This window comes from Synchiropus splendidus, chromosome 17, assembly GCF_027744825.2.
Source record: "Synchiropus splendidus isolate RoL2022-P1 chromosome 17, RoL_Sspl_1.0, whole genome shotgun sequence".
Lineage (NCBI taxonomy): Eukaryota > Metazoa > Chordata > Actinopteri > Syngnathiformes > Callionymidae > Synchiropus > Synchiropus splendidus.
In genome coordinates, this window is record NC_071350.1 from 16,451,803 (window position 1) to 16,718,254 (window position 266,452).

The window sequence follows — 266,452 nt, forward strand, 5'->3', positions numbered from 1 at the left end:
AGCAACTGGAGCACGACAAAGAAAAATGTGGTGGAAGACTTTTGGACATGTGACGTGATGAGCTGCTTCAGTGTTGCATCCTCCACCACACAAGCTTGAAACTCATTCCCTCCGATGCTGCGGTTCCAACAAGGAAAGACTTGATGGATCAGTATTTCAAGATGGAACGCTCGCCTTCATCGTCGCTGAAAACCTCACCGAGGCTCTTCGGCCGATAAGCAGCGCTGAAGTTCTCTCTGTTTACATGGAGGAAAGCAACACCAGCCCCACCCTGAGAAGCTGCAGAGATAACAAGAGAGTGTTTATTGAGGAGGGATTTCTGCGTCACTTCACAACATCACATTCTAGTTTGAAGTGAAACTGGGATCAGAGTTCGTCTCCAGCCCCCAAGGTCATTTCAGCCACTTGTTCTTTCAGTCTCCACCATGGCCACAGACGACAGCAGGGACCATGACAGATCTTCAGGAAGATGCTTGAACTCCACCTGGTGAAGAGTTTTCCTGGGAACCATGGTCCCGGTTTACTTCCAAAAGAAGCCGAGATATACTTGTTCTTCCTAATAAAGTGTACCACACTACATCCTCTTCAGTGTTCTGCAACTGATGGTGAAAGTTTCGACACCTCGAACCACAGGTTGGTCAATGCTTCAAGGCACATCCACGTCTTATTCGGTTCAAGATGGAGTCTTGACTTAGATGAATTCTGTGTATCATAAGTCTGGTAAATAACTTTAAAAGTTTTTTTTGTTAGGAAGAACAAGTATGGCTAGACTTTTTTGGCAGTGAACCAGGGACCATGGTTCCCAGCAAAGTCCTTCCCCAGGTGGAGTTCGAGCATCTCCTTCATGAGTCATGATCCTCATGGTCCCTCCAGTTAAACAGCATATCAGGAACTGGTGAGAGAAACCGCTCTTCGACAGTGTCTACAGATGGGAGGATGGATTTGGGGCTCGTCTGTGGCTCACTCACAGACCACTATTGTCCCGTCCTTTGCGTCAGCCTTTACGCCCCCACCCACCCGTGCATGACAGTCCAGGGCGGGAAACCATCAAAGGACCGCAGTCCAAATCTCGGAGGCCTCTGGGTGACAGCTCAGATGAGCAGCCGTGATGGTCCACATGCAGCGAAGCTTCACCAGAGACGGGAGTTAGGAACGGCAGTCCTGGGAGCTAACACTTGTTCTGGAACTGATGACAGCCAGGGCTTGGGTTTCAATAACAGACGGGATGCTGGGACCTCCAGCTGTGACTGCTGCTCTCAGACACAGAAATACATGTGAGCTTTATCTCCACCAAATGTTATTTCCTCCGTGTTTCCCCGATACATTTTCTTCACCTCGATATTCATGGACTTTCTGAAACCTGCTGAAGAGGTCCTCCAGTTCCAGATCAAGTATTCATCAGGTTTCTGTGGCATCCTTCATCTGACGCCTCCTGTCGAGACCGAGCCGTCTGGGGATGTGAAGCAGAGAGTGAGGGAATGTGCAGCTCAGATTCTTCACTGAAGACAGCAGAGGTTAGAGAAGAGGCTGGAAGCTCCTCCAGAGAGAGTGACTCACGGCTCACCTGAGAGCCTGAAGAGACTCTTTCTCTCTCCATTCCTCCTGAACATGGTGACGTGGCATCCAGTTGTGGTGGAAGACTATGACCCACTGAGTCAGTGAGGATTTCAGGAACATCGTGTGATCACAGGCGTCAAAGGTGGAAGTGGACGGAAATGGATGAAGAGGACAACGCGGTCCGAGGATGAGTGACGAGGACAGGTGGGACTATCAAGGAGGAGGAGGACCAACTGAGGTATCCGCCGATGGGATGGAAGTCTGACACTTGCGTGTTTCTGTTTTGCTGACTAAGCAGAAAATGCCCTCTTTGCTTGTTGATAATGTCACAAAATCAACATTACATTTATTTATTTATATACTTTAGAAAAACTTTTGTTTGTCCAGGATAATGGATTCAGGTTTACCTCCAGCTACATATACAAAATAATAATAATAAAATAAAATTAAAGTAAAATAAAAGCCATGATGAGGAATGAGGAAAATAAATCAACAATAAAAAATAATAAATAAAATAAATGAATTGTAGAATTAAAATGTATTAAGTAAAATTACAGATTTAAGTGCTAGTTATTCAGTGAGAGAAATAAAACAAATAGAAAATAGAAATGACTTCTTTATTCACTTGACTTTGGTCGGCTCTCACAGCACCCATCTGCTGGTGTTTAGTTCAACGTTGCATGTTTGTTTTATTCGTTTTCCGCCCTGTGAATCCTCTCCAGTCTTCTGTTTGTGTCCACTTAAAACGAAATTAAAACCTTGCTATTTTCGCTCTCCCTCCCTCTGATGCTGTTTACTGTTTGAAAACACCAGCTGTGCCTCATTGTCTCGCTTTATTTCAGTAAGTCTTTGTAGTTTGTGAGCCTTTTTTTTGTTGTTGTTATTTTGGGACGACGACACGTCCAAACACCTATTGCTTTTTCTGTCTGGATACATTTGAGTCAAATTTGTATTGATTTTTTTCCAAGTTTCTATGTTCTCCCTGTGTTTATTGGGTTCTGTCTAGGCACTCCGGTTTCCTCCCTCAGTCCAGAAACATACTGAGGAATTGAGATTTTTTTTTTGTTTATTTTTAGTCTGTGAAGACTTTTTTTTCAGCTACTGTTGAACTATTTGAAGGTATTTGAAGTGCTGTAAATTTTATTTCAAATGATCTAATAGTCTAACAATGTTTTATGATGTCTTTGCATTTATGTCGTGAAAAAAACTCTTCAATGACAGGCTGGGAAATACACGGGCTAATTTAGCAGCATGTTGAGATCTGGCGCGACAGACTGCCAGTGTTCAAGCGTGTTATTACCAAGCATGACATCATCAGCACGCTGAGCTTCATGACTCCTTCAGGAGCGTTCAGGACTCGCTATAAATTTGGATTTTTATTTGTGAAACCTTGGGCCCAAAGCTGATTGTTTTGGATGGTATCATGACAACTTGAGTTACTGTGGTGTTGGATGAAGTCACCTGCCGGTTCACTTTAACCACAAATCAGATTTTATTCTGTCGTAACTCTTCATTCATTCGTTCATTCACAATGTGTACGCAATGATGAGCATGTTTCTTATTTTAACCGATGAGATATTGGCCATTTTTGACAATTGGACACGATTATTCTTTAGATTCAGCTACAATGAAGCATCTGCAACACAAGCTTATTTCATTTTTAGAGGAAATGTTTTTTTCCTTCTCTAAATGTTTATCCTTTCTCATGAATCGGGATACAGTGAGACTTTTTGTCCACTTCAGGCCACCGTAGATCAAGCTATTTTTGTTTCCTGTTTGAGTTGATCAGGCTGAAATAAACCAGAAATATATTTCTATTACACATCATAACATCAGAACCTTTGCACGTCATCGCTCCGATGTGCTGTCGCTGCTTTTCTAAACTTCTGCCCTGAAGCGCTGATCTGCGCGTGATCCCGGATTATGTGTTCAAGTGTATCGGAATTTTCTATACTACAGGAAAATACCCGGGGTTACAGTGGTTTTCAGGATTTGTGTGTTATGGAGACAAGACAACCCTCCTAAACTGATGCCTATGGTTGAACTACTTATTTCTCAGGTGTCTTTGTGGTCTCCGGTAACTTGCAGCCCAAAATAAATAAATAATAATGGAATATATTTCGATCTGGAAAGTATATTCAGGTGCCATGTTAATGTCAAATGATGGTGAAATGAGGCATAAAAATCTGTCACCGTTTCAAACCAAGTTTTCTGTTTCACAGAGGCAAAAGTGTTTTTTTCTCTGTCCTGCTGTTGTAGTGACTGATGCCTAAAGCAGGTATAAGCGATGACAACACCCACATTAATCACAACGGCGGCGGCGGCACAGGAAATCTGTTCAATCTATGAATCATTAATTCTCTCCTGTGCAAACAATCCAATCCAGGGCAAATAAATCCACCTCGCTGCCCCCGGCGTGCTTCAATGATCGGTGTGGTTACGGAGCGGCACACTAGTTCTCACACACCGAGGAAGGGAGCAGCTGTTTGCTTGGTTCCCATGGAAGCCAAGTTTCAGATGAAGGGCGTGGCTACTTCAGAAGTTTGTCGGATCATGTGATTTGGTGCGCTAGGTGTCGTGCTGACACAATGCTTGTTGAGTCGCCAGTTTAAGTGAGGAAGTGAAAGCCTGAACAAAGCTGCAACCTTGGCGTCAAGACAACACGCCGCTGTTTCCTTATTTTCATGACAACCCCACAACAATTCTTGGTTTGGATGATCTCACCAGAGGTCAAGGAGAATCACTTCCAACTATGTCTGCCTGCGCGAGCCAAGGATGTGGTTGGGTTTCGCAACGCCGTCCTTTTCCTCCTGACATGATTCCATCAGTCAAGAAGAACCTCCTCTGGGTTCCCACCCGGGAGATAATGGAGGTCAAGGTCCAGGGGTGGGTCCTTACTGTTGCCCATTTCTTCAACTGAGTGAGAAGTGTGAGAAGTGTTTGTCCGTGAGAAGCTAACTACCTGTTTCCTCACACCACTGCAGCGGATGTGAATATTGTCAAAAACAGCCTTGGGGGTTGTGTCTGTGAACTGGTGTGTGTTGTGTTGCGGTCTGGGACGCAGAATTCAACTGGTTTAAACTGAAGTCAGGAACCTTGAAAGGGTTTATTCACGAAAAATCAAATCCAAACAAGCTTTCGCAACACAATAATTCTAATGCTAAAGCTAACTAGAAGTGGGACTCAGAAATGTGTGTGGTGAAGTTTGAAAGTAAAGTAGAACTCTGGAGTTCTCCTTCATCTGTCTGGCTCATGAGAACCTGAGATTCAAACCATGGCCTCAGACTTACAGCTCGCCACTTTCACCTCAACCCTCTCCAAACCAGTCCGCTTCCCACCAGGTCCCGGACGTGAACCTTTTCCTCTACGACTCAACATAACCAGCCTTCAACAGGCTAATCTGAAATGACAATCCCACATGTCGCAGAGTTGCCGACCTCTCCTTCTGGCCACAGAGAAGTCAGGTTTAACAGATGTCTGGGATGATGCGCCTGCAGAGATGAGGTCATGAGGCAATCGCAGGTTTACCGTGACACACCGCTGCAATCACGGGAGTGACATCATCACGCCGTGCAATTCTCTCCGACGTGCTCATTCATGCCGCTTCAGAAGAGAGCGATTCACTTTCTTCAACTGACTTGAACTGAAAATGAATTGCTGTGGCTTAGAAAACCACATTTTGACTGAATAGACTGAATTAGAAAATAAGCTCCCTTTAAAAACACTAAATAAACCTCAAATATCTCAAGAAGCTAAACATATGTGCACTAAAATAAAAATTTATTTTTGAAAAAAAAAAATTATTATACATGTTTCATTCATTTCACATTATTCCTTCTTAAAGTCATTTTTCCCAGGCTTTTCGTTATTACTGTTTTTATTATATGTTATTATTGTTGTTGTTATTATTATTATTATGACATTAAACACTTTAATTCATGTTTTATTCATGTAATGTTTTGAAAATTTTGACGCCCTAATTTTTTTTCCATATAAGTCACACAATTATAATTCCATGTCCCATCATAATTTTCTGTTCATATGTTGAATTTATAGGTTTAGACTTGACGTTTTGTAATTATTTACATGTTATTTCTTATGCTGGATGGCATATTAAGTGTGATACTTTTGGGGGGCCCTAATTTTTCCTAACTTTTTCTATTCATGTGTTGAATTTATAATTTCAGACTTGGAATTTGAGCACAGTTATTTGCATGTCATTTCTCATGCTGGATGGCAGATTCAGTGTGACACTTTTGGGGCCCCTCACCCAGATTCCAGGGCCCTCACTCTCCCGTCCTCATCCACTCTCTCTCAGCACTTTAAAAGAGTCCCACTCTTAAATCAGCTTTACTCCTCCACCTCACATTCTGAATGTGGGCGAATCTATAATGGGGTCTCACTCTCTGGACGTCTGCCACGACTGTACAGTAAAACCCTGGTGTGAGCCGCAGCTGGAGCCAGAGCCGCCAACAACCAAAGCCATTTTCCACCCAGTCACCCAGTTACTGCTGGGTCACATGATGCTGATGGGGAAGCCCTGTGTTTTCTCTCTCTTCTGCTGAGGTCACCTTGTGAAACAGAGGGCCAGTGAGGTAGTCGCGTGATGTTTTTATTGGTGACCACAGTCAACCGTTCTGAATGGACAACTGAACTGGAGGAACCAGAGGAACAGAACGCAGCTCTCCAGCGCCCCCTGGAGTCGTCACAGCGTCTGCAACACCTCAATCATAAGGACAAAACTAGAAAACACTGTACAATGCAATGCATGAAAGAGGATATAAAGCAGACCAACAGTGCTGCTAGTTTTACGTCACATAACACGATTTAAGGAGCTTGTAGTAACGAGAGATATTTAGCGCCATCTAGTGGCGACGCATGCTCAACACGCGACCTCTTCGGTCCTGACGTCATCGCCGGTATTTTGCGTTCAAATATTGAACTAAGAATATTACGTTACTGCACATATTCGCGGGATTATTGTTAATAATGATTGGAAATAAGTAGCTGCGACCATATTGTTGACTTTAATTTTAGAGAAACGGTTTGAAGTAGAACAAGTTTAGAATGAAAAGCGTTTCAATTTGGTGGTAGAACACTGCCATCTAGTGGCATAAACTTCATAATAGACTCCAGCTCCAGAAACGTTTACGCGCGTAATACACGTTGAGATGATTGTTTAGATGACGTATTACCGTGAAAATCTGAACCTTGTTTTGGGCATAAGGTTGATCCGTGTGTTCGCCTCTTTCTCCGAGGAAACCATGGACCCGAGTTGTGATCCTCGTGACCCCTGACCCCTCGGATCTCTTGCTTTCCCCATGAACTTAAACCCGATTGTAATGTTTTCAACCTCAAACTGAGGCGTCGCCTCGTGTCCTTAAAAAACAATATGTCCTCACAACAATGTCCTTTCCGTGAATAAGTCTGTACAAATAATGACAAACCACACACACACGTTTTTCTATGGTAGAGCTGCATGTTTTTTTCTTGTTACGTGGGCCTCATTTTCATTGGGTGTGTTAACTCTCGGGTGACATTTATGAAGCCGGGTCTTTTGTGCATTCGTACCCGAAACTGGTCTTTCAGGCCCCGTGCAGGTAAATTTGTTCCAGTTCACATGATCAATGCCAGTGCAAGGTTGTCCCTGGAACTTTGCCCAAATCTTATCCAAACAAAAAAGAGGTGGATGTGATCGAGGAGGTACTTCAAGGAGAGAGAACCTGCAGTCACCTCACCTCATGTGTCAATATTTTTTAAGAGAATAAACGGGATAAAAATTCTGATTCAGATGATATGACGGACTCGATCTGTATATCCAATAAAAGGCGTCCAAATTAGACTCGTTGATAAATATGTAATAAATATATAATAAACTATATATATATATGTGTGTTATATAAATCTTTATATTTATATACCACCCTGCTATTTACAGTGAAGACGCCAGTGGAACTAGTGAGGCAAATACTGAGTCACCATTATTAGAAATATTAGTAGAAAAAACTGCCAGCGCGTCTGTTGTGCGCAGGTCGGGGCGGCGTCTCTTTACATTGCAGTGCGCGTCACCGCTGCAACAGTTTTCAACTCGGCAAACATGTCGACGCATATACTCTGAGGAAACTGACGAGGAAGACGAGGCCTCACTTCTGCCGCCAGGATGAAGGGCTACGCCGAGTCCATCCGGTTTCTGGGCCAGTGGGGTCGCTTTCAGCGGGTCATCTTCTTCCTCCTCTGCATCACCATCATCCCGAACGGGTTCGGCGCCTTCACCCTCGTCTTCCTCGCGGACACCCCGGAGCACCGGTGCCGAATCCCGGAGGTCAACCTCACGGACGAGTGGAGAGGCGCGATCATCCCCGAGCTGGTGAGACGAGCGCCGGGAGCTCTGAATTGAGTCGCGCCCGTGACGTCACGCGTCTGTTCTGTTGTCCATGTAAATGTCACCAGACACTACTGCCATGTTTCACAAAGAGCGATTGGTCCTCGGAACTTTGCGATGACTTTGATCGGGTCGCGGCGGCGCAGGGACCTTCTGCAAATGATCGGAACAGCAGCTGACGCAAAAGTTCTCGAGCCAGAACGAAGCGAATATCGCAGTCAAGCGTAACTTACTGTTTTGCTGCCCAACGCTTTTATCTTCTGAATATGCAGAATGCTTGCAAAGACAAAACAAAAATCGATCTGTTGTTGGGCATTTTTGGAACAGCACAGAAAATATGTATAATAACAATAATAAAAAAAAAGGTTCGACTACACCTGATACTCTGATTCATAGTCAATATTCCTGACTGGAAAATAAAAATTAAAAATGGCAAAATATTAAAATTTGACTTTAGCTTTTAATAAAGTCAGGCATCAAATTGTCGGTGAAGCTACACAGCTACAGTTAATTTGGTAATGTATCTGTCATGTCCAATACACTTGGACTCATCATGAGGTACCTTGAGTCGCGGGGCGTTGAAGGACACCAGAGGCCCTCAACAAACCTTATTTCAACAGGACCTCAGGAGAAGAAAACAGATGGCTAAACAAGGACCTCATGTTTTGTTTGTATTCGCTGACGCTCCCTGTTACAAAAGACGCTGCCTTGGGGCTTCACTTGGTTTGACTTAAGTACAGCACTTTTTGGTGAAGTTAAACAACCATTCAGGTTTTCTCTGACGTTTCCTTTGACACTGTTGTAAATCAGAAATAACTGTAAGGTAGGAACGTCAGAGTAGCAAGTCAAACATCTGGGTGTGTCTATATGCAGGAGTGAGAAGAACGCCGCCCTGGATGCCCTCAGTGAACACATCTATGTGCATAGCTTAACCCTTGTAAGGTCACAATGCATGAGCAAACACATTTTTTAAATTTCAGGTAAAGCGCAAAAAAAAAGTTGTTAATTTCTTTAGAAAAATGCAAAGACTGGGGGCTAAAAGTATAGTTCACCTGAGAAAAAGTGGCCCCAAAACAAACTTAAAATGGGCCAAAGAAAAAAAAGAAAAAACGGGTTTCGGCATGATTTTAAAATGAGCAAAAGGACCGTAGCTTGCCATTTGAAGAAGCTTTTCAACTAAACATCTAGTACCTTAAACCTTAAAGCTCACTTGTGTCAATATGGATCCTTCTTTTTGACTCGAAAAACTAGGGCTAAATATTTTTAGTGGTCTGAGATGAGGATGATCTCCTCTCCATGGGACGTCAGACGAGGTGGGTTGCAGGGGATCGTAGGTGATGCATGTCATCTCATCCAAGGTCGGGGAAGGGACCCCGAAGCGCAGCAGCTGCAGCAGATATCGACTGGACGTGGTCAGGAACCTGTCTGCGCAGGGCCTCGGGCCGGGCGACGTGAACCTCACTTCCCTGGAGCAGGAGAGGTGCAAAGATGGCTTCTTCTACAGCACCGATATCTACACGTCCACCATCGTGTCGGAGGTGCCCAGTCACTTTCTGAACTCTTGTGTTTCTGAGGATCCTTTTTATTAGCATTTTGTTGCCTACCTCATGCTTCAAATCCTTGTGAAGATTCACGAGTCACCTGTGAAGTTGATCTGACGAGCTTTTCTGTCGAGAATAGAAGCGAGATGTTTAGCATTGTTCAGCACAGCCAATAACAGCTGTAGCCTGCGGAGGCAAAATGACTTGCGAATTGTGTTCCTTATAAAGGTATATGCAGTGAAGCTCAGTACCAGTTGTTGTTGCAAGGTTAGTTGGAAGTAGTTGGAACTAGAAAACCCACCCAGTTGAGTCAGGACAAACTGCATTTAGCCTAAATAAGCAGTCACATGATCACATGCCTCACCACCAGCCAAGATACACAGCTCAGTTCGGAACACATTTTTCACATATTTAAGTAACATTTCACAAAACTGCCGTGACACAAGTGATGACGTGGCCTCTTTCTTCTTCTCTTGCTGCAGTTTGACTTGGTGTGCGAGAACAAGTGGAAGCAGCCGCTGACAAACACCGTGTTTTTCCTCGGAATTCTGGTTGGATCCTTTTTCTCCGGACAGTTGTCGGACAGGTAGCGAAAAGCGTCACGGCTGGAGTCAAGCAGCAAATGTTGGCAAAGCAACCGTGAAAAAGAAATGTTAAATATCAGTTTGTGCTCACTCCAGGATGAGGATCAGTTCAGGTCCGTGTCGGAGATGAAATACTTGGTGGTGAGTTAAAGTACCTGGGGATGGCTGGACGACAGTCTCAGTCACTCATGGTGAAGAAAGAGCTGAGCCAAAAGCCCAAACCCTTCATTTCCTGGGGGGTTTCTCAGGCCAAACCTGTCTCAGAGTCGACCCAGGATGACGCCCGGTGCCTCTGATAGTGTGAAACATTCATCTTGATCAGCGATTGTTTTGTATCCCCGCAGGTTTGGAAGGAAGCCTGTTCTCTTTGCAACTGTGGCGCTTCAGACCATCTCCACGTTCCTTAAAATCTTCTCGGTGTCGTGGGCCATGTTCACTGTGGTGCTCTTCATCAACGGGCTGGGACAGATGTCCAACTACGTCTCTGCTTTGGTCCTCGGTGGGTCTCTGTTTTTGTTGCGAGAAAAACGTCAGACGCCTGCTCCTCCTCTGTGCAGGGTCGGAGATCCTGACCGGCAACGTGCGCATCCTGTACTCGTCTCTGGGCACGTGTTTCGGGTTTGCCCTGGGATATATACTGCTGCCTCTGGTCGCGTACTTCATGCGAAGCTGGAAGTCCCTTCTCATTGCTCTGACCATTCCTGGCCTCTTCTTATTCCCCCTCTGGTGGTATGTAGCCTTCACTTCTCCCCAGCAGAGGAGTAGTGCTCCGAACAGAGTGACACCTCCCTCACTGCCTTTGCTGGTTCCTGTCTCAGGTTCATCCCGGAGTCTCCCCGCTACCTCCTCTCTCAGGGGAAGGTGGAGGAAGCCGAGGCCATCATGAGGAAAGCAGCACGGTGGAACAACGTGAGCGCCCCCGGCGTCATCTTCACCGACTACACGGTGAGGATCTTCAGTCCTCCGCAGTTTAGAGGAGTGGGAAGGTGAAGGCAGTGGGACATTCGGCTACATATCATTTGCTAGTCAAATTAAAAGGAGGCAGCAGGTGGCAGTAGCGTTCTGGAATTTGCAGCAGAATCTGAGTCGGTCATCTCCGAAATGTCTCGGTTCCCGGGTCGCGGGGGCAGCAGCTTGAAAAGGTCGCGCCAAACGCCCTTCTCCCAGGCAACATCCACCAGCTCCTACTGGGGCCAGTGAAAAGGTATAGTCCCTCCACCTGGTCCTGGGTCGACCCTTTGGTCTCCTCCCAGCTGGCTGAGCCTGAAACACCTGCAAAGGGAGGCCTCCAGGGGGCGCCCTCATGAGATGCCCGAACCACCTCAACTGACTCCCCTCTCTCCTCCGAGTCTCAGACAGACCTCCTCACCCTGTTGACCCTTTTGGCTCAGCTCTCTGTTACGCACAACAATGCGGTACATCTCACTGAGATCTTCTCAGTTTTTACCTTCAAATTGACTTAAATAAAGATGAATATTGAACTGAGAAACAATATCAAATGGATTTCAGGGCTCAAGACAAAGATAGTCAATAAAAGATTAAAATAGATGTTTTGAATCGGAGACATTAACAGTAAATATTTTGTCAATCTTGAAGGAATAATTCATATTATTACAATGTTGAAATATACAGTTAAAAAATGTATACCGGAATAAACGGGTTTGAGAATGAAGCTGAACTCGTCTGACAGGATGCTGCCTCCTGCAGGTCAGCCAGACGAAGGAGGCGCAGCTGCAGGAGCAGTTCCGGGCCGTGGACCTGTTCAGACACAGAGCCTTCAGACTCACAAGCAGTCTTCTCTTCCTGGTGGCGTGAGTACTTCTGTCCATCCGTCCGTCTGGATTGATCGCAGAGGGAATTTTACAGCGTCTGCACTCCACACACACAACCACAGGACGGAATAAAGAGAATTAAGAAGAATAAAAACACACTATCAAGGAAGAGAGTCGAGCCATAACAAGAGAAAAGAGGCACTAAAAGACATTCCTGCTCTCCTGCTCCGACCTGAAGTGAATGTATTGTACAACCGAGTGGCACAAGGCACAAATGAGTTCTTCAGTCTAGCGTTAAAGACCTCACCAACCGAGAGCAAGCAACATTTTTGAGACTGGAGAGTATCGAGACCCAGACAAGGCAGAGGTCAGGTGTCAGCTGAAACAAGCTGCACCAGTCTGACAAGCAACACTTTACTGGTGTGTAGGTGATCAGTTCGGAACAGACACATGTGTCCACTGTGGCCCTTTAGTGGATCTGTTTCAGAGATCAGTCTCAAAGAAAAACACAACACAACTGAACAAAAAGCAAGAATCCTTGAGCAATTGTGGCAGTTTTCTCTGTCTGTCTCCACCGGACTTGAAAAGAAATCCTGGATCCACCGGGCCTGAGACTGAGACCCTAAAAAAAGTGGCCATGAGACCAGTCTGGAGACTAAGACCAATGTTGGGTCTCTCTATGGAACTGACCAGTGACAGGAACGAGAACAGGAGAAGACCAGGTCCAGGGGGTCGCTCGAGTTAGCCTGGATCGTCTGGGTCTGGCTGAGTCCTAATGAGACGGAGCAGCCTCGGAATGTCCCTCTTGCCCGAACCTCCCACAGTCCGATGATAACAGTGTCCTCTTACTCCAGGCTGGACCTCAGCTCCCGGTGACCCTCTTGGAGAAAACCTCACCAGCAGCACTGCACATCTCTTTGCCTGCAGGTTCACGCTCATCGCCACGTATTTCGGCCTGTGCTTCAACACCGCCAACCTCCACGCCGACCCGTACATCAGCTGCTTGATATCGGCCGTCGTGGAAATCCCAGCCTACATCATGGCCTGGTTGGGATTGTTTTATCTTCCCAGGCAGCTCTCTGTGATCGGCTCCTTGGTGCTCGGAGCGTTGCCGCTCTTCTTCATCCAGCTGGTTCCCGAAGGTACGAACAGGTAGTCCAGCACGTGGTACTGGAGCTGACAGGTTTGCTTTGGGTTGTATGTTGTGGCAGAGTGGCCTGCGGTGGCCATCACCCTGGAGATGGTGGGAAAGCTGTTCATCACGGCTGGCACCTCCCTGTTGTTCTCCTACTCAGCAGAGCTTTACCCCACCTCCCTCAGGAACACGGCCACCGGAGTGTGCAACTCTGTGGCCCGGCTGGGCAGTTGCATCACGCCATTTCTGTTCGAATTAAGTGAGTAACAAATATTATTTATTTAATTAGCCATAAATATCATTTTCACTTTTCTCATGCTGTCAAACATGACATCATCATCGTCTTCATTTTTAATCATTCTTTTTCTTTTGCAGTAGAAATAACTATACTCTTTTTAATGATCGTACACAAAAAATAATGCTTATAAAATACTATTTAATGTGTTGAATAACATGATATTTTTTTATCATGTAATCAAATGAAATAAACTTCCAAAGTCAATAGTGTTAAAACACTTATTTAAATAAGAGATATAAATATATAAATAAATAAATATAATATATATAAATAAATAGAAATATTTAAATAAAAAAATCGTAATAAACATACTAAAATATTTAAAAACACATGGGCATCGTATAAAATATCTCTCTTGACAGGACACGTCGATAAGTTCTTGCCCTACATTATTTTGGGGACTCTGTCCATGGTGTCTGCGGCGGCCACGCTCTTCCTCCCTGAGACTTACGGGAGGCCGCTGCCGGACACGGTGGAGCAGATGGCGCGAAGGAAAAGGTGGAGCCACGATGGCGTTTGTTGTTATCGGGTGCGAATGGTTTCCTCACGTGCTTCTTCCTCTCTCGTGTTCGCAGCATCAACTTCCCCTGCAGACGCACAAAAACACACCGGTCCCACGCCCCCCCGAACTGGACCACGGCGGCTTGAGAAAAAAATATAGAAACGGTATCAGAAGTGGGATTGTTCAGTTGAGTTCCACTGTTGGTTGAGGGGGCCATATTTCTGCCAAACTGCAATTGCATTTTTACATTAAAAGCTATTTTCCGCTGGATTCCTTCCTTCCCTTATAGATTTTTTTTTGTTTTGGCAGCTTTTTTCCAATTATTCATTTTCATTGTGACAAAAATAGACAATTTATTCTTTTTAATTTCATTGTTATTTTTTTATTTTATTTTATTAATTTATTCTGTTATTTTGACCTCAACTCTCACTAGAGAGCTGAGAGCTGCGGTTATGATCATCTCATTTCTCACAAAACAATCCGTGTTCATGAACCTAAAAATAGTTGAGTATTGTTAACCGTAAAAGTTGCGATATACGTTTCACCGCACGAGGGCACTGTTTGGTCAAGTGTTGAGCGTGTTTCCGTCTCTCGAGTCTGAATGCGTGTCATCATCTTTGGCTCCGGTAGGTGTCAGTAGAGAGACACATGCGTCACTGTCAGAAACAGAGTCAGTTTTATTGCCATGGTCAGCAGGGATCCCACCAACGAGGAAAGTGCTTTGGAATAACGTGCTGTCAAAAACACAACAATCATTAGAAAATAAAATAAAATAACTCACAAACAACAAAGAATTTATCAGTCTGACGGCCGAGGGAAAGAAGCAGCTCCTGTGACGGGAGGTTCTGGTCTGATGGACCGTAGCCTCCTGCCAGAGGGAAGAGGAACAAACAGTTCATGACCAGGGTGAGAAGGGTCGGCTCTGATCCCACCTGCACGTCTCTGGGTCCTGGAGACATACAGGTCCTGAAGAGGTGGCAGGCTGCAACCGATCACCTTCTCAGCAGAACGTACGATGCACTGCAGTCTGCTCTCGTCCCTGGAGGTGGCACTGTTGTCCCAGACGGTGATAGAGGAGGTGAGGATGTACTGGGACGATGGCCGTGTAGAACTCAGTTGTAGTTTTCGTAATAAGAACATTCTCTGCTGGCCCTTCCTGGTGAGGGACCTGATGGTCGGCTCCCATTTGAGGTCCTCAGTGATGGTGGTTGCCAGGAAGCAGGAGGAGTCCACAATGGGAATGGGCGACCCAGCCAACATGAGAGGGAAGGGAGGAGCTGTGATTCTCCTTAAGTCCATGATCATCTCCACTGTCGTCTGGGCGTTGAGCTCCCGGTTGTTGTGGCTGCTCCAGGTGCAGCTGTTAGTGTACAGAGAGAGGAGGCATGGAGAGAGAACACAGCCCTGAGGAGACCCGATGTTGAGGGTCCGAGTGTCGGAGACAGTCGTCTCCAGCCGCACACGCTGACTCCGGCTGGTCAGGAAGTCCGTAATCCACCTGCAGGAAGCAACCATCTGGCAGCGCAGACTGGAACCTGGACTCTGTCCCGCCAGTCGAGGGTGGGACAAAGTCCAGTTCCAAACTGACTCGTATTCCTGAGCTTAGTTCCGACATAGCTTTCCCTCTTATTCTCTTTCATCTTATTCTTATTCCTTTTCTCATTCTTCTTATTCTTTGCTGTTTTCTAAATTTCTGCCCTGAAGCGCTGATCTACGTATGATGCCGGATGATGCGTATCGGAATTTTCTATACTACAGAAAAATACCCGGAGTTACAGTGGTTTTCAGGATTTCTGTGTTATGGAGACAAGACGACCCTCCTAAACTGATGCCTATGGTTGAACTACTTATTTCTCAGGTGTCTTTCTGGTCTCCAGTGACTTGCAGCCCAAAATAAATAAATAATAATGGAATATATTTTGATCTGGAAAGTATATTCAGGTGTCATGTTAATGTCAAATGATGGTGAAATGAGGCATAAAAATCTGTCACTGTTTCAGAAACAACAACAAGTTTTCTGTTTCACAGAGGCAAAAGTGTTTTTTTTCTCTGTCCTGCTGTTGTAGTGACTGATCCCTAAAGCAGGTATAAGCGATGACAACACCCACATTAATCACAACGGCGGCGGCGGCGGCACAGGAAATCTGTTCAATCTATGAATCATTAATTCTCTCCTGTACAAACAATCCAATTGTCGTATTTTACTGAATTATAAATTAGAAAATAAGCTCCCTTTAAAAACACAATATGATAATGAAACCTCAAATATCTAAAGAAGCTAACATGTATGCAGTGAAATAAATATGTATTATTATAAAAAAAAAAAAAGCCTGGTAAAAAAATTAGGCTTTAAAAAAAATAATGAAACGTTATTTTTATTATTATTATTATTATTGTTGTTATTATTATTTTATGAAACACTTTCATTCATGTTCATTTCATTCATGTTTTAATTTTTATTTTTTTCATATTTTTTGATTTTTAACCCCCTAATTTTTCATTTGTTTTTAAATTCAAATGACTCACAATTTTTTTTCTATTCATGTGTTGAACTTATCATTTTTTACTTGTAATTTTGACATCATTATTTGCACGTCATTTCTCATGCCGGATGGTGTGACAATCAGTGATGTTTGTAAATGACCACCAGGTGTCGATGTGGGAAAAGAAATAAACAAGAAGACGAACGGGCTATAAGATGAACAAACAAGGTGACAATCGTAAAAGTTTTTTTGGACGATCCCGGAAAGTTGGACGCTGACAGGGAATGTCGACAGCAATTGGCGCCCCTTTACGCTGCAGTTCCAGCTCTGTATTGCAGCAATGGCACTCGAGGGAAAGACGGATGCGAGGTAGGTAGCGTGACTGCTAACTATAGCAGGCCCACAAGCCCTGGAGGTGTACAACACGTTCATGTTTGATAATGAAGATGACGGGAACAAACTCGAGAGCGTGATACGAAAGTTTGATGAGCATTTTTCCCCAACGAAAAATGAAATACATGAACGGTATGTGTTCCGTTGCCGGACACAACAACAACAACATGAACCCTTTGATAACTTTCTGACTGACCTGAAGCTCAAAGCACAGTCATGCAACTTTGCAAACCTAAAAGATTCGTCATGGTATGCGACCAAATTGTTTTTGGAGTACACGACAAGAACGTCAGAGAGAGGCTTTTATGTGAACACTGGAAGGAGCTATCAAAATCCCTCACGCCAGTGAGCTATCTCAGATGCATGCCAAAACATTTGGTGAGATGACCACAAGAACACGACTGACGATGTGATGACGTTGCAATTGCTACTGTCTCCGACAGAAGGAAGAAATGTCCACAAAAGCAATCTAAACAGCAACAAAATGGGAAGATGTTCAGCTGTAAACGCTGTGGTGCACACCACTTGCCATGACAATGTCCTGCTTATGGGAAAAAGTGCACAAACTGCCAAGGTTTGAATCACTTTTCCAAGGAGTGTTGCTCAAAAACACAAGGGAAGAGCATAAGTCGAAGTATAAACAAAGTGGATGACGCTGATTTGTGTGACACCTTCTTCGTGAGACTAGTGAACTGTGAAAATGAAAGTAAATACCGTTTCTCCAGACAAATGGATTGCAACACTCAAAATAAATGGAACTCTGGTCACAGTGAAGCTGGACACAGGTGCAAAAGTGAACCTCATAAGTATGAGTGATATCAAAACAATGACTATGAAGCCAAAGATTGACTTGCAATAAAGGCAAAGAGATCAAATGTCTGGGCTCCTGTCACTCAAGTGTGAATATGAAAGGTCAAGAATCATCAGCTGATGTTCCAGAAGGACTCCATTCAATACCGGGAGACAAAGCCTGTGAAAGCCTGGACTTGGTGAGGAGACTGCACTGCATCAACAGAGATGTGAGTAATAACACTGTTGACATGATTGTTGAAGTAAGTATGACGATACATTCAAAGGTCTTGGCGTCCTGCCATTCACGTACAAAATCCAAGTCAAAGAAAATGCACAGCCAGTGGTTCACGCAGAATGCCAGCCCCGCTGCGAGAACAGCTGACAGGATGACGATGCTTGGAGTGATCCAAATGGTAGATGAAGCAACAGACTGAGTCAACTCCATGGTATGTGTAAAGAAAAAGAATGGCGATTTGAGAGTATGTATGGATCCAAAAGATCTGAATGAAAATGTAAAAAGAGAACACTATCAAATTCCAAAGAGAGAAGAAATGAGACGGCTGGAGCTAAATATCTCTCAAAACTCGATGCATCCCAAGGTTTCTGGCTACTGAAACTGGATGAAAACAGCACAAAGTACTGCACGTTCAACACACCCTTTGGAAGATATTGCTTCCTCAGACTACCATTTGGAATGATTTCTGCATGGGCAATATTCCATAAAGCAATGGAACCCATCATTGAAGGACTCAACGGAGTTCGTGTCTATGTTGATGACATCATTATCTGGGGATCAACAATTCAAGAGCGCAATGAGAGACTGATCCTGGACTAAAACTCAACAAACAGAAGTGTCAGCGTGGAGTTAACAAACTTGTTTTTCTGGGTGACAAACTTCCTGCTGTACAGGCAGACCAAGAAAAGATCAAGGCAATACTGAACATGCCACAACCCACAGACAAGACAGGCGTATTGCGCATAATGGGAATGGTCAACTTCATCAGGAAGTTCATCCCTGATCTACATACGACAGCTATGGCAGAGAACAATTTCAGGTGGAAAAGTGAACATGAGGAGGAATGGTGGCAGCTCAAAGAAACATTAACAACAGCACCTGTGCTCACGTTCTTTGACCCAACAAAGAACATCAAGGTGTCAACAGATGCTTTGAAAAATGGGATTGGTGTCGTTCTTCTACAAAGTGAAGGCAAGAGACCAGTGGCCTATGCTTCCAGATCGATGACGCAAGCAGAATGCAGATATGCACAAATCGAAAAAGAGTGTCAGGGACTTGTGTTTGGACTGGAAAGATTACATCTACGGCTTGTCGACCTTCACTGTGGAGAGACAACCATCGACCTCTTGCAGCAATAATGAAGAAAAATCTGAATGAAATGTCTCCAAGAATCCAGCGCATGATGATGAAGCTGCAGCGATGTGATTTCGATAAACATTTGGTGCTTGCTGATGCACTCCACAGGAGAAAGTTCAAGTCCTTCAGAAGAGGATGTGCAAGTGCATGTGAAGATGGTTTCAGAAACACTCCCTGCGTCTGATGCCAAATGCACTCAGATAGCTCAAGAAACAGCAAATGACTCAGAACTGCAAGCCATAATCTATAACATGCATCTTGGTTGGCCAGTGGGAACAATTTCTTCAGCTCAGTGTTGTGAATGGACTGTTGTTGAAACAAGGTAGGATTGTCATTCCAAAAGCTTTAAGACAAGACAGTCTAAAAAAGATTCATGACGGTCATCTAGGCATTGAAAAATGCAAAAGAAGGGCAAGAGACACTGTATTCTGGCCTGCAGTGAACAAAGAAGCACTTACCACTGGATGTGAAACATGTCAAAAGCACGCAGACCAAAGAACGGCACCATGGCAAAAAGTTGGTATGGATTTGTGGCAGAGATTCTCTGAGCAGGATGATTTCATCCACATCACGACAAGTCCACTGTATGCTGAGTCGGATGGAAAGGCAGAGAAAGGTGTGCACGTTCTCAAGCAACTGCTAAAAAAATCTGCAGACAGTGGATCTGATCCATATCTTGCTAAGTTATAGAGCATCACCATTGGATTGTGGATTATCACCTGCTGAGATGTTGATGAATCGCAAGCTGCGTACCACTCTGCCAGCTGTTGAAAAACAATGGAAACGTAAAAAAAAGTTGTGCAAAGATCAAAGGATCAAAAGATGAAACAGAAATGTTTCTTTGATAGATCTGCTAAAAAACGTCCTTTACTTGCAAGTCATGACAAAGTAAGGATGCGGGTGGCGGATGGAAAACTAAGGCGACTGTACTGGAAGAAGTTGCTCCAAGGTCAAGAGAGATTTTGAGAAGGAATCGTCGCAGCCTTCTGAAGATACCAGAATATGTCCAAGAATCTGTTCCAGAAGTCAAAGGACATACTGAAGACACAGAGACAGTTGACGTTGAAAAGGCTGATCTGAACATTTCAAATAATTCAGGTAACTTGTTGTTAAGAAGATCAACAAGACAAACCTGCAAAGTTAGACCTGTAGGTTTCAAAAGACATACATGTTTGTAACTGCTAGTTTGTGTTCAGGAGAAAAGAAATGTTTTGTTGTGTGGCTGGTGATTCGAATGTTACCGAAGTAAAGTAGTTTTTTTGTTGTTTAAAGAAAGGCAGATGTGACAGTCAGTGATGTTTGTAAATGACCACGAGGTGTCGATGTGGGAAAAGAAATAAACAAGAAGACGAACGGGCTATAAGATGAACAAATAAACAAGGTGACAATCATAAAGGTTTTTATGGACGATTCATCAAACAAAACAGATGGTAGATTCAGTGTGATACTTCAGGGGCCCCTCACCCAGATTCCAAGGCCCTCACTCGGCCTCATCATATTTAGGTCGCCATTTCATGAGATTATTATTCATGATTATTGAAAATAAATAGCTGCTCTCGTGATGTTGTCTTTCATTTTGGTGGAACGGTTTGAAGTAGAAGTTGAGAAATAAAACGCGTTTTCGATGAGCAGTAGAACACTGCCCTCTAGTGGCATAGGCTGTAAATTACATCCAGCTTTTCAACGTTTACACGCGTTAGACATGTTGAGATTATTGTTTGGAATGTGACGTATTGTCAAAAGGTCCCGACACCACCGTTGTAGTTTCACAGTTTGACCCGTGTTCTGTGCATGATGTTGATACGTGTGTTCACCTCTTTCTCTGAGAAAAAGATGCGTATGCCTCACTGTTTCTGTGCCTCGGCCACCTCACCTTGACCCCTCCTGACCCCTCAGGTGGCTCCAAACGCTCTCAACAAGTGCCCAGGTCCTGATGCTACACACGCAAGAACTTGTCCCACTATCTTTGTGAGGACATTTCACAGACTTTCATGCTTTCCCCATGATCTTTCACCAAGCGTCAACCGAATTGTAATGACCTAGTTTTTTAAGATTCACACGAGACTACACCTGTGTCCTTACAAGAAGCTGTCCTTCCTGGCTGTACTGATATTGCCAAACCAGACACGCACGCACACACGTGTGCTTTTCTATCTTAAATAAAGCGTTTTTTTCCCTTCTCACTTGGGCCTCAGTTACGCATGTCCTTGGGTGTGTTGGCCCTCGCGTGACAGTGGTGAAGCCAGATCTTTTGTTCAGTGGAGCCTGAGACTGGTTTGCCAGGTAGCGTGCAGGTAAATTCGTTACAGTTTACATGATCAATGCCAGTTTCCTGCTCAGGTTTAACCGGAATTCAGCGCCATCCAGATCCATTCATCACTTACAGCCCAGGAAAAAATAAAGAGACCTCTGCAAAATTGTCAGTATTTCTCATTTCACTATTTATGTGCTTGAGTAAAATGAACATTTTTGTTTGTGTGAATGTGATGAGGAGGAAGCTGGATGGTTGCAAGGCATCAAACAAAGCTGGGCTGCTTGGAGCTACTGGACGCATGACAGCTGTGATTCAAGATCAGGGTCATTCCACCAAATATTGAGTCCTGAACTCTGTCTCAGTTAAAACATGAGTATTGCCATGTTATAAAGCGAATAGGATCTTGTGTTCTTTGCATTAATTGAGGTCTGAAAACTGCATATTTTGTGTTATTTTGACCATTTGTCATTGTCTACAAATTAATACTCTAAATCAGTGATTCTTAACCAAAGGGCCGGGGCCCGAGGTTGGGCCGCGAGCGCCCCCGAGAGGGCCCTATTTATTTATCTTTACACCTTTGGGCCATGAGAGCCACAATACAGTAGCCATGTATGGAGGCAGTAGTGTGTCACTGAATTGAGTTCTTGACAAGAAAATTGATAAAGAACGTGATGGCGCCCCCAACAGTAAAAACGGTTCACGTAAGCAACTGTTGAAGCAGTTTACAAAATGAATTAAAACATTTTATGGTGATCATTTACACTTCACTTGTTGTGTTTAAATAGAATATCCGATTTTTATTTTATGACATTTAGACTAGATTTATTATATTTATTTTATTCAGAATTTTATTCAGTTTTTCCAGTTTGCATCAAGTGTATTATTATTATTATTATTTTCTTTAATAAATTCGATGAACATGACTTGGACCTGCTCTAAATAATAATATAAATAACATAACAATAATACATAATAATAACAACAATAATTTATTTGGTATTTGGAAGAAATGTTGTCACTATATAAAAGACTATAACACATACCTGAGAAGAGGCATCTGTCACAGCAGTGGGAGGAGCTTAAGTATGTGCTTTGAGAACATATTGAACCGCAGCCTTGTTCTTTTTCTGTGCTGTGTGAAGCCAAATCTTATCCAAACAAAAAGACGTGGATGTGATCGAGGAGGTACCTGTTAGTCATTATAGTAGAAGCCAGGTCACCTTCAATGTCTGTTTTTTTTAAGAGAATAAAGGGGATAAAAGTTCTGATTCACCTTCTGAGGCGGAGTCTGTGCGGAGATATGATGGACTCGGCCTGGACATCCAATAAAAGTCAGACCCCTTGATAAATATGTAATGAATAGATAATTAACTAAATATTACTGAGTTAATATTGATCGTAATATGAATAGGCATATGACCAAACACCAGGCTCTCCCAGCGATAAGAAACAAGGCGGCTGAGTGATTTTCAACGGAGCGGCGTTGCTGCCCGGGTCACCGACGCAGTAGTTCTCGTTCGCAAGATCTCACTTCTGCCGGCAGGATGAAGGACTACGATGAGTCCATCCAGTTTCTGGGCCAGTGGGGTCGCTTTCAGCGGGTCATCTTCTTCCTCCTCTGCACCACCACCATCCCGAACGGGTTCGGCACTTTCACCCTCGTCTTCCTCGCGGACACCCCGGAGCACCGGTGCCGAATCCCTGAGGTCAACCTCACGGACGAGTGGAGAGGCGCGATCATCCCCGAGCTGGTGAGACGACTGCTCTTTATTGCTACTCGTTGAGAGTTACTGACTTTATTTTCTTTTTATAAAATCAATAATCAAATTGTTGGTGAAGATTCACAGCTACAGTTAGTGTGGTCTTGAGTCACGGAACATTAAAGGACATCAGAGGCCCTCAACAAACCTTATTTCAACAGGACCTCAGGACAGAGGAGAAGAAAACAGATGGCTAAACAAGGACCTCATGTTTTGTTTGTATTAGCTGACGCTCCCTCCGTTTCTCCAGACAAATGGATTGCAACACTCAAAATAAATGGAACTCTGGTCACAGTGAAGCTGGACACAGGTGCAAAAGTGAACCTCATAAGTATGAGTGATATCAAAACAATGACAATGAAGCCAAAGATTGACTTGCAATAAAGGCAAAGAGATCAAATGTCTGGGCTCCTGTCACTCAAGTGTGAATATGAAAGGTCAAGAATCATCAGCTGATGTTCCAGAAGGACTCCATTCAATACCGGGAGACAAAGCCTGTGAAAGCCTGGACTTGGTGAGGAGACTGCACTGCATCAACAGAGATGTGAGTAATAACACTGTTGACATGATTGTTGAAGTAAGTATGACGATACATTCAAAGGTCTTGGCGTCCTGCCATTCACGTACAAAATCCAAGTCAAAGAAAATGCACAGCCAGTGGTTCACGCAGAATGCCAGCCCCGCTGCGAGAACAGCTGACAGGATGACGATGCTTGGAGTGATCCAAAAGGTAGATGAAGCAACAGACTGAGTCAACTCCATGGTATGTGTAAAGAAAAAGAATGGCGATTTGAGAGTATGTATGGATCCAAAAGACCTGAATGAAAATGTAAAAAGAGAACACTATCAAATTCCAAAGAGAGAAGAAATGAGACGGCTGGAGCTAAATATCTCTCAAAACTCGATGCATCCCAAGGTTTCTGGCTACTGAAACTGGATGAAAACAGCACAAAGTACTGCACGTTCAACACACCCTTTGGAAGATATTGCTTCCTCAGACTACCATTTGGAATGATTTCTGCATGGGGAATATTCCATAAAGCAATGGAACACATCATTGAAGGACTCAACGGAGTTCGTGTCTATGTTGATGACATCATTATCTGGGGATCAACAATTCAAGAGCGCAATGAGAGACTGATCCTGGACTAAAACTCAACAAACAGAAGTGTCAGCGTGGAGTTAACAAACTTGTTATTCTGGGTGACAAACTTCCTGCTGTACAGGCAGACCAAGAAAAGATCAAGGCAATACTGAACATGCCACGACCCACAGACAAGACAGGTGTATTGCGCATAATGGGAATGGTCAACTTCATCAGGAAGTTCATCCCTGATCTACATACGACAGCTATGGCATAAAGAGAACAATTTCAGGTGGAAAAGTGAACATGAGGAGGAATGGTGGCAGCTCAAAGAAACATTAACAACAGCACCTGTGCTCACGTTCTTTGACCCAACAAAGAACATCAAGGTGTCAACAGATGCTTTGAAAAATGGGATTGGTGCCGCACTTCTGCAAAGTGAAGGCAAGAGACCAGGGGCCTATGCTTCCAGATCGATGACGCAAGCAGAATGCAGATATGCACAAATCGAAAAAGAGTGTCAGGCACTTGTGTTTGGACTGGAAAGATTACATCTACGGCTTGTCGACCTTCACTGTGGAGAGACAACCATCGACCTCTTGCAGCAATAATGAAGAAAAATCTGAATGAAATGTCTCCAAGAATCCAGCGCATGATGATGAAGCTGCAGCGATGTGATTTCGATAAACATTTGGTGCTTGCTGATGCACTCCACAGGAGAAAGTTCAAGTCCTTCAGAAGAGGATGTGCAAGTGCATGTGAAGATGGTTTCAGAAACACTCCCTGCGTCTGATGCCAAATGCACTCAGATAGCTCAAGAAACAGCAAATGACTGCAAGCCATAATCAATAACATGCATCTTGGTTGGCCAGTGGGAACAATTTCTTCAGCTCAGTGTTGTGAATGGACTGTTGTTGAAACAAGGTAGGATTGTCATTCCAAAAGCTTTAAGACAAGACATTCTAAAAAGGATTCATGACGGTCATCTAGGCATTGAAAAATGCAAAAGAAGGCCAAGAGACACTGTATTCTGGCCTGCAATGAACAAAGAAGCACTTACCACTGGATGTGAAACATGTCAAAAGCACGCAGACCAAAGAACGGCACCATGGCAAAAAGTTGGTATGGATTTGTGGCAGAGATTCTCTGAGCAGGATGATTTCATCCACATCACGACAAGTCCACTGTATGCTGAGTCGGATGGAAAGGCAGAGAAAGGTGTGCACGTTCTCAAGCAACTGCTAAAAAAATCTGCAGACAGTGGATCTGATCCATATCTTGCTAAGTTATAGAGCATCACCATTGGATTGTGGATTATCACCTGCTGAGATGTTGATGAATCGCAAGCTGCGTACCACTCTGCCAGCTGTTGAAAAACAATGGAAACGTAAAAAAGTCCTGCAAAGGTCGAAGGATCAAAAGATGAAACAGAAATGTTTCTTTGACAGATCTGCTAAAAAACTTTTACAACCTTTACTTGCAAGTCATGACAAAGTAAGGATGCGGGTGGCGGATGGAAAACTAAGGCGACTGTACTGGAAGAAGTTGCTCCAAGGTCAAGAGAGATTTTGAGAAGGAATCGTCGCAGCCTTCTGAAGATACCAGAATATGTCCAAGAATCTGTTCCAGAAGTCAAAGGACATACTGAAGACACAGAGACAGTTGACGTTGAAAAGGCTGATCTGAACATTTCAAATAATTCAGGTAACTTGGTGTTAAGAAGATCAACAAGACAAACCTGTAAAGTTAGACCTGTAGGTTTCAAAAGACATACATGTTTGTAACTGCTAGTTTGTGTTCAGGAGAAAAGAAATGTTTTGTTGTGTGGCTGGTGATTCGAATGTTACCGAAGGAAAGTAGTTTTTTTGTTGTTTAAAGAAAGGCAGATGTGACAGTCAGTGATGTTTGTAAATGACCACGAGGTGTCGATGTGGGAAAAGAAATAAACAAGAAGACAAACGGGCTATAAGATGAACAAATAAACAAGGTGACAATCATAAAGGTTTTTTTTGGACGATTCATCAAACAAAACAGATGGTAGATTCAGTGTGATACTTGAGGGGCCCCTCACCCAGATTCCAAGGCCCTCACTCGGCCTCATCATATTTAGGTCGCCATTTCATGAGATTATTATTCATGATTATTGAAAATAAATAGCTGCTCTCGTGATGTTGTCTTTCATTTTAGTGGAACGGTTTGAAGTAGAAGTTGAGAAATAAAACGCGTTTTCGATGAGCAGTAGAACACTGCCCTCTAGTGGCATAGGCTGTAAATTACATCCAGCTTTTCAACGTTTACACGCGTTAGACATGTTGAGATTATTGTTTGGAATGTGACGTATTGTCAAAAGGTCCCGACACCACCGTTGTAGTTTCACAGTTTGAACAGTGTTCTGTGCATGATGTTGATACGTGTGTTCACCTCTTTCTCGGAGAAAAAGATGCGTATGCCTCACTGTTTCTGTGCCTCGGCCACCTCACCTTGACCCCTCCTGACCCCTCAGGTGACTCCAAACGCTCTCAACAAGTGCCCAGGTCCTGATGCTACACACACAAGAACTTGTCCCACTATCTTTGTGAGGACATTTCACAGACTTTCATGCTTTCCCCGTGATCTTTCACCAAGCGTCAACCGAATTGTAATGACCTAGTTTTTTAAGATTCACACGAGGCTACACCTGTGTCCTCACAAGAAGCTGTCCTTCCTGGCTGTACTGATATTGCCAAACCAGACACGCACGCACACACGTGTGCTTTTCTATCTTAAATAAAGCGTTTTTTTCCCTTCTCACTTGGGCCTCAGTTACGCATGTCCTTGGGTGTGTTGGCCCTCGCGTGACAGTGGTGAAGCCAGATCTTTTGTTCAGTGGAGCCTGAGACTGGTTTGCCAGGTAGCGTGCAGGTAAATTCGTTACAGTTTACATGATCAATGCCAGTTTCCTGCTCAGGTTTAACCGGAATTCAGCGCCATCCAGATCCATTCATCACTTACAGCCCAGGAAAAAATAAAGAGACCGCTGCAAAATTGTCAGTATTTCTCATTTCACTATTTATGTGCTTGAGTAAAATGAACATTTTTGTTTGTGTGAATGTGATGAGGAGGAAGCTGGATGGTTGCAAGGCATCAAACAAAGCTGGGCTGCTTGGAGCTACTGGATGCATGAAAGCTGTGATTCAAGATCAGGGTCATTCCACCAAATATTGAGTCCTGAACTCTGTCTCAGTTAAAACATGAGTATTGCCATGTTATAAAGCGAATAGGATCTTGTGTTCTTTGCATTAATTGAGGTCTGAAAACTGCATATTTTCTGTTATTTTGACCATTTGTCATTGTCTACAAATTAATACTCTAAATCAGTGATTCTTAACCAAAGAGCCGGGGCCCGAGGTTGGGCCGCGAGCGCCCCCTAGAGGGCCCTATTTATTTATTTATTTATCTTTACACCTTTGGGCCATGAGAGCCACAATACAGTAGCCATGTATGGAGGCAGTAGTGTGTCACTGAATTGAGTTCTTGACAAGAAAATTGATAAAGAACGTGATGGCGCCCCCAACAGTAAAAACGGTTCATGTAAGCAACTGTTGAAGCAGTTTACAAAATGAATTAAAACATTTTATGGTGATCATTTACACTTCACTTGTTGTGTTTAAATAAAATATCCGATTTTTATTTTATGACATTTAGACTAGATTTATTATATTTATTTTATTCGGAATTTTATTCAGTTTTTCCAGTTTGCATCAAGTGTATTATTATTATTATTATTTTCTTTAATAAATTCGATGAACATGACTTGGACCTGCTCTAAATAATAATATAAATAACATAACAATAATACATAATAATAACAACAATAATTTATTTGGTATTTGGAAGAAATGTTGTCACTATATAAAAGACTATAACACATACCTGAGAAGAGGCATCTGTCACAGCAGTGGGAGGAGCTTAAGTATGTGCTTTGAGAACATATTGAACCGCAGCCTTGTTCTTTTTCTGTGCTGTGTGAAGCCAAATCTTATCCAAACAAAAAGACGTGGATGTGATCGAGGAGGTACCTGTTAGTCATTATAGTAGAAGCCAGGTCACCTTCAATGTCTGTTTTTTTTAAGAGAATAAAGGGGATAAAAGTTCTGATTCACCTTCTGAGGCGGAGTCTGTGCGGAGATATGATGGACTCGGCCTGGACATCCAATAAAAGTCAGACCCCTTGATAAATATGTAATGAATAGATAATTAACTAAATATTACTGAGTTAATATTGATCGTAATATGAATAGGCATATGACCAAACACCAGGCTCTCCCAGCGATAAGAAACAAGGCGGCTGAGTGATTTTCAACGGAGCGGCGTTGCTGCCCGGGTCACCGACGCAGTAGTTCTCGTTCGCAAGATCTCACTTCTGCCGGCAGGATGAAGGACTACGACGAGTCCATCCAGTTTCTGGGCCAGTGGGGTCGCTTTCAGCGGGTCATCTTCTTCCTCCTCTGCACCACCACCATCCCGAACGGGTTCGGCACTTTCACCCTCGTCTTCCTCGCGGACACCCCGGAGCACCGGTGCCGAATCCCTGAGGTCAACCTCACGGACGAGTGGAGAGGCGCGATCATCCCCGAGCTGGTGAGACGACTGCTCTTTATTGCTACTCGTTGAGAGTTACTGACTTTATTTTCTTTTTATAAAATCAATAATCAAATTGTTGGTGAAGATTCACAGCTACAGTTAGTGTGGTCTTGAGTCACGGAACATTAAAGGACATCAGAGGCCCTCAACAAACCTTATTTCAACAGGACCTCAGGACAGAGGAGAAGAAAACAGATGGCTAAACAAGGAGCTCATGTTTTGTTTGTATTAGCTGACGCTCCCTCCGTTTCTCCAGACAAATGGATTGCAACACTCAAAATAAATGGAACTCTGGTCACAGTGAAGCTGGACACAGGTGCAAAAGTGAACCTCATAAGTATGAGTGATATCAAAACAATGACAATGAAGCCAAAGATTGACTTGCAATAAAGGCAAAGAGATCAAATGTCTGGGCTCCTGTCACTCAAGTGTGAATATGAAAGGTCAAGAATCATCAGCTGATGTTCCAGAAGGACTCCATTCAATACCGGGAGACAAAGCCTGTGAAAGCCTGGACTTGGTGAGGAGACTGCACTGCATCAACAGAGATGTGAGTAATAACACTGTTGACATGATTGTTGAAGTAAGTATGACGATACATTCAAAGGTCTTGGCGTCCTGCCATTCACGTACAAAATCCAAGTCAAAGAAAATGCACAGCCAGTGGTTCACGCAGAATGCCAGCCCCGCTGCGAGAACAGCTGACAGGATGACGATGCTTGGAGTGATCCAAATGGTAGATGAAGCAACAGACTGAGTCAACTCCATGGTATGTGTAAAGAAAAAGAATGGCGATTTGAGAGTATGTATGGATCCAAAAGATCTGAATGAAAATGTAAAAAGAGAACACTATCAAATTCCAAAGAGAGAAGAAATGAGACGGCTGGAGCTAAATATCTCTCAAAACTCGATGCATCCCAAGGTTTCTGGCTAGTGAAACTGGATGAAAACAGCACAAAGTACTGCACGTTCAACACACCCTTTGGAAGATATTGCTTCCTCAGACTACCATTTGGAATGATTTCTGCATGGGGAATATTCCATAAAGCAATGGAACACATCATTGAAGGACTCAACGGAGTTCGTGTCTATGTTGATGACATCATTATCTGGGGATCAACAATTCAAGAGCGCAATGAGAGACTGATCCTGGACTAAAACTCAACAAACAGAAGTGTCAGCGTGGAGTTAATAAACTTGTTATTCTGGGTGACAAACTTCCTGCTGTACAGGCAGACCAAGAAAAGATCAAGGCAATACTGAACATGCCACGACCCACAGACAAGACAGGTGTATTGCGCCTAATGGGAATGGTCAACTTCATCAGGAAGTTCATCCCTGATCTACATACGACAGCTATGGCATAAAGAGAACAATTTCAGGGGGAAAAGTGAACATGAGGAGGAATGGTGGCAGCTCAAAGAAACATTAACAACAGCACCTGTACTCACGTTCTTTGACCCAACAAAGAACATCAAGGTGTCAACAGATGCTTTGAAAAATGGGATTGGTGCCGCACTTCTGCAAAGTGAAGGCAAGAGACCAGGGGCCTATGCTTCCAGATCGATGACGCAAGCAGAATGCAGATATGCACAAATCGAAAAAGAGTGTCAGGCACTTGTGTTTGGACTGGAAAGATTACATCTACGGCTTGTCGACCTTCACTGTGGAGAGAGGACCATCGACCTCTTGCAGCAATAATGAAGAAAAATCTGAATGAAATGTCTCCAAGAATCCAGCGCATGATGATGAAGCTGCAGCGATGTGATTTCGATAAACATTTGGTGCTTGCTGATGCACTCCACAGGAGAAAGTTCAAGTCCTTCAGAAGAGGATGTGCAAGTGCATGTGAAGATGGTTTCAGAAACACTCCCTGCGTCTGATGCCAAATGCACTCAGATAGCTCAAGAAACAGCAAATGACTCAGAACTGCAAGCCATAATCTATAACATGCATCTTGGTTGGCCAGTGGGAACAATTTCTTCAGCTCAGTGTTGTGAATGGACTGTTGTTGAAACAAGGTAGGATTGTCATTCCAAAAGCTTTAAGACAAGACATTCTAAAAAAGATTCATGACGGTCATCTAGGCATTGAAAAATGCAAAAGAAGGGCAAGAGACACTGTATTCTGGCCTGCAGTGAACAAAGAAGCACTTACCACTGGATGTGAAACATGTCAAAAGCACGCAGACCAAAGAACGGCACCATGGCAAAAAGTTGGTATGGATTTGTGGCAGAGATTCTCTGAGCAGGATGATTTCATCCACATCACGACAAGTCCACTGTATGCTGAGTCGGATGGAAAGGCAGAGAAAGGTGTGCACGTTCTCAAGCAACTGCTAAAAAAATCTGCAGACAGTGGATCTGATCCATATCTTGCTAAGTTATAGAGCATCACCATTGGATTGTGGATTATCACCTGCTGAGATGTTGATGAATCGCAAGCTGCGTACCACTCTGCCAGCTGTTGAAAAACAATGGAAACGTAAAAAAAAGTTGTGCAAAGATCAAAGGATCAAAAGATGAAACAGAAATGTTTCTTTGACAGATCTGCTAAAAAACGTCCTTTACTTGCAAGTCATGACAAAGTAAGGATGCGGGTGGCGGATGGAAAACTAAGGCGACTGTACTGGAAGAAGTTGCTCCAAGGTCAAGAGAGATTTTGAGAAGGAATCGTCGCAGCCTTCTGAAGATACCAGAATATGTCCAAGAATCTGTTCCAGAAGTCAAAGGACATACTGAAGACACAGAGACAGTTGACGTTGAAAAGGCTGATCTGAACATTTCAAATAATTCAGGTAACTTGGTGTTAAGAAGATCAACAAGACAAACCTGCAAAGTTAGACCTGTAGGTTTCAAAAGACATACATGTTTGTAACTGCTAGTTTGTGTTCAGGAGAAAAGAAATGTTTTGTTGTGTGGCTGGTGATTCGAATGTTACCGAAGGAAAGTCGTTTTTTTGTTGTTTAAAGAAAGGCAGATGTGACAGTCAGTGATGTTTGTAAATGACCACGAGGTGTCGATGTGGGAAAAGAAATAAACAAGAAGACGAACGGGCTATAAGATGAACAAATAAACAAGGTGACAATCATAAAGGTTTTTTTGGACGATTCATCAAACAAAACAGATGGTAGATTCAGTGTGATACTTGAGGGGCCCCTCACCCAGATTCCAAGGCCCTCACTCGGCCTCATCATATTTAGGTCGCCATTTCATGAGATTATTATTCATGATTATTGAAAATAAATAGCTGCTCTCGTGATGTTGTCTTTCATTTTGGTGGAACGGTTTGAAGTAGAAGAAGTTGAGAAATAAAACGCGTTTTCGATGAGCAGTAGAACACTGCCCTCTAGTGGCATAGGCTGTAAATTACATCCAGCTTTTCAACGTTTACACGCGTTAGACATGTTGAGATTATTGTTTGGAATGTGACGTATTGTCAAAAGGTCCCGACACCAGCGTTGTAGTTTCACAGTTTGACCCGTGTTCTGTGCATGATGTTGATACGTGTGTTCACCTCTTTGTCGGAGAAAAAGATGCGTATGCCTCACTGTTTCTGTGCCTCGGCCACCTCACCTTGACCCCTCCTGACCCCTCAGGTGGCTCCAAACGCTCTCAACAAGTGCCCAGGTCCTGATGCTACACACGCAAGAACTTGTCCCACTATCTTTGTGAGGACATTTCACAGACTTTCATGCTTTCCCCATGATCTTTCACCAAGCGTCAACCGAATTGTAATGACCTAGTTTTTTAAGATTCACACGAGGCTACACCTGTGTCCTCACAAGAAGCTGTCCTTCCTGGCTGTACTGATATTGCCAAACCAGACACGCACGCACACACGTGTGCTTTTCTATCTTAAATAAAGCGTTTTTTTCCCTTCTCACTTGGGCCTCAGTTACGCATGTCCTTGGGTGTGTTGGCCCTCGCGTGACAGTGGTGAAGCCAGATCTTTTGTTCAGTGGAGCCTGAGACTGGTTTGCCAGGTAGCGTGCAGGTAAATTCGTTACAGTTTACATGATCAATGCCAGTTTCCTGCTCAGGTTTAACCGGAATTCAGCGCCATCCAGATCCATTCATCACTTACAGCCCAGGAAAAAATAAAGAGACCTCTGCAAAATTGTCAGTATTTCTCATTTCACTATTTATGTGCTTGAGTAAAATGAACATTTTTGTTTGTGTGAATGTGATGAGGAGGAAGCTGGATGGTTGCAAGGCATCAAACAAAGCTGGGCTGCTTGGAGCTACTGGACGCATGACAGCTGTGATTCAAGATCAGGGTCATTCCACCAAATATTGAGTCCTGAACTCTGTCTCAGTTAAAACATGAGTATTGCCATGTTATAAAGCGAATAGGATCTTGTGTTCTTTGCATTAATTGAGGTCTGAAAACTGCATATTTTCTGTTATTTTGACCATTTGTCATTGTCTGCAAATTAATACTCTAAATCAGTGATTCTTAACCAAAGAGCCGCGGCCCGAGGTTGGGCCGCGAGCGCCCCCTAGAGGGCCCTATTTATTTATCTTTACACCTTTGGGCCATGAGAGCCACAATACAGTAGCCATGTATGGAGGCAGTAGTGTGTCACTGAATTGAGTTCTTGACAAGAAAATTGATAAAGAACGTGATGGCGCCCCCAACAGTAAAAACGGTTCATGTAAGCAACTGTTGAAGCAGTTTACAAAATGAATTAAAACATTTTATGGTGATCATTTACACTTCACTTGTTGTGTTTAAATAAAATATCCGATTTTTATTTTATGACATTTAGACTAGATTTATTATATTTATTTTATTCGGAATTTTATTCAGTTTTTCCAGTTTGCATCAAGTGTATTATTATTATTATTATTATTTTCTTTAATAAATTCGATGAACATGACTTGGACCTGCTCTAAATAATAATATAAATAACATAACAATAATACATAATAATAACAATAATTTATTTGGTATTTGGAAGAAATGTTGTCACTATATAAAAGACTATAACACATACCTGAGAAGAGGCATCTGTCACAGCAGTGGGAGGAGCTTAAGTATGTGCTTTGAGAACATATTGAACCGCAGCCTTGTTCTTTTTCTGTGCTGTGTGAAGCCAAATCTTATCCAAACAAAAAGACGTGGATGTGATCGAGGAGGTACCTGTTAGTCATTATAGTAGAAGCCAGGTCACCTTCAATGTCTGTTTTTTTTAAGAGAATAAAGGGGATAAAAGTTCTGATTCACCTTCTGAGGCGGAGTCTGTGCGGAGATATGATGGACTCGGCCTGGACATCCAATAAAAGTCAGACCCCTTGATAAATATGTAATGAATAGATAATTAACTAAATATTACTGAGTTAATATTGATCGTAATATGAATAGGCATATGACCAAACACCAGGCTCTCCCAGTGATAAGAAACAGGGCGGCTGAGTGATTTTCAACGGAGCGGCGTTGCTGCCCGGGTCACCGACGCAGTAGTTCTCGTTCGCAAGATCTCACTTCTGCCGCCAGGATGAAGGACTACGACGAGTCCATCCGGTTTCTGGGCCAGTGGGGTCGCTTTCAGCGGGTCATCTTCTTCCTCCTCTGCACCACCACCATCCCGAACGGGTTCGGCACTTTCACCCTCGTCTTCCTCGCGGACACCCCGGAGCACCGGTGCCGAATCCCTGAGGTCAACCTCACGGACGAGTGGAGAGGCGCGATCATCCCCGAGCTGGTGAGACGACTGCTCTTTATTGCTACTTGTTGAGAGTTACTGACTTTATTTTCTTTTTAATAAATTCAATAATGAAATTGTTGGTGAAGATTCACAGCTACAGTTAGTGTGGTCTTGAGTCACGGAACATTAAAGGACATCAGAGGCCCTCAACAAACCTTATTTCAACAGGACCTCAGGACAGAGGAGAAGAAAACAGATGGCTAAACAAGGACCTCATGTTTTGTTTGTATTCGCTGACGCTCCCTGTTACAAAAGACGCTGCCTTGGGGCTTCACTTGGTTTGACTTAAGTACAGCACTTTTTGGTGAAGTTAAACAACCATTCAGGTTTTCTCTGACGTTTCCTTTGACACTGTTGTAAATCAGAAATAACTGTAAGGTAGGAACGTCAGAGTAGCAAGTCAAACATCTGGGTGTGTCTATATGCAGGAGTGAGAAGAACGCCGCCCTGGATGCCCTCAGTGAACACATCTATGTGCATAGCTTAACCCTTGTAAGGTCACAATGCATGAGCAAACACATTTTTTAACTTTCAGGTAAAGCGCAGTAGGATCCACTTGAATATTTACCGGGTATAACAGTATAACAATTTCATTGTAGTCGTTCATTTCTATAGAGAAATGCAAAGACTGGGGGCTAAATATATAGATCACCTGAGAAAAAGTGGCCCCAAAACAAACTTAAATCGGCCACAAAAAACAAAAAGAATGATTTTAAAATGATCAAAAGGACCGTAGCTTTCCTTTCAAAGAACTAAAAATCTGGTACCTTAAACCTTAAAGCTCACTTGTTTCAATATGGATCCCTCTTTTTGACTCGAAAAACTAGGGCTAAATATTTTTAGTGGTCTGAGATGAGGATGATCTCCTCTCCATGGGACGTCAGACGAGGTGGGTTGCAGGGGATCGTAGGTGATGCATGTCATCTCATCCAAGGTCGGGGAAGGGACCCCGAAGCGCAGCAGCTGCAGCAGATATCGACTGGACGTGGTCAGGAACCTGTCTGCGCAGGGCCTCGGGCCGGGCGACGTGAACCTCACTTCCCTGGAGCAGGAGAGGTGCAAAGATGGCTTCTTCTACAGCACCGATATCTACACGTCCACCATCGTGTCAGAGGTGCCAGTCACTTTCTGAACTCTTGTGTTTCTGAGGATCCTTTTTATTAGCATTTTGTTGTCTGCCTCATGCCTCAAATCCTTGTGAAGATTCACGAGTCACCTGTGATTTATGTCCGTAATTCTTTGATATTTGATAGCATGGTTCAGCACAGCTGTAGGTCTCCACACAACGGACCTCGGCTTGACGCTCTCAATAATCCCCTTGATGCCCGCGTTGTTGAACAATTCCACAGACAACCGTTCATAAAGATTTAAACAGTTACAACAAATGTTAGTTACCTGAATGTAACTTCAGTTCTATGAAAACCTGTTATTGGTTACCGCCACTCCAAGGCCCCGCCTCGCGCCTGAGAATTGGATGACAAAACTCTCTCCCATCCGCCCCCCTTTGAACTCAGGAACAGAACAGGGCCTGCTTGGCGAACAGTTACAGGGCTTTGCATGTATTCTTAGACCTGAAGTTACATTGAGGTCACTAACATTTCTATGTCATACGTGCTGCGCCCTCTCATGGGCTTCGCTATTGGCTACATACCTAGGCGAAGACCTAGTAGTGATTTCCTCCCAGCATGCTCCGACCATCAGCCAAACCCAAGAGAAACAGTCGCTGATCCCTATCTCCCATCCAGTGGGGCCACAGAGGGTCCGGCCACACTCTCCAACACTGAATGAGCCACCAAACCTGCCGACATGTCCTTGAGATATGCCCTGGCGTAGGTGGAAGACAAAGACCAAGATGACAGATGTCTTCCATGGACATCCCCCGCTACTGCCGCTACTGTCGTTGAATTGTCCGACCAGATCATGATGTGCTGTCCTATCAACAGATAGAACGGTATCATGGGAGCGGACTTGGCCTTGGCCTTGGCCTTGGCCTTCCTTGGCACAACCAGGGGAGGGGAGGCAGACCAGGCCTGCTCCACCTTTGGCAGGGAAGCCGCCCTTTCATTGCAGAGCAGGAATCAAGCTCCAGCAAGTGTCTCAAGCCTAAACAGGACACACAAGCATCGTGAGCGTCGAAAGAAGGCATCTCACCTTTACACACGGTGGAAACTGCTGAAGCAAAAAGACAATATTTTCAACAAAACGAGTTTGAACTAGAAAACCCACCCAGTTGAGTCAGGACAAACTGCATTTAGCCTAAATAAGCAGTCACATGATCACATGCCACATGCCAATATACACAGCATTTTTCACATATTTAAGCAACATTTCACACGTGACACAAGTGATGACGTGGCCTCTTTCTTCTTCTCTTGCTGCAGTTTGACTTGGTGTGCGAGAACAAGTGGAAGCAGCCGCTGACAAACACCTTGTTTCTCCTGGGAATTCTGGTCGGATCCTTTTTCTCCGGACAGTTGTCGGACAGGTAGCGAAAAGCGTCACGGCTGGAGTCAAGCAGCAAATGTTGGCAAAGCAACCGTGAAAAAGAAATGTTAAATATCAGTTTGTGCTCACTCCAGGATGAGGATCAGTTCAGGTCCGTGTCGGAGATGAAATACTTGGTGGTGAGTTAAAGTACCTGGGGATGGCTGGAGGACAGTCTCAGTCACTCATGGTGAAGAAAGAGCTGAGCCAAAAGCCCAAACCCTTCATTTCCTGGGGGGTTTCTCAGGCCAAACCTGTCTCAGAGTCGACCCAGGATGACGCCCGGTGCCTCTGATAGTGTGAAACGTTCATCTTGATCAGCGATTGTTTTGTATCCCCGCAGGTTTGGAAGGAAGCCTGTTCTCTTTGCAACTGTGGCGCTTCAGACCATCTCCACGTTCCTTAAAATCTTCTCTGTGTCGTGGGCCATGTTCACCGTGGTGCTCTTCATCAACGGGCTGGGACAGATGTCCAACTACGTCTCTGCTTTGGTCCTCGGTGGGTCTCTGTTTTTGTTGCGAGAAAAACGTCAGACGCCTGCTCCTCCTCTGTGCAGGGTCGGAGATCCTGACCGGCAACGTGCGCATCCTGTACTCGTCTCTGGGCACGTGTTTCGGGTTTGCCCTGGGATATATACTGCTGCCTCTGGTCGCGTACTTTACGCGAAGCTGGAAGTCCCTTCTCATTGCTCTGACCATTCCTGGCCTCTTCTCATTCCCCCTCTGGTGGTATGTAGCCTTCACTTCTCCCCAGCAGAGGAGTAGTGCTCCGAACAGAGTGACACCTCCCTCACTGCCTTTGCTGGTTCCTGTCTCAGGTTCATCCCGGAATCTCCCCGCTACCTCCTCTCTCGGGGGAAGGTGGAGGAAGCCGAGGCCATCGTGAGGAAAGCAGCACGGTGGAACAACGTGAGCGCCCCCGGCGTCATCTTCACCGACTACACGGTGAGGATCTTCAGTCGTCCAGAGGTATAGTCCCTCCACCTGGTCCTGGGTCGACCACTCAGTCTGATCCCACCAGTCCGAGCCTGAAACACCTCCAAAGGGAGGCGTCCAGGGGGCATCCTCATGAGGTGCCTGAACCACCTCAACTGACGCCTGTCTCTACTCCGAGTCTCTCCCGAGTGACAGAACACCACAACCTATCTCTAAGGTCTCTAATGTATACTTAAAAAAAAACGTATTTGAGAATGTCACAGATCAGAGGTTCACTCATCTCAAGTGGAGCAAGACTCTGACAGGATGCTGCCTCCTGCAGGTCAGCCAGACGAAGGAGGCGCAGCTGCAGGAGCAGTTCCGGGCCGTGGACCTGTTGAGACACAGAGCCTTCAGACTCACAAGCAGTCTTCTCTTCCTGGTGGCGTGAGTATGTTGTTGCGCACCCGGCTCGTCACCGGGGCCTTGACGATAAAATAAATGTCTGTAACACGGAACAAACAGAGACCAGCTGACATTTATTTATCTGGCAACCGATTGGCTCAACGTGACCCACACTGTTGCCTCCCCCCTGTGGCGGACCTGTGCACTTGCACCTCACTGCCTTGTCCCTGCAAGTTCCCCAGACCCACAATACTGCTGTTCTTGCTGAAATGAACTAGATAAACATAAACTACAATAAACAAAAAAACATATGTAGGCACAAATACGTACACTTCCACACACATACCAATATAGGGAGGTGCCTTTTAAACAACGACAAACAAATATCTCCACAAGTACTTCTCTCCTGTCGTGGGTACGACTGCATCATCAGCTTGTCTTACACTGCTCCAGTTGGCTCGATGGATGGATACTGGACTGATTCCGGAGGGAATTTTACAGCGTCTGCACTCCATACTCACAACCACAGGACGGAATAAAGAGAATTAAGAAGAATAAAAACACACTATCGACGAAGAGAGTCGAGCGATAACAAGAGAAAAGAGGCACTAAAAGACATTCCTGCTCTCCTGCTCCGACCTGAAGTGAATGTATTGTGCATCCTAGTGGCACAAGGGACAGAGACAGACATTATCGAGACTGTAGAGTATCGAGACCCAGACAAGACCGAGGCATTTGGAGCTCAAGATGAGACCCAATGCCCGAGACCGAGACCCTAAAAAAAGTGGTCAGGAGGAACTGCACATCTCTTTGCCTGCAGGTTCACGCTCATCGCCTCGTATTACGGTCTGTGCTTCAACACAGCCAACCTCCACGCCGACCCGTACATCAGCTGCTTGATATCGGCCGTCGTGGAAATCCCAGCCTACATCATGGCCTGGTTGGGAATGCTTTATCTTCCCAGACGACTGTCCATGTTCGGCTCCTTGGTGCTCGGAGCGTTGCCGCTCTTCTTCATCCAGCTGGTTCCTGAAGGTACGAAGAGGTAGTCCAGCACGTGGTACTGGAGCTGACAGGTTTGCTTTGGGTTGTATGTTGTGGCAGAGTGGCCTGCGGTGGCCATCACCCTGGAGATGGTGGGAAAGCTGTTCATCACGGCTAGTTCCTGCATGTTGTTCGCCTACTCCGCAGAGCTTTACCCCACCTCCCTCAGGAACACGGCCACCGGAGCGTGCAACTCTGTGGCCCGGGTGGGCAGTTGCATCACGCCATTTTTGTTCGAATTAAGTGAGTAACAAATATTATTTATTTAATTAGCCATAAATATCATTTTCACTTTTGTCATACTGTCAAACATGACATCATAATCCTCTTCATGCAGTAGAAGCAACTATACACTTTTCATGATCGTACACAAAAAATAATGCTTATAAAATACGATTTAATGTGTTGAATAACTAAAAAAAATTATCCATTTTTTTAATCATGATCATTTAAAAAGTAAACTTCCAAACTCAATAGTGTTAAAACACTTATTTAAATAAGAGATATAAATATATAAATAAATATAAGATATATAAATAAATAGAAATATTTAAATAAAAAAAATTGTAATAAATATACTGAAATATTTAAAAACACATGGGCATCGTATAAAATATCTCTCTTGACAGGACACGTCGATAAGTTCTTGCCCTACATTATTTTGGGGACTCTGTCCATGGTGTCTGCGGCGGCCACGCTCTTCCTCCCTGAGACTTACGGGAGGCCGCTGCCGGACACGGTGGAGCAGATGGCACGAAGGAAAAGGTGGAGCCACGATGGCGTTTGTTGTTATCGGGTGCGAATGGTTTCCTCACGTGCTTCTTCCTCTCTCGTGTTCGCAGCATCAACTTCCCCTGCAGACGCACAAAAACACACCGGTCCCACGCCCCCCCGAACTGGACCACGGCGGCTTGAGAACAAAATATAGAAACGGTATCAGAAGTGGGATTGTCCAGTTCAGTTCCTCGATGATGCCATGTTTCTGCGGAACTGTAATTGCATTTTTACATTCGAAACTATTTTCCACTCAATTACTTCTTTCCCTTTGTTTTGGCAGAAGTTTTTCAATCATTCATTTTCATTGTGACAAAAATAGACAATTTATTCTCTTTAATTGTGTTATTTATTTTTCTGTTTTTTAAATTTTATTTTATGAATGTATTCAATTATTTTGAGCGCTTTCACATCACTGCCGTTTTTGGCGCAACAGAACATGAGTGCGCTGAGAAACGTCAGAGAATTTTACATTCGCTTTTAAAAAGAGAACTGGTTGAGGACAGTGAACAGTCGCCCCTGATGCCTCCCAACATGCCGTTTTGCATTCCAATGTATCCCGGGGACAGTGAGAATCTCAGCACTGTTGCATGTGCTGACTCCGTATGAGAGGTGCGGTTACGATCCCCTCGTTTCTCACCAAAAAAATCCGTGCTCATGGGAAGTTGCAATATATTTCTCACCGCACGAGGGCACTGTTTGAGCAAGTGTGAATGAACATTTGGCTCCGGTAGGCGTCAGTAGAGAGACGCACTGCGTCACACGTCAAGCCTCAGTCACCGTCACTCTAAAAGAATATAGCTGAATGATTCATGTGAATAAAAACTATTTGAATGGTGAAAACGAAACTGCTTCAGCGAGTCCATCACTATTATTTTCCTGAAGTTTCGAGAGGCTTTCCGGCACTTGTTTTCCTGGAATAGTTTCCTCTTCTGTGGTCCGTGCGTGCGAGTAATTCTTCCGGCAACATCTGGAAAAAAAAACAAAACAAGTCGCACTGTAAAAAGGAGCAACATCTGCCATAAAGTAAACACCCAAGGATTTTTGGAAATTTAGATTTGTTGACTTAAAGAGCAAAAAAATAAATAAATAAAAAGAGGATGATTGAAGAAAGGTATCAAATGATTTTACAATTGGAATGTAAATAATATTAATGGAATCAAACAAAGAGGTTCGAGACGCTGACTCGTACCCGGGAAACGGCTGCACGTCATCGGGGTCGTCTGGCAGCGGAATTCCGAAGCTCTCCGGCAGCAGGAGACTGAGAACTCCGGATAGAACGGAGAGGCTTGCCATCAGGATGTAAGGCAGCGACACAGAATAGCTCCCTGTGACACAAACACCAGAGGAGAGACGCAGGTGTCGCACGCTTTCATCTCAAGCATCGTGTGGATGTGGCGCACTCAGAAGTGAGACAGTGTCCTGCGGCCGTGGAGGGCTCCTCAGACATTCCTGCGCCACAGCAGGGTTGAACCCGCTCCACCTCGCTCTGGTGGAGCTTGCTGCTCTTGTCCTCGCTGCTGGGGGCAGGCGACCTTTTTGACCCCCAGGTCACAGTGGGTTCCAAAATGGGCCTGAGGACCGGTCACCGGAGCTTGTGTGAGCTCGGGTGACATGTTTTGGAAAGCAAGTCCCATCATTATTTACCAAACTATAATCACTAGTCCTCAGTTTAGAACTCAATTTCAGGGTCATCTAACCCAGGGGTTCTTAGCCTTCCTGATCTCGGGGCCCGACTTTTCTGGAACAAACGGATCCAGGGCTCATTCAATACTGTGATTGCTGAGTTCTGATGTCAGAATTACAGACTTGCGTTCAATAAACACACAAAGCCAAACCTTGTGAAATGACACGGAACCACGTGAGCAAAGATATTTGTCATCGAAAAGGCCAAGCAGCAGCAGAACCAGGTGCAAGTCATGGTCATGAATTTTACTAAAGAAAAACAAGAAGAAAAAAAATCCCCTTGATGCAAAGTGGTGCGAAAATAGGAAAAAAATTGGACGTCATGAATAAAAATCTGATTCAAATAAATATAACAAAGCGTCTGAATATCACAGACTATTTTCTTTTTCATAAAGAAGATCAGTAAAGTGTAAATGAAATCATCGCCATATAAAACTGCTGCTGTCAAGTCAGTTCAGTGACACACTGCTGCCACCATGTATTAAAACTGAACGTCTCACCAAACAAAAAAACTTTAAGCGGCCCTCTGGGGGGCGCTCACGGTCCAGCCAGGGGCCTCGGCCCTATGGTTAGGAATCACTGATCTAATCCACAGATGAAGCTCAAGTGCGCCACCTGATGGTGAGTGTCAGTCATTGCAGGAATTAACCTCAACAATAGGGAGGCTGAGCAGAAGGTTGTGGTTGCAGCAAAGGATCATGGGTGTTTGGCTTCTATCGTATCGTGACGATCAATTGATCCAACCGTCTTACATCGGAAACATGAGGTGCAGTAGCTGAGCTTATCTCCAGGTTGTATTGAAAAGTCAGTGAAGTCTGTAGATGGACCACAGGTCACCTGTCTCAGGTTCAACCTAAGAGCTTCTTAAGGACCTCAAACAGGTCGGACTCAGTCCTGATCTCAAGAAGATACTATTGCGACAGTATTAGCTTTTTTCGAACCCCACTGCAGTCAAACAGAGGTTCAGAGAGAAGAGCTCACAGATGAGAAGTTCCTGAATGACTGGGAAACGGTCTTGATCTTGAGCGGATGAACAACGGATGTCCACCATCTTGAAACTAAGGATCAGACTAGAACTGAAGTGCGGCTCTAAAGCTACAACTTTTACATTTTAGATTCAACTTCATGATCGTTTTGAACCACATACTTTAGTGCGTCGCATATCACCAGCACATACTCACTCAGGAAAATGAAATATGGCGCCACGATGGCACCGATCCTGGCAGCCATGGAGCAAGCGCCCAGCGCCGAGTTCCTCAGCACAGTCGGGTAGAGTTCGGTTGTGTACGCGTAGATGATGGAGAAGACCACCGTCAAGCAGAACTTCCCCATCATCTCCAGAGTTATCCCCACAGCATGCAGATCTGGTGGAGACGGGGAGGAGGGTGGTGTTACAGCCGGTGCCAGGAGGACTCAAGAGGACAAGGTCGTACTTGCTGGGATCAGCTGGATAACGAAAAGGCAAAGTCCTCCCAGGAAGAAGGTCGGGCAGAGGGTCAGTCGCCTGGGACACCAGCGGAACAGGACCCAGGACAGGATGTAGGCGGGCACCTCCACCAGCGCAGACAGGAAGCAGTTGAAGTACATGTCCCCGGCCAAGTTGGACGTGTTCAGGGACAATGCGAAGTAGCCGATGTTCATGTTGATCCTGGAATTTAGAAGCAGGACTGAAGATTCCACCTCGCTATTCAGTTTCCGATTGACCCGCGGAGGAAGAGGTGACACGCCAAAATTGTGAGTGTCGTCCCAGAATATATGTCATAGTCACAGGAACAAAGTGGAGGGAGGGAGGGGGAGATTTCCGAGGAAGTCTGGGTCTGTTCACTTCAGCTGCTGCCCCCGCGACAAGAAAGGATGGATATTAAGATGGTTTTCTGGACTCTTATTCAAAAATTATTCCAAAAATATAAGTGTGCACCGAATCATGAACATATGCCCAAACACACAAGAGGAAAATGGAGATTTTCGTTTAAAAAAATGTATTTTATTACAGTGCTAAGTGCTAATAAAAGATTAATGACGATATAAAATATGAATTTACTGAACGTGAAAATCAGGTGAGAACGTTGAAATCGCACAACTAAATTAAATAAATATTATATTTTATCATTATTATTTACAAATATATATATTTTGTCTGTAAGTGCTCATACTATATTTGGCTGTAGTCAACCTGATAGTAAAGACAGAAATGTGGCCCACGGACGACCCACTGAGCGGTTACACAAAACAGCAGTTTGATCTGGGCCACAGGCTTCACAGGCCCCGACAGGTCATTATTTGTTGTTAGCCAGACGGACTGAGATTTGGGCCCGGCGACGGCGGCCACTGTGACGGAGCAGCGTGTGTGCGTCAACATGTGTGTGCTCGCCGGCGTGTACTTGTGGGTGCGGGGTCGATGTACTGAATGTGGGGTCAGACGTGGAGCGCAGGAACTCACCAGACCAGCCACAGCGTGACGGAGAGCCAGCGCATGTTCCTTGATCGCAGCAGGTCGCACATGTTGTGATTCTTCCTCGGCGCAGACTGGACCTCTTTCTGACGGCGACACGTGGAACAATAAACACTCCGCCATTAGTGGGGATCGAGCCCAGGCCGGGAGGTGAGTTCCGTCCACTTCAGCTGTTTAGAGCCTGTCATAGTTCTACACAACCTGGGGAAGCCATGGCGCTTTTTTCCACACTTTTAAGCTTAAAAAGACGAGAAAAGTTTGAGCCGGGTGATGTCAAAAAACTGCCTTCACACACCTGCCAACACTATTACAAACAAACCTTCCATAAACACACACACACACAGAGTTGTCACGTTGTCTCTCTGGGGACCACTCATTGCCATATTGCTTTCCCCTGCCTCTCACCCTAAACCATCCAAAATAGCCACGACTTCAAAAGTGTCCCCTCAAGTCCACCTTATGGGGACCGGCAAAAGAACCCCTGACACACCAGACAAGGGGGTGTTTTCCCCAAAATTGGACCTCACTAGGTTAGATATGCTTAAGCACACGCACACACACTTGAATGTCTATCCTTATGAGGACCTCTCATTGCCATGATGCCTTCAAAAGCCTGAATCGAACTTAAACCCAACTATAGTGGCCCAGTTATTTCAACGTTTTCACCCTCAGAACTCTATGTGGACCGGCCAAAATGTCCGCACAAAGCAAAATGTCCTCATAAGATCAGTGTCTTGTCAAATCTTGGTCCACACAAGAATAATAATACATGAACACATAGACACACACAGACAGACCCAGATTTAAAGACACAGATACCAACCTTACAAAGACACGCTCACTCTTGTAGCACTATCTTTGTGGGGACATTTCATTGACTTGAATCGAACCAATCGAAACCATCGAAAACAAATGGCTGACCTGACTCCAAAATGAAACCCAGGAATAATGGCCCATTCATTTTGAAGTCTTCACCCTCAAATTGAGGCTCAAACTTGTGGGGACCAGGAAAAATGTTTCCAAGAATGAGTCCCCACAAAGAACGATAAACAAAGACCCACATACATTCGCGTTTTGCTACCCTTATGGGGACCTCCCACTGCCATAATTCCCAGGCTCTCATCCTTTACTTAACCCTCCAAAACACATGGCTAACCGTAACCAGGACTCTGAACCAAACTGAAACTCAGATATAAACAACTATTTTTATTGATATTTGACCCTCTGATCCTTGTGAGGACGGGTCAAAATGTCCTCAGAAGGTGGCCTGTCTAGACGTGCTTCTCACTAATATGGCAAAACACACCCACACACACCCAATGGTTTATATCGCTTCGCAACCCCTGCGATGACATGACTCACCTCGCACGCCGTGAAGATGGTTTGCGGAGATTCAAGTTTGTTTTTGCGAGCTGCATTTTTGATGATGGCTTCCGCCATTTCCACCTTCCCCTGCGAGACCAGCCAGCGTGGCGACTCTGGAATCAACCTGGTGTGACGAGGGAGGACGGTCAGGTCTGGTTTAGGCGGAGGACTCGATTTGCCGAAACATGAAGATGTTCGTATTCATATTTACTTTCATGTCATAACTGATCGTCTTCGACAAACAAACCTACCACCAGAAGGGGATATAGACGAGGGTCGGCAGGGAAATGCAGAGAAGGAGATTCCTCCAGTCCCTGGTGTAGAATGCCATGAGCGGCAACAGCATGTAGCCCAGCGCGAAGAAAATATTGGCTCCCGCCGTCGAGAACAGGAAGCGCATCTGCGGCCCGAGAATCTCCGTCCCTGTGCAGCCAAAACACGGTCGTCACAGGCTAACAAAGACCCTCACCCTGCTCCCCCGCCCGGAGACCAACCTAACACAAACGCAGAAATGTAGTTAGAGATCTGCACGATCCCCACTAGAAAGTGCAGGGCGCAGAACATGGTCCAGGACGAAGAAAAGGTCTGGATGAACATCAGGAGTGTTTGCATCCCCTTGGCAACGAACAGCACTTTTTTACGGCCGTACCTAACAAGAGAAGACGGATGGAGGCTGGTTTACTGTTGTGAAAATATCCCGCACAGCCAGTCCAGCAAACTCACAATGGTAGACGTCCCTGCTTTGACTGAACAATCCGGGCAGTTGGCGCTGCACCCGGAACCCAAAAAAACGTTGGTCCTGATCACGAGGGGGCAGTGAAGGCACCCTTCCTTTAAAGGTAGAGCACCAAGATGGTGGCCCAAGGGTGCTGGAGACGGTAGGGACACATCAACACCCCGGGCCAGAGATTTGAACCGACATCCGTTACCCCTTCAGTCCATTGATGACTTCCTCCAACACACCAGAGAAGGCGCACCCTGGTCCTCAGGTGCTGCCTTATGGCCTGCTTCCCAAGGACACGATCAAGATCCGCTCACATGGTTCTCTCCTGGTTTACCGTGGCTTTCTTCCGCTCCACTCCACAGCACAGTAGGAGGGGTGATGAAGATGCCGACTGAGGACTGTCCTCCTGAACAGAGCGGTCCTCCTTAACAGTCTTTCTCATGGGGAGGAGTCTCCCTCGACTGACTGTCTGGTCATTGTGAGTCCCCCTTCAACCAACCCACTGAAAACTCCCTATCTTCACCTAGGCACCGGTTGGCAGTTACATTTGTTGAGGGGCCACATCATCAACAGTGACAGTATTGAGGGGCCCTCAGGCTAAAAGACAGGACAGAGGAGCTCACTGCGGTCACATAAACACGAAGCACAAAGAGCTACATTTGGCCCCCAGACCGCACTTTGCCCACTTCTGGTGTAGGGGGCGCTATGATCTGCTGAGACCCCGGTGGACCCAACACACCTATGTATGGTCCATTGCCTCAGTCAGAGCTAGGGAGAAGACACAACATCTTCCGTGTTATGTTGGCTTCTCTCCGCCGCAAGGACTGGCATCTTCACTTCAGCCAACAAAGCCAATGTGGAATTTCCGTCAGTTAGCAAGACCGGACTGATGAAGCCAGTCTGCACAACCATTTCCAACCGAAACCTCAAGCTCCTGGTATCAAGCTCCATTAAAAACCATGTGCAGAAGCCAGGGTCAGAGACCAGAGACACTATATGACCCACTGAAGATGCGAGCAAGTAGCACCTGACGCCGCAGCTTGTCTGGCATCCAGCATCTAAACCTTCGAGACCAAATCCTGACTCTCCAATAGCGTTTTTTTGTGAGAAATCATTTAGGCAAATTCTTCTTAAAGAAGAGGCAACAAAAACAAGTCAGATAGAAACTAGAAATTAGGCTTATTATCTGGTGGCATCAGACGATCTGAGCAACAATATTAGATACACTTTCACTGTCAAGTTACCGAGCACATCACAGAGGAGACCGAGTATTAACTTCAGCGCACTTCAGCTACATATCTGACAGTAAACTAAAGTCCAGTTCTCCACTGGTCAGGATCTTTGTTGTCACTGCAAAAGTTAATAAATGCTGACAAAAGTTTCTCATTAAAATGTGTCTAAAGGCCCCCCGTGGTTGAAACAAGATCTGTAACAAGACCTTGTACTGGACTTGGGTAAAGTTTGCTCTGTGGGGGCCATTTCAGTTGCAGCGAGAGTTTAAGCTGAGGGCAAGGAGGAGAAAAAAAAATGGTTGAGGGTGTTATCAGTTGCAGCGGTTGGGAGATTAAATCCTGCACACACCCGAATTCAGAGCTTCAGCGTAGGGCTTTCTCTCTATGAGGGTTCTCGTCTGAGGAGACGTTTGACAGTCGGTAGATGTGTGTGTGGACATGAGAGAATCAGGCATTTGTGGTCAGTTATCCAGAGCAATGGACGGAGGAGAAAGGGGGTGAAGAAGAGAGTGCAGGCAGGGTGGAGTTGTTCAAAGAAAGTATGTTTAGACCGTGGGTTTGATGACAAAAGGGTCGTATTTATGCTCAATTCCTGGGCTCATGGGCAACTTAAAGTGAGCCTCTCAAATAAGTATTTATTTCAGTTACAATTCAGTTTTTTAGTTTCTTGCTCTGTGATCCTTTTCTTACCTGTCGGAAAGCTGTCCGGAGCAAAAGGAGCCGACGAGGATGCCGCTGAAGAAGAGCGAGGAGGTCATGGGTTTCTTCCATCCGTCGTCGCACACCAGGTCCCACTGAAGTGACAGAACATAGCAATGGGAACGTTAGAATCTCCGTCTCACCACCGCGCATTCAAAGAAAAAGGAAAATCTGGGATTTAGTTTGATGTCCTTTTTGTCTCAGGAGCAGACAGAATGGAAGCTCGCGAGTCGCCACTAGCCTCGGAGTAAAGTGACAGAAGAGAAATGGGCGCAGTGGAGAAGAGAAAGTGTGAAGCCCAGTCCTGCTCAATGAAATAAAGCAAGTCGGGAAAAGGGCTCTGCGCCTCACAACTCTGCAGTTAGGCGGCTTTTCTACTGACATACGAAAGAAAGTACATGATAACTATACTAAATAAATGTTTCAGCGCACATAAGGAGTGTAACATTTTAAGAGAATATGTATGTAGTAATAACATCGTAATAAATAAAATAATGAGTAAGTAATAAATGTCCTGACTGTAGTAAAATAATGTATAAAATTATAACGGAGACATATTAAATCAATGAGTTGAGTTTATTAATAATATTTTTAAACAAAGTGTTAAAATATAACAATAATATACTAGCGTATCCTTATAAATAAAACACGGATAAATTAAAATTCTTTAAATCTGATCATTAATTTAGCGTCAATATTTGCTACGCAATCGTGTATTTTAGACGGAGTTATGATCATTTTTCCCGTTTCCGCGCATCGCTGCAGTTGCGTCAGGACCTCGGAGACGATGGTGGCGACGTAGACGCTCCTGTCGTACTCCCATCCGTCCAGACATCCTTCTCGCGGAAGCTGGGTGAGGTTGACGTCGACCCACGGCACCAGACCCCTCTGGGAAAACTCCTGCAGGTCCCCGACTCTGTACCGGGAGCACTGGCTCGGCACCAGACGCCCGTCCTGCGCCGCCACCAGCGGGATGCTGGAGTTCCTCCACGCCGCCGTCAGGTTGAGGCGCGCCGGGATGACGCAGCTGTGAGGCGGCGTGTCCGCGAAGAAGACCACCGCGAATGGGCTGAGGCCGTTGGGGACGACGATGAGGCAGAGCAGGAGAAACACCCGCCGCTGGAAGGGACCCCACTCCCCCAGAAACGATGTCGCGCTCTCATAGTCTGCCATGTTTGCTGCGGAGTCAGAGACAAGAAGTTGCACTTTATGAAAGGACTCTTGGAGACCTGACTCACTCTTGACTCCCTCCCCCCCTCCAAACACACCTATCCCACTCGGTCCCCGCGTGTGAATCATTGTCAGGAGAGAACGTAAAAGCTCATACTTTACTGGATCAACATATATATTTTATCATGTTTATTCAAGTGGTGGTGCATTCAGGTGCAGTTTCACTGTCGTGAATTTACCTGATGACTGTGACAGACATTAAAAAAAATCAGAAAAAAAGAAGTTGGAATTTTAGAGTTCCACCTGCTGAAATGAGGTTCTCACCACAATATTTTCTGGATAAAATGATTTCCCCCCCAAGTTTCTGAGCTGAAGTGACGGCTGGACGGTCAATCATTTGCTCCGACTCACTGACTTCCCAGTCACTCTAGAAGTCTCTGAAGTCTTGATCAATAACTAAAGGTTGGAAACCAGAGTTAAAAAATACTCGGGGAAAAAGAGGGAACGATTGTGTGAAATTTGTGTCTCAGAACACGAGGAGCTCCAGAGCAGACAATAGAGGAAGCGACCTTGAAACGACCTTCTGTACCTTAAAATCCAGGGGCTTTAATTTTAGAGATAAAAAAGGTCACAGGCTGAAGGAAGAGTACATTTATTATCACCTCTACATCAGGAAATAAACATGGAACTAGATGGCGACGCATAAATGATCCTCCTTTCTACTTCCAGTGAAGAACATCTCAGCTTGAACACTACGTTTGTACGATCCAGATAAAATAATAAAATAATAATTTAAACAACTGTGACTATTTAACTAAATCTTAAAATACCATTGAGTTATGAGGAGTTTTTTTTCTATACGGCGACAGAATGAATCATAACCTATCATTATTAAGGCTCATGCCAGTCCCATAGCGTACAGCAACAGTTCAAACGCTTAAATCAATTGGCAGTGAGAGGTTATTTTGCTGTGCTCCATTGTTAATCCAGTTTGGCAGCTGGGTTTCTTAGCGCCACCTGGACTGACAAACTCATTGTGTAGTTCTGAAAGTGTCGATTCAAGTCACACAAGTCACTGAGAGCCTCAGTTTTGGATGGTGAAGAATGAGAGCTAAAAGGGCCAAGTGCTGCTCAGGTCGACTAGAAAGAGAAGGGGATTAAGAGATTAGAAGGTGGGTGTTGATTAATGGACATTACCTCATTAATTCGAGGTGTTATGATGAATTAATCGCGTTTAATCGCACCTCTATATTTGACGCCAGAATTAAGAAATTGAGGTTAACTGAGTCGATACATGTGAACCATCCAGGTGGATGAAGGTTTTGAAACATAATTCAAAATAAAATCGTAAGTCATTCTTGTTTATGCGATTAATTAATCGACATTAATGCGCCCCAGCTCTAATGGAAACAGTCGTCTCCAGAGGACAGATGTGAAAGCCAAATAACCTTGAAAAGTCTGGATCTAAACCCGCGTCCAGTCGGAGTTTTGGTTGAATCCTTCAGCGGCATCAGCTTTACTTCACCACTGAGTCTTGTATCACATAGGTGGAAGCGCACGTGTGTGGTGCCGTGAGCTTGTGTGTTAAACGTTGACTGACAAAGGCAGGAGGACGTGAGACCCCAGCTGATCTTGTCACGCTTTACTTCCACACATCCTGAGTGGCCCACTGTGTGGAGCGGACTGATTACATTAGCTGCCGTCACTCGACTCAGAGAAGAAGAAATTTCATTTTATAACAACAGCAGTTGTGTCCAGTGAGGGAAGGATGCGCCACTCGTGACCTCGGGACGTGGGTCTGACCGGAGGAGCGTGGCTTTTCTCTGAGTCTGAGACTCAAAGTAGAGACGTCGACCCAGGACGCTCACTGTCTTTTTAGTGGAGTTTTCTAGGGGGAAGAAGGCTGGGTGTCTTGACTCTAGTTGCTGCCCCCATGACCCAACTTTGGATGACAGAAAATGATTGAACTCCTTTATTTCTATCAGTTTAATTCTGTATTTAATGACTATTTAGGAGTGGGACACGATAAATTAATTCAATTATTACAGTTTTTATTCCGAATTAATCGCGATTAATTGCATTTAATATTTGTTTTATATTTTTTTCCTCTAATTCATTAATAAAAATCCTAATTGTGTATTAATATTTCGAATGTATATGACTGGTTTATTATGATTCATATTTCATTAATCAAATTTTATGTTTTATTGAACATTAGTCATCATTATCCACTAAATTAGTAAATAAATGAATAAAATAACAATTGTATTATTGTTGTGTAATAAAATAAGGCCCCAAAATAATTTCATTTCACTCATATAAAAAATATCTTTTGGTCTCTTTGTTGTTGTGGCTAACTATATTGGAATGCATCAGTGTTTTGGAAAACTTTAAATACAATTTTCAAATGTTTCTGATATGTATTTGAATTCATGGAATCACAGTGGCTCCTGTTCAGATTGAGGAAGGAAATAAAAAAAAAAGTCAAAATCCAATCTCTGTGGTCTTTGTGCGAGAGCTGTGTCGCTTGGCTCCTCAACTTCCCCTAAAATGAGTCCATTTGCAGTCTTAATGCTGCTTAGCAGCATTTAGAGTACAGGCACGTGTGGGTATTTAAAAAGTGTGGAATGTTGCTGAGAGTGGAGTCGTGGGGGGTGGGGGGGTGGGGGGGGTGCGAGGAGCTCCACTCTGACTCTTTATCTGAGAGGAAATCCCATCAGTTATTGAGTAGGGGGTCTGTCACTCACTCACTGGAGATGCAGCGGGGACCTCTGGGCTTATAAGCCGGTGTTTACCACGCGCCTCACTGTGGGATGAAAAGGTCCAGAGGGGGGTTTCGCTCTCCTGACTGCAACTCTGTTCACCACTCAGGCGCAGGAACAGCAGAGTTTGGAGACTTTGAATGATGCGTGATTATGATGAAGAAACCACCTTCCTGGGACAGACCGGTCCTTATTTCTGGGCCACGTTCTTCCTCCTCAACACGGTTTACGTGTCCACTGGATTTAACGGGTTGTACATTGTGTTTGCCGGAGCAGCTCCCAAGCACCACTGCCTCATTCCGGACGTCAACTTGACGGAAGAGTGGAGGAAGGCCGTCATTCCCCTCACAGAGGAAAACGGCAAGGCAGTCCAGAGCCAGTGCTGGAGGTATAAGCTGGACGTGGTGAGGAATCTCTCCGCAGAAGGCTTAGTGCCCGGCAGGGATGTCAACCTCACCACTCTGGAGCAGGAGAGATGCTTGGACGGATGGAACTACAGTCGAGACATCTACCAGTCCACCATTGTCACTGAGGTCAGTCCGCTTTTAGCAAAGCTCAACCCGCCTTGACTGAAGCTGCTGTATTAAATCTGAGACCTCCACAGTGGGACCTCGTGTGTGACAACCAGTGGAAAGTCCCCTTCACATCCTCCACTCTGTTTGTTGGATACCTTCTTGGATCCCTGATCTCGGGCCAGCTCTCAGACAGGTATGTGTTTTCTGACGTCTACTGTTGAATTTTTTCAATGACAAGTTCACTGATGTGGATGGTTGTAACGGACGCTACAGTTGCGCTGATAACAGCACCACCCAGTGTTCATATCAGAATCAGAATAGAATCTATTGGACCCGGTCAGTGGGGGTCCCACCAACTAGGAAAGTGCTTTGAAATGAAGTGCCGTTAATAAATAAATAAATAAATAAATAAAAAAAATAAAAGCAAAAATAAAAGCAAAAATAAAAATAAAAATAAAAATAAAAATAAAAATAAAAATGGCTGAAGCGTTACATGCAAAGACTGAGTTGGAGCCGAAGTACAACAAGGGGGGAAACTAACTCGGTAACGGCGGATGTTCATGCATGGACCTTCTGAAAATCTTCAGTTTATCTTTTGCGACTGACTGAATTCCTGTTTCGAGCCCATACGTTCTAACTGTGCGCAGGAATGTTAATCTCCGAACACGTATATGACGCTAATACCACTCAACAGGAGGAAGAAAACAAGCAAATTTTAACAGAAATCCAAACTTCCGAAACTCTCATTCAACTCAGATTCAAGTTTATCCCAAAAAGCCACAGGAATTATAGCAGCTGTGCCTATAACTCATGTAACTAATGGCTATTAAAGCCGGAAATGGACAAACAAAATGCAAAGACAGCATTTGGATTTTACAAGAATATAACTACTTCTGACTTGAAACACAATTTCTTATATTTGAAAACATGAAAGTAGAATCTAACTCCCCCCACCCCTTCACAATTTCACTCTTCAAGACCACACCGCCACCTAGTGATTGTTCTGCTGCGCTGATGAAGCTTCATGAAGCCTCGGAGGTCAGTAGGTGGCGGTCTTTCTTTACAAAAAGAGGCTCTGAAAATGGCCACACACAACAGGACCCAGCCAGACAAACAGTTGCCATGATTTCAGTCCTGGACTATGACACAAGTTTGGTAAATTCATTTTTTCTGCTGTCTTCTCTGGTGTCCAGAGGTGTCACCGGTTTACTGCCGAGCTGAGAGTTAAACTTTGACAGACTTCATGTGCCGCTCAGCTGACTGTAAGAAAACAAGGAGTCCCGATGCAGCTGCCAAAACACCAGCGGACAGAGTGTGCTAGCTCTGGCGCGAGGTCATGCGCTCTTGTGCAACTGTTACATTACAGTCTGATACAGAAGTAAATGAAACTGCTAAAAAGCTTAGTAGCTAACAAGTGAGCTACGATGGCGTGAGGAGGGTTTCGGTTCATGTTTCATGATTCGTTTCGTCAAATGTGTCACAGGTTCGGGAGGAAAAAGGTGGTCTTCATCTCTCTGGCTGCTCAGGCTTTGGCTGTCCTGCTCCAGTCCTTCTCCTATTCGTGGAAGATGTTCTGTGTCATGTTTCTTTTCGTCGGCGCCTCCCAGATTTCCATCTACATCTCCGCATTCGTTCTCGGTACGGATCAAATCTTGTTCATCCCCGACTCTAACTTAACCGTAGAGGAAGTTAAAGTTAGCTTGGAATTGGGTGGGGAACTTTCCAGGGTGTCCCATCCAAAAACTGCCCACTTGTATTGTTGAATCTGAGAAGCGATATCATTGGTAATTTCACTGTTCTAGAGGGTTATTCCATCCAATGATGCATTTATGCTGATAACACCACCACCTGGTGTTCATGTGAAGCGTTACAAACAACGGTCGATAAACTCCTTAGCCCTGGTGATAAATGTCACCAAGTCATTGGAGATACATTTTTCTCATCGCCAAATTGTTCTTCTGTGGCAGGAACTGAGTTGCTGAGTAAAACCATGCGCGTGATCTTCACCACTCTGGGAGCCTTTCTCTTCTACTGCATGGGCTACATGACGTTGCCGTGGATCGCCTACGCCATCCGAGACTGGAGGACTCTTCTGGCCGTCCTGTCCTCAACGTCTGTCGTCTACATCCCACTCTGGTGGTGAGTTGCTCGAAGCCATTCACTCGTTCACGTCTAGCCACTGGACCTCTGACCTCATCACGTCCTGGCTGCCCGGCAGGTTCATCCCGGAGTCTCCGCGCTGGCTGATCACTCAGGGGAGAACGGAGGAAGCTGAAGCAATCGTGAGAGACGCCGCCCGCAGAAATAAAGTGGAAGCACCGGCTGTTATCTTCAAAAAAACCGACGTAAGAAGAACCCTCATTTTTCAGCTGGCCTCAGCTAAATAACCGGGTTGGCGTTCTGTTCAGGAGCAGGAAACGCCCTCCACCAGGAAGTACACGATGCTGGACATTTTGAGATTCCGAAACATCCGATGCATCACGGTGATGTGCCTCCTGCTGTGGTACGTGTCAGACTTGTGATGCGGTCAGACCGACAGACCCTTGAAACTCTCTCTCTCTTCAGGATGGCCATCAACATCGGATACTTCGGCTTGTCCCTGAACACCTCCAACTTGAGTGGGGACCCCTACATGAACTGCTTCCTGTCGGCTACCACCGAGGTCCCTGCCTACGTGGTGTCCACCGTGCTCCTGAAGAAATGCCCGAGAAGAGCTCTGCTGTCCACCTTCCTGGCCCTCGGAGGCGGAGTCCTGCTGCTGGTCCAGTTCATCTCTGATGGTACGAATAGTACTGAGGTACTATAGTTGGCTTCTGCCAGGTTACTCCACTCAATATTATGGCACTCATCAGTACTTTAATTCTACTAGTGGTGAAGTCAAAAAATGCGACTTAGTCTCATCAAAAAATGCAAAACACTGTACTTAAGTTAGATTTTACTCTGGAGCTGTTACTCATCAGCCCAAGGAGCACTTTCTCTTTTACCGCAGTCATTTATATTCCGTTCATTTTACAGTACTTCTCCCACCTCTGGTGTTATCCCCCCTGCTCTGTAACTGTTTCACGGGTTTAGTGGATTAGTTATCTCAAATGCCCAACCTGCTGCTGACCACAGCGTTTCAACATCGCTCATGTGACTCGTGACCATGACTTCACAACACATGACCAACATGAGAAGAACATCGTCTCGGACAAAACAGGAGATACGAGTCAAATCTTCGCGCCATACAATCTCAGACATCTCAGACATACAATCTTTAAAATCGATAGGTGAGAGTTTGACATACCTGCGACTGGAAGACGACGTCCTGCTCATTTAACAGCAGGGTGTACTTGCGAGACCTGAACTGATTAGAATCTCAAACAAGCTTGTCAAGAACTGGTGCATACTTCAGGTTCCACCAATCCTCATGGGTCCACTCAACGCCTATCCACACCACACCACCATAGAAACCTTTCTACTCGCATGACCTCGAGAGTTATTCCAAGAGGTTGTAATAATGCGCCAATCTTTTTCCCCATTGAAATACGTTACGGACAGAGGACGAGGATGGCGAGCTCCTGAATGTTTACATGTTTAAATCAAATAAAACAAATAAAAATGCAGCCGCATTCTGCAGCGCTCTCGACAACCTGCTCCATCCCCAGTTCAGCAAGATACGTTACGTGATATCGCTGTGTGCACTTGATCGGGTGCCTTTTTCTTAAGGGGGAAACATTTATGGTTGACTTGAAAATGTGGCTAGAGAGAGCTGAGCCAAAAGGCAAAGCTCTGTATTCAAACCGACCTTCACCTGTGGCCATGAGCTGTGAGTCAGGACCGAAAGAACGAGACAGAAGCGGCTGAAATGAGTTTTCTCTCACCGGAAGGTGTATGTCTTAGTTAGAGGGTGAGAAGTTCTGTCACTCGGGAGGGACTCAGAGTTGAGCTGCTCCTTCTGCGCATTGTGAGGAGTCAGTTGAGGTGGCATCTCATGAGGAAGCGCCCTGGAGGTGTGTCAGGCACGGCCCGCTGGGCGGAGACCGAGGAGTCGACCCAGGACCAGGTGGAGGGATCATACCTCTTCGCTGGCCCGGAGGCATCTCGGGATCCCCAAGTCAGAGATGGTGGATGTTGCCCGGGAGACGGTCGCTTGGCTCGACCTCGATGGCAACGGATAAGCGGTGGAGGATGAATAAGAATATGGCTGCCCATTAGTAGATTAATACCTGCTGTTGTGTTTACACCTGAGATGGTTAGCAACCATGCTAGTGGTCAATGACTAGCAATCTCAGGCGACGCCAATGCGGCGAGTGAATTTTTCACAAAGGGAAACGGTGAATAAATGATTAAGGAAAGGAAACGTAACAGCTATTGGACTTCGCCTGAGGATGTGGAACTACAACTGTGCAACCGTTCAATGATTAATGCATCGAAAGCGTCATTTCAATTCTGTGGCGCGAGCTGTAACCATGTGGACCTCCTCTCTTTTGAATTGTAATGTATGTTGATGATGTTTTGTCTGTCTGGTCAGCTCTACAGTGGGTCGCTCTGGCTCTGGTCCTGGCTGGGAAGTTCGGCTTCACCATGGCGTTCAGCATCGTCTACATCTACACGGCCGAGATTTACCCGACCGTGCTCCGAAACGTCGGCATGGGCATGTGCTCGTCCGCCGCTCGGATCGGCAGCATCACGGCTCCTTACGTCATTTACTTGGGTACGTTACTGCGTTGCAACGCCAGGATGCTCATTTGAATGTCAACGGTTGCTCTCGTGCGATTCGCAGGCCGGTACAACAGCGCTCTTCCGTACATGCTGATGGGCAGCCTCACTCTCGCCTCCAGTGTGGTCAACCTCTTCCTCCCCGAGACCCTCCACCGAGACCTTCCGGAGACAGTGGAGCAGATGCAGGAGTGTCGCGGGTAAGAGGAGTGGGACTGGACTCAAGTCATGGCCAGAGCCAAGTCATGTCTCACGACTGTATTTGTCTTCCAGGCTGTGCACCGGGCCCAAAAAGAGGAAATACATGGACAACGGAAGCATCAACCCGTCGCTGCAACGTGAGAGCGACGTGGAAAAATTAGCACCTTAGACAAACTTGTCAGCATGAAAAGGCTATGGAATTTTTCCCCCCTTTTTTTTAAAAAATATTTCAAGCTGCCCAAGTGTTTGGATATCCAGACTCCCTTTTATAACAATGAATTTTAAGGAACTCTTTTCAAGTGTCAAGTGAAGAAATAAAAGTTTTAAACCCTCACTTTGTGAAGTCGAAGACTTTTTTTGTCTCGTACTGGACGAGTTGCAAGTCCATCTCGAGCTTGTGTGACTTTATGATTATGACTGTAATTAGATGATAAGCAATATCATCTATACTATCTTTACGACTGCAGCAGTGCCTCGGTTTACAAGCGTCTTGGGTTTTAGATCTGCTGCTGGTTCCCTGCCTTCAATGGCCGATCAGCATGTCTTGTTTGGGTTTGGACGCGGTCTATACAGCGAGGATCTGGAGCGTAAGCCCAGTTGTGGCAGCTGTGCGTCGCTCATTCAAAGCCAGGGGGTGGCGCGCTCTTGTGAGGGGGGAGCACTTGGCTTTTCATGGAAACTCTGCAAAAAAAAAGCTGATAAATTTGCCACGTTGCACTGTAAAAGCTGCCAGAACTTTGCAGCAAAGTCGCAAAGTGTAAGCCCACGATAAAAGGACGGGGTCGTAAGCTTGTAAACCAATGTAGCTTTGAGTATGGGCGCCTTCTAGAACACCGTTTTCTATTCTCAATTCTTCAACCATGTCTTGGGATTTGGGCGAAGCCTTTAAACGTTACCCTCGTGTTGCTGGTGTGGTATATTTAAGAGACTCTGTAAGCACAAGTCGAAGATGCCCTTTGGATCACTGGACAGAAACGGACTTCCTCATGTCTTTTTTCATTCATACTCCAAAAACATGTTTTCCTTTACAGACCGAACTGAGCGTCATGTGTCATTCTTTCTCCCACAACGTGTTGAAAGCCACGGCAGCACATCGGCTCATTATCTTCAGGAAAGTCTTGTCAAACTTTGACGGTGTTGCAGATAATTAACCGGTGCTCTTTAGGAACCAGCTACTAAATGACGTAATTTCCTTGAATCATGGAGAGAATTAAGGTGATCATGAGTTTGTTTCTGGACAAAAACGGTGCCTCTGATTTCCATGGTCGTATTTGACTGTGATCCTGTGCGCTGATAGTGTTTTATAATGTAAGTTTTGTAACAGCGTCGCCTCCCAGATCAGTGGCGAGCGACGGGAAGCAAAGGTCATTTGTGACAGACGTCTATCGCTTCATAACAAGGAGACGCGGTCGCATTCTCTCTTTGACTTTTTCAGAAGATGGCCAGCACTAAAGTCAGAGATTATGACAGCATTGTCAGTTTTCTGGGCTCGTGGGGGCCGTTTCAGCGTCAGATCTTCTTCTCGCTCGCTCTAAGCATCATCCCAAACGGCTTCATCGGCGCCTACATCGTGTTTGTTGCGGCGTCACCGCCTCATGAGTGTTTGATTCCTGACAGCTACAACCTGAGTCAAGCGTGGACGGAGGTGGCCATCCCTCTGGAGACGGTGGACGGCAAGGCGCAACGCAGCTCTTGCTTCAGGCTCAACATGGACATGGTCAGGAACTACTCTGACAGAGGGCTCCGTCCGAATGAAGGCGTGAACGTGAGTGAGGTTCCGCTGGAGTCCTGTGTGGACGGTTGGAAATACAGCAAGGACATCTACCAGTCGACCATTGTCATGGACGTGAGTGGATGGTTTACATTTTGTGTACATTATGGCAAAAGAGGCTTCATGGAGCCCAGATGGGTGACTCATTTAAACAACTCAGATCTTCCCCCGTGACGGGATGGTAGTGAATCAATGAGGGACACATGAATTAGGTCTGGAAAAGAAGGTTCAATGAGTGACAAAGACGATGAAGACACCAAATGTCTCACTTGGGGCACCTGCCAATCTTTTGAGATATTGTTATGGAGCAATGATCTTCACTCATATTGCCTTAGTACATGAAGTATATTACCAGTAAATTATGTTTTAAACATAACAACTGGTCACTTAATACACAGTAGGATCATATTTACAATCATATTTACAGGTAGGGACCATTTATGATCGTATAAACAGAATAAAATCCCGGTTTAAATCATCATTTATTGTGCACAAGGCGCAGGAGAAAAATTATTTAGCATCTTTTTATCGTCATTTCCGAGTAAGCTTGAGCTGAGTTGCTCAACCGGGTTTAACCACCTTCTATATAAAGTCATTTTGACGAAGACATTCTTCGTTTTTTTCAAAACTGAAGGACTGTAAACCATAATTTAATCTGAAATACCCACTGCTGAGTCAGGAAGCTCTACATTCTGTGGAGCAATGTGCTAGCAAGAGACGCTCTTTTTTTCCATCTTAAAATCATTAATAATTAATGTACAGGTTTTAAAAAACAATCATTGGGTTTTTAATAACCGTAACAATGAGAACTTCTCAGCCACTTCAGGGCAACACAGCGAGAACACAAGAGTCATAAAGATCATTTACACGGTCATAACTCAGGCTTTAAATCCAAAGTAATGTCGATAGAACTTTTACAGTATAGACGGATACGGTGTACCTACCGTGCAACGTCGTCTTTCGCAGCAGCGGAACTGACTCGTCGTGTGATCTGGACGACCAGTGGCACATGAACGCTTAACCCATTTGACTCGAACCATCCAGCTAATGACGTAATTGGACGCGAGACTAGGGTCTTCTGTTGGCCGCGGTCCACGTGTGACTCACTATCTCTGCACACACACTCGGCCTGAAAGACTCCCGTGCTTCAAGCCAAACAGGAGCTACTTCACTAACTGTGTTGTTCTCGTTGCAGTGGGACTTGGTGTGTGACGACGCTTACAAGGTCCCGCTGACGACTTCCATCCATTATGTTGGGGTTCTCCTAGGTGGCCTTCTCTCAGGTCAGATGTCTGACAGGTCGGTCTCACGACACGTTATCACTCCTAAGGTGTTGCGTATTGATGATTGTCAAGTGGATTTTTGGTGTTTTGGACATTCAAAGAGAACAGTTCGGTTTAAGGTGCAGAGTCCTGGGGTTACCATTGCTAGCTCTCACACTACGTCACTTGTGGGGTAGCCTGACTTGAGGCCCAACATTACGTAAACATCCGGATACGGACGGATCCTTCATTTCATCCGTATTTTTGCACATTTCCACAAAGTTTACGCACCAAACGGAGCAGTACCAGCAGAAACCATGGAGGGCAGTGTTGCTGTTTCTGCCTGACATGTAGCTCTAATGAGACATGAGGAAGACTTGACAATGCTGGAAATTCTCCGTCCTCCAGTCACGATATATTTAAGGCCTCATGACAATCCTACAACGCTGCCTACGTTTTCCTGATTTGAGCAAAAGGAAAACACAGAGTCGGTTTTGGAGTTTTGTCTCTGACTCTATGTTCCTCCCCCTGGTGGATATATTGGTGAACTGCATTACCAACGCAAAGAAGGGAGTATGTGATCAGTGACGGTAACAAAGGACCAGTACAATGTCGTACGAAATGTGAGCATAAATGTGCCTTTATGGTGCCGAGCTTCCCGTATACCAAGTGTCACCAAATTGTATTCCAAGAGTTCAGTTGAAAGCCTAAATGCAACAAGCGTTGTGGCTTTCTGAAACGTCCACTTGCTAGTCATGTTTCGCTTCATGAGTCAGCATCGTCGTTGACAAAGGACACCACTGACCAAAGCGTTCGATTGTTGCAGGTACGGCCGGAAGTATGCGCTCTTCCTCATGATGGCTCTTCAAACAGTGGCGACGGCCGCGCAGATATTCTCTCCCAACTGGGTGGCCTTCACCATCTTGTTCAGTATTGGCGGAGCCGGTTCGGTCTCCAACTATGTCATTGCCTTCGTGCTCGGTGCGTAAGTCCCAGGAGCAGCATGTGGGCTCATCATCGACAAGAACTGAAGATAGTTTCTCCCACAGGCACAGAAATCCTCAACGCCAAAGCCAGAGTTTTCTTCTGCTCCCTGGGCGTGTTCATGAGCTCAGGTATTGGCTACATGCTGTTAGCTCCGGTGGCGATGGCGTTGAGGGAGTGGCATCTGTTGATGATCCCGATGGCGGCATGTGGTCTGATCTACATCCCAATTTGGTGGTAAGAAGCCAACCTTTAACTGTCATTTTATGAAGAGTTTGTTGGGACTTACCAGTCAGAATGAAGTGAGAGGATAGCATAGTCAGCAATCACGAGTATTCAATCGTGTCGGGTCGGGGTAAATTTTAAAAAAAAGAGCTGAGCTAAAAGGCAACCGTTCCATCTGCCATTTGTGGTCATGAGTTTTGGGCTGTGACCAAAACTCTTGAGCGCCTGGACTCTCTTCGAGGTAGCGCGACAAGCTCAGCCATCCAGGTGAGACTCAGAGAAGAACCATGGCTTCAGAACGGAGCGGATCCAGGACAGGTCTCAGCGACCCAAGCTCGACTTGCCTTTGGCTTCTTCATCACTGGGGGATGAGTCGAGAATAAACAGTATTCCTCCTCTTCAGGTTGGTGCCAGAGTCTCCGCGATGGCTGTTCTCTCAAGGACGCGTGAAGGAAGCCGAAAGCATTCTCATCTACGCGGCCAAGAGGAACAGGATTGTCCCCCCGGAAACTATTTTCAGTCAAGATGAGGCAAGTGTTTGTTTGCTAGCGGCGCTAGCGGCGCGTGCTCGCCACCAAGAAAATTCACAAGAAAAATTATTGGACATTTTTAAATGTATTAATCAATTATATTATAGTTTTAGGGGGGTTATGCCCAATAATAGAAGAAAAACAATTAGCATATGTAGCGTAATATGGCGTGACTGTGGACGGTCTGAATTATGAGGCACACAAACAAAAAAAATGTACTCATTTATTTTATTAAATATTTTTTAAAAATAAAATAAAAATTCCGCGCAGGGATTTTTTGTGGTTTAGACGAGTCAGTTGTGTTAAAACATGGTGGGTTTGTGTGACAGACACCACTCTGACTGGCTACGACAGCTTATGCTAATTCCGTACTTAGCGGTTAGCACGAGCTAGTTTCTTTGCATGAACTCTGAAGTCATCAAATTCTCTTTAAGTGCTTCGAGACAACACACGCTGATAAAGGCAAGATTAGAACTTTTACTGGCCGTGGGAGTGGAGTCTTATCTGGAGGTGGTGTCACGTGACATCGAGGCTCCTTCAGCGCGGCTCGAGAGCGCGAGGCTAACTGAGGCGGGGGGGAGTTATGTGAGGGCCACATCAAGGGCCAGATGTCACATGATGATTTCAGGCTGTGGGTCGCTCTCTGTGTTCACAAGCTTCACTTCCTTCCCAGATCGACGCAGCTCTGAATGCAAATGAGAAGAAGCACAACCTATTTGTGGTCCTGCGCGACTGCAACGTCTTCATCATCCTCCTGCTCTGCTCCTTCCTCTGGTAACAGCTCCGCTCCCCACCTCTCAAATCTCCGCCTGCTTCATCCTGCCGTCCCACAGGGTCATCATCACCATCGGCTACTTCGCCTTGATCCTCAACACCTCCAACCTGCACGGAGACCCGTACCTCAACGCCTTCCTGTCGGCGGTGGCCGAGGTCCCGGCTTACCTCATCGCCCTGGCGCTTCTGCGCTTCTTCTCCAGACACTTCTGCCAGTCGTCGACTCTGTTCGTCGGAGGAGTGATGATCCTCTGCGTTCATCTCATCCCCATTGGTGACGGCTCCTCTCCCTCTCACACACGCCACATTTCTCCAAAAACATGCCCATGACCTTGAGATGAAGGTCACAGGCACTTATTTTGAGTTCACATCTAAAAATGATGAGCATCCTGAACGCACCATGAGGACTGTTTCTATCATAATACATTGTATCTTATCTTTTATGAATTTAATGTTTCCATTTTTTCACAATTAAATTATTTATTTTCAATTAACTTGGTCTTTTATTACTAATTATTGATCAATTATTGATCAGTTTAGACTTTTTATATTCTGTTCTTCAGAGAACACGATTTAAAATTTATTTTAGTTAAAAATTAATTTTTTTTTTTTTTAATTGCACCTAAAATATTGATTTAAGTTCCTTTTCTTTAGATTTTAGTTAGTTTTATATTTAAAAAATTATATAATATGTAAAAATATTTTAAAATATCTTCAATACTCATGTAATAATACGTATATATGTAATATATGTACATGTAATAATAATATTTACTGACGCTTTTTTAATTTATCAAAAGCAAAATACGTTTTATTTCTGACTGATAGTGAATTGATTTATATTTTTCCTCTTCTTCATGAATCATAATTTAAAGAATTGTATTATTATTCATCATCTGGAATGTATTTATGAACAATGACGTTACTTTCTCCTTAAAATCCGGAGGAGTCTTCTCCGATGAGCTCACACTAAGACCAATTTTCCCAGATCTTCCCTGGGTGGGGGTGCTGCTGGAGATGTTGGGGAAATTCGGCATCACCGCTGCGTTCTGCATCGTCTACACCGTCTCCTCGGAGCTCTTCCCCACGGTGATCAGGAACTCGGCCATGGGATGTTGCGCCATGGCCGCCCGTCTGGGCACCATCATCTCCCCGTTCATCATCTACATCGGTGAGTGTCTCCACCTCCGCTTCGGGCCGGAACAAACTTGATGCAGTCCTGTTTGTTGCAGGGCAGTTCTATAAGGCTTTGCCGTATATTCTCATGGGAGCACTGGCTCTTCTCGGCGCCTTCCTCTGTCTCCTGCTGCCGGAGACGCACAAGAAGCCGCTTCCAGAGACGCTAGCGCACATGCAGAAGCTGTTCTGGTGAGTCCAGGATGGATGGATAATGGATGGGTGAGTGGATGGATGGATGGATAATGGATGGGTGAGTGGATGGATGGATGGATGGATGGATGGATAATGGATGGATGGGTGGATGGGTGAGTGGATGGATGGATGGATGGATGGATGGATGGATAATGGATGGGTGAGTGGATGGATGGATGGGTGGGTGGATGGATGGATGGATGGATGGATGGATGGATGGATGGGTGAGTGGATGGATGGATGGATGGATGGATGGATGGATGGATGGATGATAGATGGATGGATGGATGGATGGATGGGTGAGTGGATGGATGGATGGATGGATGGATGGATGGATGGATGGATGATAGATGGATGGATGGGTGGATGGATGGATGGATGGATGGATGAGCATCAGAGCATCACACCAAACATTTGTAACTGGTCTTCTGAATTCTTCTTCTCACGTTCCAAACAGGATAAGAAACAAAGTCAAAGATGGAGAACCAGAGAGTGAAGCTGGCGACGACCAACTCAAAGAGGGAAGATGCATTCAGGAGCACAGGTTCTAGTTACCTCACACAGACACGAAGGTCATGACCCCACGCCCACGGTGACACGAAGCAGCTCTGTGGAAGTTTTTTTTTCAGTGTGTGTTGCTAACTTATTGGACAATGTTTTTCTAAAGACCAAGGAATGTTTGTATAATGTCAATTAAACTCTTTTAATCTGTGTGTGATTGTATTTGTTTTGTGTTTGCCATGATGCTTTCTCCATGAAGAATCTCCAAATATGAGTGAGAACTCACAATGACCGCAATGTTTAGGCGCCATTTGTAGAACTTTCCCCTGCACACTCTGCTTTCTTCCCACAGTCCTCAAAAGGAGGCTGTTGATGACTTTATTTTTCATAAAGATGTGATGAACTGGGTATCTCTTCCCAGTTGCCCCGAATAGCTGGGATGAACCACAGAAAATTAATCTATGAATGACTTAAAAGTAAAAGTAGGAGGAATACTTCCAACAAACTGGATGGTGACCCGGCAACATAACAAGAGCGCCCCCAAGTTGTGACCCCAAATAATCCCATGACACATCATGATTGTTTTTTAAACTGAAACTTCCCCTCGGTCTTTTATTTTGTAGTCCTGCGCTCCGCTTGTGCGTCTATCGTAAGCAAAAGTGAAACTGCAAGATGCGCTCACTGACTAACTGGATCGCTTGGCATCCGGAGGAACGCGGCTCTGTGGATTATACTTTTTCTGAAATATCTGGATGAATTCGGTCTGATGTGTCTCCTGAAGATTGGTTTAAATCCAAGGTACGTTTTGTCACCACCTGTGGTTGGTTGAACCACTGTAAATCTGATGCTCATAAGTCAACGGTGCGTCAACACAAACGTTAATAGACGTCAATACAGTGTTCAGTATTATATTAATGTGATGAACGACAAAAGCTCAACGGTGCTGTTCTTGACTGTGTCAGATGAACAACGAAATCCACATTGTTGTCGACCAAATTCTCAAATCTGAAAGTGAAAGCGGATTAAACTTTGAAAAGCTTTCACTTTTTAAAATTTTGTTCTTTTTGCTTGTTTTTTTGTGATTTTTTGTGAACTAGACGCCATTTGTATTCGTTGTAGTCATTTATGTTTGTTTTAAAGTGGTTTGATGTGTTTAATAGTAGTTTCGTTTTAACACGTTGCTCCTGACCAAGTCACGCATTTGACCTTTTATATATATTTATATATATCGACATATTTCGACACCAGTTCGCACGTGTTTTACCCGACATCTTCGAAACAATCGGAAAGAATTGAGTGTAGCAGTTGTTAAACCGCCACGTCACACTGACAGTACCAACGTTGACCGCAAGATGCCGCCAGATTCATACATTGAAATTGGCTGAAAAAAGTGCAACTGAATTATATCCAACATTTGCTCGTAACTCAACTTTCTTTTCATGTGAGATCATGTTACACATTTACTTACAGATGCAATTTTAAATACTGAAGTTTAACGATTAGCGTCAGCGTCCACGTCTGCACTGTGATACATTAAAGTCTGCGTATAGACCAGATTTAGGATTAATTTCCCCTTATTTTGGGGTTAACTCGATCACCTGTGCGAATGGTGACCCGTCTATATGATCCAAAGCCCGGATCTCAAGGAGCACTCGAGAATCTCTGTAGCTTTTTCCAAAGCATAAACATTAAGTTTGAAAAACATTGAGACTCTCTCTCACCAGTACTAGGAAGAAATCTCCAACTTGCCTCTAACAGGTCCACAACTTTTGCCTCTGGTAGAATCCACGTTAAGGTGTTACAGCTCAGTTTTAAAGCCCGTTTCGCCCTGGTCCATTATGGAAATGCTGACCTGCAACAGGTCTGCCAGGACCCTCAGATCCTGCGATGGGCCCCTGCTGGTCCCCACAAAGTCCTCACTGGAGCCTTCACCCTTCAGGGCACCTCGACTCGGGAACCAGTGGCTCCACGTTAAAGACTCTTGAAAAACATTACAGACGGGTCACGTCACACTTATCTTAACTTATTATGCAGAGTTCAGAAAGGTGCCGAATTAATAAAGGTTTTATTACTACAATAAACCTGTCCATCCACAAGACTCAGACGTTTGAAAACAGGTCCGGTAGAAGCCCTTATGTGGCACTGCTTTGATGACGGCCGGCGACATGAATCCTCTTTACATTTGCGTCAATGTAAAAGTGACTGGACTTAACGTTTGAAATTTTTCTGTCACTACTGAGACAAATTCCCTGTATTTTCATGACAAACTCTTTTGAGAGTACAACAGTTGTTTACCACTCGGTGGCGCCAAAGGCTCAGGAATCAAATCTTACAAGGTCAACAAGTCAAATCTTTTTATAGATTTATCATGTCATAATCATACTTTTACAGTAATCGCTCCAGACGCTTTTGAAAAGCGCATAAACAATAAGAACCCTTGTTTCCCCTCAAAGTAAAGTGGTTAAAATATATCTGTATCACTCGATCCATTATGAAATGGCAGACTTGTGAGTCGGAGAGGGGTTTTTTTTCGAGCAGAACTTCCTCATACCACCCGAGGGCCGAAACATTTCCACCCTGGAACGGCAAAGATGAGCAGACCGATAACCTGTTTTTGGCAAAAAATCAGTTGGGCGTGTGCCTTGTGGATCTGTCAGCAGTTGTTTTCAGATACTGTCTGGAGATTTGCCACCACCAGTGCTACTCACCGTAACTTCAAAAGCATTTGCTCGGAGAGCTGCCTATTTTCACAGCCTCCAATCTGAGCGACTCCTACTGCAAAACAAAGATGGCCGACCACTTCTCAGCCGACGGTGCACATGGTTTTCATTCTAGTGTCGGCTTTCGGGAGAGAGTCATCTTGCTAAGATCAGGTTGCACACGATGTGGGGAGGGAGAGAAACATCTTTCATATTTATTTACTCAACTACTGCCTCTATTTACATTGGCGTCTGTTTCTGTATTGGTAGCGATCATTTTCATGGCATAAACAGACTTGCCAATTTGTTTTATATATTCACAAACAGCGTAAAATATGAGCTTGAGTTGCAATGATCACAAGTTATCTCAGAACATGAACAACATATATATGTATTTCTATTTGAAATGAATGTGTTTATTGTTGCATTTGAGTGTGGAATGTTCTGACAAAGTGGAATTAACCTTGTCAGTTAGAAGTCGTGAAGTTGTGAACGAGGCCCCCTAGCGTCCAGAATGCAAGCTGAGCCAACAGCTCTTCTGGTGAAGTCACTTGATTTCTTGTAAATGCCTCTCAGATTGAACCAGGTCACGGCGAGGAGGCAGCGCCTGCCTCTCTCCCTCCCTCCCTCCCTGCTCTCACACTTGTATCCAGTGAGTCGGCACATTCTCTCTTCTCCATATCATGAGAGAACGGACCACCTCCGGCTTATCTCCGTGGCAGAGGGGCCATAAATGAATGATAGCTTCCAGTCAGAGACACAGACGGCTGCTTTGTCTCTGTGGAGGTGTGCACTTTTGCACACATCTTTTTTTATGAGCGTGTTGATTAAAGAAGTGAAGTCCGTGCTCAGAACTCTGGTTTGGTCACAACAAAGACAAGTCTGAAAAATGACTTTGACCTCAGGGGAGATGGAGGAGGTGTGAAAATATGGTCCTGTTTGGATCAGGACGCCTGAGTGGAGAGATGATCTCACTCTCTCAAGTGTTTTTTTTTCAGGATTCATAATTTGGAAATGTTTTGCTCAGTTATATCACTGTGGATGATTAATTTTACTGCTGCCGAGGCCCGATTGAGAGGCATAAATGGCCTGGCCAGGTCGATAAGCAGCGACGACGTGCTGACACCGACTCCTTTTATAGGAGCTGAGGTGGTGTTTTTGTTGTATTTGTGGCCATAGTGATCACCAAGGTCAGACATGTTTTTGAAGCACTTCACCACCGTAGCGCTCTGGCGATCTGGGACACCCTCTCCTCACCGTCCTGGCTCTGCCCCGGGGCTTCCTCCCACCTGCTAGATCAGAATATTCACAATATTTTCTCAGTGGTCAAGAAATAAATTATGAACTTTTTTCATCACCTTTTTGAAGAAATGGGGCCAAATATTTTTTTTTTCAGTAGCTGTGACTATGGATCTGAATTCTTAGATGCTAATGTCTTTTAAAAACGAAATTAAAATATGTTGCAAGATCAAGAATAATGGATCCGAAACCAGGGTTTAGTGCACGGGTTTTCAGTTTAAAAAAAAAATGCTGTGTTTATAATATTTTTCGCTGAGTAGTCATATTAATAATCCTTTTACTCACTTTTTAAAAGGTTTTTATTTAAAAGTAATACTTTTTTGAACATTTCTGAATGTGTGTATTTACTTTCTAGGTTTTCTTCTTTCTTAATTTTCGCATATATTTCTGAGACAAATTATTTTTGGAACATTAATTTAAACCATGTTTCTTGTTGCTATACGTTAATAATTTATTTTTATTAGTACCTTGTTACAAAGTCATTCATCACTAATATTAATGTTTTAAACTGAGAATGCTGATGTAAAATGAAGTGACTTACAATAGGGATTTTTATTTGCCGACTCCTGCTCAGTGTAATGCATCGATAGCCATGTCATGTAATGCAAAGAAATGTAGGTCACATGAATGGTAAATGTAATTACAATGTATTAAAGGAGAATTAAATAGCTAGTACTGAAAAATTACATTTTTTACAACTTTTATTTTGAGTAATAAAAAAGAAATAATAATAGATAATATTAACATTATAACATTATAAATAACATATTTTAATACATTTTAAAAAATGAAATAAAATGAGTTTTTCCTTGTAAAAATATGAAACCTTGATGCACAATTTGTCCATCACCATAGTGTCTTCAAAAGACATGGTTGATCAATTTTAGGACTTGTGTTATGATGATGACCATTTCGTTTTAGACTTGTCAAAACAACTGAACCATCACATGAATGCAAGTTTAATAAGTATATCTTTTACGCCTCAATTGACTGACAGGAATCCAGCTTCCTTTTGTGTTGTCTTTATCTTGTGCGAGCGCCAATTCATTCACACACACACGATGCGTTCACCTCAGATGCCCCGCAGTAGGTTGCCCGAGGGCGACGTGCGTCGGTGTGTTACCGGCTCTAGCCACACCCACACCAGGTGTTTTTCTTGCAAATGCCTTCCCTCCCGCATCAACCGTGTGTACACAAGATGGATGTCAAATACAGTGATCAGTTGATGTCCTTTCATGAGAGCTCCGTAAATGAAAGGGGAAGGTTAGTTTTCGATGAGCTGAGCGAGTCCCACACATTTGGGTCGCACGCCTGACCGATAACCACGTGCAACACAGTACACTTCCTTTCTCAGCGTTTATTTTCGGGAACAAGGAGGGAGTCTGCACATGTGGGTGAACCGTTACGAAAGAGAATGAAACACATGAGAGTCTGAATAAATAAATATTGGCTGAAGAAGAAGGCGATCCAGAGTGTCGTATCACTTTCACGGCCTTTGTGTAATTTGTTTGCAGAGTCAAATCGCTCCTGCTGCGCGTGAGCTAGCATGCTAATGTTGCTGCAACTGAGTGAGGAGGTGGCACAGCGCAGGTGAAAACAATGACCTTGTCCACATGGAGACGGAGCTGGTCCCAATCGCTCAAGTTCCGCGTCGGCTCAGTCGGTAACCGATACTTGTTGAAACCGAGTCCCAGCGAGATGAAAACGTCTCCGTGTCATCAGCTGATCCGGATAGTTTTAAACGCGTCTACCTTCCTGAAAGTTGGCTCTTCACACGTCGCACTACAGGTTAGCGTTAGATTAGCAATAACGGTTCATCTTACTGTCAATATTGGCGCAAAATCTCGAGCTTCTCGTTCATGATAATGAACCGTTGTGCTGCGGATATGACAGAAAAGCCAGTCACAAGTTCAACATTTCAAGCGTTAATGTTCTAAAGCCACGATCAAACAAGACCTTGTGGGATTTAAAGTCAAGCTGCCCGCCGTGGTGTGGAGTGAGCAAGAAGCAGGTGACAACAGCGCTGCTGAAAACGCTGGAAAGACGACAGACGACTCATGTTCCTGACCACTTGAAGTTCAGCGTTGACTTGGGAAGAAAACTAAACCGCGTCGTCGCGAAACACCAGCGTCTCTTAGCCGATCCATTTGTTTAGTCCTGTGCGAATATTAGCCTAATACAAGTAACATCCGACTTATGACCTGCTCGACTTACGTCCACCCGTACTTACGACTACGGCCAGCAGCTTTCTTTTTTTAATTCAATGTCTGGCACCGCAGCACGTAGCAGCCCGGCAACACGTACGACAGTTACGGCAGCACAGTATCCCAGCATCTCACTCTCACACAGCCATCTACCACTACAGTAGAACCTATAACCCTCGTGTCGGCCATTTTGAATGGCATTCGACTTGCGTTCAATCCGACTTACGACCGGTTGGTCGGAACTGATCCCGGGCGCAAGTCAGATGTTACTCGTATTAGCTTGCTGACTCAGCTAACAACAGTGGGGCAAGTGGTCATACCAGGCAGAATAAGATGATACATATTTACTTCCGGTCACATGAAAGTAAAAACAATGACAAGCCATGTAATGTGACTCTATCAACCCAACACCTACTGTTGTGTCATTGGAGACGACTTGTCTGGTCAACATGGCTTCAGCGCAGCGTTCACGAACGTGATGTTGGGAGTCGCTTTTGAATTGAACTCATCTTACCATGAGCCTCTAGGGGGCTGCGGGTGTAGCGCCACGCTGCCTCTCACCAGAACTCAGACCCAACAGACGCCAAAAGACATTTGCGTGGAATTGATGTGGAAGATTGAGTGACTTTGCACATAAAAGGGAGGAGAATGGAAAAGTCTCGGTCAGTAGCTGTGACTATGCTGTATCATACATCTGAATTCTTAGATACTAATTTCCTTTAAAAACAAAATTAAAATATGTTGCAATATCAGCAATAATGGATCCCAAACCAGGGTTTGGTGCAGTTGTGAGGTTTTCAGTTAAAAAAAAATGCTGTGTTTATAATATTTTTCACTGAGTAGTCATAGTGACAATCCTTTTTCTTACTTTTTAAAAACGTTTTATTGAAAAGTAATACTTTTTTGAACATTTCTGAATATGTGTTTACTTTTTAGTTTTTTTTCTTTCTTCATTTTCTTACATATTTCAGAGACAATTTTTTTTCATTTGAACCATGTTTGCTGTTCCTATACGTACCATTACATTTTATTAATACCTTGTTACTAAGTCACTAATGTTTATGTTTTAAAGAATGCTGATATAAAATGAAGCGATTTAGAACAAGGAATTTTATTTGCTGACTCCTGCTCAGTGTAATGCATCGAAAATGTAGGTCACACGAATGGTAAATGTAATTACAATGTATTAAAGGAAAATTAAATATCTTATACAGAAAAATTAATTTTGCAAATTTTTTTTAGAAGAAGGAAGCAATTTAACAACTTCTTAAAAGGGAGGAGAATGGAAAAGTCTGGGTTATGACCCTATAGTCAAAATCCATATGAGACATGGAGTAGAGCTTCGACAGAGACCAGAAAGAGCATTAGCATTAGCTTCCAGGTATCAACTACTGTTTATTGTTGCGAACAATTCAATAAATTAAAAAAAACTTCTTGACTGGTTGCTTTCCACTTTGGTTTATTTGGTTTACTTATCTATTTGAGGGGGGTTCAAATGATCCTATCGGAAACTTGCATTTTAAAATTTATATTTTCTTTAAACTAGTTGATGCTCAACTACATATCAGTATAGCTCTGAAGTTTATGTCATTTAATACCATTTTTTGTTTGTGTTTCTAATAAATCTAAAACATGAAGCGTATCATTTATAAATACACATTGAGTGAACAGTCGGTACACAAACAGCAAAGTTGTACTGAGGATTCACTCATACTCAGTACAGATTTGTTTTAAATGTTCATTCACTAAAATTACACCCACTTGTTGTGACCAATAAAAATGATATGTGAACGGCTAAACGTGACAATGACTAAGAATACATTGAAAAATGGGTGACAAAGTCAACACTACTGCGAGGTCTGGCTAGTTCCCGTAAATCAGCCGACCTGCGCTCAGTCTGTTGGAGCAAACACACTCTGTCACGTTCGCAGCCATGAATAGCTGCTCAAAAGTTGAGCGCACTCCAGAAAGTCACTTTCCTGCTGGTCACCTGACTTCTTGTTATCCTTGCAGCCGAGCTCTCCAGCTGCATTCTCTTATGAGGCATCAACAGACTGTATTTTGTTCATACCAAAAGTCTCTTTTTTAATCATCGTTTTTAAGCCAATGCATTTCTTTCACTCAAAAAAAAAATATTTTAAATGTTGATCTTAAATGGTTCCAGCCTACTAAAAAAAAGCTAAACAAACAAAAAAAATAAAATAAAATAATCAACGAAAATAAAATCTAATTCATAATTCATATTTTCATATTCTGTTTTGTTTTTAGCTTTAGCTTCAGCTTTTTTTTTTAGCTTTTAGCGTTTCATTTGACTGATATTTAGTCTATTCTATATTTACCTTTATACATTTTTTGTCTGATTTTCTTTTTCTAAATTACATTTAACTACATTTTTATTTGTTTTATTTGCATCATGACAAAGTCTATTCTAATAAGTGATTTTTTTCTTTGTTTGCATTTTTAAATTGAACTCCATGACAGTAGTCTTATGATTTTATAACTTGAAGTATGAGGTATTGAAATATTTACAAACTGAGCTTCAATATGCTTCAATGGTGTATCGCTCGGAGACTATGAGGATCAAAAACAAACAAACATTATTTTTCTTTCTTCTAGTTTTGGTTTTGCTCATTGAAAATGAATCTGTATATATTAGCAAAAGTGGCAGAATTCACTGGAATAAGAGACAGTAAAGCAGCGATGGCTATTTTTAGAAGACAAAGCACTAGCTGCAGCAGCGGTGGGCGTATTTTTGTAGGTGCTAGCTATAACAGTAACTTCCCCAGTAAAATAGTATGTGTTGAAGTTGCGGTTGTCTTGGTACGAGCAAGTGCAGTAGTAGTAGAAACAGTGGGAATGAAGTTGTCTAATGTTGAAATAAAGGTGGCATTAGCTGTTGCAACTACGTTGAAATATTTATCGTGTAAGTGAGTGCAATGGGATCAGTGGTAGTATGTCGCCATAACTGCGAAGAGAACTAATAAACAGAGCAGAGCAACAGCACCAGTAGCAGTGGCATCAGTGACGGCAGCACTCGTAGCAGTAGTTAGGGATCGGTGGATACCGCTGAAAAAGCTCTGGACCTGCATGTTACACGCTCTTCTTCTCATCGTAGGTTATTTGTATTGTGGCGCCGACGGCGTTGCCATTCTTGAATTCATTCCGTGGTCACAAACCACCATTATTTCCTGTTAATGGAGACAAGGCTCATTCCTCCTGAGACTGAGGTGTGGTGCAGGAAACCCTTTCCAGACCGGCAACTAACTCAGAAAAATAAACAGCTTGGCATTTTGCTGCGATCTGACATTAGTTTGGTGAATAAGCTATTCTTATTTTCTTCTCCAGCAGGGATCCGTCCGCTGGAGCGCCTCGTCCTGCTGGGAGAAAAGAAAGGCAGCTGATGTCTGGACATGTCTTGTTACACAGCACATGGGAAAATTCAGGTGAAAGACTGGAATATTCAGGAAGTCTGAGGGCACCGACGTGACCAGTCCTGCTGGAACCCACCTGACAGCTGGGAAACACCAGTGATCAGCTGTCTGCCGTGACTTTCAAGCAAAAATAGCAAAGAGAATGAAACCGTTTTTTTGAAGAAAAGCACTTATATTGTGGCGTGACTCTACTGTGAGGGGAAGCTGACTTCATTTTTGACTCTCACCTATGAAAATAAAAAATAATAATAATAAACAGTAAAGTTATGTTTTGATAATTTTTAGGAATTTTAGAGCTTCTCTTATCTCTGTATTTGGCCTGTTTTTAATCATGCTGAAAAGTATTTTTACATGAAATACCCATCCCATTTAAGTCATTCTCATCATAATTTTTATGATTCGTTTTACTATTAATATTCATTGCTCCCCTCTCAAAAATCTGATATTTTACATTACAGAGGTGTAACAGAGAAACAGATTCACCTGCTGAAGTATATTTATCTGCAGCAAACAATGATTCTAGTGGACATAAAGTTGGTTTCCTTCTTTATTATTATTATTATTATTATTTTATCATTAGGAATATGAATATATGACTGGAAATTTCCCACCGTTTATGAAAACATTTTCGCACACATCCACATATAAAACTGCAGGTGGCTAGAAGGAAGACAGTCCGCAGTCCCCCCTCTGTATTTTATGTTCAGCTTCTTAATATTTATTTATTTATACATTTCATCTGTGGGTCTTGTTTTCGGGATCAACGGGAGAGATGTGAGGACCGTGGGTTTATTCAGCTATAAATTTTAGCCTTTGATGTGCTCTGGCATTGTGTTATTAGACTGCAGTCCTGACACAGTTTGCTACCTCACTTCTTATTGACAGAAGTCTGCTGTTTGTTGTGCTTTGACACTATTGCATTCCCAATAAAGTTTGAAAATATTGGCAGCCTTCCGTGTCTTTCCGCCGTAGCATGTAGCACAGGCTGAACTCACAAGTCATTCGGCAAGTCTAAAGACGAGAAAAACAGGATTGAGTGCATTTTATATTTCGGTTCCATGAGTCTCTAACTTGTCGGCAGCATCCTGTGGACTCACACGGCTTTGGATCCCTGACTGACAAGGCCCATTCCTGTCCGAGGGAAGGGGTGACGGCACCCACACACCGGGTCCTACAATTCACCAGATCTCATTTGATGCTCATTGGGTTCGCCACAAAAAGCTTGGACTTGTTGAAACACAACCTGAAGGACTCCAGAACACTGCGCAGCAAGCCATTGCTGTCGGGTCGCGACATTCTCTTACCAGGACTGATATTGAGGTGAGAACTTAAGTGAAAAACAAACCAAAAGCAAAGCATCTGTTGTCATAATGAATCAGGTATCCCATCACAAGTTTGTATTTTTTAAATGTTATTTTATTATAAAAGCATATTCACAGCTATGTGCAGAGTCTTCATGTCAGACCACGACCCTTTTGTTACCCAGTGTTGAGGACGGACGGCATTAGTGGTGGAGTCTGAAGCGGGATGATGGGGATGTGGTGTGGTCAATTGTGGAAGATGTTTGAATTCAGAGTCATGTAGTTTGGACCGTAGACGTCGTCCACTGCAAGACAGAAGACACTCCGATTAAAAAAATGTATTCAATTGAATTTTTTATATATATAAATATATGGAAATTAAAAATAAATGAATAATCGTAACAATTATTTTTCGTTATAATAGCACTAATAACCATACTGTATCTTTTACATATATTCATTATAATTTACTGTAAAAGATACAGTATGGCTATTAGTACTATTATAATGCACAATAATTGTTGGGATTATTGGGCATATAATTTATTTTTCCTTTCCGCGTGTGTGTGTGTGTGTGTGTGTGTGTGTGTGTGTGTGTGTGTGTGTACATATATACATGTACACACACACACACTTTATTATATATATATATATATATATATATATATATATATATATATATATATATATATATATATATATATATAGTACTAATAACCATACTGTATCTTTTACATATATTCATTAGAATTTAATGTAAAAGTTTGGTTATTTGGTTTGGTTACAGTATGGTTATTAGTTATATAGTTACATATAGTTATAGTGTATACATATACACTAAATGTAGCTAAATGACTGACTTCTGTATTCAATATATACAAGGTGGTATTTAGGACAGATATATACGTCAAAATAAGCACACCATGAAAATATTTACTTTCTTTCACTGATAAGAATGTAATATTTGGAGTAATAATTGGATATTTTTCAGGAATGGTTCACAGACTTCAGGAGACCCACCTGAGGAGTCACTTCCACTTGGGCTGAAGCAGCCCGTGTTAGTCTGGTTGCTGTGGTTCCACGGCGAGTCCTTGTGTAGGTCCTCGCAAATCTGAAGGCAGAATCACTGAGTAGAAAAAAAACATAGAAAACAAGAAGCGTACTGATATTTTACCTTGAGAATTGTGTAGAAGGGGCAGTCTGGAGTCAGAGACATGAGGAAGAGAGTGGTTATGATGTTGTTATTATGTTATCACATGTAAGGAGCAGCGTTGTTCTCTCACCGTTGCTGCTTTCAGGAGAAACCTGAAATCTGTCGCTGTAGATTTCATCAACACCAGATTCAATCTCCACGGAAAGGCCCAAGTCGGGAACCTCGGTGCTCATGTCTGGAGCCACAAGAGACAGCAGGATTCAGCACATGTCTGGAGCTTCATGAGGCTGGTGCTGAGCCTCCTCCCCCTCACCTGGGATGTTCAGGGGTTCTGTGCTGTCAGGTCTGTTTTCCTGAGGTGAGAAGTCGTCGTCTGTCTGCGACTGACTTGTAGAGGACTGTGCATCCATGTCGTCGTCCTCTTCCTCTACCTTCACCTGCACCAGGGATGAGGTTTAGTCATTGTTGACTTTGTTCACAAACTTCAAGACAACTGAAATCAAACTGTTTACCTTTGTCTTTCTCTTCATGTCCGTGCCTCTCCCGCGTCTTTCCCGGCGAACTGCAACAAACCGGCTGATTATTCAAACTGTCCGACACTGAGACATGGCGGAAGACGTTGACCTCTCTCACCTCTGCGCTTCACCGGAAGCATCCTGTAGACCCGTGCGGCCATGTGACCCTTGTTAACGCTGCGGTCTTTCACCTCCTCGATGTCGGGCAGGGAGTTCATGGCACAGCGGAAGTTGGCTTTCCACGTCTTGGGGTCCTCCACCTGGCCCTCCACGTACTTCCCTGTGAGAACATTGGGTCAGTTCCACTCTCATCTCGGGCGACGGCCCCTGGTTCTGGCAAGAGAGCTGCCTCACCGGTGTGGAGGGCCCAGTCTCTGAACAGACACGCGTCCTTGCTCATCTCCCAGCCGTGGCGTGCGGCATGTTTCCAGGGGATGGTGAACATGGTCTTATCCTGAATGAAAGACAACATTTAACATCCAAACCACCTGAGTGAGTTCACTTGAATTTAGCCACAGATAGCGTCACACTCACTCCTCTATTGCTCTTCAAAAGTAGTTGTTAACCCAACTGTTTATTTACTTATTTGTAAATCCTCCCATTCACTCTGCTTATATTGCTTTTTTTTTTTTTTACACAAATAGCTGCAGCTTTATTGTATTGTTTACTGAAGCCAACTCGGACTTCAGAATTTATTGAACACAGAAAAGATGCGTTTGAATCCTCAAACTATGGCTGGAGCTGCATCCCACTTTGATTCAAGAACATAACCACACACTTTAATGGTCACCTTGTCAATCCAGGTCAGACCCGAGATGCTCCTGGAGTTGATCTTGTCCAGGAGCCACGGACGCAACTTCTGCCTCTTCGCTGGCATGACGGGCTCTTGAGCAGCGGAGTTCAAATGAGCACAGTTGAGAAGTTCACGGCCAAGATGAAGAGGAAGCGAAAACCCGCGCGTGTTGTCCCGTACCTGTCGCTGGACTATGAGAGATTAAAAAACACGATCCGACTCATCATCTTGAACCAGTATAAACTTAGTCCGAGACGTTGACACGGTAACGTTTAAAACGCTCTAAACCGGTAAACTCTCCAAATAATCATCTGTAACTTCACTTACTCGTCAGTCAGCCAAAAGATAAATAATCTCCAAACAGTGACCTCCTTCGCTGTCGAGCGTGCGCGCGGGGAAGCGACGCTTCTCCAGACTGTTGCTGCTGCTCGACTTCGGAGCGTTTGTCCGGATGGATACTGCGCATGCGCCTTGAGGGCAGCGAAGCCTCGGCGCTTCCAAGAAGTCACGTGGGTTCAAGACTGGCTGAAAAAGGTGGTGACGGTTTTGGGGATGCATTTACATCACCAGACGCAAAACCTTTCGCCAAACCTGAGCTTTTAAACGTCTAAATATACATAAAAACGAATACAATTACATTTCATTTATTAACAAAAGCGATTAATCCAGACTCATGTGATGTATATAGGAATTTCCTTTCACCCTGGTTTTAATTCCCTCTTCGCATGAAGGTTCATAGAAATGAACTCACTTGGAGGAGACACCCCTCCCGTTTAAAACTCTTCATTATGCCAAAGAAACATGCCTTTTACAGGGAATCCATTTCCTTGGAAACTGCAGCAATTTAAGAGGACGTTTCGCGCAGTTAACCTGCGTTAGTTTTGCAGAAAAAAGTCATTTTTGTTTCTGTGTTGGGTTAAATTCTTCCACCAGATAACTGTGCTTCCCCAGCTCCTGTTCCAGCAGCACTTAAACTACGAGCTGTAAAACTAGATAGCTTAACTTGTGATTAAAAATGTTGGTTAATTTTTAGCAGTTATAAAGTCCTTTCTATGTTTTGGTCTTCAAAAGGTTCATTCACCTCAGTTTAAACTGAGGAAAGTGAGTGGTTTACAAGTCACTGGCGATGTATTCAGAGGGGAAATTCATCACCGAGAGGAAGAAGTGAAGAGGTAGAGGCGCTAACCCTATCATTCACAACTGACAGCGCCCCTGAAGAGCCGGCTGGATCCAGAGACAAGCCTTTTTTTGCTTCTCAGAAACTTCATCGGAAGATAAAGGGCTACAATTCTTCGGCCTCTCCCAGCCGCCATGTGGACGTTCTGCTCACCTTAGCCCCGCCCCCAGCAGATGAAACAATGAATCAGGACCCACATTTTTGATGAAGTATTTTTTACGTTTATTTTTATTACAAAAAATAGGAATATTCAGAACTATTTACAGCGACAATGAAACAACAATAAAAAATGGAATTCTAGTGTTGAGGATTGAAGACACAAGTCGCTTTGCTGTGCGACGGAGCAACACCACACAAAAGCAGACAGGTCATGAGGAAATTCTTCAACAGGAGTCTCAAATGGGATGATGGAGATTGGGGGCTAGGGGCTTCACGCTTGCTAAGAAGTGAATGGAAAGTCCAATTGCGAAGACAACCACGACCCGGTCCAACAGTCTGCGCTGTTTTGGAAGATGTTTGAATTTAGCGTGGTGTAGTTCGGACTGTAGACGTCTTCTGCTGTGAAGAGAGAGACACGCTTGAGTGACAATAGACACCATGATGGCCGCTACAGTGCAGACATTCCAGTGGTTTGGGTTGGGAAACGGTGTAAGCGTTCACACTTGTAAAGTTTATTTACTTCGGGCAAACAACGACGTTAAGTCAGGGGAAGTTCATTGAGTCATGGGAAGCATCCACATGACCTCAGAAGCTGTCGACAGATGGACCACACTGTCGATCAGCCATGATTGTTACGACTCCTGGTGAGCCTCTAGAAGTAACTCCCTGTGGCGGACACTGCTGCTGTGGCAGGGACGGGTATTAGTGAATCTAAGTATATTGACCGAGGGTAAAAAAAAAATTAAATGTCAAGGCAAAAACATTAAGATCTGCTCGGCCAGGATTTGTCAAGTTTGCTCACTGGATTGTTTTCAATCCGCTCAATGGTTGAATAAATCTTTTCTTTTCTGGGACTATATTTCATCCAGCTGAATTTAAAGTGTGAAAATCCATTATTTCTTAAAGTGGAAAGACAAAGCCAAAAGGATCTCCTTGTTTAGTGACATGAATAATGTGACTTATTTGTTGACTATTTTAGCAGAGACATAAAAATCAATTTTTTTCTTCTGTTTTTCATTTATTTATATATTTAGGTTGTTTATTTATTATAATAATATATAGTATTATTATAATAAATTAAATGAATAATAATATAGTTCTTTATAGTTTGTCAAAATGGGTATATTTTACTATATAATTTCATAATAATGTAATTTGATATTTACAGTTTTTTTTGTTAAACTTCAGGAGACCCACCTGAGGAGTCACTTCCACTTGGGCTGAAGCAGACCGTGTTAGTCTGGTAGCTGTGGTTCCACGGCGAGTCCCTCTCCATCTCCTCGCAAATCTGGAAGCAGAATCACAGATGAAGCAAATATTCTTCAGAAGAAAAAAAACGGATCAAAGAACGAAAACAAGAAACGTACTGATATTTACCTTGATAATTTCGTCGTAGGCGCAGTCTGGATCCAGAGCGGAGACATGAGGAAGAGAGTCATGATGAGTCAGGGCTCTTCATACACATGAGTGATCAAAGTAAGAAAAAGTGTTGTTCTCTCACCGTTGCTGGTTTCAGGAGAAACCTGAAATCTGTCGCTGTAGATTCCGTAAAAGTCTGACTCAATCTCCACGGAAAGGCCCAAGTCGGGAACCTCGGTGCTCATGTCTGGAGCCACAAGAGACAGCAGGATTCAGCACATGTCTGGAGCTTCATGAGGCTGGTGCTGAGCCTCCTCTCCCTCACCTGGCATGTTCAGGGGTTCTGTGCTGTCAGGTCTGTTTTCCTGAGGTGAGAAGTCGTCGTCTGTCTGCGACTGACTTGTAGAGGACTGTGCATCCATGTCGTCGTCCTCTTCCTCTACCTTCACCTGCACCAGGGATGAGGTTTAGTCATTGTTGACTTTGTTCACAAACTTCAAGACAACTGAAATCACACTGTTTACCTTTGTCTTTCTCTTCATGTCCGTGCCTCTCCCGCGTCTTTCCCGGCGAACTGCAACAAACCGGCTGATTATTCAAACTGTCCGACACTGAGACATGGCGGAAGACGTTGACCTCTCTCACCTCTGCGCTTCACCGGAAGCATCCTGTAGACCCGTGCGGCCATGTGACCCTTGTTAACGCTGCGGTCTTTCACCTCCTCGATGTCGGGCAGGGAGTTCATGGCACAGCGGAAGTTGGCTTTCCACGTCTTGGGGTCCTCCACCTGGCCCTCCACGTACTTCCCTGTGAGAACATTGGGTCAGTTCCACTCTCATCTCGGGCGACGGCCCCTGGTTCTGGCATGAGAGCTGCCTCACCGGTGTGGAGGGCCCAGTCTCTGAACAGACACGCGTCCTTGCTCATCTCCCAGCCGTGGCGTGCGGCATGTTTCCAGGGGATGGTGAACATGGTCTTATCCTGAATGAAAGAAGCACGATAAAGCCGATCAGAAACCATTCCAGTATTTATATGGACAGTAATCTAAATACAATTTAAAGCTCATACTTCCTCATTCAAACCTCACCTTGTCAATCCAGGTCAGACCCTTGGTGGAGTTGGAGTTGATCTTGTCCTCCAGCCATTGGCGCATTCTCTGCCTCGCTACCGGCATGTTTCTTTCCTGAAAAAGCACAGAAAAGCGGCGTTAAATTGAGCTACTTCTGGTGAGTTGCGACTGTGAGGTGACGAGGTCACGGTGGCGGAAACGAGAGTGCGAGGGAGTCACTGCACGGAAAACGTGCGCGCCTGCATTTCAAGCGCATGAAAAAAAAACTTCATTCGAATGCAAGTTAAGTAATATGAGTGGTGCTTTTGTTCGGATTATGCGATGAATAAACTTCCTAAAAGGCGTCAAAAAGTTCACTCACAGTTGTCCCGCGTTGTCTAGCAAAAAGGAAATCCCGGAGTATTCCTCCAAATATTCGTCTTCTCTCTCAAGCATCCACGAAGAACGGCAAGTTTTGTGATAAAGCTCTCCCTCGAAGTGCAGCTTTATATCCTCAGAGCGGGTATTTCCCACAGGTCTTGGTCGAGAGGGAGGGGCGGCATGGTGTGGGACGCATGCGCCGTGCCGAGTAGCGGCTGCAGAGAAACCCAAGCGCTTATTGGAAATCACGTGGGTAGACAGAAAACGAGGGTGTGTGGTGGCGGAGTCAGATCTTTGGGTCATTTTTGTATCGTAGAAAAGCAAAGACTAAATAAAAAAATAAAGCACGTGTAACGACAAAAACATTATAATAAAATCCGTATAATTTACATACTTTTCTCATTGAGTCCATGACTAAAACGGCACTTTTAAAGCCCTATTACTATATGAATCAGTGTGTTATTGTAATAGTCATTTTGCATGAGTAGTAAATCCATATATCCAATCCATATATGTGTCGTAAATCATGCTCTTCTCTGCGTAATTCTGCAGCTATTGCGATGTTTTGTTGTTTGGCAAAAGCATGAGACACAGCCACGCTCGGCTGTCACACTCCTTCAGAAGTTCCCCCGCACTGAACACGCCTTTTACAGGAGATATGGCATTTCCATGAAACCTGCAGTGGTTCTTAGCGCCACTAGAGGGCGCCGCGTGCCACACGCGTCTGTTTACATGACGCAATAGTTTCTGCTCGTGCATGCCTCGGTTGTAAGGCGCAGTCAGCCGCGCACTTCGGCGAAACCCTGCTGTTCTGAGAAAACCAATCTGAAGCCTCTCATCTGCGCCGTGCTGCCAGGTGCTTCCCAGGCGCGCGCCAGATGCTGGTTACGAGTCGCGGTGGCGCACGCGCGTCCCGGGAGCAAACGCAGGGGTTTTTTTCAGGCTGGAATTTTGTCAGGGATTTCTTCTCCAGAATGGAAAACGAAAATTGGCTGACAAACGCCAGACAATGATGCAATCCCAGAGGATGAATGAAGGAGCTGGAAAAGGGAGCTGGGTTACAATAAATCCCAGCTACTGCGGACGTTGCCCATGACCACGTGACCTTTACATACAGTGCAAAAATAAAGGTGATACGAGACACGTCCGCCCGCATAACATCCGGTCTGTCTTTTTCTTTTCAGTGTGGTATAGCGACTCAGGGGTTTGAGAAGAGTCAGAGAAGAGAATGTTATTGGTGAGTGACTCAAAAACACAACATGTGATCTTAAATTGATATAAAACGTATAATATTAGTATTGATATAAAGCTAATGTAAAGTATTATAAAATATGTCACATACATTTACTATAACTACGATGATATTACATTAATATAAAATGGTATGCATTGAAAAAAGTAAACAATACAAAATTAATCAGATAAAATAATTGATCAAATTAAAAGAGATCCCCCTCCTCAGGATCCACAATCCTCAATGGTGACGTCACTTGAACACCCCCCACACACTATATATATATATATATATATATATATATATATATATATATATATATATATATATATATATATATATATATATATATATATAATGACTGGATTCCAAACTCAAAGCAAAGCATTAAAAAGCCAATACAACACACACACACACACACATATATATATATATATATATATATATATATATATATATATAACCCACAAAATGAGGCTTAATCTATTGACAGAGGGTCCCCACAAAAGCAAAATGTCCCCACAATGGTGTGTTTCCAAGAATTGGGCAAAATGTAAGGGTCTCCTCCACACAGGGGTTTAAATCCCTGTCTTCCTAAACTCCATAAAAAGTTTTGATGGTGCTTAAAGACCTTTTGGGATCAATAATCATTCATTCATAAGCTTATGAAGAAAATTCTGATTGAGTGTTTCGAATAAAATAAATAAAAATACCCTCATTAAACTGTTTGATAGTTAAAATGAAATGGAAAAAAATCCATATATATATATATATATAAAAAAAGTATAAATTTAAATTGTTTAATCTGCTGTGACTGATTTGCCACATTTGTTCTTTCTATTGTTGAAACATACAGAAATGTGTATTTTTATTTATTTCACCTTTCCATTTTTTTGTTGGCCTACTTCCTATTCATTAAAGCCTCGATAAAATATCAACAATATTGGCCGATATTCCATACATCAGTTGCATCTTATGACACAACATATTATGTTTTGAAGGTTAGAGTCTGTAGGAACTAAAAACACACTGGACAAAGTCAAAATACATTTCTTCTATTTCACTTCGCAAGGGTTTAGTTTTCATGCTACTTTCACCTTTCTCATGAGAAAAGGCGCATACCACTGACAGTGGTCAACATATTCTTTTTGCACGATTATGAGATGTTGGAAATGTGCCGTGGTGGACATGGTGCTTCAGTCAAATAGCTGAATAATCGGTGTCAGAGTCCAGAGCAACCACTGAAGTTACCATGGACAGACAGACGGACAGACACCATTCCATCCCAGCTTTTGTCTGAACACTACTCCACTCATCCTTTTTGTCCTGTTATCTGAGAAGAGAAGCTCGGAAAGGTGTGGCTCTCCTGCAGGAGACAGATGGAAGGTCCTGCACAATGACCCCATTTAATTAAGAGGGTCAGTCACGTGATGCCACGCGTCGAGCTGCGTGGTTGACCGTTGCTATTCGATTCTAGTTTTCACTTTGTATTAACAAACCGCACTTGCTTTTCATTATAATGAATCTAACTACTAGATTTGTGAAGCTATAACGCCTCAATCTAAATCGTAGCGTTGTGCAGCGACGCGTTTCACGTCTGAAAAAGCGTGGATTAAATGCCATTCACATTCGGCCGTGCCACCGCGTCATCGCTCTCACTGTGTCAGCCGTTCTCAAGGTTACTTTAGTTCAGTGGGCGTGGACAAGGCAGTCACGTGCTCGTGACGTGCGATTAACGTCCGTGTTCGTGATGGTGGCGTCTCCGGTTGTTTTTTAAAGAAGTTATTTATCTTCAAGAGCAAAACATTTGAATCGCTACATTCAATGGCACAATCGATATGAAAATATGGATTAAATTTTTTTTTAAAAATATGGCGATCACAGGTGGAAGTGACGATACCGCAATTCCCAGAGCAGACAGGCAACATGAATAGAAGCCGTGTTCGTTGAGATCACAGTAGACTATCCCATTGATTCTCCATCTGTGCTCCCGTGGTATTCGTTTCCATGCACATATCTCGGACAACGCCCAAATGTTTACACAAGAGAAGGCGTCAAAGCTTTTCTTTCCGCGTGGGGTAACCGGAAGTGACGTATATCATAATGTGTGGAATAGACGTGCAGCATTTTGAGCCGCTGTTAAATCATTCAGTTCATTCATTTTCTGAATTGTGTTTTTGCATTTATTATTATTTAATTTTAAAGCCATTTTAAGCGATCAAAATATGCCGCGGTAGTTAAATTAATTTTGGTGAATGAAAATAAAACTTTCGTTGCGGTTGTATGTGCCTTAAAGACAAGCGATTTTGTCTGACAATAGTTGACAATCATTGTAAAGTTTCAGAATCGTCGTTAATCATTTAACGATAATTTTAATGACAACTTGAGAGTTATCATTTCAACATTTTCATACGCTATTGTGACGTCAGATAAAAGTGCGATTTCTTTAATGCAAACCGGATGCTTCGATCAAAGGTGAGGCGCAGCATCTACTATAATTGTGGAATGGTGTGGTTGCCACTTTGATCCTGAGTAACCTTGTCCGGCAGACCGGTCGACCCTCTCTCTGCAGCCGGGGTGTTCCACCGCAGCCAAGTGGGTGAGGGTGCAAAATCCACCGGGAAGATGCTCCTGGGGTCTGTTTTCTCAGTCAATACTTGTTCTTCTTATTGGCCCTCCAGCTGGACTTGGGCCACCACCCCCGTCCTGCGCCGCGTCTCAGATCAGTGGTCGACCCCCACCACCACCACCGCCACCTCCTCCTCCTCTTAATCTCCCAGATTGTCGGTGACTTGCTGCAGTCGATGCTGCGGCTCTGACAGGCTCCTGCACCGGGACTCCATGAGACAGACATGCTCGCGTTCGTGTTGGTCTCTGGGTCGCTCTGGATTATATTAGGTGAGTTTTTTTTTTGGGCGGGGGGAGAACCCTTTTATGAACCATCGGAGATATACGAGGGGAATCTGGGGGTGTTATCGCCTGATGTACATCGTGTCATTCATTACCGGCTTTTCACTCACTCGCTGCAGTGCGTCCATTTCTTACTTCATAACCACAACATTCTCGCCGGTCGACCTTCGTGCCATCACTTTTATATCATACATTTCCCGTTATGGGCCTTTAAATGCGTGCGGGGTACAGATAAAAGGTGTGTTTCGCACCAGGTAGGGCGGGATGGCTGCCAGCATGCGCCTGCGTGGAATAAAGCTACAAGTAAGCGCAAATATTGACGCATTCGGACGGGTTGGCTTCTGTTCATAGTGAGAGTAACATGGGGATATATGAATGTGAGCGTTTCAAGGTGGGCCGGCTGGGAGAGTCGCGTGACATTGTGCGTTATTTAAGCGGACGCTTTTTGCGCAAGGCCCCGTTTCAGTTCACCGAGAATTCGTCTCGATGATTTGCCTGCGCCTCACGAGCACATCGCTCAGCTGCTTGCCGGTTTGAAGCATTGCATGTCCTCCACCATGCCTCAGCGATGGAGGACAGGAGGAGGATGGTGGCAAGGAGGACGGGTGACGCCATCCAAAGCCGCGCCTCTGATTGGACGGAGCTGTCCACCAGACAGGGGTTCTGAAATCCAGCGGCCCACCGGCGGTTTCTCTCCTCGCTCCGCCTCGCACCACTCCAGTTGCAGGTTTATGCGCGGCCGTTGACCTCCTGCCGTCTTTGAAACGCCTCGGGACGGTCCTGAGTGGCTCGAGTCGCGCGCAATACGAGCGTTTGTAGGCGAATGGATGCAGAAACGTCAAGGTATTGAAGGTTAAACCTGAGCTTCAGTTTGATTATGAGGAACGCTGAGTCAGCGTTCAAACTTCTGAATTGAATTAAGCAAGATGGGAGCAAGCAATGTGGGTTAATATGAATGCAAAATAAGGAGATAGATAGATAGATAGATAGATAGATAGATAGATAGATAGATAGATAGATAGATAGATAGATAGATAGATAGATAGATAGAGTGTTAGCTAGCTAGCTAACAATAGTGTGTAATAGCTAGCTAAAAATAGATAGATAGATAAAGAGACAAATAGATAAATAGACAAGGAGTTAGCTAAGAGCTAGCTATTAGATAGATAGATAGATGATAGATAGATAGATAGAAAGACAGAGTGTTAGCTAGCTAGCTAACAATAGTTTGTAATAGATAGACAGATAGATAAATAGACAAGGAGTTAGCTAAGAGCTATATAGATAGATAGATAGATGATAGATAGATAGATGATAGATAGATGGATAGATAGTTGGATAGATAGACAGTGTTAGCTAGCTAGTTAACAATAGTTAGTAATAGCTAGCTAAAGATAGATAGATAGATAGATAGATAGATAGATAAATAGATAGATAAATAGACAGGGAGTTAGCTAGGAGCTCGCTGTTATCTAGATAAATAGACAGACAGACAGACAGACAGACAGACAGATAGATAGATAGATAGATAGATAGATAGATAGATAGATAGATAGATAGAGAGAGAGAGAGACAGATAGATAAATAGACAGGGAGTTAGCTAGGAGCTAGCTATTATCTAGATAGATAGATAAATAGACAGAGACAGACAGACAGACAGATAGATAGATAGATAGATGATAGATGATAGATAGATAGATAGAAGATAGATAGATAGATAGATAGATAGATAGATAGAGAGAGAGAGAGAGAGACAGATAGATAAATAGACAGACAGACAGACAGACAGATAGATAGATAGATAGATAGATAGATAGACAGACAGACAGACAGACAGATAGATAGATAGATAGATAGATAGATAGATAGATAGATAGATAGATAGATAGCTGCTTGGGAACGTAAACTTTTAGTGACTTGTGTTGTCATCATTACAATTCCATTTACATTTCCTCAACAATATGTTAATATTTCATGAAAACTCTTTTCTTTTTTTTTGTGGCGTTAGCTCAGAAGTAGCGTTGGTTTGGAACTAATAGCAAAAAGCAAGAAGAGCACAATGAGGTGAGGGACAGCGGCCGGTTTATCTTGAGCATGAATATTTAAACTGTCACAGCAGGTGCTGCATATTTAATAACCAACGTGACCAAGAAAGAATTAAAGTGCTATTTAACCAATGTACTGTATGTTACGGCCCAAATTCGTTTGTGAAAATACAAATTAAAAATCCAAATATCATTTGTTATCTACAGCTTCCTGTAGAGATGTGTAAATATTAGAGATCTATTGTGCATTTTATTTTGAATTATTATTATTAATGTGTGTTTTGTGTAGATAATTTGTGTAGCTGTCACGCTGGCTTGCATTGGTGTACTTGTGAAAGTGGTGCTGAATAGACTACACAAGTGAGCCACTACACTTTTGCTACATTCACGTGCCATCATAAAGTTTGTGTGTAGTTAGCTTAGATTTATGAGTCACTGCTTGCTTCCAACACCTCAAATATAAAGTCTAGATATGAGTGTCTTGACTGACATCATCACATATGCTCTGCTTTTAATGAGTGACACGGTAGCTTGAGAAAGCAGCTCAATGACTCATGAATGTTGAAACAGAAGCATTAGATTTGTCCACTGACTTTAAAGGTGGAATAAGTTGCTTGAGATTTTTCTAACTGTTGCCATTCCATTCAGTTTTCCAACTCTCTTTTTTTAACGTGAAGTTAAATGCTCCATTTATACCCAAGCAAAAGTTAGGGTGACCTAAATCTGGCAACAGAACTCAGAAAGTAAACACTGGCTGTTTGCTCTAGATTAGCTTCAGTCACTGGAGCATTTTCTAATCAACTCTGTTCAGTGTTTGAATGAGATCAATGATTGGTGGGGAGGGTTCTTTGGAGAAAAATAGATCAGCCATGTGAGTGTGTTATTGCTTCCTCAGCATTTAGAGTTTACTCTCTGAGACAGTAATGGCTCAGCCACAACTGCTGACTCAGCCTGGTCGGCCCGGTTGCACTTCCCTGGCGCACAACTGACTGATACGTTTGTGGTTTACCGAGCGAGGCGTATCTCTGCTGTCACTGACACAAGCTTTCCTGCTATCACAAATCATATTATCAAAAGTCACGTTAGTTGGTCAGAGACCTTCCTGTCACACCAAACTGAAACACAGTTTTGATGTAACAAAACAGCCATAGAGTGCTAGCTTTAGCTAAGTTAGCTAAGCTTGTTAGCCTAAAGGGAAGCTTTTCCACTTCCCTTCTAGAGCTGTAACTTTTTACTGATACAGAAAAGCAGGCGTGACCAGTCCTGTGAGAGAGTTTGTCCTATGCTGTGAAATTAGGAGTCAAATGGTTGCACTATGAAAATAATAGCTGTTTTTGGTCGCAACTGGGACGTCACTATTTAAATATTGACTTGCGTTGGCTGTATGTCAAGCTTCTAGTGAAGTCATCTTGTTAATAAATGACTTTCATTCCAGTCCAAACTATTCTATTCCTTTGTTTTCATAATCATAATTTGATGTCAGTGGTGAACACAGCTAATCACTAAAAACAACGCACTCATTTCTCCAAACTGGCAGGTAAAGTCATGCTCAGCTTCTCCTTTGATAGTCAAAGTGTATTCAAATGTGGAGTGCAAACATCTCCTGCATTATTCATCCAGGAAGGTGAGTGTAGGGTAGCATGGAACCGGAGGGAGGAGTAGAGCCGGGGTGGTGTGATTCGGAGCCTTGCCAGGTGTAAACCAAGCCAAAACGCATCCCTGACCTACTCCTGCGTGCCTCAGCTTAATCTCATTGGTGGCAATAGGAAGGTGATCGTAGGTGCGCGTGGGGTAATGTGATACCAGAGAGCGAGCAGCCGCATCGCACCTGCTGCGCCTGACGCCTCTGACGCCTCTGTAAAGGCTGGATTACAGGTTAGACTCGTTTTAATCTCGCGATTTGAACCGATTTTCTGTCATTAATTTGCCCTGAAAATAATTTAAATTCGCTTTAATGCTTGTCTTTAACCTGTTCTTCTTGATCTCGACCGTCAGTTTTCCTGTGAAAGAGACCCCGCAGAGGAGAAACAGGAAAAGGAAAATATGATTTGAGGGGTGAACAGCGGTGTCGCTGCAGTAGTGAGGTTACTGCTGGTCAGCTGTCTCTCTGCTAATAGGCTGTAATCCCCATCCGCTGGACTCTAATCATTGGTGACAGGCCTCGGATGGGCCGATGGGGCGTGACTTGAGGAAGCAGAGGGCGTCGCGTTCTGCTCGAAGCCTCAGAGGTCAAAGGAAGTGTCCCATTCAGAAGTCCATAGCAGGCGGGCCACATTGTCACTGTCATTATTATACAGTAAACTACGATTCATATTTTAGTTTTATGTCACTTTTATGTTTATTTAGTTTAAATACAGCTGTTTCACTCTGCTATAGGAACAAGATGTGGAATAATTTCATATTAAATTCAATATTTTGCCTCTGATTTGGTGTTACTTCAGAGATGCGCTACCCTCCAGCTGCAGCAACAATCGTGCTCAGAGGCAGCAGGACTGACCTTTTTTCCGTCCGTACCAGTGACCCCCCGGCCCCGCCGGGGTTGTTTTAAAAATACAGGACAAATAGCTTCATTCCTGACACAAACAGCTGAGTCAACAATTCTGCCCAAATTAGACTCACAAGAAACAGATCAGAAAGCGACTTCAATTCTGCTTTTTGTTTTCTGAGCAATGGGTTATAAGTGAGTCAGCATTCCTACAGTGTTGGACATGAGCGCAGACGAATGTGACATAATCGGTGTTTGTGTTATGAAACTAAACTATTGTGACGGGTGAAGCTGTGTTTTGTTTGAAGGAATCGTGAAGGAATCTGCACTTCCAGTAGACGATATGAACTGAAAGGCCCCCGTCGTGATCATATTTAATGGCAACATGCAGAGTATGTTCTGCATCAACCTGCCCCTCATCTATTGATCTTTCCATCAGCCATAGTGCAGGATAATAGCCGACAGTGCCGCTGATCCGGTGAGCCCAAAATGGAGCCTCCAGATTTTTAATCGTACTGTACAGTACATACTGTAAACTTTAACATCACAAAATGTTTTTTTTGTCTATAAAGATAATAGTAATAATACGTTTGCATATAGGGTTTAGCATCACATCGTGCAACTTTATTCAGATCCTGCTTGTACAATGCTGCCTGTTGTCTATAGCAGTGTTTTTCTACCTTTTTAAACCACTGCACATGAGGTTCACTGAAAAAATCCCAAGGCTCACCACAAAAGGAACCTCAGCTAAAACAGTTAGCTTTGACGGAAGTCCTCCGGAAAATCCCTTTAAATGTATTAAAAAATTGTTGCAACTGACACTCATGCTGTTTGCAGAAACAAAATGCAGAAAATCTACTTGTTTAAAAAATCTTTCCAGAAAGGGGTGGTCAATATGGCATATCATGATTTATTTGTTTATTTTAAATAACTTTCGATTTTACCACCGTATCTTTTGCAAGATTTTACTCTAGTTTGGGGAATTTCCAGAGAAATCTTGAACATTCTTTACCTCGACTTGCTTCAAAACAGCAATGAATCTTTCTCTCTTCACATTTTGGAGCGAAATTATTTGGTTCTGCGTTTAGCTTTCTGCCTAATTTTTAAACAACGAAGGAAAGTTTGCTGGCCTACAAGTGTCAATGAAGTTTTGAAGGGAGACATCATGTGAGCTCTGTTAGCTCTGTTTGGCTCTACACTGCAAACAGTCTTTGGAACGCTCCATCGTTCTGTGGTGAAGGTGTGTTCTTAAGTTAGAGGCACATCAGGTTAAAAAACAACTCAAAATTGAGCATTTCAGTGTGTGGGAAGTCGAGAATTGCGCGCTATGCTGTGAGCTGCGAGTGATGGAGGAGTCGCATCAGCACAGATCTATTGTGTATGGAAAGAATGTGACCGAATCCATGCGATCTCCTCATGTTTTTGTCTCGACAAAAGGTTCTAATTGTTCACTATTTAATGTTATCATATCGCCACCTCTCTCTATCTCCGTACAAGTTGCGCGGAACTGGATCATTTCCCACGACACACCTGACAGGCGCTCATGGCACCGGTTGAAAAATACAGGTCTATAGAATGTCTTCCTTGATGTTCTATCTTAATGTTGGAGCCTTTAAAATACAAGTGAAAACAGAAGGAGTACGTAGTAGAGTGTTTGTAAGGAAACATTTTTAAGTCTTCGGGATCATGTTGCTCAAGTTTCTACCACAGTCTTGCGCCCACTCTTTTTTATGAGTCTCCCAGCTACTCGAGGCGATAGGCACAGGCATGTTGCCTATCCATCGTAGACACCCACTCACTTCCAACTATTTTGAGTCATCAGTTAATCTGTATTTTCTTTTTTGCCCGTAATTGTTCACACATGTTTGGCTGAAAAAAAGAGACTGGTGAAATCAGACAGGAACAGGAAGTCTGCGTGTTTCAATGGCATCTCAACCCACTGACAAATTCCTCCTCCTCTGAGTCAGTTCCATGGTAAAGGAAAGTTGGTCCTCCTAAATGGACAGCTGGAATGTTGAACCTGTCAATCATCATGACTGTTCTGACTAATTTAAATGAGTACACAAGATACCCATTGTCTTATATGATGAATCAATGACCCAAATTCGGCCAGGTCAGTCAAGAGGAGTGAATATTAAAACTAATGTTTTTGTCGTTGTTTCTGTTGACAGAGCTGAGCTCCACGTTGATGGAGAAGATGCAGGCGCAGGAGACGACAAGCGGCCTGAGGGTACCGGAGATTGAGGACCTGGGCCAGTACATTCGCTCCCTGTCCACCACCACGCTGGTAGGAATCGGCGCCCTGACAGCCATGCTGGCCTACTGGATGGCCACGAGACCACGCCCCATCAAACCACCTTGCAGTCTTCTTCACCAGTCGGAGGAGGTGCCGGTGAGTCCGAAAAAAATGTTGCTACTCAGGCTAGTGAAAAAAATATTTTGTGAAAATATGAGGCGCTACCTCTCTAGAGATAAAGTGCCCGCATAAATGTCAATCACGCCTCCAAAATATGATAATAAATCACAGACCATGTTGGAAAGTCATCTGACTGGATCTGAGTTCAAAGGCTATTTGTGAGGTAAAACAAAAAGCATAAAACTGTGACATAAATAGATATGAAATGATTTGTTCTCCAAAGTGTGCCACTTAAAAAAAAAAAATCACCTGCGTTGCTATAGCGACACCCTAACAGTGAAGCTAATGCTATTAGCTGCTATAATAAGATCTTGGATTAGCTTCTGCTGACACGTCTCAGCAAAATGAGTTTGTGTGTGTAACTGGGAGATGATGCCGATGATTTGTTGATGTGACAAATGAAGTTCTGTTCACACACACTCATGACCAGCGCATTTGTGACCCACTGAAAATCATTATTGTTTAAATAAGTACTGAAATAAAAGTGATTTGATGCCAAAAAAAGCGCTTAATCAATACCATTTTTTTGTGAAACCTGTGAGGCCGCTCTCAAGTGAAAAACAACTCAACATCAATTGTTGTAAACACTATTTTAATCAGCCAGTCAACACCCATGTTTTGGATTCTGATGTTGTGTTGTGAGATTCTGGACATGCCAAGCATCATCCTGCATGTCTCACTGACAGGGAGGAATCTGCTTCACACAGGAGGTGCATTTCCTGGAATTGACTTTGATTTCAGTGAAGCTATTTCACCTTCTTCTTTGGCCATTTCCCTTCAAAGTTTTCTACAGCAGGTTTTCTGCCTTCACTTGTCTTCATCCTCCTCTTCCATGAACCTCACTTGTGGTCCTTCTTTACCGCCAGCATTCCTGGTCCAGCATGGTATCTCCTCTCCATCTCCTTTCCTCCACTTTGTCTCCAAACCTCTTTACATGTCCCTCAGATATAGTCATTTCTGATCTCCTCCCAACGGCAACATCTGCATCTTCATCTCTGACTCACCTAACTCTGCTTGCTGCAGCTGCACCACTCAACTAGACACCAGTTATTCACCATGTCGACTTATTGTTGTGATTCATCAAGGCTAGTTCTGAAGCCACAGCAGCAGCAGCAGCGGTGATAAGCCATGCAAGAGACACAACATAGTTATTCTGCATGGCGCTTGTGAGTGTACCACCGTCTTTATTCGCCACCTATAGGCCTGGGATGTGAACTACATCGAGGAATACAATTAGATTCAATTTGGGTTAATCAGTTTTGTTCACACTCGACTGAAAAGCCTGAAGAAATATAATGTTTTTCTCCTACAAGTAATACACTTTTTTCTCTTCCATCTTCACCAGCTGGAAAACGGGGCACGGAGGTCGATGATGGGCGACAGATCCAAGCTTCTTACACATTACCACGACGACGCCAAGACCATGTACGAGGTCTTCCAGAGGGGCCTTCACATATCTGGTAAGTACAGCTGACCGCTTTTCAAACTGCGTCTGTGTTTTCTTTAACACTGTTCTGTCAATCAATAGACAAATGTCAAAATTCAAGCCAGTTTTTCTCTTTGATCGACTTGTTGATCTCGATCATCTATATTTTCACATTTATTCTTCCTCAAATAGCCAACAGTCAGCTGCTACTCTCACGTGCTTCCTATAAAGTCTTAAAATGTGAATTGTGGGTTTTTGACTCAAAAAAATTTCCTGGTTAGCGGGTTAGTTGACATTGTATTAACTTAAACCTCGTTTTCATCTTTTAAAGTACAAAATTTACTCAAAACTGAGCATCAAAAAACAACTGTGAAACCTGATCATCGGCTATTTTGTATTATAATAGAAGGAAGGGGAGAACTGAATGAGTCTAAAATCGAGGGAAACATATTTTGTTTTTGCTGCAGCACCAACATTTGTGATGACGCAGTGGTCTGACTAAAAACGTCCAATCAAACCGCTGCTCCGGGACTCCTCTGGCTGCTGCAGTGCTGGGCGCTGTTGCTAGTGGAAACAGTGCCTCTGCTCGCGGCGGGGTGATCCAAGTCACAGAGAAATTGACAAGTTATTTCCGCCGCATCTACACCTGTCTGGAAGACCGTTAGCAGGATGAGTCACAGATACTCCCGGGAAAGAAACAATGTTGCGTTCTAAATCGGGAAACATTACAGGAGGTCAGTTTTTATGCAGTGGAATCCAGTTTAAGATAAAAACAGTGAGACAAATGTAGATGGATGGGGGTTGATCCATCTGTCCAAGTGAGGTCGCAGGGGCAGCAGCCGGAGCAAAGCGGCCCAGACTTCGCTCGCCCCCTCCTCCACCTCTTCAGAGGGATTATAGCCTCTCCGTTCTGTGACCAGAGTTCCTCACCAAGGAGCTTTGCCCTGAGCCTCAGCTCTTTCTTGCCCTTGACTGACAGTTCACTCTCCAAGGCACTTGACCTCCTCCACCCAGGAACATTCCACCCCTAGAACCTAAATCTCAATTTAGAGGAGCAGCTGCTCTCCATCCACCTATGAATTTACCCAGCAAGAACTGAAGGTCCTGAGATCCATGGGCCTCCGTAGTGGCCCTCTCCATGTGGACTTTGTGTGTAACCTTCCACTCTGTTGCAGGTGATGGGCCTTGCTTAGGCTCACGACTGCCCAACCAGCCTTACAAATGGATGTCCTACAAAGAGGTAAGCTAATATTTCAAGCAGCTCTTCTACCCACTATCTTCCTTCCAGACTGAACTGCATGCAGTTTCACATGTAGCCACACCAGCTCTGCTCATACCATCCCTCCTTGTCCTAGTCCATTTCTTCAACGCCTCTACTCTTTTTGTAGACCCACAGTAATTGTTATTTTTATCTATTCCCTGAATATTTTTCAACCTGGTCTTGGAATGATCATGGAAACTCAGCAGTTGGTAATTCAATCTTTCAACATCCCTTAGAACGAGTGTCAGATCATGTGAGCGTGGGAGGGAAACTGGAAGTGGGTTACTCAATCTGTTGTGAGGGTTTGACAACTGTAGAGGGGGTTTTCCGCCCTCTCGGTGGAGTACGTAACTTTCCAGCGCTCTCAGACAAGCAGAGACTTGTCCTCGTGCACAAGTTAGTGATGATCTGTGAGGCAACCTCAACTGATTCCCCTGATGCTTCCCTTGTAAAACAACCGGACGGTTGAGGGGTTAAATCCAGCTCCATGCAACTTTCCTCCCACAAACCAACAGCATACAGGAGGAGAATTGATATCTGTGGGTGGGAGTGTGTGTGGGTGGGTTTCTGTACGGGTCATTGGACTAACTGGTGACAGGTCCAGGGGGTCCCCATTGCATAAATGAGTAGGAGAATGACTGAATGTGTCCCGAACAGGTGACGACCCGAGCAGAGCATCTTGGATCAGGCCTCCTCCACCAGGGCTGCCAGCCCAACCCCAGCCAGTTTATTGGCGTGTTCGCCCAGAACAGACCCGAGGTGAGTCCTCACTCACTTGGACCGCTTCTGTTCTCCCTAAAGTCTGTCAGCTGACCTCTTGTCTGGTTGCAGTGGATCATCTCGGAGCTCGCCTGCTACACCTACTCCATGGTGGTGGTTCCGCTTTACGACACACTGGGCCCAGATGCCATCAGGTTCATCATCAACACTGGTGAGAACACAGCCAGGAAATTTGTCAGGAAGTGATGTCATGAGCCAAAAGGGAAGCAGAGTCCAGACATTACTTTGACTAAAACCACTGCAGATGTCAACAGCAGAAGTTGTTCAAGAGTCAAGTGCTTATAGAAAATCACACTGAGTGACCAAAGTGCTGCATCAGTCCTGAGAAAGAGATAAATAAAAGTGTGTCATTATACTTAATAGGTATTCAAGACAAATTATGCCTTACATTGATTCTTGTTTGTATATGTATGAATTTTAAAATAGTTTTTATGAAAATGTGAAAATATATATAAACAGAAAAACATAATGTGTAATATACTTTTTTTTAACCAGATGTACGTGTATATTGATAAGTTTTTTTCCCTTTTAAAAGTTGCTCTTATACGTCATGTAGAAATAATAATTATTATTATTCATCAAATTATATCCTATAGAGATTTTGAAATTATTTTTTATTATTATTATTATTTTTTTTATTAGGTATAAGCTGGACAAATTTCAAAACTGCTTTTTTTATTTCACCGTTATCTCACATTATCTCTTTTTATATATTTTTAAAAGTACAGAACTAAAGAACACTTTGAATGTATACAATTCTTTTTACATTATCGACAGACTGTTGACAAAAAATGATATTATGCTTTAATATTATTTAGTATATTTTATTATTTAGGGATTTATTATTTTTACTTTTTAGAAAAAATATTCGAACTATTTTGTAGATATTTTGCCAAATGTGTTTATGCTTCAAGTGAATATTCTCGTATACTGAGGGCAAGGTACATGAAAGCTAAATGTCGATAAAAATGGAACCTAAAAGCCGCACAAGTGTAACATTTCCAACTCTTTCCTATGGATTTTGTCCCTTTTGTTTCCGTTATTCTGCCGATTCTCACACAAGGGTGCGGGTGCTCTTGTGTGCTTGTGTCTTCCAGCGGACATATCCACCGTCATCTGCGACAAGATGGAGAAGGCTCAGGTGCTTTTGGGCAACGTTGAGAGGAAGGAGACCCCGGGACTGCGTCGGATCATCCTGATGGACGCCTTTAACGCGGCTCTCATCGAGCAAGGCAGCGCCTGTGGTGTCCACATCCAAGCAATACAAGAGGTGGAGGTATGAGTGGCACATTCTGGCTCACCAAAACTTACACAACAGCCTGATTGAAAGCAGCATGTTTGAATTCTTTGCTGGCTCCAAAAAAATCAAAACATTCCTCGCCATAGAAAAATATTTCTCAAGAGCAATTGAAGCACCGGCGCAACTATTAAATCATCCTTTTATTTGTCTTCTGTTGCGACGGCACACCGGTTTGTCAGGTTTCATTGGAAACCAGAGGGTCGACGTTCACACCCTTTAAAATAGCGAGGAGATTCAGGTCATGAGAGGACTTCCTCAAGGTGAGGAGTCGGTCAAATGAAAGAGGCAACACATCTTTGATGTTTCTACTTCCTTCAAGGGGGTTCCTTGACCGCATCTGAGATGAGTCAGGGCTACTTGATGAGATGAGCTGAAGCTCGTGGTTTCCCCTTGCTGAAAATCTTTTCTGTCTCTAGGCCTTGGGAAGAGATCATCACAGAAAACCGATAGTAAGTATGAAAATACATGGGCCTATATTAATTGTATTCTTCTTAAAATAGAATTTAATTCACAAAAAAATAAATAAATAAAATGGGTTTTGCTTTCACATTCACTACATTGGTATTAAATCAAATGATCATAAAAAAACACCTGACATTTTTCATCGGTCCCACAGCCACCGACACCTGAAGACCTGTCAATCGTGTGCTTCACCAGTGGAACCACAGGTACCTCACAGGAATGTTTTTGCCAGGGCCGCCAAAACTTTATCGCTGGCATCAAGCCTTTGTTACTGTTTTGTGATTTGCGTTGAACTCGAACCTAGCCAAACCTGAAAGTTTGGTCTGAAGTGCGTTTATTTTTAACAGTTCTTTAAGCTCTTAAAAGACAACCTGTCACAACACAGAAAAAAAAATAAGAAAGTGCAGTGAAATTGTCTTCACTTGTCTTGAAAACTGGCATTTGAATGGCGAAGTGTTTGGAGTTAGGAGTCTCCAGAAGCGAGGTCATGTAAGGACACACATACGTCATCTTTCCTTTTGACCCGCTTGACAATGTGAAGCGGGAAACACTGCCCCCTACTAAGTGGTCGCAGGGACGCATATGTAGCGTCTTCCCCCTCGTTGTTGCGCCACCACAAGTTTGGACTGAAACAGGAACCTCGTTTGTTGCCTCATAAAAAAATAACTCTTTCATGTGAAGACTTGCAATGTAGGGATTTTACTGTCAATGTGTGGAGTCATTGTTCATGTGATGACAAATGTGTTTACAATTACTATACATTAGTAGTTGTTTTAGCAGTAGACAGAGGAGCAGTGCTGGTAATAGTAGTGGGGTAGGTAAGTAATTTAAGAGTGCTAACAGTATTAGTAAGAGTAGTACTTGTAGTATTGGTAGCGGTTGTTGTGAGGGGGGAAGGAGAGAGTAGTAGTTCTTGAAGTAGTAGTCAGAAGAATATCGGTTTTCGTCGTAATATGAGTTTTACAAGTAATTGTGTATCAGAATGAAAATACAAATGAGTAAAATGTGTGGTTTGATTCATACATTTTTGCACTCACAAAATATACTACATTTTTTGTGACCCAAAATCAAAGGTCAATAGGTGAATTGTCACTTGCTTTAATAAACAACAAACAGGAAGGATAGGTCATGAAAGCTGTTGTTGAATTAAGGCCGACACACATGGTGAATATTGAGCTGAACAGGTTCAGTGACTGCAGATTCAGATGGTATCTCCATGTGATCATGTGCAGACTTCTTATCTAGTGAAAAGAAAGTCTGATCTGTGTTGTTGCTGTGAGGGTGTGAAGCTATGGCTCAAGATTTTTTTTCTCACAGGAAACCCTAAAGGTGTGATGCTCACTCATGGGAACGTGGTGGCAGACTTCTCTGGCTTCCTTAAAGTCACAGATGTGAGTGCTGCAGTTTGGCCCGTGAAAAATCGGCATAGTTTTTCTTCTCACTGTTTACTCTCCCCTGCAGAAAGTCATTTTCCCAAATCAAGACGACTGCCTCATTTCCTTCCTGCCGCTGGCTCACATGTTCGAGAGGCTCATCGAGGTACCGAGAGGAAGAGGCTTGTGTTTATGGGTTTCAAGAGGAGGTCCGGGGGTGGATTGTTTATGAACTCACTTCCTCCTTTATCTGGAGAGGAACTACTTTTTACATCTAAGCAAACATGTACCTGAACTGATACAGTAGCCACAGTCGCTAGACTCATCCAGCTTCAGGATACAGGCACTAAAACAAATAAACTGGCTTATTGTACGTTTATACATGAGGAAATAAAAACAAATAAAACAAATAAAAACAACTAAATTAATTATTAATGAAATAAAGTCAAATGGTGGTTGCGAAGTAAAGAGGAAAATCAGAGAAGGATCAACAAGACATTTAAAATGTCAGTGAAATCTCTATTAAGACCATAGATTCAGTTAAAGCATCAAACTGACTTGAACTTGAAGCTGACTCAAGTGAAAGCTTCGATACTGAGAAGAAACTAATGTGACATATATGTCGGGATAAAAGCCACATGTCGTGAGTTTAAACGGAAATGCTGCATTGAATCAGCCTTCATAATCAAAAGCAGAACTTGACGGCGATTAAATGACATATAAGAATCCATATTGATATTGCGAAAAGACAGATAAATCCACAGTCTTACTGTTTACATATAGAACCTGCCTCATATCCCAAAATAGCTCATGCATCTATTGAAAACTGTGCAGACTCATCACAAACTAAGTGACTAATGGAGAGGCCATGAACTGGTTCAGTCTTTGAACGGTGCAAAATGGCATGGATGCCACAAACCCGAGGGCTGTTTTGTGCTTAGATTCGGCATCTGTACTTCATGGGTATCTTGAAGCCTGTGTAGCTGTGGTGTTATTGATCTACAGCTGTGACTCCTCATGTCACAAAACTGCCATTAGAGGTGTGGAAATGTCGAGCTTTAATCCTATGGGCTCATTTTTTTGTGCGTCCCGTGACTTGGATTTAACTCTATTGTACACAACTTATAAAAACCACCTGCCAGTATGTGCCACTTTAGATGAATTGAGGTTGACACACAAAGCTTAATAGCAGATCGGCGTGTGCCGGTGGAAAATCGACCGGTGTTGAGACTGGTTAAACCAGTCTGGCTTTCCACTGTTGACACCCAGCAGGAGTCAGGACGAGGAAAGCACCTACCTTCTCCTGAGACTAAAGTAAACATGAGTAGCATTTCGACTTCTGACTTGAGATTCCATCAGAAGTAAACAGTATAGAACATACATTGAGTCCTGCCCAAATTTTTCTTGAAAATCATGCTGTCAGCAGAAAGTGACAAGCAATAATTAAGCCATTTAATATATAAAGTGAAATTCAAAAATGATTTTGTCGATTTGTGAACTGCATATGTATCTAATTATATTTGTTAATTAATTAAATTACTGTATGAAATCATCTTTGTAATAATGCCATGATAATAAACTCAAACCGAAACACATTTAATTTAAAATAATAAATTACATACATTCAAATAATAATAATAAATAATAAAATTCTACATAAAACATAGACAAAAATGAATCACATTTTTAATCCAATTATCTTCCAATTAATTAATAATTTCTTGTGCCATGATTAATATTCCAAATAGTGCACAGATCAATTTCAATGTTTTATGTTGCCTAATAATAACATCAATGTTTTAGCTTGTGATGAATTTACAGTTCATTTTTCTTTTATGGAAAACTATATTTTTAATATTTAAAATATTGTACTTTATATTTTGTCATTTTTTTATTTTTATTATTATAATTATTATATACTTTCAGTACATAAAAGTACATACAAAATGTATAAATTGGTAGCTGATCACATGATTAGAAATAAATGTTCTATTGTTGTTCTAAACCTTCAACTTAAAATGAGGTTTTCTGTGTGCTAGTATCTTTCATTGGAGCCACACTTTCCATTAAATGTTCTGTAAGTGTAATAGGCAATATACACTATATACAAACGCCCATACTAAGTGGACAAGGTCCCGAGTGCAGGCATGCCAGACTGCTATCACAAGCCAATGTTTCTGCTGCTTCAGACTCTGGTGACGTTTGGAAAGCCAAACAGAAGGCGGGACCTTGCGCCTGTTGTGTCCTCAGTTCACCCCAAAACAGGAAGAAGCCATTTCTGCTGCAACATCTCACAGCTGCGATCCAACAGACAGGGCCTTTGCTGGGTGTTGCTTGCCAACCGTGGCAGCCTGAAAATATTGCAACAATTTAAACAAGCTTTTGATGGTTTTGTTTTTATACTTTGGCTTCATTTAACCCGCTGAATTTGTGACCAGCTTCCTCTCCAAGATCTAGTCTTGACATGAAAAGTCTGCTGTGACTGATAATGTAATCACTCACACCCTGCTTCCCACCGAACACATTTTATCGAAATCCACCAAGATGGCCCACGTGGACGTGACACAATTACTCTGATTAAAAATAGGCTCGAAATTCAACCAATTTGTTGTCTGCTGACCAGGAGAGCTGGAGGTTTGCTCGGACCACTGTCCCACCAAAGCTCTCTTGGGAGACAGCAGAAAGAGGCTATGTCCTCGCCAATGCCTCTACCAGACGACCAAGCTTCTCATTTTACCACGAGTCTAGGTTTCCCTTCTAGCTCAGCTCTTTCTTCACCACTACAGAGTGCATCAGTCTGGCGGTCTCACACTTCTAATGCTCTTGCATCGTATGATATTTGAGTCTCTCTACACCTCCAGTCACTATGGTCCAGCTCACATGGTCAGGTCTGAGCTGCAGCGGACTTGCCTCTCTTCAGGGACCACCTCAAGTTGTTCGGTGTTCCCACTCCATCTAATCGCCCGCTCTTTTCTCACAGTCGGTGGTTTACTGTCACGGCGGGCGGATCGGCTTCTATCAGGGCGATATTCGACTCCTGCCGGACGACATGAAAGCTCTCCGGCCGACCATTTTCCCAGTGGTGCCTCGACTCCTCAACCGCATGTACGACAAGGTGAGAAGACACTTCTGCGGATGGTCATGAGAGCTCCACCCGGGATGCTAAGGTGGCCTCATTGGTTGCTCAGATCTTCAGCCAGGCCAACAGTCCATGGAAGCGATGGCTTCTCAACTTCGCTGCCAAGAGAAAAGGCGCTGAGGTCAGCAGCGGCATCATTCGCAGCGACAGCATCTGGGACAAGATCTTCTTCAGCAAGATCCAGGTAAACAACAGATTTCACTTGTTTACTCCACAACTTTTAAAGATATCAATCTGTACGTCATGACGGATTCATGGCGGCGAGGAGCACAATGAACACCTGCCCCCTGTGTTGTGCTTGTACAGGCCAGCCTTGGAGGAAGACTGAGGATGATTATCACCGGAGCTGCCCCCACCTCCCCCACTGTCCTTGGGTTTCTCAGGGCAGCTCTCGGATGTCAGGTCGGCTCCTCGCACGCCCACGCAACCACACTTTACTGAACTCACTGTAATGAAATACATCTGTCATCTTAGAAAGCAGAGACACTTTCACCTCTCGAGTCACGCTGCCGTTTCAGGCTTCAGGATTTATATCCCCTGCTGTTCAGATCAGCAGGAGCAAGTAACTTGTAACTCAGCATGCACTTCTTTGCATTTGCACCATAGGAAGACAGAAAAATATGTATTTTTTTGCTGCTATTTTTGCAGTAAAGGTTTGAGATGTCAGACTGTTATGCACGAAGACTGAAAGGCTTCACTTCCAACACGCAGTTGTCAACATTACTACCTGCAGCACTCTGGTTTCCTCTCATTTATTGTCTCTTGTTATGTGTGTTTGTAGGTTTACGAGGCGTACGGACAAACAGAGTGCACTGCTGGCTGCACCTACACCACGCCCGGAGATTGGACTTCTGGTAAAACCTTTATGCAACAGACCTAGATACCAGTGGAAAACTGTGGGTCAAGGGTCGATAAAAAACACAAGCCGATCTCTGCCCTTATCGCTGCCATATTCATAGCCAATTTATGGTTTCACCGGGTTTATCTCCCGCACCACTCCCGGCAGGTTTTACATGCTGAAACTGAGTGGGAGGTTGTTTATCTATCAGCTGAGGTGAGGGCAAGTGGGCAGCAAAAGCATTAACACTTCAGTCCAGACGCTTCTGGCTCGTGAGATAAAACTCCCAAATCTTGAGGAAAAGATGGCAGGAATGTCAAGTCAAGTTCTGCAGCAGCTCTGGATAGAAAAACAATGATCGCAAGCCATGAATATCTGACATTTTAGTAATAGTGCTACTCATACTAATAAGGACAGTAGTAAGTAATTTCTTTGCAAAAACATCTACTAAACAGTAGTTATTCAGCTAGTTAGGTTCGTCTTAGATCCTAATAGCTTAATACAGTTGCGAGGCTTCAGAGTTTAATACGGTCAACATCTCCACCTGCTGTCCACTATTGGTAACGACAAACGTCCTTTTCATTTTTTAACAGAGAATAGTGTCATCTTCTCTATATGTTGTGAACACACATATACATTTCTCGAGATATTGTATTTGCACTGTTGTGTAAGGTTGAATTTTTTCCGACAGGTCACGTTGGAGCTCCGCTGCCATGTAACCTCATAAAACTAGTCGACGTTCCTGAGAAGAACTATTTCGCGTCGAAGGGAGAAGGAGAGGTGAGCGACTGTTGCCAATCTAAATGCCTTGAAGACGATGATGGAGCTGAGTAAATGGAGAGCGTCAGAAGATGCCTCTGGGGAAGGTGTTCTGTTTTCATAGGCCTATTTTGTGGCGGATTATCTCTGAATTAGATAATATTGACTCCAATGTTTACAGTGAAGTCCAACGTCTTAAATCTTATTGAGCAACGAAGCATCCAAAACATTGCAACAATCCATGAACTTGAATAAATATAATGAAGCTTTTTGTTTTCAGGAGTAAATTGTGTGTGCAACAAGTAAATTAACGTGAGCACGGCGAACTGTGTCCTCTGCTGGCTCTTTGTGATCATTGCATTCGGCAACGTTTGAAGCTGTCTCTTGTACAGCCTGGAACAAAACGCTATCAAAATTCAAGACTGTAAAAGGCGTCAATCAAAGATAAACCTGACTCATCTCTCTTGTTTAGGTTTGTGTGAAGGGACCAAACGTGTTCAAGGGCTATCTCAAAGACCCGGAGAGGACGGCGGAGACGCTGGATGCAGATGGCTGGCTGCACACTGGTGACATTGGCAAATGGTTAACGGTAAGAGCTCACAGTGAATGGCAGGGGTGCGAACAAGAGGACACCTTTCCAGGTGTCAGCTGACAGACTGGTGTTGCCCGGGCCCTTTCAGGTTGACCCCTAGAGTCCCACCCAGCCTATGGAAGTGCTCATCTGACCTCTAACTTGACCCATTATGTGCGTGAAGGACAAGCAATGTGAGTGTTCATTCTGTCTTTTTCCAGAACGGCACGCTGAAGATCATTGACCGGAAGAAGCACATCTTCAAGCTGGCGCAGGGCGAGTACATTTCCCCCGAGAAGATTGAGAACATCTACATCCGGAGCGAGCCGGTGGCGCAGCTGTACGTCCACGGCGACAGCTTGCAGGTGAGCAGGATATTCACACCTGTGATTTGAAACATTCACTTCCTCTCACTCACCCGCTGTCGTCTTTTCAGTCCTGCTTGGTGGGGATTGTGGTCCCTGACCCAGAGGTGATGCCAGCGTGGGCCAAGAAAAAAGGGATGCTCGGCACCTACAAAGATCTGTGCAAGAACACGGTACGAGTTTTAACGTTTTCCTGTTTGTTTGACCCTTCATTTCTGCTCTGACTAATATGAGTTTTGTGTTGTCCAGGAACTTAAGAAGGCCATACTGGAAGATCTGGTGCGTCTCGGGAAAGCCAGCGGGCTTCACTCCTTTGAGCAGGTCTTTTCCTTTTGTTTCCTTTTGCTTGACAATGAACACTATTTGGGTGCTGTGGATATGTAACAGATATATGAAGATGTTTCAGATGAAAGTTTGCTTGAGAGTAGATGGAAGGTGCGGTGCAGTCCGGTCCCTGTGTGAGCAGTGTCACGTGCCTTTCGTGACTTGTTTCGTTCAGAATGTCTGGCCTCGATTGGTACCGCAGTTTCGGGCCGGACCTTTAGTGGCTAGGGTGGCGATCAGCACCTCAAAGTTTGAAACCATTTTTCTCAACTGCAAAAGAAAGAAAGGTCCTGTTCAAGTTGCGGTTGAGATCCTTGCTGAGGTGGAGGAGTACTAGAGTCTTGGGGTCTTGTTCATGAGTGAGGGATGGAGGGAGGATGGGGTTGGATAGATGAATCTTCTGAGCCAAAATACAAAGCTCTTTGTTTATGACTGGGTCTATAATGTTGCCACAAAGTAGAACCTCTGCTCCTTCGGTTCGGGAGAAGTCAGTTCAAATCAGGACAGGAAAGCAGCTTGTTGGCCATCAGTTTGACCTCTCATGTTCTCCTTTCGAAGGTGAAGAACATCTACGTCCACAATGAGATGTTCTCCATCCAAAACGGCCTGCTGACCCCGACATTGAAGGCCAAAAGACCTGAGCTGAAGGAGTACTTCAAGGACAAGATCGATCAACTCTACAGCAGCATTTCCTTGTGAGGTCCGCTGCGCCAACGGTTTCCCGTCAAGCATCTAAACGCTAAGATCCAGCGACAGTATATCGACATCTTAGGGTTTGACCTGCTCCGGGGAGGACGACCGGAACCTGGCCCTGCTCGCTGCTATTCACCGAGAACGACGACGAATGCTCTCCCTCCCCGGCAGCCCTGACCCTGCTTTGGTTCCGTCCATCTCCTGCTTCTCTCCTGCCCTCTGCTGGCAGGAATCATGATCTGGAGACAACAGGGGTTTACAATCGTTTGGAGTAGATTAAAAGGTACAAAGAGTAGTGTCTCCTGCCTTAAAAATCACCGCTGGTCACTCAAGCGTCATCGTCCTCAGCTACTGGCTGTGTTTACATGGAAACCAATAGTCCCAAACGTCAACAGCACCTTCATCTGAGTAAATATTTTCACTGGAACTAAATTCAGATTAAATTACTGAGGAAAAGCTTGTAGGTTCCATGCAAACATGACTCTTTTCTGAGTCCAAAATCCATGTGAACGTAGCCACTTCTCCTCATAACCTCAATCATCAGTTAAGCATGTGACTTTCTTTGCACATTTTAGAGAATAAATCAACACATGTAGGCAAAACCAGGACTTGGGGCAATGCATGCTTGTTGTCCTGGAACACCTGGACTCAAAGCAGACGTCCAGGTCGCCGCGGCTCGTGCGAGGACTCCACTCACTTGATAAAAATAAAGCAACAACTTCAACGGATGGGTTTAGAGGTAGGACTTTTGAGTTGATCCCAAAGCATAAACAACATGGATGTATATAAATAAAGACAGCTAGTTGTATCTACGGTCTCAGTCGGTTTGAATGGAATTTTTTCTTTCCCTTTTTTTTTGTGTGTAGTGAGCTGAATTGTTCTTATTTATTTATCTAAACTCCTTTTGAGATGAAGGAATCAGCACCATATCCTTGTACTGATGGAGTGCAGCAATAGGGACGAGGGAGGGTGAGGATGGTGGGGCAATGGAATTAAAGCATTCTGGAATGATTTTAACTGGTGTCTGGTTTTTCATTTTTTCATTTGAAAATTGTAAAAAAAAAAAATCTGACTTTGAAGAACCTGAATACCTATCTATTTGAGACTATTAAAAAAGGCAAGTGCTATACTTATTTACATATTGAACATGGTTATGTTGAGGCAAGTTTTGCAAGTACAGAAGTACTTGGATAGCACTCACTCAGAACCTGAATACCTCTCAATGTGAGGCGACTGGCGACTACTTTTTAATGTATTTCAAGAGTTCAATGCTATACTTTCATGCTAAACACGGTTATATCGAGCCAAAATATTATTTATTTACAGTTACACAATGTATTCCATTGCTCGTTGGTGTATTCTGAGCACACAGATTTAAAAAAATAATAATAAAAATGTGATAGCCTTTAAACTTGCTGGCTGGACCGCCCGACTATATAGCTAATGCTAATGGTAAAATCTGAACAGTTCATATTCACGCCGTAACTTTAGCTCACTGAATTTAATTGTAAAATGGGGCCATTCAAGGGCAGATTCCGGCGGGACACGCCAGTCAAACAAAGGTTCACTAAACGAAAGAGTAAGTCATTAAAACAAAGAATAGTCAACATTGCTGATGTTAAGCTTCGGTGGGTCCTGAACGCACCATAAAAAGTTGTCGACGTGCTCTGCACGTCATAACTGCACGTGTAATTTAGACAGAATTACGGCGTTTAACAGTTTTGTAGCTGGTGTTGGTCGTTGTTTAAACACTCTCGCGTTGTTCTGTCGCTGAATTCCAGGAAAAAGACCGTTTTCTGTCCTTAAAACCTTAAAGGAGGAGTCTGAAGGTCAAATCTCAACTGACACAACCACAACAGGGGTGAGTTTTAATTCTACAGCACGCCACTTAACCACGAGAATATTCAGGATTATCTTGATTCCTTGTGGCTCTAAACAGTTGTGGAGCCATGTCGTTGTTTTTGGCGTAAAACTGAATTAAATTTTCGTCGTTGGAACTTGTCAGACATGAACTAAATGACGCATTTGTGGCCCCTTTCTTCTGTTTTGTTCTTCCATGAAACCTAGTGAACACGTGCTTATGATTTGGGCTCTGTGTTTTGACATACAAGGTTTCATTTTAATACTTGTGGTCATGTAGTTTTGGTCCTCAACAGGAGACGGTCATGCTGATCAATTCCAAGCCAAACCCAAGAGCTGGTCAGGACTCTACAAGCTCAACCTCGGAGGCAATGGAGGTCACCAGCAGCTGCGACTCTGTGATGACGGACAGTCTTCCGTCTCCTGAGATCTTCCGAGGAGATGAGGACAGTAGGTGTCCATCTGTGCTGTTACTTTATCCTCGTTTCAATCGGATTTGTGTCCACAGCATTGGACTCACACATGGAGGACAGTCAGCCGCCTCTTAATGTCCACAACTCCACTTTGCTGGACCTGAGCCTGGCTACAGACCTAGACATGCACCCTTCCCCCAATGTTTCCAACATCACAGGTGTTTTATTGTATTGTTCCCTTCTTTTTAGAAAACAGCACAAAGTATATTCTCTTGATAAAAATGCGTGATGTGAAAAAGATTCTACTCTTGTGTGCAGATGCTTCAACTGTCTTAGCAGAGGACATCAGAGGGGTCTGGTGGGTTCATAAAGCTCCAAAAATTTTTTTTTATAAATGCGTCTATTGCTCTCAAATGGTTTTGCTTCACCTGCAGTACTAATAAAGAACTCGGAAAGGACATGGAAGTTCTTCAACCAGGTAAGCATTTTCATTTTTATTTTTAACGTCTGCCAAAATAATTCTGTGACGCTCTTTCCTAGGTGAAGTGAGTGAATTTGAAACTCCACCAAAAGTAAGGTTCACTCACAGGAGAGTGGCTTGGTAAGTGCTCCTCCATAATTTGCAACGTGTCCTTCTCAGATCACCAGAAAGGTTTTGACGTTCAAAAAGATTTGCGCTGTTGCCAAACAGACGGCACAGACAGCAGACGCAAACTCAGCCCTGTCTGGGATGGACGCCACAGGTGACACCGTGGATTTCGGGGTTCCACCTAAAAGGCTGCGCCGCAGCCTCAGACGGGGACCTGTACTTTTTGACTTTCAGAGTGAGGCTGAGCTGGAAGAATTCTTTCAGAGGTTAGAGAAAAGGTCTGCCAGTTTGAGGAGCTTAACTTTATTTCCTCGCTTTGTCCCTGACTCCCCCCCTTGTTAACCGGTTTTAAAAGTGTTTGAGTGTGTGTTCACTTTGTTAGACATATTTACTTGACGTTCGACGTTAGATTCAATGTTAATAATTAAAGGTCTCGAAGCAATTTAAAATGACCACCAGATGGCAGACTTGTTTATCGGAACAGACTGACCCTCTATGTTCCTTAATAAAAAAAATCGTAAAAAAAATGTGGTTAAACGGAATAAAAGCTGTTGTTTGACTATTTTTTGTTATTCTGTCAATGATTACATCAAAATTCGGATTTTTTGAAGGTGCTCGAAGCGCAATTTGTTTACGAGAATTAGTGTTACATTTAAAAGTCATTTCTAAACTAATCTGGTGCTCTAAATGAATAAAAATAAAACAAAATATTTTCTAGTTTATTGGCAGCATGGTCTGTTTTGTGGATGGATAATACACTGCCTGGCCAAAAAAAAAGACGCCACCAAAAAAAAAAAAAAGGGTCATACACTCTAGTATTTCGTTGGACCGCCTTTAGCTTTGATTCCAGCATGTTTGCTGTGGCATTGTTTCGATAAGATTCAGCACTGTCACAAGATTTATTTCCATCCAGTGTTGCATGAATTTTTCACCAAGATCTTGCATTGATGATGGTAGAGTCTGACCGCTGCGCAAAGCCTTCTCCAGCACATCCCAAAGATTCTCAATGGGGTTCAGGTCTGGACTCTGTGGTGGCCAGTCCATGTGTGAAAATGACGTCTCAGGCTGCCTGAACCAGTCTTTCACAATTTGAGCCCCATGAATCCTGGCATTGTCATCTTGGAATATGCCCGTAGCATCAGGGAAAAAGCAATCCATTGATGGAATAACCTGGTCATTCAGTACATTCAGGTAGTCAGCTGACCTCATTCTTTGAGCACATAATGTTGCTGAACTTAGACCTGACCAACTGCAGCAACCCCAGATCCAGGATCCACGTGGCCACTTTTTTTTTGCCCAGGCAGTGTACTATTTTGGTCTTCTCTAGTTGGAATTTAAATTATACAAAACGCCCATTGAAATTCTCAGTCAGAAAAATGATCAAAGGGATTCATGATTCATTCACATGTTAAAATGATCTGCACTTGTGCTATTTCTGTGTCCAACAATCTACAGTGAAGGGACTCTGGAAATGAAAATGCACTTCAATCTGCGACACTTAAACATGGTTGGGGTAAGAGAAAAAATATTCTTCTCTCTGGTACATTTTGGATCTGTCCTCCTATCAGGTTGATGATGGCAAAACTATTGTTTGATGTGCGGGTGAAAAAAAAAATTAATGAATTAAATATTAATCCGTTTGAATAACCCCATTGCGATTCGCTAAATGATACTATTTTTAAAACAATTATTTTTGTTTAATATGTATTTATGAAGTTGGTTCAGTCGTAAATCGCGAAGTTGTATTTGCATTATTATTGACGGTCATTTGTTTTACGGAAGTGAAAGAAAGACGTCATGCCACCGCATTCCGGACGAAACATCAACATACCGGGTGCCCGCACCACGTGACACTCGATCGAAAATAGTAGCCAATCACATAATTGGTAGCGGCGTCCTCGCTCGCCCAGCCAATCAGAAAAAAAGGGTTGTGTTACCAAGGAGCTCTTGTGACTAATGCATGTCATATGACTGTGACACCCATGGAGACAGTTACAAGAAAGAAGATTCGCGCTTAGATTTTAGACGAGGAAAGGCAGAGACGTTCTGTACCGAACAGGTACAAAATGCCTCCGACTCTTTTCCAGAAACTTTTCAACAAGAGATTTTCGTCGCCTCCCCCGAGATGCAGCAAAGACAACCCTGCGTTCAGGTAAGCGGCGTGTGTGCGCCTTCGGAACTTCCGCTGTATTCCGTGGAAGTGCCGGAGACTTTGGTGTTGAATGCTGGAAGAGAGTGTTGCAAAATAAACGCGCTTTTTATTTGTTTTCCCGGCTCTCGACGGAGTCGCGCGTGACGTGTTGTGCTTGTTAGCATGCTAACCCGTTAGCAACTGTACACGCTGCCTGCCGCCTGGACGCGTCTTCACTTGTTTATATAAGTCCCTCGGAGCCAGCGTTGCCAATAACGAAGCGGAAAAAGCTGTCTTTATGCTTAACAAGTGTATTTTAAAGCGAAATTATAGTCTGAATAATGTAGTTGCTGTCTGTAGTCGCGTCCTGTTTCTCTTTGTCTCATGTCTGGCGGGGGTTGGGGGGGACGTGACAGGGCTGACCCGGGTTTTGTTTTGTTTTTTTCCCCTCTCTCAATCTGACTTGGGTGACTACTCGGTACCACTGACGTGACTCAGACACACACACGGCTCTGTGCTCAGTCAGAGCAGGACACGCTGGGCTCAGCGATGGAGCGCGTTACTGCATCATCCTGTGGACAAACTGCGGCTCCGAACGATGTATTATATCACGCCTTCTGATCTTAAATCAGTGGAAAGATGGTCTTTGTGTAGATGCTCACTGTCTGGCTCACGCACGACTGCACGATGACCTGGTGTGACACAGAAATGGTGCAACAGACAGCACCTTCCTCTCCACTGTTGCCACATGGATTGCAGTTACTTCCCCTCTATTCAAACAATAATGTGCCTGGTGAATACTACATTTGTTTAAGATACTATTTTGTGTGCAAGAGATATGTAGTTATTAACTGATACATCCATCCATCCATCCATCCATCGTCGCCCGCTTATCCGTTGCCGGGTCGCGGGGGCAGCAGCTTCAGAAGGTCACGACAAATGCCCTTCTCCCGAGTGACATCCACCAGCTCCGACTGGGGGATCCCGAGACGCTCCCAGGCCAGCGTAGAGATGTAATCTCTCCACCTGGTGCTGGGTCGACCCCTCAGTCTCCACCCAGCTTTACATTTGATCCAAAAAATAAAGGTGGTATCTACCTGTAGACTATCATGGAGGCATCTCACAGGCGTGTCACCAACCTAGTGTTGACTTGAGTGGTTATTATACATAAATGTCACATTTGGTGGATATGAAATGGTATTTTATTTTGAGCAACATGACATGCTGTTATAAAGAGCATCACTCATTAAAATATTCTTCTGCTTCCGCTTTTCCCATCCGGGGTTGCCACAGCAAGTCAGTTTCCTCCACCTTTGCCGACTTGCGCATCCTCTCGAGTCACACCCCTCCTCTTCATGTCCTCTGTGTCTGCTGTGTTGCATGGTCAAGTGGTATATTCAGACGATATGACTGTATGTTGTCTTCCTGTAACATTCTATGAAGAATTCTATTATATCTAGATTCTATTTGGCAGTTTTTTTTATTCAGCATGTTGTTGGCTAAAATAATATTGATGTTCATGTCAATGTATTGATTTTTTTATATTGATATTTTTGGTCCCTATTGTTTACAAATGTATAAAGTCCACGTTGGATTACAATCATCTTAGTCTTTTTGACGTTCTCACCTGATTTTGAAGGATTGCTGGTCTATATTGTCACGTATTTGGGTTTCACTGGAAGGGAACCTCATGTTGAGTCCACCTGTGTTTTCTGAGGAGGCTGTGGGGTGAAGCGCTCAGCTGCTTTGTCAGAGGCCAGTGGTGAAGTCGAGATGAGTCTCTGCTGTGATCTGTGTACCTGCAGAAGTCATGCAAGTACTGGCCCACTTGATGCCCTTCTGGATTCCATTTCGGACAGCAGGTTGGCTGACCTGAGGAGGAAAGCCTTAAAAGCCTCTCCTGTTTCCTTGGCTGGAAGACCAATCCCTGATGGCATACTGTACATCAGCCAGAGAATAGCTGTCTAATCCGGGAGTCGTCTACACTCCCTGCTTTTCATCATGAAGATTTGTTAAACCGAGATCACCTCATGCGTGCCGATAAACCTCACCAGTCTTTTTCCACTGAAATACATTACAATAGTGAGCAAATGCCGTGACTTCTTTAATTACACGAGGAAAGAGTAGTGTCTCAACTTCCTGACTGGTTGCTCTTGTAACTCCGCGGATCATGTGAGGCTTTCATCAATCTCAAACTGTCATGTTCAAGGGTTGATCACATGGCTGTTCTTTCGGTCACAGGTTTCAAGCTACATAGGTGTCTCAGCGTTCTGAAAGAGTTTGTCAGCGATTCTCACTTGTTTCAGTGAATGCAAGCGCAACAAATTCTGCGCCATTTCCCAAATTCTGCAAAGACAGCTGCTGGCCTCAGGTTCTGATCAGTTATTTTCAGCGGGCACGCTGACTTCTCCGAAGTGCAGGCTGTCCTTGAACATATGCATCAGAAGCAACACTGTTGAGATTGAAACGTTTGTGCAGAAAGATCCCGTTGTTGCTTATTTAAAAAAAAAAGGATGTGCACGTACATGATCGCGAAGACTGTTGATTTCGATGAGGTTGACTGAACACTGTTTGCGATGCTTGACTTCAGGTATTCCGGAGGTTGATGGTGATGTGCTTGGCACGAAAATTAATTTAGAAGATGCTCATTAAAAGCCTTTTATTGCCATAAAGAATATTTGTTGACACTATCACATTCAAAGGTCAGTATTGCTTGGTCATTTTTTAATTAGTTTTGGGAACAGGCCTTCAAAACATGAGCAATTGCTGCCCTGTTTTTTGAGCATGAATCTCTACGTATGGTGCCATCGTGGGTGCCATTATATTTTATCTCTTTGGATTGGTGAACGCGGCATAGAATAGCGTTATTTTTGGGATGTTTAATGCTGTTAGAATGAAGAAAAGCTGCCGTATCGTCTTCCCTTCACACTCGGTCGACGTACATTGGGACGTCCTAATGCCATCCTTCCATAGCTGCTTATCCGTTACCGCGTCGCTGGGGCCAGGTTGTACCAAGTGCCTCTCTTCCAGGCAACACCCATCAGTTTTGACTGCGGGGGATCCCCCAACCCCTCGGTCTCCTCCAGCTGGCCGTGCGTCTAGGGTCCATCATCATGAGACATTGGGGGGGCATGTTTCAAAATCCTTGATGACCTACTTGTTGGGGGAAGTATGAATACCTGGGCTTTACATCCATGTTTGCTAATGCTATATTGCTAAATGCAGTCGTGTTAGGTCTTCATCGAGTCTTGTACCTGCTGCCCGTATGTTTTGTCATGAAAGTAAGTGGGCTTGTCTCTGAATCACGTGGGAGGTACAGTGACCACTGGCCTTGGTCGGGAACCTCACTGCATCAGAGACAAGAGTTTGTGGTTTTCTCTGTGCGTCGTTCTTTTGCCGCAGTCATGTCGCTCCACTTTCGTCGCTCAGCTTACCCTCTCCACTCTTGATCACCGCTTGCCATTGTCAGTAATGAGAGTTCTGCCGTCATTACTCCCAATTAACCCACTTTGTGACCTCAGAAGAGTTGGAGAGAGTTCAGAGCTGAACGAGTGCTGATGGATGGTATAGTCACAGGATGAATTTCTCTTCTTAATCGCATGACTTTTTATTTTTTTATGGTCCAAACAAAAGTCGCTCTTCCACTGTTGACAGAAGTGGGGTAAAGATAACAGCAATCCTGCATGTTTGTCAGTACACAACAGTCATGTGCTTCGCTTCATGTGATTCACGAGGAACTCCTGCCACACCTTTTTCTGTCATGTGTCACTGATTCACAAGAAGTTGTAACTCAGGATTAAGGACTTAACGTGCGCTCATCTGCAGGTGGAAAGACTGGCTCAGTCCACCTCAGGCTACGTGATTGTCGGTCATAATTTAGAGGTTTGATTCCAGGGTTGTTGTGTGATGCACAGGACTGCGGTGCTGCTGGAATGCAGACTACACAACACGAAAGCCGACCTTGTCCATCCAGTTAAATAATGGGCACCCTCTAAACATTCTTTTTCTGTGTGTGTTATGCAAATCCGTCATTAGTTTATCCTTCATTCATGGTGTTACCTGTGTTCACAACCTGTATCACATTGGGCTGTTTGACAAGTCACAGGGAATGACATGTGACACAGGGATAAATACACAGTTGCAATCAGTGAGTAAGTGTACACATATCAGCTTGGCAGGATTCCTGTTATCTCAGAACAGCTTCGACAGTATTTACTGACAGAGCGCGCTGACACGCCGGTGCAACGATCACATGTCTGTTGAGAAAGTGCTGACTCTTAAAATGACAATATAGGTTGCTAAAGGTAAATTTAGATGTGCTAACCAGGGTTTTCCCTCCAACCTCACCGCCTCCTACAACACAGTTTTAACCCGTCCAAATCCAAATCCATGGAGTCAGTGTTCGCCCCTTGACATAAGCTGTATAGGGGCCACCTGACGCTGTATTTTAACCACTTGCGCTTGGAGTTTTTTGTCAACATGTAATGAAGTCTGACTCGCTCGCTGTCAGTTGAGGACGACTCTGCCTTTTAGGGTGGACCATTAATGTTTTACAATGCAATGTGGTCTGCCGTTGTTGACCTAACTGCCTTATTGATCTCCACCCGCTGCCTGGAGAAAATATCCTGAGAATGATGTTTGTGTTGGAAATATTTACACATCTTCACCCAAATTCTTATGTGCCATGAGTTATTGTTCAGCATCACAACCCAATATCTGTACAACATATTGTTTTTTTTTCCTGAGATTACTCCACCCCTTTCTTTTTTTTTTTTGAAAACAGCAGTGAAATTGTTGAAGGTCTTAGTTGATGAAATCTTTGAAAGGTCTTACTGTTGCAATTGCAAAACAGGGTTTACCTCAGTACCTTCTCACTTTGCATCAACTGCAGTATAGTTATTGCTCTTATTGGGAATATTAATGCAACACTCTTAAAAACCCACAACATTCTTCATGTCAGTTCTGGAAGCTCCTCGTCTCCTGCCCTCAAAACATGCCTGGATTATTTATTAGATTTGGTCGGATTAGACTCCCTTTATTCTTACCACAATGGGGAAATGTTTCAAAACAGTTGGCACGAAACCAAACTACGTTAGGTGAATCGAGTAGATCAGTATTGACTAGAGTGGTGTCTGTGAAGTCTCAGCTGTTTACGACGTCTCGATCCATCATCGAACGATCGCTCGCTTAATTCATCAAGCTGCATGCTTCTTGAATTAGCCCGACTTCTCCACCGTCTCTGTTTCCCTTCGGTCAACACGACACGCAAGGTCACTCGGACATGGCTCTGAAATTGTATTTTAATGCTATTATGTCATGTTTGTAGGACAAGCTGCATTTATGTAACCGCCTGTCACTCACTCACACACACACACACACACACACACACACACACACGTACAGAGGGAACGCAAGGGCCCTCTGAGGTCAGTCTGACGTCGGACACGCCGCAGTAAAGGAAACTTGGGTCTGTTGTTCTGACCTTTATCAGTTTACACCAGGACCACGACCTCTTGAGGCTTTGCACGACATCTACCGCAGTCTACATTACACAAGAAAAGGTTGAATTCTGATCAAGCTTTTGTTATTGGGTCATGACATTTTAATGTTGACTTAAATTCTGCAGTAGAAATACTTTTCTTCATCATGCAAGGGGATTAAGTTTCAAACATGATTTCTGCTGATTGAAGTGTTCTTACCAGAACTCTTTGAACAGAGTGTATGATATTAGTCTCCCTCACAACTCTTGGAGGTTAATCAAATTAAATAATATCTATAATATGATATATATAATATACATTTATATAAAAATATAAAGCATCTTGGGGGCAAAATGCATAAATAGAGGTTTAAATTTAACTGTCATTATTTACACTTCCTGAAAAATAACCAATAGGTAAAGCTTGACCGTTGACGCCCTTTTGGGTCATTTTTGACGGTCTTAACTTCAATTTTCAACGATGCCTTAAGCTCCCACAGACCACATGAAGTGACTCAGTGGGCCAATTTTGGCCCCCCGGCCTGGACTTTGATCCTGTCTATGAGTGTATAATAATGACAACAAGAACATAAGTATTCTATGGCGTCACAGGTGTGCACTCTGGTTTCCTCCCTACATCCAAAAACGCGTTTGTTTTTTTGTTGTCTACCTTGCTACAATAAGATGTATAAACTAAACGAATCCATGTTTTAGTTGAAAGGCGGTTGACTTTTGTTTCGTCAGCCATGTTGTCTTCGTTCGTAGCTTCCCATGTCATGTGCATTGTAAACAGATTGGTTGCTTAACAGTAAAGAGATGGCTAGAACAGAAAGGGAGCAAAACAGAAGAAGAACAAAGGGCTGGATTAATAAAGGCCACACAAACAAGTCCCTCTTTCTATCAGAGCCCTGCTCTTTGGCGGTGGCTGCTGCTGTTGCTGCTGCTGTAGTGTCCAGCTCACACACGGCTCCTCCGATCACCTGACAGTCTCATGTTGTGTGAATTTAGTTCACCGCTATTCTTAGAGCCTACTTTGGCCAAGGGTGGCGAGGAGAGAGGAGAGAGGGAAAAGGCCTGGGAAAGACCGGCAGACTCGCGATGATGTCCAGGTAAGATTCCTATTCTCATCCAGCGAGGTGGATTTAAGGTCTTTGCTGTTATTGTTATTGTTTAACTTGGTGATCAGTTTGAAAACATTTTAAGACAATGAGACTGATAAATGACACAGGCTTTTATCTCCGTTGTCATACTTAATATATCTGCTGCTTGCGTTTACAAATCGATTGGAAGCTCTTTAAAGATGGAAATTCTTTATCGCCAGTTTTAATCGAGACGTCAATGTCAAGGCAGTGCAAGTATGTATCAGTCATGAAGTCATGTGCTGCTTTTATGAATGACTCCCTCTCTCCTCCGTCAGCGCTCTGACAGTCACAAGCTCTGTGATCAGACACTTCCTCCTCACTGAACTCTTTTCTTCTTCCTTGTTTGTTGGGTTCTGTCCCTATTCTTCAGTTTAAACTTTTGCATTAGTCGTGACCTTCACTTTCAATTGTAAAATCCCGCCGTCGTCTTAAAGAGCACTCTGAACTAGTATGACTGTTACATTATGATGGAAATAGTGAAGGTCTTGTCTGATCCCCCATGATTGTTTTGAGCACAAACTTCTTTTGACTGATCACGCGAATGCTGATCTTAAGGTCAATGCTAATCCAAGTTTGTTGATGTAGTTTCACACGGCTGTTCTCATGCACCTCTTTTAGATGATGGTGTTATATCGACAAAATACCCAGAATGTGGTGTTTGCGTTCAAAGATTTTCAGTCGGTTGAACCCGTTTTCAGATGGCGCTTCTCAACCGCACCTAAAATAATCCTCCAGGAAGCAGTCGTACCACATGATCTCATGCACGGCGAGGAGAGTGACCTGCCCCTCAGGTTGTCATTTGATCTCCTATAAGTACGTCGGCTGGGATTATGTCACCCGTTTAGCGCTGCGATTGGGTTAACAGGTAGTGTTTCCAGCAAGCTGAGTGAGAAAGCATTTAGAAGTCCATCTGGGTCAAGTTGAATAAAGCCCCATTGGAACTGAAGACCTGCGCTGGTTACAAACGAAACAGATGCTGTGTCCGACTCCAACTTTCAGGCTTGACTTATGCTTCAACACAATCTAAATCCGGGTTGGGCAATTACCCATTCCCTTTGGGGCCACCTGAGACGCTTGGACTTATGTGACGGGGAATGCTATGTACAAATGTGGGTACTTATCAACTACAACGCTGAAATATGAATCATGATTTGAAAAAAGGGGTGATGACAATAAAAGTAGTTTAATTAAATGTGTGCCTTTTATCTGTTAAATTATGTTTCAGTTTTTCAGTTCCAAATTTATCAGCTATCTTTTGTTTAATTTTACTTTTGTTTTAGAAAATGTATATTATCCAAAAATGCATTCATTTCTGATTTTAATGCAAAAATGCAAGTTTTTCTCTTATGTATTTTTTAATTCTTAAATTCAGAGAGATTTTGTTTCTTTTTGACAAATACACTATATTACCAGCAGTATTGTAAGAGACTTGTTCATTTTTACTGTGATAATAAATAAATAACTACTAAAAGAATGTTTAAAAAAATATATAGTTGCGTTCTAAGATGCTAAATGAATGTCTAGAAACATGCAGCACAAGGTGAAATTTATTTGAAATTGCATTCTATCAGATCTAGATGGTTAGTTGTTCAGTGTCTCTTCTTGTGTTAACAAACCACTGCATAGGTCAGCAACTATTCTTGTACTGATTCCCTGGACATGTTGGGTAAATAAGCCATGCCTGGAATACACACCCTGCCCAGTGGAATTTCCTGGTGTGTAGTTGAAGTATTGCCGTAGCGTGCAGGAGTTATGGTGGCATGCAAATTGGACTTAACTGTCCTCTCCCACATCTCCCATTTACCATAAACACTGGTGTTACAAGTGGCTGTCTGCGCTCAATAAAATGATATATTTAGTTCCAGGCTCAGCTGGATGCCCATGTGTCAGTCCAGTTTATCTGTCAGATCAGGAAAGAAAATCCCGGACCGTCGAACTGTCGGTCCAACTTTCTGTCAGCTGTCGTCTGCCAACTTTCTGTAAAGGCTGCAAGAAGAGCGGAACACTGTTCATGTCTTTCGTCCCCATCTGTTGTCCATCATTAATCATCAAGAAGTGGAGAGACAGGAGGGAGGAGCGAATGTCTGCGTGGTAGAGTAGAAGTTTCATGTTTTTATAACGCAAGAGTTGATGATGGCGATGACTGAAACGTGAATAAAGTAGTTGCTAGTTTTGTCTGTAACAGTTGTAGCTGAGGTATTGCTGTGGGGAGAGGAAGGAAGATTGTAGGATGGTCACCCAGGCAGTGCGTAGACTGACATGCTCATTTGGCTTTATTGGATTATTCTCTTCATTTCTCCGGTGTCAAATACCTGCACATCAGTGTGTCTCGAGGGCCTGCGATGGCAGGTTCCCCCACCTCTGTGGCATTCAATGAACCTTCCAGATGCTACTGTACGACTAAATGGCCAGTGTTGCACGGTGCCGGCATGTCCCCCTGGACCCCACGGCGGTCGACGTATGGCCTGGATGAATGGAAGCCATGAGATGAAGTTGGCACAGCTATGTCCGCTGGGGGAGGTGATGGGTTTATTACAAGCTTTTCGCTCCTGCTTAGAGCGGAGGCGCTTGTCTGCCCACACCAGTTGGAATAGACGGCCGCAACAATAAAAGGCCTTTGGTTGTTGCTTCCTTCGAATCATCATAAGCTATGATGAAATCTTCATATTCTGAAAATGAATAAAAGTAAATCAGTTATTTTGAAGTAAAGGTAATTATGAAGTGTTTTTCTATTTATGTATTTGTTTTTCTAAACTTCATGTCGCAGCAGTAATGCTATGCAGCTAACCAGTTGAAGCGCCTCCAGGTTCTGTATTTGGATTCTGTCCTCATTCTTCTTCTCTTGAATGTGTTTAGCACGGTGTACGACTTTGAGTTTTGCTGCAAAAAGCTGAAGATTGATTGATCGAGAAAGTCGTGGTAGTTTTGTTCCTGAATGCCTGCTATGTTCTTTAATGTACTGTGTGTGTGTTTGTTCCCCCAAAATCTGACTTTGATTTTTTTTTTTCTTTTCGGACTAGAAAAGACTAACATTAAAAACGTAATGTAATGTCAATTATACGACTTAAGTTTTATGATTCCTGACCGCAGGGAGCCACGTGAGCTGACCCCTCTCTCCTGTTTTTAGCTGGACAATCCCCCAGCTGGATCCCAGTCAGATCAGACTCATCGTGTACCAGGACTGCGAGAGGCGTGGCCGAAACGTCCTCTTTGACTCCAATGCCAAAAAGAGGAGCACAGAGGAATCTCCCATCACAGTGAGTCCCGTGTTTCTGCACCGCTCCTTTCCTCCTCTCTTCCTTGCAGGTCATAAAATTAAATTGGAATCATGTGGCGGTGGCAGGAGGAGATGTAAGACAGTCTCAGGTGTGGCCTGCAGCTCCATCATGTGACTTGGTTCTGCCCTGCTGCACCTCTGAAGTGAGAACTTAATTGCTGGTGGAACTGTAGCGCATGTTGGATGTGCTCGTGCGGCATTAGCGTTTAGCCAGTTGTAATCACAGAAATCTATTATCAGTGCGTCGGGTGTTTGAATAACAATAGCCGCACACCTCCAGGACCACAACATGCTAATGCGCCTGTCTGACCCTGACCGGTTTGTTCTGGCGCTCTTATCTCCAATAATAATAGCCTCAGCTGACAGTCGGCGTGTAAACAGCATTCTTTCACCCTCCCATGACAGACCTGTCACTCACTGCCCTGTCACAAGCTCTTCCTCTTACTTGGTTTGTGACCATCGTTTGCATTACAGAAACGTAACCTACTTCAATTCTCATGTCTCCAAGTTTGGCTCAAGTTTTCCCTTGGACAATACTGATACCAGCAGTTACCTTAACTGTTCTGTGAAGCGATTGGCTGCAGCAGCAGGTCACTGAATCTTGAAATCGAAACTATTTTTCAGGTAGATACAGAGACTTGCAACAACAAATCTTCCATCGTCATGAGGGATCAAAAAGGAGCCGAAAGATTTTTAATTTCTGCCTCTTTTTTAATGCATTTCCTTTTTCTACATGACAGGACAGCTTTTGCTTTACTAGTATTTTTGTTGCCAATTCGACCAAATGAATCATTATTATGTAGCCATTAGCCTCTCATTGCTTTAACTTCAGTAGTTAGTGCTACTATCTCACAGCAAGAAGGTTGCAGGTTTACTTCCACCTTGGGGCAACCTTGGTTTCTTCCGTGTTCTCATCCACAGTGTTGACTTGTTGAAACTGTTGTCATCAAAAAAAGGTACGGCATTGCCACATATTCTTGGGTTCAAAGGTCAGATTACTGAGCAGTCAAGCTGTCAAATCTGAGTGTGTAATTTGGAACCTCATTGTAATGTTCAAAGTTATTTACTGGGTGGTTGACCGTGCTTTTGTCAGCTCCCTCCCTCTCTGCTGTTAGTGTGTCTGACTCATGCCTGGACCATGCTACTGCAGAGATCTGTGACCCCTTCTGTGACCTGACCATTGATCTTGATGGTGCACCAGCTTCTGCCCTGAGAGTTGGGAATGATGATGAAGGGGTTTCTCAGTGGAAAAGCTAGTTGAATGTCCTTGTTGCATTTGAATGTAACTCCCAACTTGATTTATTTGGACTTTTTTGGGTGTTGCACAATGACAGCGCCGGCAAAGTTGCTCTTGTGCACACCCTTTTTTTGTCCGGTATAAAAGAGCAGTGGAATGGTGCGATGGATTCATGTGTTTGTGTAGTGAAAGGGAAGTTCAGATCCCAAAAGAAAAGTGAAGAGAGAAGAGTGAAACGGCAAAGGGAGTGCTGCGGTAGAAAGAGTGGGGGGAGGGAGGCGGCAATTGCAGTGCTGCTCGCTCACGAGTTCCCGACTGAGTCATATGACTGGCAGTCACATGCTGCTTCTCTCTGTGTACACACCTCATACTGCACTGCAGCAAACACGCATGGACGTGCACAGCCTGAAACACACACACACACACAATCAGAGTTGAATAGTAGAGCGATCCATGTTCCTAACCAGATACGCATGTTGGTCGTGGTTTCGAATGTCGCATTTAAGCGACATTCATGCACACCACCCCGCTCCGCTCCTCTCCTCCTGAAAGCATTCCTCTTCAATTGGCTGCCAAGTTAAGAAGCACATGACCCAGACTGATTGAGCTCACATTGCCTGCAGTTGGAACCGCCTCCGGATGAGTCAACAGAGTTTCTGCCTTTATTATTAGTCAAGGTTCTGCCAAAACGACTTTATGATACATTCCGTACTGAAAAGCCTTGGCAGAAAGGGTGTTGGCCACTTGATGTTATCTGCCTGTCCCGTGAGAAAATGCAAGCCTCTGTGTGTTTATATGCAACACGGATGAAGGCAAAAAGCTGAGTTAGCAATCACGGATTGACCCATTTTTTTATTGGTTACTCTTTAATACGGTTGTTCTCAAAAGAATTCTTGCCGTCATGGATGTTGCAGAACAAGATGGAGTATTCAAATACTTTATGCGCCTTCAGTTTTAGCTCTTGAGCTTTGCGCCTCCCTGTTCCAGAGCACTGATGGCCAGGCGAAGATCTTTGGGAAATGCTGCCAACTTCGCCCTACAGGAGGCAGCAGCAGCTCCCTCGACAGCTCCTCGTCCAGCACGTCGGAAACCAAAGAGCATGGGCCTCGCTACCAGGTATTTGCACGCACATCTTCTTTCATGATGAGACACGGGGCATGTTTTAAATCCGACCTTCGCTCAGGGCCCGAGGTGTTCGTCTGATGTGGCGATGCTGGGAGAAATGATGTTTGGCTCTGTCGCCATGAGCTACAAGGGCTCCACTTTAAAAATCCACCAGATCAGGTAGAAAGTTTGCGCCATCCTGTTGCTGCTTCTCAGTGCTCGCTGACCTTTTTCTCTTATCAGATCGCCACCTCAGCTGATGCTGAGCAAGGTTTTTACTGCCAGGACGGGGGGCAGCGTGTACGGCAGCCTCAACACGTAAGCACAGTTATCGACTGTTTGCTTTCCTCTTATCTTGTTCTCGTTGGCCCTCGACACGTCTAAATTTGGCCCCGTGTTTGTCTTCCTCTTTTTGCAGCTTGCAGGACAGTTTAGAGTTTATTGGGCAGGACGGTAACACGCTAAGACCGGACCAAAACACTGGAGCCAACGGCCTCCTAGGAAACATAGGTAAAATCACAACAATTCAGCTCAGTGGTGTTGGATCACGCGTCATGTGATCATTGTTATGGCTGCACAATGTTACTGTTGTACTGTAAAAGGAACTATCACTTAGTCAATCAAGGTGGTGACAGGGCGGGGGCTACAAAAACTCCTTAATATTTTGTTATGTTAATATTAATAAAATAACACCCAAAAAATACACTTGTGGCAAGATAAAGTGGGTGTGACATATTCAGTCCATGACATGCAAATCAATCTATTTTTATTTTCACCACAATTATTCATGATCCTTTTGTTCATATTATTCTGATTCTGAGCATCACTCAAGATGAGGAAATTTCCGTATTCTATTTCATTCTATTCAATAATTATCTATGTGTCAGGTTAGTCCTCGTGCTGCTGCGGCTCTCACATTTGCTCATGAGAAAATGTCCGAGACATGCAGCATTTGGATCAGATATTGCAAAACATGACACGGCAAACTGTCCGTTGAGCCCTGGATTTTTTACTCCCTTCATTGTCTTTTTTTTAATTAATTTATTTTTTTTATTCCTGCAATGCATTTAGTTCTCAAATGAATATGTGACTCAGTCAAATTCTATAATGAGCTACAGTGTACTTACTTGTACTGTTTTCATCCCATTAGACATTAAGTTTATTTGCACATATCTTCTTAATGAAGAGGCTTCATAGTACAGATGAAATTCACTCTCAAATGTTTATGTATTGTAATGTATCTTCTGTTTCCTTGGTTTAAAACTGGTGTCATGAAGAGCATTAACATCAATTTCAAGAGTCAGCGACTATGTTTATCGCTGAGTCGCTAGCTCTGAATTTTCCTCATCCTCACAGAGAGCCATAACTCCAGTGCTTTCTGTGACTAACTGTAAAACAGGAGCAGCCCATTTCTCTCCACATTTGCTCACTAACCATGGTTCATGTTTTTGTTGTTGTCTTTCCCCCCTTCTCCTCCTCTTCCCTCCTTTTCTATTCCATGTTTACGTTCGTGCCGCGCAGGATTTTCCCAACTCTGCAGCCCCAGACGGGCCTTCTCTGAGCAAGGCCCGCTGCGTCTCATCAAAAGCGCATCTTTCTTTTCAGGTTGGCGCTTTAGTCTGGCACCCAGCAGTAGTGTGCCAGCTGCATGTGTTTCTCTTAGTGGTAGACGGGGGTTGCACAGGCCTCGGCGCACTGCTGCTGCATGCAAGTGTAGCCATGTTTGCAACAGAGGGGGGCTAGTAGTAGCATGAGCCTCACAGCATGTCTTCTAAATGGGTCAGATCGCAGCAGAGCATCTTAATTCGATGTTCCGATGCCACTCCCCGTCCTTCATGCGAGGAGTGTCGACTCTAAATCAAACAAGTCATAAAGCGGCTGCTGCTATTTGACCCGGACCTGTCGCTGGTTTCTAGTCACTAGCGTGTGCATGGGTGCTAACAGGTGACGGTTGCAGTAGTTTTAGCTTCTTTCTGATTTGTCCCTTTTCACTAACCTCCTCTTTCTGACAACATGAGTTTGATGGGCCATTATATGCAACTTATTATGACTAAAACTCTTTCAAATGAGCTGTTCAATTTCACTTTCATCGCTGGTTGGAATCCAGCTTGACGCGACTCTGAGTTTAAAGCGAACCTGTGTCCCTCCTGTACAGAGATATGCTCCCCCTGTGCTTACGTGGGGTTCCGCTGGGCACTCTGGTTGCCTCCCACCATCCTAAATCAGAGTTGGTTGATGACTGTAAATTGTGTGCCCTCCAACAGACTTCCCAGTGTGCCTCCTAACCGAGGTAGCTGGGACAGACTCCACAGCTCAACAACCCCATAATTGGAATGAGTGGAAGAAAACAGGCTTCCTTTTTTAAAACAAAGTATGCAGTAGGACCCTGAGGAAACCTTGACAACCCGTTTTTTCAACAGTATTTCCACATTTGTTGTTCTTCAGTTAGAGGATGGCGAAAGAAGGAGAAGTTCAGCCCTTTACTTGTGGATCCATGTGCAAATGAGTATTTTGTCACAACATATTTGAATAATAAATGGCTATGTCGGGAAGAAGTTCATAGTTCTTTGCCAATTTTGTGGATGCCAACACCTGTTGGGGTGTAGTCGAACCCTTTTAGCATGCAGTCTGTGTGTCTCCTCTCTTTTTTCCAAATCCTGTATCCCGATCATTTAACCCCTTTTGCTTTGTGTTTTTATCTTTTTGTCGTGTTCCTACAGGTCACAGCCACCCCATGGACATGCCGGGCCGAGGACCGCACGACGAGAGAGACAGCGGCATCGCCCGGTCAGGTAATGTTTCCTTCCTCAATGCGGTTCCTCCTTGAAGACAAAGCCGCCTCGAGCTGCGAGGTGTCGGGCGGGGCACCAAAACACGACCTCAAAATTTTGACTTCAGCAAAAGGTCGAAACAACTTTCCGCTGTGGAAAAAGACGGCGACTTTCGCTGCCCTGCTCACCTCGCCTCGAACACCACCCAGGCCCATAGGCATGTCTGGTATGGGGGAATTATTCTTCCTGCGCAAACCAGCGTCACATGCAAAAGATTAAATATAGCAGCTCCCCAAACCTGCGTCGAGTAGATGAGCTTCTAATTCACGACCTTGTCTCGCCTCTGCTGGGTTGGAGGGACACACACACACTCACAAAGACATGCGTAACACAAGCTATGGAGTTGACACCCACACTGAAAGAAAGACCACCTGCTTGGTGTGACTCATGAATTCTATTTTCCTTCTCCCTCAGCATCTCTGAGCAGCCTGTTGATCACCCCCTTTCCATCGCCCGGCTCCTCCCTCACCAGCAGCTGTGCGTCCAGCTACCAGCGACGATGGCTGCGCAATGTAACCACCAGTCTGGAGAACGGGGTCTTCCCCAGATGGTGAGGACTTTTCTTTTCGGACCAGTATTGAATAACTTTCCCCAAAACAAACACACACAGTAGGCGACAAAATTGTGATAGTGAAATAGTATAATGATTCTTGAGTGAAGGACAAAGTAAAGTGCACGGATTTGTCACCTTTAGTGTTATGTGTCATTTTTAGAACCATGTTTTATGTTTATTTTTTTGTAAAATACTTGCTCAACATGAGCTGAGTGTCCCCAAAAACGCAGATAATGCTGTTAACTGTGTTCATTTTTGGGATACTCTAAAATGAAGTCAGAACAGGAGAATCCCAGGCTTTTGTGGTTGACAGATATGATGGAAGTGTTCAGATGAGGCCATCTGGAATCAGTCAATTCTGCGCCCAATAGATCATCCCCGTCTGTGGCTCTCTTTCGGTCACCTTGTGCGTCTCTCAAAAGTTTATCCTTCTTGGACTTCCTCAGAATCCAGTCTGCAGCTGGGAAAATGACACACGCTGCTGCTATCTGCAAACACATACACACACACATATGCACACTGCTTAGACCCAACAGCATGCTGTTTAAACCTGTTGCTCTACAGCAGCTGTCGGGGTCTCAAAGGCGACCCGTCGGAAATACATGTCTACCAGCTGCGCCTGGATGAAGAACTAGTTACAAAATGCTCTGGATTCAGACCAGACTTGATCCTCAAGTGCCTCATGTCTCCCCTCTTCAGGTCTGTGGAGGAAAGTTTCAACATGTCCGACGAAAGCGGCGCCCAGAGTCTGGGGGTGGCGCGCAAGAAGAAGATCGCCATCGGGGTCATCTTCATGCTGTCGCCCAATCCTGAGGAAAACGAGCGCTTCCAGGATTTCTTCTTCTCCCACTTCCCGCTCTTCGAAAGCCACATGAACAAACTGAAAAGTGCCATCGAGCAGGTGATCTGTCATACTTATGATTGATGTGGTCTAGAATCAAGTGTGCCTTGAAAAAAAATACATTGGTATAAAAGACAAATTTCTGTACTATTTTAATTAATAGCTGTGGTTATTAAGAAATATAATGAAAAATAAGCATAAAGTCTTTGTAAAATGAATATCTATAAAGGTATTCATTTGACTCCTGAGTCTAAACCCTCCATGATGGCAGCAAAAGCTTCCCTTTCATTCTTGCTGCTGCTTCATGTTCCTGACTGTTGGCACTCTCCTGCGCTGCATTGAATGTCATGTAATATGTCAAATATAATATGAAAACATTTCTATTTCACGATTTAATGCATTTATTTGGAATACGCGGTTTAATTTCAGTTTCCGTCAAACTCCCTTTTATCATTAAAAAACTACATTTACTCACATTTTTTCCAGTAAGTACTTATACTTTGCAATAACTAGTTTCCAGGCTTCTTTCCGCTGACGATAGAGATGTTGAATGAGCGCAGTGGTGTCGGATGCTTGTTCATTACCTTGTGCGCTTGTCTGGCTGCCAAATATCTGACGCTCCTCTGTCACTCTGAAGGCCATGAAGATGAGCCGGCGGTCAACTGATGCCAGCCAGAGAGCCTTGGCTTACAACCGAATGGTGGACGGACTCAATGAGTTCAGGTGAGGTGGACTATTAAAATCCGTTTTTGCTCTGACCAAGAAATGATGCTGAAATGGCTTCAGAGTTGAAATAGTTTATAGTTTTCATCAGGGATTGGGGTTTAACATGAACTTGTTGAAGCCTAAATGACCCATGACTGACTGTGAATGATGATGGGACGTCGAGATCAGAACAGTTGTGACCCTTCCGAAGCATGTAGTGATGCTTCTGTGTTCGGCGAACAGCCGAGTAGTGACTGAAGGGGTGTTCCTCTCGTCCGTGTTTGCCCTGAGACCGGTCTGTCAGGCTGCAACTTATTTTACCATGAAGTCAATCAATGACCACAGAAAAGTTTAAAACAAAGTAGACTCATTTAAAACCACATCCGGTCAGCATCCCACGTTCCTGTGCTGTCTGAGGGGACTGGAGTCGGCGCTGTGTACTGGATTATGCTCCTGTTACAGATGAAATGCGGCAGTGCTGAATGTTTCATGAGGCCGAGGTGATGCTGATGCTAATCCTGCAGCTTTTTAGTCGTGTTCTGTAGCAGTTTAGGCTCAGTAGTGGCTCCAGTTTTACTTGTCAGACCACAAGGTATAGTCATTGATTTAAATCTTCCGAATGCTAGTATAGTTTATCTTGAATAAAGAGTGGACGTATTTGTAGAAACTTTGCTTCATGATCTACTTAATTTAAATATATAGACAAAAAGACAAAAAAGAACCAGAAATGTAAAAAAAAGAAAGATTTGAACTCTAGTTATGTAATATAACTGTAGTATAGTTATTGATTTTAATGTTTAATCCATTTTGTTAATTATAGTGCTATTTTTTCCCATAACATTTACCTCACTGTGCCATGTACTATTCTATTTTTTCAAGACGAATATAAAATTGGCATTGATTGATAAGTTGCTTCTCTAAAGTAATTCATCTACATTTTTTTTATTTTGGAAAGTGAAAACCTGGTGCAGTGACAGAACCATAGTCGTATTATTCAGCTTTTTCCAAAATAAAATGATAAAAACGAATATATGAAATGGCCCAACATAATATACAAAATAAATTCATAAAATAAAAAAGCACAATGAAATAATTAAAATGACTACACAGTATAACAACATAATTGTTTTGAATACTAATTTAAAAAAATGTCCATTTTGACTAGTAGAGATGGAAGTATTCAAATCTTGGAATGTGAGTCATTTCAATCGCTGGAGCTATGAACTGGGTTCCTCATAAGGAGCCTTAGACGGGAGTAATTTTCCGAGTATGGCCTTGGTATTATTAGAGTCCATGTAAACAATCCGACTTGATGGCTCTCTTCACAATGCCAGCTGGGACTGGCTCCACCCACGACTGACCTTTTCAGATATGTGGGAAAAATGTTTGGCATATTTTGAAAGCTGATTGAGAAAATCCTCCGTTTATTTCTGCGAGATTGAACTAAGACATGAATGTTTGGGAATATTTCCACTCATATGAAGCTTTAAGTTATTGACATACTTCACAGTATTGTGTTCATGCGCCGAACTTGTAGTAGCCCTTTATTTTGGTCTCTGGCCACTCGCACCCTCACTGGCACTTCTCCGCCCGAGGTTACCCCCTTCACTGCTGAAGTCATATGCCTGCTGGCAGCCGGCCTCCGCAACCTAATCCACCTCAGACACTGACCATGAGTAAATAACATCCAACTGCCCTGCACAAACAAAATATCTCACCCGACACTCTCACTTCTGGACTGCCGCTAAATATAGGGGATGCTGCATCTGCTGTAGGATGGTGCGGAGCGTTTCAGGATAAGTTCAGATGATGATCAGGCAAAGCTCTGCTGACTGTGCTGCTCACCACAAACACTTCCACCTGTCAGGCTTCATTTTGACTTCTTCCACACCACGGAGCTCTTTTGAACACTAAGCTTTGTAACCGCGTGACTCTAGAAATAGGGTTAAAAAAATAATAGGAATAAGAATTTTAATTTATAAATCAGACAGATAACAGATATAGATATGTATCTAAAATGTATATATATACATATATAAATATAAATATTGAACATGGGTAAGTATTAAAGTAAAATGTGAATATATTGAATTGGTATGCGTTAATGCTAGAAATGAATACATAGATTAATTTCAAAGTATAAAGAATGGGGGGAAATTAAAACGACTTGAGGAAAGAAAAGTATATTAAAAAAATATGATGAATTCTTAAAATAATACTTAATATTTCAGAATAAAACGTAAATTGGGAAATAGAAATTAGTCGTTCTGGCAGTAGTTCTGACTTTGCTTTCTGGTCTCAGTACGGTAAATAAAGCTACCATATTAAGTCAAATAAAACAATACTTTGCATTTTGTACTGTAGTTCCCCCATGACTTGCTGGCTGCTTTCGAAAAGTAATGTTAATGTCTTCAAAATTTTGGAAATATTGATACCTTTTAGCTCTTATCTCATTAAAAAATATTTGAAAATGACAGATAGATTTTGTGTTGCCAACAAGTGGATTGAGGAAGTGAAGCGAGAAAAGTATTTTAACATTAATTCTCTTGATAATGTCGAGGCCTTTGAGTTTACGAAGGTCACGTTCTGCTATGATGTATGGCTGACATCAGATTTTATTACAATAAGAATCCAGAGTTAATAATACATTTTTTAGCAAAAAAAAATGCATAAACTACTTGTTACCCTCTGAGGAAGAGATAAACACAGTGATTGTGGCTGCATGTGGTGGAGTAAGTGGAATCAATGTATGAGTAATAATAAAAGTATGGGGCAAGACAACACACGTCAAGCCCGGGTTCTGCTTGTCTCATCTGGCCATTACCAAAAGGCCTCTGACATCATCTGTTATTCATGGCCATCCAGAAAGTCTCGCAATGCACCGCACCTAGCTCTTCTCCGTCGTCAGGACCGATATCATTTATTTATTCCCTGAACTAGAGTTTGAAAAGTGGCATCCAGCTGCTGCACTTTTCTGAGCGGCGGCTACAGATTCTCCACATTCCTCAGACGGCCGAGATTCCCCTGCCCCCGGGTCAGCCGCTGGCTCGGTGCCGAGACACACTCACTCACTCACACAGCCCACTCCGTTTGGAAACTCTGTGGCAGGGATTCGACTGGAGTCCGAATGCTGATACAACTTGTCTGCTCTGCTGCTTTCAAACGTGTCCCTCGGGGTCAGACAGCCCAGCTCTGTGGACTTGTTCTCCCCGACACAATCGAGTGTCTGTTCTCTCTTGGTGCGCTGACATTTGCTTTCTCCTCGTCCTCAGGATGGTCATCTGCAACCTGTACAGCATGCCCCGCGTCGCCGAGCCCGTCTGGTTGACCATGATGTCCGGCGCCTCGGAGAAGAACCAGCTCTGCAGCCTCTTCATGAGAGAGCTCTCCCTTCTGATGGAGCAGGCCTCCAAAAATCAGTTGAGTGACAGGACCGAGCTTCCTGGAAGCCGTGCAACACTGGGACACTTGTCTGTTCACACACAAGGGACTCTCCCTCTATTGGTCTCCTTTTCACTCAAATACACTGAGTATGTCCGATTCCGGTGCCTCCTCTTGGTTTGTCTCGGACACAAGCAGGAATTCTCTCCCTCACACTCGCTCCAACTGTTAATTGTTGCTGCTCTTCGAGTCATCGAGGCCTGTAAATGGGTAGAAAGATCTGGCATTGAACCCGGGTGACCTCATTTAACTCCATGAAATTGACGTGAAGAAACAAAAAAATTATTCAGTTGATCGCCACTTTTCTGGCTCTGCTTCTTCATCTGCCTGAGACGGGGCATTCCTGTCGCCATGGTAACGCCTCGGGTCGACATGAGCAGGATTCCAGGCTGCACGCATCACCACTGAATCACATAGCATGTGATCAAGTTGACCGACGTGACACAGTTGGGTCATGAGACAGGAAGGGAAGTAGCCGCTTGTGGTCACTACCAGGAAGTGAATCATGCTTGGTGAATGTGTGTGAAAGTACAGCTGGAGTCTGAAAACAAGCGAGTTGATACTCTGTCTTGGTGTGAAACGTTAAAGAGTGAGACAAAAGGCAGAGGGAGGAGAGGTGTTTAACTGATCTGGGATCAGTGCGAGGAGGCGTGGAGGGGAGTGCAGACAGGGTGACGACCACACCAACTTTATATTACAGTTGGATAAAGAACCACAATTTGAGCAGGCTCCTTCTCTATCACTTGGTGCTGAGCGCTTTGGTTCTGCCCCCTGCAGGTTCCTCCCTGCGCTGCTCACTGCCGTCCTGACCAATCACCTGGCCTGGGTGCCCACGGTCATGCCCAACGGACAGCCGCCAATCAAGTTTTTCCTGGAGAAACACTCGTCCCAGAGCGTCAACATGCTGGCAAAGACGCACCCTTACAACCCGCTTTGGGCTCAACTAGGTGAGACGCCGCGCGAATGCTGCTGTTTTCAGTCGTGTGTGTCTTCCACTTCTGAACCTTCCATCTGTGAGTCACGTAACAGATGTCACTCTGCAGGAACAGTGTCATCACATGACATGCTTTTAGTTGACATGTACATAGTAAGCAGATACACGGATACTCTTGTCAGCGTTGTGTATTTTAGTGTCATGTGACTCCGCAGTTACAACTACTTCTAATCTAACTACTTCTAAAGACACGTTATTTGTTTCGCTTGTTCAGTCAGTTTTCTGAAGTCTAGTGGCGACAAATGTAGTGCGTGAATAAGTAGGACGAATTTTTACCCTGGCTAATGCTGCCACCTTGTGACTGGAGATAGTATTGCATTTGTAGTGTCACAAAAGTTTGCTTTGAAAATGTGTCTCTTATTTATTGTTATATAAAACTGTATAAAAAAGAAGAAAAATACACTTTTTCATGTTCAATTTAATAGTCACAGGCTGCATCTATAATACTCACAATCATACATGCATTGCTCCGTCCTTGATTTATGACTGAATGAATGTTCTGTGTAGGGGACCTCTACGGCGCCATCGGCTCGCCGGTCCGCCTGTCAAGGACGGTGGTGGTAGGACGCAGACAGGAGCTGGTCCAAAGACTCCTCTACGTCCTGACTTACTTCATTCGATGTTCCGAGCTGCTGGAGACTCACCTGCTGGACAGCGCTGAGGACGAAGCCATCGTCATGCCCGGCTCTCTGATCACCACGTCCCTGAGAAAAGGAGAAGTGGAGGAGTCGGACTACGTGCTGGTCACCGTCCACAATCCTAGCACGGATTACCTGTCGCCGGGCGCCCGGCAATCTGAGACGGACGACAGCAGCTACCCCTCGGATAACAGCCTGCAGAGCAGCACGTACATGGACGCTGAGATGGATCACAGCACTGGAGACATGCCCAAGGGTGAAGAGGAGGAGGAGGAAGAAGAAGAAGAAGAAGATGAGGAGGAGGAGGAAGAGGAGGACAGCAGTGAGAGTCAAGGATCCAGAAGTAGTGTTCTCCAAAGAGGAGACTCCATCAGAACAGCTGAGGAGCTCTTCAGAGACTCCAGACTAGAAACTGTGCTCCAGGTTGGCTCAGCATCTCCTGGTGAGAACATCTGCAGCCCGGATGTTGAACCTTCACAAACATCTTCCCCTACAGTCCTCACAAGTCCCCTCTCAAATCATCCCGCCACAGAAGCTGCAGATTCTCTAGCTTGTGAAGAGTCAGCCAGCAAGCCCTTGAAGGTGCTTCCTGCTCAGCCGCTGGGCGTCTCTCTGGAGAAGAAACCCCCAGACAAGGCCCAGGCGGGGGCTGTGCCCGTGCCCGTGCCCGTGTCGGCGGGGAGCAGCATGTCCGGGCCCATGTCGTTGGTGTTGGAGGTGGAGCAGGAGGAGCCGGCCACCAAAGTCACCTTCCTCATTGGAGATTCCATGTCTCCGGAGTCTGACCCGGAAAGCCGCCGGAGGAAAGTGGATGAAGAGTTCAAAAAGCACAAGAGGAACCTGCTGTTGAGCCAGCAGAGAGGAGAGTCCACGACGAGGAGTGCGGACCAAAACAAGCAGACCAAGGCTGCTCCAGCGCTCACGAGGGTGTCCAGCAAGATCCCTCAGTGGAGCCCCAACTGTTTGGACCTGAGTGATTGTGATGAGGACTCTCCAGCGGAGACTAGAGTGACAGGCAGTAACGCCTCAGGATCTGGGGAAAGAACTTCACACAGGGAGTTTTTGGATCCCTCTGCGGTCCTGCAGACTTGTGACTCCCAGAGTCGAGGTCAGCAAAGTGGGAACCAGAGCTTCTGTTTGAGCTCTGCCAGCGCAGAGTCGGGGCTCAGCAGGAAAGGGGACGGCTTGTCGGGAAGGCGCTGCAGGTGCGGCTCCACGGACTCCTCCGACGCCTGCCCCTGTCGGGGTTGCTCCTCCGAGCAGGTCAAGGGTTTGGGGCAACAGGACGAGAGCGGCGCTGGGAGAGAGGACCAAAAGTGCAAGACGATGCTGGACATCGAGATTCCACGGAACGAGAGCTCTGACAGCGCGCTAGGGGACAGCGAGAGCGAGGAGACGGAGGACTGGCAGGAGGAGGTGCCGGTTCCATTTCCAGGGTGAGTACACTGGGTGACCAGTCACGTTTACGCTCAGTCCAATCCAATCTGAACCATCTTGGTCCCTTTTTTTGAAAGTAAGTGGTGTGCTGCTGTCAAAAAGGAAGAACGGGAACTTAAGATTATCTTAATGTCGTGTGGAATTTATCTTAAAGGTGCCCTTCATTAACTAATGTAATAAACTTCTCACCAGGATCTTATAAAATGTACATCCTCGGAAGCTATTTTTCTTACATTTCATTGGTCCAGTTTTGCAAAGCAAAGCATCAGCTTTTTATATCAATCATTACCCCCTTACTTTGAAGCCAAATGCTACTTTTTGATCCGTGAAGGACCTTGAACAATCGCAGGGCTCGTCGCAGGTCCATATAAAGCGATGTAGTACACTTGCCAGCCCTATAGGTGGCGGTCTTTGCGCATGTTTAAGCATGTAGACGTCGTCCTAACAACCTCAGTAGAGACGTTAATGTGGATCCACAAATATTATTTGTTTGGACGTTTTATATATAAAACGTTTTTTGTTTGCTTCATCTATTTGTTTTTTTCTGTAAATATGCTTGCGTGACATGTTCATGCGTTGTTCAAAGTATTATTTTTGTGCTCGGTAAAACAAGATTAAACCAAACGACGTCACTAGTAAAAGCGTTTTTTAATTTTAGATAAAAAAAAAACAACTAAAAGTGCCGATTTAAAAAGGAGAAGAGTGACTTTGAGGTCCAGCCTCCAGGTGGGACTGGAGATGGACTTCATGTTGCAACCCCTAATAGGCAGCTTACTTTTGAATTCCAAAATAAGCCTTTTTTTCCCAGGTCAAAGTCGGTGGAGAACTACTCCAAACCAAGCATTGCCAACTTTGGTCGGTCCCTGTTCGGCGGCTACTGCCCCACCTACGTGCCCGACTTCGTGCTCCACGGAATGCCGAGCGACGACAAGCTCCGACAGAGTCTTATGACCGAGCTGAGTCACGCCGTTCAGGTAAATAAGGCCCGAAAAAAAACGGCACCAACTTGCGATCATGTGGACTGAACTGGAGGTTCCTCTGGGCAGCATCCGGTGCTGGACGAGCCGATCGCCGAGGCCGTCTGCATTATCGCAGACACAGACAAGTGGACGGTGCAGGTAGCCAGCAGCCAGAGGCGAGCCACCGACGCCAACAAGCTCGGGAAGGAAGTCCTGGTCTCCAACCTGGTCTCCAGCTTACTACAGTCCACGCACCAGCTCTACAAACTCAACCTCTCACCAAACTTTGTACGGCTCCTTCTCGAGCAATCGCGCGGTGCCGGTTTCTCCGTCGTAGTAATGGACACTGTCTCCTCTTCAGTGTATCATGCACCTGGAGGACCGGCTGCAGGAGATCTACTTCAAGAGTCGGATGCTGGCCGAGTACCTGAAGGGCCAGACCAGAGTCCATGTGAAGGAGCTCGGGATGGTGTTGGGGTGAGTGCAGCCGTGGAGCCTCTCTGGGTCAGATCACATGACCAAACCTTTCCTGCCCATCAGGGCTGTTCACATTGCTGGAAGAGAGCTTGACTGCCTTCCATGTTCAATGTGTCCGAGCTTAACCAGGGATGGAGTCAAATTTTCATGCTTTTCCCGGTGATGCACTGCGACCAGGAATTGACTCTACTCCGGTCTTACATCATTTTGCGCACCCCAATATATTTGCGTCGTCTTCAACCTCTGTGTCTCCACAGTATCGAGTCCAGCGACCTTCCCCTGCTCGCCGCCGTCGCCAGCACCCACTCCCCGTACGTGGCCCACATCCTGCTGTGAGGCTCCGCCGAAAGACGGCCGTCCTTCCTCCCTCTGCAGCGACAGAGTGGAATCAGCTCACGAGTTTATGGACCGGCGCCACAAACCAACGGCTGAATTTCGACCACAAGAGGGAGCTAAAGACCGCAGCCTCGGAGTCAAATTGGAATCTTTTTTGTTGACAAAAAAGCCAAAGACTATAGTTTAAAACTCAATGATAGACTGCTTCCAGTATGATAACATCATTTAACATTGTTTTCCTGTACAATCTTTGGTGATGGGTCGCACTTCTCTCTCATTTATTCAAGCCTAGAATTTTTTTTTCAATTATGCCCGGCTCAATCTCGCATCCTTGCATTCAGGGTTAGAGTACATTTAAAGGGTAAAAAAGGGATATATTTCTAACCATTCACTTTCTCAGCGCGGTGATGCCCCATCATTTTTGCCTGCCTTTTTTTCAGTATATAATTTGGAGGTAGCTGTGGTTGGAAGAAGATCTGGGGTCACCAAGCCAATTTAGATTCTCCAAAGATGTTTTAGGAATATTTCAGCAGGTTCACCGTCCGTCGACTGTTTACGTGAATCCATTTCCGGGGATCTCACTGTGACTCGGGGCTCACACTGTATCAGTGCTTGCTAGTGGCCTTCAGGGACACGGTGTGCTCCGCTGCATGCTGGCGTACTTTAACAAGAGAAGCAGTGTCTCCCTGTTCCGGTTCTGTTGACCCACTTCCTGAAGTCTTAATAGAAAACAGCATGAGTCCGGTTTTGCTTGTGACGTCCACGCTAAAACTACTGCTCATCACTTTTGTACAACCCGACACCGTTGTTGTATACATATATATATATATATATATATATATGTATATATATGTATATATGTATATATATGCTTGTTTCCTCTTTGCACATGGATAAGTTATTTAGTGACTCGCGTCTGATGGAAGCTGTACATACTCATTTTCCATGCATTTGTACAAGACGTCTCTTTAAGAATTCTGATTATTTTTTTCCCAATTTTATGGGAATGTTGTGCAATAAAGAGGCCAGTTTCAGAAACGTGCCTGACTCATTCAATGCTGCGTCCTCCTTTGACTTTTTTTTTGACTGTTGAATTCGTGAACAGCCTTGTTGTTATTTTATTATTTATTTTTTAATTTTATTTATTTATTTTGTCTGCACTTTATTCCCAAACAGTTTCCCAGTTGGTGGGCTCCCCACTGACCATGGCAATAAATTAAATTCTGACTCTGATTCTGACTCATCTAGCTCCACCATGAGTCACGGATGGATGTCCCAGCTTCTATAGTGAGGCGTCCAGCTGCTCCATAAAGCTGATCAACTTTCTAGCCGAGCAATGATAAATCAGGATTAGAGTGCCCCGCCCACCCGCGGTACAGACGCAAACAGGAATCGAACTCATCGCGTCGTTATGCAATACACGTAGGAGTGTCCTTAAAAAAAAACTCGTTAAATTTCACGCGTCTGATACGAATTTATAGCTTTTAAACTTTTCCCTACATGTTTCGATTGGTGGTTATTAGTCAGAACAAACTACATTTATTTCATTTTCGCAACAAACTTGGACGAAGACGTCAAGTGTTGCATTCACGATCCCTATTAAGAACGCCTCCAAGTCGCCTTTGTAGGTGGAGATCTTATGCCATGCAATTAAAAAAAAGCAAACCCCGCGGACAGATGGTGATTCAACTGGAATGATGTCTTGTTTGGATTCATGATGAAATAAATCACGATCCGCCCCACAAGATTCGCTCGATCGCTCCAGTTCTTTACGACGGTCCGTAAACGCAGCGTCATCCCCCGAGCAGACAGATGTCGTCGAGCAGAGCGGAGAGACGGAGGGCTCTAAATCTCAACTGACGCGGGGGAGATGGGCGCTTGTCCGTTAAAAAATGGACACAGTCCTTGACGGCGGCTTCGGCAGATAACTTCTTTCTCTCTTCGGAAGAAGAGAGGCCAACTTTCTCACTCTCTCCGGCGTCACTCCATCCATGCCCGAGTGCGAGGCGGCACCAACCGCCCGGGAGATGTGAGTTTCCGTCGCCACTTACGGAGAGCAGAGACTCTTTTTTTTTTTTTTTTACCAGCGTTGGATTTAAAGCGAAGTTATGAAAATGACCGGAGCCATGGAAACTTCTTTCAAGCTGGCTTTGAAGAAACCGCCCTCGCTGCGGACCGCAGAGGTAAACAAAACCATCGTGTCTGTGTTAGCATCGAGTGCCGACTTTTGCTAACCTCACTGACTTAAGACCGAAAACCCGCAACTTTGTTTCATTTAATTGCCGTAAAGTGTCACAGCGTCTCAACCTTTTCAGTTTAAAGTAGGCGAGCGTCCTTGTTTTTGGCCAGAGGCGACTCAGAAAGTGGTGAAAAGTGGCTAGCTTTCTTTTAAAGTGATGCTCAGACGCTCCTCAGTTTACATTAAACCCACTGTGCTCGAGTTTAGTTCCATTAAAAGTTCATATAACCACCAAGTAGTGCAAGTCAGTCCTCTCTTGAATCTGCATGAATCTGTATTAACATTGTCATGTCATATTTCCATCAACATTCACCTAATAATTGTGTTCACTAATGAATATTTCTTCTCGTTTCCCAATTCGAATAACGCTGTAAATATGGAGCACACATTGGTGTACACTTTTTTTTTTTGCTTCATTGAGTCCTAACGATTTTTGTTTTAGTGTTTAAGAAACAAATTTCATGTAATGTTATGATCTAAATGCACAAGTCTTTTGTCAGCCTGGTTTTTGGACCCACCATGACTCAAACCATGAAATAAATTTGACTTTCTTTTTCATTTAATATGCATTAAAACCTTTAGGACCATACATCTTCCTACTATTGTCCTATAAGCCTTTCCTTTCAGTCTTGCTGCTCCGCTGATGTCTGATGTGTGGGCATCTTGTTTACACCGTATATTGAAAATTTAGTGATATAAGTCTGTCCAAGCAGTTGTTTCTGAAAAGTGAAGAACTACTTCACCCAACACCACTGATAAAACCCGGAAGAACTCGCAGACCATCACAGTATAAAAATCGTAGTGTCTATTTCTTTTGTGTTCCGAAGTTAAAGTGTTGAACTTAACTGTTTCCTAGAGTTTTCTTGACGTATGTAACCGACTAATCCAGTGTTACAGGAGTGCGCCCTTTTGTTAGCTGTCGATCAGAAACTCACCTTCACCTGCCGAAGTCGGCCATTCTGTCTGCACTCTCTTTTTCACCTTCTCTCTCACAGATCAGACCCCATGAAGACTTCTCCCTTTGCCTTGAATGTCCGTCTGTCTGTCACATCAAAATGAATTTCATTGCACTTTAACAGATTCAGGAGCTTCAAATTTGTGGCTTGCAAAACCCTTTACTATTTTAACATGGCTGTTAATACATGTTTTTGTGATTTTTATTCAATCAATGTTGCCTTCAGATATGGCAAAAATGTCTATTAATTTGAATGCTGTTTGAATCTATGTGCGAAAATTTCTGCACGCAATTTGCCTGACTTTGTGAGACTGCATCATCATCAAAAAAAAAAAAACCTGGATGGACTGAATGTTTCCATGAGAGATGAGCAAGAAATCCGCTAATTCCAAATGTAAAGTGATGCTATTTCAAAGCTCACCCGGGTCTCAACCCAATTTTTGTGCCTTCCAGAAAGCGAATCCCTCTCTTGCTTCCAATGCGACCGGAAGACAGTTGTTTGGTTTGAAGGCCACCAGTTAAATTGAATTGTCGCGGCTGCAGTCTTTGCCCTCCCACACACATGAAGCTGTGGAAACACAGCTGGCTTGTCACTGCTGTAGTTACTCCCCAAAAATAGCCCTCGCAGTCCGCCCCTGCTCTTTCAAAGCCCTGTCAGATCAGAATACAAGCAAGGATGTAAGAAGTAGCGCGGCAGCGCAAAGGGGAAAAAAAAGCCACTGATCTTGTGTGCATGCTGCGGCAGAAAGACTCTTTCACGTCTCACAGTGGAGTTTTGTTCTTGTTCAACCTCGTGTTTTGGGTCTGCATGTACATGGCACAGTCGACAAGGTGAAGTGGATCATTGAAGCTTCCCTTTTACTGAAGCGCTCCGTCCTCAGTCGTGCTTTCTTTCCGTCTTCTTGACTTTTCTATTAAAAGCTCCTCACTTTGTTGACAATTAAAGGGTGAGGTTTACAGCCAGCTGAAAGCGTTTTTTTAGCTTACATTATCAGGAAAGTTTGCATGAAAGCAATATAACCTCATCCACACAGTCCTTCCTGTGGCAGAGCTTCAATCGCCTGCAGCCGTCAGCACCCCTCCCTGAGCACGCCATTGTTCAGGATGATGATGGTGGGTCCCAGAAGACCACCACCAACTCCTTGGTCTAACTGGTGTCTCCTCATTTACCACCTAAAAATTGACAACATTTGGAACAGTAAGATAGTAGCAAACTTTACATGTTGGAGGCGACAAAGCTCATTTTGTGTCAGTGTTTTTAATGTCTCCCTTTCGACGGACAGCGAAATTATTTTCGGTCTATTTAACTTTCTCTTGATTCGGTGTGACGTAAGCATTTACCCCTCACACACACACATGCGTACTGTACACACTCCTATACTGTAAAGTGTCATGCAGGCCAGTAGCAACATTAACAAAAGCTTAATCTGGCCGAGGTTGTGGGAGAGTCGCGAGGTTACAGGGAACAGAGCAGCGAGTGTGTGGCTCAGCTGGAGAGAGCGCCCTCCACTGATTCTGTGTTTGTGTGTGTGTGGAAAATGGGTGAATAAACACACCCTTCCCCTGACCCGGGCGCTGAAAGATCTCCTTGTGAGCACAGAAGTTCCTCCAGAGTGTCAGCAGCAGGTCCACAGATGCAAGGGTTGAGGCTTAGCTTAGGCAGCTAGCTCTGAGAGTGCAGTGATTTGATGTAACTTGCTGTGAGACTCATGTTGCACCTAAATGAAGCCCGTCGTTCCTAGAGGTTTTTTTTTACCCCCAAAATTCCACTCAGATGTGAGCACAAGAGGTTTCTCTCTGTAGGATGTCTGGGCTGGGTCAGCCTCAGGCAAGATATTCGATACCGTGTTTGTATCCGATGACTAAAGCAACTCCTGTGAGTTTAAAACGTTCCTTTTAGATTTTCAACATGACTTCAAGAACGATTGCTCACGACCTCTGTAGCGGTCCCTTGGAAGCACAAGATGAGAGTATATTGGAGGGACAGCTCTTGGAGAACGGTTTGAGGCCAAATGGTTTGGACACGTATGGAGACAGTAAACAAGTTGGGTGAAGATTGTTAGAAATGGAGGTTCCAGGCAAAAGTCAAAGAGGAAAACTACCAGGATTCATGGATGTGATAAAGGAGGATGTGAGAAGAATAGGTTTGACGGGGGTGGACACACAGGATAGGTTAAGGTGGAGGAAGTTCACTTCCTGTGGCAACCCCTGACTGGAAATGCTGTAAGACAAAGAAGACAGAATGTCCTGGGCTACTGGTTGTCACCCTGAGGATTGTTTTCAATTTTGTTTTTGTTAGAAAATCTGCAGTATTTCGGACGTGGTACTGGTTACGAATGGCTATAGACGTTTTGGTGGCCTATCACTGCTGGTTTGTCCATGCCACAGTTAGGATTCTGACTTGGACTACTGTTTGCTTAAGACTTCGAGGAATCCACTCCCGGCAATCTACAGGCACCAGGGCTGCCATGCGTTGGAGTTATGCAAACGCAGAGTGCATTGTTCATCTTTCTCAGTCCTCCTTGAGGTCTTACGTCTCTCAACCGATGGTGATGGAGCACTGACATTGGAGTCATGTTTCACTACATTTTGACAAAAAAAAGCAAAGAAATCCCAGCCTAGGGGGTCCAATGCTCAGGCTTTTAGGCTAGGATTTAGAGACAGGGCGTCCCAATGGGAGTGTGGGGGCGCTGGACGACCCCCTCCCAGAACAGCTCTCAATTATCCCTTCGTGTTGACTTTCTTTTTGTTTTTTCTCCGGTTTACTGACACCACCAAAATGCTAAAACAGTCCTGATATTTAAAGAAAGTTTTGTTAACAATTGGTTTAAGTTTCAGATTTACCTGCGTTTTATTCCCATCAACTGCGTCAGACGTCCCAACAACAAGCACTTCCATGCTGCGTAGACCAATCAGATGCCAGTGTCGCAACTGGCGAGATGTGTATTACTGCAAGAATGAAAACAAATATGGATACAGCGATGGTGAAGTCGCGGGTCCACGATGGCATGAGAATCTGCAACCAGTATGATGGCACGACGACTAGGGCACTATCCAGGTACCATTGATTTGAAAGGGTGTCCAAATACCCTGTATGCCCACACTCCCCTCTATCTAAAAGCCTATGTCGATGGTCTCCATTTGCTTATGAACATGGATCATAAACTTGAATTCTGGGTTGACTGTGCGACAGAGAACTGTTAAACTTGTATATCTTGTCTTTGCATTTTTATGCCTGACCTTGGGTTAAAGTCAGGGAGGCAGGCATTGCAGCAAGGCTCGTGGCCATTGTGATTATTATTAGCTATAAAACACATTGTTTATGACTGTGGGAGCAAACCGTAGTGCTTGCAAAGAGTAAAAACGGCATGCTAAAATTCCCACCTCACCACTGTCCCACCCACCACCTGATCATCTAAACTTGAAGACCGTAAACCTGATTTAAGTCACCTAAAGGAGGTTTTAAAAGCAACTTGTGTTTGGCAGCATCAAGGAGCCGTCTTTAATCTGATGGCTGTGAATGAGGAGAAAGCATTAATCCCAACCTGTTTAACAACAGTGCAGAAACTGTGGTTTACATCTTTAATCGCACAGTAATCCACAGTTTACTTAAAATTACCGGCTTGTCAGGGTGACAGAGCCGCCGCTGTTGCCAGGTCTCTTGGCACCGAGCCGGCGCTGTGTTCCAGTCCCTTATTCTCACCGCTGACCACAACAACAGCCGGGCTTTGTCCCCGTAGGTTTTGTTTGAATGTAAACACGTCAGCTTTTCCCGTGGGCAGCCGGTGTGTGTGTGTATGTGTTTGCATGCTCATGCATGTACAGACGGCGCTGCCAGTGTGAGGGGGAAACTTGTGTCTGCATTCCGCGCGGGGCAGCAGGCGTGAACAGGCAGATATCGTCAGCCTCCGACTTGTTGCATTTGAAGGGAATGCACACCGACGCCACAGGTGGACTCATGAGTCAGAGTTCAGATGGATTCGTCACTCAGACTATTACAAAACACGCACGGGAAGCGGCAAATGATTTAGTCAGATGGTGAGATTGTGCCATATCAACCTCACTTATTTTCAGCATGTAATTTAAGATGTCAATCACTTGTTGTAGATCAGTGTTAAATCCAGCAGTGCTCCTGAAGAGCATATAAAAAATTCTCATTCAAATCATATTTACCCATGACATGGTCAGGCCAGCCTTAAACTGGTTGTACTTTTATGCTTTCTTTTACGTGAAGTTAAAAAAACAATCATTGACCCATTCAAAATCAGTTGACAATACCTATTTTTCAAATCCAATAAATAAAAAACTTCTATCTTTTTAATTTAAATAGTATTATTTTCCATGAATAATTATTTGTATAATTGTTAATATAAGAAATAGCTGTCAAGAATAATCTTCAACAATTTTTGTTTTTCTACAACGTTAAATCGAATTCAAACATTGTGCAAATGTAGTATAGTATCTGAATAAGTGTGTTGTATATATATATATATATTCTCATTGTTACGCGCATAAACCTATAGTGAAAGAGCGATCGAGTTTGCCGACATGACACACATACTGAGTCTAACGTCAGTGCTGCTCACTGCCTCTTGTCTCATGGCCCAAAAAGAAAACCAATAGACCAACAATCCGCCTTTATAAGAAAACCTGTTGTCGTGGTGCTCTTATTAGAGCTGTTTTATGACCTTGCAAAACTGGTCTGGAATGTGTGTCAAAAAAGGAAAGCGGCAGCCAAACACTTCCTGCGGTGTGTCTGTGCACGACTGCTCTGCTGGCTTGGCTTCAAGTGTGCTCATGGCAACATTTCAAGGAGTCATTTCCCAATCTGGCATCAAACGGCACTCAGGAAAAAAAATCATCTGAAAGTGTCGTAACGTCATGATGATGAGCGCCTGAACACTCGGTGTTTAGCAATAGCTTCCTGGTGAAACACATTCCTGATCATTGAAGTTCAACGTCACCTGCGTATTTATTTTGTTGTTCACCTGTTGAGTGTTGAACTCAAATACGAGGTCCTCTTGAGTCATAACAAGCCTGCGCTGGGTCCAGCTCGTTGTTTGCCTCCCTCAGGCTTCAGCTGAACTAGCTCTGTCACTCTGCTGCACAAACTCACTCCTTCCTCCCCGCGCATTTTTCACATTCAGGTTTCTTTTAGAAAAATATTCCTGTTCTCTTGACGCGGCTGTAAAATATGCTCCCAATGTCAGGAGGGTGGAGTGCAGGCTACGTGTAGGTTCCACAACATCCTGCCCTGTAAATTCCTCCGAGACTGTGCTGCTGTTGACGGCGACACCAGGCTGTAGCCGAGCGCCGCTGATTCACAGGGGAAGCGGACGCTGTGTGTTTCCTTGACATCATTTTACTGTGGTTAACGTGCAGTGGACGATCTGAGTGTCGCCACACATGTTGAAAAATTACCAGTCATTATTAGCAATATAACCAACCACAGTCTGGATTTCATGAGAATGCCGGGTCTGAAGTGGACTGTGAAATCCGAGGCATTTGGAGTCGTCACCAACCGTCTCATCTCATCCTCTTCAAGTTGAGCAGCTTCCAGCCGCTTCCATTGAGCTCAAGTGAGTCTGGAGCGCTGACAGAAGCGGTGTTTTGGGAGGACTGTTTGGCAGGTCTTACTGTGGAAACACTGAGTCACTGTCCAAGGGACAGCTCAACCCAGGAGCAGACTTGTCCCGAACGGTTTTCTACTGAGGAGCAGAGCTCAGATGTCAGTCGTTTGGACCGACAAGAAAATGAAGAAGCCGAGCCTTATATTTACGTTGTGACCACAGCGTGCCTTTGTTGTCCCCCTATTTGTAAGCCCAAATTAAAAAGACCAAAACTCTTTTTAATAGATACCCAATATGGGCGATTATCTTGTTGACCATGTTGCGACCATGCTCTTGTCATGAGCCACCATTTTGATGCCTGACTCCGCTTGTCTTTCATTACTGACCTAGCTTTTGGGGCAGCCATTCACCATTCTGTTCCCTCATCTGGATGCTGGTTGATGGTGTCTCTCTGGCTTCTGCTAAAGAAAGCTGCTCCAGCTGTCTGTTGTCGGAACATTTACTACACATGTTGTGATTCAGTCGCAATGTTCGCTGTGGTCTTCTTCTGCTCGTTCCCGCCACCAGCTGACTTGCTTCAATCTCTGTCGCTCTGTCTCACTCCAGATAATTTATTTGCTTGTTCAGTCAGCCACTTTGCTGACAGGTTATGAGTGGAATGCGGAGCGCTCACCTCTGGAATGCTCGGAATTTGACAGCTGGATTGCCGGAACTACCAGTTTGTGTCGCCAACATTATTGTCGTGATTGTAGTATGAACACAATGGGAATGTTTTTGCGCTCTTGGATCATGTCTCTTTATTGAACAAGTTTTCTTACATGTCCTTGCTTGGATTCTTTTGACATATAACGTGAAGAGGAAACTGATATAGAACATGAAGAAGTACAAGTAAAACAAAGGGGAGGGGAAATCGAGCTGTTTTTACCAATATAAAGGCTCATATAAAAGTGCTTTTTAGTCGCAAACATTGAAGCTCCTCAGGTCCTTTGGTCCTCCAGATGCCTCACCACATGTCTTGGCTCATATTTTGGGTGCAGATGAAAGGTCCGGGAGCTTCCAGCTGTCAGTGGAATGAAACCAAATCTGATAAGTAAAGACCATTAAGATGTGTAAAAGCCAATAAAAGATTTAAGATTAATGCCAAATGCACTTGTAAACTAGGGGTCAAGTGATTGTAGTCATGACCACAACAGAGGTCTGCACGTTGGTCAATTATGGAGCTTGTTATGGTACATATTAAGAACCCTTTCCCTATTTTAAGGCCAACAACAACTTTTATTATATAGTCGGTTATGAACAATGAAATCGTAAGCTTTGCTTAACTCAAACAATATAGGATTTGCTTACAAAGTTGGTGCACCATTATCCATCTTTCTTCAATACAAATAGCAGGAATAGCATCTGATACTCCGATTCACTTGTTGAACCATAGATCAAGAACCAAAAGGCTCTGTGTTATGTTTATAATATAAATATTTTGGAATGTAAATCGAATCGTTGTCACTTGAGGGAAAAAAAACATCAGTAAAAACAAAAAATGTGGAATATGGATTATCACAAAATGTTTTTGTCATGTGCTTGCTGTGGTATTTAAGCTGTGTAGTTCTCATGGGTTGATGCCATGGAAAATAAGGTTTTGGAAAGGCCTGGAAAAGAAACAGGAGTGTGACCAATGATCAAAGTAGCCATGTCCATTGGTTTGGGATAGAACCCAGTAATGGGAAGCAGCCTTTTGATTCTTGCTGAGCCATTGACTCCTTGAACGACTGCCTAGTTTGACTTTCTTTTCCCAAGGGACAAGTGCAGATTCATTCAAACCTTGACAGACTTTGCTAATGTTTAAGCTTGTTGACGGAACATTTCTGCGTCTTTTGTCTCCCCGTCAATTCCCCCTAAGATTGACTCGCACTGTTAACTTCGATCCAGCAGGGACATCCTTGTGTGTTTGGTGTGCGTGTTATCATTGGGTGAGGTATGAGCTCTGCAGAGAGCTGGATTTTTCATCATCCTGACTCATCAAGTCATACGATATCACGTTCACTGAATTCTTTAATGTACTATGTGATTGTTGGTTCATGTTTAGTCCTTTAGATGTTGCCTTTGGAATGGACTGCGATTCCTCATCCAACCAAGGAAAATAAGTCTCATGTCTTTTGTCTTAGTTGTGGTTGGATACCGCTCTCACAAGAAGAACCTTCTGCTCTGGGTTCACCTGCTTTCGAGATGACCCAGAGGGCTGGAAAACATCTGACCCGGGAATTAAGCAAAACAGAATCTAAGGCTTGCAGACACTGCTGTAAAAAAAAACAATTTTTTTCACCCCAGAACTCGTGGTCAATTGCAGTTGTGCTTCTTTTGCTGGAACAAGAAACGTTGGGCTTGTCTCAGTGGATGGAGGGAGTCTGCCTCTGGCTCCAAATCCATTCTATCCTGTGCTCATATTCTGTAACTTGACACCAGCTTTCTCTGCGTTTGTATGCTTCCATGTGCTTGACAATGGTCGGTCTCCACCTTCGGAACGACTGTTGCTATGAATGCTTCCAAATAATCCTGTTCATAAATCACACGTTATCACGTGGTAGACTGCTAGAAACGCATCGGTCTGTTTATCTCGGATCAGTATCTATACCCAGTTGGAATTTTAGCTGCCACCAAGGTGAATGTTCTTGCCTTAAGTGAAGATGTTTTATCAAATTATTGTCCGAACACAACGACCCTAGCTGTGGTAGTTCAAGTGTGTACCATACAAAGAAGCAATCACTTCTTTGTATGGTATTTATATTTATATTGGGCATTTATATTAGTATTTATATTTATATATTGAATTCTTGTACGCACTTTGGTTGGGAAGATTGAGACCAATTTTGATGCCGCGGGCGACTAGGGAGGAACTAGTATAATGTATGTCGGCTGACTTCCATTGGGATCCAGTCATGAGAATGAGGGGGTGAATATGAACTGGAATGACCGTAAAGGATCGTGTTTTGAGGTCAGGATTGCACAGTGTCGGTCTGTTGCCCCTGTTAAGCATTGATATGGGTCAGATGCTGGTGTTTTTTCTTCCTCACCATGTATTGGTCATCCCTTGTCCTTAGGTTGGGCACGTGTGGTTGTGTGTGAAAGAGTTCCCGGGGAAGACGTTGGGGTCAGTATAAGAATGAAGTTGAATGATGAAGTTCAATAAGTGCTAGCGTTAAGGAAGCTGTACTAAATCATGCCCCAAATTTCCCTTTTCTTCTTTTGCAGTAAAAGTACATTACCATTGAAAGAAGGAATTGTGTCCTAAAGTGTGGTGAGGCCAGCAATGTTGTATGGTTTGGAAACAGTGGCACTGAGGAGAAGACAGGAGGCAGAGCTGGAGGTAGCAGAGATGAAGAGGCTGAGCTTCTCTCTGGGAGTCAGCAGGATGATGATAGGATCAGAGGGACAGCACATGTGCTGAGGTGTTTAGGAGACAAAGTTAGAGAGGCAAAGTTGGAGAGGAAGGGCAAAGAGGAGATTGATGGAGGTGGTGAAGGAGGACATGAGGTTTGTAGGTTTGAGAGAAGAGGAAGCAGAGGACCGGGGGAGATGGAGGAAGATGTGGCGACCTGAAGCCCAAATAAAAAGACCATTGAAGGAACTAATTAATCTGTGCTCTCATGACCAGTGTCTCCAGCCAAGGCGACTGATCTTCTGTGTAGAATTGGAAGCAGTGAGAGGCGACTCCTTGTGGGTGCATGTTGGGAATATCTTGGATGCCATGAGTTTGTGTAACCAGACGGCTCATGTTCTGCTCCAGGTAAATTACAATGAGTGTAGGTGAAGGAGAAAAACGAGAGTAGGATCAAAGCTGAAGTCAAGCCTATGGATTATGTGAAAATGTTCTTTGTGCCTGTCAAAAAGCAAAGCCGATAATGATGGGTCTTTGAAGTCGCTAATTAATTGATTCATGTAATGTTCCGTAACCGTGTGCTAAAATTATGCTGCTCATTTGCATTAAAAAAGAAAAAAAAAAAGCTCTAAATGTGGTCGGAAATGTTTGCACAGAGCAAAAATCCAAGCGTCAGAGTTGTCGTAAAAGAGCTGTCCACTTTCTTCACTCCTTCAGCTACACTCTAATCTTGTGTATAAGGTTTCATATTTTCCACGTCTGTGTGTGGCACTGTTATTCTGCCTGTGTGTGTGGCTCTTCGGCTTGGCCACTGGTTCGGTGTGCCAGCCAAAAACAAAAGTATAGACTTGTCACTTTTACATTTTCCGTTCCAGTTGTTTTTGCGCGTCAGTTTGGATAGAAGCCTCTATTTTTAGTCAAACAATGGAGATCAGAGCCTTGGCTTCAAAGCCAGGAGGCTCTGTACTTGTCATCCTTCTCGGAAGACGAGACGAATGAACCTCAAAGAGGAAACGTTGGTACCTTCTTCTCTCATCTATTTCTAGGGTTTTATTTTTATCACAGGCCACACAGGTGCTCTTTATAATTTCACTTTTCACTTGTCAAGAGAGTCCGGCTGAAAATGAGTTTCTTTCTTCTGCCTGCGACTGACAACTAGCCCTTCCTCCGTTCCCACTATTTCCATAACCCACTTCACCAGCAGCATCATAGCTGCCGTCACTGAGGTTTCAAGAACATAACCGAAAACGCCATGGCTCCCGCTGCTTTTCTCCTGCTTCCTAAATTTCCCTTTTCATGCTCTGAGGCCTGGTTCATTGAACTCAGATGAGAGTAGTATGCTGTTATGTTGTGGCTAATTTGGAGGTTTGTTATTTCCTCCGTGCGCGCTTCATGCACTTTGCAACTGTGAATGTAGTAGAACCACATTCTCTGGTGTTATGTTTTTTTTTTTTTTACTTGGAATACATTGCATTACATCTTATTTTTTCTGTACAAGTTAAACTGGAGGCGGTATCAGGTGAAGCACTTTGTATTGTAGAATAAACCTTGAATATTTAACTTAAAAGACAGGCCAGAACAGGGCTGCAATGGCTATTCAATTGGCCGACAAGTTCACGCGTCGACTAGCTGCGATATCATCACTCTGTCTGCTGTAGGCTGAGACTACGGGACCATTGCGACCCAAAACGTCCAAACTAGGGGACGCATTTCTCTCAAGGAGGACACATCAAAGGACACATACCTTTCACGGCACATTATAAATATAACGTTTTAGAACAACATTTTACACTGTACAAGTGTTCATAACAATTCATAGGTTTCCTTTTTTTATTGCTATTTTATATCATCAGAAAAGTTGGCGTGTTCGTCAACCAATGCCCACTAGTCGACTAAACGTTATGGTAGTCGGTGACTAGTTGGCTGTCAAAGTAGTCGTTGTTTGCAGCCTTAGAACAGGTTTAGAACAAATAAACAAGTGTTTTTTAGTAATAAATATGGGAAGGCTGTGGGAAGGATTGGGACCAAGAGTGTTGCAAAATATACCGCCGACAAATGAGTATAAAAGACTGATATTGGACAATATCAGTACGTAAATTGACGTCTTCCTTGAAGAAGGAAAATGGTCCTATGACTTAACATTTACAACCTGGTGGACCCAGTGTCTAAATATAGATTTCCTGTCTGGTGAAACGATTGAGTGGATTTGGAACTGAGTGCTACAAGTGAATTGAAAACCTCCCGCTGATGCAGTCTGAGATAAGACCTGACTAAATCCAGCACCATGGGCTGTGAGCAAGCTCAGCGGTGATCCTGCCTCACCACATCACGCTGTCTTAGTTGACCTCCTCACTAAACCATTCAGACTTCACAGGCATTATTGCATGCTTGATGTTCAGCTTTCATTTGAGCTTTTAACCGTCTGCTAAGAGGATTAAGCTTCTCTGTACATTGACTGACCAACCAGTGAGTTTGACCTCATATGATTGGATTTGTCTTGTGAATTTCGCAGAAATGACCACCGGACAATCTTGCTCTTAAGTGGTAGTTTGAGCTTAAATGTCAGCTTGTCTCAACTTTCTAGGTGTGGTGTGCAACTGGTCCGGTGTTTAGCCCAGTCAAGATGCTTGAATGAACACAGCTTCTCCCACAAACCTGTGCAGTCGGTTTATTGGACGGCAGAAAGTTCTTTTAGTACATTTTGGATGTTGAACATCAGATCATTTTTCTTTGTATTAATGGCCTGTTCCTTCAGATTAGTAGCGTTTCTACCGTATTAAATGACCCCTGGTTGGAGACCAAATAGTGACCATTCTTTTGCTTGAAAAACTTTGCAACATTCACACACAATTGAGCATCGTAATCTTCACCCAACAATAAAATGCACCTGTACAAATTCTGGAGGAGCCAAGGAAAGAACGGAAACCTTTATAAATGCATAACGCTGCAGTAAAAAAGAATCTAATAAAAAATAAGGAGTAAAAAAGCTTTCAGTCAGCAGTCTTCATTAAAAAAAAAAAAAAGCTTTGATGCTTGGAGTTTACTGTATGTCGAACAATTTGTTTCACACTTTCTCTTGTGAAACTGCTGGTTGCTCAACAAGGTGTTGCATTTGCAGGTCTCAAGACACAAATAATTTGACTTCTCATCTTAAGTTAATTTTAGCTCAAACCAGACGTGCACTGTGCAACGTTGGCATCTTTTCTTCAAACACCAACTGTGAGTCCACAGTAAATCATATTCAATGTGACAGAGGTTTTCTACACAAAAAATGGCTACTCTGTGCGACTTGTGTACTTTTTTTGTGCGGAAATTTTCAAAAGAGGATGCTGACACTTGTGTTGTGGGCTGCATGTCTTGCCCATAGTACACTTGAAAGTTCATGTGCTGACACCTTTGCTAGGAAGTGAGAACAAGTCATGAGCTGACCTCTAGTAACCCGCGAACGTAGTCCGCACCTAAAATGAATGAGTACTGCACCGAAAACCTCTTAGTGGTCGGTTATGTCATCATGCATGTCCTTTGAACTCAGGAAATATTGGTTGTAGTGATGAGTTGAATATGACGTAATGAGCTTACTGTTGGGTTTGGCTGAATCGTGAAGTGATTGTGGAAACACTGAGCAAAGTGGAGTGAACCTACACTTCTTCCTCGTCATCGTGACTCAACCGCATGATAGGTTGTGAAACTGTCTACTGCCACAAGCTTTTGTCGAGCTGTTCTCTCTGTGGTCATGGGCTGATGTCTGCACTTTTGCCGCTTTAATGTGGAACTAATGTAAATTAGTGCTGAAGTTTTACCAGTTGTCCTTGTACAGTGTACAACGAGATTTGAGCGCTACTCCCTTGGTGCAAACAATGTAAAAAAGAATATATCAAAACCTATTGATATAGTCGGAGTCATGCAGGGAAATAGTGGGTGTGCTGTATATTTCATAGATTCACTCATCCACAGCAAACACTCTAGGTCAAGGGTTCTTTTGATCTCTGGGCCCATTCAAGTAAATAGAACTCATTCATTACTTTTGATTTCATTTGTGGTCAATAACCATATTTAATCTACTTACACATTAAAAAAAACAAAAACCTTGTGAAATGACATGAAACCATGTGATCATTGCAAAGAATATTTGTCATCGAAAAGTCCAACCAGCAGCAGAACCAGTTACAAGCCATATTCATCAAATATATTAAAGAAAAAAAGAAAAAAAAATCACTTGATGCAAACTGTTGAGAAAATTGGAAAAACTCAATGGCATTCTGAATAAAATAGATATAATAAATCCATCTCTTAATATCATAACATAAAAATAAAATATTTTATTTAAAGGTTTAAGGGTTAAGTAAGTGTAATTGAAAGTATCGCCATAAAATGTTCCAATTAATTTTAAAACTGCTTCAAGAGGTGCCTTCATGAACAGTTTTTACTGTTGGGGGCGCCATTGCTGTCTTCATTTTTTTTTTTTTTGAACTTCTCCATTGTTGTTAACTATCACAGATTTGCAGCTGTCAAGTCAATTCAGTGACACACAACTGCCACCATATGTGGTTAATGTATTAAAACTGAGCGTCTCACGGCCCTCATGGCCCAGAGGTGTAAAACAAAAAATACTTTTAGTGGCCCTTTAGGAGGCGCCATGGGCCCCAGCCCTATGGTTAAGAATCACTGCTGTGAGTAACGCACTGCTTCAGCTGTGTGGAAGTAATTCAAAACAGTGATTCCTTGAAGAAAGTTGCGTCATTTTGCTCTTCTTTTGCAAGGTTTCTGTTGAAAAAAGGATGAAGAAAAAACAACTTCTCCAATGCCCTCCAAAAGAAGGCCTTGAGGAGTGTACAGTGGTACTTCACTGATTGGAAATATGCTCTGTGGAAAACTTCGGGTTGGTTTTAAAGAATGCAGTTTGACTTAAAAAGCTTGAATTGTCTCTGTCCTGAAGTGTTAAGTCAATGGCACGTACGACATGAAGAGCCTTGAATGCTTCCAGAGTGCCGAACGTAAATGTTATGCAGCCCACTTAAGCTGTGCGCTTCAATAGATGCGTTGTGTCGTCGCTCCACAGAAGCCTCTCTGTATGCAGCCGCTTTTATAGGTGTACTGTACATTCTAGTGGATGTGGGTGTGTACTGGTGTGTGAATGAACCCGGCTGGAGGTACAAGCGGTCCTGCCCAAAAGGTTCAGAGGTTGCTTTGAGCTACTGCGTTCATGTCCACACAACAGTCTTCAACTATGGTTTTCTTTGCTGGTCTTCACTTCTGGGGATCTGAGTTGCAGGTTTATCATAAAAGGAAAAATGCAGGGGGCGGGGCCACTGCTCTTTCTGCCACAACTTGTTTTAATATTTGTTGGGAATAGCTCGCATACTGTAGATGTCAAGGTGGTGATCAGTCAAGAGTGAAGTCGCCTACTGTGTAATATTTTAGACTTAGACTTTCTTTATTGTCATTGCACAAAAACATATCACTATATTATGGCAATGAAATTTCGGTCTGAGGCCTCCGGGTTCCAAAAACTATATGTCCAAAAATAAATAGATATTAGATAAATACTTATCAGAAAGATGTACAACAAAAAATATACTATATACTAAAAAAGCGATGGCTGATTTAATGAGTCACAGACGACCTTCCTGTCGCTGATGAATTGCCTTCAACTACATGTCAATAATTTATTCCATTTTATCTCGTCTTATTTTGCTACAGTAAGTCAGCCAGCAGGGGGCAGCAGCGCCACACCTATTCACAGTGGAAACACACCCACTCAAACACGCTGCAGCTCAGCAAACTCAGGGCAACGCTGATAATCTTTGCAGATCAACCTGATTCTTCACGCTGACAGCTTCTCAGCCACTGATTGGATTAGGTTTTTAGAAATTGTTCCGCGCTATTTAAAGCCCTTTGAGGCGAGTTGAGTGATTTTTATTTGCTCTACAATCAAGCTCATGTTGTTGTATCCTTAGTTGACGCATGGGAGAAATTCAACATTTGCTCTCTCAGGTGACATAAGATTTCATTTGTTCTGTTTCGTGTTCAGAGAATGGGGACTTCTCGGCCGGTGTCAGGGTAATAGCTGCCTGCCCTGAGGAGGAGACGTCCCAATCACAGACGGGGTCATCAAACGTTAGGTGAGCCTCAAGGGAGGACAGGGCAGAGGTCAGAAGGTCACTCAGGGATGTTTCTGAGGGAGAGCAGAACAAATGGCCAAGCACATGAGCCGGACACTGAACAATAGAGCAGTCTAAAAGCAAACATATGACATAATAGTTTTTTTAAAACCTTTTTAAGATTGTTTAATGAACGTCTTTTTTTAAACCAGATATGGCGGTTTACTGTCCTTGTAGTTCAGTGTAGTTAGTAGAGATTTTCAGATTTTGTTGTTTTTGTTACGCATTTATAATGTATGTTTTTTTCTTGTGCAAACCGATTGTCCTATTTTTAAGTGGACATCATTTTCACAACCACCATCCTTTTGCACGGCCCTTTTTTCCGCAGCTCTGTACGGAGCTCTGACAGTGTGGGCTTCGGCCCAAGTCCACTTCACCCGCACTGTGCCACCTCCATCATAGGTGTTCCCCAGTACAACAACTTTTTGGTACTCACTCCGACCACTATGCTGAACTGTTTATTGGTCAGTTGGGAAGACTATAGTGTGGAACCTTTGTGACCTTTTAGGGTTAGGTGAGCAACTCAATCCTAGAGGTGTTGTTTCTTTCTTGGACTTTTTCATGGCCTTCAGTTTTTGTGATGCTTGACGCGTTCCAATCCAGCCGTTCTGTTGTTGGGGAGAGTATGTGTTGCCGATCTGTCAGGGCCTATTGATGACCTGCTTTACGCTGATCAATACACAAAACCAGGTCAATTGTTTCATGGGTGCCAGAAGGATCAGTCTGAATAAAGCCAGCTGTAACAGCAGCTGGAAGTTGGATCTTCTTTGATTCAGCAGGTGAGACTGCTGGTGATAGCGTTTGATTTTCTTCCTCCTAGATATGAAGCAGCGTGACGTGGCTTTCTCTCACATATTCACTTCACATGGACCTGCAGACCATTTTTGTTTAACCGACCGTCAAAGCAGGCGAACGCTCCTCCTAGTCTGAGCGCAGCGCACCAGTGAATGGCCTCGCCTGACATGTATGTAGTTGCCCGACACATGCGCGCTCAGCAACATGTCAGAACTGCTTACAGCTGCAATTCATTGTGCTCACTAACCTAGTTAACACAGATTCTCCTCCTCTGTGTGGCGCAGGCCGCTCTGAGATTACTGTCTCTATGCCTCGAGATGGAGGTTAAATACTCTGGACGGGGGGGTTGTGTGTTTTTGTTGGGTACTCTCACACACAGGATGGAATTGTTGTTTTTTTGGTTCTGTTTGTGTGTGGCATAAACCAGACCATAGTATGTACCTCATCCATATGTAAAAGTTTGTAGCATGTGCAGGCGGCGGTCAATACAACAGAGGAGAGAAAAGCACAGGTGTATCAACAGGGATCTTTAGAGAGCAAGACTGATGCTGTCTGTAGCAGTGAATAAGATATCGGATCAGTTTTCATTGTCTCGTATTCATTTAGCCCTGATGACGAAACAGAGAAACGTTTCATGTGGCAAGCGGGTCTCTGGTTCGATTCCAGCTTTAAACTAGCCTGGGTTCTTTCTGGGCGGAGTCTGTCTTCCCTGTGCACTCGGGTTTCCTCCCACAGACATGTTTGCTTTCATCAGACTTGAAATTCAGACCCGTTCAGTGTCATCCGTTTCTTCTTCTTCTTCATTATTATGCTCTGTGCGTTTCGAGACTGGCTAGCTAGCCTCACTATACCCTTCTAGTTTAAAAGTCATAAAGTGAAAGGTGAATGATTAAATAACAATGAAGAATCCAGATATACAAAATATTATTATATTATATTATATTTTCATCTCACAGTCCGAAACGTAAGAAAAGCCATGAAAAAGCAGACAACTGGGATTCAGGTCGATGACTTTTCAAGAAATCCGGACCTGTATGAGTCTTAACTGTACTTGAAGAATATGGTCTGTTTTTCATGATGGATAATGTAAGAAAACAGTATGGAGGAGGAAAAACCTTCCTAAGTTTCGTCCTCCTGAGCATGTAACAAGTCAACTTTGACTTGAGACTGGTGCAGCTGCGCCGTTTGATTCTTCCACCAGATGCTTGTGTTCCTCCATCTCAGTGCGCGCTCTGTCCGCCCCTTGATGTTTTGACAGCTGGCCCTGATAGAGAGCTATTTTAGGAACGCAGGGTGGATGTTTCTGCATGCGTCTCACTGCTGCTGGCTACACACATAAGTGGCAGGCCTGCCTGTCTCGCTGATTTAAGAGTGTCAATTTGATAAGCAGTGTTTGGCCAAGTCCAAGTGGCTGCTGTCAAAGAGCTGCTGGAGATGTGAATCGCACACCGGGATGATCCACACACTCTGGCAATGGGGTCAAGTTGTGTTAAATAGTGAAGCTGTTGGTGCATAATAAACTAACCTCCTGGTTTCTCTCCTCCGCAGGACTTGCACACCATCTACTGCCACCTGTATCACATGGACGTCCTCTCTCACCTCAGGGAACACCAGCTGAGGTGAAGTTTAATTTCACTCTTTCCATAAGAATGCTTCTCAACGTCTCTTGTTTTTCCTCGTCAGGTCAATGTGTACCTCAGCCAGATACGAGAGACACGAGGCCAACCATATCCTTTTCTTGTAAGTACAAGTTAATACTCAACCAGGAAGTGAGAGAGGGGACAGAGAAAGATAAATGAACGTCCAGCTCAAGCTCCTGTGACAAACAGATGCCTGGAGAGGTGATATTAAAAGAGGGGAAATAATAGGACAGAAGTACACAGGAGGACGGTAGCTAATATGTTCCAGCGCAAGGAGGAAATGATAGCAAAAGCCAAGAGGGAGGAAAGATGAGAAATTAGATAAGGAATTTGAAGCATGGTAGAAAAAAAACGGGAGATGATGAGATGTGGAGGAAGTGTGAGAGTCAGAGGGAGGACAGAGACGGATAAGAGACTAGTCCTCGTCCCACTCATGTATCCTCCCGTTCATCTGGGCGTATCCGTCACCGTCAAGTATATGCTGCGCGCAATTGCTCGAGACTGTGAGTTATACGTTCCATTAGTTTGATGGCAAAAGTGTCATTTTCGCTGTGTGAAACAGACATTTGTTTACGTGGAAGCTTGTTTCTTTGCGACCATGGAGCTGGTCTACGAGACACGCTATGGTCACTGGCCCAGATTCATGCAAGGAAGGGGTGTCCTCACAGAAAGTGGGACGTGAACGTATGAACGTATACACCTATGTTGCGTGATGGCTTTCGATTAACAAGCATGTGTGCCATGCTGCTTTTTCATTTTCATTCATTCATTTTGATAGTTTGCTAGTCACCGACCACCTTCATGTTTAGTTGACTAGTCGGCATCTGCAGTTTTATGTTATATAGTGTATGTGCTGCCTGAGAGGACCTTCAAATGTTTCTGCACTTGATATACATTAGCTGTTAGCATGAGCCAATATAGCGACAGCTGTGTGTTTCCTGGATACTGGAGAAACATTCAGTCCGGGGATCACCCTATCAATGATCCAGGTTCGAAGGAAAGCTGTCCTGTGAAGTCAATCGAAGGGCACCTCAGATGAGGAGTGGATTTCTTTAAGCATTGCTCTTGTTAATGGAGTCCGTCGGCCTGAGAGTGATGGCACATTATGTCGTGAACCTTCAGCTCCAAAAGTCATTCATTCAAATGCAAACGTAGCACCTGGGCTTCAACACGTTGGGTATTAATCTAGTTTCTCACTTCTTTCTTTGCCAAGTCCCCGATCATGACTATCATGCGTGTCGTCTTTGTTGTAAGGTCAATGTTGCACAAGAGAAGAGTGTTTAAATGACCACTGTGGAGTGTAATTGGTATAAATGGCCGAATCAAGGTTTCCTGCTGGCGCGACAAAGACTTCATTCAACCCTTTGGACTTCTTCTAAGTGCTCAAGTTCAGAAGGTCATCTGCTCGTGAATAGATCAGTGTGTTTTCAAGTGAGCTGTGTGTGCATGGGGCAGGATTCTTGGCATCTTTAAAAGCTCCTGAAGACCACAAGATCTCGCCTGCTTTCCATCCACATGTGTTTTCATTCACTTGCTGCCATGTGAGAGAGGTGCTAATTCAGCTAGTAGCAGGACTTCATTTGGACGTTTGCTGTCTGTGGAAGGTTTCTAACGTGACTGAAACGCCAGCAGCTAACTTGACTTAGAAACATGGAAATGCTCTGAGGATGAAGCAGATCATGTCTCCACGAGGCTGCACAAGTGATTCGCTTTTTGCTCCCAAATTGGGAATGAGCAAGTACATTTCAAATGTAGACCGTTCAGTTCGCTGAGGCTTCAACATTAAAAACAACATGGCATGTCAACATGGCGAGTGGTGGCTTGAAGGAAATAAATGTAAACCCTAGCTAACCAGAGTACCAAACCTCCCTGCACTACTGTTCTTACACATGTTTATTTGCAATGCTTACACGTGCAAATTATTATCTAATGGTCATCAAATTGCAGAACATCATGGGGAAATACAGAGGAACAGAAGAACTGCATTCTGTATAATAATCTGTATGCACATTGTGATAGCATATTTATTATGTTAGTTCTTGGTGAATCGTATTTGTTGGTTTATTTTACCATTATTACCATTATTACCATTTTTCTTTTTCTTTTTTTAAAGTAGTTTTTAAGTTTTTTTAAGTAGAGCAATAAAAATACAGATATTTTCTCCAACTTTATGGATAATTGATGATCATTTTCATGATCATCGCAGGATAGCTTTACAGGATATCATCTTTCTGTTAAATACAAAATCCTCGCCACTGCTTTCAGTGGAACCATATTTAGAGATAGTTGGCATCTGCGATATGTGGAGAGGCGAGAAGGGACCTTTAGTGTTGCTTTAATGAGTCCCATAACCTGATTTGCTCTGTGTGTGCATGGCATTTTCTAAAACTTGTATTAAAAACATATCCAATGTCTGAAATGAGCCTTGTTTTTTCTGTCTTTGCTTCAGCCCTGACAGCGTCGCTACCTGCTGGTACATCTTACTCTCCGGATCCGTCTTTGTGAAGGAGCACATGTACCTGGCGAGATGCTGGTAGGTAACACTCGGGCTCACAAACACTCACACAGACGGAGGAATGACGGAAACAATGGTGGAAGGGTGAGAACGGAAGGTGTCAAAACAGGCGTATCGGACTTCGCAGGCTTCCTTATTGTGTCCCTTCAGCGAGTCTTTATGAAGAAGGAGGTTGGATTTCTGTGCTGTAACACTTTGAATTGTGTCTTAATGAACTCCTTAATATGCGGCTCACTTTCCACGCCCACTGTGAGTCTTCATAACAATCTGCCAATCATGAAAAAGCCGTGCACGTGTGCACAATGCAGACACACAACATTTCCTGTAGGTAGGAAATCATCCGCACAAATGTGATTTGACAAGAGGCAGGCAGTAATGAGTGCAAGCTCGACCCCCAAGCCCCTAACCCAATGAATTTTCCTATCAGGAAATTCAATTTTGACCCCTTCTCATCTGCCTAATCTCCCTCTCAGGCCCTGGATACAACTTTGAATCAAATCATGAAAATTACCTGGTCGTCTGACGGGCTCAGATGTTTTTGGGATCCAAAGATATTCGTCTTGTCTCTGTTGTGTTGCGCTTGAGCATCTTGAGTTTTAGCGTTAGCATTAGTGCGGATGGAAATTCCTGGTCATAATTAGGAAAATCTAATTACAGATATCAACTGCAATGAAATTAAAGACCTCCACTTCCTCCCTTGTGGAAAAGGATGTCTCTAAGCTGTGTTGTTTGCGACATTACCAGAATGTCAGTCCACCAAGTCAGAACAGCAGAATCTAAGCGCAAAGAAGCACAACAATTCAAACACATAAAGACACCGTGACATGAAATGCTGAGTGAGTTTGTGATGAAGCTGGAGGAAGTGTCTTTGCCCAGATTTTCCTTCATCACCAGACCAATACTGACTCAACAGTGACTCACACCTTTTTAAACTAGGGGAAGGGATTTTAGTGGGCAAAGTTCTCGGACTCTTTGCTTGAGGTTTCACGTTTACCTGAAGTTGGACCAAAGCCGCATGAAAATGAAGTGGAAGGCCTTTTCTTTTCCTTTCACTTGTCTGTTCGTATGCCTTTTTTCCACTGAACCAGTTCTTATACTTTATTGAAGCCAAGTCATTAAGCAGAACTATTATCTCTGTGTTTTGCTGTCATCAGACTTGTGCATCCGTCTTGGGTAGAAGGTGAGAGCAAAGATCTGCATCCAGAGAGTTGGTCCTGGAGTGTCACGCCCAGGTTCTTGAAAGGTGCAGCCACAGTTGCGGAGAGGGATATCGAAGTCTTCGAACTCATCTCAAAATTTAGCAGCCATATTGATGGAAACACCCTTGTAGAGTTGGAAAGTGAATAATGGAAGTAGCATCATGTATAGAGTCACTTTTGGACTGAACTTTCACGCAGCTATGGACGTGATTGGGGTTAAAAAAAAGCCCAGACGTGAGCAAAGTGTGGCCTACCGATCACATGTGGCCCTTTCCCTGTGTTGACGTCGGCCTCCTGAGGTCACAGCAAAACTACAGAAGAAATGTTCCAATTATCCCAATTATTTTATGTTAGTATTTCTTCCACCAATGCTATTAATCGTCATATTGAAATGCTAAATTCTGTCCTTTTAACGAGTCATGCAAATTTCAATAGTATTTCTTGTCCCTCAAAATACTTAAACGATACTGGAAAAATACTTTTTATCCACAGTTCAGATGCCAGGAGCTTCCTATATAAATTATATTGAGAATATTTGAATAAAAACTATATATAAAATAGGGAAAACATTTATCACATTTTTAAAACAATGCTAATCAATCTTTTTTGTATTTTCTCCGATATTTTAGCAGCAGAGTTTAAGTTGAATTTGAGACTCTTTTTCTTTTGTCTTTTGGCTTCACAGTATATCATGTGCCCCCCCTCACTTAACTGCCCCCCCTCTGCTTTTGTCAATGACTTTTTTTCCAGCCCTGAAAATGGCTACGTTTCAGCCAGTGTTATCCATGACTGGAATGTCAACATAGCGTAGTTGTTAAGGGTTTAGTTGTGTGTGTTTCCACTACAGTGATGGCTTGATCTGTTGTGCTCAGTCAGGTACATCAGTGAAACCAAATAAACAGTTACGCTATTGTGTTGTCTTATGTTGTCTGAGCCGAGAGTCAACAAAACTAGTCGGTCAATCAGTGATTTGCTGCGAGTATCAATAACCCCGGGGCAGCTCCCGCTGTGGCTTGTGTGTGAGTGCAGGTCAGTTGATAACAAAGTTCCGGGCGGGACGGGACGGGGGCGGGGAGGGTTTACTGCGGCAGGGTGTGCACGCGTATTTGCCTCTGTGTCAGTGTACTGCGAACACCAGGGGGTCCTGAAAAGGGTCACAGAAAGAGCTAATAGTGGGAAGCTGTGTTTGTGAGTGGCTGTGTGTGGGTGTGTGAAGCCTGCTCATTTCCTGCCTGGATGTGCTTCTGGGCTGCAGGCGGGCAGGCTGCTCAGGAACACATGGCCAACCACTGTTCCGCCTGGGTTTCCACATTCCACACACACCTCTCTGGAGCAGACGGAGTAGAGCGGGAGGACTGCACACACTCCTAGCTCGCAAACTTCAGCCATTACTTTTGAGGTCTGAGGAACTTTTTTTGGCTGTACTTTGATCGGGATTTATCCTTTCGCTTTTCCTTCTGACGACTTTGGATAATATGCTGGACATAAGGAGGATTATAAAGGTCCCTGGAACTCCTGGTTAGTAAACTTTTTCCCCCTCATCTGTAGCTGTAAAACTGATTTTGCTAGTTCAAAATTCCCTCTCTGATTCATTCTTCAAACCACTTGGCTCTGTTTCCTGCCCGCTACTGTGTTGCCAGGAGTCTCCCCTGACGTGTCGCGGGACAGCTACATGTTACTCCCTGTGCTGCTCTGAACCCTGATCACTAAAATTGTGAAACATCCCGATGAAGCCAAGCGAGACATTCAAGCCCAGGTGGTGTAGTTCTGGAAAGTTTCAGCGTCTTAATCACCATCTATCCACAAAACATGAGAAAGTTAAAGTGGCATCTGTCTGTGGTGCTCTGGTAGCTTCTGGAGTGTCGATGGTTGAATTGCCCCCGATTGATTTCCATTGTTGAGCAGATGAATAGTAATGTGTCTGCCGCGTCATTCACTGGCTTCTGTTCCTCTGTGTGACTGTGAATGTGTCACCACTGGTGGTCTGGTTTTAGGGCCGCTCACTGTCCAAATTTCCAATCTGCTGTACAATGCGTCAGCTCCCAAGCAGTTTGTCCAGCAACCCCAAAACCTAAAGTTAGCGCCAGAGGAAGTGAGAAAATCATGCGTCCGTGTCTGTTATTTGTGGTTGTGACTTTTTTTTTTCTGGTTGTTGCCATGGAAACCGTGTTGCTGTCTTGTCTCAGAGTGGGATTTTGATAGTGCTGCATGACAACCTAAAACGTATGAATGTGGTGTTTGGGGAGGTTGACCTGATATGATAGTCAAACTGTCATTTTGACACTTTCTCTTTTGTATTTTTCTCTTTTTATTGAATTGTTAGATTGGAGGAAAGGTGGAGGCAATAGATTGACCATCCTTTTCAGATTAAAGAGAAATTCAGGAAAAAATGAAAATCCATTGAAGAAACAACAGTAAGCACTTGAATGGTGGTACTGATGGAAGACATTGCTGCACCAAATCAGGGAAAGCAAAAAAGCCAGTGTCTGCTGATAAACAGTTTTATTAGTTAAACCAAGTTGCTTGTGGTTCATGAACTAAACTTTGACAGCAGTTTTCAGCAAAATATATTCTTTAAATTTATTAAATCAGGTGTGTATTGTTCGTCCTTTATTCAGCCAGTCCACCTACTTTATATTTTTGTTTTTAATGTATTTACTTCAAAAGTGACATAGAACCAGGACATTTTTTTGTGGAAAATCTGTCAGTCGAGGTAGTGACGGGTGACCTGACAGTAGCCTTGTTGAAAACAATGTAGTGCAAATGTCAGTCCTGTTACTTGCTAAGACCGGAAGAAAATCGATATAGGACGTTGTTGTGCTGTTTATGGCAGAGTCTGTTTTTATTTTGGGGGTTAACTGTGGGTGCTCCACGATGTTTGTCGCCTCGTGTCCACTTAATCATGAGTATTTCATTCAGAAACCAATGAACTATTAAATTTTCCTTCTGTCCTGTCCATCTAACTAAACACGGGTAAAGATATGATTCCCCCTTTTGAGACAGTGAAAGTTGGGTTGTCATGTTTTATGATATAACTCTTTTGTGGACTGCCCAAAAATGAATAGTGAACAAGCTGTTGCAGCTTTTTGTTGCTCTATAACTACAGACTATTTGAACCGAGGCAGCCGTGGTGTACTTTTGTCATCTATGGGGGAAATTCTGTTCCGAGGCAACTGCTCACGAGGCGACTTTTCTTTTGTCCGATCGCGACAATTAGCTCTCCGGGGTTGCTGCGTCTCACCACTGCGACAAATCGATTCAACTGTCACTGCTGTTTGAAAATGGACACGTGTGCAGGTTCAGACCGGGCTGTGAAGTCGATCTAACTGGATGGTGTCGTTCTCCTCGGGAACGGGTTGATGTTCTGCGATTACTGATGACTCGCAACACTCGGAGCAGAAGGGTTTCACTCACATCAGCGCTTCTGTCTGAGCTAGTGTGTGTGTGGCATCGGTTTGGTCGCCGGCTGTCATTGTTTATAGCCTGCGGTGCTGCAGCTGTCACTGGACCAGAGCTGAACCTGTTTGTTTCCACTGCCAACAACTTGTTTCTTCAGAATAAGCAGAGAGGAAATTATCACCTGCTTAGGTCTACCGCAGCGACAGGTGGTTCGAGTTCTATTTGATTCTTCTGCAGTTGCACACTAGCTACAATAACACTGACTTTCATAAGCCCGCTGATCCAGCCAATGGAAAGTCAATTACTATTACTTGTCTTCATTTCTTTTTCCCTGCTGAAAACCTCCAATGAAACATACATATGTCCTCATAAGTCCTCATTAATGCACACATGGATTAGCTTAGTTGAAAACATGAATGCTTTCACTTAAAATGGTCAGACAAAGTAAATTATTTCAGTTTATTGTTAGAGACTGAGACCCACCAAAGTACCAGAACCAGCTCCAGAAACCAAAGGAAAATCCCAAGGAAATCAGAGAGATTGGCGAGACACATTTGTAGTGTATATCATCATCTTGAGAGGAAAATTGACAATTTATCACAACGTTTTGTCAACAAACTCAAGCTGGATCGATAATTAAAAACACATTACATGAACTCTGTTTTGAAGAATTCCACTTTGCTGAATCCCAAAGAGGCATCTGCTACACACATGGACACGCAGTCTTGCCTCAGATAATATCTGAGAATATTTTGTGAGTAATTTATTGCCTATACCACATAAGTGTCACGGCTAGGTTTGTATTTTTATTGTCCACCAGGCACACATGGTCGCACGCTACTGCCCTCTGCTATCCGTTCCTTTTGTCCTTACGTAACAACTTCTAGAGAGATTTGTGGTTTCGGTGCTTTTTTTGTTGTGCTTCTTTGTGGACCAGCTGAAAGCGCACAGACACAATTGCACAAACATGCCTTTTGTGGAAGCCATTTAAGCGCTTTTGTTCTGGCTTCAATGGCGAATTGTATTTACCCTCCCCGTCCCACGCCGAGACACACACACACACACACACACATAGCAAGGAGACAGACTTGGCGGACCGAGAGTGGTGCTGACAGCGACCGTGCTTCTCGCCTCAGTGAAGTGTGGAGAGATCTGTCGAGAGTCACTCTGACCCCACAGACTCTTTCCTTTGACTTTCCCACACCACGGCATTCTACGCTGTGTTCTCCTGGTTTGACGTTCTTAAGAAGCATTTACTAATTGGTGTTCTGATCCTTCATTTCTTTTTGCTGTCATCGTCTTAATAGAGAGGATGAACTTGCTCCCTATTGGTTTTTTTTAAGGTAAAAGTAGCAGAGGGGCATCATTAGGGCGCTGAAGCGTGCTCCTCCTTTAGTGTCATTGACAGATGGTAGCACATGTATCCTGAAGGAATTGATCCTGTGGCCAGCCCTTCATGTGGCTAAATCAGCTATGATATCTTTGGCTAATACGATGCAAGTGGGTCCATCGCACTCAGTAGTTCATTGAGGTTTTATAGGCACCTCTGGGCCCTTCTTTTCTTCTCTGCCCATGATACGTACAGGCAGTGGATGATCTTCTGACTGGCTCTTTGTGCTACCGCGTAGAAGGAACACTGTAAAAAATTGCTGACACAACGTACTGACAGCAGTCTGGAATTTACCTGTGGTTTTGTCCCCTCAGCAGTCAGACATCCATCCCTTCAATAACTGTGCTCTTCCATAATGTTTTGACCAATTAAATGCGAGTGTCTCGACTTGCTAGATGTGTGCCCGCGGATTTTGCGCCCACGATGGCGAAGCCGAGGTTCCTATGAAGACACGAGAATCTGTGAATTTCGAGCCAACATACCAGGGAGAAACAACCTTTTCATCTCAACCAGTATGATGGCAGTGCACACACACTGATGATCGGAAATTTAGGGCGTCCCGCTGATAAACCGGGCGTCCAATTGCTCATGTTTTTCCAGCTTAGGTTGTCCCCAGGATGCCCAGACACCCATCTAGCTAAAAAGCCGCTGTTAAACTTCCAATTTCAACTAGACTTTCTCGTGCTTGAAAAGAAGTAGACTGCCAGCAAACCACTATGAGACTGCAGCACCAAATACTGTTATTGTTTTTCACCTTCCATCCTTCCCTTAATTGTGATATACCTTGAACTCCACCTTTTAATCTCACGCTGCATCACAATTGTGGGCTCCTTCCTATCATTCTCACGTGCTGCGGGAGAATGTACAACCTACCGTCTGACAGTTAAAAGCCTTTTAAATGGAAGTGCTTTAGTTTTTTTGGGGGGAAAAATCAATTGGACTGCATAATGGTTTATGATGTCCTTGGCTTCACCTGAGGATTGTCATTTATGATAAGACTTGGTGTCGTCACTCATGTACGTTCAGGAAAATGATTTACTTTCCAGTCGAAATGCTTAAATTTTAAGCAACTTAATTGCATGGCTGAAAAAACGCTGCAGCGCCATATCAGCGTCAGGCTTATACCCTCGGGTGAACTTCTGACTGTGAGCATGTGGAGCTGCCAAAGAGTTTCTCTTCGGTGTCAGTGGGGCACCAGAGAGAAACATAAATCAAATCACAGCTAATTTGGCTATAATTCAGCCGCGCTGTGTTAAAGCTGTGACTTTGATTCTGTTGCCGTTTTTCAGGCAGCCGCTGCTTCAGATTGGATTAACGCAATGCAGCAGAGCTTGGATTCCATGTCTCCTAACTGTTTCATGAGATTTGTATTCTCATAAACGGAGTTGTTTTCGCAGAAAAACAGTTTGAACCTTCAGGACATCATCATCATCTGCGAGGTCGATGGCTTACCAGTCTGTTGTGTATACTCATCCTGGTCGTCATTTAGTCCCATGATACACAATGCTGTGTTACATAAAAAGGTAGAATGTCTAGGAAGGTAAAATGGGTGCAAAAGTGGCCCATACCCGTTACGCAAGACTCGTATCCATGCGTCAGAGGCACATACACGTAACTGCACATTTGCATCCGTAAACCCGTGGCAGTGCGTGTAAAAATAAGATTTACATTCATACAAACGCGAAAAGTAATTTCGCCTTCATTTTCTAAGTGCACAGATAGATAGACAAGTGCCTAAACACGAGCTCTTGAAACTGCAATTGTGACACATTGCTAAGTTTTCCACCTCAACCACCGCCAAAACGGGTGCACAAGTACCACATACTCGTAGAACACGATCCGTATGCGCGTGCACCCTTTTGCACCTCTTCTCGCACCTGTAAATAAAACTGATGCGCACTCGTAGAAGTGGCGGCAATACGTGCCTGTTACTCCATGCACGTTCCCGGTAGTCACGTGACGTCTATTATCCAATCGGCTGCAGCGACACGCCGCGCGATTATATTGCATCAATCTTCCGAGGAAAAGCGATGTGGGTAAATGAAGCACTTACCGTCTGTCTTTCTATCAGTGGTAACAGTGAGAATCGCCTTCTATCCGAATTCTTCGTAAACCGCCATGACATGGGATGTCGCTGCAGCCGATTGGACAATAGACGTCACGTGACTACCTATTTACAGGTGCGAGAAGAGGTGCAAAAGGGTGCACGCGCATACGGATCATGTTCTACGAGTATGTGGTTGAGGTGGAAAACTTAGCAATGTGTCACAATTGCAGTTTCAAGAGCTCGTGTTTAGCCACTTGTATCTGTGCACTTAGAAAATGAAGGCGAAATTACTTTTCGTGTTTGTATGAATGTAAATCTTCTTTTTACACGCACTGCCACGGGGTTTACGGATGCAAATGTGCAGTTACGCGTATATGCCTCTGATGCATGGATACGAGTCTTGTGTTACGGGTATGTGCCACTTTTGCACCCATTTTACCTTCATAAATGTCATTCAGACTTCACAGTTGTGTTTCCATGGTATTTATTTTGCTGTCATCTCTTGTCTCAGGGGGTGTGATTTCTCAACACTCTTCCGCCACGAGACAAGGGCATATCTGGAGAAACACCTAAAAAAATGTGTTGATCTTTTACAGGCGTTCTTTACGAGACCAGAAGTGCACTTTCTCTACTTGACAGTGGACAAAGTCATGCATAGGATATACTGTCTTTAAGGAGTTTCACTGTCTTTCCACTGATCCCTCGACTTCTGAAAGTGGTCCTTTGAAAACCCTCAAAGGCAGCAAAATAAGGGGCTTTGTTCTGGGATGTTAGAACCCTCTCATTGGCTTCTTCTCCAAGTAGCAATTCTGGTATCTCTGAAGGCTCCGAGAACCTTCACTTGTTTTTAACCCTCACAATTCCACTGGAACGCAGTGAGTGCTATATTGATTTCCTGCTGAGAACAGCAGACTAACCAGGCAGCTTGACCATATCAACAAGCCGTTCACTAAATACTCACAATATACTCACAATATACACACTCAAAAAAAACTTTCCTAGTCAGTGGCTCCCCACTGACCATGGAAATAAATCTGATTCTGATTCTGATTCTGAAGTGGGTTTACAGTGTATGCTGGATGGTCTGCATGAAGAGAAAAAGATGGTGTCCTCTGAGTCCTGGGGTGAAAATAAAGTACTGTAGTGTGAGTGAGAGAGTGTCAATATTAAGACTGAAACCAAACCCGTGTTGTCACGGAATTCTCTGCGATCAGAGAGCCGTGCTGTAAAAGCTGGCCCCGTGTCAGCGAGACACGCTTCCATAATTAAAAGCAGCCGCTCGCGCAGACCTTAAACAATGCTGAGTCGCCGTTTCAGCGTGCCAAAGGCTGCGAGACATGTTAACAGTCCCGGCTGTTCTCAGGATAACCTGGCACGTGGCGGCTCTGTGTGGGTGATGCCCTTCTGCCGATCCACTTTCAGCCACAATAACAGTTTTCTGTTATTCCAAGAGGGGCTTGTGCAAACCCCTTCACCCCAGTAAGTTTCATTCTTTGTTTTTCACTTGCTTGTTAGTTAGTTCTGTACCCTAATGGGCACTTTCTTGAACCAGCACAGGCCCTTTAAGAAACTGGTGGTGCAACACTCACCGCAACAGTATTAATGATGAGCTAACGTCTCAGTTTATTTAGCTCGACCATAGATGCGGAACAGCTCTCTTCCCAAGTGCACATCTGTTGCGGTGTGTGTCTGGAAAACTACAGCAACCTGAATCTGATATAAATTTGGAGACCCTCACCCTTTCATGATCTCAGTCAACCCTTGCATGGCAGGGATTCGCCAAGCACCGAAAACAGTGCGACGTTTTATTGATGAATCCTGTCCCCTACTCACTGCTGGCTGTGACTTCAACAAATTCTAATTTCCTTCTTCCTTATTACTTCTTTATTTCATCTCCTGCTGTCGACAAGTCCGGCGTCCCAGATCAATCATAAATACCGTCGTCTCAGGCAGCTGTGTGAAAGGTTTTCTACTTCACAGTTGTTTTTTTTTGTAGCGTATGGCCTCCTCAGTGGTCTGAAATGGTTGCGTTTTTGTCCCCGAATGTAAATCGGGAACATTATTTAAATGGCTTTTGTGTATTTCTAATCAATTGTCCTCTCATTTCAACAACCGCAAAATGTGCTGTCTAGAATCACCATGTGATGGGAGACCCGCGTCAGCTGCTCCTCTCTTCACCCCACAGCGTCCTCCCCGTGGTTCCTGCTCTGCTAACAATGACTCGCTTTGTGCGAAACATTGTATGTCGTCACTATTTCAGATGTTTCACCTCTGATCATTCCAACGCTGCGATGTGATATTTTTTTCCTGTGTCTACAAGTGGTATTCAGATGGCTCTGCAACAAACTGAAACAATAAAAATCTTAAATTGAGGAGATCCGCATGAGAGACAGATGGGATTATTGGAGGAGCAGAGTGACGGGGGGTATGACCATGTGTGGTCTTTGATAGTGTCGCATCACAGACGGAAGATTTATTGAACCCCTGGTGGAGACTTGGAGCTGTGTGATGGGCCACTATCAAAGTGTTCAGTGATCGATTCCAAAGCCTTAGGTTTCAAACGCTTTTGATAGTTTTACACGTTTTCTGTCTATATGTATTGTTTGCTAGTGAGGCGTTTGTCAAATGTATTCTCTGCTTTTCTTTATTAATTGTATTTAGGTGTCTGATCACTACTCGATAGCAAACACCTTGAAACAGCAAGCACTGGTGGGAGTTCCAGTCTGGCTCAGAACGTCATTATCAGCTGACCACTACGATGATTGAAACTGAAGAGATAAGACCATCACCAGCAGCATTCAAAGGGTAGCAAAGACGGGACAGAGGTTGTTTTTAAATGTGCTGCACTGGAACGCAGTAAACCACCGAGCTGAGATAAACTTGCAGCAGCTGGTCATGCCTCAGTTGGACTTTCAAGCATAACTGAAGGTCCAACTTGACTGAGATTGAGGTAACAATGAATCAGTTTTTATGTGCAAAAACCTTTCTATCTAATGCAATTAATGGCTCTTGTTGACAAATATCGCAATATTGTCAAACTTTCAATATCGCGATGTATTGTTTTGTCAATCCCTTGTTGGCATATGCATTGTGTCAGCAGCTTACTGTCAATACACAACCCTATCTGTGTCGGTACTATCACACGCTATATGAACTTGTGTCAGCTCACTCTCGGTCTCAGATGGCCGAGCCTCTTCTTGTTCTACACTTAAAAAATGGAGCACTATAGAGAGCACCTAGTTAAGTCTTCTTCTCATGGCAGTTTGAAGGAGACCACGGGGCAAAACCTATGACCAAATGTCAGGATTAGTTCTCAATACAGCCCTGTGATGACATCATCTCTATCATTGTCATGCACAACTGTATTTCAAGAGGACTGTTGGTGAAGGTAGAACCCTGGTTCTCTGAGTTATTTGGAAGTATCATGAATTGTTGATAAAATTCCTATTCATTTTGACAGTCTATTAAAATGACTGCCTTTTCAAGTTTGCCTGGAGTTGAACTTTGGTATCCAGTTAGTCTATTTTTAAAGAGTGGGAAGATCTTCTGTGTTAGAGGTGAAGCCAAATCTCACCTCTGGTAAAGGAGCAGCTTCCAGTAAACATGGGATCCGAAGACAGAGGATTTTAACTGTCCGGGTGCCAGCTGTGGGAGTGATTGACACTGTTTTGTGCTCATTTCTCAACAGTTTTGGCAAGCAGCTGGGGGGCAGACGAGGCTGTGAATGCATCACTTTGGAGCCGTCAGAAATGATTGTGGTAAGTCGAGCTACTGTCTCTCGCTCTGAAAGTCCCCGTCTCTTTGTTTCTAGCACAACCGGCCAGCTTTCCTCCGCCCATCCTTCGGTTCTCTATCTCCGTAACGTCAAGCCATACCTTTACTTTGACTCTATTTATGAAGATTGTGTTTTCAAAATGGTGTTGGGTTAAAAAGGAAGGCAGATATTGTGACATATCGAGCTCACACTATCTGTTTTCCTTCCTCTGCAACTATGTTATTATAAGTGTGACGGAAAAGACACTTTAGTTCCGTGGCAGAGAATTGTTTTAGGCAAAACTGCTTTGTTGCCTTTCAGTTTCAAGTCACCGAAAACTGAGGCAACAAATTAATGAGTGAGTCATAATTAGTTGCCTAAAGGGACAGAATTGCTTCCTAGAAATCTTAGATTTCCAAGAATTGCGTCACACCTGACATCGATGTCAAGTTACTGTAGTAATAATGGCACCTTTTAAAAATTCCCTTCCTTCTTGATAACATGCTGAGTTGTGAGGCTCTGGACGTTTTTTGAAAAATAGTCCTATGTTCTATACAAACATTGAGAAAAATGTTTGGTTTCCATTACTTAAAGCAGAAGTCAGCAGATCAACTTTCTGGTCTTGCAAGTCTTGTATTTGTCGTCAGTTGTATCACTTAAAATCAAATGGAAAGGAATTCGCTGAGCCTTGTCTTGACGGTGGGAAAGTGCGAAGAGAATTTCACGCACATTCCAGCGACATGCACTTTCTGTAATGAGGGGCAGTTGTCCTCGTCGCACTGCAATCATGTCAATCATCTAATTGGGGCCGTTGGGAATAAAAGAGCCAGTGTAAATGTCGGGCCGGTGTCATGACCGCAGTCACCAGAGGGACGTTGCTTTCAGGGATCTGTGTTGTGCAATAAATAAAATGGTATACGATGGCGTATGGTGTAAAATGAAGTTGGCGTGATGCGAAACAAAGCAACGATGATCTGCAAGTCACACAAACTTGCTGGAAAGGAGGAAACAGGAAGCATGGTCATGATTCAGCCGTGAGCCTGTGGCGTTCAGGGACACACGAGGTTTTTCAACTGTCACAGGAAAGACGTTCAAGTCGAGTTTCACCACTACAATTGAAATGATTCTGTCTTTCCTTCTGGCTGCTGGTCTCATGAGGCTCATTAGGAGAACCAGAGGCGACAGTTTCTCTGGCAATCAATAGCGTCAACCACAAAGGCAGATGGAGAAGAGATCAAATAGAAACACACTTTGAAATGTTGAGCTCGCTGCCAGAATACATGTATTTTTCCATCCTGAGGACCAAAGAGTGGGACACAAAAGAAGCAGAGGCCAAGACGAGCGGGATGGATGCGCTGATCGCATGCAGCGTTAGGTGGCGATGTTCTCGCAAAAACAATGCATGGCTTGAGTTTCAACTAATGTGTGACAAATGTAAAAATGTTTTGTGTTCATAAATCATCAGCAGTGCTGGAGCAGAAGCACACTGTTGGCGTAATTATGAGGATAAAAAAAAATAGTAGATTTTGGGGAGATTTTTATCATGTTGCACATGATCCGCCCCAACAACTGGCATGGTTGCGTGAAATGAGGAAGGCGCCATCTAGCATTGTCGATTCTAGCGATAAGAAGGTGACATGACATGACAACTCATTTTTGTTCCCTCACATTTTCTGTTATTGATCATGTCAATGCAGAACGACTCTGGTGTTCTGACCTTTTTTTTCCAAAATGAGAGTGCTTTCAGTAATTATAAAATGTAATATAAACTAAAATTGTAGGACTCTGTTTAGTGAGAGCTCTGTTGTTTCTTCATTCTTTAGTTTAATAATTTCTCATTAAAAGATGTCAGCGATTAGCTCTTAAAAAGAAGTACCTGCTCCTGCGACATAACAGTTTTATGACATAGAGAGAGGCATAATCTGTCGTCATGTGGTGATTTGAAAATCAATAAATAATCCTTCATTTTCTTCTATGAAAATGAAGAGATAATAATTGTCATAATTCACTCTTGAATTTATGTATTTTAAAAGATATTGGGTTTTTGGATATGGAGGAAATTCTAGTGGTAGATATTTTTCTTATCCCTTTTGTTCATAAAAAATAAAAGCATACATGAGACGTTTTACTGAGTGATAATACAAAAAAAAATGTTGAATTAAGTCTCACTTGATTTGTTTTCTTCAAACATCATTATCATCGTTACTCAAATTATGCAACAGTAACTGACCAAAGTTGTGCAACACTTCAGGTTTGCTTCAAAGAAAGAGGCTGGGAGGATTTGTTGTGCTGCTGGGGCTCTTCTTCTGTGCTCTCCTTCCTTTTTCTTTGCGAGGATATTTGTGCAATTACGGTTTCCTGAAACTGTGGCCTCAGTGTGCTCCGTTGAGCTCGTGTCAGTCGAGCATGTGAGTGAGTCTGCAACGTGGTGAGCAGCTGTGGACATCTCTACTCAACTCGGATGCTACTTAACTTTTTTGTTTTTCTGTCTGATTCTGGATCTTTACGCTGGAGGATGTAGATTTTTAAAAACTTCCCGCTCACAGTGTGGAACGAACTCCTGAACTTGTTTGTCAAGAAGTCTTTTTGCTGCGTTCCATTGGTATTTCCTGCTTTACTTTGCAACCTTGCAGTCCGGATGAGTGGACTCCGATGGCACCGTTTCTCTGTCCTCTGGAAGAACTGGATGTTCAACCAGCAGTCAACAGAAGACCAGAACTCAGAGTTGTCAAAATGTCCTATAGAAGAGAATGAGGATGATTCTTTGGACAGCTCGAACTTGGTGGAAAAGGGGGAAAGGTCTCATTATGGACTGCTTCAGAGGAGCTGCTCGGAACCCTGCTCTCGAGGAGTTGGGGATAGCTGTTCCCGTAGAAGCTTCTATTCTGACGAAGGTGCTGACTGTGCTTTGCAGGTGGATAACAGCAGCGAGGGGGACGACAGTTTTCTGCAAAGAGAAGGGTCTCAACGGAGGTCCAGGAGGCGATTCAGGAGGATCAACCCCAAGGGAGAGCGGGAACTTATCACAGATGGCCAGGAACCGGCAGGCTACAACACAGTAAGAACAACGATGATGCATTAAAGCCCTGATTTAGCAGTGAGCTTTTGGGGCCATATTCCTGACCTATTGGCGAGAAATACCTTCCTGGTATTTGTGAGTAATGTGCCTATTGAGGTCCCCTTGATACCGTTGAGATCTCTGTGTGACTCATTCTTGATGGTAAGAATGATGTCAATTCTCATGGCTGTTGTTGCTGTCATATGGACTGACGTACGATGGCCAATGAGGTGACTGTGTCACTTTGGCGTGGTAGGTCTGAAGAATGCAAGTTTACACGTGTGAACACACCAGTTTATGGTCATACATGCACATGAGTGCGTCATAATGAGCCTTCTGTGGCCCTCAGTTTAGCCTGAAGCTCTGACTGGTGTCTCATGTGTCTTCCTGCTCTGTCTAAATGATCAATTCTTTCTGGATTCCATTTGCTCATGGAACACTAGTAGCTTGTGTTTGTCAGTATTTGTTTTCCCATCCAGCATTTTTGTTTTTCATCAGTATAATTTTTAGATCTTATCACCCTTCTTTCTCAGTTTGTTTGAAGTTAACCTCGTGAAGTGTAAAACTTCTTGAAAATCAATCTGCAGAAATGGTCTTGTGAGAGGCGGAGTTGCTGGAGAGCAGCAGTCGGACATTATTTACCCTCGCGCTCTCCTGATAGCATCAGCGCGGTCAGCAGAGTGTCGGTTAGTTTTTACTAATCACCAGTTGCCACACTTTGTCTCACACCTCCCCTCTCTGCTTCCACACACCCACTACACTCACACTCCCCAGAGCATCACAACAAAGATTGATGGCCGACTAAAATTGTCCTCTCTTGACCCGCTCGCCAGCTTGAGAGTTTATCAGCTTTGCGTGTCTTGTTAAAATACTCAGACACGCACATCACTTTACCTTTATTATCATCGCTCCAATACCTGTGATGCAATCTGGCAAACACACTCACTTTGACACCTTTTTCACTGTAGTTTTATGTCAAGTATGTGGCAGCAAAGTGATGTTGCTCACTGGCAGTGACCAGGCTAAAAGTACTGTCATGTTGCCCCTTTGTTGTTAACTCTATCAGCATGCGAGGTTGGATTACTTGAGAAAAAAAAATATGGTAGCGGTCCTTTAAACTAGTCACTGTGAGACTCCTACGAATGGCATCATTGACACCAATTATCTTCTGTTACTGGAACTATTGACCATCTTCATAGGACTTGTGGCCCGGAATTTTTCTGTGGCTTTTTTCATTTTTAATTCTTGTTAATTCTTGTTTCTGCTGGTGTCTCATTTCCCCTTGATCATGTCAACACTCTGATCGAGCTGGTGCTGGACAGTTTACCGCTTTGTTTACCACCGCAGCGTGTGTTTATGTGTCAGTCACGATGGAAGCACCTGCTGTTTAGAGTCAGACAGCTTTGGGGAGTGTTGTTTTTTCGAGTCTGCGACACACATGAACAAACTGCCGGGTGGGTGGCATTTAGGAAACTGCTGCTCGGGTCAGCTGATGCATGCTGGGAATGGCTGATGACTGATTAACAAATGCTGGGCTCAGATTTTTGGTTGACATGCAAACCAGCGCCGACCGGTTTCCACACAGTTGGTGGTGTTCTAAGGATAGAAGAGCAGTTAAAGTTACAAATATACCTGGTTTTATTGTGCAATTTAACCAGAAGGAGGGGAGGCAGAGGCGGACGTTTATTCTAATGCTTTATCGCTGCACTATTTTTTACATCTCAGTTGGCGACCCCTTTTTTTTTTGTCACATTTTCAGGCTCTTCTCATTGCGTTACATTCAAGTTTCCCTTTTTGTGATCTAGTTCCCCGTCCATTCGTTTCATAACTCAACAAGGCTGAGTCGCTGGGGCAGTTGTCAAGGTACATAAAACCAGACTCCCCCCCACCCCTTCCTGGGAGCATAATAGGTCCTTTTGGATTCCCTAGGTCTGCCCTGGGGCTTCCACCTAAAGCCTAAAGCCACAGATCATTGTTGAAAGTAGACACCCAGATTACTGAAAGCTTTGCCTGTTGGTTCAGCTGTTTCTTCATCGTGAGTCCTAAGGAGAATTTGGGGCCTCTACCTGAGCTAATGGAACATCACCAGCTGCCGAAAGCTAAACCTTTTCCGTGCTTCTCCAGGAAATGATGTGACCACCCGGATCCATGTGAAGCTCGTCCCAAAGATCAGTCACTGGATTTGAAGTCGTAGCTCGACACTTGTGGTCGTCTGATTGATTCCTACATGTACAGGACTCTAAATAATAAATGTGTGTGGGTGTTCCCAGCGGCAACACTCTTCTTTTTGCACTTCTCTTTAAGCTAACACATCCACTGTAAAAGTGTATTTTACTAGTACAGCGAATTGTGTTTCTGGCAGCAAGTCAGACGCTGATGTTCAGGGACCTTATTGAACTGTAATAACATCAGTAATCCATTATTGCTGGTCTCTGGTGTCCCTCCCTGTCTGTTAATGACTCAGTGAATGAACATCCCAAATCTATACTTTGAGATCCAAAAACCAGTAATCGGATGGGATGATGGAGGATCTGTCGCTCACAAAGACAAATACATTTTCTTTGTTATGTGGTTCGTCTGAATTGATTGATGGCAATTGATCCGGAAACCTGATCCATTTCCCTGTCGGGGGAGAGACAAGCCAAAGAAGCTTTTCTTGTCAGCACCCACTTGGACTCACTGATGTGTCGCTATGAAGACGCACGCTCACATGCTGTGCACACCTAAAACGGCTTGAAACCTGCACTCTGATCACTGTAGATTTCAACTTCAGAGTCAAAGTCAAGCCAGTTGCAAAACCTCATCCTGTCCTTGCAAAGACGGCAGAGCAAGCCAGACACACAAACGGCGTGCCGCGTGCAGTCACTTTATTAAGATATCAGGTGCCTCCCTGGGTTACTGTTTTCCACTCGACACGGTAATGTAGATGAAGCCATCACCTCCACCACCGAGCCGGAGGAAACAAGACGTGAGGTTTTCTCATCTGCACTGTTCCACCGCAGGCTGAGTAATCTAACTGCAACTTCAAAGGTTGTTTATCGTTGACTTTTCTAATGCAGGAGTCAATATCGTTGTCAGGTTTGTTTAAATGTTCGTCTGCATGAAGTGGCATTCTTTTTGGAGCAACCAAGCATCAGCACAGAAACGGAAATAGAACGTCTCTCGAAATGTCTGTGGTTGGCCGACTTCCTGTGCCAGAAAGCAAAACGTGTCTTGTCTGTGTTGTGTTGTCTACATTGATTGTTGCTAGGAGGAAAGTTTTTTTTTGTGTCTGCATGAACAGCATGCACATTAAGTTAATAAAACTGCCATGACTCGTCATTCATGAGTGATTTGAGTGAGTGCAGGGGAACATTTTTTTCATGGAAAAATAATAAAAATAATGTGGTGAGTCTTCCTGGTTGTGAGGGTTACAATCCTTGTTTGAGGTGGATCCAATTAAATGTTTACGTGCAAATGGTTGTAGTTTTACATTGGAGTGTTGAATCTCTTGATGCTTTTTTTTCCATGGTTATACCATGAGCCACCCAGGTTCTCACTCCTAAGGCACCGTATTGACAGCGTCAGCTGAGCTTTTGATGTGTCAGTGATGCAGAAAACAACCTTTCTGAACGGTGGGCAGTGACATGACCATATCCCATAACTGGAACTCACCGCAACCTTTTGTTTTTTGGACGGTCTGGTGCTGCCAACAAGGCTTCTGCGGCAACGTGGGAGGCCACTGGACGGTTGTCATTTTCTGATGCTAACAGTGACAATGTATTCATCTCTCTCCTGCTGCTCTTTCCCTGGTGCTGGCAACGCACACAGGCGAGTGTAAAGGTTAATGAGAAAAGATCCTGTTAAATCATGATACAAAAAGTAGTTTTGATCCAGTGATTCACAATGAGCTCAGAGTTATGGTCCAGCTTCAGTTGGGCCAGATGAACCTCCTCAGTTTTTTTTAATGCCAGTGTAAAACCCAAAGTTCCATGCTGCTTTAACACACCCAGCTCATTCCTGAGCTCATCTGGTCTCATTCTATCAGAAAGCAGGTGGAGCCGCTCGACACTGATAGACCAACAAAGGGCCGCAGGGGAAGACGGAGAGCCAGGTTGCGGAATAGTCGATCTTCATTTCAGTCAACTGTATCTTCTCTATTAGGATACAGTTTTCCATTCTTTATTCAGCCAACACCACTGGTACGCATCTTTTCCTTCTCTCTGACGTCAACATGCCAGACGTTCAAACCTTCTACCAGACACAAGCTTTGAAGTTGAAATCCCACGGTTTTATTTGTATCTCTGTCCTGACCTTTTGTTGCACCTTCCACCTTTATCGCTTTGCCTTTCACTCCGTCTCTGCGACTGGGGTGGCGCAAGAGTGACCTTTTAAAAATCAGCTATATGAGAAAGGAGGAGGACATTGAGAAAGGGCAGAAGGGAAGGTAATGTGAGAAAAACATGGATAGAGGAAGGTGTGTAAGGTAAAGCTGAGAAAGCACGAAGAAAAGACACTTTCTATGTCGTTTCACTTATTACGATGCAATTTTAGTTCAAGGCCTGCAAGTTTCATTATAAAAAGAGAGAGAACTTTACCAGTTTAAAGAGCGTCAGCAAGAAAGAGGGTGAAATGAGGACTGGCAGATGGCAGCAGCGACACCGAGCTGAAATTATAGTGCGGCTGTTAGGCTGGAGGAGGGGTCCGTTATTGAAGGGACGCAAAGTTGAAGGTTCCGGGAAGGTCAAATGTGGAATTAATGCGTGGAGGTGACGGAAGTGTCAATGAGGAGCAGGGTTGAGAGAGTTCAAGATGAGACGAAGGTGAGCCAAGAGGTAGAGGAGCCATCGATCTAGCCGAGGTTGATGCTCCGACCAGGTAACGTGGGCTGCTGTTTGAACCTGCTCTGAGAGGTCAGTATGGCTCAGTCACTGCCGAGCGAGCATCTGCTGATCGTGGACATTTGGGGAGCAATGGGGAAGGTTAATGTGCATTTTTAAAAATTCACCGAGGGCCACCGGTTCAAGTCCTGGCTGAGACAACTCTGAGATCGAGTTGGTCCCCATATGCTTATGTAGGTGTCCTCCTCCTCCTTCTAAATCACGGTTGGGAAATTCAATCATCAGCAGCCAAAAGGTTTAGGGGGTAGGTTTTATTTTGGGGTTAAATTGTGGTTCAATCAGACTGAGATTGGCCCATAATGTTTGTCGTTCCACTTCTGCTGGAGAAAGAGTTGCCCAAATGTGTTGATATTTACAAGAACATCAACATCTGTTGCTGTTGTTGTGCCGTGACTCTTGTAGGCCACGTGGAACCACTTGGTGATTTGGCCCCCAACCCTGAGTTTTAACATCTTCTGAATTGTCTCTTGCGTGCGTGCGTGCGTGCGTGCGTGCGTGCGTGCGTGCGTGCGTGCGTGCGTGCGTGCGTGCGTGCGTGCGTGCGTGCGTGCGTGTGTGTGTGTGTGTTATACAGGGTACCTCTTAAACTAGATATTTTGGCTGGTCAAAATGTGAATCCTGCCTGAAGCTCTTCATTTTGGATTGGTGCCTTTTAAATGAGAGCGTATCGCTGCCGTTCTGCTGCTGCACTGGCGCTTCATTCACGTCCAAGGCCCTGTGCCATCGTCCTCCACGTGAAGGCTATAACTCTGCAAATATTTTAGATGTATGATGAGGATAGTGGCGGTTAAAGTGAGTTTAGCCTCTCATCTGCTGGTGTGTGAGTGATGCCACTACTCTGGTGATGCACAATCTGTGGTTCGTGTAGCGTCTAATTTTAGGGATTACATCAGCAGCACTTAGATGACAGCCCTGATGAACTCACTGTTCCTTCTGCATGCCTCCTGCTCCCTCCCCTTCTCTTCACGTCCCATCAGGTTGTCCCATCATCCTCCCTGGTAAATTGCTTTAAAATATACATATATACACGGCAGAAGGAGCATCACTTAACCACCATTTCTCCACGCTGTTTATGAAGATGCTGCAGAAGAAAATCTTTTCCCCGCAACAACAAATCATTGCTCATTTCTCCCTTAACTCTCCTTCACCCTCTGAAATCCTGCTGGCAGCCTTTCTCTCTCCCTTGCTCCCTCCTCCCTCAGTCCTGCTGGTTTTCTAAATTTTTCATCCCCGACTGCTCATCTTGCTTTAATTTCTGTCTCTGAACTCGCTGTCTCTTCCTGTTTTTTTTGGTTTGCGAAAAAAAAACAGACGTATTGTAGACACAGCTAAAACAAATTTAGAACCTTAAATCTGAAATATTTTGTCATTGCATCACAGTTTTATTTTACTTTATTATATTTTTTGCGTGTGGTGGGCTTATTTGTTTCCTCTCCATGAGTCAACAGGGACCAGAAAGGGAAGGGCCTGTTTAAATGGCAGGAATTCCTGTCATTCAGATGCACACAAGCTCACACACACATGCGCAAACACATGTGATTGGAGAACAACCGGGGGTAACATTGACATTAGGTTTTGTTTACGGCTTTTCTCTTCACTCATGAGCGCTGTGGGATTTTTGAAATTCCTCCAGAATGTGAATACTGGAGCCCGTTAGACGCCGATGTTCAAAAGATCTATATCGGTGATCGAGTCAGCCTGTGGGGAATGCGCCGCCGAAGCATGTTTCCATCTGCTTTTTAATATTTAAGATCATAGAAGATTGTCCTAGAGTATTGGTTCTTAGACTGTCTGGGTTGGAGATGAGATTTTTCCTCAGGTGGAGGAGCAAGTCATGAGGACTCCATAGTCCCTACTCTCACAGGTGGTCATGAGCTTTGGGTGGGGATAGAAAGAATGAGATAGGGGAAGACTCAAAGTAGGGGCACTACTCCTCCGACAAAATTCAGCTGAGTTGGTTCAGGAATCTTGTCCCCCCCTGGAAACACCTTTGCCGGAAGAGCTGCAGGAGGGAGGTTAGGCCTCTCGACCTTGCATGTTGCCTCCTTGACTTGATGGAAGTGGTTAAAGTGATCATTGTGTTCCTAGATTTGTACATTTGGAGAAGCTTGCTCCATTGGCTTAGTGACCGTAACGTGGAATCAGAGATGGAACCTTCCTTCACTCCTCTTGTACCGTCCTCATTTTCACTCATGATCTACGTGTCCCAAATCGGTGCTTCATTTTATACTCCTGGTTATTTCGGAGTTGTCTATACTGACTTCATTTGAGCATGAATGAGGCTTGTGGGGAATTCCATTTATATTCCATTGTATACTTCATACAGTGAAGATTACTTTCACTGCTGCTCCAGTATCGCCTGTTTGATGTTCAGGTTCAACAACTCAACACTTGTCTGTGTGGTTTTGGGGTTCACACTGTGCTGTAATAAAGCACGAGGGGTGGTTTAGTCAGCTGATTAGCACACACACACACACACACACACACACACACACACACACACACACACACACACACACACACACAGCATGCCCACTTTGCTCAAACATGCGTGGTTGCGAAGATTGGCCTGCGTGGCGTCCCCTGGGGGAACAGTGGCAGCAGAACGGATCACAATAGAGGAGAGGAGCCGTGGAGAAACGTGCGAGCCATGCCTCATTGAGTGCCGCACACAGGCTTTAAACACAGACAGGATGTCGTACGCAAGTCCTGTGTGTGTGTCTGTTATGTGGGGTTTTGCTTCACGTCATAATAAAAGGCTCTCCAGGAAGTGTGTGACATTCATCCGTGTGACGGCGAAAACTTTCTCTGAGACTTGGATTGATTTGTGTAGACCGTCTTCATTGATCCGTTCATCAATACTGAACTCAAACACTCAGCCTTTTATTAGAATAATAGCCCTGAGCCTTTGTGAATGATTGATTCTTGACCTTTATGTATTTTTGGCTTGTTCCCAGGTTTCATTTTTGTTTGTCATTTGGTCTTTAGATGCCTAAACTGGTGATTGTGCGTCTGAAAAGTGGATGTTTCTATTAAGGGCAGGACGGTGGTGCAGTTGCAAAGTGTTGGGATTGAGTCCTGTTTGTCGCCTCTGTGGGAAGTTGTTCCCTGTGTTTCCTGTGGCCACTCTGGTTTCCTCCCAATGTCCAAAAACATGCAGAAGTTAGCTGTGATTGTGTGTGGCTGTCTGTCTGTATGTGTCCTGTAATGGACCCGCGCACCCTCTCTAGCTGGGATAGCCTGACTCGTATCCACTGTCTTGCCCAGCTATACGTCGCTGGGACTCATTCAGATATGTGGGATTCTGTCTTCCCTTGTCATCCAGTATTTGACAAATGGACCTTTCCATGGTGCCCTCTGCTGGAAGCCAAAACAATGTGTGATTTGTAAGCAGTCAGATTTTAGTTAACAAGTCTATACACAGGTCTCCATCACTGCAGCAGGAACGTACCTCAAAAGTCTGATTTTAAAAGGTTCTTTCAAGAGTGCGACCTGAGCCGTGGCATGTTTTGTGTTCTGCGTGCTGCGTGCGAGGTGTTTGACAGCAGGCAATGGGCATGATATAGTGCTTGGGAGCGTTTTGAAAGGGAAAATGCTGCAGCTCGCCAAGACACACGAAGACTCGCACACAGACTCGCACACTCCTCCATTAGACCGCCGGCTTAAATCCATTCAGTGTTTGGTAATTGAATTCATGTGTATGTCTGAGGTCAAGTGTTTGTATGTTCCTGCCCTGCGTTTTGAAAAAAACACAACCCCCACCACACCCTCGGCCCAGTCAGCCGCCAACCGTATCGCCAATCACCCCCTTTTCGCTTCTCTGTTCTGCCTCCATATCTATTTTCTATCTCGCAGACTTCTCTCTTGTGTACATTCGCTCCTCCGAAGGCAGGGCTCCATGTGCTCGCCTCTGATTGGCCGGAGAGTGAAGCGATGATGTCATTCCCAGTCGGGAGGTGGTTTCAGATGCACACGAAGAATCGAGGCTGCTGGCAAGGCGAGGAGTATAAATGGGATCACACAGAGTGGGAGATGTGGAGATGGGCTGCGGATAATGTGATGAACGAGAAAGGGGGAATCTGGTGAAAGAACTCGGTCTGAAAAGAACAGAGTAATCCACACTAGGAAAAAGTGGAGCTCGAAGACTGAAGGAAGAAGGGGGGAATTGAATTGACCCTAAGAAAAAGTCATTTCTGTAAATGCTGTGGCTGAATCTCTCCGGTGCTGAGGGAAGAATCAGCTGTTCAGACATCCCTGGTCGTCTGTGCCCGCTGCTCACCCTCCTCTCGCCACTGCTTTTTTTCATCAAAACGTCCCAGAAAACAGCCTGGATGCGGCCAGCACACACTGAACCAGAAAAAAAGAAAGGAAAATGCAGTCGTCCTTTGCTTAATCGAGTTTACAGAACCATAAAAGTGTGATTTAATTGGATTTTGCTGTGTGATTTATAGAGCTCAGACGAGTTGAAGTCATGCAGCGTTCTTTATGAAGTAAGCTCGGAGTTCCCCCGAGGAGAGCGTGATAAATGGGCGTCTGCTTGTGTATGGATACTGTTTATCTTTGAGTCAACAGAAAGGCTGTAAAACTTAAGTTTTAGATTTTGAGTTTACCTGAAATCACTTTGGTTTGTGTACGTCTTTTGTCATTTTCTTGTCTGGCAACTCGAAGGGCCTCTTATCGACACATTTTTACTTGGCGAATCCTCACTACAGACGCTTTTCAGAAGGGGAATCCCATTTTATGCCTGCTTGTCCCCGTTTCTAAAGCTCTTGTTCTTGTATCTGATGGAGGGTCCCTCATTTATACCCCACCCCCTTCTCTTTTTCGAGTAATTTATGCCGCATCCTGTGCTTAAAAAAAAAAGGGGCGGGGGCGTCTCTCTAGACCCTCTGCTTTATGTTACATTCTGATCAATAAAAATGCTCCGATTTTCCTCTCCACCTCTGGTTTCCTCCAACGCAGCTGGCTTTCCATCACTTGTTTCGTCCACACCACCTCCCATCCTTTCTCTCTCGCTCACTCGCTGCACAGGTGATGTCATTCTTCAGCTGGATTCTCCTCCCCATTCCCTCCTCCCTCCTCTCGCGCTCTCCTCCATTTCTCATTAGCGGATGCTTCTCCTAAGCGCAGCATCCTCTGCACCGAGGCTTCTCTCTGAAGGTGGGAGGGGGAGAAGCGGAATACCGGGATGAGAGCCGGCATTACAGGAGCAGCACCGCCGGCTACTTCTATGGAGCTGCTGGACGTGCACCGCCGGAAAAGTCTTGCAAAGACGGAGTTCTGCAGACGGCGACAGTGATTGAGCGCTGCAAACACATGGTGGCCATTCAAGAAGTGGAGCGGACAGTTTGAATGACTGCATGCAAGGCTTCTGCGCAGCAGTTACAAGGACCCAAAAGAAACCTGAAGTGGATCTAAACCGGCTCACGGACTTCCTTTTCGTTCTCTTTAATTTTGGATATGAAAGAAAGTACATGGATTCGCTTACTCTCAAAGTCAGGGTCTGTCATCGAATTATGAAGCCTGTCGATTAATCACGCAAGTCTTCGTGATCGACTACCCCTTTTTGGATTTTTTAAATTTATTTATTTATTTTTTTTTTTGGGGAGTGAGGGGAACTTCCCTTTACTGGCACCCTCCCTTCTGTGGAAATGGCTTTCCTAGTCCGTTGCTATGCCAACTGCCTGCAGCCGTGGTCCTCCAAAGTAAGCGATGTCGTAATCCTTTTCTCTGGCCCGCGCCGCTGGCAAAAGAGCGCCTGCATGTGTGCGTGTTACAGATACCGAGCAGATTTAAATATATATGAATTCAGAGCAGTGTGTCACGGCAGTTGTGTTTTTTGGCTGGCTTAGTTTTGGCAACTTCCTGGAGCCTTTTTTTTGCAGCAAACTAAGACTCGTGATATTAAAAAAATCTAGATTCCTGTTGTGTTCGCTGTTTGGCTGGAAGTGTTTGGCTGCCTGTGTTCTGTCGTGTGTCTCTTGGGGAGTGTCTGTCTGGCTGCTGAAAGGTTCAAACATGCATGTTCCTCGGGGTTGAGTGCGTCTATCTTCTGTGGAGTTAACTCCGGCAGTGATAAATCCTTGATATGACGTTGAAACATACTGATCATGAAGTCTTTTGAGAGAACGCTTGTGATTTAAGGGACTTATGTTGCTGATGTATTCATCTACCAGCAGAAATTGATGATCATACTATGCATTTGACAACATATATTGGAGTCTATTTAAGACATTACATCTTATCTACTGAGGTATATGCTTTGATACCATGTGGTGCAAAATGTGTAGCTTTGGTTTGGTGTTGCATTACAGTCAGGCATTTTATACTGAACATGATTATTTTATTTATTTATTTATTTATTAATTTTTGACATGCAGATTCTCAAAGTTATTCTTCATGATGTTGAGTTCATACTTGCAGTTTCTTCTGCGTCTTTACCGAAAAAATATATCATGTCGCAACTGATTATTTGACACAATATTCACATACAGAAGTTCACTTGTGCAATTGCCAGGTTTTGTTTTCATCGCAGGATGTTTCATTTCCAATCACCTCTCACTAATGGAGTTCCTCACCATTTAAATGTGTGACTGTTTGTCTTTTACATGTCCCATACATGTAATTGACGGTACTGAAATGGAAACCGACCTCTTATTCATGAGCATGGTCGCCGCACCAGTTAGCCGCACTAGTTTATCCACCGTCTGCATCTATTAAGCTTCATTCCAGCCTGGCCCCGTTTGAAGTCCACAGTTAATTGGTCGGTGTCTGTGATGCACCCACCTTTTGGAAAAGGTTAATTAAGTTTCCTCCCATTAGGCGACATGCTCTGTCTGGACCGACACCAAAGTACTGGAGTCGGGTGAATGAAAGGAAGTGCAGGAGAGCGGAGGATTAAGAGGCTTATTGTCGTCTGCAAATGGGATCTTTGGGAACGAATTGGTGGATTTTGTCAACCTCTCAACAGGAAAAAGAGCATTGTTGTCAATGCCTTGTTAGCACATCAAACCTAACTGGTTTATTTGGGAAGTTTATTGGCAACAACTGACTGGTCCGACGAACTAAAATTTCAGTTCCAAACAAAGATTGTGTGAGTCGAGGTTTTAAGCATATATTACAAACATATTGTTATCTACTTTATTAAATATTCTCTTTTTAATTGCTCATTTAAAAAGGCTTAAAGAGGGATATGAAAAAGTAAGTGAAACGCAAACCACCATCTCTTATGTGGAAAAGTAAATGTCTTTTAATTTTGATATTGTTGCAAAAACTTCATTTTTAAAGGCTAAAATAAATAAGCTGCTGCCACATTCCTTGACTTTTTTTAGGCGCAACTCTGACTTAATTGCAGTGAGTTAACGTTGAAGGAAGTGGAATTCAACTCGCTGTTGGTGCCCCCTAGCGGTGGCTTCATTCACATGGTACGGTACGCTGGTGATGCCTGGTGGGCAGGAGTTTAAAGGCGTATACAGGCCACGTGTGTCCATGTCTGGCTTTCATGCTGGATTTAAGCAGCATCAGCTGAACCTTTGTGGCTGAGTGTTACCTATGGCTGTATCAAACTCAGCTGAAGTGAAGCGCAGCTCCTAGCCAAGCTCCGGGAATAATTTCTAACGTCATTGAAATATCGACTGTGGCTGGAAATTTGGCATCAGATGACCAGCAGCCAAATGTAGGTCAGCGAAGCCGTTTTGTTTTACATCTCTGTAAGGCAAGTCTTTTTCTATACTGGAAACATTAGTAATGGGGTTACGCTCAGTATTCATTTGAAAAACAGTCGCGTCCAAACAAAGGCGTTCATTATTTTTTGCTGTCAGTGCAATGTTTAAGAGCCATTTATTTCAAAAGACTAGTGTGAACTCTCCGACCTTTACTGTCTCATCCGTGTTTTCATTTAACTCTTCCTGCCCTTCACTGTCCAATCTCTCCTCTTCATATTCTGCTTATATTCTCTTGTCTCTCACTTTGACTCTATTTATAAACAAGATATTCCACCGTCTTCCTCTTTCCCTTTTCCACATCCTGTCTTTTTTAAGTCCATCCTGAACGACTTGTTTTTCCTCCCTTGTCCTCCATCTATTATTTAAGCATCAATAAGGGGGCCTGTTGTTGTTGTTGTTGTTGTTGCTCTGTTTGCCAGTCTAATGCTGCTCCATTCACTCTTTCCTGCCCCTAAATTACATCTGCTACCTCTAAGATTGCCTCTAAAGCTTTGTCTTTACCATACCCTGCCAGCATCTTTTAGGGCCTTATACTCCTTCAAGAACCATCTGAAGTAAATGGGGAATCACTCTCTGCTGCCTATAGAGTGAAGTCCATTCAGAGGATCTGCTGGTTGTGGCCAGCCCTTCAGTCCCAGAGGGATCAGAGTTTGCTTGACCAACTCATGACCCTTGGGGTGAAAAGATAGGGCATCAAGAAGAGGCTCAAGGTAGAACTGCTACGCCTACACCAGTTGAGGTGGCCTCGGCATCTTTTGGTGATGTCCCATAGGCACCTCCCGAAGGACCCTTCTTGCCATGCCGAACTTGTAGCCCAGGAAACACTGGAGAACATGTGTCCCTTGGTTAAGCAGTTAAAGCTTTATGGGTAAACAGAGGCCTAGTTGTGACCATCTTGCTAAGTGGAAGGAAATGGATGGACAGTTCTGTAGCCAATGTTGTAGTAAGACAAAGACATTCACGGCTCATGTGCCATGGGGGGACAGTCAGGATGCATACCCTGGGCAGATATGGCTCATTTCTAACTTCTAATTGTGCCTTGGTGTTGTAATTCGTGAGGCAATATTGAGCCCAGTTTGTTTATGGTTTCTTTCAAACAAGTGTTAAGTGTGTCCAATTGCAGATGCTTTACGGTAATGTCATTCTGCTCAGGCAGCAGGGCACCCTTACTGGTCCACGGTAAATGGCCCACCATTCATCATCCCATCGCGCGGGACGGCTCGCTACACTACTGCTGAGCCGCTATCGAGTGAGAGACTGAGATTAATTATTCCTCCGTACGCCGCATCGACCCTGTAGACAGCGCACGGGCGCCGTGCCAGTGTGGACCTGGGGCTCTGATTATAGACACTGAGCACCTCTAACCGAAACATGTATCAATAGTCTACACAATTCAAATCAATTTGTCTGTGGATGAGCAGAACAGATATGGATGACAAAGCTGTGGAGTTTTTTTGGGAGTGCATTCTTTTCATTCCTCTGTGTTCAGAGACAACAATGTTATCTCCATGGATCAAAGTTGGTGGTGTGTGTAATTTATCTTACAGCACAGACCTTATCTGAACCATCCCTGCTCTGCACACATTGTGAGCCGATCACATCAAAGACACCGTGATGCGTTTAAGCGCATTATGATGAATTGTTTTAACAATCCAGACTTATTTCTTACTTTAAAGTTGAGCTTGGTTCAACCTGTCTCTTGGTTGAAGCCAACTTCTCTGTCAACATCAGTCACTTTCAAACAATAAATGTCATTTTGAACTCCGATCAGTGTGAGCAATATGACTACCTCCGGTACTTTGTGCCACTGATCTTCAGCAAAGCAGTCTATCAGCATCCTGTTCATGTGGACAGCTGTATTGAAAAATACAATTACAATATCATTTTCTGACAGTAATATACATTTTGTGGACCTTGCTTGAAGGCTGAATGATTGAGGGAAGAGCCTCAGATATGACGGATCTCTGTCTGCATTGAGTTTCTTTGCTTTATAACATTGCAGATGCACTTAATAATTTCACAATAGGAGTATGATTTGATTTCACCATGCTGTGATGGCCTATTATAAGGCTGCATTCAAGTCAAAAAGAGATGATTTAGACGCAGACAGCACGCTTCTGAGCGCTATTGTGTCGACGGCACCAACAAAGACGCTGTATACATCTGCAGTGAGAAGGGGGGGTTGGTGTCATATAAGGATTGGGCGAGAGAGACGACCCCAGAGAGCAAATGGGCTCAAGACAAAAGGGAAGGAAAAAAATCAGCCAGACAGAGATCCGCGGCGAGATTCAAGGGAGTGAGAGTGCTTTTTAGCATGTCATGGGAGGTCGTGGCTATCGTATGGACAGGAAGTAGGGGTGATTAGAATCAATATGGCTTGCATTACTCCAGGACCATGCCCAACTCTCATCACCTAGCTCGTAAATCACTGGAGAATTGGAGTAAAAAAACAGTGAAACACATTAACAACTCGGTCTAAAAACCACATTATATTTCACTGACTCCTAAATACCAAATCAGTGCTTTTCAAATTCCATCTGTGCTTTGCTGCAAACAGAATGTAGCCGATTTGCTGCGCCATTTGAATTGACTTTGCAGTTCAGGCGAGCCTATTTTGAGAACTGGCTGGAATAAACGTGCTTTCGTATCTATTTTGGATCAAGTGTTCTGTTTAGTGCTGCTGTAATTATGATAATGGCAGTTGTAAATGCAGGCAGCAGACCATGTGACCACTATTTCAAAACAGTTATAGCTTTACTCAGAGGAGTCTCTATTTTTCAGTCTGTCTGGACCAGCGACTATTGTTGGTGTTCTGTCTCACTGCCCGGCATCGCTCACAGTTGACATTAAATTTGCATCTAAACTAAATAAGTCATTGGAATAGTTCATCTTTAAATTGGCAAATGCTCATTTGTGATTAGTTGGGAGTGTTTGCTGCAAGTTTTTTCTAATCTAATACATCTTGTTGTGTAATAAGTAACTCCAATTTTTCTTTTTTTCGTAGTGACCAAATCTCGCACCAATACTTGAATAGATTTCTGTAGCTAGAATATAACAGTGTATAGGAGAGCAGCTCATGGCCGCCTCAGTATCGAGACACTCTCCGAACCTTACACAGAGTTTGTGTCGACGTGGGAACCCCACAACGGAAGTCAAAGCATTTTGGACCCGTTTCTGCCTGTGGTAATAAAGTGCAGATTAGAGATGAGGCAGACTGTTGCAGCGCACATGGGCATCAATCAAAGTAATTCAATTTGTCACCACCATGTCGCCCTCTTTGTCTACGAGTTCAGACTTCACCGTAGGACAGGCGAAGCAGGAGAGCTGCAAGTTCTGGAGGGTCCCCTCCGCTCCTCAGTGTGACGTCCTTTGGATTCTGTCCAGTCTGGGAAAACTCTGCCCTTTAAGTGGCAGCTGGTGTTTCCCCCCCTTTGCGTGCAAACGTCCTGTTTTTGGAAACCAACAACTGTGCGACTTGAGACATCTCAAAGTGTCGGAGACTATGGACTGCAAGAAACGTTGAAGAGTTCAGTTTTCTCGCTTCTTAAAGTCAGGGATGTGCAAGTTCTTGGCTGGTTTGATTTGGAAAAGTATAGAAGTGCGTCTTCTTTAAGTTGGCCTTCAACACTTGACAAAAGCATGGATCCAGATGAAACCCAAGAAGAGAGTTGTGATGGATGTGAAAAAACCCAGCGTTGTGTTCCTGAATGCTGTAATTACCAGCCATTAGTGAAGATAAGCTGAAATTCAGACTGAAATCCCCTCATGGATTAACACGCAGGAGTGGGCCATTATTTCTGGGCTAAATGGGACTAATGTGTGGCCGCTCACGTGGAGATCCACTTTCACCCAAACATGTCAAGACTTCTGGCATTCCGTTCACGCACATGCATCTTCTGTACAGCCTGTCTATACACTATACTGTTTCAATACTGATATTTTAGCCTGCCACCAACCTTCACCCCCGGTGTCTCTTGCTCCCATTAGCTCATTCTATTGATCCCTGTCGCTCCTTGCTCAACCCAACGGTGCTTACTGTACATCCTTCTGGGGCATTTTAACATACTGAAGGTGTGGGACGGCGTTCCTCATATTATGAAGCCTCATTTACTGTATTTATCAACTGGGAGATTAGTTGGAGTCGTCACCATGTTTCCAATTTCCTCTGCCGCCATGCTTGTTGTTGTTTGTCTACAATTATCCTTTGTGGCTTTGGCCTGTTGATTTTCATAAACGTTATGATTTCAACTGAGCTGCCGTGTGAGCCAGCCCTGGCCAGAGTCAATATCCTGTCCGACTGGGCTGCGGTAGACATTATTTTCTGCTCAGTCTGGACGGAGGTTATTGGGCCAAGCCCCTTGGACCAGAGTGTGATATCAACACATATATTGCTGGAGAAACACAGGGTGGAGGCCTCCTTCTTAACGTTCACTGGTGCCATGGGCTCCATTTTTTTCTGAAATTTATGCTTAAAACAGCGAAAAGCAGGAAACATCTGGGACCAGAGGAGTGTTGAATCTGTATTTGGTCACATCCTCTCGTTTATCAACAATGGTCAGTTTTTTTCTTAGTGCATTTTTTACTGTTGTTCTCTGCAGCGAGGAAAATGTGCAGCTTTAGAGGTGTGGCTTCAGCGGGAGGGGGCTGGACTTTGAATTCAGATCGCAGGTGACCTCCCCTTTCTTGAACTCAATTTTAAGGTTAGAAAATAGGGAGGTGTCGGATGGCAGTAAGAGGAAAACACAGGTAAGGAAAAGGATTGTTGGCGGCATGTAAGATGAGGGGATCTGGACTGGGAAGATCAGTAAACGGGTGCAAAAGTGACAGATGCCTTCGATCAGAAAAAGCCGGACTTGAATTGATCAAGTAGTAGTGGTGATTAATCTTCGCTGTTATCATCTTGCCGTTCTGTTTTCACCCTTGATCATGTGACTGTTCACATATTAAAACAGTGTGTGCCCATTGATTAAACCGTGCCATTATAAAGCCATCACATTAAGGTTTATGCTGTATGTCTTCTGTGCTGCGTCCTCAAAAAAGACTCATAAAACTCTTCCTCTTTCGCTATAAATAAGATGTTTTATCAGCCCTGCGCTGCATCCGAAGGAGGAAAGGAGCAGCCAGGTTTAATATTTCGATCGTAAACATCCAGTGTGTTCTGGTGTTGACACAGCCTGGCGGGCCACGCGATCGCAGCCGCTCTCTTCGCCTGCCAAATGGAAGGAATTTCCACTCTTGCTTGGCTGTAGTACTTAACGGTCCTCCAGAGGAGAACACTTGACTCTGCAGGGTTGCTGACCCATGCTAATTAGCCTCCTCGCCGTGGAAGCCTGTGGAAGTCTAAATGGCTGCTCTTGATCAATGTGTGTGGGAGCCAGGAAAGCGCGGAGGGTATTGTGATCATGGCAGGTTGACAGGAACTCGGATATATTTCAGAAAGTTTGCCTTTTATCTATAGAAACGACCAGTGTTAAATGTTTTTTTTTTTGCCTCAAACGTGTCGCATCACTTATCAATCAATGGAAAGCGATATCCGCTCCTGGTGTCTTGTAAGGTTCAGTATTCGTGCTAGGATTGCGTCATGGTCATTAATAGGTTGCTGATGGACAGAACAAGGCTTGCGGGGCGGTGTCGAGTGGTGGGGATGGGGTGCCGTTGTTCATCCTCAACAGTCCTCCTTAAGGGTCTGACCTCGCAAGTCACTACATGTTCACAAAAACAGCAGAAAACTGCTCTATGCTTGGAAAATCTCAGCGTAGGGGGTTGAATTCTTAGAATGCTGCCTGAAATTTCCACCTGATTTTAAAGGCTTGGGAGGCATCGCAGTTACCAGAGTGGGATCTTTGAGTGGCAGCTTTGGCTAGTCTTCCTTCTTTACCTTCAGTATCACTTGCTTCTCCAAGGCAAGACCTTATTTCTCTTCACATTATTTCTTTTCTAGGCTCCTCAGTAAGTATTGCCACTTAGACAATGAATACAAGTGACGACCTCTGTAAGCTATGTAAGCTTTTATGCATCGTCCTTTGAATGCAGCCGCAGAACAGGGCCTTGCTGGGTGAATAGTTAGAGTGTTGCACGTATTCATAGAACTGAAGTGACATTCGGTAAGGAACCTTCAGGGCACAGTCGGTGCTGGAGGGCCTGCCAAGCCCTCCAGCACCGACTGAGCCACTGACCCCGTCGACATGTAATTGACTCTTTTCACTGGGTATTTCTCTGAACAAAACTCCCAGAAAGAGGTTCCACAAAGTAAACAGCGAAACTCTTTATGCCCTCACAACTTTGTCTACTATTGTATGTGTGGAATTTGTTCAATCCCCCTTCTTTTTCCGTGGAGAATTCCAGCAATTATGACTCATATCCTGAGAACAAAACAAAAGGAGTCAAGGCTGTCTCACCAAACGGTGTCTAAGTGCTCTGGAGATAAATCTCTGTTGGCGAATGTGTTATTTACAAAAACCCTAAACCTAAGAACAATGGAATATGAGCCCACACTCACCCACTCGCCCCCTTCTGCCCTCACTACTCGTGACATCCGGTGCAGGAGTCACAGCCCTTTGGCAGTGCCATTCAGCATCCTGTCAGTCACAGCACTGGCACACAGAGTTCAGCCTCTGCCAACTGTTTATCTTGCCAGCAGAAGTCGGCCCTGGCTAGTCAATGAGCCATATGCCTGCTAATTCGTCGGCTGGCTGTAACAAAAAATATTGAATCTATTGCTCATTAAAATCCTCTAAAAGCTCATAAAACATGTTCTTAAACAGTTGGAATCAATTTATCAAGTAGTTAGAATAGTGCATGGGCAGCGTTACACTGCTCCATACAATATAGCGGTACTCTGGTCGCTTTCATTGATGGCGATAGACATTTTGGTCCTCATTTAATCTAAAATGAGGTCAAACCACCACAGGAAACTTCTGCAGTAACTTCACTTGACTCAACATCAACATGGTTCTGCTTTATCATGCGAATAAACAGTGTTTCTGTTGACCCCTATAGGCCATTACTAGGAATGGCAGCATCCATGTGAATGGAATTTATCGAATCTGAGGTCTCCTCTCAAGCATCTCTTTTTCAAAATATGTTGAAAAAGTACATAATGATAAAACAGGTTCCTACTATCTGCTTCCTCGCCATCTTTCATTGAACACCTTCTCTCCATCTTGCTGCATCTTATCGAGCGATAATTGAGCTCTACGCTCAGATTTTAATCTATATTCCTCCTACTCGACCATGTCCCTCCGTGATGGCGCCGCCCTGTTGACATAACAGAACTGTACAGCAGAAGTAACCCGCCACATTTATATTTAATCCCTCAACTCTCATTCCTAATGCATGAGGAAAATGGTAGACCCGGCGCGCCCCCTCTTGCCTCGCCTTCTGGGAAAAGGAAAGAGGAGGGATTAGTGTGGGATTAAGTGTGTGGTGTGAATAGGAGCCACGAGACCCTCCACAATTATTCACCCCACTTTCCATCCATCCATCCCTAACGCAAATCCCCCCCTCCCTTTTTGTACCCTCGCACATCCCCTGGCACTTTAAATACATTTATTCTCCTTAATCTTAGCTGCCGTTTTGTCCGGTAACAAGTTGAGCACAGGGATTATTTAATAGATTTTACTGGAAAACCATGTCATTAAAAGCCGTTGAAATTGCAAATAAGCTTTGCAATTTGAATTAAGGGGTTTTCACTTCAGGGTGGAGGAAGTGGACTGCCGCAAGCATGAAGCTAGTTTAAGATAATGGAAGGTTTGCAAAACTCATTTCTTTAAAAAATGCACAGATTATTGCCGACGTGTCTTTCAGAGAGCAGAACGAATCTTACACACTTCTCAATAAACACACAGCACACCAGGACATGCAGGCGTCACTCTTCTGTTTACTTACTTGTTATACATATAATGCAGGAGTATTAAGAGATTTATTCAAGGTTTGAGGAAGAAGATTACAGAAAAGTCATAGAACCAGAGATATTATGTTTCGGTCAGTCCACAGCTGATGGTCGTAACTACATGCAACAGCTAACTTTTTCTGTTGTATGCAGCTGTCGTGTCCCTGCAGCACGTCATCTCCGGTCTTTCAATGACCACTACATCGCCGCACACTGGCCTGTGTGTAGTTTTCAGACTTGTGGATCCCATTCTGCACTGATTCGAGATTTGGTTAAGAGCTTTCAAACCAAAAGCACTCGGTCAGAGAAACCCATAAAATCTGAGCCAGTACTGACATCACAGTGAATCCCATCTCACAAAACCAGGCTGCAGTACTTGGAATATTTTGAGATGTCTTGCACGACTGCTCTCGCCACTCGTCTCACAGCTTTATACGTACGTTCCCTCACTCCGTCCACTTACATACGCGAGCTGAAGTGCGTTTTTCATTAGCTTAATCACTAGCTTTCTCACCAGTGCGAAGGTCTTGCCGTGACTGTAGCTGTGTTTAAGTGAAATCCATTTCCCATTATTGTCCGAAGGGTTGTGTGCTTCTCTGATTGAGCTGCTCAGGCGCTGCTTTATACCAGTCATGAAATTTAATTGCCACTACAGTTTAGACCTGGAGTTGTAGTTTGTATACCAGGCGCTTCAGACAAGACAGGTTTTGTTGTGAACCTTGTGCCTTTCTCACACAGTCCAAAATGTTATTGGTGTTTTAAATGTATTATTCTCTAAAGACAAACACTGGAAAACCTCTGTTGTTATGATGGACAAGGACGAGACTGACCAGGCTCGGCTTCTAGTCTAGCGTAAGTGAAGGGAATCCAAACAGCTGAGAGGGTTGCGGCATTAAGAACACACCAGTGAACTTGTGCAGCACCTCCCCTTGTTGGCGTGTTTCCCTGTGGGTCTAGGATGTGGGGGCTTTAAGTGCTGCTGGGGTCGTGGAGTGAAAGCAGCCTATTAGAGAAGAGCAGCACAGAGGCAGCACCCCCAGACTCAAAGTCTTTAATATTAAATGTTTGACGTTTTCGGCTACCAAAGGTTGAGTTTACACGTCGAGTAGTCGTAGATGGGCGTCTTTGTGCGGGTGGCACTGGTGATGGAGGAGTTCTGGTGTCGGTCTGCTCGGTGTCGAAGGAGGACTTCTTCTCTGACGTTGCCCAAAACAAAACTGGTATGTGGCTCACTAGTCCTCAGTATTGTTAGCGTTGTAAACATTCTAAAAATTATTCAAGTCAACAATGCAAAGCTTTGCTGAAATTTGCTTGAACCATTGGAGAAGTACTGGTCGTTGTATAATACCGCTGCTTTACATGGTTAAGTCATCACAACATCACAACCGGGTCTTGTGCTTCTGAGTGAAAAGCCTAGCTGTTGACTTCAAATGCAACAAAGATCTGACCTCCTTTTCCTCCTCCAGCTTCCTGCCGACCTCAACAAAATGCACCTGACGGACCACGGCCATCAGCAGGTGATGCACATGGCTCCGAGCCAATCAGGGTGCAGCATCGCCAGCGACTCAGGAAGCAGCAGTCTCTCGGACATCTACCAGGTTAGTATCTCCTCACATGAAGACCCCCACACTTCGTCCAGCCTTGTAGACATTCTCACACAACAAATCCACATTTAAGTAGAAAAAAATAAATAGCTGAACTCAATATAAGCCTATTTTGATCCAAATCAAGTTATGCACTTCCACTATCCACAACACCTTCTTTTTTCTTTTCACACCACAAGGCTTGACTGATTTGTAGAAATAGATTTCGGGGCTGAGGTGCTAATGAAGCTGATCCCCTTCCTGTGGAGGCCATCTTTGGTATTAGGCTAATTATATTTGCATCCTGGTGGTGAATCCCCCTATATTCCCCTGCTGTTTGGAGAAGGTCACTCACGGTAAATGAACTTGACCTTTCCACGCTGAGCCTACAGCTCCTACTGGAATGCAGTCAATATGTAAATCACATATTGCTGTTGGGCGTAAATGGCTCGTCCCAGTGGTTTCGATGGCGTCTCTGTCTAACCTGTGACGGATGGATGGATAGCTCTCCGTCCTGGTGGAGGTGCTCCAGAAGTATTGTGTACTAAACCAGTAGTTGCTAAAGGTGATTTGAGTCTTGGAGATTACTAATATGTCAGACTCATTTCTACTGAGGCATGGACTCCGCTTGAGCTGCCCTTTGTCTGCTGCTTCAGTCGAACGGCTTGCCAACGTGGAGAGGATCCTCAGCAGGCTGTTAGGGGTTTCTCCACCTTAAAGGGCTAAATCAGCAGAGCTACTCCATGTTGCATCACATAATTTAGACCATGAAATCCAACTCCTGTGACTGGCGACAAGTGAGTCAAGATTTAATCAGAAAAAGAATATGGTGTTGGCGAAGTGACCCACTGGAGGTTCTGATATCAGAGAGAAAAATAGATTGTCCCACCTATAAGTGAGGCATCCCACTCTCTGGACTCTTTGATGTCCTGCTTGCGAGGTTGCCGTTCTTGTTGTTCGGACCTGGACTTTCAGTTCTGTCTGGAATGACTAGGATGAGTATAAGCGCCTCTGAGTTCTACCTTGAGACGACAGTTCTCATTTGAAAAGGGTGTCTTGTATAGCATGGGGATATGTCTTTCCCTGGGAGGTTAAACTATCTTGGGGTCTTGCTCACGAACGAGGGGAAGATCGAGCGTCAGAACATAGCATCTCATGATGTTGCTGTATCTGCCTGCTGTGCGTTAGTGAGAGACCTTCCAAAAGTAAAACTCCTCATTTTCTTGTGGATTTCTGCTCTCACCTCACTAGGTCACTTAGAGACGAAAGACAAGTGGCTAAAGTACCTTGGTCAGTCAGGAGACACGCCAAGTAGAACCACCAGTTTTGGAGAGGTCAAGTTTCTCCGTCAACTTGGAACCTTGAGTTTTACCTCAGTTCAAGGCCTCTGTATTGGCAGATGTGTATTATCTTGCGGTACGATACGTATCCCAGTATAGCAGTGGTGATACAATACATTAGTTCTGCAATATAAATAACCATAATTTTTAGGGGGAAAATCCAATAATGCAGCATATGATGTGCATAAAAACAAGTTTGTTGTGATGACGTCAGTCCAGTTAAACTCTGCCGTACAACAGTGGAATGAACTTAATCAACAAAATAGTATGCCGAAAGAAAACACAAATGCAGCGGCATATCCAACTGTCTATGCATTAATTCTTGATATAGAGGACTCAAAATATCAAGACAATATTGCACCATCAAGTATCGCGATGAACGTATCAGTATTTTCCTACACCCTGACTCGGTTGGTTCCTCTGGAGTGGGACACCTGGCCGTCTTCTGGGTGACTGCTGCGCCCTAGACCCAACCACAACGGAGAAAAAAAAAGCATGATGTTTGGTGTGTGCTGCACCACGGATGTTTCTTTTCCTCACTGCGCCGTCCAAGTTATTTAAAAGCCATCATCGTGCGCATAAACACAGATTGTGTCACTGAAAAAGAAAGATTAGCTCTGGTTACCTATAAATAGCTCCCCCACTTTTGCCGCTAATTGACAATTACTTCTAACGCCGACCATCTATTCTCCCCCAGCTGCTGGATTCCTCACTAATGCACACGGTGTAAAACGTAATTGCAAATTGTGGCACATCGCCGCTTCCAACCCAGGAGGTTGTACTATTTTACTCCGATGGGCTTGGCTTCCAGAGACACTTGGAAACATTGGATGGCTCTGCTCCGCTTCACAGTTTCATGTCTCTCTTGTGTTTAAGGAGCGCTAATGGTTCAGAAGTAATAATCCATAAATGTACAAGAAAGTGTTTTATCATTCTGGTAATGGATCCGGGAGCATTCCAATCCTTGCACTCAGCTTTTCGCAGTTTTAATTGACGCTAACTTTAATGTTTCTTTCGACGTCAAGCTCCATTAGAAAGGTCGAGCCAGGTGAGCAGCTTTGATGTTTACGACGCGATGCAAGTTGTGCTGGATTGATGCGCATCTTCTAAAGCCCCTGAAATCAAACCTGGCTCCGTCACAGATGTCGGCCGCGCTGATGCTGGCGGCGTACAAAATGGGTCAGATAACCGCTACCCAGACCTTATTTCTTCAGCCGCAGCCTGCTCTGATCCCATCGGCGTGTCACTGATCTGGTGATTGGGTTTGTTTACTGCTGTCTTAAAGCACTGACCCATCACCCAGCCGGAGATTTGGGCTGTCACTTCAGACTTTTACTTCTCTCATTCCATTTCCTCTCTGTTGAAGTGATAATTTACAACCACCTGTCCCCTTCCTCCGAGTGATTTCGTTCATTTGCCTTCTCCATTTTTTCCCCCTTGACTCTATTAGCTGTTGACTCCGAAGCCACGTTGGACCGTGGCACTTTTGTGGGCAGAGCTCATGCCACTCAGAAACCTCCTCCAGACTTGTCAGGCGCTCGGGGGAGTGAAGTGAAAGGGCACATCCTGAATGCTGAGTGATCTGTGCTCTCGAGAAATGAAAGAAATATCAGTGGCAGCATTGTGTGCTGGAAATAACAGAATCTCATTGTTGTGGCGGAATTGTTTCATCGCCCTTTCCCACTACTTCAGGGCGCCTGTTTCCCATAAAGGCTGCCACTGACGGACAGAGAGGTTTTCTGCTGTTCCTCCAAAGAACCTTTCTCTGTGTGAATGATGGTGTTTGGCTTAAAAAGGCACTAATCAGTACTTTAAAATGATTAATTACTGGTAATATGCTGCTAACACAAAGACCATTAAGTACTTTGTTAATGGTAATATATGTTCCCCAATATAAAGTGTTCCGAGACACATATATTTTCATTTAAAAAATAATAATAAATAATAGGAAGAATTTGAAACATTCAAAAGGAAAAAAATATGATTTTTGGTAACGGACGATAATATGAAGGTATGTATGAAATGTTGAAAAAAAAAAGAAAAATCATAAAACTATAGCAACCAATATGACAAAAACACTCACAACATGTTCTAAATATGATAACATTTGGTAATATTGTTAATTTGAAAAATTAGGTTTTCATCAACTTCAACTTCAATTGGTCTAAATAAAACAAAATATTTCCCTTGTGTAATACACTCAAAAGTTGGGGGAAAAATGAGTGTGCTATGGATCTATCAACAGAACAGAAGGATGCTGAAACCAAACAAACACATGGTAAATATAATAAAATACACTCTAGTTACATCAACAATGTGATTGTATTCAAGGTATAAATATAGCAGTACCAAATTCATGGAAGAAATGGAGTGTGAAACTGACTAAATCCCCATGAAAACTATGGGCTGGACATAGTTAAGATGATGAATGATGTGGGGTTTGTTGCGGTCCTATATCACAGCGGAGTGAAAGCGAAGTCAACAGATGGCCTTTTCAGCCAGCGCCGCCAGAGAGCTCCTCTTTTCACCTGTAGATTAACGGCTCAACTCCCGGCTGACATGGAAACACACAAATGCCAAAATGACCAAATGTTTGCCGGCACTGAAGCTAATTAGGGTCTTGCTTGGCATCAGTTTTAATTCATAAATGGCCCGTTGAGAAAATGGTTTTACGGCCTTGTTCAAATTCTCATGGAGCGTGGATATTTCTCCTCCCCAGGCCACAGAGAGCGAGCTCGGAGACGTGGACTTGTCAGGTCTTCCAGAGGCTCCTGTTGACAGCGAGGAAGAAGAGGAAGAAGATGAAGATCTGGAGAGAGCCTCCATCACTCTCCTGGGCCGGGACCTGGTCCGAGAGTGTCTGGAGAAAGATCCAGCAGACCGCAACGACGATGACATCGGTCAGTCCGAATACGCCAAGCCTGTTTTGACTGAAATGCTTTACGTGTTGGGCTGTGTGATGTAACCAGCGAGGGTGATCTCTGGAATCTAAAGTGACACATGCATACATTCTTTATCGTCCTCCTTTTCTTGGAAGCTATTTTGGTCCGTAAAAACATCCATCATTTAGCGAGGACAAAGTCGCGCCTGTGGTGCTCGTGAAAAGCAACTACTGGTGTTGTCAGACTCAGGGGCTGGAAAGCCAAGGAGTCATAAAGCGTCTGGCGGGTTTTTGATCAGTATTGACCAGTCAGTGACCCTTCGACCCGCCTCAAAAGAAAGCAAGGAAAGGGAGGAAATGATTGAGGCGATAATAGCATGAGGAGGAATGAAAGAGGGAGTTTGGTGAGCCTCAGTCGGGTCACAATGTTTCCTTGGAACTGGGTGTCTCACAGGTGGCAAAACACAGCAAGCTTTTGCCCCTCTATGGTTCATTTATCATCTGTCTTTTGGTTGACCTTTTTCCCCCTCTTTCTTCCGAACAGAGCAACTGCTGGAGTTCATGCACCAACTACCCGCCTTTGCCAACATGACCATGTCGGTGCGCAGAGACTTGTGCAGCGTCATGGTGTTCGAGGTAGTGGAGCAGGCGGGGACGGTCATTCTGCACGACAAACAGGAGGTACGGCTTGAGTCAAGTTAGATCGGATATGAATGTTGTTGAGTTTTTAGAACTCACCTCTGATATGTATTTTATTTTCTCACTTTATCCAACACCTTTTGTTTTTCCCAAATTTGTTGGACTGGTATATGTGCTATAATCAAAAATATTATAAAAATCTATACATAAATATACGTAAATATACATACATAAATAACTCCCACCCGATTTCAGTAATGAATCAAACAAATACTTTTTAAAAAAAATATCTGTGCCACCATCTTTTTCATTGCCAGTGCTATTACACTTCCTAATCATTTCATCATTTGATTTGATTTCTATAGCTGTCAGAACTCTATTTTTTTTATATACTTATCTATTTTACTTCCCTAGAGTATTTTTTAAATATTTATATATTGTAGTATTTCCAAAGAATAATAATAATAATAATAATTCCAATACTACTACTACTAATAATAATAGTAAGTACAACAGCTTTATTATTATTATTAGTAGTAGTAGTAGTAGTAGTAGTAGTAGTAGTATTCCCGTTTTTATTATTGGATTGTTTATATACAGTGTATATACTGTATATTTACTCATTTAAACAATGATATCTGTGCTTTATCCCCATAGTAATATGTGGTATGTGAAATTCGTATTTAAAGATTTGCATACATTTTTATTGATGCACATATTTGTTTTATTTTAATTTTCATTTCTCCCTAATGTTCTGCAGGTGTTTTGTCATGATTTTGCCAACACCTTTGCTTGAGTCAAATCTCTTCACATTAATTCAGTAACACGTGAGGCAGTGAAGTATGTGTGCAGCCTCCGCCCTCATCCCAGCATTTCATCAGAACGCAAACATGCTGCAGGTAGAGAAGTGCAAAAACATGGTAGAGTGAAAGGCCTGTCAATCACTTTCCCCGCAGATCATTAATTAAGTCTGATTCCTCTAAAGAGAGGCTGTTTGGTACGCAGTGCGCCGACGGCGCCCTCGGGGTGATGAATGGCTGCTACTGACGCAGTTTCACTGAACTCAGAGATACAAACCAAACTCATACATTTCCGCCTCGGTGATGGACGGCTCCGCTCCCTCGCGCCAGTCTCCGTGGACTGCAGTGGAAGGTCAAAGACACGCGCTTGGTTTTCTTCTTGAAAACAACCATAATCATACTTGTGTATGTATAAAACGATTGATAACACCACTGTAATCGTCCACACACTTCTATTGTGTGAGGTTTGGGAGCAGGAATCAAGCTCGCTGAAACAAAACCAGTTGGAAGTGTAATTTTAGCTGCAGAAGGGTCCAGGGAGCTGAGCGCAGTCCTCCCACCGTCCCCGACTCCGGATTAATGTCTCTTTATATTGGACCTGGAGGCTGTGGAGCCACCATGGGACTCGCACCTTCTTGGATTTAACACACCCTGGGTGGTTATTGATTGAAGTAGTGAGTCTGTTCAACCATGGACTTTTAAGACACTTTTTTTTTCTTCTTCTATTCTACAAAAACTTATTTTTTTGTGTTTGTACCTATTGTAATAATAAACATATATGATCTTTTTTCTAATATATATTTTTTTAAAATTATTTTCATCTTATTTTGCTTCATTTATTTAAAACAATTTTGGTTGTACTCGGTTGGGTTTATTTCTTTCTCACGCATCATCACTCGAGTAAAGTTCTTTCTGTGCGGTGTCCTACAGTTGGACCAGTGGTACGTCATCTTAAATGGAGCTGTCGAGATCAGCCACCATGAAGGAAGAGTGGAGACCCTCTGCATGGGCAACAGCTTCGGCATCTCCCCGTCCCTGGACAAGCAGTACACCAACGGCGAGGTTCGGACCAAAGGAGACGACTGCCAGGTATGTCTTAGGAGTTTATTGCACTTAATAGTTTACAGCAGTGCTTCTCAATTATTTTCTGTTGCGCCCCCCCCAGGAAGTAGTAAGCGTTTTTTTTAAATATTATTGCAGCTTTCCTGTTGTGTTTATTGGTCATCGTGATTTATTACATGCTAGCACTCTTATGTAATGATGCCTCATTACACAATCTGGTTTTTCTATAGTTGATTTTATTACGTAATGCGATGTCATTACACAACATGGTATAAAACAATGTAGTACTCCACGTGTCATCATATATTTCCAATATCTAGTCAGGATCCAGTGTATTGGGGAAGGTTATTGAGTTACGTCTTGAAGATTATGACATCAGTACATGTTGATGGCAAGAGGTCGGGGCCAGAAGGGAGCCTGGACCTTTGTGTTCGACTGGCTGCCGCCTCGACCCAAACTTCTACCAATGGCTACTGGATGAATTAGACAGAGACAAAGCTTGACTTGATCTACTGTCGGGATTCATGAGTCTCAGTTTTGACACCCCCAAAAGTCTGCATCAGTAGCAACCATTCTGTTTTGCAACTGGAAAGCATTGCGACTTCACAGTTCCTCACTTTGACGCATCACTTCCGTTCTTCAGACACGAAGGAAGTCCCTGAGAAAGATGCTTGATGAGGCATGTGCACAGACTCTTGAGTAAAGGGAAGCACTTGCGCGGCTGGGGTTTATCAGAAAGTCACGTCTTCGCACTTTCTGCTCTGTGAGATTGAAGAGGAAGTCCAGCCAGTTTCGACTGGAGTCCGCTAAGATGGCTTGTTGAAAATATTTCTTCATTTGTGAGCGACTTCCAGCGTCGAGGGAGAGTTATTGCGACGCGACCCCTCTTCTCTTATGTCTCTCCCTACACGGCGGAATGTGGCGACGGTGTTATTGCTGGAGTACCCGGTGGTGGTGCAGAGCAACGTGGTGCTCTTCCACAAGTTCACTCTCTGCCCTCATGTCTTCCTCGACCAGTTCGTCTGCATCGCCCAGGAGGACTACTGCCGCATCCTGAACCATGTGGAGAAGAACACGCACAAGGTGGAGGAGGAGGGCGAGATCGTCATGGTGAAGGAGCACCGCGAGCTGGACCGCAGCGGCACCAGGAAGGGACACATCGTCATCAAGGTCGGTGGTGTTTCATTTGATGGCCCCCACTGCCTCACCATCCACCACTTTGTCAGTGTCTCATGAACCCTTGAAAGTGACTGACTACAACCTCTAACCTGGCAGCAGAGTGACGATGATGAAGGATTAGTTTACCTTGTCATTGTGGAGTTCCCGACGCGCACACGTTTTTGCTCTTGGCCGGTTCTTAAGAAGCAGCGTTAGCACAATTATTGTTTGCTGGAGCATTTTTCTCCTTTGCTCGTGGGCTCCTAAGCCTTTTGATCCTTTCCCCCCTCCATCCTCCAGAGGCAGCCAGTTATTGATCGTATAATGGGCCTGAATGATTCTCTTGGCCGCAGCTCTGAGCTCAGCTGCCGGCTCCAACGCGTTTCCAGTGAAGTTCAGTCAATTGACAAGTGTTAGCATTTCCTCTTGGTGTTTTCTAAAGCTTTGTTCTTTTTGTCGGACAAAAGAGGAACGCTGTTCAGCTTTCTGTTCCCCGTTGGAGCCGGAGATCTCCCAGGAACTCGTCTGCAGCGTTAATATTCACTCCCTTTTTGGCTTTGTACAGTTGAAATGAACACTGATTCATAAAACGCATCGGCGCATCTTATCTCACATCTTACCTGAGATTATTATTTTTATATGTTGTTGCAACGTCTGCATTTCCAATATTACTTCTTTATATTAGCATCATTTTCATCTGTTTCCCATTTCTACTCAAATGTAGTTTTTATGATAAGAAATGTTTTTTTCTCACTCACAACAGTTACCATAGTTCTCAACTTAAGCATTATATTAGATTCATGTATACATTTTGAGTTATTCATTCACATGAATGTAATGTAAGTGTGTGGAATTGTCATCTACAGTTGTGTTCACACTATTAATATTCCACTCAAATGTCACATCTCTGCTCTCTTTTGTGTGGCTTGATCCAAATTCATACGTATTCATAGTATTCCGCGTGCGTAACTTGAGAGCCTGACCGTTATTGTCTTGACCACCTGGTGTGTTTGAGTGCGCTGTGGTGTGCGGACAACTTTGATTGATGAAGCGCCGCAAGCTCCGTTCATAATCTTTATCATGTCCTTGTGTGTGCAATGATTCATTTGAACCGATCTGCTGTGTGCACTGTAAACATAAACACGCATGTTGTAGTACTACACTTTGATGCTGGTGTGACTATATTAGTTTGTTCTGCCTCCTCAGGGAACCCCAGAACGTCTGATCATGCACCTCGTCGAAGAACCCTCGGTGGTGGATCCCACCTACATTGAGGACTTCCTGCTGACCTACAGGACCTTTGTGTCGAATTCCATGGAGGTCGGGAAGAAGCTGCTGGAGTGGTTTCAGAAGGACAGTCTCAGAGACACAGTGAGTTCTTGTAATACTGAAAATGTAGATACACTTTTTCTTCCTTGTAAAATGCCATAGAAAAGTTTATAGAGTTGACTCCGGTGGTGTCCAGATGTTAAGAAATCAATCTATTTTGATGTCAAAACAAATAATTAAAATATTTGAATCCCGTCTATTCAAATGTGCATTTACGCTTATCACAGTTTACTATTCAGAGAGTCGATCTGACAGATTTGCTTTGCGATTTTAAAGCCTTCACCTTCACTCTGTTATTATTAGCTGCTTCTTATGGTAAGGATTCATGCATGTTGATGGTAACTCCAGCGTGCTGCTTCTCAAGCCGATCGATGCTCCTGCTGCCAGCTCAGCTCTTCTTCGGCCCGACAGCCATTTGTTCATGTCCGACACTCCCATTGTCCATAACTGCTTTAGGTTTAGATTAGTCCGGTGCTGTCAATAGTCTTTACAAAAGCCGTCATGTAGGCTTATGAAGTCAAGCCCGCTTAAAGAAAATCCGATCCAGCCTGTAAGAGGGCGAAAGGAAAGGGAGAGATGAGGAGGAAAATGTTAAAAATAGTCATTGATTGATGCACGGTGGCCTTGGAGTTGTGACAGTGTTGACCTTTTGTGAAGGTGGTGCAACTGTTGACGTGAATGTAGCTGCACTTGTGAGCGTCACAGACTGGTGCTGTTTGAAAACATGGCTTGTGCTTCGTAGGTAACAAGAATAGTTCTGCTCTGGGTCAACAACCACTTCAATGATTTCGAGGGCGACCCAGCGATGACCCGCTTCCTGGAGGAGTTCGAGAAGCTTCTTGAAGCTACAGTGAGGCGACACAACAATCATGTCCTGTGTTAAGCATTCAGTATCGATTAAAAGTGAGAATTTTGGGATTGTTTTCCCCTGCCAGAAAATGAAGGGACACTTGCGACTGCTCAACATCGCCTGCGCAGCCAAAGCGAAGTGGAGGCAGATCACGTTGCAGAAGGCGTCCAGGGAGTCACCGCTCTACTTCAGCGTGCAGGGCGGCAGCGAGAGAGGCTTCGGCATCTTTGTCGAGTCTGTGGAGGAGGGGAGTAAAGCTGCAGAGGCCGGACTCAAGAGGGGGGACCAGGTGAGGGGATCTACACTTCAGGTGGTGATTTTTCAGCCTGATTTATGAAGAGAATAGTTTGCCCACAGCATCAGTGCGGACTGAACTATTGTCTTCTAGAAAGGATTTCTCTTTCTCAGACTCTTCACGAGTTACCTGAAATGGTTCCAGGGTCATAGGCTCTGATCCTTGTTAGAATCAGCCATGAAACTGAAACAGGCATTGTGTCAGGACCCGTTTGTATGAGACACCCACCCAGACGTGAGTGAGGTTTCATTTTGAGCCTTCAGACTGGGTCACTTCCACATTTGAAGAAACCTTTTCCAGAATATCACTGACTCGCTTTTCTTGGGTCGTCCTACTTCCAACACCATTTGTCACATATTGCTTTTTATTGCACCAGATCATGGAGATCAACGGTCAGAACTTTGAGAACATCACCTTCTCCAAAGCAGTGGACATCCTCAGAAACAACACACACCTCGCTCTGACGGTCAAAACCAACATTTTTGGTGAGACTCAGTCGTCTGTAAACGTCACAGGATGGAGCTAACGGTTCATCTCACCCTTCGCAGTCTTCAAAGAGCTCCTCAGCAGGATCGTGCACGAGAAGAAAAACGGTGGTCCTCATATACCTAAAATTCAGGAGAAGAAGGGGAACCGGTTTTCCATCCCAGAACTTCCTGGAGACATGGAGTTTCCCACGGACCACAAGGCCACCAGGAAGATGAAGGCCAACACAGTTTCTGGAGGCCGCAACAAGATCAGGAAGATGCTGGAGAAGACGCGCTTCAGCATTCTGCCTCCGAAACCCTTCAGGTGAGAGGATTTGTTGAAAAACTCTTGTTCAGCTCAAATAGAGGTTTGCTTAGAGACACTGACTCACAGAACTGACCTTTTTGTTTCATCTTATTATCTGTATTTGTACAGGTATTTAACAGTCTTTCTTTCACAGTAAATATTTAAAAAAATATTTAACCTTTTTTTTCCTAAATAGACATTGGTATCCAAATGAATTTGCTGTACTGAACCATATTTTCTCAATAATGCGTGCATTTTATTCATTATATTAGATTGCATTAGTTTTAGTCTGGTATTGTCGTAATAATTTATTATTTTACTGTGTTTAAATGCATGGAGACTTTTTCCGATTTTAGTATTATATTAAATTCAATAATATTTTAAAATAAAATGTCCCAATTTTCCCAGATATTACGTTTGTACACTTTTGTTTTGGATTTTTCTGAATATTTCTATTTTCATTTTCGCAGCCATTTCCATTTCATTTGGCGCTATAGCTGAATTTATTATGTTTATATTTAATTACATTACAATGCTGAACCAAATTGCACCTGGTGCTCTGTTACCGATACTTTCTTAATATATTCTGTCTCCAATGTATCCAATTTTGTTGACTTTCCCCATGCACATCATAAATCTTTTGCTGTCATTCAACACAACTTAACCATTATATTTCTTTCAAAATGTGCCCACATTTCCAATATCTGTGAGCGTGTGAACATACACAGCTGGTACCTGAACTCTGCGCCCGCTGTAACAAGCTGCGGTGTGTCTGTGAGTAAAAATCTCGACGCCGTTGCCGAGGGTCTTGCCGCAGCAACACTCAAATGTGTGTTTGAAGCAGCCGCACACACACTCCTGTGCTCATTCAGCCTCCTCTTGTGGCCTGAATAAGCCTGAAATGGAGCGGTAATTAACTGCTGCTAAGTGCTGCCACCAAGTACACTCGATTAAAAAGCAGCACTGTTCCTTTCTCTCCATTTTTCGGTGAATTAAAGTCCCTTTGTTATGGTGTTTCTGCTCCGCTAAGAGCCTTTTTTTTTCTTCCCCTAAATACGTTTGTTTCTAAAGAGCATCCCTATAAAACACACCAGGAAGGACGCTTCATGAAATACTTGAACTTTACAAGAATGTTTTGGCGGTCACATGCTGCCAGAGGAATTGAAAATGCCGTCATAGTTTCCACTCATCAGCAGTTGTGATGAAATTCTGGATGTTAAATGAGAAGTAAGCGTCTCCGTTAGATTCTTAGATCATTTATTGATTTATTTTTACTCATAACATTCATAACATTTGTTTAGTCATCCATTCCTCTTTACATTCATCTTATTTAATTTACTATAATAATATTCTTATGATAATATTACTCATAGACCTCTGTATAGTCACTCTATAATAGTATAGTGAATATACAATAATAATTTAATAACTCCATTCAATAAATCATTTTCATTTGCTCAAAACAAATTATTGCTTTTACATCAGGTTCAACCTCTACATTCTTCTGCCGGATCGATAAAGATCTTATCCGTAGCTTGTCGATGTTCCTCCAGCATGTGTTCCTGCTGACAATAATTGTTGCTCATATTCAATATTCCACACGTAACGTGATGTTCCAGGCTTCATTTCCCCCTGTCATTTCATGGCTCTGCAGGCTTGGTTAGTCTCTCTCAGGAGTGGGAAGCCGCTCCTCTTACCTCTTCACATCGCTGCTCTCACTTTACCAAAGAACACTGCACGCACATCGTCGCCTCACCTGCGTTTGTATTCACACACCAGCTGTTGCGCTCCAGGCCGCCTCATTGGTTGCATCATGCTTCAAAAGGTCTCCGCGATCATCCGTTTTCATGCTTCCAACAAACCCTTTTTCATGCAGATGAATTACGGCTGATGAAAGGGGCTGGACTGGAGATGAAAGGGTTAATTCTGTATCTGTCGGGAAGGTTGCTAGAAGATCATTTTTCATCTAATACACTCTGATCGTGATAGAGACGAGTACACGCCTCAGCTCTTCTAATTTCTTTGACGTCACGCTCCACTCCAGGCTCCAGTTTTTTATGCCAAATTAAGCCTCGCGGTATTAGCAACCAACACCGGTGACTTAGCATCAGTAGATGGGAAGCAATGGGCTGAAGTATTAGCCTCTGCTCTGTATTGCAGTTAAACTTCTTCCTCCTGTAGGGGGCGCACTACATACTTTCAACACCTGCCTTTTAGATTTTATTCTACTTCAGTCAATTTTCTAACTGACCCTTCTGTGTGCAGTATTACGTCCTGTCATCCTTTTCTGACCCTGAATGACTGTAGCAGGTGTCCTTTTCTTTTTCCCGCTTTTCAATGTCGTCTTTCCCGTTTGTCTGCACTGCTTCAGGGGCCTGTTTGGGTAAGACTTTTTTGTTTGTGTAAGTCTCACCCCCATCCAGATCGATCAGAAACCGCATAATCATGGAAGAATAACGGCATGTGTTCATGGCATTTCTTGACCTTTTTGTGTTTCATATATTGATGAGCCATTCAGTCGTCTTCTAACAATCATCTTTGACTGTAGATGTTTTTCCATCCATCTCAGTCACGTTTATGAGTGGAATTTCAACCTGTATTTTTTCTTCCTGCCGTGTCAATACGTGAACTAGCCGTCTGTGCGTGACGTTTATGTTCAAGTCTAAGCCAGTGTTTATCCATATATTGCAGCTGCCATGCTTGCAAGACTGGTCTGTCTCCAAAGAGCTGAGCTAGAAGACACTATTAAGATCATGAAGTCTGACTTGCTTGCTAAACCTTGTCATATCTGATAAGGGTGTATCTTAGTAGTCCTATATTGCACTGCAACAGGCACATTACATTCATAAGAGCCAAACTTAAGGTCAATTTGGTCTGTAATTTTTTTTTAATTGTACTTTGTGACTAACTGTGTCACCTCAACTTTGGAGCCTGTTTGACCTCTGGTTTTCAGACCAGCAAAAGAACACCAAAGGACCACACTGTGTCGCACTGATCCACTTCTATTCTAGTGTTTACACCTGCCACGGAGAGTCCAGTAACGCCATATATATATATATATATATATATATATATACTCTCTACGTATGAACTGGCGTAGCTGCCGGGTGTGGCATGGTGCTGCAACATCGTGTAGGACATGCGTTCATGGGAAACCAGCGGTGAGATAAAGCCTCCCCCCCAGCCGGACGTCGATCCACACTAATCTGAGTCGAGTGAAGTCTCTCAAACAAACAGTCAATTTCCAGCCTCATGTTTTATCATTTCCCTCTCAGCTCTTCCTTCCCCTTACCTTCTCCTATCATCACACTTCATTACCGCAGGGCTGCTGTCGCATTCCTGCAGAAATATTCCCCGGCACGCCTGAGGCGACGCTCTAATTAGTGCGGCGGGTGAACAAGACGATTCAGACGAGCCTCCTTACAAATTCATTACCATCTCATATTTTCCAGGATTGTGCGCCGCTTCTACCTGCTTTACATTCAGATTTACATGGAGACAATGGTCCACCTTATCCTGCGGGAGACGCTCAGTGGCTGTCGTGTTATTTGTGAAAAGAATTACCATTTGGTGCAGTCTACCCACAGAGGCCTCTGACTAAAGGGGTTTGTGGTTCGCACCAGGATGCCTGGCTGAACAGTTTACCATGTTTTCCCATTCATTGTGGTGACAAAACACCTTTGACATCAGCATGTGTGAATCCCAGTGACACTGGTGGACCAAAAATGGGGTCTCATCTTTTCTGAATATGTTTCAATCGCAGTGACGGTGGTGTGGGTCAGTCTCAGGACGACAGCATCGTGGGGACGAAGCAGTGCCGGCACAGCGTCGCCATCATGCCCATACCTGGGAACTTATCGTCCAGCAGCCCGGACCTGCTGCAGCCGGCCACCAGTGTGCTCGACTTCTCCTACCCTGCAGGTAAGATGGCTTTCCTGTGAACTTATAGGAAAACAGAATCCGCTCTTTCTGTGCCGACCATCATCGTTCCCCTTCTTCTTTCCTTCTCTTGTCTTGTATTCTAACTCGGTTTCATCTTCTCTTTCTGGCTTGCCAAGCTCTGGGACTCTACTGTGAGTATATGCTGTTCCTTTTTTCTGCTCCAATCCAAATGTGGTAATTGGAAAGTGCATGGATCGGTTGTGAAGGAGAATCAAAGCAGTCCGGCTTTCTCATCCCTTTCCTCAATCTAGCTTTTTTAAGCTGAATATTTATTCTGCTTTGAGTGGCTTCTTGCGTCAACTGAACTAGTATTTGTTACAGGGTATTTTCTTAGCTTAAAAAATCCTTTCAGCACTTCTGCTCGTGGATAGAAGTTGAAGGTCAAATGCTTGTTCTGGGGCCAACAACAGATCGTGCAGTGTGTGAACTTGTGAATAACTAGTATAGTAGTGTTGATATGATGATAAAAAAAAGTAAATGTTGATAACAGTTAAAATGAAGTCAACCACTGCAATTCATTCAATTCATCTTGCCCTCAGAAACTTCCCCTTCTCTGCAAGAGTCCATCCATCCAAGTGTTGGGATTTTTGCACTCGTGCTGAACATTGTCAGAAGTTTGATTCGGTGACTGGCTTCTTAATGGTGCAGTAAACTAATAATTAAACGAGCCTTTGGCTCGGCAGGCAGAGGCTTTCTGCTCCTGTGTGAGCGCTCTCAAATAATTTAATAGAACCAGGCCTCTCTGGACAGAAGCGCTTCCCACACTCTCACAAATCACCGTTAATGAGACACGATCTTCCCCGCTGTGAACAAACACACAGGAACTCTGCTGCTTTAACATTCCAAAACTCGTTTTTTATTTGCTCGACACTTTTTTGGCACAAATATACATCTTTTTTAATATTCGTCCACTTGCTTTCCTCCGCTCGACCTAGCGCTGATGTCATCGTGGCGAGGCGAGGGCTTGATTCAGACTGGAAAGTCTCTATACAGAGGAAGGTGATTTTCGATCTTGCACCCTAATTTAGGATTGTTATAAACAGCCGGCAGTTTCCAGAATTACCTAACACTTGCCGAAGTAGAAAGTGAAAGTGCTGACAATGCAACACATAGAAACCAGACACACCTAAATGAATGAGAAAACGCGGTTGTCCATGCCCTTTAACCCGATTATTATAAGAGTCTCGACTGTTGCAGTGCAAAATGGGACTGCAAATACCAGTTTGTAAGAATTAAATAGTTTCCTCCCAGATTGTTTAAATGCCTTTATGACTTTGTACTGTGTATAAAAGGGTGGTGAGGCCAGCAATGTTGTATGGTTTGGAAACAGTGGCACTGAGGAAAAGACAGGAGGCCAGATGGAGATGGTTTGGACATGTACAGAGGAGAGAGAGCCAGTACATTGGTAGATGAAGATGTTGAGGTTGGAACGAGAAGGTGGAGAGGAAGGCCACAGAGGAGATTGAAGGAGGACATGAGGTTTGTAGGTTTGAGAGAAGAGGAAGCAGAGGACCGGGTGAGATGGAAGAAGATGATACGCTGTGATGACCCCTGAAGGGAGAAGCCGAAAGGAAAAGAAGAAGATGATATACAGAATATGTGTGCATGCTATGATATATTTTGCCAGATGATACGTGATAAACAGCAATATCGTCTAAATAAATAATTGAATTATATGTGAAAAAATACAGTGAAATGTGTGAAAAAGATCAGGAGAGTTTTAAAAATGAAATAATGAAAGGAATTCACATTAAAACTAGTCTGCACGACCCAATTTTCTAACCAAAAACCGTGGATATTTGAACGCCTCTCCTGCTGAGATCCATGGCCCCCCGACCGGGAGGCCTTCTTCATCCCTGACTACTATTCAGCCATCTAAAAGTGAGACAGAGAACAGCCGCTTGTCAAGTTCGATGAGCTGTAACGCTCTTCTTCACTGTGTTGAGTGGTTTTATAATCACGTGTGACGGATGTGTTTAAAACACTGGAGCCTCACACCTGCATGATGGCTTCATCCATACTGCTGGACTCTGCGGTGATAAAGCGCCTCCGCTTGATGTCTCTAATGGGGCGGGTCCTCTTCTTTACGCTGAGCTGTAATGCCCTTTTCCCTCTCTTCTATTATTCAACACACATTACACTAATGCCAGTTGTCTCCTCGCAAATCAAATATGTCCACAGTTCACAGCAAACAAGTTTATAAAACTGTGTTTTTTGCAGTCAGTCCTGATCAGAAAAGAGCTGAGCTAGAGGTCAAATGTTTGAAGTTTGTTCAAGCTTAGATTCATGAACACCGTCCTTGCTGTAACGCAGAGGTCTTGTCCCCTCAGACATCCCTGATCAGGTGATCCGGGTGTTCAAGGCCGATCAGCAGAGCTGCTACATCATCATCAGCAAAGACACGACGGCCAAGGACGTGGTGGCCCATACCGTCAACGAGTTCGGCCTGCTGGCCGTCCCAGAGAACTACTCCCTCTGCGAAGTGTCGGTCAGTCCGGAGGGGGTCATCAAGCAGCGCCGCCTCCCAGACCAGCTCTCCAAACTGGCCGATCGGATCCAGCTCAACGGCAGGTGAGAGACACGGCTCGCAGATGCACCTGGGTCAAGCAATGTGGTGCAAAATATGGGCCAGGTTTGAACGGAGAAATCTAGTGTATCAATTAAAGTAGAATAGTTTTGTTAGATCCGTCATTTGGGAAGGATGATACAAACTCTTTTCATTATTTATGTCCTAAATATTTGGCCTCTGTCTTACAAAGTATATTTATAATTTATCAGCCAAATTATTCTGTAGATTTCTTTGAGGAAGTTAGTTTTTAGCTTTATCACAGCTGAGGTTTTCAGTGTGTAGTAGGATTGTCTGGATGAAACGTCTCGTCCTCGACAGTAGCTGTAGCTGTGTGTTGCGGTGGCAGCGCGTGCCACTTTCAAGCGTCTTAATTGAAGTGGATGTTGAGCGTCTGCGACTGAAATGAAATAAACCGGCGCTTAATTTGCACTTCATAGCTTAAGGCAGAAATGCTAAGCAGAGGCTAGTCTAAATAACTAGTCCGTATCTTTCTCCTCACACTTGAATCTGAGGCGTTGTGAATATAAAATAAGTGTCAGCATTTGGGAAAAAATGGTCACTGAACTTAAAAAACAACTAGCATCACAATAGCAGCTCAGACATGACTCTGCGTCTGCGACGACTTCCAGCCACTGCGGAGTCTGCTTCTTTTCCTCTGGACTCCGGCTCCCTTCGACTCTCCAGTGGTCCCTCATAAGTCCCCTCTCAACTAGGTTAGCATGAATATTTCATCCTTTGTCATGGGCGGAGGTCTCCACAGGCAGCATGGCACGTCTGGAATTATTCATCCCCGCACACACACACGCAGGCCGAGGGATGAAGACGAAAGATACCATCTCTTTTCATTTGAAATATAGTCATTTATCGTTTGGCAGCTCATAACTAGGCACCTCACATCAGAAACACAGTACGTCTTGGTGCAACCGCAGTAACACGCTCCTGCGCTGCTGTTTAAATCTATGTAGAGGAAGCGCTGTGTCAGCATGACATACCAGTGTTTCTTCACACTTTGGCCCGAAGATGAAGAAGATTGAATCTTTGCTTTTCTCGCTGCCCTTCCTCTCTGCCGCCAATGATTGACAGGAGGTCCGGCAGGAGACCAGCATGGCCCAGTCGTGCGCGGTGGAAACACATTAACATTCACCACAGAAACCTGTGCAGAATTAGGAAGCATACGTGATGCAACGCAGTGTCTGTACGTCATTTTTAAGTGAACGTGGGGTGCATTAAAATGTCTAAACATAGTAGAAGAAGTTAAAGAGCAAATATCACAGCGAAGAAATATGAGAAATTAAATTGAATATTTCCTATGTATAATATATTATGGTGCCAAGACATAAAAATGCAGACATCCTTCTGCAAAAAAAGGTGACATAAAAATATAAATTCAATAACAAAGTTTTCCCATGTTTATTTGAGGTATATATTTTGTAATATATTTAATTTAATAGTATATGTTCAATATTATTTCGAAAGGGAGGATAAAATACGATAATCCTGTAATGTCATATTTATTCATAGAATTTTTATCTCATCATATTTTAATCTATCATAATCTAATAATCTATCATTGATGAAAAGTCACTGTGGCAAGAAATTATACATATTGATGTGGAATAAAATACATAAAAATTCAAAAAGTTCATCAAGTTAAAGTGTAGCAAATAAAATCCTCTACTCATAGGAAATTTAAGAAAAGAAATGTTCATATTTTCATTGAGATGGCGCTGTGGAGTCTGTCCCAGCTCTCAGGGGCGTCCATCACAGAGCGCATATTGAGGCCACCATTCCCTTTGATCATACAGATCAACTTTTTGCGCAAAGGTGCGTCGCTCGTGTCGCAGCATGTCGCAGATGTGATGTAATCCGCTCACCTCACTTGCTCCTGGAGCATCCGCTAAGCTGCACTTCTGGCTGCCAGAGTAACAAAGGCAATTTCCAGTGGCGTCCGCGCCAGCATGGTGCTCCTTCCTGTTGGTCCAGGGGGAGCTGAGGTGCTACTTTAGCGGATGACCACATTATAGGTCCATTACGGAGGGAGCGAGGGGGGCGTTACAGACACATGATGTCGGAGAGTGCTGAAACGCTTGTTGGAGATCTGAAGAACAACCTCTATCCTACATCCATTCATGTTTCCCTCGCCTCTGCATCCTGATGAAAGTGGAAATGCTGTTCATAACTCACACTCATCATCTCGCAGTGGTGGAGCTGGAGTGCGCGAGGCTTCATTCGGGTCAATATGTTGCACCAAGTTGATTCCCTGTGCTCTCAACACTGTCATGTTGGCTCTTGGGCTCCCTCTACTGGATTGCCGCTGTACAGTATTGCATTTCCCCCTCTTCCAATTCTTCTCATTCTTTTTGGTGGTATTTCACCGTTATCTACTTCTTCTCCACCTCTCTTTTTATTGTTCTTCCTCCCCTCGTTCATCCCTTTTATTGTCATTATTCATCTCCTTCACCTCCTTTAATTCTTCCAAATTATCCTTGTTTTTTTCTAGTCTTGATCTTCTCCGTTTTTTTCCTATTTTTCTTGTCCTCCTCGCTGATTTTTTTTTCCTTGTCATCATTTCTGCTCTCATGTTGTTGTTATTCATGTTGTTATTCTTCATCTCCTCCTCATTCCTCTTCGTTTGCTTGTTAGTTTGCTCTCATTCTTTTTTAATCCCTTCTTCTCTCTTCTTCACTTTCATCCTCTCTACCTTTATTTCTTTCCCTCCTTCCTTACAACAATGGAGACCTCTTTGATTGGCGTCACTGAATTGAATGTCCATTGCAGCTATTGTTCTTCGCCATCCATTTATATTTCACCAATACAAAAGAGACGTGTCTGTGTATGAAGGATGACTCCCAGAAATATCAGTCTTAGTGCCAGCTGACACACCTGTCAACCAGACTGTAGGAATGTCTGCGTTAAAAAAGAATCTGTGACATGTGGTTGTTCCTTCACTCAGACATGCTGCCTTCAAGTTTCACAAGGTATTTTGTGCTTCTTGTTTTCCTCCCAACATGTGTGTGCAGGTACTACTTGAAGAACAACATGGAGACGGAGACGTTGTGTTCCGATGAGGACGCGCAGGATCTCCTGAGGGAGAGCCAGATCTCACTGCTGCAGCTCAGCACCATGGAAGTGGCCGCCCAGCTCTCCATGAGAGACTTTGAGCTCTTCAGGAACATCGAGTCGACTGAGTGAGTCTGTCTAAAGTGCTGCGTTCAGATTAGTTTTACCTTGTGTGGGGTGGTCTTGCTAAGGGTAGGAGGGGTCAGTGAGACTACTATAAGTGGGAGGAGCTACAGTGCTTGGATTGGTGTCACATGTGGTTAAGATTTCTTTTAACACGTCGGTATTTTCCCAGGTATGTGGACGACTTGTTCAAACTGGACTCGTCGGCTGGAAGCGGCAACCTGAAGCAGTTCGAGGAGGTGATCAACCAGGAGACTTTCTGGGTGGCCACGGAGATCCTGAAGGAGCCCAACGCCCTGAAGAGGATGAAGACCATCAAACACTTCATCAAGATCGCCCTCCACTGTCGCGAGTGCAAGAACTTCAACTCCATGTTTGCTATCATCAGGTGAGCCCGCTGCTGTGGTGGACTGTTCGTATCAAAGCAGAGAGAGTAAGAGTCCGGTGTGTGACTCGCACAGTTCATTGAAACAATAGTGAACTCACTTCCTGAAATGGTCTCATGTCCGGCTGGGTCACATCCTTGTTGACTTCTCCTTTTCGCCTGAGTCAGGTGACATTATTGTCGTACAGATTTCACTATTTTCTCTGCACCAGCGAGGATTTTTCTGCTCTTTCTTACTCCCACTTCCCAGCTCATCTGCTCTGTTGGCTCTTTCCAAGTCAGCAGGTGGGCGGCGCGCTTCAACTACACAAGCCTTTGACCTGTGTTTGACCTTACACTCATTGCCACAGCGGGAGGCCTCGCACGTTCACCGCTCTGGGCCACAGCCTGCCTGCTGACAGTTGGCTTTGTCTCTGGCTTAAAGTAGCCAGTCTCATCTTCATGGCAATCTGAGCGAGTAAATCTGTGGAAAAAAGAATCGTTGAGCAGCGAAAATAAGGATATATTACCTTGCAGAATCATCAAGAAGTGCTATGATAGACCCTTTTTTAAACTCCATTCTGCTCACCTCATTCCTCTTTCTATCCTTCCCTTCTCTCTCCTGCCGTTACTGCATCCATCTTCCTCCTCCAACCCATACATCTCTGCCTACCTGCCTGCGCTCGCTCTCTTCTAACCTTATTTCGCTCCTCCTCTCGCAGCGGCTTAAACTTGGCTCCGGTGGCTCGGCTGCGGAACTCCTGGGAGAAACTTCCAAGCAAATACGAGAAGCTTTTCGGGGACCTGCAGGACGTCTTCGACCCGTCCAGGAACATGGCCAAGTACCGGAACATCCTGAGCAGCCAGAGCATGCAGCCGCCAATCATCCCACTGTTCCCGGTCGTCAAAAAGGACCTGACCTTCTTACATGAAGGTGGGAACGTCTGCCTGTGCCACCGCAGGGGGTCACTCTCGAGTGTTGATTTGAGAGGAGTGAGAAATATTGTTCGAAGTATTGAACTAGTTATGACTGAAATTTGGTTAATTTGTTTAAGAAAAAAAAATGTAAACAATATCTTATTATTCAAATGTAATTATAAAATATTTCTGTAAAAAATACATATCGGTGTGAAAAGAAAAATGTCAGAATATTAAAATGCAGGTTTTAAAGCTACAACATAACTGTCTGACTGTCGGACCCAAGTTATTTGGAGTGTTTTTACATGAGTCGCAAGATTTTTTTTGCCAAAGTTATGGATGTAGATGATTTAAAAGAAAAAAGTAATGACTGATTAATGTAATGAAAAAAATATTGTGACAGAAATTCCAGTGTAATTCAGTAATCTTTGAACAAAAATGCATCAAACACTAACTTAAATCTTGATACATTATGTTTCTTGGTTTAAAAAGAATTATATTTTGAGTGAAACAAGTCAGAGACTATTATGTTAGTTTATTTTCTATATAAGGTTCCACCTGTTCCACCAGTTGGATCGTGGGGCAGCAGCCAGTGCCAAGAGGCCCAGGCTTCCCTCTCCATAGAAAACATCGTCCCCTGTGTAGCCCAGATCCAGTCTCCGGCGACGTGTTCTGGCCTTGCCCCAGAGCCTCCTGGAGTTATTTAAGTTCACATTTCCTTTCTCCTCCTTTTTTGTTTGTGCGTTCTGTAGGCAACGACTCCACCGTGGACGGGCTGGTCAACTTCGAGAAGCTGAGGATGATCGCCAAGGAGATCAGACACGTGGTGCGCTTGACCTCTGCCAACATGGACCCCGCGCTGATGTTCAGACAGAGGTTGGTTATTTTGACGCCCTGCCATCTGCGCATGAATGTAGTTTGGTGGAAGTATAGCGTGTGAGTTGTAAAAAGAGAGAGACTTTCTGTGACCATCATCATCACATGACCTCAGCTGATTTGACCTGTGGTCTGTCTGACTCGACAAACTAGTCAACAAAAGGACTAAACTTTACTCTGCTGTCATTGCCTCACTGCTTTGTATTCCAAAGTCAAAGACGTTGACTTTTCTGTGTGACTGCGTTTAAGTTGGGTGGCAGTGTTGAACTGTCGTCCATCAATACGGGGGCGCAACATCACAGCTGCACTGCTCATCTGGATGTCTCACAAACCGTTCTATCAATTCCCATTCACTCCCTGTCACGTTCATGATGGCGAGAATCCCTCACTGGGACTGAACTGGGAGGAAGTGGATTTTGAATTGATGTCAATCTGCTCTGTTCACCACCGTCTGTCACTGCTGCGATGCATGACTGCCCCCTACAGACCCAACTTTGTATTACAAGTTCTGCCACTTCTCAGATGCCCACACTGTCTGTGGAGGTGGATACGGGGAGATGTTCCATGTCTGGTGTCCTCCCATCAGTCATCTGTTCTTGGTGGCATGACCGCTACATAGCCCCGCCCCCTCCCCCCACTTGTTCTCCCCCATGAACTTGTCTTAAAGTCACGCTTCAATCTTCACGCCTCTTGCTTGCAGGAAGAAGAGGTGGAAGAGTTTAGGGTAAGTTTGTCATGCTGTGTCCATGTGGATCAGCATCAGTGTCACCCCACCCCCTGCTGTGCATCACCACATTGCATGTCCCCACAAACACCTCCCCTTATCAGAGTGTACATCTGCCTGTGCTTGCGCATCCCTAACTCCTCATTTGCAAAACACCCCGCCTCATTACTGACATCTCTTCAACCGTTTCGGTTCCCGTTTAATATGGGAAACGTTATGCAGTTTGTACATTTTAAGTATTTGCCTTAAAGATGACGGCTGTCGAATTTAATTACTGTATTCATTAATTTCCCAAGAGCTTTAATTTAGCATTAGCATTCATTTTATTTCTTTAATTTTCATGTATTTTTTAAATTTAGTAGCAAGAATAAATAAATAAATCCATGTTCCACTTGACACTTTCACAAAACTGCTTGATAATTTTGGAGGGTTTATGTGGCACTGATACTACAAACGTTCAAACATTTATGTGCCACTTGTCTTAGCGCCTTTATTCCCCCATTTGTTACTGAATTATTCCATAGTTAAGAGTTAGAGAGACACATTTATCTCTTAATTTTTGTGAATATTGTCCAGAGTAACTGGTTTAGAAGCCACATATGAGCTTCACTTCATCTGTATCAGAATCAGAAAACTTTAAAAGAAAAATTGTGTTCGTAACATGTGCAACATGAAACAGAAATAATATTATAAAGTGCAAAAAGTTATACAAAAGATCTTATAAACAATGTGCAAGAAAATGCAGGTGAACAGAATATCGTGGAAAGGATCCTTCACTGTAAAATGTGTATTACATTTGCACCACATGAGAGTGACAAACTTTGTGAGTTCAGCTAGTCCTCTGGTGTGTGTGGTTCATATGCAAGTGTGTGTTGTCCTTCTGGACCAAAACAGAAATCCAAAGCTGACTTGTTCATCCCTGCATCCCGACGTAATACTCCCCGTTTGGAGCCTGTGCATCCGTGGCCAGCTAACCCTTTATTTGCCTCCACCTGACGGACGGCCGGTCTGTGTTGTGAGAGCATGGCGCAACAGACAAGTGGCATGTTTGAAATGCTGTCGCCAGCCTTTCGGCGCCATGTGATTAATTCTCTTGATTTCCGTCCGCTCCTGTCCTCTTCCTTTCGTCCATCCACGTCACCTCCACACCCCTCTCCTTCTGGACTTCCTTCCGCTTCATCAGGTCTCTAAGTCAGGGCAGCACCAACTCCAACATGCTGGACGTTCAGGGCGGCGCGCACAAGAAGAGAGTCCGCCGCAGCTCGCTGCTCAACGCCAAGAAGCTCTACGAGGACGCACAGATGGCCCGCAAGGTGAAGCAGTACCTGTCCAACCTGACGGTGGAGACGGACGAGGAGAAGCACCAGATCATGTCCCTGCAGTGCGAGCCCACGTACAGCACCTGTGAGTTCAGGGTGTGGTCCTCACGGCCGTCACCTGGCTGCGTTCTTCATGCCTTCCTTCTCTTGTTTCAGTATCCAAGAACTTGAGCGAGAGACGTTCCACCAAGTCGGACATGTCTCCCGTGTCGCTCCGGTCGGCTCTGCCAGCAGGGAAAGCCCAGAACAGGGTCTCCCAGGTCCTCCAGGTTCAGGTCCCCTTGAATCCCCTACGAAAGAAGAGCACCGCCAAAGACATCGGGAATCCAAGTGAGGAAGCTCCTCAACACAAGCTCTGGAACAGATGTTCCTTGGTCCTAACAGTCTTGTGTTCTCCAGACTCCAACTCTCCTCAGGTGGTGAAGAAACCTCCAGTGAGCACGGCCGACGAGTGGACGACAAAGAGGCCGTCTGACGACACCGTCTCCACCATCTCGTCCTTGCACTCCAGTCCGACGGTGTCCCCTCAAGGGTCGCCACGAAAAGGTTTTTCTCCTCCCTATCTTTTACATTAGTATGGGCCTTTTTCTCCCAGCTCCTCTCCACTACTCTCCTCTAACTCTCCTCCCCTCCTCTCCTCCTCTCCTCGTCTCATGAAAGTTCTCTGTGGTATTTCAGTGGGAGGCGTGGCCAAGAACTCCAGCCAGATGAACTTGTCCGGATCTTCTTCGTCCCTGACCAGCGACGCCAGCACCAAGGCTGGCACCGTCAGCCTGCGCAGCTATGGAATAGGTGGGACCTTTCTCCACAAGAGAATCCGTCAGATGACGCGGCAGCTGAGCAGAGAGAGAAGCAGAGAGAGTCCGGGTGAGAGGGAGGAAAGAGAGGACGAGCAGAGAGAGAAGATGGCAGAGGAGGCTGGCAGAAGCCAAAAACGATTCAGCAGGTGCACTCCCGGGCCGTTTAGGTCAGAGCTGCCCACCAGACAGCGACTGATGGCTCCCCTGAGAATGTTGAGGAAGAGGAGTCGGCCCAGCGAGTCCAGCAGGGTTGAGGTAGCGGTGAGTGAGACCCGCTGTGTTCAGGAGCAGCAGAGAGACGAGCCGCCGCAGAAGAGAGCCAGGAGGTCGGTCACCTCCAGCCCCTGGTCCTGGCTCTGCATGGACCGCCAGGAGACTGACCACACAGTCTGAGCTCAGCTGATGCTTGGCATCGCTGTTGTTGTGACGTTAGAAATGTTCTCTGTCAATGTCCCACATGTTCTTTGACTGCATCAGTCACATGTTCAGTCAGCGCTGCTGCTGTGGTTCTTTTGTTCCTGCAGTGCAAGTTGGTCTGTTGAGGCCAGTTCACTGACCTGTCCAGTTTGTTTTGAATCTGTCTTCGTGCTCCTAGACAGATGTGTTGCCAAGGATCCAAAGAGTGACCATAAAACATTCATCTCTCTGGTGTCTCAGGATCTTTTTTCCCCACCACCAATCGTCGTCTCTCATAAAACATAACCTTTAGTTTTCTTTCAAATTTACCTCACTTCTTATTTATTTTCATTTATTGTAACATTTTAAAATTGTTACTTTTTTCCGCTCACATATGACTATTTTATTCCATTCTATGTAATGTTTTAGAACTGTTTCATTTTACCCCTTATATATTTAAATAATTCAGTGTTAGTTTTCTGTTCTACTAAAGACTTTGTGACTCACTGCCATCTGCATTACTTGGTATTCATTTCAGCCATTTCTTCTGTTCACATTTAGAGAAAAAAAAACACCTAATTGACCTCTTTTTAATGGGTTCTAGTTAGCTGACATGTTCCTGTTTCAGTCACTGAGCTCTGCTGTGTTGCCCTGCTCTCAGGTTACGCTCTTCTACCAGCCGGGAAAGTCGACAACCTGTCCGACTCCAGCCACAGCGAGATCTCGTCCCGCTCCAGCATCTGCTCCGTGGACTCGGTACCGGCTCCTGGGCTGGAGGATCGGTGCAACAGCACCGGCAGTCGAACCTCCTCAGCCGCCGCCGCCGCTCCCACGGCCATGATGTCCACAGCCGTTCCTGAGAGCTCGGCGCAGAACGCACACTCAAGCAGCGATTACAGCCAACCCAGCACAAGGTACGGTCAAGCGCTCCCTCTGCTGTCCTCTGTTCTGCATGTCAGCATGGGTCACTTCCTGACAGAGCCTCACCAAACACCACACTCACTCACGGGCCTCGCCCTGATATGACCTAACACGACGTACGCGTCCGCCACACTCCGGCTCCCCCTCAATAAACTTGCTGGGGACAGGAAGTCATAAACACGCCGGCTTTTTATTGGACCTCACCTTGACTTGCCGTCCTCTCCTCCGTCAGCTTCTCCATCCTGCTGAGTAAACACCACTCCTCCTTTTATTGGGCCTTGTTTGTTTATTGTTCCTCCATGATCTGACCATTCTGGACCATAAAGAGGAGGCTGTAAAACCAAGAGGTGCCTCCATCGGGCCACTGCTTCTGTTTTATTTTCATCGCTCGGGCACCTGATCCGCCTCATAGCTGCCGCTTTTATGAAATATGGACACGCACTGAATCAAACAACTATTACAGGTAGCAGGAGACAAACTTTATTTTGTGTGATGTTCATTCTTCTTAACCTTCAGAGGTTTTGCTTCACTTCATTTCTCTTTTTTACCCCCGTTTGTTTCCTCCTTTGATCCTCTCAATGATTTTTCTTCTTAGAATTTTATTTTTAATTTTTTAAGCATGTTGATTTTTTGTTTTTATATTTAAGAACAAAAATATAAAAATATTTTTTTTTTTTTTTTGTTGATGCATATTTTGAATTTTTTTTTAAATTATTTTTGTTTTTATACCAAACATGTCAACAATATTGTTCTGACATCTGTCCTTTGTTACTCATTTTTAAATCTCCACATTTGTCTTCTCCTTTGATCTTGGTCATTTACAATTATTTTTACATTACAAATATTGCTCAATTATACTACGATATTTATTAAATTTTCACGTTTCAAAGTAATATTTAGTTTTGCTTGAAAATGCATTTTATTATTTTATTTTGATTTATTTTGATACCATTCATGTCAATAAGAGTGTTTTGACTTTTATTTTTTCCTTTGATCCTATCATTTGTGCTGCTTTATGGGAAATATTTCCAAAAAAAGAATTTATATTGTAATTCTCATTGAATTAGAAGGTGGTGCAGAAGACAGAAAAGATCAAATAATATGTTGTATCGATTGAGAAATGATTTACATTTGGTTAACTCGATACAACACCACTTTACAATATTGAAAAATGTTCCTGTGTGTAACTAATAATGTTTCTGGTTGGACCAGTTCCTCGGCGGCAGGACGATCGTACCCTTCCCGCGCCTCCACCTTTACCTCATCCCTCTCCACGGAGGAGCTGACGCCCGACCACACCTCCCTGGACTCAGTGGCCGACAGCGGCCGCGGCAGCTGGACCTCCTGCTCCTCCAACTCCCACGACTCCTTCCAGAGCCTCCCGACCTCGTCCTGCCGGCCCTGGGACCACGGCATCCACGGTCACCCGCTCGCCATTCCTCACGCCCTGATGGCGGGGTTCAAGCACACGCAGCTCTCCGGGCCCATCGCCGAGGTGGAGTCAGCGGGTCACTCCTGGGCCAACGACGGTGCCAAGAATCACTCCAGGGACTCGGAGTCCAGGCAGAGCTGGGCGTCGTCCAGCTCCTTGTCGGACACCTACGAGGGAAACTACGGGACGGTGAAGAGGAAGAACACATCGGAGCAGCAGCCGTCGTCTCCCACCAATGAAGAGGAAGGCGCCAGCTCAGACCCCGCCTACAAGACGGTGACGTCGAGCACAGACAAGGGCCTGATAGGTGAGTCAGCATCTCCGTAGAAAACTGTCGACCTGGTGCCATGCCGAATCTTTGCATCTGAAGATTTATTGATCTATTTCATCCTACGAATTCTAGATATTAATTTATCATATTTACCAGTGAAGTAAAGTAAAATGAATGACTGCACCACATTAAGAAAAAGTTTTTCCATTTTTAAAAATATTTTTTGTAGTGTTATGATTATTTAAAAATATATTATAGTTGTAGTTTGATCTGTGTGTTTTTAATTCTATTTATCCATTGTTTAAAATATTTTCATAATATTTTATTATTTTTTTATTATTATTTAATTACAACTAAAGAAATGAATTTTAATTTAAGTAACCTAGCAAACTACATTTTAAAGTGAATCTGTTAGCAAGCGTCTGGTACTGAAGGATGGTGGATCAACGATGTGCTCCTTCCACATGAATATGCTTCCATAACTCATGCTGAAGAGAAAAAGTGCTCATATTTTTCGTTGTTTTGCTTTGCAATCATCTGTTGCGTTGAGCAAGCGTCCTGTAATGAAGCGCTGTGAAGGGAAAAGAATTCATCTTCATTTCAAAGCTGGTTGGTTCATGTGCGAGCGAGCGAGCTGCTCCCAGATGAATCTGCCCAGTCGCTTCCGATCTCCAGAATCTGTCCTCATCGTTCTCACTGTGTTGTAGAGCAGCAGCAAAAGTGATAATGAAAACAATCCGCCGCCGCTTCATCTCATCCAATCTGTTTCTTTTTGTTTTGTTTCAACACAAACTGCCGCATGCTCAGTCATATGTTGTGATAGCCAAACATCGCTTTGATTTAATTTCCCCCTGCATTCCTCACCCCCACCCCGCTCCACCCCTTCTTTATTTCGCTTCTTCACCTCCATCTAGTGTATTGTATCACTTCCCCCGCCAAGGATGAGCGTTTCCGTGCCCCTCCTCCCACACCTCCAGGCTACCAGGGTCTGGCTCTGGGCGACCTGGGCATCACGGACGCCGGCGCTCCCAGCGCTCCGGTGCCTCGGCCTCCTCACCTCAAACCCCCCGAGTACAGCGTGGCGCTGCAGAGGAGCAAACTCCTGCAGAGTCCGGGAGCTGCCGGGGGTCTGGCGGAAGCTCGGCGGCTGGCGGGGAACCACCATCTCCACCATCAGGAGCCCAGGAAAGGTGGATCCACGCCGGTGCGTCAGGTGCAGGAGCTGGACAGCGATGAAGGTGAGAACATGCGGCGATGAATCCAGTGTGTTCCGACGGTGCCTTCACTGACCTGCGTAGAAGCTTCTCTTCGTCCGGATCATTCATGACGCTTCTCTGCTCTCTTCCAGACGAGCAAGTGTCGGCGGTGTAGCTCACTTTGACGGGTGGTGTTCAGGTTTTGGACTGGACTACAGCCTGACGCCATCCCACTCCAGAGCACATAGACCAGGCCCCGCCCCCCTGCACGGATCAGGATGCAGCTCTTGTCACGTGACGCTCATCTTCTGACCTCAGTCACTCTTTTTTTTAAGAAATGAACTCAAAAGGACAAGAGGAAACGCTTCCTCCACTGTCTGTGTTTTTTTTACGATCAAAGGGACGACGCGTGGTCACAAGCTAGGACACCTCCGTTGGCTGTGGAAGAAGAGGTCGGGGGGTCACTTCCAAACTTGAGTGGTTCCAAATTCAAATCGCCTTTTTATTTTGTCTCACTTCATGAATGTAGCTTTTTTTATGATCGTGATTTCATTTAAATCCAAACGTGATAATGTTTTTTTTTGTCTTGTTTTAGGTTCCCTTATTTGAAAATGTAGCGTTTTGATTTAAAGCTAAAAAAATCTTTAAGAAAATATTTTTTATTTATTTATTTTACAAAATAAAAGTACATTTACAAAATAAGGTTCTGATGTATTAGAGCTGAACACAATTTTGGGAATGACCCCCTGCCTTGTTTTTTTTTTTTTTTTTTTTTCCTCCTCCATTATTATTATTTTTTTTTTCAAGCAGCTTTAGATGCCCAAAGTTCCTCAAAGGTCCTCTAATCCACCAGCGGACTCAACTGACGGTGTTTAGCTTCTTCAGACAGAAGCAGACCTGAAGCTCCCGCTCAGACGCGCCAACGTTCCCGTTACAAACTGTTCAATAACTAGCCTCGATGATCAATCGCCCCGATGGCGCTGCCGTCTGCTCAATATGCGTCACTGCAGCGGATCGGATGAGAAGCGAAACAACGCAGCGCTGATGCGTCGCCTCCAAGCTGATCTGACTTTGTACATTTGTTTATAAACCGCAGCAGGGTTTTATTTAACAGATTCTTAGCCGTCAATATTCAGTTGAGAACGATTGGAGTCGTGAGAATCATCGTCGTGCGCATCGTAAACTTTCTCTTAAAAACAAAACACAGAAACCTCAGTGATACAGTTTAATGTTGTCTTTTATTGTAGTTTTTAATTATGGGGCAACAGCTGTATTAAAAAAAAACACAGGCCAAAATTTATATTTTTTAATTTAAGTTTGTTTACATGAGCGAGTGGGATTTATTTTTTATTTTTTATTAAGGCCGCTGGTTAACGGAAACTACAGAGAAATAATCATGAGCAGGGAAATATTTACTCACGATGCGTTCACTGACCTGGCATTTTTTTTCTAAACTTCTATTTTTAGACGATTGGCCTTGAATGTAGCGTCGATCACTCCACAGAAAGTCCTCTCTGAAGTTGGCAGCATTGATCTGTTACACCCTTCGGTCCTCACAAACCTTCCACGCGGATTTTGACTGGTCTTTTTTAATCGTTTCTCAACTGAATAGCTGAACGAACAATCTCGCACCTCCACTCCGTGTCTATAGAAAGTTTTTGTAGAATATTTAAATACTTTCCTTGAAAGTTGTGAATATGTAAGAAAAGAAAAAAGCTCATTTTGTACATGACTTTTGTGTTTCTGTGCGGCGCCAACTGGAACCTTCCTCTGCCTCCTGCTGCTTTTGTGTTCCTGCCAAAACAAAGACTTGAACGATGAATATATATATACTTGGCATAAAAAATATCTCTATATATATATATATAAATGGATTTATATTTTCTGTCATTTTTGCCGTAACTTAACTGAGAGACTCCTGTAAAGGCTATTTTTTGTAACAACTTTGCCCTGATCTTCGTCTGTCAGGCAGGGAGCTTTACACTTTTCTCACTCTGTATATTTTGGTGCCATTTCTGCTTCTTTTTGTGTATTTGCTGCTGTGCTGAATTTTGGATTTGACTGTGTGAGTGTGGCGTAAAGAGTTGTTTGCAGGCTTCCCCTGTGAGTTGTGTTATATTTATTGTTCTATCACCAAACCCTCCGGATGAGCTCCTCCCTCCCAAAGTCTGTCTGGAAAGTCGGCGGGCGCTGATTTAGGACTCAATACTCACTGGGGTGAATAGATTTCAGAGCTGTGAGAGATTGATGTGCAAATACTCTCATCATGTCAGGATATTTAGTATTTTCACATTTTTTTTACATTTATTTTGGATGTTTTCCCCAAAAAATCAATGTCAAATAGCATAATTTTTTTCTTGAAAAACGAATCAAGCTTATTTATTTATTTATTTTTGGCATTATTTTTTTGGCCAAATGACATTCTTATTATGATATTTTTTTCCCATAAATGAGTACAACCAGTTTTCTTTTATTTATTGTTCAATTGAAATTGATCAATAATAGATTTATTTCAGATTTCAAAAACAAAACGTATTTCTCAAACCATTTAGCTGTGTATAAACAACCTTGGGTCTTGGGGTAAAAATATTTAACCAGCAACTTTTGGCTGAATTTTCATTCACCAATTCCAATTTTTAATTCATTCATTGATGAAATTAAGATTTTATTTTACTCGCTCATGTCATCGCCCGCTCGCCCTCATGCCGTCGCCCGTCGACTCATGCAGCTCTGAAAGAAACGACTCGTATTTGCACAGGTTTTCTTTTCTTCTCGGAAACACAAATCAGTATTACCTTTCGTGTCTGGAACTTTGGAAGTCACAGCCGACTAGTTTGAGGATGCAATAACTGAGATGTGAATTACTACTTTTTTTTTTAACCGCAGAAATGCACAACCTGTCAGATCACGTGTTCCCTCTGTCCTCACGTGTCTCCTAGCTGTTGTTACATATATGTCTTTTAGAAAGACGACATCCCACCTTCGCTCCTTTGATGTATTTTTTACCAGTGACTGTAAATACTTGTTATATTTTTGTTGAAGAGAGAATGTTTAGAAAAAGAAAAAAAAAGAAGAAAAAAAAAACACATATTTCTCCAAGTCTACTGATATGAATTTGGATGATGAATAAAATGTAAAACAGACTCACTTGTTTCTTTTGGGACTTTTGAGTGTTGTTCAGACGAGACTGGTTGTGGGTTCAAGTCCCAGTGAGGCTGCACAGTAACCAGCCCTCTATGGTCAACATACTTGACGAGACAGTGTTATCATTTATGTCTTTATTTTTATAGCAAAATTTATTTTAAAAATTTAATTCTTAATTTAACTTTTAACTTAATAATTTAACCTTTTTTAATTCTTATTTTTATTGAGGTTGTCTGGAATCTGGAAAATTCCTGTGTATCTGTAATAGTGTCCCCAACTTTAGGAGACGTGTGTAGCGTGCTCCACTATTACTGCCATACAGTGCCCCCTGTCTATTGTTAAAGGTAAGTCATATACTTCCTAAATCTACCGCTTTAGCGCCTTTACTTTGAAAGGTCACTTTAGCTGCTTCCGGGAAGTGATTCCCTCGCTTTTACAGCATCTCGATTAACTATAGTTTCACCGGCATTGTCTCAATCAGTGGTAAATAATAATTTTTATTTGCATTTCTTACAAAGATATAAATTTTTAAAACCGTTTTGATGTTTTGGAAGCAGCGATGGTAACATAACCTCAGTAACATCCTTCTCATGTGTTGTTTGTTTTTCTGGCGAGGAACTACAGCTTTAGTAAACTGCTAAAGAATTCAGCGTTTATACGTGACGTCATTAAAAATAGTGTGTATACGGTGGCCCTGAAGGGCAACTGACAAGCAAGTGTGTCTCGAGCTCGCCCGCATCACACTCATGACAAGACTCGCAATTTGATTCACTGTCGTCAAAATAAGTTGCTTTTAAAGTTATATACACAGCAGTTCTTCATTATATATTTTGTCTGTCATCGTTACATGAAATATAGTTGATAGATAAGAATTTGAAAATGTATTTGTAAATCACGATCATGTTTATAAACAAATGTTTCAACGTTGTGAGGCAGAGCAGCTAATTTAAGCGTTCTTTTCTGTTTATTTTTTCTGAATTCTGTCGTAAAAGTAATAACGCGTTTTTTATTTATTAGATTTTCTAATACATTTTTGTCGTCTGGACATTTGCTGTGAGACTCCCGGAGCTGGACTGTTCACAACTTGTGTGCTGTGTTTCTTTGACTCGGAATTGTCGGTTTAGTTTCGTCTCAGCCAGTGCATCTTGTACTTTAGGTCTGCAGGAGTCACAGGGCTTCATGTTAAGGTGACTCCCTCCAGGTTTGCTCCGGTCGTTTGTCAGCTGTCACCTGGACGTCCTGCTGCTTCCGGAGGTCAGTGTCCTTGTAAGGCAGCGCTGCTTGTCCTGAGCGCAGATGAATGATGGCAAATACCCACCACCTTTCTTCGCTCTTCTATTTGTCTCTGTGACACCAGCGCTGTGGATCATATTCACCTCCACCAATAAGTTAAACTTTCAATTTTAATAATGTCTCTCCGTCGACATGACGTTTCAGACTTCATCTCTTCTTCCTGGTGAACTGTTGGCCAAAACATTATGACCACATCCTCGTGTTGCCTGTAGAAAAGCAAGATATGAAACGCAGGTCCAATATTTTTGCATTTTATGTCATAATTAAAAGATTAAACATTTTAATCTGACGCCTTCTACCTAGTTCATAACTGTCTGCAGGTCTATGGGAGGAAAGCGAAGTGCTTAGTGAAGCGTCCTTGCTTTGATACTAATAACGACACTCCACTGCGCACTGGAAATATGTATTTACTGGTCTATTATGTCCAGGTTCTCCTCCCCTTGTCCATGAGGGGGCAGTGCTGCATTTCATCCAACGCCTCGCAGCCTCTCATGCTGCCTCTGTGCCCGGGCATTTGTCAGAGCAGAGTGTTTGGGGAAGTTATTCTAAGCCCGGAGGTTGTCGCTGCTATTAAAGTGCAAATTGCCGACAAAGTGTTGGTGTCGCAGCAATACAGTGGTGACTTTGTGGACGTGATGATTCGATCTGTCTCCATTGCCTTTGCCTTGAGTGCAGCAGCCTCCTCTCATCCTTTACCCGGCCAGTGTGGGCTCCCTGGAAGGAGACGGGGGCCCCTCTGTGGAGAGGAGAGGAGGGTTTGTTTTGGAGCCGTCAGGACCAGTCGCGGAGGTGTATCTGAGCCATGAATCGACCGGTAAAAATGATGTGACAGGCTTGACTCTGACTGAGGGATGCCAAGTTGCTCCAGAGATATCGATGTTGTCCTGGCGCCCAGTCAATGGGAGCTTGCCATGTGTATTTATGTTCTGTTGGTTTTCAAATCGTGAGATGAGAAAAACAGAAAAATCGGATGATAGTTTGGCTCCCTCTGGTCACGTGACGTGTCCACGACTTTCCGAGGAAAAACAGCACGACTTCAATTATCTTGTTGAAATCGTCGCCTGACTCCAAATTCGTTGGAGTAATAGCAAGTGAAATGGGCGGCTGTAATAACTTCAGTCCTCGTGACTGGATGGAAAACCTTTCAGGCTTCACATCAAAACCTCGCCGCAGCCATCGCCATAATCATCGTGATTATCATCAGCGTCTTTGTACCGCCGGACGTGTGTGGGGGGGAGAGGACGAGGTGGGAGGGGGAGGCGGCCGTCGGGGCCTCTGATAATGAGTTTGGGTTCAAGAGCAAAAGTTCAACTCTGAAAATCAGAAAAGTAAATCGACGCTGCGCAGGAGGAGGATGCGGAGGTGGGGGGTGGTGATGTGTGGGGGGGTGATCCTTCTCAAGTCTACACTTCCTCCTGCAGCTCCTTGTCCTCACCAGAATCGTGCACACTTTAAAGGTCGGCCTCCCTCGACAGGTGAGAGCTTCGCCGCCAGTGTCGCGGGTTTTATTTTACCGTGGCGAGCGAGAAGACGCCTTTATCGTCTGACAATCTCCTGCTCCGTAATGGAACAGTGCTTCGGCTGCACGTGAGTTTATAGAGTCAAAAACCACTGAGAGTAATGGCCAGAGATGAAGAAGAGGTTCATGTCAGACCCACTTGACCGTGCGTCCATTTCAGGTCCCTGTCTGAGTTGAAAAGGAGCGGAATCAATGATAGAAATTTATACTACATTTGAAGTCTTTTTTTTTTCAGATTAACTTCTTAGGTCAACACAAATGTTTGAAATAGAAAATGAGAACTGGTGACTGAAATATCAACGTATTGATCCAGATTCCCCAAGTTTGTTTTGGAGTTTTGAGTCAGTTTTGCGTAAATATAGCAGAGGTCCTCAGAGGACTGACTCAGACACCAGTAGAAGAACCATGTAACTTGGCACATTATTGAAAAACACTTAGCTGAAAACACATTATATAATCGAGTCAGGCATTTACTGAATCAATAGAATAATCAATTCAGACTTCAATAACCAAACTCCACATGTATGACTTGCATGATGTTTTATGATGCTATATATGTATGTACTGTATGTATGTATGTACTGTATGTATGTATATACTGTATATATGAGTTTCTTCTGTTTCTCTGGAGCTGTACCTTCCTAGTCCTCAGGTTTTTACTGCTCCATTTTTGTCAGGTCTGTTGTGTTTCTTTCTCGATTTTTCAACCACTTCAAACCATGTTTCCCAGCACCCGTCACCACCGCGCTCCACTGTGCGTCCTGCTGTTTCTGGGCTTCAGTAGAAGGGGATCCCACCCTCTGGGTGCTGAGCTCTCAGGGTCCAGGGGAGTGGAACTTGTGCCTTTGGGTCCTGGAATCTCTCCCTTCTTCCTCTGTGTTTCTAACTCTCTTCATAGACTTGTGTTGAATGATGGTGATCGATCATGGAGTGTTGGCTGACATCTTCTAGTTCGCCCTCAGAGCCTTGGATTCGTCCAAAACGCGTCGTGGTTGTCCTCCTTCTGCTGTGCTAGGTTTCAATAACAAGTCTTCTGGATCATCTCTTCTTGGCTCTTCACCGATTTCAGCCTTTTGCTTTCTAAGTTCTATTGTTGTCCTGTGACGGGTGGTGCAGAAGAGAGTGCAGGCAGGGTGGAGCAGGTGCAGACGACAGAGTAGGTGCTACAGTGAGAGTTCCAACCCAGAGCGGAGAGTTTGATCAGTCGGCTGTCGGGAGACTGAGGTCAGCTGACTGTTAGTCTGATGCTGATGGTTTGGAACAAAAACCTGGGCTCACACTGGGGATTCCGTGGATCAGTCAGACGGCTTCGGGAGTCAGAGTTAGATGAGTCTGAGGTGAAGAACCTGGGGTTGTCATTGGGAGGGAGTCTATCTGAGGCACAGGTGATTTGGAGGCGAGTCAGAGTTGGACCAATGTGTGAGATGAAGAGAACCAATGAGGTTCATGAAGAGGAGATGCACAGTGGCGACTTTTGGGATGAAATGTTTATTCATGGAATCTATTTACCTGGTGTTTTTGTTCTACTGTAGTTGCCAGTGGGATTGTTTGTTGAACAAGAATTGACAAAAGTGATTGAAGCCAGTCAGAAATGAGGGAGGACGTCACCGTTGGCAGTTAAAGTACTGCACTTCTGTATGAGCCTCACTCGTCTCCCACTGTAGAGAGAGAGGTGGAACCCTAAAGTCCCCTGCTGAGAAAACAGAAGAAGAAGAGCAGAGACATGGGCGGGAGAGGTGATGGGGGGTACTTGGTGGGAGGCCCCTCTTTGAAGCGGGTGCCATCGCTGGGAAGGAGAGAACGGCGGAGCGGCAGAAACTCCGGGCGAATGAGCACGTAACGGCGAGTGAGTCGTATGGCGGGGTGATGAATGAAAGTCTGGATAATGTGGCGATAAAAACAAGTGTTGCTAGTCCACTAAGAGTGGAGGGTCGGGGGGGGTGAAGGTCGGACCTCCTTTGGCGCCTCTGTGGCTTTGATCTGGCATTTCATTTAACTCCGCGGCAGGAGACGCCGCCAGTCCGACGCACTGGATTATAGACCCGTGCTGGAGTTTTGTTGACGTGTACACCGCGGTCAGAACACTTGCTGCTGAATTGTGATTCTCTCCTGACTTGTTTCACACTCTGACCGGAGAGTGTTTCATCTCTGAAGTGGAAGAAAGACCTTGCACAGTTGGTCCAACAGACGGCAGCGTCCTATTATCTTCTGCTCTTCCCCTCGCTGAGATCACACTCCTGCAGGTGGAGGACTTCAGGACGCTCTCTGTCCTCCACCTTGATCACGGCCACTGGGGCTGTGTCTTGGCCGATATCTGCCGATATGATGTGTGTCCCGGTACAGCAGTGAACTCAGTCCAGTTACATTTCGTGGTACAACAGAGGAACGAACAGCTCCTTTGATCCACAAAGTAACTCCACACATCAGAAATGCAGATGCAACTCCAGGTCTTTATCTGTGACATATCGGCTTAAAATATCGCTACCATATCATGCAGTGAAGTACCAATATTTTCTTACACCCCTACAAATCCTCCTCCCGAGTCACGTGTCCTTGCCTCATCCTCATTTATCCATGAACATCAGTGGCTACCATCCACATCTCTAGGTCCAACTCTGTCCTCGCCACGTGTCCGTCTGACCTCCCTGACTTTGACTCCAGACTTGTCTTCTCTTGTCCCGTCCAGGAGCTTCTGCCATCGCGTCACTCTCAATGAAAACCTCTTCATCTCACACTTCTGACTCCTGAGTCATCTATCATGGCAGTGACCACGGTCATCTCCACCCCGCCTGCACTCTCTTCCTCACCTTGCCTCTCACCAGTGGTCGAATAGGTTTTTCAGATGAAATGCCCTGCTGCTCAGTCATTCAGACTGTTGTGACTGAGCAGCAAGGAAGCACAGAGTCTACTATTTTTTTCTTGCAGTAAATCTTCAATATTTCGACCAGAATGAACAGTATGAGTCATAAGAGCTTCACCAAGACTTTTCTCTTTGGTTATATTGTTACTTGTCTCATAAGTTCCATCTGTGTTTCATTTACCCACAAACGTTTAAGACATAAATGTTTGTCATGGCCTCCAGATGCATAAATATTTCTCATATTTACAACTATATTTCACCAATAATTCCACAGGAGAAGGAGGTTGTCGCCGCAGCGTCTTGTCTCCTAAAGAGGGCTGATCCCAGGCGCTGCTCCCCGGCTTCATGCCTGAGACTGAGGGATGGATGGTCACGTCTGCTAACTTTTCCCACAGCGGAGCGACTCTTCAGAACACTTGTGGCGGAGTTTAACATTTTCTTTGAAGTCAGGAGCAAATTGATTCTGGGCTTGTGTCGAGGAAACGGCGGCGGTTGAATGTCGGAGCGCACCTCCGGTTGAAAGCAGATTCTCTCCTCCTGAATTGCTTCTTCTGCCGTCCTTGTTAGGAAATATCACTTTCAGCGCCGCTTCCAATGGTTTCAGCCGGACAATTCGGCTTTGTCCCAGCTGCTGTGGGGACGTGTGTCATTTATTCTCTGGACTCACAAGTGGAATTGCTGCGGTCGGTTTTTCTGCCGTGAGGATCCCACCTCCAGATGAAGATGTAAAACAGTGTCCTCCTCTGCTTGTTTCTCAACTCATTCCATGCATCATATATTTACCAGTCCACAGTATCACTCAAATGTTTAGTTTGTGGCAGGAGCAGGTGTCGCAGTTCATCATTCATCTATTTAGAAGGAGTCGCGGGTCCCTACCCAGCATCCCTCTGGGTGAGAGGCCACACCCCCAACCACACACCTGCTCCATGTTGAGAAGTGAAGTTTCGTCTTTTTCCTGGCTTGACCAGAGCCCCTTGTCTGGAGCTCAACCCCTGTAATAACGGAGGGCTCACGCCTGCTCGATAATAAATCTGGCTGTCTTCCTGTCTAATGTCATGTGACAGCAGGTCGCCATGGTGCCTGCCTCGCAAGGAAACACGATCATTGTTATCCATTGAAAGGGACTGTGAAATATGAAATCAGACTTCTGCACGTTTGTGTGTTAGATACAGATTTTTATACGTGACTGGTGATGATGTTACAAAATATTTCAACTTCCAACTACGATCTTGTCTGTTAAAATACAGTGGTACCTTGGTTCTCGACCACGGTACGTTCCAGACGGCCATTAGAGAAGCAATGTGTTTGAAATCTGAATGGATTTTTCCCATGACAATGAATGGAAAAAGAACTAATGCGTTCCAAGCCTTAAAAGAGTCTTTTGTAGGAGTGAATGTAGAGTGTGTGGTGCAGGTGGCTGTTCCTCTATGTGTGTGGCCGCTGCATGTGGGAGGGGTTGCCGAGTGAGTGAGGTCTCTCCAGAAGTGAAGAGGTGCCCGGTGCGTGTCCAGCTCTGAATGTGCGCTTCTGTGCAGTTTGGCTGTGACAAAGTCATAAACCAAGTCAGGCTCTGTCCCAGACTGGCCTCATCCCTGTCCCAGCTCCAGCCCACAACAGGACATCAAACCCTGGAGTGAGCGCTCCAGCACCTCCCCTGTGACACTCTACCACGGTCCAGTGTGGAGACAGGAAAGGTTTCACACCTCAATATGAAGAAAAAACAGTCAGTAAATGGAGCTAACGGGACACGTCTGCATACAGAGGCTGCGTTATACACAATAACAAAGCGCCTCGTGGGTCAGATGATCGGTCTGCGCACGCGGCTTTTTTTGGGGGGCGTTCAAGTTCTGGATTTTCGTTCAAAATCAGAAGCAAAAAAATTGTTCGAATTCCGATTTGTTCGAAGTCCAAGATGTTTGAAAACTGAGGTACCACTGTAGTTTTATATATATATATATATATATATATATATATATATATATATATATATATATATATATATGACTCTTAATGTGTCCCTGTTCTTTCTACTTTTCACCAATCCAAAAACAAAGAGGGCGTGGTCAGGGCGAAGCAACCATCATGAACAAATCATCCACTTCTACTGTATTACATTTTATTAAAAGTAGTTTCAAGCTATTCTTATAAGCATGAATAAAACCCTTATTTTTGCGAAAAAGCAACTTTTTTGTACCTTTAAAGGGGCCCTAGTGTGCATTTCCTTTCTAACATAATCATAGTATATTATATATCAGAGCGTATCATAGTATATCGGCTTCAAAATAAAATTTGAACGTAGTAAAACTTGCTTATTGGAAGCACAATATCATGTAGAAAGTGTGGCAAGAACTACAAAAATGGCTGAGGTATCAACCCCTAACCCCGAAATACCAACCCCTAAATTAAAGGGGGCGATGAACGGATCATGTAGAAAGAAACATATTGTGTCGGGTGATTTCTCAAACCTAATATTGAGCTGCATAACTTGAGCAGTGGTCCGACTGTTTGTGGATGAAAGTTCGGTGCGGCGGCGAAATGAATCTATTCTCTGAGCTGCAGGCATCTCTTTATTTTCGCTGTGCGTGGGACACGCGTTGATTAAAACGTACAGGCTCCGACCTTGTTACGGCGACATCAGCTCTCACTCTTCCCGCCCGATCACGCTGTCTATTTGGGACGACTTGGGAGGCGAGCGTGGGCGAGTGTGTATCTAACTTCATTTGAGTTGAAAAGACGAGGCGCCCACGGCTGCAGCCGGCGGAGGCCGACAGGGCCGGTGCTGTTGAGATGCGCGGCGCCTCTCCAGCTTCCCCCGAGTGTTGCAGGGAAGTGAATAATATGCCCAAACTCATTAGCCAGGAGGCTGTGACATCTTCAGCTGCACACTCCGCCCCCAGCCTCCTCGTGCCGAGCTCGGCATTTCACCGCTTTAAATGTCCCTCTGTTTGTGTCTGCTGTGGATCGAAATATGAAGCGCGTGCGTGCGTGCGTGCGTGCGTGCGTGCTTGCGTGCGCGTGTGTGTGTGTGTGTGTGTGTGTGTGTGTGTGTGTGTGTGTGTGTGTGTGTGTGTGTGGCAGTGAACGGGAAGCAACTGTGTCTCCAGATTACTGTTGTGATTGATGCAGGTGAATACAAACTACAAAAATACACACACACCCCACTTCCTCTATTTTGGTCCTTCATGTGCTCCATGCTCCCTCCTCTGTCTACTCCCTCACTTTCCCTGTGGATCATTTCAGCAACTCTGATGTGAGGGATTCCATTCAAAATGGCCGCTTCCAACAGTCTGTGATGATACTTATTTTTTATCAAGTTTCCGCCAAACCTTTTTACTCCTGGACTATTATTGATAGGATTTATAATGGCGAGCGTCACTCAGAGTCAGAAGCTGAGTCATCTGGGGGAGACTCATTGTAGAGAATGAGTAGTCCGAATCCCGACCCTTGCCGGCCATATTTGCTGGCAAATATGGCGTCGCACATGACTTGATCTCAACAAGGAGGGAGGGAATATGATGCGGCACGTAGAGGGGCGGGCGAAAAAAGACTCAAGTGAGTGGTGGAATTGGCGGGAAAGTTGCTGTGGTTATCCAGTAGTTGCGCTGGCAACATCGCCATCTCCTGGAAGGACTGTATATTAGTCATTTGACTTCATCCTCCTCATCATCATTTACAGTCCTGTGAAATGACTTCCACGAACATTTGAAGTTCCACTGTCTGAGTCATGAAGATTCTGTCACCAATCTGGCGCTTCCACCTCTCCTGACATGGTTTGAACTCGGTATCTCCGTAATACGACTCACTATCTCCTCATTAAAGTCGAGCTGGGCAGATACGAGGTGAAGATGAACAGACGCGCGAGCCGACTCTTCTCCTGCAGCAGCAGCCGAAATATAAAAGGTCGCCTCCAAGAGTCTTTACGGCCAAAACATTACGCCGCAGCCGCTCTCAGATTTAATCGCAGACTCCTCATTGTGTCCGCGTCACACGCAAGTGTCATAAATCTCGCGCTATCACAGAACTGCCGACACGTTGAGGACACTGGAATCTTTATCTGCAGGAAATGTCACCGCTGCGCTTCTCCTTCTTTCATCAGGTGACGGCTTCCTCGCGCCAGACCTTGGGACGGCAAGTGGAGGTGAATGATCACCGCGTCCTGCTCTGTTTGATCCGATGGAGAGGCGCCGGCCTCTGGCGAGGAGGCCTTCTACGGCCGGCGTTTCAGTGCAACACTCTTTTTCTCTCCGGAGGCTGCTGATCTCCTGAAGCAATTCCTCTCCTGCTCCGGTGCTGATTGATGGACTGAATGATCCTCCAGCGCCCCCTTCCTCCCTTTTCTCTCCAATCATTTCAGGCTTCAGTGTGTGCTGAGAGGAAGATGTTTCAGCGCAGTACAGGTCGCTGGGGTCTATCCCAGCTACACAGGGCGAGAGGCGATGGACTCCCACGACAGTGACTCCGAAAACAACAGAGTCACTTTTAGTCATGTAGCAATCCTTAGTTGTGACAAGTCTAAAATTGACACACAGGAAGATATTCAATTCTCAATACATAATCATTTTAGAATTCAAAATATTTCTAACAAAGTCAGTGAGGTGCTTTCAGTGAGCTAGAGTTGCTGACTTAGCGCCAAGACTTTAGCCGCAGATGCATTTCTTGCCACAATTTTTTTTTGACACAGAGCGACCATGTTTACACGCACAGAGTATGTCGGACTATGACAGTAGCTACTGCTGACCTCGGCTTTAAGAGTCATCAGGGGCTGTCAACGTAGGTAGCCTTGTCCTTCCTTGTAAAATTCCATTACTTACTTAAACTTGTTTGGCTCTTCAGTCTTCAGCGCTACTCCAAAACAACATGGCGTCTCTGGTCTTCTTAGATTCAAGGTGAGGTCTTTGCGTAAAACTTGTTCTCTTTTGCACCACATTCAATAGAAACATTTTAAAACACTGTTTTTGCATTTGACATGGTCATATTGGTCGCATAATTACAGTAAAACATGATTCCATTTGAGTTTTTCGCATGCATCACTTCCTGTTTTACTTCTGTAGCAGCTGCACTTCCTGCTAATCGCGCTCACCCCTTCACCCCCAGTCACGTGTTCTTCGTTTCCCCTGGCTGGTGGCGGCCGGGTCTCGTCGACACTTGAAAGAGAAGGGCAACAGCGCCCCCTTCTGTCCTAAACTGCATGTGAGCTGAGTGTTGTAAATATTGTTTACGTTGGTGCTATAATTCATCCCAACCTCCAGGCAGTTGACAGAAACTGGGCAGAAATCTGGGAGTTTTCAGAGCTTCTCCAACCACCACTGAGTCCCAGCCAGAGATCTCTTCCCCCCACTGGATTCTGGGTAATTGAGCAGGTAATTGGAACACACACACACCACCACATCCGAGTGTTGTACAAACACCGCAACTCCACATGCAACTTTAACTTTCCTCAGCTTCTATGTGAAGGTGTTTATGAATACAGACAGGCTGAGTCATCGTATTTAGAAGTGCTCACGTCGTGAAGTTTTAGTAAAGTAAAGTAGAGTTTTGAGTGAGTCTCAGCACATGGGAAGGTTGATGGTTCAAATCCAGGTTTTTGTTTTTTTTTTATTACAGGCATTGATGGGTCTGAACTGCGCGAGTGGTTGTTTGGCTTCATGTGCCCCCTGGTGGACAGGAGAAGCGTTACAAGCAGAAGATAAGGAATGAAATGGACCTCTACTTCCGTCTGTGTGTCTGGTTTCCTGAAGGTTTCTGCCTCGTTGTGTCAGCAGAACGTGTGCAGAGAAGCTGTGAAGTTGATCTGTAATCTCCACAGAGAAACACTGGTGTCTTAGACAGAAGACGTCGTGGATTTTGCCAAATTGTATTTTGAATATCCCTAATGTGCGTCTTGGAAAATGCGTCGCCATAATCCTGATCAAAAGTCGAGCGATTTCCTCCCGAGCAGCTCTGATGTGATTTGCGGCGACTTAGCTCAAGGACGCGTAAACGCTACCACAGACTTGGTTCTATCACCAGTCAGCAATGATCTTTCTTTGCTGCTTCTTTTGATAAAAATGTGGCTCTTGAATGATGAACTTCTGAACTGTATTTGAAATGTTCAGTTGGAATATGACACTTGCTCTGGGGAGCCTGGTGACCCCTGGGTGTTGTCTGTCTGCAGAAGATAATGGAGCTATGCGTGCTCCACGATTCTATTAAAATGACTTGGAAACAACTTGTCTGGCGTCCATGAACCATCGGAACATTGAGGAAAGGTATGGAGGAAGAAATGGATTAAAATACAAAGGTCAAATTTTGGTGATTAAAAAAAAAAAATTGTTCCTGACACGAGGACGACAGGGCCGACTCTGACTCAAAATGCCAAAAAATTACATTTTTTCAAAACTCAAAAAATGACTTGGAAACAACTTGTCTGGCATCCATGAACCATCGGAACGTTGAGGAAAGCGAAGAAATGGATTAAAATACAAAAGTCGAATTTCGTTAATTTTTTGAAAAATTGGTGCTGACACGACGACGACATGATCTGAGGCTGTTTCAAGGGATGCATCGAAGTGTTTCCTAAACAAGTGGTGTACCTGTACTTTTACTTGCGTTTGAGTACAGATTACTCGCGCCATTTTTCTTGTACGTGGGTGACGGTCACAAGTTTCGCTGCAGTACAAACACAAATTCTACAAAATTGTCGTAAACAAAAAGACTGTTTTGTGGTATCGGTGGCCATTGTATGAGTACTAGTACTCAAGCCTGGTATTGGGCCGATACTCGTATCGGTGTCGGTGAATCCTTAGTTGTTGCAATACTAAAATTGCCAACTCACTATTGATACTCAGGAGGATATTGAGTTCTCAGTACCATATAGTAATGCCATAACTCCAAATATTTCTAACAATGTCAGTGAGACTGGACAAATGTGAGCAATGTTGCTGCCTGGGTGACAAGTCTTTAGCCGTAGACGCATTAACAGTTTATGATATTTTCCTCTTGAACACCCAGCGATACATGTCACAGGTCTTTCCTGCTGCCATCTTCCTCCGCTGCTGCCATCTCGCCTCAGAGCTTCAGGATCTACTGGGCTGAGCAGGAAACCTGGGGACGACATGAGCTGATTACCTTTCACCACGGAGTCAGGGAGCAAATACCCGAGTGCTCACGAGGCCGTGGAAAAGGAAATTAATCCATGACCTTGATCCAGAGCGCCCGGGGCGTCGTCGGGCTGCTGGAGGATTCCAGGACAGTCTTGTTAGAAATGAATCACACGGTGACATCAGGACCTGTTCTACGTTGAAGGCTCTTTATGAGGAGCCCAGACTGGATGACGGGGTGGGATGTAATTGAAGGGGTCCCTGTGTCCTGCTAAGTCTTTGTCGCACATTTGTTCTGAAAGCTAATGTTTGCGTGGCAGCAGACGTCAGAGCGAGGAGGACCCTGTTGGAATCAGTAATTGTTCTTGCACAGGTCACAGAAACTCATCACCCACTTTGAACCTTTGGCCTGGACGCCGGAGCCGTGAGGTGAACTTCATCTCGGATTCATTGAAATGAATTGGAGCTGTCTCTCATGCCAATACTTTCAAATGTAATTGGGTTGAAATGACATGGGAGCAGCTCAGCCTCTGTCCAGAGCAGGTTTTTTTCCCCAGCGAGAAGCAGGTGACAACAATTACTGTATAATAATATCGTAATCTTTAAACAGACAATATATTAAATAAACTGTCTTGTTATGTTTTTTTTATTTTGTTATTTCCTGTCTGGTTCCATGTTTCCTTTTCTGTGTCCCCTGCAGCCTCCTGAGCGACGCGGCTGGCAGCGATCTTCTCTACAGCTCGCGTCGCCAGATGGTTGCTTCGCGTCCTCACGGTAAACTCTCTCTTGACCCTCTGTTCTCTCGTGTTGTATATTTCTAAATTCTAAAATTCTGTGCGTACTTGATCTTCTTTCTGCCGCCTCCTTCGTTTGTTCTCCTCGCTCAGTTTTCTGCTTCTCGCCATTTGATCGTGTGTGAGTTCTTTGAGTTCTGTACACCTCACCTTTTGTTTTTCTCTTGTCATAGTGTGTGTGTGTAGAACCACCACTGAGCGCTCTGTTATTAGCGCCTTGTGAGTAAATTTCCGAGTGTGTTTACGTTGTCCCCATTAGTCAGGCTTCACCTTATTAGCCTGTTTTCTGTTTCAGTTTTTTTTCCCCTGTCCCTGTTCGTGTTCCTCCCTCTGTGTTTTGGTGTTGACGCCCTTGGTTCATCGTTCCTATTCGCCTTAAACCTTGTTAAATCTACCCTCGATCTGCCAAGTCTTCTGTCAGTGCTCAACCATCCAGCAGCTGGGTCTGATCCCATAGACAACCATGACATAGACATGGAAGTTATTGAAGGAAATCTAACATTCGAACCTTCCTGAGTCCTCTGGTTGAAGCAGGGCAGAACAAGAGTGAGACTTTGGCACGTCTTTAACAGAGAATGAGCTGGACAGAGAGATCAAGTGGCCTCTCTGCAAGAGTGCCGCAATGCATTGTGGGCTTTTCTGTCAACTGAAATGTTTGTTTCCAACGTGGTCGGCAGCTCTGTGGGTTTGTTCAACTGTGCTGTTATTTAGTGATGGGTAGGTGAGGTCTCATGAAACAGTGTCATCATTCTGAGAGGTCAATAGGTGGCGCTTGAGGTTTACAAATGATGTGAGGATTCATTGAATCGCTTGTTCAAGTCAAAGCATTTTACAGCAGACAGCGCCATCTGGTGGCCTCTGAAAATCAGGACACTGTTTCATGAAACCTCATGAACGTCTGCTGTTGGAAAACACATTGCTTACGATTTTTCTCATTTCCGAAGTGCAAGAAAAGCCAAGGACTCCGGGTCTCAAAGCAATAGCCTGAGTAGCAGCTGAAAGACGTACAAACAACACTCTCGATCCAGTCACTCCTCACACGTTGGTGTGTTCACGGCATTCTCAGAGTCAAGTCAAGTCAGAGTCAAAGCAGACCATCTCCACTCATTCATTTTCAGCTTACATCGTTGCTCACCTCGCGCGGATCAATTCCGTCAATAGCCTCAAGAAGCGGGTCCAGTCTTTCCCGCTATTTTCTTCTTTCTTATTGACATTTTCCTCTCTCGCTTACGCAGCAGGCAACTGTGAATGTAAACAAAGTCTGTTGACCGTAAACATGGGGACCGCGGCCAACAACGCATTGCAAAGTCACATGACCTTTCAAGCCTGAGTTTGTCCAGGAGAGAGCTGAGCCAAACCACGAGTACTAGTAGACTAGGATGTTATTTCTTCGGGTCCCACAGTGCTCTTGGAGTAGCTTCCAGTTGCCAAAAGGTTGGTGACCCCTGCCCCTACCTTGTTTACAAACTCTGCCCACAGCATCCCGCCATCTGGAGGTGACTCGTAGTAGAAAACTGCTGTTCAGTTCAGGAATCTTTCAAGTGGTTTTGGCCGTTGGAAACGCCGTCCGATTCTAGACCTTCAATAGATGAGTGTTTTTGTGGGGCCTGCTCAAAGGTCACCGCGACCTTGACGCGGACATGCTTCTATAAACTGGCATCAATTTGTGACTCGGTTTTTTTGACTCCTGTCTGTAAAAACTGCAACCCAGTAAGGTAAAGCGAAGACCTGTTGGAGCGGTGAATCAGCATTTCGTGTGGAGAGCAGCCGCCTCCCCCTGAAAGACGCCGACACATCACTCTGCATCAGCATGACTGCAGCTCTATATGGCAAAGTCCAAAGAACTGGTGGTGGACCTACGGAGGACCAAGTCTCCTGTGACCCCCGTTTCCATCCGGGGGGTCAATGTGGACACGGTCGAGGACTATACAGTAAATATCTTGGGGTCCTCATAGACAATAAACTGGACTGGGCTCAGAACACTGAGGCCCTTTACAAAAAAGGGTCAGAGTCGTCTCTACTTCTTGAGGAGGCTCAGGTCCTTCAACGTCTGCGGGACAATGCTGAGAATGTTTGGACACTAACAGACTCAGCAGACTCCTCCACAAAGCTGGTGATGTGGTGGGGGTGAAAGTGGACTCCTTGGAGATGGTCATGGAGAGAAGCACGCTCCTGAAACTGAGGAGCATCCTGGACAACATCAGCCACCCCCTCCATCAGCTCCTGGTCCAATACAGAAGCACATGGACCCGACCCAACTCCAAGACCGAGCACCACAGGAGGTCCTGTCTTCCTGTAGCAATAAAAACGTACAATTCATCCCTGAAAAAATGACAGTGAAGGATTCTTCTTGAGCTGCGTTTTCTTGCACATGAGCTCTTTAGTATAGCTTTTTTGCACTTTATAATATATATATATAGATAAATGTATCATGATATTGTGTACAGGGCACGTTACGAACACAAAGGAAATTGTGTTTGCAAAGTTTTTTAAAAGTTTTTCTGATTCTGAATAATACTGTTGTTCCACCAAGCCGCTTGTTCTCAGAGAAAGATTCCTGTGTTGAAGAACTTTAAGTGTCGTGGTCCTCTCCTGGTGCCACCGTCGATATGACCTGGAAGCTTCATGGAAACGCCGGCTGAAACTTGCTCCCAGACAGACAGGCGGCCGCTTGCCTCCTTCACGGAGGCAGCCATTGTGGCTGTGACTGTACAGCGATAATGAACTCCTCTCACCTAGCGTCGCCCCGGAGACGCTCCGCAACACTCGCAGAGCAATCTCTCCGTCACTCCTCCCTGGAAATGCGGTTCAGCGTCATTTCCCCCAAACTCAGCTGGCTCCTCCCAAATCGCTTTCACTCTCTCCGAGTGAAAGCGCAGTCACCCAGTGGAGAAATATGATCTGCCGTATCCGTCTTCCTGTCACTGCCCCAACAGTGACCATGTGCGCCAGAGTGCAACAATGGCTGACCAGTAAATCGCAGTCAATGATCTGAATCGCCGGCCAATTTTACGACTTTTTAAAATCCTCCACAAACTTGTGTGACTTCGGCCTTCAGCGTCTGAGGCGTGTGTCTCTCCTGATGCTTCGGGAACGCGGCTCTCGTCCTTCTCTGACTCGCAATTTCTCCGTCCTCGGTTTGACTGTGCTCAAGTATCTGCAACACAAACAACGTGCAAGTCGGCTGCTGAAAAACAAGAAGCACTTGAACGAAGGCTAGTTTCATGGAGCCGTATCATGAGTATGATCTGGTGTGGAGTGATGCACCCGACACTTCAGCTCCTTAAATGTTCATTTTTGGATCCTTAGAAATAGGTAGGCAGCCATTTTTCTTTCCTCTCCAGTGCCTTACACTTTAAAAATGTTTTTTTTGGACCATTACTGTGACAACTGCTTTTGAACGCCTTCATAAAATAATTTGCTGACTCAGCCATTTTACTATTTTTTTTTTTACCAGCATTTCGTCCATCAAATCTGACTCCTCCTCTTCGGGACACCACTGTGAGGCGCATGGCAACTCTCTTCATGCCGAGCGATGGAGACTCTTTGTCTCCATCACGGTTGCATCAATATCACGTCCAGAGCTAATAAGTGACCAGCTGCCGCACCGGCGCCGAGGCCTGCTCCGGAATGGCCCGTGCTCACAACCTGCCACGTGTGTTTTGGGTGACGTTTTGGCGCTCAAATCCCTGTGATAAACGCAGGCCACTCCCCCCCACAGGGCCCCCGCAGGTCGTCATTACTGTGAGCCAAAGTGATATTGACACACACTCACTCTGCTGAATGAGTATTGATGAAACCCTTTCTAGTCTTTAATAAACTCTCTGTCGTTCTGGAGGGAGAGTGAGGCGCCCTCCAATACACCTGTTTTGTTTTTTAACAAGTTAACTACACTGTTTCATTGGCTATACTGAATGGTAAAAACCCCCAAAATGGAATTGAAATTCAAAACGTCCTGCTGAGCTGCTGAGTGGTTAAACCTTTGCTGCATCGCTGACAGTTTCTCATTTGAAAAAGTGTTTTGTTCACTTTAAATTGATGGTAGAAGCCCAACTGAGGGCAACTATGACTCATCTTTAAATGATTATTTATGCGGTTCACTGCTTTTATACTTCAGATCTGGCTAGAAAAACACTGTGAGAGTGCAGACCTCTGCCAAGCAGCTCATTTCCACCCATTGTTATTGTCCTTCATTCAGTTTATTCACATCATTTCATTCACATAACTTTTTCATTGAACTTAGTCAATACTGGGTTAGATAGCAGTTACGTGGTCGGAGGGATTACAGTGACCTTGTGACCGTTGTCACCACTGCAACACGTCCTCACTCCCATGGTGTAATTTTTGACGTGGGCAAATGGACTTTCGCGCCTTCAGCGCTGCATGTTGACGCATTAGGCTTCCAATTGAAGCAGGTGTTCCACCTGCTGTGGTGGATCCTGATGCCATGGGCAGCGTGTTACGTGAAAGAAAGACGGAGGTTGGCTTTACTTGACTCACTTTACTTAACTGCCTCATCTGACATTTGGTTGATCTGCTACAGGCATGTGTCAAACGGAAGGTCCGGGGGTTGGTGAGGTTTGAAGTGAGTGGATGTCTGGTTTGAGAAGAAATTCTGCACTAGCTAAAAAACTGCAATATGGTACAGTGCTGGCTTCCCGCCGTTTTATTCAGTTCAGACAAACAATCTTGTTTTGAATGTCCGTCGGTTCCAAAATGCCCAAATAATTTCGCCAACATCTGACAAGAGGGTTTCAGAGCTGGCACTGTGTCGCACCCGAACGGCCGGTGATGTCCGGCGGGACACGCTCTGCTCTCTGACGGACGGACGACAGCCTCTCATCGCGGCGCCGCAGATAAACCCCGCTAAAGCTGGGAAAGGCTGAAAAAAAACCCTGACTCCAGACAGTTTCAGAAAACCATGTGACACTTTAATAACATGATATGACACCGAGGAGGGCTCGCGGTCCACACAGTGGTGGTGCGAGTATAGCTTCGCCGTCATCTGTAACTGTTGTCTTTGAGCTGCCAGAGGAGCTGATTGCGTGATCCACCATGATTTGGCCCAATCCCCGACAGGACCTAAAGGTTCCAGCTTCCATCACGGCTGGTTTCGCTCTCCTGCCAGCGTCCTTTCATTTGTTGGGCTGCTGTTGGTTTCACTGTGCCTCGTTCCACGCCCTGCACTTTCTGCTCCTCACACTGTGAACTCCGACTACATCCCCTGCAACGCTGCGTTGGCTATAGCTTTGTAAACTGTTCCAAAGGTTATAGTGACACTGTATTCCCTCGTAACGTCCTCTGCCATGGCCACACCTTCCTGGTCAGGGAGCTGCTTTTGAAATGACCTCTGCTTCACACACATCTTTTCAAGATCAAGTTTCACTCTTTCTCTGTCTCGTCCAACCTGAGCTCCGTTGACTCGCTGACTTGTTGGTGGAGACCCCTTAAGTGCCATGAAACGTGGGGTCAGAGAGAGCAGCGGCTCAGTTGATCAGTTGCTAATGTTTGCGCACCCTTGTGCTTTAGGGTGCTTTCACACTAGGGGTTCTGTCTCGAGTCAAAGCTCTTTCGTCTCAGAAGTCTGAGATGCGAACACAAGCGAGTCGGGTTTTGGCCGCGGACCTGATCCCCGCTGGAGACCTGCACTTTGTCTGGTGAAACTCTCAGCGGGTGGTGAGCTTCACACCTCTGGCGACTCAGCGCTAGATGCCGGAAACTACGTGTCCAGCGTGACTCCACACAAACCTGATAAATCCCGGGCAATAAAGGGTCTGACCTGATCTGATCTAAGGTCCACATCTCCGGATATACAGACACTCCTCAGAGATGAGAAGCAGCAGCTGAGACCAGCAGTGGTGTGGGAACTTGGGACACGCAGGCGAAAACAACGCATTTTGAGCACTGACAATGTCAGTAAAAGATGTGAGGAGTTGATGATTCAAGTGAAGTACACGGCAGACAGCACCACTGCACCCGCGGCTTATAGACCGGTGTGGCTCATGTATGAGGAAGATCTATTTCCCTTCTTAAATGTAGTCTGGAAATTATGGTATTTCTAATGATATTCTGTTCCTAAAACCTGATAAACAGAAGCAGGATCAAACCCTGCCTCAGCCGCGTCTCACCGACGGGATCCCTGGAAGTTCGGCTGCTCTGTGTTTTTTAGGCTCAACCCTCCGAAAAGTAGCGGCTTCCGAATGGCACACTAATGAAAGTCCTCTCTTATCTGCCCTCATGAATTTTAATACAGACACAGATTACATTTTTGTAGACACTGCAAAGCCGGAGGGAAGAAATAGCTCAGATTGGGGATGGCACGCATGCGGAAGAACACTTATTGTTTTCTATGAATATATCAACCGCCGCCGCGACGGATCAAACCGGAATGAAATCGTCGCTCTAAAAGGGGATAAGTGAAGATAATGAATCTCCAAAATGCATCTTTCAATATCAGCTTTCAACGAACACAATGAATTTACTTTCCCATCTTTTATCTTTCGTCTTGATAAAGCAATGCCTCAGACATGTCTTTTAGTATTTAAGTCTGAAACACGTCAAACTGTGAATTACCTGCAACAATGAAGGTATGCACAGATTTCCATAACTTTATGATCCTGCCTGTTGTTGTGCGGGCTGATGGAGTGAAAGTGAAACTTCCAAGTGATGGTTGAAGAAACTTCGTGAAGCATGGTCCTCATTTCTGGAGCCCAGCAGGTGGCGCTTTTGCTTTAAAAATGGTGCTTCATGAGGCTTCATGAAGCATGGTCCTCACTTCTGGAGCCCGGCAGGTGGCGCTTTTGCTTTAAAAATGGTGCTTGCTTTTGAAATGCTCTGGAAATGCGGCTTCATGAAGCTTCTTCAGCTCATCCCAAGTGTTTCAGTGGGCTGCCTGGTTTCGTCCATTTTAGAGCAGTAGCAGCATTATATTTACTCTGCAGCTCCTCAGAAAGCAGAACTTGATATCATGAGAAAGAAAAGGGACGCTGATGTTGGTTCAACGCTCTGCCTTGCTGTTGGCACTGTACAGAACCAACACAGCCAGACGGTCTGGACAGAACACACCAGGAGATGGCGCCAATGCCCACTGAAAACTGCCGTCTTTTCCTTGAAGCCGAGGTTAACCGCAGCAGATTTCGGCCACTGGCTGTAACGCTTAGACCAAACTGTGGTCGTAATGTTTCGGATCATGGGTGAAAAAAAAAAAATGCGTGACCCCTACTGATGAGTTTGTATTTCGTCCTCGACCTTGGTCTCACACTGACGCCCCCTAATGAGCAGATGATGTAAATGCTCGTCCTTGACAACAGTAAAGTGAGGCTGTTATTTCGCGTCGGTCTTGAGCTACGTTACAAAATCGGCTGAAGGACCCGCGAGAGCGTCTCTGCTGACACAATATCTCAGGAGTGGAAATGGTCTGCCCACACACACTCCCAATTTCTATGACGGACAAACACGGCGCAGCCGTAAAACCCCCTTCCGCTCCTCTCATCCTCTCCCTGTGATGGCGCAGCGCTGTAAAAACGTGTTCTGCCTTTTGTTCTCCACGTCCAAATCCGGATGCTCAGTCGCCGACCCTCGCCTGAAAAATTGCTGGGGAACCCGCCGACCCCCATTTGGAAAGAGGTTCAACTCATTTCCGCTGCTCTCGCTCCCTTCTGAGCGACGGCGGCGTGTGGAAAGGCCCGGACGCCTCAGTGGGGTTTGGGTGTGTGCGCGACTGCTGCGACTCCGACTGCCATTTAGATTACTTTCACCTCATCAGCCCGCAGACTCTGGGCTCAGGCCGCCGGGACCCAGTCTCGAGAGGCGGGATGTTTTCACTGCCGGATGGCAAATGTTTGCACTTGTACGAGAAGTGGAGATGGAAGAAGTGGTTCCCAACCGGTGGGTCTGGACCCAAACAGTGGGGCGCGAGGAGGCTTTCAGGGGGTCCCAAGCGCTAGCATTAAGCATAGGCTAGCGCTCTTTGTTGTCCTGGTGATGGTTGTTGGGGTGATCTGCCTTTAATGGACCCTTTTCCACATGGTTCTGGAAGCTGTTTGGGATTCTCCGAACCATAGCGCTTTCTATTGAAACCAGCTCGAACTAAAGTGGGAGGGGCACCAACACGTGTCACGCTAATATTCTAGAACACTTCGTGCTTTACCGGGACTATTTTTTAAGTTTGTACACAGAGGATACGACACACCCACCAGTGATGTCACGGTTCCGAAGCTCAAACTAGTGTTCTACTACGGTTCCAGCTGTGAACCAACTCCTCAGGCTCCGAGCAAGTTTTTTTTCCCCGGTCAGAACACGTTGACCACTTCAAAAGTGGGTTTGGGAACCAGAACCATCTCGGACCCGTGCTGGTGTAAAAGGGCTTTTCTGGTTCTGTTATCGCGTCTTATGTATCTGAGAAGTATCAGAGACATTTTCAGGAGCTGTTGATGTTTGGACAAAGTATAGATGACTGTATTTGGTGGTGTTCTGGATCCAGAAAGTCTCCGAGGTACTGGATAAATCGTATGCGTCGTCTTGCGGTCGTCCTTGTGAAGCAGCAAAGACGTCGCCATGCAAGGTCGAAGCTCTCTGAGGGCATGTCTTCATTGTCTCGTGTAACTTCTCTGTTCTAAATTGGACAAGCAAACACAAACACACGGACCAGACTCCTTTCCAACGTGGAGTCAACAGCCATCACTTCCACTGACATCACACCGTGCTCTGGGGCCATGGTTGCACTTAATGGGGACACAAAACTGAAAAAGTCAAACACGAACCTGACTCCACTGCGGGGTCACTCCGCTCCTCTCTCACCAAATGGAAACCTGAGCAGAGCGGCGGTTGACCAAGGTCACAGCCAAAGCAATTTGAGGCTGTCAATCATGTCGCATATATTGAATAAGAGTAATATATTCTGGCGCAGCTCTCACCTCTAAATGACACCGAACCTGCCGGTGGAGGTCCGCAGCCACCGAAGACAAACTGACTTGGAGCTGGACTGGACCCTTGTGGTTCTGTTGTGAAGTTACCAAGAGGCTTCAGGGCGTCGAGCAGGAGGTGGAGCCCAGCTTTGCATCACCTGCAGTGAGCAGACCAGTGTAGCGCCATGAAACCGCCTGCTGTTCGGCACATTCAGATCTATTGTGCTCTTGGTGTTGTAATGGGAATCGCTTCATTTGCATAACTAGTGTAACAAATCGTGGAGGTGTAGTGGTGGAATTCATCATCGCTGGTTGTGCACAGGCGATTCGTGCATTAACTAGACTCATATTTTGTGTCACGCAGAGATGGTGGAGCCGAGAGATCAACGGCTCCGACAGGAGACTCGTGTGTTTCCATATGTTGGTTCTGCGTAAATACATGAGCGCGTGAGCTGGGGCTGACAGGAAGCGGAGGTGGTGGGGTGTTTTTCTGAATAGACCTATGGAAAGTGCAATATAAGACAAAAAAATAACTTAACTATTGAAAGAAACACACAAGAAATGAAAGTAAATATGAATATGCCTGAGCCATATTTGCCTCTCTCTTCATTGAAGGGGCAGATCTGGATCATAAACTTCCTCACCTTTATTCACAGAACGTGTGTTTGATAAAGTGAATTCTAATTCTCCAGTTTTAGCATTATTCTATGATAGTAGTTTCTGTTTTTGATTTATAGTATAATAATATAATAATAAATAAATAAATTAAAAACATTTCCTTTTAGCTATTCAGGTTCATGTTGCATTGCAGTGTTGCATTTTTATTTTTCATTTTTTTCAAAATTGTGTAACGTTATTTTGCAAAATTTGCAAAATACAAAATACTTTTTTATTTTTACCTGCTTTTTCTTTTTTTTTTTTTTTTACAGCTGTTGTTATTATCATTTTATGAATGAAATGTTACCTTTTAAGTTATTATTATTTCATTTTAATTTATAATCATTGCAGTAAATTGTTTTATTTCATCATGCTGTTTCTCTATTGTCACATCCACATCTTTTTAAATTATTGAATTATTTCTTCTTTTATTGGTCATAATTTTATATTTATATATTTTTTCTTCAAATATTCTAATATTTTATTCAGTGAAATCCCATTCATCTTTTCCCCTCCATTATATTATGTTGCCTTTGTATAAATCCATTGCAGCTAAAATTCACTTTTAATCTCTGGTTTCACCTCAAATATTTATTCATCTTAAAACTGCAGAATGATATTTCTCTGCATTCTTCAGTGTATAACACCTCAGCTGGTCCAGTGAACGGCTAGTTGCATCCACATTTGCATGATTATTATTTAGTAACAACTCTGTGTCTCGCTGAAATGGTTCTGAACTCTCAGATTCCAATTCAGATTTGGCTGTGGAAACCACGAGTCTGGCCTCAGGTCCACTTGAGCGCGGCGCTGGGAGGAAGACCCCGCGTGACTCACCGCGGCCAGTTTGACTTTTCAGAGGCGCAGATTCCAGTCCAAGTCACTGTTGTGGCTCCTCCTCGCACGTCTCTTGGCTGCTGCCGTTCACCATAAATCTCAGCCGGAGTTTGGCCCCTCCATTAGCTGCTGACCTCCCTCTGCACACGGCTGGCTGGCCGCAGCATCAGTGAAGCTCAATTGAGATTTTATTACATATTAGTGGCTCAAAAGTGGAAGAGTGGCTCCAGTCACTATCCATATCAATGAAGCAAGGAAGCAGCATCATTTCACTCACAGATATTTATTTACAGATGCTGGTGACATCACTTCAAGGTGGATTTGAGTTTGACTGTTACATTACATTTTATAAAATTAATTGTAATAATGGTGTAATTAACTTTAAAGCCCGTCAATGGTGTTTTCCTACTTTTTTTCCAGTACTTGCTATTGAATTGTGACATTACTAAAGAGCAGGGAAATGTTCTCTCGATTGTATCATAACTGCAGCTCATTGTTGTGAACTCTTTTCTCAGCATTGTTCTGTCACACATTGACTTCTTATCTTTTCACGAGCACAGGATGAAGAGGCAACGCTTTGGTTTCCCCTCCACTGTGATGCCTCCATTGTTTTCTTCAGAGCAGTCGATGCTTGAGGAGGGAGGAAGAGCAGCTTCATCGGCTCCACTCCCCACAGCCGTAAAGCTATTCATTGATATTGCTGGAGCCACAGGGTGAAACCAACAGCGCCTCAAATGAGAGGGAGGCGACGGAGAAGCGGACCTTGATTGTTTAAGTTTCTGATCTGTTATGGCTTTTTAATTGTGTCTTAACAGCAGGTGAGACCCCGCACACCTCCTGATGTCCTTCCCTCCCGACGTCCCAGAGCACAGCCGGTGATCGGGTTCATCTGAAGACCTTGTTTTTTAAGCTTCACCTGCCCTATTTGGAAACACAATGTTGCACTTAGCAGCGACCGCGGGCCAAGCATGAGCTGCTGAAGTGGCTGTTTAGTGAGCGAGTTAAAGGGGTGACTGGTGAATAGTTAGGCGCTGAAGGACGGCGCCACAATCCCTCCTCGTGTTAAGGACTTTTACGATAAAGAACTCATTTGCCTTGTGTATTTTTCAGCTGTTTTTTTCCGAGCGTCTCGTCCTCCACCGATCTTCTCCGGAGCCCCCCCTGCTGTGTCATTGTCTCCCCCAGCGCCTTCACTTCTCCTCTCACGCTCATCCCCTCGTCTTCTCTCTGCCTGCCTCCCAACCTTTCCACCTGATGGTGCTGACTGCAGGTGGAAGGCAGATTGAAATTTAAAAAGCATGCGTGTCAAAAAGTGCCCTCCATTGTCAGCAAACCCGGACGCCCCACTCTCCCCCGCTGCGCTCCAAGTCGCGCCTGTAGGCACAACGCGCGCGGATAAGAAACCCAGGCTGCGAGCGGAGAGAAGAGACAGAGTCGGCAGAACTTAAAACGCTTCAAAGCGAAATATCAGTTCTTGAACCGAGACGGAAGTTAGCGTTCTGTCTGCCACATGAAGAGGTGTTTTTTTTTCACTCCGTCTTTTCTGAAGGACTGGGGCTCACATCTTCACGGAGTGCTGAGTTCTGACTGTCTTTGACGAACAGTTCGCGAGTGTCGCCGTGAAATATGTTCTACAGTTCTAAGGATAAACATAAACAAGTATCCAGAATGTGTTTCGGAGATCCAACGCACATTCTTACCCATCAGGTACTGAAGTTATTTAAGTAATACTCCTTTTGCTGAAGTTATGCTGCACATTCTGACTTCACGATTCAAGTGCCGCTCAGTGGCAAGAAGTCTCGAGCGATGCTGTATAAAAATCGGACTCTTTTTGATCTGGGCCCAAAAGTGTTTCAGTCGCTGGGCAACCGTTTTAGATAAATGGCAGCAGAGCGGGACGAGTCACAGGTGAGGATTTCTTAGGTGTCGGTATTGATCGGAACTGAAGCTTTTGATGCGTTCAAGGCCTCTTCTGAAAGTGTTAGTTTGGCTGGTACATTTGATGAATTAAGGTAACGGTCTTGATCTTGAGGGGGGTCAAGTCCCTGTGCTCTAGTTTTAAGGAGGTGACAGGATATTTGTGTATTTGTTGATGAAGAAGAAGTCCATTATTTACTTCATGAAGCAGCCATTTTGGCAGCTGCCCCACGGTTCTTCATCGCACCACAGACACGCAAGACGTGAACATGGGTTTGGTCCATTTTGCCCGTAAAAGCTGAGAATTCCTCAGGATTAAATTCCTCCCAAAGTCTTGGGACTCATGCAGCATCACAGTTACCACCAGAAAACAAGACCCTATTAAGCCTCTTCAAACCCGTCGGAGGCATCCAACCTGCAGTTTCGAGCTCCCAAAACCTTCTGGAAGTGCCCACAGAGGAGTGAACCTTGCCTGAGACAACAGATACCAGAGAGCACCCAGGAACCTCATCTCCCCTGGTTTTGTCTTCGGGCATTTCCTATCAGCCAGTCCTCCGCCTTAGACACCCAGATCGTTCTCATCCTCACTCCCATGGCGTCATATATTGATGTTGGGAAAGTTGCCTTTGCGTCCTATTCTGACGACAAAGGCAGCCTTCAGCGTGGTGGTAGTGCGATGGAGGTGAGCCATGGGATGGTCCTCCATTCATTCTCGGTGAAACACTGTGCGTTGTAGTTTCAGTGACTATGGAGAACAGCCATGTAAGGGGTCATAACTAGCGACCCCTTGTGGATTCCTGCACCGCCGCGCGTGCTGTTCCTTGTGCTCTGTGACGCGCAATCCACCCCCCGCACGCGCCTCGAGCGTTATACGGAAGTAAACTGTCTTTTTTTTATCTCCCACCTCACGAAGGAAAACTTTCTTTTGGTTCACTGAAACACCTATGCGTCAACTGTACAACACCTCCGAATGAAAAACTGGTTCTGATTCATCCATCCCCTGAATTATGAGGCATGTGTTACGCATCAGAACAAAAATAGAGTCGGGGGGCGTAGCGTCCAAGTTGCTCCGAAGACTGCGCCAAAAGAGTTGTTTTGATTTTTAATAAGGGAAACCAATGACCATGTTGAGACTATTACTGTCTAATGTTGCGTGTCATCTTTGTGTTAGCGGTTAATTTCTCAAAAGGCGCCGCAACATTCGGCCTATTATTCAGCATTACTGCGTTTGATTTATGTGAATGAATCCTTGGGTGACCTCTGCTGATGTATTTCGGGAAGAGTCTTGAGCGGGGAATGTTTCCGTGCCACGGTGGCCCACCTGAGCAGTTCCCTTTCATCGGCCTCGTTGCTGCTCTTCAACACCGACTCTGGCCTGAAGCAACGCCATTTGATTTCCCTGGAGATTGACACTTTCCCTAAATCCACCATCGCGCCTTCCTTCCAGCTATTTTCGCTGCAGCGTCATCTGCCAGCACACAGTCGCCGTCAGTGTCTTTGTCATGAGGGACCTCGCTGGCGGGGAAACGTTCAGCATCGACAGTTGGTGAGTAAATATTGTTCAGTTAAACTTCCGAAATAACCTTTTAAAATTCAAGTGAAATTAAAAAGCATAAATCAAGAGGCGACTCAGCCCATCAAAGCAATTTACGCAAACTCTAAATCACGCAGTCCGTAACCCAAACGCAGCCATTAGAATGTTTAAAAGAGAAACAAATGCCTGCACAAAACGCTTCTCTCATGAATTAATGCATGAAGTTTCGCCACCCTGGAAGCTGAGACTGGATATTAATAATAAAGAAATAAACGGCCGGGTGGTTAAACATTGTTGTTCTCAGGACGGAGCCGCCGTTGTAAATAGTGTTTGTAGAAATCTGCATTTAATACGCGCTGTATTATCCATGGGATGCATTTCTGAATTGGAATGGTAAACAAGGCACTGTACAACCTTGGGTTGTTTTCCTGGAGCAGAGTTTTTGACTTCAGAAGTTTGTGGGCCATGATCGTCGTGATTTCAAATGTTCGGATCTTTGTAATGTGTCCGGAACTAGACTCCCGGAATGATGTAGCACACATATAGAGAGTGAAACCAGGGTCATATCACAGTGACGCACTCAGAAAACATCCCATCCTCACTGTCATGGAGAGATATACTGATGTCAAAGGCAGCTAGTTGTAGTAAAAAACACTTTCCTTTCTGTGTAGCGGGTCGTGTGTCGCGTGTGAGGGGAGACGTTCAGTCACCTCTGTCTTTCCTTTACGTGTTTATGCGCTTCAGTTGAAAGGGTAACGCGTTAACACACAGTGCTGAAGGTTGAGTATTGGACGCAAAAGTCCACTTTACTGTCGCAGAAACCACCAGTCTGCAGTCCTGACACTACCTCAGCACCAGTACAGACTCTGCAGTCACGTCTGGTTCAGCTCCAAGTGGAGAGCTACTGTACTGCGGGACAATTCGTGAGATGCAGAAAACATTTCCACATGTTTCAGAGATGTATAAGAGTCAATCCCTTTTGAGCCAGAGGTCTTGAAGGAATTGCTTGAGGTTCATCAACCTGGCGTCTACCTCCATTTCTCCAGGCCTCATTTTGTTGTGTCCAATCTCTTGGTGTGATGTCGAAAATGTGCTTTACCTTCTGTGGATTAGACATGTCCTGCGGACCAGTAATTTTGCCTTTCTAATGCTGTTCTAACGCTTGGCTAGAAATGCTGCGTGGTGGCAGCTGTGTGAAGGTCATGTGGTCAAAACCATAGCAGAACCTTTCTGCAAGAATCAAATCGATGATGGTGTCAACTTGTTCTTCTTCTGATGCCCATTGTTTTCTGAAAATATTAGCTTGACCATGTGACGCAAAACTATCTGAGAGGATTCATATTCAAGTGGACATTGATGAGCATAGAGCACACGTGACTTTGACTCAGTTTCTTTCCGGCATTGACTCCTCATTCCTCGCGTCATTGCCGGCAGCAGTGCTTTGAATATTTGGCGGTACAATTCAAGGTTTATGAGGTTATCCATATTAATAATCTGACCAAATGTCTCTTGGCAGCCATATTGAATACCCTCCAGGAATCTACTTGATATGTGCTCAGAGTCCATAGCTGTTACATCATCCTGACTGCTGTAGCGAGATATTAGAAATCCATACACTCCAAATATGATGTATGACTCGGCAGCTATGGGATTGACTTGGGCTTTGGTGGATTGCACAACACTTTTCTTCTCAGAGATGAAAAGAAATCTTAAGTAACAAAATCAAGAATAATTTCGCCGTCGCGCGGAAGGTCAGGCGCTTACGGCGGCGTAAGAAACCGCCCATTACTCTGGATGAGGGCCGACAGCGCGAGCACGTGGGCCACATGTGCCCATTAAGTGGCTCAGATGGCCGTAATATGGCGCCGCCGAAGGTAATGTGCCCAGATTTGCACCACTTGTTACCATATTTCCACAGTTAAAAGTCATTTTTCAAGTCTCATCAGCGTCATTGAGCTAAATCGCCCGGATCCGAACAAACAGCCGAGGGCCGTAACTGATGGCACATAAAGGTGCACGGCGGTAATCACGGCGGCAACATTGAGAGTTCACCTCTCGCCCACGCAGCAGCGCCCCGGGCTGTTTTTCTCACGCCATTATTCAGTGACCACACGGTGAACATGCTGTCGTGTCTTCCCACTGTTATCGCCCTTCAAACGTATGATCTTTCTGGGGAGGGACAGCAGAGCGCCCACCACTGGCTGATGGAGGGACTTTTCTGAACCCAAAAGTTGAAAGTACGCACGGTAACACGTCGCGTACTGCACTGTTTTAGCCATAACAACTATCAGGACGTGTTGTTGCTGTCGACGCTCCTGACCAGTGTTGCCACTGTTACTTTGAAAAAGTAATCCGACTACTGCTTACTCCCTCAAAAAGTAACTTGCTTACTTCACTGATTACTTGAATTTAAAAGTAACTCAGTTATATTACAAGTTATATTTGGCATCCGACTACAGCTCTCATCGCCTGAACGATATCCTTTATGTCAATTCTGAGGTTGGAGTTCTTGGGGGTCCAGTGTTTTTCCATGTTTGTTCTCAGTTATATGAATGTACAGTTAATGTTTTACTTTGTCACACTCCAACCCACTGCAGCGAAATCCACTCACAAAAAGCAACAAGAATGAAAACAAAGTGATGTATTGCCAGTTATGTAATAATTGTATTTTTAATTATTATTTTAACTATTTGCTTTTCTTAACTACAAGGCAGAAGTTTATTAAGTCTCAGTGTTGGCCACCTGGAGGCAGTAGTTGCACTTCAGTGGCTGCTGTCACTCGCCTCTACGCTCCATCGCGCCGGAGGATAATTTTATTTCTGACATGCAAGAGAAACAGTAAGATCAGTAGATCACATCAGTCCCGTTTCTTCTTGCACCAAAGAAAAAATAATCTATAAAAGTAAAAAAAATCTATCATAAGTGTTATTTAACTTGACCTATCAAGAGGATTAAAAAGAAAAAATAAACTGGTCCATAGTTTGGAGTCCGCACTTTCGACACATTTGCGAGGCGACTTTATTTCGCTCTCTTTAACCGGTGATTTCTGCGTATTGGTGGAACCTGCAGGGTTAATACTGTCATCTACAGCAGACACTAATTCAAAGTATTGGCTGTATTTTCAGCTAGAAACCTGCATCTCTCTCCTCACACCTCTGTTATTTACTGCAGTGTAGCCAGCAGCTTGACACGTAAGCTGCCCGCAAAGACGCAGTTGTAGAAAGCGAATGTTAAAATTTCACTTCCAGACAATGGCAACAATAGTAACGTACGGTGACTTAGATAAGTAACTTCGACTGGATTACTTTGTTTGAAATAGTAACACGTCAGATTACTACTTACTGAAAAAGGTTGTGACATAAGAGTATGTGTTACTAACGTACTACTACTAAGTAACTGGTTACTGGCATCACTTGTCCTGACTGATACTCTCTTTGGTTTGTTAGATTTCTCAACAGCGCCTGGCAGTGTTCTTGCAAGACTCAATAAAAGGGAGGATTTTTCACCCGGGTAAACGCGAGCACTGACACATGGTTTTCCCTGAGAAGCAGCATATCTGCTTTAATGAAGTCCCCGATTCAATGAGGAAACACAGTAACATTGCGCTGTGATATCTCAAGACCTCCATCTGCTGTGGGAAGATGGGAATTCTGCCTGACAAAGTTACGAGATAAAGAACGTCACATTTATTGTTGTGACTGAAAGGTGCTTTGTCAAGACAACAATTCCAGATAGAATCATACACTGGAGTTGAGACTTGAGTTGGGTACTAAACTCTGGAGCAATGGATTCAGAGTGGAAGAAGCAAGAAGGTTGCTGGTTCGCTTCCAGTTTATTTGTCCTGCCCGTGCCTGCGTGGGTTTACTCCAGGCATTCCAACAACATTGTCGCAACCCTCTCTAAGGCATAAATGGCAGACGATCGATGGATGTTTGGTTGCTAGTGCGGAAACTTGTGATGAATTGGAAGGTAAATAAATAGATGCCTGAGTCCCAGCCAGGATAAGGATGAGGTTCTGCCCCCAGTTGAACAAGACCCTAAGTTACCCGATGAAGGCAAGATGGACGGACGGATCAGAAAGATACTGAAAAAGCTAAGCTAAAAGACATTTTTCCTAACCTCATCTTCAGTCGCAAATTTTGGGTCGAGACCAAAAGATCAAGAAAAGGTTGGAAGTTTGGCCATCCACATTTGAGGAGACACTAGTGAGGTATATGGGTCATTTCAGGGTCCCCACATGATTCCCAGTTGGACCCAGCGGGTCACACTCACGTCTTAAGAACAACCAATGAAACTGGAGGAAGAGAAATCTGGGCTTGGATCAAGAACGGCCTCCAACCATGAGACTTTTTGCCTGCAGCCATGGGACACCCATGCAGTTTAATAGCTACTTGCCACATAAAATGATAAGAAAACTGCATTTGCCAACAGCTCCACTACAAAACGTGCGCGTGCAAAAGCGTGCGCCTCTCGAACATTAAGGTTAACTGGATCACTTCACTCTTTTACTGCGTGTCCCAAGGCAGACATTTGCCGGCGTCGTCCAGTTAAATCTGCATATGTCGTCTAAATCTGCTCCCCTTCTGCGCCAGGTGTTTCGCGCAGCAGGCACTTCTGCAAGGACACACGACTCCGCCGAAACTTTGCACTCAAGGCGGAGCTGGCCGACACCAGTGGCATAAATCCTCTCGTAATTAGGCTGTAAACAGAGATGGGACAATAAAGTTTTGTTTGGATGGATTTCCCAGCAGAGTGGGAGCCCCATTCCCTGCAAATTGGCAGTCGTCGTTGCACTTATATGCGTACGTCAGACAACTAATGGTGTCGCCTGCCAGGCCGCTGTTTGATCCAAGACTGTACGCTGACTAAACACCTTCCACCAGATGCTTAGAAGTTGCTGGATGATGTGAATTTTCCTTTTTTTTTCAGCCTCAGTTGTGGTAGCCCCTTGTAGCCTTCGCTGTCATGATGGCGGAGGACTGAACCCAAGTGCAGTCAGTGTTGGTCGACAGATGACACGGGACACGTGAATAAGTTACAAGATCTAATCGATACAAATAAATAGACAGACAAGTAACTAACAAATAAAGGCGCCGGGAACCAAAATGCAGACCGGGATGAACACACGGGGACTGAGGAAGAATCTGGAAAACAAGAGAGGCGGATTAGAATCTCAAGCCTGAAAACTGAAAACACACCCGGAGTTCAGCTCAACGAGGTGGCGATAAACAGGAAGCGCTCGATGGCGGTGGCTACTCACGCACACAAGGGATAAACTAGATGGCTATATAACTAAAAAGTGAGACTAAATAACTGCTCACACGCGGAATGAATGGAAGTTGGGAGGTTAACATAAGTGGAACGAGGAAGAACAAGAGAACAAAAGTTGAATGAATTGGAATTTGTGCGCTGAACAAATTTAGAAAATGTCAGGGACGAGAGCGAGAACGTGGAAGTCTTGGAAGGGAATTTTACCTGAGTGGAAGTCGAAGCTACCATCTGGCAAACGTAGCTAGCGTCAGGAGGAATAAGTCCATGGCAGGATTGATGAGGCGATGAGCGCCAGCTGCGCTTGCCTCTAAAGTTGGATGGGACAGAGGAAACGGAGAGGACAGGGAGTAACAAAATAAAAGCACAGGAACGGACACGGAAGGAAAATAACAGTAAAAACAAAACAGGTCCAAGTGCGGACATGACATTCACACTAACAAATATAATCGATAAAAGTCTCCTTTTTTATTCCACCTCAGCCTCACTAGCATTCAGTCATGGTGGTGGTCAGGCAGCGGCGTCTCCGGACTGTAGTTGTCATCATTTATTGCACTGTAGGAGACGAATCCTGGGAACGTGTTGTTCCCTGAGCTGCTGTGCCAGTTTAATGCCTGGAAACAATCTATCTCCATCGGCGTGCGTGCCGTCATCCTGCTGTCATGGCTTCTGAAGCGGCCCAAAGCGTCCGTGACGGCCGCGCTGTTGCTGCTGTTGTTGGTCTTCGAGTTAGATGACACGTCCGTGAGACATGGCCACTTGAAAAGTAATGCGTTTTCCGAGACAGCGCTGTCAAGACTGGAGGTTTGTGTTTTCACTGTGGGGAATATATGGAGCCAAAGATTGGATGGTTCTATTTGTATTACAGTGTTTTGTCACTTCTGGATTGCATATGTTGCAGGGAGTGTTTTTGATCTGCTCAGTGGCCGAACCACATGGTGGATGGGGACGAGATCAGAGCCTCCTGGATACATTTCTAGTCATGTCGGCTGTCCTTATTTCAAGGCTGCGCAGAAAACAGATGCCGAAATTACGGGTTAAATGAATCTATCTTCAGCCCTTGACAACATTTCCATCAAGAGAAGCGCACGATGAAGCTGATCCAAACCATAACAATCTCTTCTCCACCCTCACCATGAGGACAGTACATCCATGTGGACGCCTAAAGTTCGGGTCATTTTCATGTCGATTTCTTGAGCAACCAAAATTGTACTACTGATTCAAGTACTTTTGAGAGTCTGAGAAATCAATTATGGACTCTATAAAGTTCTGTCACTTTTAATATTATGATGATGTGTGATAAATAATGTAATAGTTAAAATATACTATTATTATAACATAACTAAATATCATTTACAAGTGACGTTTTGTCTCAATTCAAATAAAAGAGTTATGTTCTCTTAACAATCTTCCATTTAGTTCCTTTTGTACTAGACTCAATACTGTAGTGTAAATTGAGATGGTTAAACCCGGTGAGATTCCTGAGCGACTCTGTCAGCCTTTCGTTGTGGAAGCATTGGCCCTGACTCATTTCATCATTTCTACATTTAGAGCGAGCAAGCGATCCAGATCTCCAGTTCTTGGAAGGCAGTTTTTATCTCCTCACTCCGTGTGAGGACCGCTCCCCAGATATTTAGGATTTGAACGAATCCGCCGCTGGGCTCATTAAATTGCGCTTCCGCTTCTGACTCCATGTTGACTGCTTTACTTCCCAATGATTCTTCAGTTCTCCTTTCCAAGTTAGTGAAGGGAAACTAATGGCTTCTATGTAAATTGCAGTTGGCATTTGCTCTACGCGCTCGACCTGAAAAGTGAGGTGAAAAGGTGAGAAGGAGGAACCGTCATGACTCATGTGAAGGCCAAATCAATGACCCTGCCTCGTGGGTTTGCTCCGGAGCGGGACTGGAGGTGAGAAGTGTCAGGGATAAGAGTGGGAATAGCGCTGGATGGGAAGCTAAATGGAGGTCTGTGGAGGCGTCACTTTGTCCTTGCGTTTTCCGTCACAGCTCAGTGACTTAATGTAGATTTCCACGTCACGGCGCTGAGTTTTAATTGACTTTAAAACCGTTGACCAGTGTGCCACCGTGCTCCCACACCCCACCCCCCTCCTTCACATCCATCTCCTCAGCTCTTGGTGCTTGACGGACATACGTTGTCGTTTACTCACAGCGCGACACGGAAACAAATACACCACCTTTTCGTCTTTGTTTGTGAAGGGCGCTTCCCGGCGGATCATTCCAGTTTTCCAACATCCGTAGAAGCACCTTTTGTGTGTCATCCTCGCATTTCATGTCCTTGTCATGTGAAGAAAAATCCCCAGACGAAAGCTCCCAGAGGAACGCGAAACCGCCTCCCGCGAGTGAAGCTGCGCCTTTAGATGTCGTGAGTGAAAAGAGATGGAGACTAATGCTTTTAGGGTTAAAGCAAAGTTGAGCAGTGAAGCAAAGGATTTTGCAACGCAAGTCGACGTAGGGCTTGCCACTGAGAGTGTGAGCTCATTCCGTGCAATATGCTACAAGAGACGGCTGTTTTGAAGAGGCATGCTGAGATCCCTGCCTTTCTTCGGCGTCTCTTGCAGAAGATGACGAAGTGTAACTACTTCAAAGGCGCCATTTTTATTGACACATTGTGTGAGCATGATTTAGTCATCTACACCCTCACGTAACCTTTGTCTACATGTTTGATGTCTCCCGGGATTTTGGTCGTATCGTTGGTTCAGAAAATTTGAGTCGAGCTGAGACAATGACAAGTCATTGCTTGGTGACCTGTTAGCATGGCAAGGTTCAGAAGCAGAGTCAAATTTATTGCCATGGTCAGTGAGGATCCCCACCCACTAGGAAAGAGTTTTGGAATAGTGCTGTCAGAATAAAATAAAATAAAATAAACAACAATGGCAGATTACGAATTCAACAGTGTGACCCCTGAGGGGAAGAAGCAGCTCCTGTGACGGGAGGTTCTGGTCTGGATGGACCGTAGCCTCCTGCCAGAGGGAAGAGGAACAAACAGTCCATGACCAGGGTGAGAAGGGTCGGCTCTGATCCCACCTGCACGTCTCTCGCTCCTGGAGACATACAGGTCCTGAGGAGGTGGCAGGCTGCAACCATCACCTTCTCAGCAGAACGTACGATGCGCTGCAGTCTGCTCTTGTCCCTGACAAGGGAAGGAGTCATGACTCGTGAGGATTCAGTCGTCAGCTAAAAGCCATGTCAGTCTGGACTGCACCCATTCATAAGGAGACCACTTGTAGAGCTGGTTCCAAGTCGAACTACCACCAACCAGGACTGCTGTTACTCTTGCTTTGGC

At 44.2% G+C, this 266,452-nt stretch overlaps 12 protein-coding genes across 36 annotated transcripts; 9 read left to right on the top strand and 3 right to left on the bottom strand.

The window, feature by feature from the left end:
- The first annotated feature begins 7,626 nt into the window (after positions 1-7,626).
- LOC128748913 (organic cation/carnitine transporter 2-like) lies at positions 7,627-14,054 on the top strand. Its single transcript, XM_053847989.1, has 11 exons — positions 7,627-7,924; positions 9,298-9,477; positions 9,963-10,066; positions 10,409-10,563; positions 10,622-10,793; positions 10,883-11,009; positions 11,772-11,875; positions 12,764-12,978; positions 13,048-13,230; positions 13,632-13,767; positions 13,845-14,054. Exons 1-11 carry the CDS (start codon positions 7,718-7,720, stop codon positions 13,915-13,917), a joined length of 1,656 nt encoding a protein of 551 aa, XP_053703964.1. The 5' UTR covers positions 7,627-7,717; the 3' UTR covers positions 13,918-14,054.
- Positions 14,055-17,611: 3,557 nt separating this feature from the next.
- LOC128748914 (solute carrier family 22 member 4-like) lies at positions 17,612-23,136 on the top strand. Its single transcript, XM_053847990.1, has 3 exons — positions 17,612-17,666; positions 22,609-22,816; positions 22,987-23,136. Coding segments are annotated over exons 1-3 (246 nt in total). The 5' UTR covers positions 17,612-17,664; the 3' UTR covers positions 23,023-23,136.
- A 5,905-nt stretch (positions 23,137-29,041) lies between these two features.
- LOC128748098 (organic cation/carnitine transporter 2-like) lies at positions 29,042-40,004 on the top strand. The gene is made up of 12 exons (XM_053846493.1): positions 29,042-29,082; positions 34,032-34,239; positions 35,177-35,356; positions 36,624-36,727; positions 37,070-37,224; positions 37,283-37,454; positions 37,544-37,670; positions 37,984-38,087; positions 38,866-39,080; positions 39,150-39,332; positions 39,719-39,854; positions 39,932-40,004. Coding segments are annotated over exons 1-12 (1,659 nt in total). The 5' UTR covers positions 29,042-29,080.
- LOC128748302 (organic cation/carnitine transporter 2-like) lies at positions 39,747-49,221 on the bottom strand. 2 transcript variants are annotated; one of them, XM_053846941.1, is made up of 10 exons: positions 48,799-49,221; positions 48,013-48,116; positions 45,861-46,015; positions 45,618-45,789; positions 45,364-45,490; positions 43,990-44,087; positions 42,983-43,197; positions 42,731-42,913; positions 41,056-41,191; positions 39,747-40,833 (listed from the first exon to the last, which is right to left on the bottom strand). In XM_053846941.1, the coding sequence occupies exons 1-10, from the start codon at positions 49,192-49,194 to the stop codon at positions 40,689-40,691; spliced, it is 1,731 nt and encodes a 576-aa protein (XP_053702916.1). In that variant the 5' UTR covers positions 49,195-49,221; the 3' UTR covers positions 39,747-40,688. The 2 variants fall into 2 exon arrangements, with proteins under 2 accessions (XP_053702916.1, XP_053702917.1); XM_053846942.1 differs by lacking the exon at positions 41,056-41,191.
- Positions 43,953-57,695, top strand: slc22a5 (solute carrier family 22 member 5). Its single transcript, XM_053846943.1, has 11 exons — positions 43,953-44,151; positions 52,063-52,486; positions 52,558-52,661; positions 53,952-54,106; positions 54,436-54,607; positions 54,687-54,813; positions 54,877-54,971; positions 55,034-55,248; positions 56,982-57,164; positions 57,234-57,369; positions 57,443-57,695. The coding sequence occupies exons 2-11, from the start codon at positions 52,094-52,096 to the stop codon at positions 57,537-57,539; spliced, it is 1,677 nt and encodes a 558-aa protein (XP_053702918.1). The 5' UTR covers positions 43,953-44,151; positions 52,063-52,093; the 3' UTR covers positions 57,540-57,695.
- A 1,113-nt stretch (positions 57,696-58,808) lies between these two features.
- Positions 58,809-64,867, top strand: LOC128748520 (solute carrier family 22 member 4-like). The gene is made up of 10 exons (XM_053847381.1): positions 58,809-59,216; positions 60,337-60,440; positions 61,230-61,384; positions 61,453-61,624; positions 62,016-62,142; positions 62,816-62,916; positions 62,976-63,190; positions 63,905-64,087; positions 64,149-64,284; positions 64,745-64,867. The coding sequence occupies exons 1-10, from the start codon at positions 58,809-58,811 to the stop codon at positions 64,836-64,838; spliced, it is 1,695 nt and encodes a 564-aa protein (XP_053703356.1). The 3' UTR covers positions 64,839-64,867.
- Positions 64,868-75,818: 10,951 nt separating this feature from the next.
- On the bottom strand, positions 75,819-78,632 carry LOC128748909 (interferon regulatory factor 1-like). Of its 2 annotated transcripts, XM_053847982.1 has the most exons (10): positions 78,511-78,632; positions 78,181-78,374; positions 77,745-77,844; positions 77,504-77,670; positions 77,388-77,438; positions 77,189-77,312; positions 77,006-77,110; positions 76,897-76,922; positions 76,743-76,833; positions 75,819-76,027 (listed from the first exon to the last, which is right to left on the bottom strand). In XM_053847982.1, the coding sequence occupies exons 2-10, from the start codon at positions 78,265-78,267 to the stop codon at positions 75,969-75,971; spliced, it is 810 nt and encodes a 269-aa protein (XP_053703957.1). In that variant the 5' UTR covers positions 78,268-78,374; positions 78,511-78,632; the 3' UTR covers positions 75,819-75,968. The 2 variants fall into 2 exon arrangements, with proteins under 2 accessions (XP_053703957.1, XP_053703958.1); XM_053847983.1 differs by having other exon boundaries at positions 75,826-76,027; positions 77,388-77,437; positions 77,509-77,670; positions 78,181-78,606.
- Positions 78,633-79,558: 926 nt separating this feature from the next.
- On the bottom strand, positions 79,559-82,466 carry LOC128748376 (interferon regulatory factor 1-like). Of its 5 annotated transcripts, none has more exons than XM_053847077.1 (10): positions 82,309-82,466; positions 81,966-82,061; positions 81,760-81,859; positions 81,524-81,685; positions 81,403-81,452; positions 81,204-81,327; positions 81,021-81,125; positions 80,897-80,922; positions 80,717-80,807; positions 79,559-79,918 (listed from the first exon to the last, which is right to left on the bottom strand). In XM_053847077.1, the coding sequence occupies exons 2-10, from the start codon at positions 82,050-82,052 to the stop codon at positions 79,800-79,802; spliced, it is 864 nt and encodes a 287-aa protein (XP_053703052.1). In that variant the 5' UTR covers positions 82,053-82,061; positions 82,309-82,466; the 3' UTR covers positions 79,559-79,799. The 5 variants fall into 5 exon arrangements, with proteins under 5 accessions (XP_053703052.1, XP_053703051.1, XP_053703050.1 ...); XM_053847076.1 differs by having other exon boundaries at positions 79,559-79,915; positions 81,403-81,453; positions 81,519-81,685; XM_053847075.1 differs by having other exon boundaries at positions 81,403-81,453; positions 81,519-81,685.
- Positions 82,467-86,043: 3,577 nt separating this feature from the next.
- On the top strand, positions 86,044-107,734 carry acsl6 (acyl-CoA synthetase long chain family member 6). Of its 6 annotated transcripts, none has more exons than XM_053846805.1 (22): positions 86,044-86,136; positions 86,223-86,439; positions 93,153-93,373; positions 94,743-94,857; positions 95,999-96,063; positions 96,742-96,843; positions 96,916-97,015; positions 97,962-98,140; positions 98,581-98,613; positions 98,781-98,832; positions 99,944-100,017; positions 100,088-100,165; positions 102,980-103,114; positions 103,188-103,322; positions 103,445-103,540; positions 103,920-103,992; positions 104,668-104,756; positions 105,208-105,324; positions 105,528-105,671; positions 105,743-105,844; positions 105,921-105,992; positions 106,554-107,734. In XM_053846805.1, the coding sequence occupies exons 2-22, from the start codon at positions 86,394-86,396 to the stop codon at positions 106,692-106,694; spliced, it is 2,169 nt and encodes a 722-aa protein (XP_053702780.1). In that variant the 5' UTR covers positions 86,044-86,136; positions 86,223-86,393; the 3' UTR covers positions 106,695-107,734. The 6 variants fall into 6 exon arrangements, with proteins under 6 accessions (XP_053702780.1, XP_053702778.1, XP_053702781.1 ...); XM_053846803.1 differs by having other exon boundaries at positions 86,050-86,140; XM_053846806.1 differs by lacking the exon at positions 86,044-86,136 and having other exon boundaries at positions 86,180-86,439.
- A 190-nt stretch (positions 107,735-107,924) lies between these two features.
- Positions 107,925-110,104, top strand: LOC128748793 (uncharacterized). 2 transcript variants are annotated; one of them, XM_053847784.1, is made up of 8 exons: positions 107,925-108,267; positions 108,470-108,549; positions 108,845-108,998; positions 109,057-109,179; positions 109,280-109,319; positions 109,396-109,439; positions 109,502-109,533; positions 109,602-110,104. In XM_053847784.1, the coding sequence occupies exons 1-8, from the start codon at positions 108,201-108,203 to the stop codon at positions 109,890-109,892; spliced, it is 831 nt and encodes a 276-aa protein (XP_053703759.1). In that variant the 5' UTR covers positions 107,925-108,200; the 3' UTR covers positions 109,893-110,104. The 2 variants fall into 2 exon arrangements, with proteins under 2 accessions (XP_053703759.1, XP_053703760.1); XM_053847785.1 differs by lacking the exon at positions 107,925-108,267 and having other exon boundaries at positions 108,332-108,549; positions 108,829-108,998.
- Positions 110,105-111,134: 1,030 nt separating this feature from the next.
- fnip1 (folliculin interacting protein 1) lies at positions 111,135-138,176 on the top strand. 3 transcript variants are annotated; one of them, XM_053847259.1, is made up of 18 exons: positions 111,135-111,702; positions 121,430-121,559; positions 123,804-123,932; positions 124,000-124,100; positions 124,164-124,238; positions 124,339-124,430; positions 125,442-125,525; positions 126,641-126,712; positions 127,166-127,301; positions 128,004-128,205; positions 128,783-128,868; positions 132,123-132,269; positions 133,069-133,238; positions 133,793-135,359; positions 136,169-136,334; positions 136,407-136,607; positions 136,681-136,796; positions 137,054-138,176. In XM_053847259.1, exons 1-18 carry the CDS (start codon positions 111,617-111,619, stop codon positions 137,130-137,132), a joined length of 3,639 nt encoding a protein of 1,212 aa, XP_053703234.1. In that variant the 5' UTR covers positions 111,135-111,616; the 3' UTR covers positions 137,133-138,176. The 3 variants fall into 3 exon arrangements, with proteins under 3 accessions (XP_053703234.1, XP_053703236.1, XP_053703235.1); XM_053847260.1 differs by lacking the exon at positions 111,135-111,702 and adding an exon at positions 111,772-118,269; XM_053847261.1 differs by lacking the exon at positions 125,442-125,525 and having other exon boundaries at positions 111,137-111,702.
- Positions 138,177-138,907: 731 nt separating this feature from the next.
- On the top strand, positions 138,908-228,443 carry rapgef6 (Rap guanine nucleotide exchange factor (GEF) 6). Of its 11 annotated transcripts, XM_053847247.1 has the most exons (34): positions 138,908-139,161; positions 139,220-139,315; positions 157,774-157,844; positions 157,909-157,965; positions 160,315-160,398; positions 172,104-172,173; positions 175,084-175,227; positions 197,189-197,320; positions 201,365-201,545; positions 202,071-202,207; positions 203,896-204,054; positions 205,045-205,197; positions 206,392-206,556; positions 207,257-207,364; positions 207,450-207,653; positions 208,036-208,144; positions 208,208-208,451; positions 210,805-210,816; positions 212,197-212,354; positions 212,492-212,506; positions 214,706-214,946; positions 217,965-218,132; positions 218,300-218,515; positions 219,214-219,425; positions 220,162-220,285; positions 220,986-221,009; positions 222,193-222,413; positions 222,485-222,658; positions 222,728-222,874; positions 223,007-223,120; positions 224,186-224,438; positions 225,658-226,184; positions 227,063-227,386; positions 227,497-228,443. In XM_053847247.1, exons 2-34 carry the CDS (start codon positions 139,241-139,243, stop codon positions 227,517-227,519), a joined length of 5,046 nt encoding a protein of 1,681 aa, XP_053703222.1. In that variant the 5' UTR covers positions 138,908-139,161; positions 139,220-139,240; the 3' UTR covers positions 227,520-228,443. The 11 variants fall into 11 exon arrangements, with proteins under 11 accessions (XP_053703222.1, XP_053703230.1, XP_053703224.1 ...); XM_053847255.1 differs by having other exon boundaries at positions 138,908-139,315; positions 227,126-227,386; XM_053847249.1 differs by lacking the exon at positions 212,492-212,506 and having other exon boundaries at positions 138,908-139,315.
- Positions 228,444-266,452: the final 38,009 nt, after the last annotated feature.

What these genes read in the sequence shown, in the direction of transcription:
- LOC128748914 (XM_053847990.1), top strand. An exon ending in GCGCGATCATCCCCGAGCTG is followed by an intron (nt 22,817 to 22,986) that starts GTGAGACGACTG and finishes TTATTTCAACAG; the next exon opens with GACCTCAGGACAGAGGAGAA.
- LOC128748302 (XM_053846941.1), bottom strand. Translation starts at nt 49,194, where the DNA reads ATGGCAGACTATGAGAGCGCGACATCGTTTCTGGGGGAGTGGGGTCCC. An exon ending in TCGCCACCATCGTCTCCGAG is followed by an intron (nt 48,117 to 48,798) that starts GTCCTGACGCAA and finishes CTGTCACTTCAG; the next exon opens with TGGGACCTGGTGTGCGACGA. An exon ending in CCATCTTCACGGCGTGCGAG is followed by an intron (nt 44,088 to 45,363) that starts GTGAGTCATGTC and finishes TGTCGCCGTCAG; the next exon opens with AAAGAGGTCCAGTCTGCGCC.
- LOC128748909 (XM_053847982.1), bottom strand. Translation starts at nt 78,267, where the DNA reads ATGCCAGCGAAGAGGCAGAAGTTGCGTCCGTGGCTCCTGGACAAGATC. An exon ending in ACATGAAGAGAAAGACAAAG is followed by an intron (nt 77,313 to 77,387) that starts GTAAACAGTTTG and finishes TCCCTGGTGCAG; the next exon opens with GTGAAGGTAGAGGAAGAGGA. An exon ending in CCTTCTACACAATTCTCAAG is followed by an intron (nt 76,834 to 76,896) that starts GTAAAATATCAG and finishes TTCTGCCTTCAG; the next exon opens with ATTTGCGAGGACCTACACAA.
- LOC128748793 (XM_053847784.1), top strand. Translation starts at nt 108,201, where the DNA reads ATGGGGCCATTCAAGGGCAGATTCCGGCGGGACACGCCAGTCAAACAA. An exon ending in CATGGAAGTTCTTCAACCAG is followed by an intron (nt 109,440 to 109,501) that starts GTAAGCATTTTC and finishes GCTCTTTCCTAG; the next exon opens with GTGAAGTGAGTGAATTTGAA. An exon ending in AATTTGAAACTCCACCAAAA is followed by an intron (nt 109,534 to 109,601) that starts GTAAGGTTCACT and finishes TGTCCTTCTCAG; the next exon opens with ATCACCAGAAAGGTTTTGAC.
- slc22a5 (XM_053846943.1), top strand. Translation starts at nt 52,094, where the DNA reads ATGATGCGTGATTATGATGAAGAAACCACCTTCCTGGGACAGACCGGT. An exon ending in AGTCCACCATTGTCACTGAG is followed by an intron (nt 52,487 to 52,557) that starts GTCAGTCCGCTT and finishes AGACCTCCACAG; the next exon opens with TGGGACCTCGTGTGTGACAA. An exon ending in CATCTCCGCATTCGTTCTCG is followed by an intron (nt 54,107 to 54,435) that starts GTACGGATCAAA and finishes CTTCTGTGGCAG; the next exon opens with GAACTGAGTTGCTGAGTAAA.
- acsl6 (XM_053846805.1), top strand. Translation starts at nt 86,394, where the DNA reads ATGCTCGCGTTCGTGTTGGTCTCTGGGTCGCTCTGGATTATATTAG. An exon ending in CTTCACCAGTGGAACCACAG is followed by an intron (nt 98,833 to 99,943) that starts GTACCTCACAGG and finishes TTTTTCTCACAG; the next exon opens with GAAACCCTAAAGGTGTGATG. An exon ending in GCTTCCTTAAAGTCACAGAT is followed by an intron (nt 100,018 to 100,087) that starts GTGAGTGCTGCA and finishes TCTCCCCTGCAG; the next exon opens with AAAGTCATTTTCCCAAATCA.
- LOC128748913 (XM_053847989.1), top strand. Translation starts at nt 7,718, where the DNA reads ATGAAGGGCTACGCCGAGTCCATCCGGTTTCTGGGCCAGTGGGGTCGC. An exon ending in CGTCCACCATCGTGTCGGAG is followed by an intron (nt 9,478 to 9,962) that starts GTGCCCAGTCAC and finishes CTCTTGCTGCAG; the next exon opens with TTTGACTTGGTGTGCGAGAA. An exon ending in TCCGGACAGTTGTCGGACAG is followed by an intron (nt 10,067 to 10,408) that starts GTAGCGAAAAGC and finishes GTATCCCCGCAG; the next exon opens with GTTTGGAAGGAAGCCTGTTC.
- LOC128748098 (XM_053846493.1), top strand. An exon ending in GCGCGATCATCCCCGAGCTG is followed by an intron (nt 34,240 to 35,176) that starts GTGAGACGACTG and finishes ATCTCATCCAAG; the next exon opens with GTCGGGGAAGGGACCCCGAA. An exon ending in CAGATGGCACGAAGGAAAAG is followed by an intron (nt 39,855 to 39,931) that starts GTGGAGCCACGA and finishes TCGTGTTCGCAG; the next exon opens with CATCAACTTCCCCTGCAGAC.
- fnip1 (XM_053847259.1), top strand. Translation starts at nt 111,617, where the DNA reads ATGCCTCCGACTCTTTTCCAGAAACTTTTCAACAAGAGATTTTCGTCG. An exon ending in AAAGACAACCCTGCGTTCAG is followed by an intron (nt 111,703 to 121,429) that starts GTAAGCGGCGTG and finishes TCCTGTTTTTAG; the next exon opens with CTGGACAATCCCCCAGCTGG. An exon ending in TGAAAAGTGCCATCGAGCAG is followed by an intron (nt 128,206 to 128,782) that starts GTGATCTGTCAT and finishes GTCACTCTGAAG; the next exon opens with GCCATGAAGATGAGCCGGCG.
- rapgef6 (XM_053847247.1), top strand. Translation starts at nt 139,241, where the DNA reads ATGAAAATGACCGGAGCCATGGAAACTTCTTTCAAGCTGGCTTTGAAG. An exon ending in GCCAACCATATCCTTTTCTT is followed by an intron (nt 157,966 to 160,314) that starts GTAAGTACAAGT and finishes TCTTTGCTTCAG; the next exon opens with CCCTGACAGCGTCGCTACCT. An exon ending in GTCTCTCGGACATCTACCAG is followed by an intron (nt 197,321 to 201,364) that starts GTTAGTATCTCC and finishes TCTCCTCCCCAG; the next exon opens with GCCACAGAGAGCGAGCTCGG.
- LOC128748376 (XM_053847075.1), bottom strand. Translation starts at nt 82,052, where the DNA reads ATGCCGGTAGCGAGGCAGAGAATGCGCCAATGGCTGGAGGACAAGATC. An exon ending in AGAACCCCTGAACATGCCAG is followed by an intron (nt 81,126 to 81,203) that starts GTGAGGGAGAGG and finishes TTGTGGCTCCAG; the next exon opens with ACATGAGCACCGAGGTTCCC. An exon ending in AAGTGGAAGTGACTCCTCAG is followed by an intron (nt 79,919 to 80,716) that starts GTGGGTCTCCTG and finishes CTCTCTTCACAG; the next exon opens with CAGAAGACGTCTACAGTCCG.
- LOC128748520 (XM_053847381.1), top strand. Translation starts at nt 58,809, where the DNA reads ATGGCCAGCACTAAAGTCAGAGATTATGACAGCATTGTCAGTTTTCTG. An exon ending in ATCTACATCCCAATTTGGTG is followed by an intron (nt 61,625 to 62,015) that starts GTAAGAAGCCAA and finishes CCTCCTCTTCAG; the next exon opens with GTTGGTGCCAGAGTCTCCGC. An exon ending in CGTTCATCTCATCCCCATTG is followed by an intron (nt 63,191 to 63,904) that starts GTGACGGCTCCT and finishes CAATTTTCCCAG; the next exon opens with ATCTTCCCTGGGTGGGGGTG.